The sequence below is a fragment of the Tubulanus polymorphus genome, chromosome 2 (genome assembly GCF_964204645.1).
Source record: "Tubulanus polymorphus chromosome 2, tnTubPoly1.2, whole genome shotgun sequence".
Taxonomy (NCBI): Eukaryota; Metazoa; Nemertea; class Palaeonemertea; order Tubulaniformes; family Tubulanidae; genus Tubulanus; species Tubulanus polymorphus.
In genome coordinates, this window is record NC_134026.1 from 16,862,286 (window position 1) to 17,150,288 (window position 288,003).

The 288,003-nt window shown below is 35.1% G+C and overlaps 6 protein-coding genes and 1 pseudogene across 11 annotated transcripts; 2 read left to right on the plus strand and 5 right to left on the minus strand.

The window, feature by feature from the left end:
• Nucleotides 1-3,735: 3,735 nt before the first annotated feature.
• On the minus strand, nucleotides 3,736-87,788 carry LOC141899811 (ubiquitin-like-conjugating enzyme ATG10). Its single transcript, XM_074786353.1, has 6 exons — nucleotides 87,691-87,788; nucleotides 70,818-71,073; nucleotides 47,974-48,071; nucleotides 43,390-43,472; nucleotides 6,649-6,808; nucleotides 3,736-4,260 (listed from the first exon to the last, which is right to left on the minus strand). The coding sequence occupies exons 1-5, from the start codon at nucleotides 87,715-87,717 to the stop codon at nucleotides 6,706-6,708; spliced, it is 567 nt and encodes a 188-aa protein (XP_074642454.1). The 5' UTR covers nucleotides 87,718-87,788; the 3' UTR covers nucleotides 3,736-4,260; nucleotides 6,649-6,705.
• On the plus strand, nucleotides 37,401-38,816 carry LOC141900830 (uncharacterized). The gene has a single exon (XM_074787878.1). It carries the CDS (start codon nucleotides 37,401-37,403, stop codon nucleotides 38,814-38,816), a length of 1,416 nt encoding a protein of 471 aa, XP_074643979.1.
• Nucleotides 87,789-88,578: 790 nt separating the features above from the next.
• LOC141899809 (single-stranded DNA-binding protein 3-like) lies at nucleotides 88,579-157,192 on the plus strand. 6 transcript variants are annotated; one of them, XM_074786346.1, is made up of 22 exons: nucleotides 88,579-88,720; nucleotides 89,166-89,238; nucleotides 94,346-94,407; nucleotides 94,678-94,762; nucleotides 99,608-99,649; nucleotides 101,341-101,424; nucleotides 105,594-105,662; nucleotides 109,207-109,275; nucleotides 112,994-113,057; nucleotides 118,815-118,859; nucleotides 126,213-126,245; nucleotides 129,099-129,166; nucleotides 130,778-130,875; nucleotides 131,297-131,345; nucleotides 133,283-133,318; nucleotides 133,556-133,607; nucleotides 138,868-138,933; nucleotides 139,428-139,478; nucleotides 139,940-140,013; nucleotides 141,920-142,004; nucleotides 142,132-142,277; nucleotides 150,744-157,192. In XM_074786346.1, the coding sequence occupies exons 1-22, from the start codon at nucleotides 88,665-88,667 to the stop codon at nucleotides 150,852-150,854; spliced, it is 1,518 nt and encodes a 505-aa protein (XP_074642447.1). In that variant the 5' UTR covers nucleotides 88,579-88,664; the 3' UTR covers nucleotides 150,855-157,192. The 6 variants fall into 6 exon arrangements, with proteins under 6 accessions (XP_074642447.1, XP_074642453.1, XP_074642449.1 ...); XM_074786347.1 differs by having other exon boundaries at nucleotides 88,581-88,720; nucleotides 141,935-142,004; XM_074786352.1 differs by lacking the exons at nucleotides 118,815-118,859; nucleotides 126,213-126,245; nucleotides 138,868-138,933 and adding exons at nucleotides 103,837-103,839; nucleotides 122,637-122,654 and having other exon boundaries at nucleotides 112,994-113,072; nucleotides 141,935-142,004.
• A 26,099-nt stretch (nucleotides 157,193-183,291) lies between these two features.
• LOC141898968 (uncharacterized) lies at nucleotides 183,292-192,157 on the minus strand. The gene is made up of 6 exons (XM_074785118.1): nucleotides 192,146-192,157; nucleotides 191,876-192,015; nucleotides 190,714-190,845; nucleotides 188,176-188,255; nucleotides 187,947-188,103; nucleotides 183,292-185,416 (listed from the first exon to the last, which is right to left on the minus strand). Exons 1-6 carry the CDS (start codon nucleotides 192,155-192,157, stop codon nucleotides 183,292-183,294), a joined length of 2,646 nt encoding a protein of 881 aa, XP_074641219.1.
• Nucleotides 192,158-230,009: 37,852 nt separating this feature from the next.
• Nucleotides 230,010-231,248, minus strand: LOC141898969 (uncharacterized; annotated as a pseudogene).
• A 40-nt stretch (nucleotides 231,249-231,288) lies between these two features.
• LOC141898970 (uncharacterized) lies at nucleotides 231,289-235,328 on the minus strand. The gene is made up of 2 exons (XM_074785119.1): nucleotides 231,415-235,328; nucleotides 231,289-231,307 (listed from the first exon to the last, which is right to left on the minus strand). The coding sequence occupies exons 1-2, from the start codon at nucleotides 235,326-235,328 to the stop codon at nucleotides 231,289-231,291; spliced, it is 3,933 nt and encodes a 1,310-aa protein (XP_074641220.1).
• A 12,807-nt stretch (nucleotides 235,329-248,135) lies between these two features.
• LOC141898971 (uncharacterized) lies at nucleotides 248,136-249,311 on the minus strand. Its single transcript, XM_074785121.1, has one exon. It carries the CDS (start codon nucleotides 249,309-249,311, stop codon nucleotides 248,136-248,138), a length of 1,176 nt encoding a protein of 391 aa, XP_074641222.1.
• Nucleotides 249,312-288,003: the final 38,692 nt, after the last annotated feature.

Below are 288,003 nucleotides of genomic sequence, written 5' to 3' on the forward strand. Positions count from 1 at the left end.
TTAAATGAAATATATCTATGTACTTTTTTTAATATCATTCCTTGATTCAAATAAAACTTCAACATTCTATAATGTACAACATAATTATATTTATCTTCTTGAGTTACCATTAACTTTTCAGTATGAATATGATTATCAGGTTTAATTCTTTTTTGATAATTTGATAATTCTTCATGTTTAACAGTTTTATGTTCGGGACAGTAAGCTAGATTTCTAGATTTGAATTTAATATTTTCAGGGTATTCTAAATCTACAACAAAGAAGTAACCAGTATCTGAATCATCTGCAATATCTAGGATTCTTTTCTTCCAATCAAATTTATCAATTTGTAAAACTTCAGTTATTTCAAACACCCCATAAGGTTGTGGTTCCATCATTGCCCAACCATAAAGATTATTTGCATCTATGTATAATAATTTATATCCAGGATTATCATTTACATTGAAATATCTATCACCCAATACACCTGAAACACCTCCTCTTATAGATTTTTCAAATAATAGTAATTGATCTATATTTGTTAACAAATCCATTTTTATATTTGTAAATTTTAATCCACAATCCCATGTTAATCCTGGACTAGAATAACAATGACAAGGATCAATGTTAAAATATTTTAGGTTTACATCTCTAAACCTTTCGAATATATCGGTTAATAATAATACATCTGATTTTAAATATAAATCTACTAATTGCCCATGATTTTTAATTTCGAAATGATTCCAAATATTCAATGTTCTATTATAAACTTCATCTTTAACATATTCATTTTTTAATTCATCATAGAATTGTTCTTTCAATAATTCAGTTATTTTAAAATCATTATGATTTTTATAGAAAGAATATGGAATTGCTCCTTTATATCTCATTAATTGAAAATCATCATTATTTGGGTAATATTCTTTTAATATTTTTAATTCATCATCAACTAATGATTTAGATAAGTTATCTAATGAACTATTTAAAAATCTATATGAATCTATAAATCTTAGACAACCAAATTGGAATGATATATAATTCTCAGATGTTTTAGCTAACATTCTAAATTTATAAGTTGGTATTTTATCTTTTGATTTATTTGAATTTAATATTTCTATTTCATTATTGATTTCTTCTATTTTATAACATAGCTGTTTGATAAATAAATGTGCGTCATACCCCGATAGATTATGAAATATAACTGGTACAAAGTTAATTTTCTTAGCTTGTAAGTTACAATTCTCATGTGCAGCGCCTCTAAACTTTCCATTCAAATGATCATGGTCTCTTACTTTTTTATCTTTATAATTAAATATCTTTTCACAATAATAACATTTATCTGTAAACTCAAATACTTCTTTATCTTCTTCTGTCATAATTATTTCTATATTTTTATTTAACTTTTCATTAAATCTTATTTCATATTCAATTAATAAGTCACAAAAATGATTGATAACATTTTCATTTCTGTAATGATAATATTCACTTTCAATTAGTTCTGGATAATCAGATTTAATATATAACCCGAAAGCTGCAGCTGATTGATGAATCTTTTTAATAGTATTTGTTTTGGGTGGTTCATCTGAAAAATCACTTTCATTAGAATTTAATTTCTTTCTTTTATAATATATTTCTTTTCTATCTTGATCAGTTAATTCTTTATTTAATGATTCAAAATCTCCATATATTACAAATGGTACTTTATTTTTGTAATCATATTTTTTGAATTCTAATATTTTATCTTTTTCATTTGGTAAAACTAATTTACAATAATCATGATTATCACATAGTTGTTTATGATTTAATAATGTACTTTCATTACTGAATCTATGTAAACATTTTCTACATAGATATATTTTATGGTGATCATTTTCTGATTTGAAAAATAAATCGATTTGTTTAATCCACATGTAATGATTTTCATAATATAGTATATCTATAACATCGTTTGAATCATAATCTTTTGATAGGTATAAAGGTTCTAATGTATAATGTTTTATGTTGTTACCTTTTGTATTTGGTAATTTAATTAAATCAAATACATTTATCTTTAAATTATTATCTCTTTCTATTTTTGGAATATTTTTAATTCTAACAGGATACTTATCTATCTTATAATTATTTTCAAATGGTTTATAATGAGTTAATCTAAAACTATGTGTAATATCTTCTGTTGGATGTAAACAACTTATTGTAGCCCATAGAAAACATTTATTATCAAAATTTTGTATATTTATTACACCATTAGTTTTAAATGGTAGTTTAATATAACTTGTTCCATTTATACTATCATCTTTATAATATGATAAATTATTTTCATCAATTGGTTTTGATTTAGTTAACTTATTATATTTTGTGTTATAAACATGTAAAGTCATAAATATTATTTCATCAAATATTAAACCTGATCCTTCAAAATATTTCTCTTCTATTTTACTTTTTATTTCATTATAACATTTATTTAATTTATCATCTATATGTTGTTTAGATATAATATGTTGTGAATGAGAATTTATATTATATATTGGTTTATCTTCAGATTTTATAAACTTTACTTTAACTGATATACTAATTTTTGGATATTCAACATCTGTAATTATTTTTATTATTTCTTTCATATTTTCTAAATGTTTTTTATTTTCTTCTAATGTTTTACCTTTATGAAATTTAAACTCGATAGCTGCTGGACCAATATCACTTTTAAATGCTTCGGTTATCTCTATATCTTTTTTATTATCTAATGAATTAATATAATTTCTTACATCTTCCATATATGGTCTTTTATTGTTTAATTTATTTTTTATTCTTTTAATTGTTTTCTGTTTCTTATCGTTATCATTATCAAAATAATCTTCACCTATAATATCATTATTCTTATTTCTAATATGACTTATAGATTTTAAATGTTCTTTATAATATCTTTTATCACTGAATGATTGATTACATGTATCACATTTGTATGTTTCTTTTTCATCCTTTAATTCTTCTAATTCATTTTCTAATATATCATCTTCATATTCTAATTTCAATTTATTCTCTAAATGTGTTCTAGTTTTATTGTGTCTTGCTTTTTGAGACTTGTCTATATCGATATTACATGTTGGGCAGTAGTATTTATTTGCTTCCATTTTAATACTATATTTTTTATTAAAATTGATTTTAGAAGTTCAATGATTTAAATGTTATTCATATATATGTGAATATTTTAAGAGTAATAGGGGTAATGGGCTTTCGTATCAAAGGTTTAATGATCGAGTTCATTAATAACAAATATTAAAAGTAATTAAAAAACTATAATATATTTTCATAACCGCGTGTATTTCGGTTGAATAATAGAATAATTATTATCATTTGAATATATTTGATTATTAAAATTTGTGTATTGTAATTAAATCAATTGGTCGTGGAGCGGAGCGATAGCGAAGCGGAGCGACCAATTGATTTAATACAATATGCTTTTTATATTATTGATATCTTATAATAAATATTTAGTTTTGATATAAAATACACGCGGTTATGAAAATATATTATAGTTTTTTAATTACTTTTAATATTTTGTTTTTAATGGGCTCGACCTTTCGACCTCTGGTATGAAAGCCCATTACCCCTATTACTGATTTAGCATTCTCACGTCTTTTCCAATTACACTGTTCTTTGCTGTACCTCAACCTATTCCTTTCCATATGTATCCCTAATCAAAACACAGATGAATACAAACTGGTAAACGAAAAATAGTTGACATATGTAATATCACGACATATTTTATTTGTGTTATTGCTTTAAATTAGGTAGATATTTTGCAGCCGCTTGATGTCCTTGAAATTTAAAATCGACCTCTAGCCTAAGTGGATAGAAATATAGCCTAGTGCATCAAAGTGAAATATGGCCAAGGTCCATCAACGTCGTTTGCTTTGTACTGCTGTTTGTACCTTGACCATGCCACTCGTAAGCGCCAAACATGTAAATAGACTATCGTATTTGAACTAAGATGATCAATGATACAACTGAGAACATCTTGCCATTCCAGCTCATGTCCTGCTTCGTCCAATTACGAGGTAACCAGAGGCAGGTTAGAACCGATTTTGGACATGTTCTAAATATTGCGCAGCGAATTTACTCAATTTTCTTCAAAAACGTATTATTCAAAGAAAAAAAAGTCATTCAGTAAATCGTTGCCCCAGCGTTTGCCGCTGCAGTCGCTACGGTTCCAATACCACTGTGTCCTGACAGCATGCATTCTCTTGAACAGTTTCCATAGTTTGGCTGTGTGTACAGGAACACCTAAAATTAAAAGGTCGTAGCCGGGTTCTAGAATATTGATGCCTTGAACATTAAGTTAACTTAGAATTAGTTGTTTTAGCAGCGCCTAAATGAAGCCCAGTTGAAACAGTCGACATTTTGATTTTTTAACAGCTATCAGACACCTTCGCCCAACTCATCTAGGAAATAGGAATAACCTTTACTCAGTAAGGATAAAAGCATTTTTAATACGAGAACCAAAATTCATTTGAAATTTCGCAAATCGATTTGACCAGCAGAGATTTGTTGGAATTAATTAAATCATATTGCTGTTGGTTAATGTGGAAATTTGGTCAAATAATGTTGGCGCCCATATATCTTCAACAAAGAAAAACCTTTGATTTATTCCTGTTAATGTCGAATGGCACAAGAACCCAACACAAGGAAATTCGTTCTTTATCGACCGATGTATTCACTAGCATTAATCATTTGTGGTCAAAGGCTTTGAAATATATCAAGACACACTTGAAGCCAAGAATAGAGAGCATTTTCATACAGAGCAGGTATGATATTCAAATTTTATTTTCTCTATTATTTAGACTGAGGAAAGTTCAGAAATTCAACGTCAGTTTTCCCAATTTATCATGATATTTCTTACAGAATTGAACCCCAGAGATGAGAACGCCGACTTTAATAATCTGCACACGTGAAACAGCTGACGGTGCAGCTGGCAGCACTCGAAGCACCGACAGCGTGAAATAATTTTGGGGGGTTTGGGCCCAACCCCAAAAATATTTTAGAAATCTAAAGCGTTTTCCTAGCACTATAAAATTTTAGCCCTTGGCCCATACTATCTACATACCAAGTTTCAGACTATAATTGTAGGACGAGTAGCGATTAAAAGATTTTACAAGTGTGACCTGTACAGCGCCCCCTAGAGATCAAATTTGGAAAACGGTCGATAACATTCTGTCTCTTGGCCTGTAGTATCTGTAAACCAAGTTTCGTCAAGATCGGATTATAATTGTAGGACAAGTAGCGATTTAAAGATTTTACAAGTGCCACCCGTACAGCGCCCCCTAGAGATCAAATTGGGACAACAGCTCTAACTTGTAAGCGCTTTGCCCATAGTATCTACATACCAAGTTTCGTCAACATTGGACAATAAGTAGGACAAGTAGCGATTTGAAAATTTTACAAGCGCCACCTGTACAGCGCCCCCTAGAGATCAAATTGGGAAAACGGCTCTATATATTTTTAGCTCTTGGCCCATATTAGCTTCATACCAAGTTTGGTCAAGATAAGAATAAACTGTAGCAAATTGAAGCAAAAAGTTGACGGACGGATGGACAGACGGACGTCAAAGTGAACACAGTATGCCCCCAACACGTTGTGGGGGCATAAAAACTGATGACCTTGAAACTCACCACAATTATAGAACATGTCAGCATCTACAATTTTGCAATCGATTGTGATAATAATATATGCCTCTGTACCAATATAATATGGAAATACTATGTCATTCTACTATTCAACACCCCCTGGTGACCATATAGAAAAACGAATGACCTTGAACCTAACCAGAATCATAGACCATATCATGAACTACAACTTTGCAATTGATTGTGGTAACAAAATATGAATAGGTACGAATAGAATCTAGAAATACTAAGTTATTGTATTATTCAACGCCCATTGGTGGCCATATTCAAAAACGCATGACATGAAGGATAAATGACTAATTTACGGAGAGATACTTTTTTCGATCAGACAGTTCTCAGGTCTTTATAGTACTTCAATTTCTTCTCGTTAAGAAATCATGGAAAGCACAATTCTGATAGCATTTGCCCTTTAACTACTTCGACACCACATATATGAATGGGCTATACCGGGAAATGTAAGTTGGCAATGAAGCCGACAGACTAGTAAATTGGCGACTTACTCCTGAATCTTGGAATGGGCAATGAATAAACCGGCATAATGATCGACTCAAACAAACAATGCTTGTGAGGGGTGGAATAATCGATTTCGTCACTTCTCGAGACATAAGCATTCCTCCCTGTAGCGCATCATTTGAGCATTCCAAATGGAACATAGGCTGCATCGAAATGCTTCAAAACAATGGTGGTAACCGCCCACAACACAATAACGCGCAATGTCTACTATCAAGAATCAAGGCCTCAAAAACATATAATGGACCAAAAAACGATAAATCATAGAGCAAAAGCGAATATTTTCGTGTTTGCTCTATAATTTTTCAATTTGCGTGGTAAAATTCGTTTTTGCTAGGGCGCAAAAATGAAAAGTTTGTTTTTGCTCTACAAGTTTCGTTTTGCGTTTTTCTATAATCAAAGTAATGTAAAGATAAATGCACGTGGCCCTTATCGACAGTTGCTTCCTTTTTTGTATTTTCCAATGTACCTTATTTACCTTATCTGAACTGCAAAATGAACTGGTTCACATATCAGATTTCTGGATCATAGTTTATCAGCTGTCGTCTGAGATGTTACCCATTAGCATGTGGTAACACAAAGGTAGATTCAAACCAACAATCGGACCAACAGCACTCAACCAAGTGACAGTGTAATTTCTGAAATGAGAAGAGGAATTTGGAACAATAAGCCCATGGGCCTTGAAGCATTGGTAGATTATACTGCGGTAAGGTATTAAGTGGTAAATGTTTTACATCTGCCGGCAAATGTTCTATGACGATGTTGATTGGGAGGGCCACAGACTTATTTATATAAGGTCAATTTGTCTTACGATTTTCATTTATGCTGAAAGTGAATTTCATTTTTCTGCCAACAATTTAGCCAAGTTATTTGTATTGTTAAACCTCATCAATGTGATTCTGTTAAAAAGACGAAACTAGTTTATCCCGAGTTTTCCGTCATTTCCCAGCCAAGAAATTTATATCAATCAAGATTTGGATACACAAACCCATTTAATACAACAATTTCGGCACTTTCGCCTACACAAGGTTCGTATCAACGGTGTAAGACTGTTAGGGTAATCATGACTGACTGTGGTTTTTGCATGAACTGTTAGGTCCTATTGAATAATGAAAACAAAAACAGAACTGAATGCAAGATCCTCTGATGCATAAATCGGTCAAAATGCAAAATGAGTAATTAGAAGATGGCGTTTTCATACCAGAGTACTAGAGTACTAGACACCACTCATCACCACAAGTAATTTCTTTTCCTAATAAATGGGAGATAGAAAAGCATTCTTAGCAACAATAAATAACAGAATAAAACCAGCAAAAAAACAATTTGAAATAAAAAAGTTAGTTGATGTTACAAAAGAAATTGAACATAAAATATTGAAATTAGAAAAGATAAAAACTAAATATGGAGAGAAAGTATCAGCTAATTTAAGCTACTGTAATGTTAGTACATCGCGAGAATTTAAAGTATTTTTACCTGATAAATGGGTTTCATTGAGTACAGAGGAATTAAAAGATTTGGGATTTAAAATAATCTATCATGGAAAAAATGAAGATGGCCATCATGATTTAGAAATTGTTGATTAAATTTAAAAAAATAAATTAATAAAAATGATGAATAGCTAGAATCCGAAATGACTTATCTGGACAATTTAATTGCTCCGCATAGATAGACAAAAGTAGTGAGATATTCAATTAATTAAAAAAAATTATTTTTTTTGCTTTTTTTCTAAAATATTAATCCATTTTTTTAATGTCAATTTTGGAATTTCAGAAGTATTTTCATTTTTGATAGCAGTTGTTTCAGAATTATTAATATCATGAATTTTATTTGATTTCTTATACCAATTACACCCAATCAAAATGAATACAATTACAAATCCAACTGTAAAATATAGACATTTATCAAATATTCTTTCATTAGAAGGAGTAGAAAGAACAATATTTTCACCATTTTTATTAACATTTTTATTACTTATTTTTTCTTTTACAGCTTTTTTATATTCTTGTGATTTAATTCCTAATTGCCGAGACCATTCAATTTGTTTCTGTGATCTCGGTTTTTTCTTCACTTCTTCCACCTTGTTCATTTATTATAGAAATATTTTTACTTTCAATATTTGAAAATGTTTTAACTAACAGTTGGTAATAATGTCATAAATCCACCTAATTGAAATGATAAATATCCAATCCATTTATTTAATTCAGTCATAACTAAATAATCATTTTTTAAATCAGCATATAATCTATTTTCATCTTGAATTGGCAGCATATAATTACATAATTTACTATAACCTTTTACTACATTATCTGATATCGCGTCATTAATTCTAGCTGTTCTCGCGGTTTCATTAATCTTAAATAATCTAATAATTTCATCTGATTTCATTGTATCTAATTCATTATAAGTTAAATTTTTACCGATAAAATTTTTACATTTTCCAGATGCTATTAATATTTCTAATTGATGTTTACAATAAAGATAATATTCATAATTATTATTTGTCGTAACATTATTTAAAGCACCATCATCTGGAGTTAATTTTGTTTCTGTTATTCCTAAATCATCTAAAGTTTTTTCAATTGGAACATCACCATTTTTAGATTTTATTTTCTTTTCACCTACCATTTATATAACAAAAAAATTAGTTGTGATGTTGCAACTAGAATTCAACTAGAATGTAACTAGAATTCAACTAGATTAACAAGCTAGTTGAAATATTGTTGTTTTTGTTTATTTCTAGTTAAATCTAGTTGATTTTTGTTCCAACTACCAATAACTAGAATTCAACTAGAATGTAACTAGAATTAAACTAGATTAACAAGCTAGTTAAAATATTGTTAAATCTAGTTGATTTTTGTTCCAACTACCAATAACTAGAATTAAACTAGAATGTAACTAGAATTCAACTAGATTAACAAGCTAGTTGAATTTAAATAAATTCATATTTAAATGGGTGTTGTAATCTAAATAGTAATTTTGATCTTTTAATATTTTTCAACTTATCCATATATTCATTATGTAAATCATGTGGAATAATATCATTTTCCTCAAGTGCATTTTTCATCGATTTTCTATCTTTATTGTAGAATAAAACTAGAAATCTAATGTTTTCTCTAAAGTCTTTAACAATTGAATTATATTTTTGATTTAAAATCCAAGTTGTTATCCCAAAATGTCTGCCAGAAAAAGCTAAATAGCATAACTCACTCTCTCTAACTTTTGAATCATGTAGATTAGCTCAATCATCTATAATGAATAATGTATTTGATCCTTTATAAATATCAATTGCTATTTTTATACAATTATCTAAATTTTCTTTTACTGTTTTAGGATCTAATATAATAAATTTATTATTTCTAGTAATATTTCTATCATAAGTTTGATTAAATTCATATGTTGGACAAAATAATACTATATTATCAAAATAGTTTTTATAAACAGTTTCTAATAAATTTAATATAAAATAAGTTTTTCCACAATTTGTTACACCAGAAATTAACATATTATGAGGCTCAAATATAAATAATTCCTTATTCATTTATTTATTTTTAATTTTACTTGATAATATCCATTCATTGAATTTATCTGGCCATCCAACCCATTTTACTAAAGAATATTTCTTTCTTTTAATAGTTTTTGTTTTTAATACTTTTTCAATTTTATATTCTTGTTCTAGATTTTCAGTAGTTAAACTCAATTCTTCTTCATAAAAGTAGCCATCAACTTCTTCACCATCTAAATCTTCTAATTTATAGACATATGGTTTTGTTGTTATAACCTTTTTTATTTTATATATTTCTCTAGTAAAATTTCGATCGTATAGGTTCACTAAAATCATCTACAAGAAATGCTCCATATAAATTATTCCAAACAATTTCAGCATTTTCAGGTTTTCTAGCATCGATAGATTTCATTCCAATAGAAGAATGATAAGAATTATTATATCCTTCTATAAATTTTGGTAAAACATCAATTTGCTGTAAAATATTTCCACATTCTTGTTCTTAATGTTCTATTAAATCGTTCAACAACTGCTGCTTTTTTATCCAATTTTGTTGAAAAATATTTAATATTATGATTGTCTAAGAGTTCATGAACAAGTGAATTATCAAACTCTTTTCCATCATCAAATTGTATTTTTTCTGGTTTTAGTTTATCATCCGAAAGAAATTTTCTTAAAACATTTGATGTTTGTACAGCATCTTTTCTATAAAGTGGGAAGCTCCATACATAACGACTAAAAATATCAATTATATTCAATAACCACCAATAATCATTATTATCTTTCTTAACATTTTTCATAACAATTAAATCTCCTTGCCACTGTTGATCTACATAACTTACCATAGTTTTACGAGTTTTATATTTTCTAACAATTTTTTTATGTGTTGTGTATGTTGGTTGTTCTAACATAAATTCATTTATATCTTTATATTTAACTAAATTTTGTGGGATTATCTTATCTAATTTAACTGGTTTTACTTGACGCCATATATTTTTAGTAGAAGAATAAGCAACCGAACTCTCAGGGTTGTAATATAAATTTCTTAAATATTGTTCTTTAGTATTATGAGTTTTTTTACCACCCATTTATATATCGTTAATTTTAACTTTATATTTCTAATATTGAATACTATCTAATTGTGAATTTACAATATTTAATTGTGCGTCAGATATAATATAAATGTGCATTTTAAAATTTAAGCTTCCTTTTTTCTTTTTCATGAATAATTGTATTCCATCTTTTGTATTGTGTAGTTTTTTCCCAGAACCATGTAATGAATTATCCTCTGTTGTTCTTAAATCTAACCATAATGCGTATTCATTGCCGGTATAATAATCCTTTTGATTAATATTACAATTTTCAAATGATTTTACTTTTTCATTCATAAAATGTTTTCTAATTTCTGGCCATTGATCAATCATTCTCATTCCTTGACAAAATATTTTATTTGCTATTCCTTCGATGGTTATTTCTACTTTTGCTATTTCAGGATTATAATAATTATCAATCTTTATTGCGCCATTAGAATATGTTGCAATGGTAAAAAATATTAATATACCTTTAATAGATCTTCTTGGGAAGTTAATATTCTCATTAATTATTTCATCATTTGCATTAATAGTTACAGTTTAAAATTTATCAATATAATCATATAATAATGAAAATCCTTGATTGTATTGAGTTTGAATTGTGCTAGCAATATTTTCATTAGTTACTGTGTCATATTCTAAACATATATTCGATAATTTATAACCCATATCTTTAACAACGCTAGATAAAACAATTTCATTTACAGGAGCAAATGTTATCTCAAATATAATATCTTCTTGAATTACATATTTATATAAAGGTGCATTATTATTTATCAATTCAAAGTCTAATGGAATTTTATATTTGCTTCCATAAATCTTTTTAATCAAATTATCTGCGGCACTAGTTACTACTGCATTATTGGCTTCAGATCTTAATTCATTATGGTTTTCTGATTGGATGCCTTGAAATATCATATTATTTCTATTTTCTTTAGTTAACCATAAATCTTTATAATGCATAAATAAATTATAATCATCTAATGAGAAAACTGTTTCTGGACCAATCTTTATAGTTAATTTTTTAATCAAATATCTCCCAACATAATCAACAACATAATTGTTATCATGGCCAGTTACTTTTATATCAGCTTATAAATAAATACTATTTGGAACATAAAAAGTATTTTGTGTTAATCGAGGAATTCTGACATATAAAGTTTCATCGGGATTAATATTTGAAGGATTATGAGTAATTATATGATGTGATCTTTCTGCTTTAATAGCATTAGATATTCTAGAAATCTTAGAAGGACTTATATAACTCCCACTCATTTATTTAACAAAAAAATTAATTATTCATTTTTTACTATTTTTTCTTGATATCTTTTTGATATCATATTCACTAACCCAAAAATAATAGCACTTACAACTGTAATTAAAAATAAAATAATATGTTCAGCAGCAAAGTTAATAATGTTTCCTGCAGATTTCAATATAAAACCAACAATTGATGCAATAATTCCTGGTAAAGCTGCAGCAGATTTTTTAGATAGTTCCCATAAATATTTTGCTAATTTCTTTAAACCATCCTTAACTTTATCTTGTATAGAATTATTATCATTCGGGGGTTTATCCGGTTTATTGGGTGTATGCGTAGATTTCAAAGAATTTGATATTGCTAAACCAATTGTTGTAAATAACATAGTTACAGCTGTTAGAATTGAAAGAATTGTTATTCCTTCTAATTTAAATAATAACTTTATTCTATCTTTCAATGATATTTCAGAATTTGGTTTTATCAACAAATCTTTAAAAATAACTTTTAATCTATTAATATTATAATCATATGATTTTAATAATAATTTAATTTCTTCTTTTGGTAATTCTATGTTATATTCTAAATCATCTTTTTCTTTTTCTAAATACGCATTTCTTTTTTTAAATTCGATTTCTTCAATAACTTTATTATCTCTATCTAATTTTAGTTGTTCCGATTCTTTTCTTGATTTAAATAATTCATCTTCTAAAGTTGTAATTTTTAAATCTCTTATACTTTTATCATGCGCAATTTTATCAGATGCATGTCTTATACTTTCAATTTCTCTAATTGCTTTATCAGAAAATATATTTAAATCTTCTAATTCTTGATCTGTTGCATCAATTAATCCATTCGGTAAAAGTTTTTCAATTAGAACTTTATTTGATTTAAGTTTACTAGTTTTGGAAGTTATATTCTGTTCAGAAGTTGTTTCTGTTTTTTATTTCTTTTTGATTATTTCAAATAATTCATTAATTCTTTGTTTAAATACGTCTATATCATTATCAGTTAATTCTTGTTTTATAACATCAGTTATTACATTACTATTACTAATTCTTTTAATTCTATCTGGATCTAATTTTCTCAAAGTTAATTCTGTTATTATTTTTTTTAAATAAGTGATATCAATATAATAATCATCTTTCAAACGATAATAACATTTACCATTATCTAAAAATTTTAATTGATCTGCTTAAAGTCTAACGTCTTCATCATTTATGTTAAGTTTAGATTTTTCAATTAAATCTTCTAATTTAGGTATTTTGTTTAAATTATCTAAATCTTTTTTTACTAAATCTGGGTCTAAATTTTCAGGATTTAATTGTGATTCTGCATTTTTAATATAATCAGGCGTATTTAAATTAGAATTACGTCCTGGCTCATTACCGTCATTAAAACTTGTTTCACTAATATCAGGTTGTTGTTCATCAGTTATGCCAGGTTCATCAAAAGGATCCATTCCAATATCTTCTCCACCTTCTACATCCATTTATATAATAAAAAAATTAAAATTTAAAATATAATATTCCTCCTATAACAATTCCTATACAAGTTAAAGCTAATTTAGTATTTTCATGTAATTTATTATCATTATCAGTTTTAATTATATCATGTTGAATATTATCAGTTTTAATATTTTCTGATGTTTTATAATCCGGTTTAGAATCACTTTTTAATTTAATATTCTTAGTTTTAGTTTCTGTTGATTGAATGTGTTTTTTATTTTTTTCACCTTCCATTAATTTTGGAGCAGTAATAATCTTTTTTTTTATATCATTCAATCCAAATGAATTATTTATTGTTGCAGTTTTAATTAAATTATTGTAACCAATTATATTTCCCATCTTTAATACTAAATCAATAGAAATAATTAATAGATTAGGGCCTATACAATAATTTAATCTAATATGTGATTTATCTAAATAATTTTGATATCTTACAATGTTTTCTGGAATAGATCTATTTTTATCATTATGAATTGAATCTTCAAATAATACTTTGAATTGTTTCTGTGTATCAAATGATGTATTTAAATTTCCAATTATTGGGGATCTTGTTTCAACCTGTGATCCTAGAATACATATCAAATAAGTTCTAATAGATTGATTTATTCTTTGTATACCAGCTTTAGTAAAACCTTCAATATTTTCTAAAATAAAATTAACCCAACCATCATTATTTTGTTGTTGTTTGATATAAATATAATATTTTGGTATTTCATTCCATTTAAACGTTTTTGAGTTAGTATTTTTTATTTCTTTTCTATATTTTTTAGTATAAGGGACAGCAAAACCTCCGATTGGAAATGGTGAATTATTCATTGCATCCAAAGCTTTCTCTACTTTAGATAAATCTCCCCCTGTAATTGTTCCCATCTTTGATCTAAAATCAGAATTATTTATATCTATATTAAATTCATAACATATTTTATAATACTTTGATAAATTAATGTTATTATCTAATTCTTTAAAATATCTAGACCCTGGTAAAGGACACTCTAATTCATTTAATATTAATCTTATTTGAAAGTATGTATGAAATCTAAAGAGTGATAATATTAATGGTAAACTTGGTTTATTTAAATGATCATTCCAACTTATTCCGCGCCCTGTTGTTGCGCAATAAACAGCAAAATTTAATTGGTTTTGCCGGAATTGCATATTTGATTTTAACATCCATAATTTTGCTTTACTTAATTCTTTTTCAAAATTAATTTCATAAACATTGAATATATTTTCCATCTTTACATGAAAATTATTACTTTCAGTGACATAAATATATAAATCAATTAATGAATCTAAAGCTTCATTTCTATATGTAATATCTTTATTAAAATCTATTGCTGGAATATTATATTTAATTGATTTATTATATTGGAAAGCTTTTGGAAAACTATCTTCCATTTATATAATTAAAAAATTAATAATTTATTAATTCTTTTAATAATTTATCTTGTTCTTCAACTGTTATATGACCATTTAAACTTATTATATAATCTAGCGTATTCTTTAATTTATTAATTTCTTTTATATTAGTTTTAATTTTTTCTTTATTACTTTTTATATTTAATTTTGAACTTATACCAGTTAAAACACTTGAACTTAATCCTAATACACCAATTGATATAGCTAAAGGTGTTAATGGACTGAATATTGCTAGAAATGTTATTACAGAACTAATTGTAACCGAACCACTTATAATCAAATAATATATAATTTTACTTTTTAAATATCTTTTCTTTTTTATCTTTAAGTCACTTTCAAATTCTAATATTTGTTTTTCTAAATATATTTTTCATTTAGTTTTATTCATATCATGAGGAATAATATCAATATTATCATCCATTTATTTAGCAAAAAAATTACTAATTAGTAAACTTATAAGCAACAAATATAACAATAACTGTTCCACCTAAAATCCAAATTATTTCATATTTCTGTTGTTCTTTACTTGGTGTATAATAATCTGATAATTTAGGTTTGTATAGATGTAATTTTTCTTTATTGGTTACCGCGTTATATAAACTCATTGCATCATCAACTGATTGAAAATCTCTATGTGAAATCTTCTGATCATATAATTCCTTGTTAATATAATCCATATAGTTTTGTCTCTTTTCTCTATATTCTTCTGCTGCTTTATTGTATTTCTCTAATGCTAAGTTATGTATTTTTTTGTTCTGTTAATGAACCATTTTTATCAATATGTTTAAATAAATAACCGCCACCAGTAAATGCTAAAGCGTTAACAATTGCTGATCCTATAATAGTTACAGCAGCAGAAGCCATTTATTTAGTAAAATAATTATGCATATATATGGGAGGAATATATTTTTGTTTTTCCAAATAATCAATAGTTAAATTAGATAAAGTAACTGCTAACGTTAATTTTAAAATATCATTTATATCAAATCTATCAACATAAACACTTCCCATTTTGAATAATTTTTTAATACCATTGAATAACCAACAGTTCCAACTGATAGTAATGCGCCATTATATAATCCAGTTATTATCCACTTATTATCACTCATTTATTAATTAAAAAAAATTACTATCTTCGATATATTTAGTTAACTTATTTATGATTAATTCAACATTTATTTCATTACTAGTTTCATTTGTATATATTTCAATTATTATTTTTCTAATATCATCGATGATAAAATCTTCATCTAATTCATAAAATCTTAAAGATTCTCTAATTAAATTAGTAATCTTTTCTACATTTAACCGAATATGCGCTTAAACTATCACTAGGGAATGGTAAAAACACCGTAGCTTCGTTCTTCTCGATGTTATTTCCCCCAAAACCTGGCGCATTAGTACTTTGCGCGTAGTAGCACATGCGCGTATAGCACATGTGGGTCAACATATCCATGTTGTGAGTTGACCCCTAGGTGGCACTCTTTAAAAAAAACGGAATGTAGCGAACTGATTTCGGGTGAAATCTTTGCTCGCATCCCTGAACGACATTCTATCCAGAAAGGCAGAAACCCGTTATCGCTGCTTGCAGCTATATTTAGGGTTTTCTGTTATTTCACAGAAAACCCTATTGATATCCGCGTGATTATTATTATTATTATTTTCTTCCACACTATTTTTACCAAAAGAACATAGGCTTTGTTACCTTACCGCTGTTTCATATACAATCCATATAATATCGTTCAGCTCACTGAGATCTACAAATAGCCCGCGTGTTTTTTCACGAATCATCGTTACAAAAGCGCTGTCGGGCCGTAAACATCGAAAATTTAGCCCCATTCAATGGGGCGACATGTTTTTCGAGTCGTCATCCCGAAATCAACCCGCAGGCCGACTGTCACTTCGATTATCAATTCAAGTATAAATGAACTAATTTATTGCCGCAGACTTAACATTCAGTCGTGGTCTTCAAACAGTGATTTTAACAATAGCCCATTTTCCTCATCAAATCATATTACCGATACACTGGAAATTTACTACATTAGATTTTAAAAGCACTGTCGAGCCGTAAACATCGACGAATCGACGTGTGTTACTACATCGTCGTTCCGGGGATCAGCTGCGAGTTTCTCCTCATCATGAACCTACGTGAAGTGAGCCTGTTATTCCAGCCTCGTATTCAGATGTAGTGTGTACACACTGTACAGCTGCCTGTAGATACTGGTTGACATGAAATGTATAACTTAGCATGACGGAGCGATGATAACTAACGTTAACGTTAGTATATAGCATCGGATACTGATACTCAAATTTCTCTGAAACAAAAACTCCAGGTTTCGTAAAAACTGAGTATATTACTGAATAGGCTCGATTGTTCAAGTAGATATATAAAGTAAATGTCTGTGCATCGATTTGTTCAGGTATTATTTCAACTCACGATTGCATCATTCCGCGACAATTCATTATTTTGTTTTATCGCCCGCGACAATTCAATATTTTGGTTTTATCGCCCGCGATAATTCATTATTTTGGTTTTATCGCCCGCGACAATTCAATATTTTGTTTTTATCGCCCGCGACAATTCATTATTTTGGTTTTGTCTCCCGAGACCATTCATTATTTTGGTTTTATCGCCCGCATCAATTCATTATTTTGGTTTTGTCGCCCGCGACAATTCATTATTTTGATTTTGTCGCCCGCGACGATTCAATATCTTGTTTTTGTCGTCCGAGACAATTCATTATTTTGGTTTTATCGCCCGCGACAATTCATTAGTTTGGTTTTATCGCCCGCGACAATTCATTAGATTGGTTTTGTCGCCCGCGACAATTCATTATTTTTGTTTTATCGCCCACGACAATTCATTATTTTGGTTTTATATTTTGTTTTTATCGCCCGCGTCAATTTTTTTTTGGTTTTGTCGCCCGCGACAATTCAATATTTTGGTTTTGTCGCCCACGACAATTCATTATTTTTGTTTTATCGCCCACGACAATTCATTATTTTGGTTTTATATTTTGTTTTTATCGCCCGCGTCAATTTTTTTTTGGTTTTGTCGCCCGCGACAATTCAATATTTTGGTTTTGTCGCCCACGACAATTCATTATTTTGGTTTTATCGCCCGCAACAATTCAATATTATGTTTTATCGCCCGCGACAATTCATTATTTTGGTTTTGTCGCCCGAGACCATTCATTATTTTGGTTTTATCGCCCGCGACAATTCATTATTTTGGTTTTGTCGCCCGCGACAATTCATTATTTTGATTTTGTCGCCCGCGACGATTCAATATTTTGTTTTTGTCGCCCGAGACGATTCATTATTTTGGTTTTATCGCCCGCGACGATTCAATATTTTTGTTTTATCGCCCGCGACGATTCATTAGTTTGGTTTTATCGCCCGCGACAATTCATTAGTTTGGTTTTGTCGCCCGCGACAATTCATTAGTTTGGTTTTGTCGCCCGCGACAATTCATTAGTTTGGTTTTGTCGCCTGCGACAATTATTTTTCAGTCCACTTGGGACTTAAGTCCCAGCGGGCTATTGCGTTCACTTTTCGTCCGTCCGTCCGTCCATAGACGGAATCCAGTTATTTTGGGAAGTTTTGAAGACGCTTCAAGGTAATGTCTTGATATTTGGTTTATACATGTATCTACCCTAGACACATCGTCAGCCCAAAAACTGGCCCTGTCAGATTCAAGATGGCCGACTGGCAGCCATTGTTGTTTGCCAAAATCGGAACTTTTTAAACATTTTCGAAGTTTTCGTGGGAAATTTTGAAGACGCTTTGATCAATTACCTTGATCATTCGTTTATATTTGAATCTACCAAAGGCCCATCAGCATAAGAAAATTGGGTCGATCTGACTCAAGATGGCCGTCCTATGACCTTTTTAGTGCCCAAAAATGTCAATTTTGGCCAGAATTCTAGGTCACGTAGCTTCCTACTGGTTTGCCATTTCTCATTGCAATTGCTGATGGGTATTCTTCAGAGAGGGATGTTTTATACCTGGGACAGGTATCTTTGATCAGCCAATTATGACGCAATTGGCGGCCATCTTGGTGTCATCAGTACTCATTCGTAGGTGGGAAAAAGTTTTTCCACATTAAATTGATACCTAAGCATATTGTGTTACTATATTCAATTGGAAAGTTGTAGCCCATAACGTGTTCTATGATTTTGGTGAGTTTCAAGGTCATTGGTTTTTGTATGTGGCCATCAGGGGGCGTTGAATAATACAATAACTTAGAATTGCTATATTTGTACCAAGGCATATTTTGTTACCATGATCAATTGCAAAGTTGTAGTTCATGACATCGTCATTGATTGTGGTGAGTTTTTAAGGACATTAGTTATTCCATATAGTCACCAGGGGGCGTTGAATAGTAGAATGGCTTAGTATTTCCTCATTAGATTGGTACCTAGGCATATTTTGTTACTATGATCAATTGCAAAGTTGTATTTCATGACATGAACTACGATTGGGGTGAGTTTTAAGGTCATTGGGTTTTGCATATGGTCACCAGGGGGCGTTGAATAGTAGAATAACTTAGTATTTCCATATTAAATTGGTAACGAGGCATATTTTGTTATCACAATCAATTACAAAATCATAGCTGCTCACATGTTCTATGATTGTGGTGGGTTTCAAGGTCATTGGTTTTTGTATATGGTCACTAGAGGGCGTTATGTATTGAAATTGTTAGATTGTTGAGCATTTGAAACAACTTCCCAAGTGAGCATGGTGTCCCTGGACCCCTAGTTTGGTTTTGTCGCCCGCGACAATTCATTATTTTGGTTTTGTCGCACGCAACAATTCAATATTTTGTTTTTGTCGTCCGCGACAATTCATCATTTTGGTTTTATCGCCCGCGACAATTCAATATTTTGGTTTTATCGCCCCCGACAATTCATTATTTTGGTTTTTATCGCCCGCGACAATTCATTATTTTTGTTTTGTCGCCCGTGACAATTCAATATTTTGGTTTTGTTACCCGCGACAATTCATAATTTTGGTTTTGTCACCCGTGGTTTTGTCAGAACATTAAGTTTTTTGGTCGAACAGTGTATTAAGGTCGTTTTGGAAATTTACTCGGTCTGGTATATTTTGGATTACTGTGTATGTCATTTGTCAGGACATTAAACAGAAGACGACTTAGGATACTACCTTGCGTGACTCCACTAGCTAGACCGTCTCATTCCAAGATGAGGCGTTCCGTTGATTTCGGTTACAAGTTTCCGTTCAGAGATAACTGCTGAGCCATTTGGACGACCTATCATTGATACTGTTTCCTAATAGCCTGTTTAGTAATGGCTGATGTTGAGCCTTATCAAATGCTTTGTTGAAATCCACCGTTGAACAGGATTCTAAGACTGTGCAGAAAACCCGTTATCGCTGCTTTGCAGCTATATTTAAATTAGCAATCTTTTCTACATTAAAAGTTTCTTTATCTATTGTTTTTTCATACTTAAATGTTGTTTCATTAGAAAATGCAATATTTTTGATTTGTGTAATTACATCATTAATGTTAAATTTCATTTGTTTCTCACGTTTAAAATCAAATCCAAAACATATACTCGGTCCAACTGTTATATTCATTTATATAATGAAAAAATTAATCTTTACATCTTACAACTAATTCATAAATTACAGGAAAGTTATTCAAATCAATTAAATATCCATTATGATTTCTTATTTCTAATTTAAAATTATTGAGATGTGGAATACAAGGTTTAATATCACATTCAGCTAAATTATAATTTATTTGCGTTCCAAATTGTTTAACATTCTTTAATGGTAAAATATTTAGTATACTAGAATTACAAATTGTATCTTTAGTTGCTTCAAATGTTTTTGTTGGGTCAATTAAATTGCAATAAATATAAAAATGTGTAAAAGGTATTATATTTGATATACCGTATGTATTTCCGAAAATAAAATTATCTGAAAGAATTCCTAACAGTTTAGCAATAGGTTTTTTTACCATGTAAGCATGTTTTCTTACCATCAATGAATCAGGACCAATATTTTCATCATCAAACTTTACTTTAATTTTATTAGAGCTCTCACTTTTTATGAATTTAATATTAAATTTAGAATCACTACCTAACATAATCCGAGCTTTTCTATTAATTTCTTGCGCTAATGTTTCTAAATTATATAATCCTGGTGTAATCATAAGTTGATAAGCTTTTTTATCACTACGTCTTTCAGCAATAAAAATGCTTCTATGTTCATAAGTTTTATCTGATGTATTATAAAATGAGTTACATAAACTTATATTTACTAATTTTAAATCAACACAATTCTTAAATTCTCTATCTAATTGAACTAGTAAATTATGTGATTTATAATTTGTAAGTTTTCTAGAATCAACAAATATTCTGTATTCTTTTAATTCTAGAATTATTATAACATAAAAAAATTACCGCTCATCACTAAAAATTAATTTTAATAAAATTTTTCCTAAATAAATGGATGAGAAGATAGCATGCGAAATTTGTGGTGAACTTCTAAGAAAAAGTAATATGGCTCGACATATGAAAAAACATGATGAAAATTATAAACCCCCTAAAATAAACTGTCCAAAATGTAATAAATTATTCTCAAGAAATTATGTTAAAACACATTCAGAGAAGTGTAAAATTAATGGCGCAACGGCTAATGTTGATAGTAACGAAAGTAATAGTAATTCTGTTGAAGTTGAACCTGAAGTTATTTGGAAAAGACCTTTCTTATTCTATGATAAGGATAATATAAAAGATCATTTCTGTGAGCCTTGTCGAATAAAATATAGCCCTGAAAATATAGAAGATTGGGAGAATCATCAATTTCGTAAAGCACATATAGATAAAATTTCTAATAAATTTGAAGCAGAATTCAATGAAAGAAAAAATAATATATTAGAAAAAATAAAATATGAGAAAACGTTACCAGATAATAAAGAAACACTTGAAAAGTTGGAAAAACAATATAATGAATTAACAAGAAAAACATATTATTGTAAATATTGTAAATTGATTATTACAACAAGTAATTCAAATCTACATAATAGAACAATAAAACATAAAGAAAACGTAAGAAAATACCAGGAGCTTAATGAAGATCTATTACCAATAAATTATAAACAAAAATGCCCACAATGTAGTTATGCGACCTTAAGGCAAGAAGGTACTGTGTTATTTTGTAATGAATGTGGATGGCAAAAGAATTTATGGGGTGAAGAAAAAACTAGAGATTTTCTCATAGATCCAAAATTAAATTATCTAGATGAAATTTTTAAAATATTTTCTATAGAAGATCATACACCAGAATATATGCAATGGCTTGAAAAAATGAAAATGATAGATAATAAAAATGGTGAAATAACTAAAAAAGATATTATAAAAACAATTATTCCATCAACATTTAACACAAAACAAAAGAAAATGTATTTATATTTATTATTTAACGATTATTATGAAAAACCTAAATTAACAGAAGAAGATATGGAAAATATTAAAAAAATATTTAAACAAATATTAATGTATCATTTGGAAAATAGAATAACAGATTCAATAAATTATGAATTCTTTTTAAATAAGATTGTAAATTATTTAAACATAGATATTCCATTAATAATTCCATTAATAATTCCATTTGATGAATTAACAAACAAAAAGAAACAAAGAGAGCGAGATGAAATGTGGTACAAGATAGAACTTTATTTAAATGAGAAAAATGAAATGGAAGAACCTAAACAAATTATACAAGAACAATTAAATGAAAATGAAGAAGCCAATAGTGATTTCGAGTTTGATGATATTGATCCATTTTAATAACCATAAGGTAATGTTTTTATACCATCATCTGAAATATGTCTTTTATCGTCAAATGGATTCAAACTAGTTTTTTCAACTTCATTAATGTACATCTCGTGATCTTCTGATCTTAAACAATTCATTTTATGTTTCATTACAATTGAGTTATATAAACACTTTATATAATCTTGAAATTCTATATGTTTATCAACCACATGTTTTGTTATTCCTTTTAACTTTTTAGCTTCATGATCTTTTGTTCTATAACTATACATTTTACTTCTTATCCCAACAAATTCAGTCATTTCATCACCCCCAAATTCATCTTTAAACTTACCAGGAATCTTTTTATTATCATTGCTAAATAGTTCATGATCTTTGGGATAATTGCTAAAATCAAAATGATGTTTTAATGTTTTTAAGTCTTTTGTTATGTCATTTGTCTTGATTTTTAGTATGTAGGCGTCCGTTTTTTTGGATTAATGGGAACCCAGAATTGAATGTTCCATCATCTGTTGATAAATCATAAACATAGTCAGTTGGGTTATATATTTCAAATAAATCTTTAACTTCTTCAGTTAAATCTTTTTCTACATGCCTTAAATTAAAACAATTTGGTTTAGATTTAATTAATTCTATATTCATATTAAATCCTAATGAACTGCATAATATATTCAATCCTGATATAGCAACTTTTCCTTTCTGTGCAAAGGTTATCTTTTTATCCTTTGTATATTTTTTAGTTCCATCTGCGGCATAGAATCCAATGAAGAACCATTTTCTTAAATTATTTTTTGCATTTAATACATAATCTGGAACTATATTTTCTTTAGTTGAAGTATTACTTTTCACTATTGCATGAATATAGAATTCATCATTATATTTTATAGCAAAATCTTTAGGATTATTCACAAGTATTCTATAAACTGCTGATGATTTCATAACATCCATAATTTTAAATGTTTTATTTGGATAAACTTCTTCACAGAATTTCTTTATTCTTTCTAATAATTTTAAGTCTTGATTGCATAAATACCAACAATATTTATTACCCCAAACATAATTATACACACCTGCTGAACCATCTCCCATGAAAAATCCTTTGATAAAATATTCTTTTTCTTCTAATGTTTTGGGTTCTATATTATAAATATTATCAATTATTTCATCAAATGACATATGATTCATTCTTTGGAAAAATCTTTTATGTAATAATTCATCTCCAATTTTTATATCAGTTGGTTTTATTTCATCGCCTTTTCGTTTAATTAAGCTATGATCTTCTGTAACATCTACAAATCCTAATTTAGTTCTAACTCTATAGATTTTCTTATTTGTTTTATGCCTAATAATATTCTTTAATTTTTTCCATCCATTTCTTGTCCAAACATCCATTAATTCATTTATTTGTATTAATTCTTTTTCACCATATGAAATATAACATTCATTTTGTTTTGGAATTATTTCTGAAATTCTTCTTATCAATATTTTATCATTACATTTTAATAATATTGGGGTGTCAGCTGTTACAGAGTCAAAATATAATATTTCAATATGCTTTTCCCCAAAAAGTGGTTGTAAAACATTATAATAAAAATCATACATTAATAATTTTGATACTTCTAAAACAGTTGAACCAATGAATATAGGTTTATTAAATTTCATTGACGTTCTTTTTAATTTAACTGCTGTTAAATAATCTTCAAATCTTTTATTTCCTAAATGTCTAGGACTTGATTGTAAATGTCTTAATCTTTCAGAATTATTTACTAATTCAATATCATTTCTATTTCTAATATTTTCACATGTTTTTCCATAAAAACTATTGTTCATTAATTTAAAAAAATCTTTTTCGAAATCTGTTTTTGATATGGTTCTCTGTTGAGTATTAAAATCTATATATTTTTCTAACCACTTCGATTGATTAAATTCAATATATCTATGTACTTTCTTTAATTTCATTCCTTGTTTTAGATAAAATTTTAACATTCTATAATGAACAATATAATTGTATTTATTATTTTGAGTAAGTATTAATTTTTCTGTAAAAACATGATCTTTCGGTTTTATTTTCTTCTGGTATTCACTTAAATAACTATCATCTACAGTTAAATGTTCTGGGCAATAAGGTAAGTTTCTTGGTTTAAACTTTATATTTTCAGGATATTCTAAATCAACTACAAAGAAATAACCAATTGGTGCTCCATCTTTTAAACTCGCAATTGCGCTTTCCCAATCAGTTTTATCATCATTTTCAACTTCTGTTAATATAACATTTTTATATGGTTGAGGTTGCATCATTGCCCAACCATATAAATTATTGGCGTCAATATATAATAATTTATATTCATCATTTGCTTTAAAATATCTATCTCCAATAACACCACTAATTCCACCTCTAATTAATTTTTCAAATAATAAAAGCATGTCTGGTTCTTTTAATAAATCTAATTCTACATTTGTATATTTTAAACCACATTGCAAGGTTAAACCAGGACTTGAATAACAATAACAAGGATCAACATTAAAATGATTCAAATTAACTTCTCTAAATTTTTCAAATATGTCAGCCAATATCATAACATCTGATTTTAAATATAAATCAACTAATTCACCATGATTTTTCATCTTAAAATGGTTCCAAATATTTAATGTTCTATTAAACACTTCGTCTTTCACATACTCCTCTTTTAATTGATCATAAAATTGATCTTTTAATAATTCTGTTACATTAAAATCATTGTGTGTTTTATAAAATGAATAAGGAATTGCGCCTTTATATCTCAATAATTTAAAATCTTGTTCATTTGGATAATAATATCGAGTTATAACAAAATCATTATCAACTAAACTTTTTGATAAATTATCTAATGAACTTGCTAGAAATCTATAAGAATATAAAAATCTGATGCAACCAAATTGAAATGAAATATAATTTTCAGATGTTTTAGCTAATAGTTTAAAATCATATTTTCTTACATTTACACCATTCATAGCATTATATTCTTCTATTTCTTGATTAATTGCGCCCAATTTTCCCGATAATTGTTTTATAAATAGATGGGTATCATAGCCTGACAAATTATGAAATAATATTAGTACGAAATTAACTTTCTTAGCTTGTAAATTGCAATCTTCATGAGCAGCTCCACGATATTTTGAATTTAAATGATCATGATCTCTAACTTTTTTATCAAATGAATAAAAACGTTTTTCACAATAAAAACAATGAGTTGCATAATTAAAATCAATTTCATCTTCTTTTGTCATAACTATTCTTTTATTTTTGTTTAATAATTTTGCAAAATCACTTTCTAATTCAATCATTTTATCACAAAAATCATTAACTACATTTTCACCTCTAAAAGAAATTTATTGACTTTCATATAATTCAGGATAATTTGATTTTATATAAATTCCATAAGCAGCAGCTCTTTGATGAACTTTTTTAATTGTATTTATAATTGGCGGGTCTTGTATTGTGTCTTCATTTAATTCATTTCCTTTATCCATTGATTTTAATAATAATATTTTTGTTATATATTTCTTTTCTATCTTGATCAGTTAATTCTTTATTCAACGATTCAAAATCCCCATAAATTACAAATGGAACAATATTTTTAAATTTATGATTAGTAAATTTCAATTTATAATCTTTTTCTGTTGGCATTATTAATTTGCAAAAATCTTTATTATCACATAATTCTTTATGTTTTAGTAACGCATTCTCAGTTCTAAATTTAGATAAACATTTTCTTCAAAAATGTGGTATTCAAAGAAAAAAAAAAAACGTCTTTCAGTAAATTATTGCCATGGCTTTCGCCGCGGAATAATTGAAACATTATTTTGAGCCATTTTCAGCTGTTTCTAATGTTTTACGTGAGCGGAATGACAATTTGAAGTTACTATGAAAATGAGATGAGTCAGTGCTATTTTTTCGTACTCCTATTTTCGATCCATTTTACTAGCATTGGCATGACGTCAACCAATGCTATAAATCATTACATGCAGTAAAAACAAGAAACGAAATTCTTAATATGGACTTTCCTAAATTTACTGAGTGTATGTTTATAATCAGCATCAAAATTAAACATTGGTAGTCAAGATTAGAGGTTATAAGCAGAACAAATAAAAAATAGTGAAAACTACTGGACGTATCGGGCCCACTCCGCGCGGTAATTACGCGAAGCAGCAGAACACAAACATGGCCACTCTCTCAATTTTCAATGATAGAAATCGTGTGTGCATTTCAATTATTTCGGCTGTTAGGGTTTTAAGGCACAATATAAGTTGATGATGTGATATGGCGATGTTAATTAATGATAATTCCGCAGTGAAGCTAGTCACGAACGGTGCCGATTGAGTGTACAGCTGCCAAAAACACTGAAATGTGCGTAGTTGCGTAACTATTTGCAGTGAATTGCAGACGAAACATGAAGCCTTAACAGCCGTTTAAAAAAAAATTATATCAATCGCAATTGTAATATGAAAATGAGATAGAACCTAAGTTAAAATTCTGGCCATTTCTAATATGTTATTACTAATTTTTAGTCAGTGCGGAACGTTTAGTTTTCCAACAATAATGAGGGGTGGTAGGTAGTCATGCAATTCAAGTCATCATTTATTACACGTTACTTCCGTGTTGTTGAAAATCTCGCGAGTCCTGGACCAAATCCCAATGAACAATGTGATCTGTGTGCTGGCCACAAATGCACACAGATCACACTTGTCACCCTGATATAATTTGCATATTTCATAATCATATAGATCTACAATGTCATATCGAACAGTTCATAATATTTCATAGCTCTACTACATATTAATGATAATAATAATAATAATAATAATAATAATAATAATAATAATATAATATAACTTATGACTATAGTGTCAATATGTGCTTTAAGGTCGTAATCAACATGTGACACTACTCAATATGTTTTCACAATAATTAGCTATAGTCAGTGCTCATCGATAATTAATTAATGTCTCTCAAACATGTCACTAGGTGTTTGTTTGTGAGTCCTGATGTCTACAACTTGTCTGACACCTAGTTCTCACATTATACTCATGATTCTGTATATAAAGACTGTGTAAAGCTATGATAATCATTTCTCATTCCGGGATGCAATAAAGATTGTACATATAAGGTTTAACTGCCTTGTTGTTCCTGATGGATGGAATCCTGTACCGCTGGTTCCGATGGATGGAATCCTGTTCCCCAGCCAGCCTGCCGATACAACAACCAGCCGGTTACACACTACACTACCCATTACACACTCCAGTACCCACAGCTTTCATATATCCATCCAAATATTTAGTGTCTTTCTTCCTGGATTGAATTCAAATGATGGGAGACGACTGACTTTTTACAGACAATTAAATCAAAAGTCAGTATGGAAAATATCAAGAAACAAGAGGCCCACGGGCGTATTACCTTCATGATGCAGTAGAAGAAGAATGATTCAGTATTCAAAGTTTTACAGAAAGATTTACATTAATGTAATGATGTAACAAGTTTTAAAATTGTTAAGATGGTATAGGCAATGTGGCAATAATGTTCATTTTCTGTTAATATATCCTTACATGAAAAGACAAGCCCATTTTGGCTGCCCCAGACATCACACTACATGAAAAAAATGCATAAATAATTGTAGGCATCGCATGTGCTGAAAAGAAATCCAAGATGGATGGCAACCCTGGCGGCCATACTTGATCTCCATTTTTTTTAAGGGGTAGACATCTCACCTACCAAAATTCTTACACTTAGTATCATGAAAGAGGATCAAGAATTCCAGGGCATTTCGTGCTAGAAATTCAAGATGGCTGCCTTGGCAGCCATATTTGAAAGCTGACGACCTCCATATACAATAGGCATGGAAAGCTTACCTACCCTGATCCTAACACCAAATTTTGCAGAAATCCATCAAGAATTGCAAACTGCATCGAGCAAACAAGAAATTCATGATGGCCACCCTACTGGCAGCCATATTTGATCACCAATGACCTTTTTTTACAATAGGGGTGGACATCTCGCCAGACCCAATCTTCAAGCTAATTTCAAAAAACATTCACCACAAATTTCAGGCAAATTGCTGTGTCAAATTCACTTCAATTCTATACACATCTGAGGGCATGGCTTAGGCCTATGCTATATGAGTCAATTACAATTCGAAAGACCAGCACAGAGGCCTATTCAAATCACATGTAAAACAAAAATCCATTACTTCTTAGTTTGTTTTCCCTGTCAGTGATTTATATTATTGTTTACACGTTTTAAACAGCTGATACAACCGCTCCTCCGTGCTGTGCCTAGGTCAATCATCTTAATTGATTCATATAGGCCTACTAAAATGCTCACTATGAACAAACTATTTGGTGAATCAATCCGGAATTTTTCAACAGAATATCAGACACTAGGTACCTTGCTTGAAAGCTTTATTTGCAGTTTGTCATTAACAATCAGTTATGTAATACTTCATTCATGACTTTGAAGCGGCGCGCTGACAACGAATGCTCAAGCAAGGTCAGTCACGTAGGCCAATGATAACACGAAACAGACCGCAGTTTTCCCGTCTGTCCACATAAATTATAGGGACTATAATGCACCATTTGTTGACACTAACCTTTAATAAACTTCGTATGGATACAATCGAGATAATTCCACCCTATAATTCCACTAATCAACTTGAATTGCAAGTGTTGACTCATGAGAAATGATCGAAATCTAGAGATTTGATTGGGAAAATAACAGCACTATAGTTCAAAAAAGTTTATAAACCACCTCTGACTGTCTTATTTAAAAGCTTAAACCAGGTGGACTCAGCCGCCGTGATTCGGCCATTCAACGATAGAAACTTTCCCATGGTCTTACCATCGACATTTTCTAATAATCTAGGGAAATTTTGGTTTCCATAGACAAGTGGCTGTCCAATATCAATAGTCGACAAAAACCCACAATAAACTAGGGGTCCAGGGACACCATGCCCACTTGGGAATTGGTTTCAAATGCTCAACAATCTAACAATTTCAATACATAACGCCCCCTAGTGACCATATACAAAAACCAATCACCTTGAAACCCACCACAATCATAGAACATGTCAGCAGCTATGATTTTGTAATTGATTGTGATAACAAAATTTGCCTCGTTACCAATTTAATATGGAAATACTAAGTTATTCAAGCCCCCTGGTGACCATATGCTAAACCCAATGACCTTAAAACTCACCTCAATAGTAGTACATGTCATGAAATACAACTTTGCAATTGATCATGGTAACAAAATATGCCTACGTACCAATCTAATAAGGAAATACTAAGCTTTTCTACTATTCAAGGCCCCTGGTGACTATATGGAATAACTAATGTCCTTAAAACTCACCAAATTCATGGAAGATGTCATGAGCTACAACTTTGCAATTGATCATGGTAACAAAATATGCCTAGGTACCAATCTAATGAGGAAATACTAAGCTATTCTACTATTCAAGGCCCCCTAGTCACTATATGGAATAACTAATGTCCTTAAAAACTCACCACAATCATAGACGATGTCATGAACTACAACTTTGCAATTGATCATGGTCACAAAATATAGCTAGGTACGAATCTAATAAGGAAATACTAAGTTATTCTACTATTCAACGCCCCCTGGTGACCATATAGAATAACTTATGTCCTTAAAACTCACCAAAATCATGGAAGATGTCATGAGCTACAACTTTGCAATTGATTGTGGTCACAAAATATAGCTAGGTACGAATCTAATAAGGAAATACTAAGTTATTCTACTATTCAACGCCCCCTGGTGACCATATAGAATAACTTATGTCCTTAAAACTCACCAATATCATGGAAGATGTCATGAGCTACAACTTTGCAATTGATTGTGGTAACAAAATATGCATAGGTACAAATATAATATAGAAATACTATAAAAATAAAGTATAATATAATATAATATAAATAAAGTTATTGTATTATTCAATGCCCCCTGGTGGCCACATACAAAAACCAATGACCTTGAAACTCACCAAAATCATAGAACACGTTATGGGCTACAACTTTCCAATTAAATATAGTAACACAATATGCTTAGGTATCAATTTAATGTGGAAAAACTTTTTCCCACCTACGAATGAGTACTGATGACACAAAGATGGCCACAAATTGCGTCATAATTGGCGGATCAAAAATACCTGTCTCAGGTATAAAACATGCCTTTACAAAGAATACCCATCACAAATTGCAATGAGAAATGGCAAACCAGTAGGAAGCTACAGGACCTAGAATTCTGGCCAAAATTGACATTTTTGGCCACTAAAAAGGTCATCGGACGGCCATATTGAGTCAGATCGGCCCTTGGTAGATTCAAATAAAATCAATAGATCAAGGTAATTGATCAAAGCGTCTTCAAAATTTCCCTCGAAAACTTCGAAAATGTGTAAAAAGTATTGATTTTGGCGAACAACAATGGCTGCAAGTCGACCAACTTGAATCTGAAAGGGCCAGTTTTTGGGCTGAAGATGTGTCTAGGGTAGATACATGTATGAACCAAATATCAAGACATTAGGCCTTGAAGCGTCTTCAAAACTTCCCAAAATAACTGGATTCCGTCTACGGACGGACGCACGCTACAACGGACGGACGGACGAAAAGTGAACGCAATAGCCCGCTGGGACTAAAGTCCCGAGTGGGCTAAAAATACTTTTTTATTGTGGGTTTTTGTCCACTATCTAGGGAAATATTTAACCCATTAGCACTTAAGCCGCCCTGCCTATTACTCCTCCTGCCGCCCGATTCCGCCCGCACTCGTTTTCCGTCTGCTACGCGAAAACAGTTATAGTTGGATCCCAACCCATTAGAGTATGATAAAGTAGATACACGAGTCCTTAGAATACCACACAGAAATCAACATGTTCCTATTTGAATTTCCTGAGTATTTGCGGTTTGAACATGACAGATCCGATGACGCATCGAGCGCTCTACTATTTGAATCAAATATTATGTCCAGAAACAAACTTACAGTGGAACAAGTCTGCAATCAACTCAATGATGATGAGGATTATCTAGATTTGTCATGTCGGAGTGATATAGACTTTCATCCCACGGATTCGGAGATAAATTTTTATCAAGATTTTCGAACTAAAAATCTAGCATTAAAAAAACGCCTATTCACGATCGGTTTATGACATATCTCATAATGAATTCAAGATAACGCATTACCAAATGTCATGTACAGTTAAGTTTATTTAAAAAAGAATGTACAAATTGTGAAAACAAATGAAAAACAAAATATTAGGCGATTTGCCGACATAATTCAGCAAAACACAGTATTGAACAGTACATACTAAAGCACAGCATTGCACTGCAATTTATGCTCAAACAGCTTACATTAGATTATCATCTTGAAATAATAAGAAAGGAAATAAATTATCAGAGGCTGTGTTCTTGCATACTGTATGATATGGATGTAAAAGTCGGATCAATTTTGATGCCAATTCGCACGTTTGGAATGCCAATTTGCAGCAAGGCCTCTGATATTTTATTTTAATTAAGGATGAAGATAATAGTAGTGAGCCAGACATAACACGAAGCCCATGAATTTTTGACAAGTGATATTGAGGAGGATGCTAGCAACCACGATGATGTACACGCACCCCTTTTGGCTATAGAAACTGGTGGAGCAGTAGGCCAGGGTACACATGAAGTTCCTGGTAGGGGTCGTGGTGCACCTTTATGTGGCAGAGGGCGTGTTCGTGGTAGACATTGAGGCACAGGACTGCGGATGACAATTTTGAGCCACCTGCAGGTTGGGAAGATGTATGTCCAGTTAGACCAATTACTCTAGGTCAATTTTCAGAAAATTCTGGCCCAAAACATAGGTTGCCATTTGATGCAGAAAAAGTTCAATATCTGATGTAATTGCTCGATAATAATTTTTTTGAAGTCCTCGCGCATCATACAAATTTGAATGCAGTTATGAAGTTCCCTCCCCGCCTGCTGTACAGCTAGGCCAGTATTCAACGAGTGACAAATACTGGACCCCGACAACCACAGCTGCAATGAAAGCATACACTGGTGAATATTTTGATGGGCGTAAAAAATCTACCAGAATATGCCGACTATTGGTCTGATGATATTCAGAGATCCAGTAGTGATGCCAAATGATAAAGTGGGATACTTGATAGAATGCCTAAAACAAAACTTTCCAGCAAACTTCTATCCCCATCAACATTTGGTAATAGACGAAGCTATGATCAAGTATAACGGACGGCTACACTTCAAGCAATACATGGACCAGGCAGGCCAACTGAGATCATACTACAATGTTGGGAGATCTGGTTGTCTCTGGTGGAAATACTTGTTCTGGGTTCTATTGAATCATGCCCTGATAAATGCATACATTCTTAGATAAATACACAACCACATACCAACATAAACGGAAATGGTCTTTCAAAACATTAAAAATGGCCATAATCCATTCCTTTGTTGAAATGTTCACCTCTAGACAAGTCCCAGCGTTGAATTTACCAGACTATGTGCGTGATGTCGAGGTAGTTTATCTTAGCAATATGCTGCAGGACCACTCACAGGTGAGATTTGCAGGACGGAAGCGTGTGTGTTTGTTGTAGAAGAGATGGCAGGTTTAGTGCTGTGGGTAGAGCTAATGAAACTGTCTATGGTTGTTCTGGCTGTGGTTTGAACATGTGTCGTGAGCAGTGTTTCCATATTTGGTATCGAAAATCTCCTGACCGTGCTACTGATTGCCTCTGAATGCAGATGAACTGATTTGAAGACTAGTTTCCATGTTATGTTTAAAGTTGGTGTATACAAATATAGTTTTTAGTGTTACTTCCAAACATTTGCCTGTGAAACAGGGAATTTGGGTTTACTATGTTAATTTGTCAACTTTTATAGTTAGAAAGGTCAAAAGGTCAAAATCTGTTGGCCCTTCTCGGTTTTCTTCACTCAAATACATTTATTTTTACGTAAACATATTTTCTGCAGTCTTTTTATTCTTTGGAATCTAAAACTTTGTTCTCCTGTTGTCTCTACATTTCAAAGAAATAGCAAATATCATGGAATTTGGCAATATGAACAAATCTCATCAAGGGGTAAAATTGTCACTTTTCTGTAGCCCATTTGGTCAAATATGGCTTTATATCAAACTTTAGTATGTATGAGACCAAATAACTGTAACTTCCCACAGAGATATTGAAAAAAGAAATGCTTGTCACAGTCCATATTTTAGCATGCAGGTCAGTATGAATTTCGGGAGTTCAAAAGGTCACGATTGGCCCACCTCATCGAATCTTACGTCCTATGAAAGCCCTGTTCCTTTACTACAAACTAAGGAGAACTCAAAATCAGGTTTTTTCCTTGAAATTTCTGAGGAATAATTGACATTACCTAGTGAAATTAATAAGTGCTAATGGGTTGAAAAAGCGAAATTTCACACTCTACATTAATAAGATTAAAGTATTTATTTGTTTGACAAATCTTTGTCTGAACACCCACCAACAACTTATTAGTGGTGACATGAAAATGATGTCATCGACTCACTACCATCTTCTAACATTAACCTTATAACCATAACCTTATAACCAAAAGGTAAACTAGAATGAGGCAAACCCTGGCCTGAAATTCACCACCATGTGAAGTTACAGGGTTTGTGGTAAATGCGTTAGAGATATCATGTCCACAATTATTTCCATAAGAATGATATTAGAGAACATGTGTAGAAAGTGTAAATAAAGAACCAATGGTCCAGTGGCTCGCCAAATTGGTGTGTAGTAAAAATCTGTCATGTAGGCTACCAGTATGCAAAAAATCATTTCATTGAAAATTAAACAAGAAAAAAATGTATAAAAAAGGACTAAATTTTTATCTGTGTGAACTTTTAATGATAACTGACTTTTAACGAGAATGAAATCTTCGAAAAATTGATTATGGGCCTTATGTCTGAGTGACCCGATAAGATACGGTATAAACTTGGTGAGAGCCTGGGTTTCATCGGAGGTATTTTAATTTTTATCATACGGACCAATCAGGACAGAAGCTCCCAAGTTCTTCAAATTTGAGGCCAGTAAGTGCCGGTTACTGACGAAACAAAGTTTATCGACTGACATGATTTTTAATAATTTCGCGATAGGATTGCTTACATGTTCACTCAGACAAATGTTGTTACGCGCAACCTACACCGTGGTGCGTGTACTCTATAACTGATAAATACACGCAGTGAACACGAGAGTATAAGGCTATATTGCCTAAACTACTGTACACGACTGTTTTCAACGCAAATGCTCCACTGTGCCCCAGTTAACAAACTAATACAAATAATCAGGGTCCAAAACGGATCGCTAATGCGAACGTTAATAAAATGACTTCAATTTAATTTTCTAAACGCTAAATAGATGTAATAATGAATTATTCTCGAGAGTAAGCTATTAAGCAGCGAGTAAAACGACGTTTCGTCCTCCACGGAACCAAGTTTTCATTTTACCGCCAACCAACCGCCATCTTTTCTCGCTGCTTTGCGAAATATACACGTGTTTACCGAGGAGGAAATTTCTCAACTGGTACGGGGTTATTGACTCCCGATAATGCAGGACCCTGATAAAGTGTCCGCTGACCGACCAGAAGGTCCTAGCCCCGGTACTAGTGGTACAGGAAAAAGGGCAGTTCACGGAAATTACGGAGATCGTGATCATCTCCGGAAGTCGAGCTTTCGGATGCTTTCTCCGCCGGAGGGTCAGATTTTGACTATGAATCTGACGCGGTAAGTGAAAATGACTTGCGTTCAACAGTTCGATCGGCATGTTCTAATAAACGGGTTCGTAGGGCCAGTTATAGCCCTAGTTTCAGTTCGTCGCCAGAATCGTACGATAAAACGAAACGTAAGACTAAGAGACACAGATCGAGCCGCAAACGTTCTGCCTCATCTGGGCTCGCTCACCATCTGTAGAATCTGAAATTTTTGACAGATTTGACCCAAATGAGGAGGAGAAAGCAAACTCATGGTCACTCAGTAAGAGTCAAAATAAATACTTGCAGAAACATTTTACTGAATTCCTCAAAGAAGACATTATTCAAAGTAATGTTTTAAAGGACAGTCCCGTTCCGAACAGTGAGATATTGACTGTACCTTAACTACAGGAGGATATACTAAATGTTCTCCCGTTTAATCTGCAGGAGCCGTCTTCGAAGCTTGATGAGAACATGGCCAGAGTTGGGCAGCGTATCAGACAAATATCGGGCCCGTTAGGTTTAGTTTGGCAGGAGTTAGAGAAAGCCAGGGAAAACCTGGAAGATATGCTAGAGTTAAACTCCCTTATCCAGTTGGTGGAGAAAAGTTTCTTGCTCGTAGGTGAAGCGTTTGTGTGGAACAACTTTGTTCGTCGAGTTGCTTTTATGTCAACTCTAGTCAAGAATATTCGGTAGGCAAACAGCATTGTCAAAGATAATGGAGCGATCTTATCGAAAAACAGGCGGAAGCTCTTTGGATCGAAATTCTACAGGGCTCTGCACAAGAAGGCCTTGGAATCCAAAAAGGCTAGGGAAATACGTCAAAGCTTGACGCCGAATTCTCGGCCGAGATCGTTCAGACGAGGAAGACCCTTTCCAGGGGCGCCTCCGTCACGTGGGTTTGAGGACGGAGGTGACAAGAAGACCAGAAGCTACCGTGGTGCATAGTTCCGAGGAAGAGGCAAGTCTTCCAGAGGCAAACCAAGGTATGCTCAGATTTTCGTTAGATCAAGGGTCACAAAGGGTGAGGTAATTCAGAGCAGAGAACAATTTCTTAACCCTTTTGCCCGTGGATTCCCCAGGAGAATTGGGGAAGGCCCCCAGTATGGAAGGTTTTCTGGTTCCTCCAAAGGAATTGAGGCATCTAAATATGTCTCCGGCCCCATCACTGGACATACCAGTGGGGGGGGGGGAGGTTGAAGTTTTGTGTCCAGAATTGGAAGAAGATTACCCACGATCCTTCAATATTGGAGATAGTGGAAGGATATCGAATCAAATGGCTGTCTACTCCAACCCAGATGAATCCACCCTTTGTAACGAGATTCTCTGTGATGGAGGAAAATCAAATCAATTTGGAATTGGAGGGAATGTTGACCAAACAAGCGGTAACAGAGGTGCGCCTTCAGGCGGACCAATTTGTCCGTCACATTTTTCTCAGGGAGAAGAAGGACGGGTCTTTCAGGCCAGTGTTCAATCTGAGAAAACTGAACAAAGAGATACCTTATCAACACTTCAAGACGGAGACAATCCATACACTAAAGAATTTGATACAGAAAGGGGACTACATGGTGAAAATAGACCTGAAGGATGCTTACTTCACCGTTCCCATGCATCCAGAAACCCAGAAATACTTACGTTTCCAATGGGCGGGGAAGACTTATCAGTTTCAAGTCCTACCCTTTGGACTGGGACCTGCTCCCAGGGTTTTCACAAAACTACTGAAGGCCCCAGTGGGCCTCCTCAGACGGATGGGAATACGTTTGATGATTTTTCTACACGATATTATTATTTTGAACCAATCAAGCGGAAAGCTAAGAGAGGATGCTTACATGGTAGTTTGGCTTCTGATTAGTCTGGGTTTCATGATAAACTGGGGAAATCCCTTTTAGATCAAAGTCAGATGATGGAATATATTGGGTTGCAGATCGATTCGATAATGATGATGTTAAAACTTCCCGGAGGGAAGATAATGAAGATCAGAGAGCAGTGTCAGCAGATGCTGAATTGTCAGACTGTGACTGTCAGAGACCCGGCAAAATTGATTGGGAAATTGACAGCAACAGTGAGTGCTATCCTGCCAGCACCCCTGGACTATCGGAATTTACAGATGCTTAAGAGAGCCGGCCTGGGTGTGGGGAACCAGTCCTACGAGACAGAGGTGACTCTGACTACGGAGGGCAGAGAAGATTTGCTGTGGTGGATTCAGGAGATTCAAAATCACAATGGCAAATCTGTCATATCTCCGGACCCAGACCTGACCATCACGACAGATGCCTCACACCTGGGTGGGGGGGCTGTAGTGGAAGGCACAGGTTTGGTGACTCAGGGACTGTGGTCTCCCCAAGAAGCAAGCAAGCACATAAATGTGCTCGAACTGATGGTGGTACAGTTGGCACTTGGGGCGTCAGCCGGAGACAAAGAGAACTGCCACATTCACTTCAGGATGGACAACTCTACTGCAGTAGCTCAGATAAACAAGATGGGGAGCACTCGCTCCAGGGAGCTGTTGGGAGTGACAAAACAGACATGGCAGTGGTGCTTGAGGAAAGGAATAACTTTGACTGCGGCGCACTTGCCCGGAGTTCAAAACCTGGAGGCGGACAGATCCTCTCGAGTATTCGAGGAGTCGAGCGATTGGCACTTGGATCCAAAGGTGTTCAAATCAGTGGAGCAAGTCCTGGGGGTGATGGAAATAGACCTGTTTGCCAGCAAGCACAACACACAGAAGGAGAAATATGTGAGCTGGAAAGCGGACCCGGGGGCGATGGCGTTCGACGCATTTGCGCTACATTGTGGTCAGCTGAACGCGTACCTGTTTCCACCATTCTGCTTAATAAGCAGGTGTCTTTACAAAATCAGGAAGGACAAAGCCTGTGTTACCCTAGTGACTCCGGTATGGCAGACTCAGCCGTGGTATCCGGTGATGTTACAGCTGCTTGTGTGCCCGCCGGTATTGTTGCCAGCCGTACCGAATCTACTGACGGACGTGTGGGGCAACGTGCACCCTCTAGTAGCGAACAGAACTTTACAGCTGGCAGCATGGAGGGTCTCGGGTCAATGGAAGCGCCACAGGGACTTTCTCAAGTCAGCTACCAGACTTTTCACACTTAGCTGGAGACAGGGTACTCAGTCAGCTTACAAATCAGCCTGGAAAAAGTGGAGTGGCTGGTGTGACGAGCGACAAATTGATCCACTTCAGGCCTCTGTGGAGTCTATAGGCAATTTTTTGGCTGAAGAATTTGAGTCTGGGAAACAGTACACAACTTTGAATGGTTACAGGTCAGCTCTGTCAGCATTTCACCCAGAGATTGAATGTTAAAAGATAGGAGGCATCCTACGATTGTGAGGCTGATGAAGGGCATCTTTAATGATAGACCCCCGGTTCCTAGATATGAGGACACTTGGTCAGTGGATAAAGTTTTAGACAGGATAAGAGGCATGGGGGAGAATGACCGTTTGGATGACAAAGGTCTTACGCTTAAATTGGCTATGCTTATGGCCCTAACCAATGCGTGTCGAGGGTCTGAACTAAATAAAGCCAAGTTGAGTAGCAGATATGCTGAGGGGGTGAATGTTGTTTTTCAGCTTGACTCGGTCACAAAAACATCTAGACCGGGAGGACCTCTTAAGAAATTGGTATTTGCGCCGTACGAGAGAGATTCCTTGTTGGATGTGATAGGTTGCCTAACGCTTTATGAGAATAGAACAGCATGCTGGCGTGAGACCGCACCACAGAAAGAGAAACTTTTCTTATCTTTTGTGAAGCCTCATGGCCCTGTGACAAACTGCACAATTGCGAGGTGGCTTAGGACGCTGATGGAATGGTCAGGTATTGATGTGGAAAAGTATAAAGCGCATTCCACTAGGGCCGCGTCCACGTCCAAAGCGAAAACGCAGGGGCTCTCGACAGAACAAATAGTCAGGAGAGCTGACTGGTCTCAGGCTGCTACGTTTTACAGGTTTTACCATCGAATGGAGGAGGATAACGAGGTGTCCCAGTTCCAGGGAACTGCGTTAGCCAGTTTGTGGGCTTTAAACATTCATTATTACATCTATTTAGCGATTAGGAAATTAAATTTCAGATTTCATAAGTGCGCGAAGCGCATGAAATGAAATTATAATTTAATGAGTAAACCTAAATAGATGTAATAATCCGCTCCCTCCCTCCCTGATCATTGATGTGTGATAAGTTTTTCACAAAATTGTTATTTGTATTTTTTCAGGCCGACGTAATAAGTAGTTTTGGCTCGGAAGATGAGGAACACCAGTGTAGATGGATTACTGAAGGAAGTGAATTCTCAAGGAGGGAATTAGTGTAATTTGGACTTATTAGTTGTTTTTTCCTAAGACGGGAAGTGTGTAATTCGGACATTCAGGGACATATATATATATATATGCTTATCTGTGACTGGTGAACTTAACCCTTTAACTGGCAATCGGTCGCTAGCGACCGATTTGAATAGACCAGCTATAGTGAATAGAATAGTCAAGTATTGATTTCATTGAAGCATTCTAACTCATTTTCCTATCAGCAGATGGCGACACCAGACGGCCTACAATGTCTAACAAGGCAGGAAAGTGATATTTCATACATTTGGCATGTAGAAGGGGGTATGGAAACCACGTGTCACGTGGGTCAGATTTCGAAAATTGAGAATATCGTTAGTAGTAATGGCCAATGCACTAAAGACGTTCTCTAGTGAGTTTGGCTGATATTTTGGACATAGTAATGAAAGATTCTGATGATAATTCATATTGGGATGAATCTCATGACAGTTTTTTATTATGGGTGGCCCAAAAATCTGGATGACCTTGGGATCTGTGACCTTGGAGTCAGACCCTGAAGGTAACACCCAAAGTTCGCAAACATGGTATCATTTGAAAGCTTGTGAAAAGAGCTTTCATAAAATACATACAATATGGGGTTATCCCTCATATCTACTGAGTTATTAAATTTTCCCCTTGCAAGGTCCAAAATCTCTCATAGGCCGAAAAATACTTGCCAGTTAAAGGGTTAAAGGTTGTTTATATTTGATGTTGTAAAGAAAGGAAGTCAATAAATAAATAATGTTATGTCAGTTGAATGGTTGTTATGCATAGGCTCTGAGAAGTGGGTGGAGTTCGGGCGGATTTGGAGCCTTAGTGAGTAAATCTTCTTTCATTTCACAGGTTTCTGTGAAATGATCTGTTGGTACTTTATTTCGCAAAGCAGCCGATCATAGATGGCGGTTGGGTGGCGGTAAAATGAAAACTTGGTTTCGTGGAGGACGAAACGTCGTTTAACTCGCTGCTTAATAGCTTATTCTCGAGAATAATTCATCATTACATCTATTTAGGTTTACTCATTAAATTATAATTTCATTTCATGCGCTTCGCGCACTTATGAAATCTGAAATTAATGATGATAAAACAAGTATTCCAGTCGTGTAAATATCAGACTCATCTCTAAAAATGTGATGCTATCAGTGAATCAGCCGTGTGCTGAACACAGAAGTAAATTTCCGAAATTGTGAAACCACATTTTCGTCAGATATCTTGATGCAAAGTTACTTTATGCACGGGATATCAAAACTAGATGAATCATTGAACACATCACATACAATAAATCGTTATATCATACACCCTGAATATCAGTATTCGCGCTAGAAATGATGAATATCAACCTATTCAATCGTGACGCCATTTTGTTTGTGAAATAACGCGCACCAGCTGATCCACCTCGTTCAATGTTATGAAGTCATGATGGAAGTCAAAACAGGGTCAACATTAATTTCAAAGAACCAAGATTTTGAGGGGTTTCGTCTTTGAAAGCCCATAACTACCGAACCAAGCGTCGGATCTTGGCGATATAAAGTTCTTCCGACGCAAATAGCATTCAATTTTCACATGTGTTATTTTGGACAGTTAAAGATGCTGCATAAAGAAACGTGCTCAAATAAATCAAATTTTTGAAACTTTTTGGTAAATTTCTCGAAAAATACCACACCTTTCAACTTTGCGCACCATAATGAAAAACCAATTACGAAATATTTTTATGTTTAATCCATTTAATTCGCCCATGATAGTGAAATTACAGGCTAATGAAATTGCGTTTGAGTGTGCTAAAAATAGCTTTGAGTGTAGTGTATTAAGCATACGAATGATTATCTATCGGCCAGACCGTTGACATAGGCTCGTTAACGCGAGCCTAAAATTGATCAACAGTTGCAGCCTCTACTGTTTTCCCCTGATGGCCATAATTTGAAGCAGTCAACAATTGCGGCCTCGAGGCTGTTAACGTTGTTTTTCAGGTCAGTCCCTGGTAGCCATAATTTGAATCGAATCGACCCAATTTCAAATATGGTTTTGGCCAAAGTGATACCCTACTTGTGTGCCAAGTTTGAAATAAATCGCTCAACAATTGTGGCGTCTTAGCTATTAACGTCCTTTTTCGCCTCAGTCTCATGGTGGCCATTATTCGAATCCACCCATTTTAAATAGGATTCGGGGCCAAGTGATACCCTACTTATGTACCAAGTTTGAAAACAATCGGTCAACAACTGCGGCCTCTAGGCTGTTAACGTCGCTTTTCATGGCGGCCCCTGGTGGCCAAAAACTTGTTGATCTTGATATGCCTCTTTGAACTGGAAGTGTTTGTTAAGGTTACTGCCTGTCTCAGAACCAATCGGAAATTCAGACCATTGCTGAACAAAGAGAGAACCATGAAAATGAATTACTAAATGGCCTTGGAAGTACATCATCAAAACGTACTTACTGGGTAATTATAAGAAAACTATTGGGTGATAAATTTAATTGCGGTATACCAACTCTCTTTGATCAAGAATCAAATAAAGAATGTGCCTTGAGTTCTGAAAAAGCTAATATATTACTGAATTCAGTGACAAAAAAATATCAAAACGTCAAAAACTTTGATGATTTTCCTGATTTCCAAGACCGATGTGTAAATAATGTTACAATTAACTAAACATCTCCGGATACTATCTCCAAATTGATACAACAGTTGCCTATTGATAAAGCCTGTGGCATAATAAATAGAATGTTAAAAGCTTCAAAACATCAGGTTTCACCTCTTAATTCTGAGCTATTTAATAACCTACTTAGTAAAGACGCATTCCCGGAAAAGTGGAAATTAGGCATCGTGTCTTGTATCTACAAGAAAAGGGGTAAAAGCAACTGAGAAAACTATCGACCTATTTCATTGTTGAATACCCTGTCTAAACTGTATGAACGTGCAATCTTTGATGCAATATTTCAACATGTAAATTCCCATAACCTCATATATAATCGTCAGTCTAGCTTTCTGCCAGGTCACAGTACCTGCGACCAAATTCTAGCAATATTGACTTATATTTTTTATTTTTTGATATTTTCACAGAAATCGCGACGTTCATTCTGTATATTTAGACATTAGTGCTGCATTCAATTCAGTTTCGCATAAGCTGTTACTTCATAAATTAAAGGCTTATGGTGTAAGGGGAAACGTTTGATTATTTTTGTCATCATTATCATTATCACTATCACTATCACTATCACTATCACTATCACTATCACTATTATTATTATTTTGTTCTTAATAATTTTAATAGTCTTTTTTCTACATAGCGGTCTTTTCAATGTTAAATATTTATAACTTTGCTATTAATGTCAATTTTGACCTTAGCATAATAACTTATTGTAAAATTTTCCCTGAAATAAAGTTATATATATATTAGAAAAAGAAAAGAAAAATACTCTAACACAAAAACACAACCCTGTAGGATGATTATTTGCATTGTATGCTACCCTGGATACAATCAACTATTGGCTGATAAGTAATTGCACCTAACACTGACGATTGGTTACACTGCGTACACCAGCCTTTACTCTCCTTTGCTTAATAGACATTAACTTACCTATCAGCGGCAAGTTTGCCCATTAATTCTGATGTACGACAAGGATGCAGCTGATAAAATGGACGTCCTAAAACCGGATGCTCCTGAAATTAAAATCAATATAAACAATAAACAGGTAGCATGCTATGTGGAGTGAACCGAGCACCATTGAGGTTAGTTAATGCAGCCGTCAATCAATTTGATAAACCCTCCTGCTCATCCACTCAATTTTACAAAAAAATTGTCACTGTTTTCCTGTGTCCACTCTATTTCAAATCTATTTCACAGTCCTTAGCTATCCCTCTCCAGCCACCACCATTCCATGTGTTCCCTTCGAAAGGTGAACATGACCTTGACTCACCGATGCATTTTTTTGTGAAATAACAAAATATAGTAATACAGTAGACTCTTTGGACTGAAGTTAACCGAATACCGATGTAGAGTTCATTCAACATTAAATACCATATAAGGCAATTTACGGGTTTATAAAGCATTATCAATTTAATAGTTTACGGCCTTGAAAGGTGATACCTCGTTTCTCATTAAATTGCTAAGCCACCCCCGTCACTCCAGAAGGCCAAAATAAAAAGAAAACAATTAACCCTTCCAATACCACATAGTGTCTCCGCTGCTGTACCTGAGGGAATTTAGGGGTTTATAGGGGTATATTTGAGGCTTCATGGAATAGTTACCAAGGTATCTGACACAGAAAAATTATATAGCATGTTGTTGATAACTTTTGGGCCAACAAAGTAGACATAAACAATGTGGGTATAAGTGAACTTGAGGTCAAGGTCACATTCTCCAAGATGGCCGCCATGAAAAAATTCACGAAAAAGTTTCAGATAAACTGCTCTGTCTCCCAGCAAAATGCACTGATCTATTCAATTCCAACTGAAATTGTATGCCATATATCCTTTATGTAGTAAAAATTTCAAAGCAATAGCACAACTAAAAGATTTATTTTTCCATTGATTTACCCACTTTTCCACCGATATGTCGGAAGGCCGGATGTAAGGGGTTTCATTGGGGTATAATTTCAGGCCTCAGAAAATTGTTACCTATGTATTTGACACTGATACATTGTATACCAGGGTGTTGATAACCTTTGGGCTTACAAATAAGACAAATAATATGGATATATGTGACCTTGAGGATGGAGTTTCTGGTTCTTCATTATTGTTATTGGTGTCCGTTGCCATGACAACCGTATCAACAGGGTCTAAAAAAATTGTCACTGATTTCTTTTCATCATCAAAATCAATGCCGGCACTATAAACCTATTTTCTGACTAAGTCTCATCATCTGAACTGCTGCTGTCATATTTGTTGTCACTCTCAATTTGTTCACTACCAAATTCCAAGTCACCAGCATCACTGTCAGCATCATATACGAGCTGCTGAACCGTTTCATCCAGCCAAATTGTTTTTTCCTGGCTCTCGCGCGCACGTGATGACATTGTACAGTTGCATTTCGCTCTTATCGATAATTAGTATTGTATATTAGTAATGCACTTATTGATAATTTCAAATTTCCTGGATGATGACCTGGAACAAGTCAAAATAATCAAGTAGAGACCTTCAGTAAGTTGTGCTCTTGAGTCCTTCTAAACCAGTCAATCAATAGAAAAATTAGCTCTTTTTCTCTGGTATATTCATAGTTTAGGTATGATCATAAGGATGATATTCCAAGCCATTAAAATGACAAGGCAAGTGACTCTGGAGATAACATGCCATTTTTTGGTTCTGCCCACTTAACCTTCTATAAATCGAGCCCTGAAAACTTCTGCCCTCATCTCATATAAATATCATACTCCAATAACTTTTGGATTTAAAAAGAAAAACCTTCTGCCCTCGACTCCTCCTTGGAAAATATGAAAATACAAGTTTATTTCCTGTTTTTATTCCAATAAAGCTCAAACAAAAGATTTGCCCACCTTAGTCATGTCCAAAAATGAAATTTGGATGAGAAACAAGTTGTCAACTTTGAAGGGCTTAAAGGGAAATATTTTTCGGTTGTTGGAACAGTAAGCCTTGGGAGGAACTCGAGGCAATGTCCGTACAAATGCAGTACATAGAAAATCAATAGGCCGATAATAATTATACACATAGACCTATGTGTTCTACTGTCAGTTTTTTCATCAGAAGGTCGATCAATTAAAGATGAACGGGGGAAATTAAGTCTGTAATATCCTAGTTTATGCTGGCAGTACCACCATAGAGGCTCGCATTTAAGGGAAATGGACTGCTAGATTTCTAAATTCACAAGGTTATTAGAGTTAGCCAGAGCAGAGGACAAATTTGAGCATAAAATCCATCAAGTAAGGCTAAGCAGTTTACCGAGTAGCCGATACACTGAGTACAGGAGTGTAGGGATCAGAAAATTTTCATGGAATTTCACTGATGCAGCTGATTTATCGTGAACCGGTACCGAGTAGGACGGAGTCTACTGTAATTTGCATGCATTGCGCGCAAATATCGAGAGGATCTCGTTAGGACAGGATATATATCAAGCAACAACGCTGAGTGATTTATGTTTATATATTTAGCGAGCGGTATATAGCGAGCAGATATATTTATTTGAGCTAGCGGTGTGGGAGAGTGGATAATTTTTTTGTGATCGGGACTGTTAACAGCGTCTGCGTCAGGCGATAGTTGGTCAAACATTCGCTTCTTTTGTCCTGGCGTGCTGAATTCACTGGATAGTCGAGCGCCAGAAGTGGTCAAACACACTTGTCTCTTTCGGCAGACATAAGAATAGCACACTAGGCAGAAATATCCGATAATTACTCAAGCGTGACGATTTCATGTGAATGACCTGTATGTATGTATAGATAGGTCCAGTATTTAGTACATAAACATATAGCGAGCAAACGGAAATGTTAGACGGTTATAAGTAATAACACAAAATGTTTTCAGCTTAACAGAATGCACGATCCTGGTCGCGATACATTCCCATTATTGATAACACAACTTTCAAGAACTAAGAGAAGGCTTAACCACTAAAATAACACAAACATTTGAGCAGCGTCTCCCGATGCGATGCGGACTACGCCGCCATGTTGTAACCGCCAAGAAAGAGTAACTTTCAAGGCAAAATCACAAAACGAAATGCGCATTTCTTATGAATCACCTTCTGAACTAAGAAACTATGAACAGCTCTGCTGTATCATCACAGTGATCAAATCGCTGCTTTCTGAGGTAGGTTATATGCGGAATTTGAGAATATAGAATTCATTTCTTTTTATCACAAAAAGAGAAAGAGTGTACCGTATTTTCCGGTGTATAAGTCGAGTTTTTGAGACCAAAAATCATGTCGCCATGATGAAATGGAATATTAATTTATGTTAGGCTACACTCATATACCAATTTGAATTTAGGATGTTGATAAAAATAGTTTCTTATAGTTTGGAAATGCTCCAAAATTAATGTTAAAAATCAAAAAAGAAAGAAAACCGCGTATATTCATTGTACAGTGTTTATATAAGCCGCGATGCTGTGGCGTGCCAATAATCAATACACAGCAGTCTAATACTAGACTACAGGCGCGCGGCATTCAATGTATACACTATACATTCAACACGTGGATACAAACAATGAGCACTAATCCGGTAATTTAATATTAGAAACAACAGATCCCAATGATTTAATAATGCAAACAGTGGTAAAGACTCTCAACTACTATGAGAATGACATCGGCACTGTTTTCAATGTGACATATGTAAACACATGAAGAAGCGACTCGACTTATACACCGACTATAGCCCTAGCACAACTTTTTAAACTGAAAATTTGACCTCGACTTATACACTGGGTCGCCTTGTACACCGGAAAATACGGTATTCATTGTATGATATTTACATTTGCTGTGCTGCTTTGGCAGAATGCCAGTAGTCAATACACAGCAGTCTTATTCTAGACATTACCGAGGCGCCGCATTCAATGCATACACCATATATTCAACACATGGATACAAGAAATAAGCACTAATCCAGTAATTTAATATCAGAAACCACGAATCCCAATGCTGCTATTCAATCTTGATAGGACATTCATTTTATGAATATTTGCTAGCTGAAAAGGTGAAGATAAAAAAGAATCACAAGAATAAAAATTTTTGTGCTGATGGCAGGACTCTCAAGAGGTTTTGATATTTTTGGCTGATAGAAATAAACCAATAAGTTTAATCGGGCTTAAGGCTAAAAGGCCTAGTCCCATAGCAAAGAGCCAAAAGGTTCTGAGTGAAGGTGGCAGGAGACAAACATTTCACGGAACTCTTTTCTCAACGTTTTGACTTAATTTGTAAAGTTTTTAATGGCCCTAATTGCATAAAGAAAATCTATGGTAAAAACGACAAGTATGATTGTCTTCTGACTTTCATTTACATTGGCTGTGTAATCAGTCAGTCAGCTACAAATGTAATATTTTACTGAAAGCAAATGCATCAAATCTGTGAACGTTCAAGCAACCTATGAATCTTTGCTGAAGTTATAGTTTTTTTTTTTTTAGTAAATCTACTGATAGCAATGATGACATTGCAGGCAAGCCCATGAAAATAATAGAGCTTTCTGTGAAACAGTTAAAAGCTGTTATGATATATACTGACCTGCTGTGTGATCATGGACCATTTTTCATTCTCTAGGTGCTCTCTATGCTCTTGCGGTACATAGTCCCAAACTTTATCCAATGTAACTAGCTTACCATCTAAAACAGAGATGCTTAACATTGGAAATACACTGGACTGACTGAACCTCTTTCTGTATGATTTCCATAGAGGCTGATGTTCAGTGATACTATAACTGCAAAGCAGTGATAATAATTTCTGCATTTGCATAATCTGGATGGCACTCCAATGTTGATACCGCCAAATTTTTATTCCATCTGTCCTCATTATGATAATCTAATCAATTACAAATAAATTCATTATTCCCAGTGATTCGGCTGCAGGCCTCAAACAGTTACGTAGTTTAAAGATATTCTATATTTCTCTACCAAATTTACTGAATATTTACAACTATAAATCATTAAAGCACTGTCGAGCCATAAACAAGATAAATTGGGTCCCATTCAATGAATGGACTTGTTTTTCTAAGTCGTTGTCCTGCTGGGACTCTCCGCTGATTTCTTGTCACTACATCCTAAGCTCAAAACAGGATTTCTGTATAGCTAATAAAAACATCATCTAAGCAGCACATTTACCTGTGCATTCAGGCTGTGTAGAAGGTTTTCTGTACAATGGCGAGAATCAATGCCATCAGGATTGAGTCTCGCCAGGGAAAGAAGATGTTTGCCTGTAACCATGCGTTATTCAAAGGAGTTTCTAGCATATATTTCTTTCTGTCAAACAAACTAGGGGTCCAGGGACACCATGCCTACTTGGAAAGTGCTTTGAAATGCTCAACAATCTAACAATTTCAATATTCAACGACCCCTTGTAAACATATACTTACACCAATGACCTTGAAACTCACCACACTCATAGAACATGAGCTACCATTTCGCAACTGATTGTAGTAATAAAATATGCCTAGGTGCAAATACAATAAGGAAATACTAAGTTATTCCATTATTCAACACCTCCTGGTGACCATATACAACTAGAAAGAATCTTTCTATGTGGTTGAGTTAGCAACAAGATAATTTCAGTTCAATCGAAGACATTCAAATAAATTGACTTGCAGATAACTAGGCCTAAATCAGTTCACACTAAATAGTAAGACAGTCATAAAAGACCAATGGTCTTGTAGCTCACCTGACCATTAACTAATAGGCAGTTTAGACTTGTTAGGTCTAAAATGGATTAGACGCTGGTCTAATCAAATGAAATGGCAACTCTTGTTTTAATAAACATATCTATTTTCAGATAATAATATTCATATCAAAAGATAGGATAGGAGCTAGGCCTAATCATATCAGAAGTTTTGTCTTAAAATATTAGTTGAAACGTGTTTGTTCGAAAAAAATCGATAATTCCTGCTTCATTGGGTCGAGGTGGTGATTCATTCTCGGGGTACCGGTATCGGACAGAGGATTGATATTCCGTCCATCCCCTACTTACACCTTGTTGTAGTACACATTTTTGGGGCACTGAGGACCAATGACAATCATTATTCATAGCATATTCTTACCTTCAATGAGCAGAAATACCGTGTAAATACATGAGTGAATCAACCAGGAAATGCGTGGTAGTGTGCGTTGTCTCTAGTGTACGGAGACGCATCGGAGTCATTCAAAAATGTAATCAAAGAAACAGAAACTTTGATCTGTTGAAACACAATGTTAACATTGCGACTGAAATATTACGAAATAAAATTCAACCTTGATCTCGATTGATTCGAATTTGAAATTAAAATCCACCTTTCGGCGCATTCAGTCCACCCTAGAATTTTGAAAATGTTCTTAATAGGCTACCACATTTCTTGGAACTATCCAAGAAACAATAGTTCATAGGTCGAGCCACGTTATTAGAGAGTTAGGCACGAGTCGGACTCCTGGGATAAATCTAGACATTTTTTCAGCGTAAATTATGTGAAAATGTTTGACCAACACACAAAACTTTTAAGTACTAACAGTACGGGTCTATTTTGACTTAACAGAAAGGCATGTATATAAGAAGAACGACACTTTGCTTCGATTTTGGCATATTTTTGATTATTTCACAAAAACACGAGTTCCGAAATATATGAAATTTTCAGATCATAAAATAGATACTATATGACACCTCTGATAAATAAATTGCCCATGGGCAAAGTGTGGTTTACCTTGAAAGCTAGAGGTTGTTTGGAGCAGGGAGGTGGGAGTGAATGGAGTATGAACGAGTCAGATATGTTATCAGCTAGTCGGCAATTCTATTCATGATCAAAGAGTTTTCATACCGCCCGCGGCTAACTGGGTCACCGCTGCAGCGAGTGTGTGATGGTAAAATATCCCATCACACAGGTCCGTTTCCTAGACGTTAGGCCTGTGCCGTCAAGTTTGCCAAACTAGCACATGCTGTACTGACAATAGCATCAGCCTTGCGCATGCGCAGTTGAATTCTTCTTGTACGGCGTGTCGCGGTCAACTTTCACGTTTTTCAGAGGAAAATATCGGATGAAAACTGAATATTTTACGGCAAAATAACCTCAGTTGGTAAGCAAACTTTGACATTAAACATACTTTGAAGAGACAATCGGCCACATATTAATTTAACACCATAAAACACGTTGAAATGCATTGCATTCCTTTGCCTTCATCAATGTAGTGGCCGCTAACCGGAACACTTCTAAATTAACGATCGAAATATGAGAATTATTCATTGACCACTGCGCATATCCGGATATGTGTAGTCATGTTGCTATGATACATATATACAAATACGTGTCAATTGAAGCCTATCTAAGAAAAAAGTATACAATACCATCGTGATATCAAAAAAGGCCTACCCCCTTGGTGACTAAGTCAAGAATCAATGATTTAATGATAATGTCATTGTTTTTAAATTTTTTCAGTAAGATGGCAGATGATGTTTGTCGCTTGTGTGGTTTATCTGCAGCCAATAATGACCGTAATCGATACGACAAAATGAAGTTCAGTTCACACGTTTCATTATTATTTGGCATTGATTTCACTACGGACACTGCCGGTATACACCCAGATTTTATTTGCAATCTTTGCCGGCAAAAATTGCAACGTTGGCGTAAGGTGAAAAATAAATCAAGAAATATTCCAGTCAATATCACTTTAAAAACATGGAACGTCGAAAACCCTCCGCAAGATAACTTTCAGGACATTGCGCCGAAAAATGGTTTTGTGAAAGTGAATGAAAAAACGAATGTTTTCTATTCTGATAACTGCATACGGATGGTAGAATGCAGCGCTGAACACCGATTCTTTATCGATCAACTAAAAGTGACTGATTCTTTGCGCCATAAATTAGAAATCGAGGACAAATTGCTGGAACTTAAGAAACTTAAACTGTGCTGCGGTAACCCTGATTTTGTTGATGTCATCACTGGTCGAGGTCTGAATGAGTTCCGAAATCAGAAGGGTGATGTTATAGCTACCGTTCAGACAACAAATTCAAGTAAAATTATTCGCCATATATCTTGTAAAATTGTAAATAATATATTTGTCGATCGCTGTGATGCGTGTAAAACATTTCGTGGATGCCTCTTCACAATGCGAAGCCGTTTGACATCCACAACTTCATCGCGAACCTGTGTAAATAGTAATGTACGATACGATTATTTGTCAAATGAACAGCTTAAGATCCGTCTCCGTGAAACACAAGGTCAACGTCAAAATTTGAAGAAAGTTGAAGAACGGCTAAAACAATATAATTTTGAAGCTGCAAATGTCGACGTTACCCCTGAACTATCAGTGTTGTTAACGAAATCGGTTGAGGAAAATATCGAACAATTCAATAATGACTTTCCGAGTGGATCTGTTCAAGAACTTCTTTGGCAACAACAGCGTCTTCAAAATTCGAAATCCGCCAAACAGATGCGATGGCATCCTTTGATAATTAAGTGGTGCATAGCTTTGCGACACAAATCAAATTTTTCGATTGCCTGAATGTTTCGACAGCTTATGAGAGCATAAGAAAGAGGAATCCAGATTTAAAGGAGTATCGTAGTGAATCGGACGAACGATTAAAGGTAGATTTATAGTTATTTCATTTGGAATGTATTGTTTCACATATAATTAAATTATAACTGAATATTCTTGTGATTCTAGTGGCTTCTCAAAGAATTCATACCATTCCTGGACGAATGGGAAGGAGAAAAAGACATGTATGAAGGTTTGACAAAGGCACAAAAAGCAAGAAAATGTTTGAGTTGGGAAACAATTGAAGGCTTCCGGATAACTGGTGTGTTTCTTCTCCTTATATCGATAGAAAACCTTATGTGATCACCATTATTGAACAAAATTTGATTTTATATATTTTCAGTGTTCTCTTTTACTAAGTTGACAGTTGAGTTATCAAATATCAATGGAGTGGAATATTTCCTCAGCGAGAAGCTCAGCCAAGATCCGTTAGAGGAGCACTTCTCGAAACAAAAAAGTTGTGGAGGAAACAGTGACAACCCCACTGCCGCCGCTTTTGGCCACAATGAACTCAACCTTCTGATAGCAGGAAATTGTGCGAAGGCATCATCAAAAGGCAATTTCCGTGGTAAATTCAGAAGAGATGACGACATAGACATTGAATCGGTTGTGCCTCTTAAAAGAAAAAAACGTACTTAAAAGTCGAAAAGTGTATTTATTTGTATGTCAGTAGTATTACAAATGAAAAAGTGAATACATGTAGACAGGTACAAAATAGATCAGTTCTTGTTAGCCAATACTTTTCTTAATGATTTTTCACCTTTTTTGGATACATTTTTGATATTATTTTGTTTTCTAATGTACATGAAAGCATCCTTGAATGCAGTGACACGAATGTCGATCCAGTATGTAATTACTCGTCTAAGCAAATTGCGACTCAGATTTTCGTCACTGACAAAACGTGTCAATGTCTTCCTAGAATTTTTAACGGTTACACTCCATTCGATTTGTTGAAGCAGCTTTTCTTTGATATTTAATCCGTTCAATGTGTGAACATCATTTATTTGGAGATGAGGGCGAACAATATTCTCTAATAGTTTAAAAAAATTGTATACACTGTCTTTTACTTGGAAAAGACCGCCACGATCAACAGCCTTGATCCAGAAAGTTGTATAATCGAGGTAACTGTTCTGTTCCAAGTTTTCCTTTGTGTCGCATTCGGCTCTCCAATGTTCTAAGATATTTAGAATTGCTGCAGCAGCAGTGTTGCTTTTTAAGCGCGAATAGTACTTAATCAGTGCATGAGGAATATATCCTGCTGCATACCTCAATGCTTGTTCCTCTTCGTTGGTGAGTGGAGCTAGTTGCCTAGAATTTTTAGAGGTCGATTCATATCTTTTGTCAATTAAACCTTTGAATATCTCCCTGAGCAATGACTGAATGAAAAGACTGCCTGCCCGATTGTCAAAATCCGTGCTCTGCGCACATTTAAAAACCATAAGTTTTTACATCGTCATCTACTTCTTTACTACTAGAATACGTATGAAAGTTTGCCCACATCTTATCAAAATCGTTGTTTTTCGGAAAAGCTTGGTCTAGCGATGATAGGATATGAGAATACCATGTCTGAACGAATACAGAATCAATCTCATTTAAAATCATAATTTTTAGTATTAAAATTTGTATTCCCGAAATACTTACCTGTAAAAAAATACATAGCCAACGCTAGCTTGGCCGGAAATAACACCAGAAATAACGACTTTGAGAACCCGTATAATGGCGCCCTCAACGGGAGATCCACCATCTTTTTACGCAAGGCTATATAACCAGCCACAAGCCAAGCGGGGACGGTGGGAGGGACTAAAAACTGTATGTTTTTACAGGTAAGTATTTTGGGAATACAAATTTTAATACTAAAAATTATGATATTCCCTTCAATACGTTCCCTGTAAAAACATACATAGCCAGAATACCAAAGAACCAAGAATACCAACTACAACCTGTCGACCGTCAAATAACCAACCGCAAGGTCCCTAGTCCCCCGAGCCGGGAACGAAGGGAACTTGAGACGGCTCAACGGAAGGACCGGACACGATACAGCGCTTCTCTTGAGCGAGAACCACAGGGCCCAACGCAGTCAGAGAACCTAACTGCCCCGACACGTCACGTAAGTAGAAGGACGCAAAGGTAGACGGGGAGGACCAAAAGGCCGCCCTACAGACCTGGTCTAAAGAACCACCAGAGAAAACCGCCCACGAAGTGGCCAGAGACCGCACCTGGTGAGACACTACTCTCGCGGAATCGGGTACCCCTTCTTGGTTGAGCGCCTCCTTGATGAGCGAGACTATCCAGCGGGCCACCGTGTCCCTGGAAATATCAGACTCCGACTTCTCTGAAAGAGGAAGAAAAAGTCTTTCCCTGGACTTACGCATGGGCTCGGAGCGGGACAGATACATCCTCAAAGCCCTGACTGGGCACAAGGCCGAGTCCGGCAAGTCACTGGAAACTCCCTGAGTCACCGCCTCAATTCTCCACTCCCTGCCCGCCGAGGATGGCTTTTGGTTTTTCGCCATGAACGACAATCCCGGCCAAAGCAGAACAAACTGGTCAAGGGGGCCAAAAACAATATGACCCGGCCGAGCCGACAAGGCATGAAGCTCCGACCTGCGCGCCGCCATAGCTAAACACAGTAACCTGTTTTATAGCTCCTGTTTTATAGCTCCTAAAAATTGTGATTTTACCAGTGGAATACATGTTAGCAGCTTTCGTTTCTTTTACTGGAGTAATTAATAATATACCAAGGACGCAGTCAAGTAGTTTTATTGGATTTATATGCAATCTGGAACTGGCAAGTTAGTTTTTGAAGATTCTGGATTTAATTCTATGTAAATGTCAACAGATGGCAGTCCTAACGGTAGAATATATTGCGACAAGATTGGGACTAAGTGCAATAAATATTGACCTTGTAAGCGCACTTCCTCACAATATCTATAGAACTATCTGTGACCTTGGAATCAATAGAAAACCAACTAACCGTGGTCGTAATTGTGAACTTGGAATCAATAGAAAACCAACTAAGCGCGGTCGTAGATCCGGGGCAAGGTTAAATAAACACAGACCAGCTGGTGTTAATGGAGACAATTTGACCTATATTTCAATCGACAAGTCCGGCAAGTCACTGGAAACTCCCTGAGTCACCGCCTCAATTCTCCACTCCCTGCCCGCCGAGGATGGCTTTTGGTTTTTCGCCATGAACGACAATCCCGGCCAAAGCAGAACAAACTGGTCAAGGGGGCCAAAAACAATATGACCCGGCCGAGCCGACAAGGCATGAAGCTCCGACCTGCGCGCCGCCATAGCTAAACACAGTAACCTGTTTTATAGCTCCTGTTTTATAGCTCCTAAAAATTGTGATTTTACCAGTGGAATACATGTTAGCAGCTTTCGTTTCTTTTACTGGAGTAATTAATAATATACCAAGGACGCAGTCAAGTAGTTTTATTGGATTTATATGCAATCTGGAACTGGCAAGTTAGTTTTTGAAGATTCTGGATTTAATTCTATGTAAATGTCAACAGATGGCAGTCCTAACGGTAGAATATATTGCGACAAGATTGGGACTAAGTGCAATAAATATTGACCTTGTAAGCGCACTTCCTCACAATATCTATAGAACTATCTGTGACCTTGGAATCAATAGAAAACCAACTAACCGTGGTCGTAATTGTGAACTTGGAATCAATAGAAAACCAACTAAGCGCGGTCGTAGATCCGGGGCAAGGTTAAATAAACACAGACCAGCTGGTGTTAATGGAGACAATTTGACCTATATTTCAATCGAGAAAAACTCAGTCTGTAAAAACTTGGATCAAAGACAATGAGACCCATTCTCATAGTATATCTGATGTAAACCCTGTTGGATACAAGTTTTTAAGTAGCCCTCGTGCTACTGGTCACCGTGGTGGTGGAATCGGTGTTCTTTACAATGCTACTGCTAAAGTTAAGGAATTGAAATCATCAAATCAGTATAAGATGTTCGAGCTATTACAGACTGAAGTGACATGCCACAACACTAGTATTATTTTTGTTACTGTTTATCGTCCACCTCCCTCAGCAGCAAATGGTTATACTGTAGGTGGTTTTCTAAATGAATTCGAATTATTCTTAAGCGAAATATGTGACATCCCGCAATCTCTCATCATACTAGGGGATTTTAATTTTCACATAGATGAACCTGATAAACTGGAGGTATCAAAATTTCTGGACATCCTGTCAGCCTATGGTTTCAATCAGATGGTTACTGGCCCCACTCATAGGAAAGGCCATACGTTGGATTTGGTCATTTCGCGGTCTGTTGATCGTGTCGTTTCAAATGTAATAGTGCTTGATTCCTGTATCACTGATCACTCGACGATTGTTTGTGATCTGGATGTTGCGAAGTTTCAGTATCCTCGTGTAACTAAAACGTCTCGAAATCTACGTTCTGTAAATGCCCTAAATCTCTGTCAGTCCTGGGCATACGACATCAACCAAATGTCTGCTGTAGAAGATGTTAATCAACTTGTTGACTATTATAACAAGACGGGTAGTGAACTTTTAGATTCCGTAGCGCCTCTTATGACACGTGAAGTTACTCTGCATCCCGGTAGTTCCAAGTGGTGTACATCAGAGATTCATACAGCACAACAATTAAGACGGAAGTTAGAGAGACAGTGGCGGAGCACGGGCTTGAGATCCATAAGGATATGTACATGTTGCAGCGCAATTCTGTTATTCGCTTAGTGAAACAGGCAAAATCTGAATATTATAGGAGTAAAATGACAGATGTTAAGCAAATATTTAAAGTGATAAACTGTGATCTATTGAATAGAGATGAGAAATTATTACCATCGGGTGATGCAAAGCAAGTGGCTGAAAAATTCAGTACATATTTTTCAGACAAGATTGTCTCTATCCGTAATGATTTGGATTCTTATCATTGTGGACCTTTGTATGAGACGGAGCATTTTGATCCACCAAAATTAGAATGTTTTTCTGTCACTAACAATGTTGAACTTTGTAAAATTATTAATCGCATGCATGCGAAATCCTGCTCTTTGGACCCAGTACCAACAGTCATCCTGAAATCAAATTTATCTGAATCTGGTATGTTACAGGCACTAGTTAAGATTGTAAACACGTGTATTACTACAAGCGTTTTTCCAGATTGTCTGAAGCATGCCATTATTCACCCTTTGCTGAAGAAGTCAACCTTAGATTTTCAGAACTATAAAAACTTCCGGCCAGTTTCAAATATTTCTTTCCTGTCTAAAGTCATTGAAAAAGTTATTGCAGTCAGGATAGTTGATCATCTTCAAAGTAACGATTTATATGAACCGTTTCAGTCTGCATATCGTGCTTTTCATAGTACCGAGTCAGCTCTCCTTAGAGTAACTAATGATATATTGTCTGCTATGGATGATGGCAACATCGTATTGATGGTATTGCTTGATCTATCGGCGGCCTTCGATACGATTGATCATAACATTCTTCTAGATCGACTTAAATTTTTGTATGGTTTTGGAGACTCAATTATAGCTCTTGTCAGTTCTTATATTAAAAATCGTACTCAGACAGTAATTGTAGAAGGTGAAAGTTCGGCTTCTAAACCTTTAACCTGTGGCATACCTCAAGGATCTGTTTTGGGTCCGATTTTGTTTACTTTGTATGTTCAGCCTATTGGCAATTTAGTCAGACATTTTTCAACTGAATATCATTTGTATGCTGATGACGACCAGCTGTATAAAGTTGTAAATCCGAAGAGTCTTGCTGATGTAATTTCAGCTTTGAATACACTAGCTGAACTTGTTCAGGTGTTGTCCAATTGGATGACAATTAATAAATTAAAAACTAACGGCGATAAAACCGAATTCGTAATACTTGGTTCACCATATGCCAAAAGCCTTTTACCCAGTGATTTATATATTACTATTGATGGTATTGAAATCCATCCATCAACTTATGTTAAGAATCTAGGTGTAATTTTGGATGAACATTTGTCTTTATCAAAGCATGTTAACAATATTTGTCGCATTGCTAACTACCATCTGTATTGCATAGGCAAAATACGAAGTCTGTTAGACGATGCAGCGTGTAAAGCAGCCGTTGTTTCTTTGGTGATTAGCAGATTATGCCAATTCGCTGCTTGTAGGCTCCAATGCCACTTTGATCAAGCGTCTTCAGCTCGTCCAGAACAATGCCGCTCGCCTTATCACTAAGAAAAAGAAGAGTGAGCATATAACACCTGTCCTACAGTCTTTACAATGGCTGCCAATCTCGGTGCGGATTGAATACAAGATTCTCTTTATGGTGTACAAATGTTTACATGGACTAGCACCCGAGTACCTGAAATCCCTTCTGTCTCAATATAATCCGACCCGGTCTCTGCATTCCAGCCACGATAAAACAATTCTAGTCAAACCAATTCCACGTATTTCGTACAGCAGTCGATCTTTTAAATGTATTAGTCCAATCCTCTGGAACAAACTTCCAATATCTCTGAAAGAAAGTGCATCTGTTGACATTTTTAAACGTAATCTTAAGACATACCTTTTTAGCCAAACCTACTCTTAAAACCTACTATGTATTGTTTTATTATGCATGTATACCTAACTTATGTAATTTTAACAATTTTCTGTGTATTTTGTATTGTGTTTTACATTGTGAAGCGCAGCGATTATTTCTTAGATCTGCGCTATATAAGAAAATATATTATTATTATTATTATTATTATTAGTAAAAACACGGTCTTCTTTGTCAGACGTGAAAACGACAGAGAAGTTAAAGGCTCGTACGGAGCCGGAGTCAGATACTTCAAAACGACCGTCAAATCCCATGGAGGAAGATCCCGGATCATCCTCGGACGAGAAATGGAAAATCCCGCAATCAGCTGTGAAATACGAGGATCGGCCGTGACTGACGGAAGGCCCGCCGAGCGATGGGTATGGGAGATCGCCGACCTATAGCCTTTCACTGTACAGACTTGAAAAAGGAAAAAATCGGCTAAATCCGCTACAGAGGGTGTGCGAGGATCCACCTGTCTCCCACGGCACCAATTACTGAAGAGCTCCCACTTGGAGTCGTAAACGAGACCTGTCCAGGGTTCTCTCGAAGCGACGATATATGAGGCAACGTTTGCCGAAAAACCTTCACTCTGGAGACTACGCTGGACAGCGGCCACGCGTGAAGATTGAGCCAATGTAGATTGGGGTCTCGCTTGAACCAACCCTGCGACAGAAGCGACGGAAACACCAGGAGAACCCTGGGGCTGTCGCACAAGAGCTGGATCAGAATGGTGAACCATGACTGGGTTGGCCAGCAGGGAGTCACCAGGACCAATTCGCAGTTGGTTGCTTGTTCCAACCGGGAGAGTACCTCGCCGATGAGAGGGATCGGGGGAAATGCGTATGCATGGAGATCCTCCCAGTCTTGAGCTAACGCATCGATCGCCCATGCCTGGTCGTCCGGGAAGGGAGACACAAACGCCGGGCACCGGGAGTTGAACCGCGTGGCAAATAGATCCAAGGTCGGCATCCCCATTAGGGATCTCACCTTGTTGGCCACCTCCTGATGCAGCGACCATTCTGTCGGAATGGGGCGATCTTGACGCGATAGGGCGTCCGCAACCACATTGAGTTTGCCCGCTAGGTGCGCTACTGACAGAACCGTCCCATGTGCCATAGACCAGAGTAGAATCCGAGAGGACAACCGGGAGAGGGTGTGAGACCTTGTGCCACCCTGATTCTGCAAGTAGGCCCTCACCGTCGAATTTTCTGTCACTATCCGGACATGGCGACCGCACACCTGACGTCGAAAACACTTCAGGGCTTTCCAGACCGCCAACATCTCCAGAATGTTGATATGGTCCTTCCTCTCCTGAGGGGACCAGACCCCGGACCGGCGAGAGCCTTCGAGGTGAGCGCCCCAGCCGTAGTGGCTGGCGTCCGTAAATAGGAGAACTGGAGCCTCGAGGGGAGCCAATGAGGAACCCTTCATTAAGTTCCGCGAACAAGTCCACCACAGCAGGCTTGGAAGGAGGTCCGCCGGTGGCAGAGGCAGCAGGGAGTCCCAGAGTTCGCCGGAACGAGACCAGGAGGTCTTCCAAAACCTCTGCAGCGCACGCCCGTGCAGTCGACCCAGAGGGACGATCAGAGACATGGAACTTATCTGTCCCAACACCTGCGACCAAAAACGAGTGGAACGTTGTGTTCCACTGGTCAAGCTGAGAACTGCCGATTTGAGTTTCTCTATTCGGCTGTCTGCTGGCCGGACTATCCCTCGAACGAGATCGAAAAACATTCCGAGATAAAGGAATTTCTGCGATGGGGCCAGCTGGGACTTCTCCTCGTTTACGAGGAAACCTAACTCCCGAACGAGGTCGAGCGTCTCTCCGATCGCTCTTCGACATTCTTCCTCCGAATTGCCTACCACCAGCCAATCGTCTAGGTATACAAAAAGACGAATACCTTTCCTTTGTAGCCTTTTCTGAACCGCCTTTACGACCTTGGTAAATACCCAAGGGGCTGAACTCAGGCCGAAGGGGAGCGACGTGAATTGATAGTGGACGCCTTTCCACTTTACTCGGAGATACCGCTGTGACTTCGGGCGCACCGGCACTTGAAAATAAGCGTCTTTCAGGTCGATAGAAGCAGCCCATTGCCCGGGTTTCCGGCCCTGAATGACTTCTTTGGGGGTCGTCATTTTGAATTTTGGGCAGTCGAGAAACTTGTTTAGGAGAGAGAGGTCTATCACCGTCCGAAGGCCACCGGACGCCTTGGGGACGGTGAAGATCCAGGAGTACCATCCCCGAGAGGGATGACCCCGAACGCAAGGCAGGGCTCCTTTTTCGATTAGTTCCTGGATCGCCGGGGTAATGAGTTGCTTCTGACCTTTCTTGGGTCGCATGTCCGGAGGAGACCTTCCCAAGGGAGGTTTCTTCCGAAACTGAATCCGGTACCCGGCCGAGACGGTTCGTGTCGGCCAGGTATCGCCAAAGATCTCGTACCAGCGGAAAGCGCAGCTTCTTAGGCATGCTCCCACTGGTACGGAGCCTTCATTGCGTTTGATTAATCTGTCTCCGAAAGGGCTTGACCTTTTTTGGACCTTTACCCTTTGCAGAGAACTTCATGCCCGACTTCTGATTCGAAGTTAAGGCATTAGAACCATTTGCAGACCAGCCGGCCTGTCGATACTGGGCCGAGCGGCTAGCACTGTCCGGTACCGTAACCAAAACTGATTTCCCGGACGAAGACGCTGTAGGCTTGGTCGCGTCCTTTTTCTTAGGAATACGCCAAGGTCTTTTGCTGCGAATCCTTCAGCCTTTGGGCCTGTTGAGTTGCCGGCCCACACCAACCCAAAAACAAACGACTTGACCGCCCCAACGGGGCCCTATATAAGTTTTGTTTAATCGCATCTGGGAGTTTGGCATCCTTTAGCAAGGAGTGCCGAGCTATCAGGGCCAGATTAGCCTGTAACCTGACTGCCACCGGCACTTGATGGCAGATCGCTTTTGCTGATGACTGTAGGAGTCTGTCAATCCGAAACCATATCCAAATCTGGCGCCGACGAAGCCAATTGAGATTTTATCGCGGCCAGTTCCCCGTGCATCGCGAACAGAGCAATGTCTTGAAATAAACCAATTTGGCAAATGCTTTCGCTTAAGGACTGCATAGCCGCCATTGCCTGTTTAGGCATGGCATAAGTGCTTGGTTGAGCCGTGGAAATGCCCAACGTACCCACATCGGCATCGATAGCCGTGTTTGGCTTGAATGACGAACCTGGAGTCGCATAATAGGTAGGACGAAATCCGGTAATATGCGGGTCCGTACACGAAAAGAACTTTAGTTGATACCGGATTCGAGAGGAGGCCACGACCAGTCCTGGGAGGAGCCAGGGGCTCCCCAGACCGTTGGGTCGAGCGAATCTTTGTACTCCTCCAAGCAGGCTGGGTGTTGTGCTAACACCACCGCCGCGGGGTCCTCTGGTTGCTGGAAAATACTACATGCCAGCCCGCGTGGCTGCGTAGTTTTGGGCTTAGGGACCGTGCCCTTGTATTTGGAGAAGACGTTTCGAATGAGTTCGGAGAACGGCATCTCTCCAGCCGTCAAGACGTCCGTAGTCACTGAAGGAACGGGCGAGGTTGCCCTTTTCGTCCGTAACGTCTCCGTAGACTGATTGGAAACGTCCAACAGGACGGATTTTTTGCCGGCTTGACGAGGGCCTGCCCCAGGACGAGGCAACCGGGAAGTGCCATCCGCTGGGGCTTCCGAGTCGAAATCATTATTTTGATCAAGAACTAACTCTGGAGAGGAGTCGCGCTCTGAACCGAGGGGGGAACCGCGCGGATGACGGTCCGATTTTAGTGCTTGTGGCTCTTCATTGAAGGCCGACATTTGCGCTTGAATGGCTAGTAAGATGGCACTAACTTCGCCTGAAGGAGCCGACCTGAGGCTGGAATTAGGCTTCCTTCGGTGTCACACCGGAGACCGGGAACGTGACCGAGAGGTCGACGATACCGACGACATTCTTCTCCAGCGGTAGATCTCATTATCATTCCGGCATTGCGCGCGCGAAACGGAGCTCCTACTCGGAGATCGAGAACGGTGTCTCTTACCGCCGTGCTTATCCGTTTCCCTACGGCGCTCTCATGGACGACGCTCACTGTGCGCACTAAACGAGCAATCCGCTGTAGACCCTTTGCGAGGTGACACAGAGATCGAGTATTCGCGTGCTTTGCGGACCTTGACCGGGGTCCGGGACCGGGTACTGGTACCTGAAGGTGAACGAGTTCCTGACCGGGACCGGGTTTTTGACCGAGACCGGACTTTCGACCGGGAGTGACCGGATGACCGGGCTCGTGACCGGAGACCGAGTTCTTGAATGCGACCGGGACCGGGAAATCAGACGTGACCGGGTCGGTTGGCGCGATTGAGATCCCGTGGAGACGGAATCCGCCGGGACGGAACCAAGAAACGATTGACGTATTGTCAGCGCTACTATTCGACTTCTCTTTCCGAGAAGCGTAGGAGCGAGACTTGCCGTTTCCAGGTCGCTTCGTCCCACTCCAGACATGTTGCACACATCTGAGCCCTAGAACACGGAGCTCCGTGTAAGGTCGCCCGGCATTTCTGGCACGTGGGGTGCGAATCCCACTGCCCGAAAAACCTGGTGCAACTCACACCAGAACAGCGTTTTTGCCCCTTAGGGGCGGAAAAACCACTGTCCGCCATTATCTGAAAGAAAATACCAAACAACTCTCCTGACGGAGGATATGTAATATTGGTGACAAAATATATTTGAAAATACACTCTCGAAAGAGAAAAATATACTACTGTAGAATGAAGATATTTATTATAGAATCGCAACGATAACCGGAAGAAATTTAAAAAAAAAATACCGACCGAATCGACGACGAAGGAATTCAACCGGAGAGGAGAGCACGTGCGACCCCACCGAGAATCGACGAATCTAAATCAATGGATTCGATCCCCCAACCGACCGATCGCGACCAATATCGACAATCTTCCGCTTCTCTGTTCGATTAGCGACTGATAATCATATATTTATGACCAGATGGGCGTTAAAAGACCGATAAATTAAACCGATTTTCCGACCAAACAATTCAACCGACCGAACCGACACCAGCGTAAAAAGATGGTGGATCTCCCGTTGAGGGCGCCACTATACGGGTTCTCAAAGTCATTATTTCTGGCGTTATTTCCGGCCAAGCTAGCGTTGGCTATGTATGTTTTTACAGGGAACGTATTAAAGGGAATACTAACTTTGCGTAAATTTTCGCCAATTTTCCGTGAGTGCTATACACAAATAGTCGGTTTTCCTCAATGATTTTGAGTGATTTGTGTAATAATGTGCTGAAATTGAAGAAAAACACAGTTTTATTGTTAAATCCTATCATGTATATTACATTTCATTAACTATCGTTTTTGTATTTTGTAAGTAATGTTTGTAAGTAATATTGTACATAATATAAAATGTTACGAACAGCCTGTCAGCTTTATTTCAATACACGGATAATTATCATTTGAACTTACTCATAGTATTTCTTTTCCTTCTGGAAACTTTCATCGTTGATTAGTGGCGATTCCAACTCTACATAAATAAAAAATATTTGTTTAAAATAGTGACTTTTATGTTGTTTTTCTGAAAGGATTAAAACAGACTACTTTCATTCAGCCCTCTTCAATAATAGGCTTTTTATGCTCAGTTAGGAAGCATCATAACCTACCTTTATCGTCATTGGCAGAAAATAGGTTGAATTGTTCTTTGTAATAATTTTTTTCTATCATTTGAAGCTCTATGAGGTCTTCCTCATCGAATTCTGTGTCAGAAATTTCTGCATCGCTACAATAGCCTGCCGCCATTTTCTATTATAACCGGTAACTATCAACATACGGAAATTACCGAGTGTTGACGGAGATTACCGAGTGAACATAACCTCGCACATATCGTATTATGTAATTAGCTCTTCCAAGTTACGGTGGCATCGCTGATACAATCAAAGACAGCTGACTCGTTCATACTCCATTCACTCCCACCTCCCTGTTTGGAGTAAGGGCATTGCTTGAAAAATCTTTTTAATTTGTGTTTTTAAAGTTCCACAAGTTTATATTATATTTTATCTTTTTTAAAGTATTATTTTGTAGTCAAATAAGACCAAAGATATACATTGGGTAACGGTCCACGTCCAAAAGTTTGTAGGGTACAGGTAGGCGTGGCAAGGAAATTATTTTATATTTTCAAAAAAAATATGTTTCACAATATGAAAAAAATATTCAAATAAGGCCATCCCAAAATAATTGACTGTTTGCCGTAACACCGACTCAACTTTTCAGGATGAGTCGGTATGTAAGAAAAAAACAAATTTATCACCTTTTTATATGGAAACAATATCGCAAAAATCATCTACGTTGTGCACGGGAAATTTGTCTAATAGCGTAGATTTCGAGAATTATTCTAAAATTATAACTTCGTTCAGGGCGTCATCTTTGTGTTAAAAATGAAACAGTACATTGAATATGTGCGCGGTTTTACGTTACCAGCTTTGATATAGTCACTATGAGAATGAATGGCAGCTTATTGGAACACTGCCAGTTTCCTGGAAAACTTAAATTAGGCCACATTGACAAGGCATGTTTTCACATAATGCACACTTGAATTCAAACATATATAATACGTAGCTCATACGTAGGCAGGGGGTCGGTCGGCCGTTTTTATCAAAAATAAAATTTATTTCAATGAATCCCAGAAAAAAAGTTTTCACTCGGTACCTTTGAAGTCGGGTCGGTCGGGTTACGGCAAACAGACCATTAATATGGGATGGCCTAAAATTCATATGATGTCACATATCAGAGGGTGGCTGAATATTGGGTCATGGAAACCTCTTCCAATGTTGGCCGCGGAAGTTAAAATGCCGGTACAGAAGAAATCGGTTATTAGATCGTTTTAAATCCTGGAATTTACGGCTACAATATTCAGACCTCGACCTATACTTTTAGTTTGCTGTTTGCTGCTTAATATTTTCAGTTCACAAGAAATTACAATTTATTATAAATTCTATCAAACAGAAAACACAGCGCTCATCTTCTGCTACGATTATTCAGCCTATTTTCATGTCAAACGTGCACGCGTTGCAGCATCACCTTGAGTAGTGTACTGTACGAGCTTGTGTGTGTGTCGTGTAGCATTCTGCGCGCACAGGTGGAGGCCTCATGTAAGTGAATGTTTGCTTACAGTTCAATGTCGATCAAAACAATCACCGGGTATTAAAATGAAACAATACCTATGGCGGATGTGTGAAATAATTACATCCTCACCAGCAATGAGCATTTAAAATTCGCACGTATAGACACCTAGTCCAATGAAACGTACGCCATTCTATGGCTTTCCCATAATTATTTTAGTAGCGCCGGAATTCCCCGTATATCCCAAAAACAGCCAATCCCATTCGCTCGTAGAGCCAACGCCCCCAAATCGAGGTCATTGCAATTTTATACGCGAGAGCTAAGAATTTTCCCGCCAAAAACAGTTTTTCGTAGAATTTTAACTCAGTTGACCATGTACATCAACGGAGGTTCGCCATGTCTTCAATGGCATCGATTATACGTTGTTTAAGTCGAGAACCAATGAAACAAATGCTCACATAAAAAAACGTACCGCGATTTTACTTGAATTGGCTCAATGCCAACCTCATATTGCTGACAAAGGTAAACCAAAAAATCAGATCCCCAAAAAGTGTCCCACCCGTTTTACTGACATTTTTTCGCGATAGTCAAATGCATTGGAAGCTTGATGGCATCAGCAAGTGAAAGCAAAAGCGAACCATAGGTTCGCTAAAAATTAACAATAGTTTCTAATGAATTTAAAAGCGAACCAAAGAATTCAACACCAGGCCGCAACAAGATGTAAGACTGAAATGTAAAATCTGTTCATCGGACCGAAGCAGCAGTCTACTTTCCTAATGCGCAGAGGATACATTGATCAATCTGCATCAGCATATCTTCCAGCAATGCACCTGGCATCGCACCATACGGATACCCGCCCAAATCATAGTCACCGTGACAGGCTATCACCTCTATGTAGATCCTAGCATCATGAAGTTAAGCAAGCAAGACACAGAGGTCCTCAAGACAATAGCCATGTGGAGGCAGGATCGTTGCGAGCAAGCCGCACCAAAAGCACGGATCGAATTCAATTACATAGTACCGGTACACAATATTGGTCCACCTGTACAGTGTTTTTCATCTTCATATCGAAACAAACATTTTTTTGGTTAAGATAACCACTGGTGTGTGCGTAATCAATTTTAGTTCAAATATTTTCAAACCAAACCAATCTTTTTACGAATATATTATCTTTTATCTAAAGATTAAGGGCTTTGTTGATTTAGGCGAGCTACACGTGTTACTAAAACTAGGGCGCTATCATCACAGCTCCGCAATAAAGTAAAGGTATAAATATTTGCAAACTACACCGCACATCAACGTGGAATTTTCAGCACAGTACAAGTTGCTTATTATCATCTTTCTCTGAACTTAAGTTGAGTAAATTGGATGCCAATGATTAATTTCGTATAGTTCTTTAGTATTAGTCACGTGCTACATAATAAACCAGTTTTCTGAACACAAATCCTAGCTGCTTACGCGCATAGGAAGTGCAGGTTTTATGTCCTTGTCCAGGCCTCATTTCAAAACCATTTATACGTTGTTAAAATTTCATCAAAAATGTTTCTAGGCCTATGATTCAACCATTTGCAGTACACCTCAACAGGAATGAATAACTTTTTTTAGAAAGGCCGATCACTGCAGCCATATTGGTGCGCAGAGTGAAGGGATATCCTGATATCAAGCCCAGGCTGGAAAAATTATTATTTTACAGAAGCTATTTTTTCCCCAATTTCTTCTTTCAGAAATTAATTCATTTTTTCTTTCAACAAACTCCCCTTACAAAAAATTCACAAATGTTATGTTTGTGAAAAACACACATCACGTGTGTGAAAGGTGTGAAAGACAAAAAAATACATGTGATCCCAGCCATGTGATCTGTGTTGTGGAGCACATCACATGTGTGAATAGTACATGATCACATGTGGGATTCTGACATACATGTGTGATTTAGTGTTATTCACACATGGCTCAACAACACAGATCACATGTGTGACCGCTCAGTAGGGATCACACATAGAATAACACATGTGATTAACATCAGTTAGTCCAATCTGCAATACGTGTGATTGTACATGTGATCACTTTGGAAATTAGTCCAATCTGCAATACGTGTGATTGTACATGTGATCACTTTGGAAACGAACTATTCCCATGTTGGTCCAAATTCTGGTCATCTTCATTTTTCCGGAATACATTTTGGAATAAGAATATTACCATAACTGTACTCATTATTTCAACATAAAACATGTGGTTCTATCGATTTGTATACCGCACCGTATTGTGCAAGTACAAATGTCCATTCAACCTATAGAGTTTGTATTTTCATTAAAAGAAAAGACAAGGTTATTATATGTTTTTGCATTTGCAAAAAAAAAATAAAAATATTCAAAAAGGACTTCGAAAAATTATCAGGTATTTACGGGATTCGAACCGTTTTCGATGGCTAGCAAAAAACTGGGAATGAGCATGCAGGCATGCACGGGGCCATTCGCAATTATTTCCAGTCGTTGCTGTTTTTAATCAGTTTTCATGGTTAATATCTTAGTTCGAACAGTCTGATGTTTGGATTCAATCTCCAAGGCATGTATTATTATGTTCCATCAAATATTTATAGTCGACGATATTAATTGAATGTACTGTAATCGATAAAATCTGTGGCGTGTACCGAATCAATTAAATCAAATTCATGCAAACTTTGTTTCATTCATGATTGATGAATTGTATTTTAAGTATTTTATGATTGATGCATTGCAAAGTACAACATGTCCATTCCTAGCTTTTTCAAAGGTTAAATAATAAATAGGCCTAGATTACACCATGAACTCTTTTTAAATCACAATCTGTCCAGTCGTGAAAAAGAGGCTCGTTTGCATACTACTATTTACTTCTAATGATTTCTTAACATTGAACTGAATGATCAGCTGGTATTGCACGGTACCGGTATTTGCCAATTCTTTCTACATTTGAATTAATTACTTACCAATGAAAATGAAATTTTCGATTATTAAGTCAGTACATTTCCTCATGTTTACATATAGTGAAAAATGAAACGTATACTTTCAGCCAGAACAAATTACTGAAAATGAGGTTTTCAGTCCAGTTATGACATAGAGTCTTTGCTTTTTAAAACAGATATTTTTCAATCAGATTTTCGCAAAAAAGCTCATATAAATTTTAACTAGGCCCTCTTTCAAAATTCAGCTTCATAGGGGTTGGAGAATAGATAATGCTCTAATCAATGATTTGAATATGTGCTCAGTTGCACAGTCAAAGAGCCTTTACTCTGGAAACCATGTCATTTAAATTCGCTCCATTTGTATAGTAATAGGCTCAGCCTACGGCTGGCCTAAAAATCACACGCGTGATACAGCCCTAAATGTGAATCACATGTGTGATTCGCATGTGTAAAAATGGGACAAAATCACACGTGTGATTCACATACAGGGCTGTATCACACGTGTGACATTAAAATCACACGTGTGATAGAGCCCTGAATGCGAATCACATGTGTGATTGTAAGGGGAGAGGGCAACAAATTTTGGACAGACTGAGCAAGTAACATAGCTAACTTGAGTCAAATAACAGAGAAAACTGGGAAAATGAACTGCAACAACTAGGGGTCCAGGGACACCATGCCCACTTGGGAGATGGTTTCAAATGCTCAACAATCTAACAATTTCAACATTCAACACCCCCTGGTGACCATTTACAAAATCCAATGACCTTGAAACTCACCACAATCATAGAACCTGTCAGCAGCTACGATTTTGTAATTGATTGTGATAACAAAATATGCCTCGTTACCAATTTAATATGGAAATACTAAGTCATTCTACTATTCAACGCCCCCTGGTGACCATATTCAAAACCCAATGACCTCGAAACTCACCACAATCATAGAACATGTCATGAACTACAACTTTGCAATTGATCATGGTAACAAAATATGCCTAGGTACCAATATAATAAGGAAATACTAAGTTATTCTACTATTCAACGCCCCCTGGTGACCATATAGATAAACTTATGTCCTTAAAACTCGCAACAATCATAGATGATGTCATGAGCTACAACTTTGCAATTGATTGTGGTTACAAAATATGCATAGGTACGAATATAATAAAGAAATGCTAAGATATTGTATTATTCAACGCCCCCTGGTGGCCATATACAAAATCCAATTACCATGAAACTCACCACAATCATAGAACACGTTATGAGCTACAACTTTCTAATTGATTGTGGTAGCAAAATATGCTTAGGTATCAATGTTATGTGGAAAAACTTTTTCCCACTTACGAATGAGTACTGGTGACACCAAGATGGCCGCCAATTGCGTCATAATTGGCAGATGAAAAATACCTGTCTCAGGTATAAAACATCCCTTTCCAAAGAGTACCCATCACAAATTGCAATGAGAAATGATAAACCAGTAGGAAGCTACAGGACTCAGAATTTGGGCCAAAATTAACATTTTTGGGCACTAAAAAGGTCATAGGACGGCCATCTTGAGTCCGATCGACCCAATTTTTGTTATGTTGATGGGCCCTGGGGAGATTCACATATATCCGAAAGATCAAGGTAATTGATCTAAGCGTCTTCAAAATTTCCCTCAAAAAGTTCAAAAATGTGTAAAAAGTGCTGATTTTGGCGAACAACAATGGCTGCCAGTCGGCCATCTTGATTCTGACAGGGGCAGTTTTTGGGCTGAAGATGTGTCTAGGGTAGATACATGTGTAAGCCAAATATCAAGACGTTACCTTGAAGCGTCTTCAAAACTTCCCAAAATAACTGGATTCCGTCTACGGACGCACGGACGGACGAACGGACCGACGGACGACGGACGAAAAGTGAACGCAATAGCCCGCTGGGACTAAAGTCCCAAGTGGGCTAAAAAATGCCTAGGTACCGACATAATATGGAAATAATGAGTTATTCCGCTATTCAATGAATGGACAAAATGTGAATGCAAGTCCAAAGGAGTCCAAAAGTAGGCTAAAAATCAGAGGAAAAACAACAGGATGTTCTGCCGAAATAGTCTGAAAACGAACTGACAAAAAGTGAATGCAATAGCCCGCTGGGACTAAAGTCCAAAGTGGGCTAAAAATTAGAGGAAAAACAACAGGAGCAGAGCCTTAATCTTAAACATTCAAGGCCAATGATTTGCACTTGATTTCAAGTTAAGGATCATTCTACCAACCTGAGTAATAAATATTGAAGTATAGTACAGGTACTGAGTAACTATTGCTGAAAAGTACATGATATTCGTATGTCAAAAGTTCAGAATCCTTGGACTCTGATGATGTCAATTCCGCAGTGTCCTTCACATCTAAGTCAAAGTATGAATCCTTTCTGCCAGCTTTGGAAGTCAGCTGCTTGTCACTTTCAAATGTAGATTTCTCCTTAGTTGTACATTCACTAACATATCTTAATGATATGTATGACTGGAAATAACCCTGAAAATAAAAGGCCATATGTGCTATTAAAAAAATTCAATAAAACTTGTACATAATCACATGTCAAGCTTTGAGGAAAACTTGATCAATCGAGTAGAGGTCCTTGGATGCCATTCCCAATTGGGAATTTGTCTGACCACTTATAATCAGTCCATGGTTAACAAAGAACCTATAGAAATCAATGACGTTGTAAGTTGATGCAATGGCAGAGCATGCCATGATCTTTGCAAATTATTTTTTTGCTTATGAAATACAGTTGACTACGCTTATATCCGAGGCTTATATCTGCCGGGACTGGCAAAACCCATACAATATAAGTCTAATAGGGCATAAGGATGTGATAGAGCAAAAAAACTTCAACATGGTATTATGATTCAAGCGGCAGCTAATTTCTCTTCGCACCAAGTTAATTTTTGGAGGTAAAAAATATACCAAAAATAAGCTTTCCTTTGACGGAATTTGCTTTTAGTTTGTATATCATTGTCAAACAAGCTATGTAGGATTGATACAGAATGTTTTATTGCGGTCTAATTTCTTAATTCTTTAACAATTTCATCAAAAACCCCAACTTGAATTCCGCTTTACTTGATGGTTTTATTCTGGTCCCAATGAATTCGAGTTGAGCAGAGTCTACTGTATTTAACAGCCTTGTCATTAGGGCTTTCTGTTATTTCACAGAAAACCCTATTGATATCCGCGTGATTATTATTAGGGTTTCTGCTGCTTTGGCAGAAACCCTATTGGATTCCTCCTGATTATTATTTTAACATATTTTCCACTAAATTTCGTCACAAAAAAATCATCTATTAGATTTGACTAGTAACAACTTTGAAACGAAATGTTAAACTCTGATAATAATATAACAGTCTCTTGCTGCGCGTAGTTTCTATGGATGTACTTCCTATTTTAAACTTGAAGTTACTTAAAGATAACACCGGTGGAAATAGCAATCATCAATCATGGCGCGCATACTGACGTACTGGCGCGAATTTGAAAGTTTGTGACGTCATTTCATAAATTAAAAAAGAAGGAAGGCTCCGAGAATATCCAAATCACAGGTTACTGTGAATAACTGGGGTTCGACCATTCACAAGTTAAAAATGTACTTCCTTGTTTATGATGTAAGTTTATTCATACTGTTATTAAAAGCAGTTCCTTTTAAACATTCTATAATAGTTTAGTTTTGTTTGTGGATATCAATACTTCGAATAATCAACAGCGGTTTATTTATTTATTGTACCGGTTCGCGTTTTCTTAATTGAATTGAATTGGTCCGGTCCAAAAGGCGGGTCATACTAGTTAGCGTCAGAAAATGTCAGCGTCGGTGATACCTTGTTATCGTCGATATTAAACGGTCTAAAGTCAGTTTATACATCATAAATTGGAGGTCCCTTGTACATGTACATCACATCGTGACGAAGCGGCGATGGTAATGTCATAGAAGAACAAAGTCAGTTGAAAATACCTACCCACTGCACCGATAAAGAATGATTGCTAGCCAGAGACCAGTGACAGTCAGTAATGGGGAGTGATGGTACCGTTCGTGATTATGTTTTTATAATGGTCATTGGACGTCATTTTCATATGTGAATTGTAGTCCCCATCTGATCGCTTGACTTGTCAGACTGACTTGTCACTCCTCTACTAATAGTAACACTAAGGCCTTCCCTCCTGCATAGTTTACCCTATAGGCCAGATTTGTGCTTTGGGCCAAATTCGGTTTTCTTATCTAGTCGACTTTTTGTCGGAACTATAACCGAATATGCGCTTAAACTATCACTAGGGAATGGTAAAAACACCGTAGCTTCGTTCTTCTCGATGTTATTTCCCCCAAAACCTGGCGCATTAGTACTTTGCGCGTAGTAGCACATGCGCGTATAGCACATGTGGGTCAACATATCCATGTTGTGAGTTGACCCCTAGGTGGCACTCTTTAAAAAAAACGGAATGTAGTGAACTGATTTCGGGTGAAATCTTTGCTCGCATCCCTGAACGACATTCTATCCAGAAAGGCAGAAACCCGTTATCGCTGCTTGCAGCTATATTTAGGGTTTTCTGTTATTTCACAGAAAACCCTATTGATATCCGCGTGATTATTAGGGTTTTCTGTTATTTCACAGAAAACCCTATTGATATCCGCGTGATTATTATTATTATTATTTTCTTCCACACTATTTTAACCAAAAGAACATAGGCTTTGTTACCTTACCGCTGTTTCATATACAATCCATATAATATCGTTCAGCTCACTGAGATCTACAAATAGCCCGCGTGTTTTTTCACGAATCATCGTTACAAAAGCGCTGTCGGGCTGTAAACATCGAAAATTTAGCCCCATTCAATGGGGCGACATGTTTTTCGAGTCGTCATCCCGAAATCAACCCGCAGGCCGACTGTCACTTCGATTATCAATCCAAGTATAAATGAACTAATTTATAGCCGCAGACTTCACATTCAGTCGCGGTCTTCAAACAGTGATTTTAACAATAGCCCATTTTCCTCATCAAATCATATTACCGATACACTGGAAATTTACTACTTTAGATTTTAAAAGCACCTTCGAGCCGTAAACATCGACGAATCGACGTGTTACTGCATTGTCGTTCCGGGGATGAGCTGCGAGTTTCTCCTCATCATGAGAATCAAATTGAGTACAAATTAATTTATTACTACCAGTGATTTGGCTACGGGTTTCAAGCAGTTAGTTTAACAATACCTATTTTTCTTTACCGAATTAACCGTGTATTTACTAAGATAAATCTTTAGTGTACCGGGGAATCATAGGCCTAAACTAAACAGGCCGAAGAGATATGGCGGAGAAAAGCTGTTATGTCGACGAGGTATCAAAATAAAAGAATATATTACTTTATTCGGCCGCGGGCTTCAACCATTTATCAATACTCTATATTTCCTACAGTACATACCGATCATTGTCAAATGCACAAGGTATTTACTAAATACAAGTATATAACACACTCCTATCCGTATCCTGGACTCACACTTAACATTCGGAGTAAGCGTTCGCTGTGGGGGAAAGGAGATCGTTCGCTGTGTCGCTTGAAGTGTTATCGAGTTTTACGCGACCTTAAGGCTTTAGTATGGTGGCTGATAAGATAAAAAACACGAATATGCAAATGAGGGCGACATTACGACAAAACTAAAATAACGCGAGAAAACAATGATTTTGATTTTGTCGCCCGTGACAATTCATTATTTTGGTTTTGTCACACGCGACAATTCAATATTATGGTTTTGTCGCCCGCGACAATTCATTATTTTACTTTTGTCGCCCGCGAAAATTCAATATTTTGGTTTTATCGCCCACGACAATTCACTACTTTGGTTTTATCGCCAGCGACAATTCATTATTTTGGTTTTGTCGCCCGCGACAATTCTTCTTTTTGGTTTTGTCGCCCGCGACAATTCATTATTTTGGTTTTATATTTTGTTTTTGTCGCCCGCGACAATTTTTTTTTTTGGTTTTGTCGCCCGCGACAATTCAATATTTTGGTTTTATCGCCCGCGATAATTCATTATTTTGGTTTTGTCGCCCGAGACAATTCATTATTTTGGTTTTATCGCCGGCGACAATTCATTATTACGGTTTTATCGCCAGCGACAATTCATTATTTTGGTTTTGTCGCCAGCAACAATTCACCATTTTGGTTTTGTCGCCCGCGACAATTCACCATTTTGGTTTTATCACTTGCGACAATTCATTATTTTGGTTTTATCACCCGCGACAATTCATTATTTTGGTTTTGTCGCCCCGACAATTCTTTTTTTGGTTTTGTTGCCCGCGACAATTCATTAGTATGGTTTTGTCGCCCGCGACAATTCATTACTTTGGTTTTATCGCCCGCGATAATTCATTATTTTGGTTTTATCGCCCGCGACAATTCATCATTTTGGTTTTGTCGCCCGAGACAATTCATCATTTTGGTTTTATCGCCCGCGACAATTCATTATTTTGGTTTTGTCGCCCGCGACAATTCACCATTTTGGTTTTGTCGCCTGGACAATTCACCATTTTGGTTTTGTCGCCTACGACAATTCATTATTTTGGTTTTGACGCCCCCACAATTCTTTTTTTGGTTTTGTCGCCCGCGACAATTCATTAGTTTGGTTTTGTCGCCCGCGACAATTCAATATTTTGGTTTTGTCGCCCGCGACAATTCACCATTTTGGTTTTGTCGCCCGCGACAATTCACCATTTTGGTTTTGTCGCATGCGACAATTCACCATTTTGGTTTTGTCACCCGCGACAATTCATTATTTTGGTTTTATCTCCCGCGACAATTCATTATTTTGGTTTTATCACCCGCGACAATTCATTATATTGGTTTTGTCGCCCCGACAATTCTTTTTTTGGTTTTGTTGCCCGCGACAATTCATTAGTATGGTTTTGTCGCCCGCGACAATTCATTACTTTGGTTTTATCTCCAGCGACAATTCATTATTTTGGTTTCGTCGCCCGCGACAATTCATTATTTTGGTTTTATCGCCCGCGATAATTCATTATTTTGGTTTTATCGCCCGCGACAATTCATCATTTTGGTTTTGTCGCCCGAGACAATTCATCATTTTGGTTTTATCGCCCGCGACAATTCATTATTTTGGTTTTGTCGCCCGCGACAATTCACCATTTTGGTTTTGTCGCCTGGAAAATTCACCATTTTGGTTTTGTCGCCTACGACAATTCATTATTTTGGTTTTGACGCCCCCACAATTCTTTTTTTGGTTTTGTCGCCCGCGACAATTCATTAGTTTGGTTTTGTCGCCCGCGACAATTCAATATTTTGGTTTTGTCGCCCGCGACAATTCACCATTTTGGTTTTGTCGCATGCGACAATTCACCATTTTGGTTTTGTCACCCGCGACAATTCATTATTTTGGTTTTATCTCCCGCGACAATTCATTATTTTGGTTTTATCGCCCGCGACAATTCATTATTTTGGTTTTGTCGCCCCGACAATTCTTTTTTTGGTTTTGTCGCCTGCGACAATTCATTAGTTTGGTTTTGTCGCCCGCGACAATTCAATATTTTGGTTTTGTCGCCCGCGACAATTCAATATGTTGGTTTTGTCGCCTGCGACAATTCATTACTTTGGTTTTATCTCCAGCGACAATTCATTATTTTGGTTTTGTCGCCCGCGACAATTCTTCTTTTTGGTTTTGTCGCCCGCGACAATTCATTATTTTGGTTTTATATTTTGTTTTAGTCGCCCGCGACAATTTTTTTTTTGGTTTTGTCACCCGCGACAATTCAATATTTTGGTTTTGTCGCCCGTGACAATTCATTATTTTGGTTTAATCGCCCGCGACAATTCAATATTTTGGTTTTATCGCCCGCGATAATTCATTATTTTGGTTTTATCGCCCGCGTATCGTATATGGCGACTGAGTTTGAAGTCATCATGAATATGTCGAATCGTTGCGAGGAAAATGGTTGAGAAAACGAAATATGTCGTCAAAACGTCACAAAATGTTGTCATATTCATGTCGACTTGAAGCGATATAATGGGATATGTCGACATAAATATGGGGACTTTGTCGAGTTGGAACGCGACAACTCGAGGCCCTTTATCGCTTCCGTATATATGGGACCCGTACAAAACCGTCGCAACCTTTTATCACGACGAAATTATGTCGAACAAACGTGATATATCGCGATTTATCGACATAATTAAGTCGATATATCGTGTTAATATCACGATAAATCGTTATACGGATCACGCCTTTCACCAATGTCGACGTCTGTATCTCAACATGACCACGTACCGTCGACATAATTATCATTCCTTTAGCTAAAATGTCGTGATACGTATGGCAATTTATTGAGACAATATCGCAAAAAGTCGACATAAAAATCACGACATTTTAAATAAGGTCTTCCTAGTTACATCGATATATTGAGATAGTTAACCTAATTTCAATAAGGGGACGCATACTTAATGATGTTTAATGTTAGATGAATATGAAAGAAGAAATGAAGTTGGCAGAAAAATTAAAATGACTTTATCATCACCAGAATCTGGTGGACATATTGAATGTTGGGGTTCAAGTAGAATGACCCCAAATGCTGGGGCACAATAATAGTGTTCGGTACATGGTCGATGAACTAAATAGGTCATTCGCATCAATACTTTGTCACAATTGATTTGCGGTATATTTTGGATTACTGTGTATGTCATTTGTCAGGACATTAAACAGTAGACGACTTAGGATACTACCTAGCGTGACTCCACTAGTTAGACCGACTTATTCCAAGATGAGGCGTTCCTTTGATTTTGGCTATAAGTTTTCGTTCAGAGATAACTGCTGAGCCATTTGGGCGACCTATCATTGATACTGTTTCCTAATAGCCTGTTTAGTTAGTAATGGCTGATGTTGTGCCTTATCAAATGCTTTGTCGAAATCCACCGATGAACAGGATTCTAAGACAGCAGAAAACCCATTATCGCTGCTTTGCAGCTATATTTGTAATTAGATATTTCTTTATGAAATCAAATTTCGTGCCATTTCTGTGTGCTAATCAAGTAGCTATGAAAGAAGTGAATCTACGGTTTCTTATCAGAATATCGTTAAGTCAATATCTAATGTTTGAAAATAGAGATGTAAATTAGGTCAAAAAGATAATAATAATAATAATAATAATAATAATAATATAACTTTATTTTCCCTCGATTACAACACGATTATATACATACAAAGTTATATAAAAGAATACAAGGGTACTGTTGGACGGACGAACGGACGGACGAAAAGTGAACACAATAGCCCTGCAGAATGTCACATGACTAACCACAAAATAAAAAGTAAAATCTAACTTGAAGTGTCTCAGCAGTGAAAAATGGCTCAAAATTATGGTATAAATTAGAACTAAAATTGTAGAAATATTCCCAAAAAATAACTCAAATGACTTAACTCGAAAATTAAATGAAAAGATCAAATAATTCCAATTCACTGCGGATCACTCAAGTTTACCCCCGTACAGCCCACGTAAAGTTTGAATTTTCTAGGAAAGTATCAAATGACAAGATGGATCACCGAGTCCTGCAAGTATTTCCTTTTCAGTGAAAGGATAGTTCACCGGAACTTCAGAGCAAACTGCGGTTGCATACCTGCTCTAAGACATCCTGACTGTGTGACCCATAGATAATAATAAAAATATTAACTACTGGTTACAGATAGGCCTATATTAGCATAATAATATAATGAAGTTGTTGTGAGACACCGTTGTCATAATATGTAGATAAAATGTATATAAGCTAACCCATTAGCACTCAGGGATTTCACGAATAAAAATAGCTATGCAGTGTCAATTACTCCTCAGAAACTACAAGGGAAAACCATCCCGATACCGAATAGCTCAAATAGTTCATGTTATTTTGTAGTCAGTAGTCAAGACTTTCATATGATATAAGATTTTGATGAGGTGGGCCACCAAAATCATGTCCTTTTGGCCCCCCAAAATTCATCCAAACTTACTTGGATTTGAAGTGAGCGCTCAGATCTGACATGTTCATACTCTAAATACTCTAGAAATTGAAATAGGAGGATGTTGATTTCTGTAAGGTATTTCGAGGACCTGGGTATCTAGTCTATCATAAGCAATTGGGTTCGAAACCCACCATAACTGCTTTTTTGCAGCATATGAAAAAAGTGACGGGGTGGATTCGGGCGACAGAGGAGTAATAGGCAGGGCGGCTTGAGTGCTAATGGGGTGTTACTAAATCTATGCACTACTAAAACGAAGACTGAAGACATAGCACTTTGCGAGACTAAAACTATGCATGACTAAAACGAAGACCGAAGACCTAAAAACATTTAATTGGTCTTCGTTTTAGTCATGCATAGTTTTAGTCTCGCAAAGTGCATAGGTCTTCAGTCTTCGTTTTAGTAGTGCATAGATAGTAACACCCAGTACTAATGGGTTGAATAGATATTGAGCGGTGGTCAGTCTTTAGAATTCTGCCATGTAGGTAGGATATTCTGTAATTTGGAATAAAGTTTCCTGTACTTATGCAAACTAGGGATCCAGGGACACCATGCCCACTTGGGAAGTGGTTTCAAATGCTCAACAATCTAGGCTAACAGTTTCAATATTCAACACCCCCTGGTGACCATATACAAAAACAAATGGCTGTGAAACTCACCATAATCATAGAACATGTCAACAGCTACGATTTTGTAATTGATTGTGATAACAAAATATACCTAGGTACCAATATAGAAAAACCGTATTTTCCGTGTACAAGTCTACCCGGTGTATAAGTCGAGGTAAAATTTTCAGTTTAAAAAGTTGTACTAAGGCTATAGTGGGAGTAAGTCGAGTCCCTTCTTCACGTGTTTACATAAGTCACTTTTGAAAACAGTGCTATGGTCATTCTCATAGTAGTTGACAGTCTTTACCACTGTTAGCAGTTAGCAATTAATCATTGGGATCTGTTGTTTCTGAGAGCAAATTACCGGATTAGTGCTCATTGACGGTGAAAGGATGACACTTCCCCCCACCATGTTGAATGTATTGTGTATACATTGCCATGCACCTGTAGTCTAGCATTAGACTGCTGCACACGTATTGATTATTGGCACGTGGCTCATATAAAATGCTGTACAATGATACACGCACATCTCATTTGATTTTTGACATCAGTAAATTTTGAACCATTTCCAAACTACAAGAAATTATTTTATCAGCAGTCTAAATTCTAATTGGTATACGAGTGTAGCCTAACATAAATATATATTCCATGTCATGATGGCAACCTTGAAGTCTTAAACATCGTCAGTTTAAACGATATTGAAAGTGTATTCGGTTTATAAGACGACCTACGTTTTTTGGACATGATGTTCGGTCTCAAAAACTAGACTTATACACTGGAAAATACGGTACTAAGTTACCATACTATTCAACACCCCTGGTGACCATATGCAAAACCCAATGACCTTGAAACTCAACACAATCATAGAACATGTTATGAGCTACAACTTTGCAATTGATCATGGTAGCAAATATGCCTAGGTATCAATATAATAAGGAAATAGGAAGGAAAAGCGAAGTTATTCTAATATTCAACGCCCCCTGGTGGCCATGTACAAAAACTAATGACCTTGAAACTCACCACAATCATAAAACATGGTATCAGCTACAACTTTCCAATGGATAGTGGAAACAAAATATAATTAGGTATCAATATAATGTGGAAATAACTTTCTTCCACCTACGAATGAGTACTGACGACACCAAGATGGCCGCCAATGGCGTGATAATTGGCTGATCAAAAATACCTGTCTCAGGTATTAACTCATTCACTCCGGAATACCCAATTTCAAAATTGCGCGCAGCAGATAGAATTTCCACCATTTTGGTTAACAGGGGATTCCCCTCTGGTACTTCCCATGATCAATAGTGTCTGATTGGTTAAAATCACGTGTAGTTTGAATGTAGGCAGTGTTTACATTTGTGACGTCATGAAAGCCGCTCTGAGCGGCTTTCTGTACGCAACGGAAAATTTTGAAAATATGGTACCATTTAAAGGCTTTTAGAGGGCTTCTAGAGACTAGCAGAGCAATCCAGAATAAACGAAACCAAGACAAGATTTCAACAGATGCGGATAAAAAATGAAGCTGACGAACCCATGAAAGAATGGTTGTCGCCAACTTCAAGATCAACAATGAATTTCACAGAAGGCACCCATGAAAAACACTGGCATTGTTTTTTATATTTTCCCTAGTGCCCCTATAATCTTTAAAAGTGCCCCTTCACAATTACACAGAATACGGCTAAGTGCCCCTTCATTTTTAACAATCGGCAAAAATTGCCTCGTCTTCACATTTATCCGTATGTCGTGTGCCGTATTCCAAACCAAAAGTCCCCCCAAAATTTTAAAAATTAGGCAAAAAAGTGCCTTTTTCTTCAGCATTCACCGCGAATTAAGGCCTGAGCGTGCCCCTTGAAAAGGCAAAGTGCCCTTTTCTTCAACATTCTCCGCGTATAGTGCCCTCTTCTAAAGAGTGCCCCTTTTGCCCCCCCTGAAAAGGCAAGGACAAGGTGCCCTCGTCTAAAGCATGAGTGCCCCTTGAAAACGGAAAGTGCCCTTTCTAATTTATCATGATTAACGGCCTAATATCAAATATGATTATCTCTCCTCACTTTCTCAGCAGCAGTATATACCGATTAATTTTATAATTATGCCCGGATTCCAGACACGAAATTAGCGGTTACTGAAATAATGCCGTCAAAAATATTGCCGGTGAAATTTCGAAGGGCACTTAGAAATTATAGACCGTATTGGGCAATACGGCTAATACAGTCTGGATCCGCCCGTGGCAGCTACGATTTTGTAATTGATTGTGATAACAAAATATGCCTCATTACCAATTTAATAAAACTAGGGGTCCAGGGACACCATGCCCACTTGGGAAGTGGTTTCAAATGCTCAACAATCTAACAATTTCAATATTCAACGCCCCCTGGCAACCATATACAAAAACCAATGACCTTGAAACTCACCACAATCATAGAACATGTCAGCAGCTACGATTTTGTAATTGATTGTGATAACAAAATATGCCTCGTTACCAATTTGATATGGAAATACTAAGTTATTCTACTATTCAACGCCCCCTGGTGACCATATTCAAAACCTAATGACCTTGAAACTCACCACAATCATAGAACATGTCATGAACTACAACTTTGCAATTGATCGTGGTAACAAAATATGCCTAGGTACCAATATAATAAGAAAATACTAAGTTATTCTACTATTCAACGCCCCCTGGTGGCCATATACAAAAACCAATGACCTTGAAACTCACCACAATCATAGAACATGTTATGAGCTACAACTTTCTAAATGATTGTGGTAACAAAATACGCTTAGGTATCAATATAATGTGGAAAAACTTTTTCCCACTTACGAATGAGTACTGCCGACACAAAGATGGCCGCCAATTGCATCATAATTGGCTGATGAAAAATACCTGTCTCAGGTATAAAACATCCCTTTCCAAAGAATACCCATCACAAATTGCAATGAGAAATGATAGACCAGTAGGAAGCAACAGGACTCAGAATTTGGGCCAAAATTAACATTTTTGGGCACTAAAAAGGTCATAGGACGGCCATCTTGAGTCCGATCGACCCAATTTTTGTTTTGCTGATGGGCCCTGGGGGAATTCACATATACCCGAAAGATCAAGGTAATTGATCAAAGCGTTTCCCTCAAAAAGTTCAAAAATGTGTAAAAAGTGTTGATTTTGGCGAACAACAATGGCTGCCAGTCGGCCATCTTGAATCTGACAGGGCCAGTTTTTGGGCTGAAGATGTGTCTAGGGTAGATACATGTGTAACCCAAATATCAAGACATTACCTTGAAGCGCCTTCAAAACTTCCCAAAATAACTGGATTCCGTCTACGGACGGACGGACGGACGACCGACGAAAAGTGAACGCAATAGCCCGCTGGGACTAAAGTCCCAAGTGGGCTAAAAATAGTAAGTTACTCTACTATTCGATGCCCCCTGGTGACCATAGGCAAAACCTAATGACCTTGAAACTCACCACAATCATAGCACATGTCATGAACTACAACTTTGCAATTGATCATGGTAACAAAATATGCCTAGGTACCAATCTAATAAGGAAATACTAAGTTATTCTACTATTCAACGCCCCCTGGTGACCATATAGAATACTAATGTCCTTAAAACTCACCAAAATCATATGAAGATGTCATGAGCTACAACTTTGCAATTGATTGTGGTAACAAATAGGCTATGCATAGGTAAAAATATAATATAGAAATGCTAAGTTATTGTATAATTCAACACCCCCTGGTGGCCTTATACAAGAACCAATGACCTCGAAACTCACGAAAATCATAGAACACATCATGTGCTACAACTTTCCAATTGATTATAGTAACACAATATGCTTAGGTATCAATTGAATGTGGAAAAGCTTTTTCCCACCTACGAATGAGTACTGATGACACCAAGATGGCCGCCAATGGCGTCATAATTGGCCGATCAAAAATGGGCCCACCTGTCTCAGGTATAAAACATTCCTTTCCAAAGAATACCCATCACAAATTGCAATGAGAAATGGCAAACCAGTAGGAAGCTACAGGACCCAGAATTCCGGCCAAAATTGACATTTTTGGGTAGTAAAAAGGTCATAGGACGGCCATCTTTAGTCCGATCGACCAAGTTTTTGTCATGCTGATGGTAGGTCACTTGGTAGATTCACAAAGGCCTATATACAAAAGATCAAGGTAATTGATCAAAGCGTCTTCAAAGTTTCACTCAAAAACTTCAACTAGGGGTCCAGGGACAACATGCCCACTTGGGAAGTGGTTTCCAATGCTCAACAATCTCACAATTTCAATATTCAACGCCTCCTGGTGACCATATACAAAAACCAATGACCTTGAAACTCACTACAATCATAGAACTTGTCAGCAGCTACGATTTTGTAATTGATTGTGATAAAAAAATATGCCTCGTTACCAATTTAATAGGGAAATACTAAGTAATTCTACTATTCAATGCCCCCTGGTGACCATATGCAAAACCCAATGACCTTGAGACTCACCACAATATTAGAACATGTCATAAACTACAACTTTGCAATTGATCATGGTAACAAAATATGCCTAGGTACCAATCTAATAAGGAAATACTGAGTTATTCTACTATTCAACACCCCCTGGTGACCATATAGAATAACTAATGTCCTTAAAACTCACCACAATCATAGAGAATGTCATGAGCTACAACTTTGCTATTGATTGTGGTAACAAAATCTGCTAAGGTATCAATATAATGTGGAAAAACTTTTTCCAACCTACGAATGAATACTGATGATACTAAGATGGCCGCCAATTGCGTCATAATTGGCCGATCAAAAATACCTGGCTCAGATATAAAACATCCCTTCCTTCAGAATACCTTTCAGAAATTGCAATGAGAAATGGCAAACCAGTAGGAAGCTACAGGACTCAGAATTTGGGCCAAAATTGACATTTTTGGGCACTAAAAAGGTCATAGGACGGCCATCTTGAGTCCCATCGACCCAATTTTTCTTATGGTGATGGGTCCTTGGGAGATTCAAATATATACGAAAGATCATGGTAATTGATTTAAGCGTCTTCAAAATTTCCCTCAAAAAGTTCAAAAACTGTAAAAAGTGCTGATTTTGACGAACAACAATGGCTGCCAGTCGGCCATCTTGATTCTGACAGGGCCAGTTTTTAGGCTGAAGATGTGTCTGGGGTAGATACATGAATAAACCAAATATCAAGACATTAGGCCTTGAAGCGTCTTCAAAACTTCCCAAAATAACTGGATTCCATCTACGGACGCCGGACGAACGAACGAAAAGTGAACGCAATAGCCCGCTGGAACTAAAGTCCCAAGTGGGCTAAAAAGGTGTAAAAAGTGCTGATTTTGGCGAACAACAATGGCTGCCAGTCGGCCATCTTGATTCTGACAGGGCCAGTTTTTGGGCTGAAGACGTGTCTAGGGTAGATACAGGTATAAACATCAAATCAATAAATATCAAGACATTACATTGAAGCTTCTTCAAAATTTCCCAAAATAACTGGATTCCGTCTACGGATGGACAGACAGACAATGGACAAAAAGTGAACACAATAGCCCGCTGGGACTCAAGTCCAAGTGGCCTAAAAAGGGCCAAAAACCTAGTTTCTAGTGGCGATATCATAACATAAACCACTGTGCAAACTGAATTCCTCATGACATTCTGAGTATTACACAGTGATCTGTGATAAGGTCTAACTGCAGTTTGGGTCACCTATCCACTGGGTGGCGCTACAGGGGCGTAGCCACCTAAAATTCAACGGTGCGACAATCGGGAGCGCACATCCAAACGAGCACCGACGGCGCGATATCTTGAATGGGGGTTTGGGAGAAAATTTTGAACATTAAAACATCTGAGATGCGTTCTGATGGCTATGAGAGCTCATATTTGAATAATTTTTCTGTAGATAATATAATGCCTCTAAGGTTATCTTTGGTCTATGGACTGATCCAGGTGCTTCACCATCCCAGAGCGGTTTCTGAGTCCTGCTGAACTGGAAGGGCAACTATATCATAGCACAAAACGGGGGACCTTGGGGCACTCCCCCTGAAAATTTTGATTTTTCAAGGCTCTGAGATGCAATCTTTAAGCATATTTGGGGCATAAAGTCTATCCCCCTTGAAGTTGATTATTTTCATTTAGATTCATTTAGACCATTTTCTATACTACTTCCAGAATACTTGCCTGAAATAAACCATTGATGTTAGTACAAGAGCCTGTCAAAATCACGAACTAGAAAAATAGAAGGGCAAACCTGAGTACCCCTCGATACAAGTGGTAGGCTGGATCTGCCCTTGACCATTTATTGATGAATAGTAAACTAATGTTAGGCCTAGCTTTTATTGTACATCAATACCAGTACTCTCTCGATTTTCTCGGTTTCCATGTCTCGGCACTTAAGAATTCTTTTGTAAAATCCCTTATCATGGTCCATTTTTCATGAACAAATAACACCTACACAATCAGTGAAATATAGCCTAACCAGGAGAATACTGGTTTGAGTCGCTCTAAAGTAATATGAAAAAAGTCTTCTGAATTCGGCAACTTTGATATTGTGAGATCAGGTGCATGGTCCAGATGTGATACCGTAAACACTATAAACAAAACCTGCTGGAGTCACTGGGTTGGATGTGGCCTCCACCGAAAATCTCAAGTGCAATACCAACGCCTCCGTATAAGCACCACTGACATCTTCAAAAGAACTTGATACCCCCCCCCCCCCCCATGTAAATACAGAATAACGTTTATTATGACGTTTAAGCATAGGGTTTTTCAATTATTGGTGCAACATATGTCGCAGTTGTCGCACCAGTGGCTACGCCCCTGCGCTAGTGTTATATAAGAATAGTGTTATGGTAAGCAGTCAGGAACACTTTCCAAAAACGGCTTATTCTGCCAATTTCGGCGTTTTCCGCCAATAACGGCAGAATCAGCCATTTATGGATTACTCAGTTTTAAACTGCTTCTGCCAATTTAGCCGAAATCGGCGTTTTCTGCCATTTTTGGCTAATTCTTAAATTCTTATACCTGTATTCTATGAAATAAATATATACATACATGTATCCCAAATTGTTTCGAAAATGTTTGTTGTATTTTGAAATGAGTCTAGATACAGCTGTATCGATTTTGAGTTGTAACGTCATCGGCCACCAATTCATTCAATCACTATCCATCACAAGAATCCATCAATTAGCTTGGAGGCATCGAAGATGTTAATTACCTTCAATTAACCAACATCATATGCAGTCCAATATATCCCTCAACCATTCTATGCTTTATTAGGCAAGATAAGACCATGGGCAAAACTTAAAACTAGATTTTTGATACACTAGTTTATACATCCATGATTGATTTGTCTTATGAGAATGATAATTATAATAATAATAATTTTATTTTTATTTTTAACATATAATATTTACACATCCGTTCACCTCAGCAAATTAATTATTTTATTCCGAAAAAAGTACCGTGTAGACACTAGGGGAAACGTCTAAGTGGGTGGGGGAATCCTCATATATAACAAGTGGACTGCCAATAATGGCTTAATAGTTTATGATTATAAAACTAACTATGCCAAAAACGGCGGAATACGCCAGAAATGGCGAATGTTTTTATGTGTACCCATGGCAACGTTTACTTGAAAACTTTATAATAGTTTTTAAAACTAGTTCTCAAATTTATTTTTGACAAAAATCATGATTAATAAACTTGTTTCATAATGTAGTAGTTTTGAGAGTTTTCCCGGAGTTTTTGGGCTTCATATGACGTAATCATTTAGAAAAACGTAAATTTGACCACTTTACCTAGCTCAAAAATTTCCATCCTAGCGTCATATGAAAGCTTATCGTCTGCTCGAGATTATGACGTGATCGGCAACATGCGCTAATTGAATCGGAAGTGCGCAAAAAACTTTAAAGCAAAACTCGAAACTTAGTGAGCTGAAACTGGCTGATTAAGCCATAAACGACTGTGAAAGTTTCAAAACTGAGTGATCCATAAACGGCTGATTCTGCCGTAATTGGCGGAAAACGCCGAAATTGGCAGAATAAGCCGTTTTTGGAAAGTGTTCCTGACTGGTAAGGTTAGGTACATAACCATAAGGGTCACCTAAACTGCAGTCACTCCAAGGACTGTCAAAATACTCCAAATCAAAAATAAATACATAGGCCTACTCAATATCTATATTTGATCTAGATTATTTTTTTGACTGGAAGCCTTGAGTCCTAGAGTGGAACACAACTATGCAGTGCGCGGTCCTTTTTTCATAGCCATTTCTGTTTTCTCTAGATGGAATCAATTCCTTTTTAGATTCATTTTTCATTTTCATCCCATGGCGATGAACTAAGTTAGAAGACCTGTTCCTCAAAAAAGATGAATAAAGTTTTAATTGAATTGAATTGACTGGTGACACTGTCACTAGTCAATAATACAAAAACTAGTGCTTGGGGCTTTTCTTGATGATTGGGTTCCACCTGCTAGAGACAAGCCTACAGGTGGATTTTATACCGTATTATCATCGGCAACAGTCCACATTAAAGGCGTTTGGCATCGGGAAGAAATGCGCGTAATTTCCCGTATTTCATTTTGAAAACGCACAGCATCTATGGTCGCCATTTGTAAACAACTGATTTATCAGTGGGGGAGAACAACGGAATAGCGCAAAGTTACTTCTCATTTATTTCTAGAGGGGAAGCAGGTCTAATAGGTTTAACTGGTTGCTGTAATATTTCATCGCAAATAATTCCCCCACCTCTGTCCGACAAAGACGATTTCCCCTGAATTAATAGTTAACCCTTTTTCGATGAGTCTTTTGAAAAAGAGGCTTCTGGGAAATTGAAATGAATTTCTTAAAGGAAGTATAAGATTATACCCCTGTGTCCTGGAATAGATCAATCTACTGCTTCAAGATCTCCCTTCGATAAAAACATTTTACATGCCATCCGATCCTGTACACTGCCGGGCCTGATGTCTAAAAAATTGTCAATTCAGTAATATTTCCGTATCGTATCGTTATTAGCTAAACACTATTTTATGTTGCTCTCATTAAGATTGGCTATGGGTAGTAGCTATTTAGCTCAATATGTTGTGTGGTGTTTTCATGCGCACGATTGTCTTATTCATTGTTTTCAACATGGAGCTCTTCGGCGTCCGAAAAATGTGGGGGTACCAGACTGAATAAGTAGGCTCCAGTCAGGTTTCTTCCATCAGGTCCTTATGGACTCACTAGAACGAACAAGTTGAAGTGTATAGTTTTGTTCGAGCGTTTCTAGTCGAGAGAGTATTTTACGTTGGCAGCTAGCCAGAGCTAATCATCGATCCAAAATAAGTTTCCAGATCCCCCAATTATGCTTAATTACCTGACCAATGAGAGACCGGTACGAGCTGGAGCTCCTCTTGACGTCACCATAGCGACGAGGTCAGTGTCGTCCTCTTGATGGCTTGACAGGTGCGTGACAGTAGAGAGGATTTCTACTAAAAGCATGTACGCGAAGGGGAAAGGGTCTACTGTGCCCTCCGATGCTCAAGCCAGAGAAAAGTGAGTACATAAACGACCCAAATTATCTAGTAGGCCTCCGAAACAGCCTTCGGTTGAAATTAAGATATTTCAATCTTGGTCTGAATTTGTTGTTCGGTGCAAAAAGAAGCCCTTTCAACATCAATATCCGATGCATATGGCGCTGTTCCGTGTAGACCCCTCCGTAAAAACCAATCATAAATATCGTTTAACCCTGATATAATCGTTGGTTTCGCTTCGCCGATTAAACCACTCGTGACTGTTTATGGCGAAAGTATGAACCGTCACCGATCCCGAATTATTGCACCCTGATAAAGGAAAAAACTATGAGTTCTCGCTGTATTTTGGCCCATGCTTGCGAGATATAAATAATGGCGGCGGCCATCATTCCATCGTTCCGTTCTATTGTACGTAATACACAACATAGAAGAGCAGCCAGATTCATTCGCTAAACTTCGTTTTACAGGTTAGCATTATACGTTTATGAATATTTACTACATGTTGGAGCTCAGAAAAGTGCACAAACATTTCTATCAGAGGTAAGAGAAAGATTCTTGTATAATTTGGACATCCAAGTCAATGCTGTCCAATGACGTACAGTGCTGCACCCTATTATTATATAAAGCCGTTGTATGTTTTGGAAAACGTTTTGAAATCTCAATTTCAACAACTTTCATTTAGGTTATAGCTGAACTTTTGTCTGCTGGGCTCAAGTGCATATTATCCGCACCTTGCATGATCTATGCAATCTATTGACTATTGAATTACAAAACACTATTCCAGGCTCTACGTCTCTAAGAATCCAATGCAATGATCTGTATACCGTATATTCACTATAATCTGGATTTTTGGCCTGATTTTTAACTCAGGATTGTCATATTGGATTTGGTTATCCTAATGCAGACATGACACAAATTCTTACTGAAACGATGTGATGGTAAACAGTGCATTACGACAACATTTATCGCATTTCAGTCAACTGGCACTGTAGTTACTAATGCTAACCGAATTGTTTGATATCATAGTTAAAACGATAAGAAAATATCATTTTCCTGTATCGAATCGAGTGGATCGTGAAACATCATCTTAGCTAATATTTTTGACGAAACTCCCATTTATGCAGGTTAGCAATTTAGATTTACCAATGCCATCCAGTGCAATCGTGATGATGTCGAGACAAAAACTATCAAGTGGAGCGAGATTAAACCAATGTGCACTGAATCCCTGATGACATTCTAATTTTGAATTGTGATCTTCAATGTAATTGAATGATGCATTTATAAGAGGTGTGGATCTGCACTTTTTTACCGTCAGCTGGCTCCGAAGAAGGTGAAATGGACATTTTTCTAGTGACCAGGTTCTTGAGAATATGATATCAAAGCAGTGGAAAACATTCTTGAGCTTTTCTAACCTTGAGAAACCAGACTGTGGTTAGGTTATAGATCCGATACAAACCACATCCAGGAATGGGAGGTTATTTTTCAATGAAAATTTCATCAGTCAATTCTACTGATGAGTACCCTAACTTGTCTCCTATTTCTTACTGCAGGATATTTTAAGGCCTATAGGGTTTAAGCCATTTGGGACACCTATCGCCTTCATTCTGTGCCCTTCATTTTAAAGTCTAATTAGACTCGTCATTGGGCAACAATACGACATATGAGGTTGATAAATGATTTGATTTTAAAATAGAAACAAAATCTGTGAGTATGTGCATATATTTTCGTCATTCAGTCCAAGTTAATTGATATATGAATGACTACAGCACTTTGTGTAAACAGGCACCTTGTAATCGTTGTACCTGTTGATCTTTCTAAACCATCATTATGCTGGAAGCCATATCTCAATCTAAAATTTTATTCGTAGTTCAGTAATATACTCTAATTGGTACGGCTTGAGTTTCATTACCTTTTATGAAGTAGTATTCAAATAAACAAGATTAAATCTCAAAGCAGCAAAAATATCAAATTCAATCTGATCTTATTCAGCTAACAAACCCAATTCAATTTTATTTAGTATGAATCGTGAGTCAAAATCAACATGAAGTTCAACTGCTAGATACACTGTCAACACTTGTTGAAAAATGCGAGAAATATTATTCATTGGCTCCTCTGGAAATGTTATTCTATATCAGCTGGTCCGTAGAGCATTCTTTGTTACATAGTTCTTCAATGTATGACATCAATACTGAAGCTTCAGGGCCCATGAGCCTCATCCTTTAACTGATTTTCGTAAAGTTTTCAAGATGTTTTCTGCTCTTTAAATGTCGTAAGTGACAAGCTAAACGTCAGCGGGAAAGATGTATGTAACCTTGATTTTATTTGTTGTCAGAGGGCAAATACAGAGACCCCAATTTCGGAAATGAGGTTTTTTCGGTCTGCCTCCGAAACTTTAGGTGCCATTTTACCATGACTTTTTAGTCCTTGAATAGACGCTTCGAATGATGTATCATTTAACTTCATACCACACTTAATCTCTGGTAGTGCCTCTCAAAAAACAACAGGGACAATGAGGACCCTGTGCCACCAGCTATCCCGCTAGATGGCGTGCGTAACAGTGCGATAACCTCGTCAAAATCTAGTTCATTTTCAATGAACTTTCATCTAGATTTTTAGCTTCCCTCGTCAGAAATTAGGCAAATCACTCATATTTAAGGTGGTTTTTACTGATCACCATTCAAAGAATTCGAGAAATTATGGATAGACTTTAATTGAATATGAGAAGAATCCAGGAGTTGCTGTCTGAGTGCACACTAGCGAACTTGGTGAATCCTCGCTGCATCCTCGCTTGCCTCAAGTGGAATCCTCGATTGCCACAGTCGAACGTAGAGTCCTCATTAGTACAGCAGCGAGTCAATTCAATTTAGTTTATTGCAGTGCAATATGTGGTAACCATTATTGGCTCCTTACGATAAAGAGGAAGAAAAGAAAACAAGAATTAAGTGTCAAAACCAAGAATTACAAAACATGCCTCATTCAGTGATATATTCAACAGCGCATTCAAACTTGCAGTATTAATAGTACAGTTGGTAAAACTGGCTTGAAACCGTGTAGTCCTAACATCAACATTATTCAACATTATTTCAATGAGAATGTTTTTAGGCCAGCCGTAGGCTGAGCCTATTACTATACAAATGGAGCGAATTTGAATGACATCGTTTCCAGAGCAAAGGCTCTTTGACTGCGCAACGGAGGATGTATTCATCCAAATCATTCATTAGAGTGTTATCCATTCTCCAACCCCCATGAAGCTGAATTTTGAAAAAAAGACCTTGCTGAAATTTGTATGAGCTTTTTCGCGAAAATCTGAACGCAAAAATATTTGTTTTAAAAAGCCAATCAGCAAAGACTCCGCTGTGATTGGTTTAGCCGCAGAGATCAGCAGGTGTTCACGTGAACCCATGGTATCTTCTACCGTTTTACTTCTGGGTGTTATTTTAAGATCTAAAATTGCATTTCAAGATCGATTTCTGTGAAATCTGAATTGACTTTGTTTTTGGGAGGGATATTTTCATTTGCACTTACAGAAAATATTGACAATTATGCCAGGAAAATAGCTCTTCTTAAATCGGATGGATGACCTTGATATGCTAATTAGCCATGTGCTCAAACTGCAAATTCAATCAAATTTTATTCTGCAAAAAAAATTCAATTCAATTTTACTGTATTGCACAAATTGAATATCAAATCCAATTCAATTTTGTTGAAAATACATTTTGATCGATAGTCGATTACTACCTATACAGCCATTTCCATCATTAAACTTTGAAGTTTGAATAGAATAATAGTAGTTAATGACCTATTGAATTAGTATATATTTGGACTGATAGGATCTGTGTCTCTATAAAAATGTCTATCTATACTGCTTACCCAGAAGTTTTCAATAACCTTCGAAATCTTTTTCCAACTTGGTGTCGCTTTCGACAGATGTCTATATCCCTTTACCAATAATAGGCCGATTTTGATTTTACTTGGTAGACTGGTACTTGAATCAAAAACCACTCGAAAGATACCCTATCAGATTAGTTCATACTCCATCCACTGGGAGGTGCTTACGATTAGTTCATACCCCTTTCACTGGGAGGCACTAGTAAAATGCCTGAAAGTTATATAATTGAACTTATCATTACCAGATTTGGTACTAGATCCATATTTTCGGCAAGCTTACAATTATTTGAAAAAATTTGTGCATATGATAACAAGCCAATTTGCAAAAACTCTTTATCACTTTATTCAGTCATTTGATTTTTCATTGTATTCATCTCCCAGTTATGGTGAGCATTTTGTTGGAACACCCATTTGCTGAATAGCCAGATTCCGTCATCAAATATCCTAAACCTCAATAATGTGATCGAAGAAAATGTTTGCATCATCTGTAATTATGCATTCTATTGTAGCATCTACAGGCCTCATCCAATGCAGATAGCACATTTCATGATTTGGTGGGTCTGAATTTTCGGCTCTGTAATGTTGATTATTTGCTGTCGACTGTTTTTAAGTTTCCTTATTTACCTGGCATGAAATTTTGCCTTTGGATGAATTGTATTGAATGTCTTGTATGATTGTATGTGATCAGAATTGGCCATTTCTTGCATTTGTATATTTCCAAATGTTGAAACGTACATCCTTATTTCACTATTTCCCTGGCTATCAGCAAATGTCTGTTAAGAACAATCCTCCTGTGCAGGGATTTGAACCAGATGAAATCATCCGAAATTAAACTGTGTCATATCACACTAGTTTAGCAGTTAATTATTGTCATTAAAACAAATAGCCGACTCTAATAGATTGCCATCTCCTGTGATAGGGAGCAGACCACCAGATGACATGACCGTCAGCTTTAATTTGTCAGAAGTTCTTCATTTTCAATCAACTTGGACTTGGATATTTAGACTTCTGAAATCAAACTTTATCATACAAGACACGAATAAGAATGACATTTGCTCCTGGTATGACATTCTGCCTCGTCTGTCGGTATAGGCCTAGTTTAAAGTGGATTCAATTTAATTTGAAATCTAGAAGAAATCCAAGTGCGGATTGGCAAAACTAGGAGTGCCTCGCAGATTCCTCAATTGTCATATAGCGTGACAGTTCATTAGATTTGAATCCCTGGTTGGGAGGATATAGGCATCAAACATGGAGTCGCAATTCGAATATGAATTATACATTGTTTTTACTAATTTTTGAGAAATGTATGTTGCAATTTCTAATGGTAGGTTAAAAGAAAATTGATCTAACCAAAGAAAGTGCATGATATAGCACAATGTTTTTGGCTCATTTTCATTTAACTGATGATTAGATTGGTTTATCTCCCATTGGTTTGCTTTTACATCACTTAACTTGTGTTCAAAAGTTGCTTTTTGTATAGTAGGCTGCTCATTGGCTTTGTTATCATTAACAGTAACATTGTGTAATGTTTTAAAAGTTAAAAATGCTGTTCAAATTTATTAGAATCTTCATGGTTCATGAAAGTGTGCTGAAATTAACTAATTCATAACCAGTTAGTCATATGAAATGCATTGGAGACAATAAGTTGCCTGCAATGATACTAAGTTAATGTCTATGACGGACTAGGGGAATTCCATCAGCAATTTTTCAAGGGTGTCTGAGTTGATTTTTCATCTCAATGATTTTATGTTTATTTCAGATAAGATGGGAAAAGAATATAACATTAGGCGAGCCCCCTGGATTTTTACATTCGTGGTGGTGGTAAGTCCTTAGCTTTTTCTGTTTTTTCTTAAAAATAGTTCCTCACCTTAAAAAATGAATGGATTATAAGAATTGTCAACAACCTTCTAGAATTGTGGGGGGAAATTCAGTTAGCATAATTTTTTTTCTACAGGGGCCGTTTTTGCTGCTTAGTGAAGATGTACACTATTTATCCGAGTTATATTTAGTGTCTTTATAAATCGCCAACTGCAACTGGGTCCAGGATCGTAACTCTTAACCCAATATATCCAATTTTCTTCATTTTTTCAGTGTTTTCTGGGATTTATACTGCGCAGCACCAGAACGTAGGGACACATGTGATCATTCTAGTGAAGCTAAAGCATTTCATGATTATGTAAGTAATGGATAATGCGTACATTCTTTAATCTATGCATACGTTCTTTAATTTGCTTTAAAGTGTCTTATCACCAGGTGCACATATTGACTAGCCGAATTTGAAAATATCATCAGACAGAATTGATCAACGAATGAAAGTCACCCACTGACAAAATAGCCTCCAGCAGGTTTATACCCACCAACTCTGTTGTGGGTCAGGCACTTGAGCCTGTCCAAGTCGTGATTTGATTGGTTGATGAATTATATTCATATTTCTAAGCCTTTCTGCCGTTCACATCAGACCTTATTGTCTCCATGATTATTATTGAAATCAAATATTATTACATACAATTGAAATCAAATATTATTACATACAGTTTTCTGCCCATTCGGCAGATACCCTAGTATGTAATTCTCGTGATTATCACGTCGCTCATTCAATATGGCCACCATGCTGGACATCGTTCACGACGCATTGTAGGAAAATTAATGTACTTATACACTGTTTTACTGTTGCTTAATGCCAGTTTTTCCCGTCATCAAGTCCCACGTTTTAGACGGATTGGTGGTCTAAGGAGTCACAATATGGCCACCATGCTGGACATCGTTGATTTCTTGTTACCGCTCTACAGACATTGAATAATGTGGGATTTCTTAAAAATCCGAAAGGTGTAATGGGATGGCCTATGGATTACACATTGAAAATCAGCTTTCTTGCTCATTCGATATATGGCTGTCACAGCAGACATCTTGAATTTCTAGTTAGTGTCTTGATATTGGATTTATGCATGTATCTACCCTAGACACACTTGCCAGCCAAATTATATTCAAGATAGCCGACCAGCAGCCATTATAACCTGCAATGAAGTGCAGTGATATAGGCCTACTGGAGTCAACCCATCTGTGGCCTGTCAATGGACACAAGAATAAACAAACACGAACAAAATGGCGGTCTTTCTCGCCAATTTAAAGCTCAATTTTCGATAGTATTCATCAATCCTTCAAAACAGTATAAAATGGATATAAAAATGATGATTTATCTGGACTGCACGAAATTAAACAAAATATCCCAAAAAGATCGTGGACAATAGAAAATAAATAGACTTTAGCAATCTTTTGTTACCACGATCAAATGCAAAATTGTTGTTCTTGACATGCTTTATCAGGGTGGTCACTTACCTGGAAAATCAGGGAAAATTCCGCTAAGAATCAGGGAATTTAATTTGAGATTGCTAGATAAAATCAAATAGTTTGTGTCTAGACGTCTTACGTACATGTTTGACTGTTAATTGATTGGATCCTTAGCTTATCAAGTCATGCAAAATAACTTAAATGTCAGAGAAAAGCAAGTCATTGACTGTCAATGAATGTTGCCATCTTGTCTATGATAATGGTAAGTTTCAAGGTAATTTGGTTTTTGTGGGGGTGTTGAATAGCGGAATAACATGGTATTTCCATATTTTTTGGTACCTAGGCATTTTTTTCTTTCATTGGCTGTGACAATTTTTGTAGTGATCAGATTCATGTGAAAAATGGGGGAAAATGAATATTCATGTGAAAAATGTGTAAATTTGGGAAAATGAAAGAAATGGGATTAGAGGAGTAGTCAAATCCTGGTTATCTTCCATTTATCCCCATTCTCGGCTACTGCCAAGTTCCGAATTGATAAATGCTAAACGTCATATCCGCCATGCGCCACACAATTTTCTGAACCAATCTTAGTTCATTCTCGTTCGATTATCCACCAATGAAAATATTTAACACATGTATACGAAGTACAAATTTACTCATGGGCAACAATTGGGCAACATATATATTGATTATTTTATGTAAGGCAGAGTTCAATAAAACAGTTTATCTATACTATCTATAACTATAAAGCAGAAGGGATGGTATTTACTGCGACGCATTGTTGGGAAATTAATGTATGTTCTCATACATTGTTTTACTGTTGCTTAATGCCAGTTTTTCACATCATCAAGTCCCACGTTTTAGACGGATTGGTGGTCCAAAAGGTCACAATATTCATTTTAAAGGTAGGGGCACACAGCTAACTTTTTCGTCCGATTACGGCAAATTTATAAATCGCCCGAAAAAATCACTCATGTGACCACTCACGGCGACGACAATTTCGTTGGCTGCTCCCCCCTGAAGTGGTTTTTAGCGTGGTTAGTGGTTTTTAGTTTGATGCGTACAGAAATATGAAACATGTTACTGAGGTACTATTGATAAATGATTAATTCGAACATTTCCTTTCATATTTCGATTTAACTGAAAAAAATTTGATTTGTTACTGATAGCACTTTTCAGAGTTTTGCAGCCCTGAATATAAAATAATTGTAAGGAATTTACCTTACTACCAGAACTGGTATTTTTACCTTATATTTTTACACACAGCATATTTATCTCTTCCATTTCTACTGTCATTTTTACCACTTTATAACCACCTACCATAATGCTTAATAATAATATAATGCTATAATAATACTAACGTCAATATATTACTTACCCCTTTAAGGGTTTCGTACAAGTTCGTACACCTCCTGGAATTCCTGGATTTACTGGAATTCGAATAAAATCAATTCCAGGACCTTGAATTCCTGGAATTTCAGGATCTTGGTCATCTAAAAATTTTCTAGTTATTATCGTGGTCAGTTTCGTTTTCAAAGTGTTGTTTGTGCCGGTATGATTTGTGATGTGCCTATACATTGTAAGTGTATAGAGCATCTGGCTCAAGTCTTCATAATTAGGCAATTAGTAGTCACCATTATTCATAGCTAGTAAATTGTGGACACTTAATGTTCTAAAAAATAAAGGTATTCCTTAATTGTATCTCTGTAATTTAGATAATGACTGTAGACTCAAGTTGAGGACTACCACTGTTAAATTGATAAAGCTTGAATAGGTAAAATGAAAGAATCATATCAGTGAAGTTAACCAGGGTTCCCTCATGTTTTAGCATGAAAGCCAGAGCACCTCTTTATCAAATATGTGGGTCCGCTTGGCCGTTCGATGTTGGGCAACACAGCCAAGTTAATGCGAACCATAAACATGGATAGGCCTACCCGATTTTGTACAGTGACATTGCAAGTGACATTGGTATTTCAAGACCAGAATCAATAGTCGCCATCACACGGAGATGATTTGGCCAAATTCGGCCTGTGCCTAATCATAGAGAGCGCACTCACAAACCACTCACTCGATACTAAACAATTTTCAAAAAAAGCAAAGTGGATCATTTTCCAGTGCCAGTTGCAATTCAAATGCAATGATTTGTCCCGTGTTAAAATTTGGCTTGAACCTGGTCTGACGTTTTTGGCCTAACAATCTGAAGCCCTTATGACACCCAAGCGAACAGTTGTTCCTGGCCAAATTTGGCACAAAAAGGCTCGTGTGATCGCGGCTATAGATAGGCCTTAGTTTACCAACATTTTGCTTGACATGACACAGGAATTCCAGTTGCCCTGAAGTGTACAAACCCTGCATTATGACCAATCAGACTTCATTTTTCAATTCGGTTAAAACATTCAAAATCTAAGTATTTTAGTTTGTTTTATTTCCTTTTGTCATGGTTCATTGAAGATAATTTTAAAAAGCTATCAAATAGATTATTCTGGCAACCAATCTTTGCTGATTGAAAAAAGGACACAGGGTGTACAGGTAAGAATGTTCATCAATGAATTGTTTCTCTTTCTCTTTGAGACCATCATTGATTCTGTTGCAGGCTCAATATCTGATTAAGTTTGTACTACATGCTATGGAAGGAGATCTTAACTGTCATCTGATATGCTAAAATTTCGTCTCATTACTGAAAAACCAATTTGAAAGTGTAGACCGCATAGAATAGGACAAGGAATGCTCATTTTGTGCCTGAATCAGATACATAATTCAGTAGAAATATGTACTTTTCTCACCAATTAATGTATAATGCTTCATCTGGGAAGGACCTCCGAAAATTGGAAGGCGGGGTCTAAAAGAAAAGGTGGGGCATTTTTAGGATAAAGTAGCCAAATGTCCCACCTTTTCTTTAAGACCCCCGATTTTCGGAGGTCCTTCCCAGATGAAGCATTATACATTACTTCGTGAGAAAAGAAATAAGCAGGGGGCTACCTTCAAGGTTGAAATTTCTGAAAGAATCCATCCGAAAAGATGCAATCTAGAGGATGCAACCTGAGAAGGCAGGTATCAGGACCTCCAAAACCACCCCCTAAATCTACCCTTGTTTATGCTCATATGCCCTGAAATTTTCAACTTGACGAGTTAGTCGTGATGTCATGTCATACACTGTCAGTCATACAAGCACATTGACTACTGTCACGTGGTCAGAAGAGTCTACACTGCTGTGATGACATTTGGAGCACAAGAATTGTATATGCAAATAGGGAATGATGGGCTAATAGTTGCCATGGTGACATAGAAATTGGTTGTCATATTTATAGTGTCCTGGTAATATCTTATAAACACGTTTATTGTGTAGGAGCTTGGTCCCTTATTTTTTGGATTTCTAAATTGCAGTTGTCCGATTGTGTTAAATGCTACTATGATTTGCATGTTGGTTCAGTGTCTATTGATTAGCTGTATCAATTTATTGATCCCTTACTGCACTACCAGCCACTTCACTTTGCTGCTCTAGTTACTTATACCCCTATATTTAATGTATTTGAATGCATTTAGATGTATAACTTCTGAAAAAGGCTAAATCCATTAAGATTTTGGTCCTAAAATTATGATAGAATTAGTTCCAGGGGAATAAAGTATAAATGAATTAGGCCTATATCAGGAATGATTTAAACGTATTGAACAATGAAGGTCATTAACCTTTTTAAGTGGCCATAGCCTAAATGTTCCTTTTGTTTTTTTTCAGGGTTTTGTTAATTCAGGGTATGCAGTAAATGGTATAGCACATGTAAGTTAATATTTTAATGTTGCATCTCTTCCTTCCTCATGTCATACTTACTAACTATAACTAAATTTAGACCTGGGTTAAGCATTTGTGTGAATTGATTTTAGAATTTTGATAGATTTATCAGTTCATCATTTGCTCATCATTAAGAAGTTGCAAACCTAAAATCATCATTTCTAGTGGAATCAAATCAAATTTTTGTAGAACCTGGACCATCCAGCTAGTTTCAACTACTCTTTAATGGCCCGGTTTAGGTGGTTTCATGGTTAATTAGTTGATTAGATGTTTGCTTTCTATTCTTGTTAAAGAGTGGAATTTCTAGGACTTATGTACAGTTGATAGTTTGGGTGAATCAGGTAGCTATTTAAACATGATGCCTGCAGGAGACTGTTTGTCTGTAATGATCAATAAGCCTGCAGCAATAGAGCACAGTTATTTAACTGAGATTCTATGTGGTGAGAAGGATAAAATCAATTCCCTTATGAAGTAACAATGTTGAATTGCTATGTACCTGTCTCCCCTTGCACTGCATCAGGCTGAAAGATCAGCTCTCCCTTGCTATATTAGACGATGATGATGACTGGGGGTTTGGTTCATAGTACAGTAAATGGGGTGGAAGTACTTGACTGGATAGTCCATGAATTTTCAATGAGACCCTATGAAGATCCAGTGGTCTGAAAATGAAATTGCCAATTTTGGATTAACTAAAGTGGTTTTGAAGTAACTTCTTTCATCTCACCCCTACCGCTAGAAACTAAGAATCTCAACTCAAAAAAAAAACTTCCAAAATTCAACTGTTTGGTGAAAAAGTTTTTTTCTTACTTGTTCCATTTGGATAGACTGATGTCGTATCTACAGGGAGGACAGATTTCTCTACTATCCTGGCACTTTTAATGATACTATACGTGTAATTGTGTTATTTATTATTTCATTTACTATCCTAAAATGTATTGTTTGATATTAAGCCTATATGAGATAGCTTGAAAAATTTTGGACATTGTTTTTTCTTCACTTTTCATTCTTAAGCTATTACTGAATATTGTCACAAATGATTTTGTCATATTTAACATGACTAATTATTAATGTACAGTATAACTCGTTTTATTCGGACCGGTTTTATTCAGATTTTTGCTTAATTGGACTAAAATTCCCGTCCCCTCTAGGTCATCTCTATTCAAATGAGAGAACATAATTCGGATTTAGTTTAATTCAAACAAAATTTAGTAGTCCCAAATGATCCGAATTGAGTGAGTTGTACTGTAGGGCCTACCATATAAAATGTTAAAAGAATTTGGCCATATGTTAGCGAAGCTATCTTTATTTGATATCTTAATGATTAAAGTTGAAGGAAGTGATTTTGATGATGTTACTGTATGTGTGGAGTAGACTGGTTGCCCAACACTGTCTGATACTGGTCCAGAACATTCCTGGTTTGATTGGTTGCTATAGCAACCCAATGCCAATTATTTTGTTCTTTCCGCGGCTGCTATCTCCATCACTGGCACCATCCCTGCCACTGGATACTGAGTGAAAACAGTTCATATAAACAAACAAAAGATGGCCAGTAGTTCTGCCCATGTTTGGAAAGTTTAACACTCTTTCATGTGTTATTTCATATTACTTAACAGTGAGGAAATGTGTCATACAGGCTAATGCTTATGATTCTGATGGATTTTGCTTAACTTTTCTTGCAGAATGCGCCTGCGCCAAGTCCGTTAGGTCAAATGCCTCCACAAGATGGATTGGGAGGTGGTCCGATGCCTCCAGCTTTTTTTCCGGTTAGTATTAAACGATGGGAAGGGCGCCTATGAAATGTCCTAATCCTTTAATGGGTTGATACGCTTGTATTTTACTCGCTGCATTCAGTTTTATAGCTGCTCATTTGTAGAGCAGAGCTTTAGCTGTACTTTAACTCTCTATATCAAGATACATATAATGCAGCATCGTTAAGGGAAATAAGGGGCCATTCTCTTTCTTAGTCGGCTATTCTCACCCTGACTTGCTGTACTAAAATTGAGTACACTATAGGCCCTATTACAAATTGTTCAAGCCAATATTTCACTGATCTACTATTAACAGGCATTTGCATATATAGTACGCCTTGACATTTTAGCGCTTTTGGGTGCAGAGGGAGATTTGAGAAGTTTTTATTCATATAGGCTTATCTTTTACTTGGTGATCATGTTGGCCTTTGACTTATAGAATCTAGAATCTAAGCTTATTACTATCAGAGGCTAGTGATATCTACGAGCAATCATCTCAACGACAGCTCAATCATCTCAACGATTGCTCATAGGTGATATAAACCAGCAAGTGGGCAACATTTACTATAGACGCTGTTGAGTAGATGTATTCTAAAAACATTTTTTTTGTCCCAAAACTGTCATTACAACAGTTATTCTTGGTTCCGGTGTCACTTTGGCTTTTTAGTCGGTACTGCAGGGTAATTTGGAAAGACGGTAGCTTAAGTATTAAGAAGTTGACAAAATTGATGTGTTGCTTTTGAAGTGTTTTTAGCAGCCAGCAGATTTGAACCCCGCCTGTCACTAGGCACTGATAATGAATTGTCATATCCTGCTGAGCTGCTGAGGTTGCTCACGTTGTTAGCAACTTTATCGAATGTAGGCATTTGGCAATATGAAGAATTTGAACTGAAATATGATCATATTATTGGGGTTTCCATCTTTGTCGCTTTATATCGAAATAGTCAAATTTACCATAGAACTCTAAAGAATTTACCTATTACCTATGTATGTTTATTGAGCACATGCTGTAAAATCATCTACACATAGTCACATTGAACCATGCTTCTGCATTACATAGGCCTATAACAGCTGTGTCAGTCTGTCCACCCCTACAAATTTGTATTATCAATGTTTAAGTTTGATCACTTAATATGATCCCTGAATGCACAGGCACCTGGTTCACCCAATATCCATATATATTAGGAAACTCGCCTTTATATCACCATATATGGCTATAACACCATATATGGCTATAAATCTGAATTATAACAGTAAAACCCACTTAATCTGGATCAGTCCCAGATAATCTGTCCCAGAGATAAAAATATAAGTACGATAGGTCAAAATACCAGAAGGAAATATGCATAGAATCGATTGCTAAATATCGCGTGTAGTAGAATATTCAGGAATGGTTTTGCTATGATCTAATTTATGATGGCAAGCAGCTGTGTGTAATTTGGTGATTTAATACATGTACATAACAATAAAAAAGAATCTCAATTTGATGTATTCAATGAAACTTGATTATCTTATGAACTATTCATTTGATTTGAGAAAACTTTGTACAAGGCTCTATTGAAGAAACTTGCCCATGTAGACCTATGTTTTTTTAACTGGAAAAAGATGGTGACTGTGCATTCACTTTTAAACCCACTTGGGACAGTTCACTTTTCATCCGTTTGTCGCTAGTAAAATGGAATCCAGTTAATTTGGGATGAAATTGAAGACGCTTCAATGAATTGTCCTGAGATTTAGATTATATGTGTATCTACCCTCGACGCATTTTTAGTCCAATAATGGGGAACCGGCACACCAGCCATCCTATCAGATGGCGCCACTGAGATTTCAGACGCACTCGATCAAATTTAGTTCATTTTCAAGTAACTTTGATCTCAATTTTCGGGCTTCCAATCCAAAGATTGGGAATGGGAAAATCACACATCGAGGTAAACTCTGATTAGTCTGTAGAGTTCGTTCGTGCCACGATTTTCATATATCATGCATAGAATTTGAGAAATTATTATTAGATTTTAATCGAGTTTGAGAAGAAATCCAGCGTCGACGTCATATTGTACACTAGCGAACCTGGCGATTATGGCGGAATTCCACTTGCCACAGTAGCGTTACTGCTACCCCATTGGTCTGATCCGACTCAAGGGTGCCGACTGCAGCCATTGTTGTTTACCAAAATCGACACTTTTTACGCATTTATGAAGTTTCCCTTTGAAAATTTTGGAGTTAGACCAATTTCATTGATGTCTATCCATGCCCATCATGAACCCCATCATCAAAAGGAAAATTGCCTCATTCGGACACAAGATGGCAGTGACCTTTTGTCTTAGACCAGTAGCTTACTAACGGTTTGCCAGCCATTTGTTATTGAAATTCGAATGATAAGTAGGCCTATACTTTATGAAGGGATATCATATCAGAGGGGTATTTCAGCCCGTTAATTTAAAAACTGTCTTAGTCTCAGTAGTCCTCATGCATAGATATGTATAGGTGAGTTTTAAGACCATTGATTTCTGTATTCACCTGGGGCATTGAATTGGGGAATAGATAACAAGGTATTTACAGCACTTTTTGCCAGCTCTACCTCACGACTGTGGTGAGTTTCGAAACTAATGTACTACTGTATCTGTCCAGTGGTGTTGATTATTGAATCATCAGATTGTCAGACATTTCTCCAAGTGGGCATGGTGTCCCTAAACCCCTAGTTAATTGATTTCAAAAAAGAATTCACTCATTGGTGACACTTTCATTAGTTGTTCCAAGTATCTTTCAAGCTTGCTTGACTCGATAATGGGGAAAAATTTTTCCCGAATATGTACGAAATATCGCTCGAAATGGGAAGTTACTCTTGACTGTATTTGTTCTCAGAGGGGCATTGAATATTGAAATGGTCGGATTGTCAAGCACCTCAATGTGAGTAGTGTCCCTGGCCCCCTAATTATATTGCCTGCCATTAATGTTTAACAGATAATCATTTACGACATTGTAGGTCAGCATCATCAGGTGTGGATGATGGCATGACTATAGAATAATTAACATCAATGCCACTTGGTGTGTCATGGGGATATCACTATTAAAATTGAACACTTGAAAAAAAAATATCTGGATTAGAAAATCAAAAACTTGCCTATGGCATTTTACCTCTGGCATAATTACCTGGATTCTATTAAAAAAATGTTAGCAATATTGAACAATGGATTAAACTTTTATCGATTCATATCTTGAAGAATTATCATTGAAAAGTACAATAATATTACATAGATGAAAAGAGAGTTGCACCATCTATGTTATTTATTTTTCAATATAAACCACATGTGCATATGTATGTTGGCTGTTTATTAAATATACGTATATATTTAGTAAAGTGTTCGTTATTGGAATGTTTAGCTCACAATGTTGATTTTATTTTGATACGTTTACGTGTTTCCTCTAAGTCTTTCACAATTTAAGTTTCGTGGATGTGATGACAATAAACTCTATTTTGACACGATATGTCTAGTCATCGGTCCTCAATGTGAAGGTTAATTTGATGGAGTGAATACAATTGAACCCTGCTCTGATAAAAGAATTTATTGGAACATATGGACATGAAATCAGAAATTTTGTTCGATTCAAAGTTAAATTTATCTATTTGAGATCTGGTACTGTTAAGCGGACACCAATAACAGAAAAACTAAATTTCATTTTACAATAAAAGTTTTGCTGGTAATTACTCAACACTAAATTGGTTAAACTTATCATTAATTGTAAATGATTTTATGATGAAATATGTGCTTGGGACAAAATAACATGTTATACGGATATGAAGAAACTGATCTTCTGTAATGTTTCTTTTAACTAGGTTCTACTGTACTTAGGCATTACTTAACTTTTTATAAGAAGTGAGAATGTTAACTTTTCAAAGCTTAATCATCAAAATGAGGTGATCACCCACATATCGGGTTATTCAAATTTTTTGTTCATTATGTGATGAACCTTTACCTATTTGGCTAACTCGCTTACTATATAATAGCTGTCTGCAAATTACAACATTATCAGTAGAAGAAATATGTCCTTTCTGATCCACAAATAGGTTTTATGGAATCACTTCTATTCTGATTGAAATCACTCATTTTATGTTTCACTTATTATACATTATGCATATTGATTGATGAATGTTATGCCTATGTGCTGCCTTGTTCCTCCAATAGCCACCAGGGTCACAACAGTCACCCCATCCTCCACCGACACCACACAATCAAATGATGCCACAGAATCAAGTGAGTATTTCTCTAATAGTAAAAGGAGACATTTAGTGAACCTGCCATGTATGCTTTTAAAAGTTGAAGTGATAATGTGATTCTAAAAAAGGGCTGCCTATCAAGTTAAATATTGAAGAGTTAATACCCTATGAAACTAGATATTGATAGTATGAATAAAAGTTTCAGTTATCCTACCAAATTATTTGTTAAACATATACTTGGCAGGTTTGCTATAAATCGGGTTGGCCACTTAGATTGGAAGGCTTCCCCCCAGCCATAACTATATACGTTCATAGTATAGTCTTCATCTATACTGCACTGCACTGCACTGCACAGAAATCAATTGATTGCCCCCCAACCAGTTTTACCTAGCAATTCTACCTGCTATAATGTAACTGAACCTAACTATATACAGTTATATCAGTGATTTTTTCCTGGTGATGAAATCAACAGGCGCCTACTATGTTGTAACTGTTTCGTACATTTGTTGTTTTGGAAAATATTGTAAATTCACACATGATTAACAAAAGCCAAAAGGGAAAAATTCTATTGCAGTTATCAGGTGACAGTGGATGCTGGGGTGTTTGTGTCCTCACATTTTTCTTTTGAGAAATATTTTGCTGCATGGTTATGAAATGCTTTGTATACGTGCAACATGAAATTCTTGCCGTGGATTTTCTTTCATGGGTCTTACGAATTTTTATGTATTGTGTTTGCGTATTATGTATGCTCATGTACGTACTATCGCATATTACAATTGTAAAACTATTCTACTTGCTGTTAGTTAAAAAGTCTCAGTGATAGTGTCTACATTACCCTGGGGCCAACCCTGCAAATTGTAGTGCTTAACTGTTTAGTTGCTTGTTTTATTATATTTACGTAACAGCCTAGAAGTAACTTAACTTAATTTTCATTAGGTTAAGTTTTATTAGGATCAAGTGTGTTGATCCTTATAGAATGGTTCCGAGAGTAACTTGTAATTGTAACCAATGGATATACAAAACTGATATTTTGTAAATAGGAGGGAAATAGGTTGATATGGCAAGTTTCGTCCATCAGCTCTAAGCCGTTTTTGAAGTGCTAGGAGGAAATGTGCAAAACTTCATTGAATTTTTCCCCATTCTACTAATCGATGCTTGACATTGTTTCCTGACATCATAGGGAAAGCCCTTCAGAAGGGTATCACGTGGAAATCCCTCTAGGAGGGCTTTCCCAGTGACATCATTATTGAGAACTGTTCTACCATACACTTGTGACTCATAGGGAAAACCCATTACCATGTATATCATCAAAGTTGAACATGCTTACTACACAGTCTACGATGATTTCATCTTCATCATCTGTTAATACATCACTGGAAATCCAAGAACAAATCCATTGTTGTGCTCAAAACTAAAATGTACTCAGTTGATCCTACTGGACCCACGGTCCTGTATATCATTTAAAAAGTTGTGCTGTCATTCGTTTTAAGTTAACTTCTGAATATGTTTGCCGCTCATTCAGGACCACAATTACCAGAATTTTTCGCACTGATATGACTAGGACACCTTCAGCCGCAGATTCTAAGCATGTATTTATCTATGCGACAGAATCCATGCTCGAAGAGAAGGATTGATAATGCGTGTGATGCACGGACAAAAAATGCGTTCAATTCGGACCGTGGTAGTAACTGCTTGTTTGGTACACATTTCTATTTCGTCTTATTGAAAAAAAAAATGAAAATGCTACGATCTCTGACAAATGCCAGACATGTTGTTAAGTTTCTTCTAGGCTGTACTGTTTGACATAGTGCTTACCTATGTATAATAAGGTTGATGGTGAACTAATTGAAATAATATTTTGTGCTTTCTTAGTAATAAATGCTCATCTTATCAATCAAATATTTTGATCCATCAACGTATCTGTGGACTAATGAGGCTGTTTATGAACAGATCATTTTCATTGAGTATTGAGCTTGATTTTTAAGCAGCCGATACTAGTTAAGCAGTTGATACTAATTCAGGCTATGCAGTAAGTCTCAGCTAAGTCATATCTCCTTTCGAACCAATGAAAATGTCGGACACAACTGCTTAAAACAGCCGCTCAAGACAGCTTTGAAGGTGGGCCTCGGTGCGATCTGTGATGCTTGCAATATGTGATGGAATCAGTTGTGACTGGTCTTTTAAGTGTGAGCAACTAGTCCATCAGTTAACCACAATAACCAGTCATGTGATTATTGAAATGGTGCGGTGTATGTAACATAACTGAATGAGATATCCTCATAACACGGTTTATACATGTGTATTCATTGCATACCTATATCAGTATGTATATGATAATGAAATAAAGTGATTATATACTAGTGATTTTTCTGACTTAAAAAAAATTCTCAGTGAAATTTGATTGACATCATCACTAGTTCGCATACACTATATATCCTATTGCTAAATTGGAGTTCGAACCGAGGGCACCGTAGTTAGAAAAAACGTATATGTTGCAGCGATCACAATTATGGTGATCATGTTAAATTGCTGAAGTTAGAACATTCGCAACTGCCCATTCTTGTATTTTTCTGGAAATTGCCAAAAATTGCATTGTAAGTAATCATTTGTGTTACAAGGCTGATCTAATCTCGGCTTAAATAGTGTATACTTATCTGAAATATACAGCCTGGTAAGTCTCTGCCATGAAATGAAACCATGCCATAACCTGCACAAATCTTCACCAGATTCAATTATGGTGGCTATTCTGGTGGCTCTCATTTAATCTTCCAAGCCACTCAACTGACAAATTTTCATTTCGTCATAGAATCTTGATACAATGAGGTTGAAATCACTACAAAAGGTGATTACTTGACAAGGCTCATTACAGAATTGCATTTTTGTATAATTAATACAATTGGTACAATAAATGTATTTTCCTTTTTAGTGAATTGACCTGGGGGGAAAGAATATTGTTTTAATGGTGATTAAAGATAAAAATTCTTTTCTTAAGACATCAACGGAGAAGCCAGCTCTAAACTGATGATGCTGCCATCTGTCAAAAGAGAAATAATACTATTGAACTAATTATCCAACATCTTGCGTGTATCTATTTATCCATTGCCTAAAACTAGAAATAGTCTTTTTATACAGGGACTCTTAGAGTGCTTGGTTTATAAGCTTTCCTGATCTATCATTATATACAAGAATTGTTAAAACTTGTTATCAATACATTTTGTCATTTTCCATCGATCGATTACCATTAACCCTTTCAGTACAATGTATAAATCGCGTGGTGGACTTAGCTAGTGCGCTGCACCTCTGTGTATCAATGTATTTGGTAATTAGTTTTTATCTTTAATGAAAGATGGCAGGACCTTCAAACACTGTTAAACATTAGTAACGATACACCACAGCATGGTGTACTCGCAGTATTTCCATTAGGCCCGTGAGTCAATGCACTGGAGTGGAATTTTCAAATTTTTAAAAATATCACCAGCACATTAAGGGTATTAATTAATCTGCACTGAAAGGGTTAATCAGTGTAGCAGTTATAACTTGTTAGTTTTGTTGTCTGATATTATGATTTTATTTTCTTGTAGCCCTTTATGTCTCCTAGATATAATAGTCCACGAGGACCAGTTAGAATGCCAAATCAAGGAGAATTTGATGTAAGTATTGTGGAAAATCACCTATAATAGCTACATAATTCACCTTTAAACCAGCATAGTATTTTTCAGCCTGTCTGATTTTGGACCATGCGAGGGGAAAACTTTATAACTCAGTAGATATTAGGGATAGCCCCATAATAGTATATATCCTATGAAAGCTCTTTTCATGAGCTTTCGAATAAAACCAAGTTCATTACTACTGATGACCTTCTCAACTTGGGAATCTGACCGATGTGATATGTGGTTTTTATACCCCGCACTACATGCTAAATGTATGATATGTCACTTTCCTGCTTTGTTAGACATTATAGGCTGTCTGGTGTTGCCATCTGCTCACAGGAAAATGAGTTACAATGCTTCACAATACTTGACTATTCGATTCACTACAGCTGGTCTATTCAAATCGATCAAATCTAGCGACCGATTGCCGGGTAGAGGGTTAAGCCCGCCACTTAGCATTTCATTTAAGCCCGCCATTTTCATCGCAAGTGAGAAGATCGCGAAGTGTGGGGCCACTTGCGGCCATTGTTGGCCGACAAATCGCCGGCAATAAGATCGCTCAGTATCTAGCTTGCTAGATATTAGGCGACAAGCTAACCTCTTAGTGTGTGGCTGTTAGCGATGCATTGCTTCGGAAAAAAAACCCAGCCAATCAGCGCCAACATAGAAACCACGTGCATTTACAAAAAAGCGAAATAACCATAACGGAAATGAAACATGAGTTACCCAAAAAGAAGACGCATTGGTGGAAAAGAAAGGCCAAAAACTAAGGCGTCACAGGATACATCCTCCTCCGGCAAAGATTTGAACCGTATTATTTCATTGAGATTGCCACAGTTTGAAACCTAGTCATACTAGGCAGAGTGCGCAGCTACGATGATGTCAATCTGCGAGCAATATGATTGGTGCTGCAGGTTTTTTGCACGGTAAACCTGCGCACATTCCTGTGCTGAGGCTCAGAGAAGCAATGCCATTACGTATGAATCATTGCCGAGGGAGGACATACAGGACATAGCTTTTGCACTAGATATGACCGGTATTTGTTTCACTTTTTTCCCGGTTTTACCAATCAAAAAGTTAAATTCAAATTCACTTCCTTCAGTCAATTTTCTTGAAACGAAATAAACTCCAGTTTGATTTTTCATGATATTCAAAAAATAATAACAAATATAGCTGCACAGCAGCGATAACGGGTTTCTGCCTAACTGGTTCATATATTGCACGGGGAAGCGTCATCGAAATAATTCTAATCAGTCCATAACGTATGACTTATTTCCAAGAAGCGCAACCTGGGTCCACAATATGCTGTATATTTGGATCCAGCTGCATACAAGGGCTACCACGTAAAAAGTATTGATGTTCCAAAATGCCTACGTAACCAAAGATATGGTTCTTTCAAAGGCCCCCCTGGTGGCAGTTGCATGAACTAGTCTGTCGAACATGCTCTCCTTGCGCGTTTTGATCCATAATTTCGTTAATACTAGACATATCGGCCCCACTCCGCGCTGTTGCGCCACCGCGCGGTATTTACGCGAAGCAGCAGAACACAAACATGGCCACTCTCTCAATTTTCAATGATAGAAATCGTGTGTGCATTTCAATTATTTCGGCTGTTAGGGTTTTAAGGCACAATATAAGTTGATGATGTGATATGGCGATGTCTACACCCTGGCGCAGTATATCATTAGTTACGAATATTTCACTATGTTTGACAGGTGCTGCCATCTTTCAAGAGAGATAATTAGTAATTACTAATTAAATCAATACACAGCAGTGCGGTGTACTAGCAAAATCCATCACTGATTCGTACACCACACTGCGGTGTAGACACACTGAGAGGGTTAAGATAATTAAACAGCGGACATATTGGTTTTCTTGTTAGCGCTCAACAGACATCAAATAACATGCGATTGCTTACTTTGTTGTTGTTAGTGTGTTTATGTAATGTGGTAAGCCCATGGAAGAAACCTATCAAAAATTAGCTTTCTGGTTCGTCCATTATGGCCGCCACAACCTGCCTTTTAAATTTTTTCTTTGTGCTCGACACGCATCAAATAATGTGCAATTTCTTTTACACTCGGTATGTGTAATGGTCCCTGAATTACACTTATTGAAAATCAGCTTTCTTGCTCATCTAATATGGCCACCATGGCCGACATCTTGAATTTCTTGCTCTCTCACATCCGGGGTGACATACTTTGCGCTACCCCGCTTTCTAGTTTATGAACATAACTCTTCAGTTGTGGTTGGGTTACTTTCTTTGTTATATTGAAGGTTGCAGCATTGTTCGGTTTTTAGCCCACTTGGGATTTTAGTCCCAGCGGGCTATTGCGTTCACTTTTCGTCCGTCCGTAGACGGAATCCAGTTATTTTGGGAAGTTTTGACGACGCTTCAAGGTAACGTCTTGATATTTGGGTTACACATGTATCTACCCTAGACACATCTTCAGCCCAAAAACTGGCCCTGTCAGAATCAAGATGGCCGACTGGCAGCCATTGTTGTTCGCCAAAATCAGCACTTTTTACACATTTTTGAACTTTTTGAGGGAAATTTTGAAGGCGCTTTGATCAATTACCTTGATCTTTCGGATATATGTGAATCCCCCCAGGGCCCATCAACCTAAAAAAAATTTGGTCGGTCGGACTCAAGATGGCCGTCCTATGACCTTTTTAGTGCCCAAAAATGTTAATTTTGGCCCGAATTCTGAGTCCTGTAGCTGCCTACTGGTTTGCCATTTCTCATTACAATCTGTGATGGGTGTTCATTGGAAAGGGATGTTTTATACCTGAGACAGGTATTTTTCATCAGCCAATTATGACGCAATTGGCCGCCATCTTGGTGTAACCAGTACTCATTCGTAAGTGGGAAAAAGTTTTTCCACATTATATTGATACCTAAGCGTATTTTGCTACCACAATCAATTAGAAAGTTGTAGCTCATAACGTGTTCTATGATTGTGGTGAGTTTCAAGGTAATTGGATTTCGTATATGGCCACCAGGGGGCGTTGAATAATACAATATCTTAGCATTTCTTTATTATATTCGTACCTATGAATATTTTGTAACCACAATCAATTGGAAAGTTGTAGCTCATGACATCATCTATGATTGTTGCGAGTTTTAAGGACATAAGTTTTTTTATATGGTCACCAGGGGGCGTTGAATAGTAGAATAACTTAGTATTTCCTTATTATATTGGTACCTAGGCATATTTTGTTACCATGATCAATTGCAAAGTTGTAGTTCATGACATGTTCTATGATTGTGGTGAGTTTCGAGGTCATTGGGTTTTGAATATGGTCACCAGGGGGCGTTGAATAGTAGAATGACTTAGTATTTCCATATTAAATTGGTAACGAGGCATATTTTGTTATCACAATCAATTACAAAATCGTAGCTGCTGACATGCTCTATGATTGTGGTGAGTTTTAAGGTCATTGGTTTTTGTAAATGGTCACCAGGGGACGTTGAATATTGAAATTGTTAGATTGTTGAGCATTTGAAACTACTTCCCAAGTGGGCATGGTGTCCCTGGACCCCTAGTTATCAAAGAACTTATGCACTACATTGATTTAATAATGTTTCAATAAGAAAAAGCATGTCTAAAATAGGGTTGGCGTGAAATATTGATTTCATTCCCATTTTTCCCCAAATTTTAATAGCAATATGATTTTATTGATCATATAATTTTAATATGATTTTACCCTTTCATTTTAGGGACCACCAGGCAGCGTTTCGGGTGGACAGATGCCTATACCAAATAGCATGGATGTACGACCAGGTATGCATATATTTAGTATCATTTCTAAGCCAATTCCTTTGCATATGTGCCATTATGTTATATGCTTCTCAATGATATCCTGCTTTATATTACTGTATATATTAGGTGTACTGAATCCAAATCGAATGCAGAATTACAAATTATGATAGTGGTTTAAATCGTTTTGCTGGTTTCTTAGCTCATCTGTAGCCCAGATTTTTGTTCGTACTTTCATTATTAGGCTGTTTTCCCCCATAATGGGCATTTTAAGGCTTGCATATCTTGAACATGAACTTAAAGAATGAAACCTTTATATCCAGGCACAAAAACATCTTGTATTTAATTTTCTGAAAAGCGGGTTTAGTAGCAGCCCCTCCCACCTCCATTAGCTCCATTTAGCAACCCACAGTGGGTTGAGTAGTGAAAGCTGAGATAACACTGGTACCCAAGCAAGAGTATTGTTGATTTTGAATGAGTGTATTGATTGTGTTCAATACACTGTTACCTGATGGCCTGAAACTCATATGTTTACACGCTTCACTTAGGAGTTAGCAATATGGCTCCCCTCCATGGCTACAGTGATAGTCGCATAGAAATTGTTGTGTATAAGTTGATAAGGAAAAATGTGATATTAAAGCTAGCATTATGCTGAATATTAACCTCTTCGCTACCATAGATAATGTAACGCCCCTCACCAGAGCGTTTTCCCATATTTTGACATATTTTCGTGTTTTTATTTAGATCTCAGAATACTAATAATCACCCCTACAAACCATATATATTTGTAAAGCTTAAGTCCTCAGCTATCAGATGGTATTGTTTAGAATCAAATCGATTAAATCAGAAATTGGTCACCAATAATTATTGATCGATTTTTTTATTGATTTGTGGATCGATCAATGGATTTTGATCAAAATAACTTGTAATGATCCATTTCCGTTTTTTGTATTCTTATCGTGAAGTGACTACTAAATCTGGACCAGGATGACATTGTATAAAAGTATCGGCTAAAAAATACAAAAAATCTCATGCACGTGCCTTCTTGTTTGGCGCGCAAAGTGGTGCATGTCGTCACTCAAGCATAGATTCAATTCAATTCAGTTCAGTATTTGAGGCACTGATTCACCATCTATGAGTATATAGTGTAACTAGATTGAAGCAGACGATCATTTAGTACGTCTATACACCAGCGGTGTAGTGACTCACCACACCAGCAATTGTAGTAAATGAATATATTTGCGACGTAAATATATGCCGTGCATGGTGAGAGAAGGTCATTATTTTGGCACTGCAGTTCCCTTGTAAGGAAAAATTAATGAACTCGTCCAAATTTAGTTCTTCGACCATCAGTATTCTAACAGTTGTTAGTGAAGTACTTATAGGCATCCCTCTCCATTGGACCAAAAGCCTTCTTATCACATGAATTACATATTTGGTTTACTTGATGATTCCTGCAGTCTGCTCCAATCTTCTACACTGAGACCTAGCCCAGTATTTAGGAGTCAGTTTTAGCCCACTTGGGACTTAAGTCCCAGAGGGCTATGGTATTCCCTTTTTTACTATTCCTGTCAGGGGCGTAGCCACCTAAAATTCAATGGTGCGACAATCCAGTGATTGCATATCCAGTTTTTATCCAGATATTTAGAAGGGGGGTTTGCGGGTCCTCCCCCAAGAAAATCTTGAACATAAAAACGTCTGAGATACGTTCTGATGGCTATGAGAGCTCATATTTGAATAATTTTCTGTAGATAATATAATGCCCCTAAGGTTATCTTTGGTCTACGGACAGATCAAGATGTTTCACCATCCCAAAGCTGTTTCTGAGTCCCGCTGAACTGGAAGGGCAACTATCATAGCACAAAACGGGGGACCTGGGCACTCCCCCAGAAAATTTTGATTTTCAAGGCTCTGAGATGCAATCTTTAAGCATATTTGGGGCATAAAGTCTATCCCCCTTGAAGTTAATTTTTTTCGTTTAGATTCATTTAGACCATTTTCTATACTACTTCCAGAATACTTGCCCGGAATAAAACATTCATGTTAGTACAAGAGCCTGTCAAAATCCCGAACTAGAAAAATAGAAGGGCAAACCTGAGTACCCCTCCATACAAGTGGTAGGCTGGATCTGCCCTTGACTATTTATTGATGAATAGTAAACTAATGTTAGCTTATTGTACATCAATACTGGTACTCTCTCGATTTTCTCGGTTTCCATGTCTCGGCACTTGAGCAGAATTATTTTGGTAAAATCCCTTATTATGGTCCATTTTTCATGAACAAAAACACCTACAGAATCAGTGAAATACTGGTTTGAGTCGCTCTAAAGTAATATGAAAAAAGTCTTCTGAATTCGGCAACTTTGATACTGTGAGATCAGGTGCATGGTCCAGATGTGATACTGTAAACTCTATAAACAAAACTCGTTGGAGTCACTGGGTTGGATGTGGCCTACACGGAAAATCTCAAGTGCATTACCAACGCCTCTGTATTAGCACCACTGACATCTTCAAAAGAACTTGACGTATCGGCCCCACTCCGCGTGGTTCCGCCACCGTGCGGGATTTACGCGAAGCAGCAAACACAAACATGGCCACTCTCTCAATTTTCAATGATAGAAATCGTGTGTGCATTTCAATTATTTCGGCTGTTGAGGTTTTAAGGCACAATATAAGTTGATGATGTGATATGGCGATGTTAATTAATGATAATTCCGCAGTGAAGCTAGTCACGAACGGTGCCGTTTGAGTGTACAGCTGCCAAAAACACTGAAATGTGCGTAGTTGCGTAACTATTTGCAGTGAATTGCAGACGAAACATGAAGTCTTAACAGCCGTTTAAAAAAAAATTATACCAATCGCAATTGTAAAATAAAAATGAGATAGAACCTAAGTTAAAATTCTGGCCATTTCTAAAATGTTATTACTAATTTTTAGTCAGTGCCGAACGTTTAGTTTTCCAACAATAATGAGGGGTGGTAGGTAGTCATGCAATTCAAGCCATCATTTATTACACGTTACTTCCGTGTTGTTGAAAATCTCGCGAGTCCTGGACCAAACCCCATTGAACAATGTGATCTGTGTGCTGGCCAAAAATGCACACAGGTCACACTACACTACCCATTACAAACTCCAGTACCCACAGCTTTCATATATCTATCCAAATATTTAGAGTGTCTTTCTTCCTGGATACCCCCCCCCCCCCCCCATGTAAACACAGAATAACGTTTATTATGACGTTTTAGCATAATGGGTTTTTCAATTATTGGTGCGACATATGTCGCAGTTGTCTCACCGGTGGCTACGCCCCTGCCTGTGTGTAGACAGAATCAAGTTAAGTATATTTGTATTCCCCCCAGGGCCCATCAGCTTAAGAAAAATTGGGTCGATCATACTCAAGATGGCAGTTCTGTAAACTTTTTGAGCCCGCAAAAGGTCATTTTTGGCCTGAATTCCCAAGACGTGTAGCTTCCAAATTTTTTTTTTTCATTGGGATTGATGATGGGTATACTTTGCGAAGGAATCGTAAACATATTAGATGGATTTTTCGATCAGTTAATTGTTATCCACTATGGTGACCTTCTTAGTTTCATTAATCCTCAGCATATCAGACGGGTTTTTTGCGATTATCATGCAATTGGCGGCCATTTAAGTGTCAACATTTCTAGTTCATAGATCGAAAAAGATTTTTTGAAGAAAACACAAGGGGTTTTAACTCAATGGTCTTAATATTTGATTATTGTCGGCACCAGCAGCGTAATAGGATACATCTCATATGTTTTTTGTTGAGAATTTTAATTTAATGATAAATTTTTATATTTTAACTTTTCGGGCTCTTGATTGTGGGACTATGTCTATTTATTTTGGTGCCCTAGTATACTTTGTAACAGCAATCAATTGCAAAATTGTGGCACATGACATGTTCTATAAGTGTGGTGAGATTCAAGGTCATTGGTTTCTTTAGACGTTCACCAGGGATGTTGAATAATATGTTGGCAGATTGCTGAGCATTTTAAAAGCACTTCCCAAGTGAGCATGATCATTGGACCCCTATTTTATGCAAAAGCCATAACAGCATAGCATAATTTTATGAAGAAGATATTATTAAGTCAGGCTGTTCATAGCACCGGGCCGTCGTTAAAATGATACTCTATTTGCATGATCAATAGTAATATATTTTCACTAATATACATTTTGAGAACAGGGCCTTGAGAGCACAGGACCCTTGGCGTATTGTTTGGGAGGGATCTTAAGCATAATCAGACGGATTTGTGATTAATCAATTACAACATAATTGGCAGCCATCTAATTGTCATCAGTCCCAGTTGGTAGGTATAAAAGGTTTTTGAGGAAAATATCTACAGTGTTTTACTTATTGTCATGATATTTGGTTATTATTAGTTCTGTCATAGGATACATCACACTGGGATCACCCATTTTTTGTCTTGCCACTAGGGGGAGTTAGATAATGAATCATATACAGTTTGTCTTTTTGTTTTGGTACTTAGCATATTTTATAATCATTTGCAAAATTGTAGTTCATTGGTTTCTGTATATGTTCACCAGGGGTTATTGAATTGTGGAATACCTTTAGTATTTCCATATCATATTGGTACCTGGGCATATTTTGTTACCACAATCAATTGCAAAATTGTTGCTCATGACATGTTAAATGATTGTGCTGAGTTTAAATATCATTGGTTTCTATAAATGTTCTAGTGGGGGCATTGAATATTGAAATTGTCAGTTATTTCAAACCACTTCTCAAGTCGGCATGGGTGTCCCTAGATGTATAGTAGTATCTCTAAGTCATTATGAATATTTTAAATTCTTTTGAAATTTTCTATTAAGTCAAATTATTGTAAATACATGCACAGGGAGAGAATCTATAAAGTATTTGTATTTTTTGTAAGCATTTGTTTTATTTCCAACTGAATGTTAGCTAATTGATGAAATAGGAAAATACGAACACATTGTGAAAATGGTATCTGTGTTATTGTGTTGTGCTTCAAATTTCACGTATTTTGTAATAAAATGCTGATGTGAATGTGGAAACGATTTTTTAGGTGCATTTTTTGCGTGCTCTGACATTGAATGTTGGAAATGAATGTCCCTTTAGATACGTACATAAATGAATGCATGTGTATTCAAAATATGTGAAAACCCACGACAGTACCTTCCCATGAAGTTAGACCTGATCTCCTCAAATAAGAGTTTTATTATATTTTTCTGACCTTTGAATTTTAGGCCTTTGCAATCCATGTCAGATATCGCTTAAGTCTGGCAAATATCCACAGTCCATGCACATCTTCTGACTAAGCTGATGCTACAACAATTTTCGATAAAAAAATATATAAAAGTAATCGCTAGTGAATGATTCATAGGAGTAAACAAGACTTAAATCTTTACATTGGTAAAATGAAAAGGACAAAAATGAATTTTCCAAGGACTTCCAAGCCCTAATTTAAATAGAAAATTGAATTCATATGTTGTGAATATCCCTAGGTTTCTCCATTTTTAAATAGGTACTAGCAGAACTGCAAAAACTGTCAATGCTATGAATGTTGCCTGACCCTGTACATAATCTTGTGGGTTTTCAACATATATTTGGTTACTGAAACTGTCAGTAGTCTCACATGTAACGTATTTTTATTGCATTCAAATTACTTTTGCAATCCAATTTGTGTGAAAAAAGTCTCATTAAATGTGCAATGCGATTATAACAAACATACTTTCACTTGACTTAACCTGACGCTTTTTCGTCAATTTAATGTCCTTTCAGAATCATGTGGTTCGTTAAATGGTGGCCTCCATGCAGCTTTACACGGTAGGCCGTCAACCATCAGCCATATTTTGGGTTGGATGATTTTCTGAAGGTTTTCATTACAGCAGGGTTTTCCAAATGTCAGCTCTTAAAAGCTCACACAGCATTTAGTTCAGTAGAACTAGATCTTTCCCTGTTTGCTGGTGAGATTTGTGCCCTAGCATTTTGAGCTGGATAGCATATATTATAACGCCCATACCTGTGTCAACATTGATAGGTTGAGCCTCATAGTTGGAGATTATATGGGAAGTTAGAAACTGCTGGCAGATGTTTGAAACACTTATTCATGTTTTGCCCATCAATGGCATCGCCACATGAAGACAAAGATGGCAGCTTAGTGTAAAAAAAAATTTTAAGGATATCTTGATTGCCCTCAAAATTTAAGATGATAGAAATTGACATGATGGTGGAAAAAGTCAGTTGGCATCAATCCAACATGCCAACAAACAATAAGCGTATTTTAGGGTACTTGTAGATGTAAAACATTAACCACTAAACAACAGAGCATACCAATGCTTCAAGGCCCATGGGCCTCTTGTTGAATTACTATCTAATAGTTGCTCAATGGAAAGGCTCATTCGACAAAATTACCACAACGTTAAGTTTTTATTTGACAATTGTCCAAGGGTTAGGTTTACATAGCTGAATTTCTCAAGTTGGTGCCATAAACTAACCCCAGGTCGACTTACAACCCGATCATCTCGTTGGAACGGTCTGCATTTTTTTCATCGGGAACCTGTTCGACATGAGTTAACTAACGACTGCAACGGGTTGATCGCAGACGGATCATTAACCGAATCGCAAGGATAGAACAATGGCCAATCAGCAACAAATTATGCGTCACATGACCTTTAGATGGTTGACCATCAACGGTCACATGGTAACCACTGCTGTTCTTACGACAAGAGGATTGGGTCGTAAGTCGAACTGAGCTTAGCTATAGGCATAGATGACTGTGATATGCTTATTAGCCATGCTGTGGGAGTATAAATTTTATTTTATTTCATTCAGCAAAATAAAACATCATATCCAATTTGATTTCATTTCATTCAGCTACAAACCCATGACATCCAATTCAATAATATACAATTCAGCAATTCAACTCAATAATATTTACTCAAGAGAAAGTTGATATGGAATTAGGTATTCAATTTCAAGGGCATAAAGATCAAGTGTAGCCCACGATAGCTTTTGTTTTTAACGATAGGTAAACACATGATTATCATTCTTGAGAAGTTTCAAGAAATTCTTTCATATCTTGATTACATTTCAATGATTAGAGTATGATGAAAATATTATTAATACCAATGCTAAACCATGAATTCAGTTGCAATCGAGTTGGAAGGAAGACATTACCCGTAATAGAATTTACAATGGTGTGTACAGTGTAGGTTGCATTCACTGTATAGCCCGTATGACGTCACACATATTGCAAATAGTGTGCGTTCAGAAGATTCACACACCTGTTATTCATTTTTCAAACACGTATATTTATTCAAGCTCAGTGTTAATTAAAAGAATGACATTGATTTTCTGGTATAGGGGTTAGTGAACTATTGAATAAGATCATAAGATCCCAAATGTACCGACATTTTTGGCTTATAAATGGGAAGAAAGTGGTAGTTTAAATTGGTCTTCTTGTTCAGGCTTCTTATCTTGAAGAATACTTACTAATATCATTGAAGTAAAAATGAAACTAGTTAGTTGAGACAAAGGACAATATAAATTGATCAGAAGTATTTGTTCCTGTCAGTGTTACTTGAAAAAAACACGATTGTACTGTGTTGATTAGATTAAAGCAGACAGTGTCACATATCACACTTACTGCATCATTTCATGAAAAGTGAATACAAATAGGGCGGCCATTGCACTGGGGCTTTCAGACATTTTTGATTTGGCATCAGAACATACAAGCCTAATTTGGCTACTTGGCATATTCCAGTGGTTATATGACAATATGATCCTCTTATAATGTTCAGGACAAATCTCATCATGGACAATGGCTATTTGTACAAATTTCAAATTTACACTATATATTGTTAGATGATTTTGTCACTGATTCTTGGAAAGTGTGACTGGAAAATCCTGGCATGGAATTTTGTATGCATGGATTATAAGCTTGGCTTTTATTCATTTTGCTCGTATAGGTGGGGATGAATTCATGACAAAAAGATATTTTTTTCGGTATCCGTGTGTATATGAGAGTGAGCGTCACTTTATTTCAATTGGACATCTTAGAAGTTTACTTGAATGTCGAGTGTTTGGTGTGTGGTGTGTTTTGAAGAATGTATTTGTGTTTGAGGAATTTTCTTACTGAATCATCTTTCAACTACTGATAACAGATTATGATCAGGATCTCGAGGATCTTGATTGTGTGAATTTTATTTGTGCTTTACTCTTAATTTTGGTACATCTTAGGTTCTCGAGCATCCACTTATCCCTTATTCTTGGTCTGTGTGTGTGTGTGTGTCTGTCTGTCTGTCTGTCTGTCTGTCTTTCTGTCTGTCTGTCTGTCTGTCTGTCTGTCTGTCTGCCTGTCTGCCTGGCCGTCTCTGTGGCTATTCTGTATGTCTAGCTTCACTCTTTATGGGTTGATCTTGCTGAAACTAGGGAACAATGTTATTATGTCTAGTTGTGCAGTGCAAAGAATCGACACTGTGCGCATCTAGTGGCGGAACTAGGCACCAAAAGCTGTTTTTAGGTGACACGGCCTTGAAGATGACTTCATAACTCAGGATTGTGTTTGAAATTCAAAAATGTGTCTGGAACGGGTGGAAATTCAAATAGCTACTGGCCCTAGGTACAACATATCCAAAATACTATTGGAACTAACACATAGTAATTCTGGAGTTCGCGTTACAGCCTGAGCCCGACATCTGTTGTCGCCGATGGCTTATTTTCTATTTCTGTTTGTACATTGTACATACTCTTAACAATCAGCTTTCTTGCTTTTCGTTTTACTGTTGCTTTTATGGTTAGCTTATTGGACTGGTGCCTGCATATGGTATACATAAAAAGCGTTAGCGTAGATTTTTTCCAAGATATTTATCACCATCGAAATGTTTTTTTATTGAAGTGTCAACTAAACAAGCTATATCTCGGAAAAAGTTTCTTAGGCACTCCTGGTTTTAAGTTAAGAGACAACTGGTCTCAATTGTTGTGAATGCTGCATTAATTTCTTTGTCTTCGTAAAAACTGTCATGATAATGTTTTTGGTTTACCTTTGTCAGCAGTATGAGTTGGCATTGAGCCAATTCATGTAAAATCGCGGTATGTTTTTTTATGTGAGCATTTTTTTCATTGGTTCTCGGGTTAAACGACGTAAAATCGATGCGATTGAAGACAAGACGAACCTCCTTCGATGACATGGTCAACTTTGTTTAAATTCGACAAAAAAACTGTTTTTGGCGGAAAATTCTTAGCTCTTGCGTATAAAATTGCAATGACCTCGATTGGGGGCGCTGGGGGGCGTCGTGTCTACAAGCGAATGTGATTGGCTATTTTTGGGATATACGGGGAATGCCGGCGCTACTAAAATAATTATGGGAAAGCCATTAATGGCAAACGTTCATTGGACTAGGTGCCGTATATGTGTGAATTTTAAATGCTCATTGCTGGTGAGAATATAATTATTTCACATATCGCCATAGGTATTGTTTCATTTCAATACCCGGTGAATGTGTGGATTGAGATTGAAGTGAACGTTCACTATACAAGGCCTCCACGTGTGCGGGAGTGCTAACATTAGACTGTTGCGCACACAAACACACGCTCATACAGACAGTGATGGTATATATGGTGATGCTGTAACCCTGCTTGGCGCGTGCACGTTTGGTATGATAAGCTGAATAATCTTTGTAGCAGATGAGCGCTGTGTTTTCTGTTTGATAGAATTTGTAATAAATTGTAATTTCTTGTGACCTGAAAATACTAAGCAGCAAACTATAGGTATAGGTCGAGGTCTGAAAATTGAAGTGGGAAATGCGATCTAAAACGATCTAATACTACGCCCCGGTTTTAGCTTCCGCGGCCATACATTGGAAAAGGTTTCGTTTCCAAGACTCAATATTCAGCCACCCTCTGATATGTGACATCATATGAATTTTATTTGAATATTTCTTCATATTGTGAAAAATATTTCTTTGAAAATATAAAATAGTTTCCAATGCCGCGCCTACCTGTACCCTACGAAATTTTGGACGTAGACCATAAACAAATGTTTATCTTTGGTCTTATTTGACTACAAAATAATTCTTAAAGAAAGTTAAAATACAATATAAACTTCTAGAACTATGAAGTCAAGAATTAAAAGATTTTTCAAGCAATGCCCTTACTCCAAACAACCTCTAGCTTTCAAGGTAAACCACACTTTGCCCATGGGCAATTTATTAAAACTTGTAAGCATAAAGGGGGTTCTCTGTGAATGACGTCAATATTTCAAAATAACAATTACAATTGAAATAATTTTAATGACTTGACTCTAGATATAGGTGGAGACTGCCGTCATGATCACGATAGTGACGTCTGAATCTACATAATTCTAACAATTGCAATTGTGAATTTTGGCCATTATTTTGCAATTTGATATATATCATAACTCTAAGATATATTCAAATCCAATATAACTTGATTGATCATTGATATTATATAGTTTATATTATTATATAGTTTATATTATACAAGGTGTCTTAAAACTTTTCAAGTTAGTTTTCTTTTTGTAGCATTCTTGTGCCTAATTCAAGGTCTGAAGAAACTTAAATTTACTTTCATGACTGCATTACCGTTTGAACTTGGTGATTGGGTAATTCTTACTTAGTAGACCATATTGATCCATATGGTTAATGAATATCTTGACCCCTGGAGGCATTCCTACTGAATGACCATATCTACTGAAGTAATAGACATGATTTCGACGTACTTCATTGTACGACCATTTAAACCATCAATGCAGAAAACCCATTATATATATACATACATATACATATACATATACATATATATATACATATACATACACATACACATACACATACACATATATCTATGTATACAAATCGGATATCCGCGGATCAGCGGAAATCAGCTGTTTTGCTCGTGATTTTGTAGTCTCCGAGATCGATGTTAATTTGATGTAGAAATAAACTAGGGTAAGCTCTTCCAATTCGCTATTACAGCATCGTTATGCTTAGCGATGATGGCTACAGAATGATGATGCTCACTTGGTGCGGCTATCATTAGCGCGATCGTTGTGCCAACATAAACATTCAGAAAATCAATGGTGCACTATAGAAGGCGAGGTGGTGTGAAAGGGGATAGTGGCGCCGTACAGTTGAGAAGATACACGTGTGGTAGACAGGCAGCCAGTCTAGACTCAGAATTTGACAGCAACCAGTCCATTAGCTGTTAGCACAGGCGTTCTCCAATATTCTTCCATTCACCGCATTATCCGGACGCAATAATAGAGTCGGCCCCTAGAGTTCTCATTCAATGTTGGTGGGATTCGAATCATCTCTTTCTGACTCACGAGACTAACACGAGAATCAAGATGGCGGCCCCATGGCGTGACATGTTAGATAAAAAAAAGCCTGTAATGCAGCTGCAAAAATACACTATCTTCATGGATAAAATCTAAAATTCTCTAACTTCAAGGGGGACTCGAGCTCCCCCTGTTCGCGCCTACGGCACTCAGGTACCCACTACGTGGGTGCATTGCCGTGATACTGACTTGTTCAATTTTCTACTTCTTAGTTTTTTGTAACATCCGAAATTTCCACGGATTTGATGAAGGCCCTCTGGGATCCCTGCACTATACTTTCCACAAAGCCATAAAAGCACACTTAACCCTTTCGTTTCGTGGTACACGGTCACTGGTGACCCGCATTTTAATAGAGAATTTTCATAATACCCATGCGCCATCTATCACAAAACCTTGTAAGTAATTCAGCTACTTTGTACAAACAGTTGTTTCAAAATAGATTTAGTGTATCAATATTAGTTAAACTATTCCTGTAATTGTGCGGACTACGTACCTTGCTACACTAAAACAGCCATAATTTTTTTATCAAAGAGAATTTACCTTCAAATTCAGATAATCATCAGAACATAGTGCAGAATAAAAAAAGCAGGCTTTTTTTAGCAACTGGTTGGATATCCGAATTTTATTTAAGCTTTTTATGAAAAACTATGTAAAATATGTTAATTAGGTCACGTGACGCACATAATTAGTATGAAAATTAAATTTTTTGTCACCAAAATGTTTGGCCACTACGTTGCCCTCTGTGGTTTCAGTACCCCTTTCATAACACTTACGGTATCTTGATACCAGGGGTTTTAGTAAAATCAAAAATTCCGATTTCTGGCTCAGTACAGTGGGTGGATGTATGGTCAGTACTGAGCAGAAAGGGTTAAGCATAACGTGATAAAACTACGCAATAAATCGCGAGAGATGCATGAAATATAAGTCCCGCAATCACAAGTTCGAAAGAGATTTTAAAACATCAAAACTATCGCATGTTGTATATTAGATAATGATACTTATGTAGACCATCAGGACTGAAGTCCATAGGAAAAATTTGATTAGTCTATTGAAGGCACGTTACTGACTTTTCTTAATAGAAAATTTTGTCAATTCCAGATTGGTTACAGACTTACCTGGGCTTGAGTCTATTAAGGCAATATTCATGTATTTGACTCAACTGCTTAGCCTTTCTTCCGTGTGAATACTTCACCGTGTATTTTTGAGCGAGCCTATGTCAACGGTCTGGGCGAAAATGTGGTTTCAAAATGCGGAAATTTACTTCTGTGTGCCGGCTGATTTACTGATAGCATCGAATTTTTGAGATGAAGACTGATATCTACACAACTGGAATACTTGTTTTATCATCATTAATTGAAGTCATTTTATTGACGTTGGCATTAGCGATCCGTTAGCCAAGTGTGCCTATTACATGATCTATCTTTTAAGTTCATTACGTAATCACTGCCATTCAAACCAGCACATTACTGGATTGAACAGCAAAAGTGCAAAAAAGGTTTTAACTGAAATTGAATGAATATATATTTATAGAAACGTATTATTTTGTCTGATTTAGACAAGTCATGACTGTCTGTGATATGGGGATATAGGTTTATGAAATAACTACATAAAGTAAAGAATCTATGTAAAATATCATTCAAGTCCATTTTAAGTACTTGGATGGATAAAGAATAATTTTAATTATAATCATAAACTACCTTCCCAAAATTTGATATAAAATGATACTATGCATTCATTAATTCACTGAATACTACCATATACTACAGAGACCTTTACTGGTATATTAAAACAGAATTTCTTTTCCTCTTTTTATTAATAAGATCATCCCATGGGTCCAAATTCGTCATTTCAAGGTAAGGAACAAAATATCAGTGTTTGTCTTAAGTGTTAAGTGTGCGGTTGAAACGTTTCTTTAGTTGTTTTCCAAAGTTACATTCTGTTTTTGTTATTCGCTTTTTGAACTATCCACGTAATCCTTTATTTTCATTTGCACGCACGATATAAGAAATGACAAATTGTTTGATGTTGTAACATCGATAGGGGAATGACTGATGGAGCGGTATCATTGTAAGTGCCATGGAAAGATTCAGCTAATATGCATAGTTATGATATACTATGATAAGAACGAGTACATCATTAGTTTTTGGGGATTTTTGGCTCGCAGTAGCGAGCCTATGTCGATGGTCTGGCCGATGAACGTTTTGGATCTAGGTTTGACTATAAATTTCAGCAGGTCAGACAAAGCCAGGAAATTTATTCGTATGGTTAAAATCAATTAGCCTTTCTTCGTGTGAATACTTCACCGTGTATTTTTGAGCGAGCCTATGTCAACGGTCTGGGCGAAAATGTGGTTTCAAAATGCGGAAATTTACTTCTTTGTGCCGGCTGATTTACTGATAGCATCGAATTTTTGAGATGAAGTCTGATATCTACACAACTGGAATACTTGTTTTATCATCATTAATTGAAGTCATTTTATTGACGTTGGCATTAGCGATCCGTTGATGCAACACAGTGATGAGCGTTCGCGTTGAAAACAGTCGCGTAGGCAATATAGCTTTGTTTGTACCGTATCTTAATGGGTCACTCATAGTTTTAGTGTTCTACGTCATTCAAGGGATATCTTAGAATTATGAAGATTTGTTCAGACAAAAGGCCGATAATCAATTTTTCAAAGAGTTATCATTAAAAGTTCACATTGACAAAAATTGAATCCTTTTCATATAATATTTTTCTTGTTGAATTTTCATGAAATGAATTTTTGCATCCCGGTAGCCTACGTGACAGATTTTTTATGTCCCACCAGTTTGCCGAGCCACCGGACCATTGGTCCTTTATTCAATTCATAAACTGTGGGCGGGAGGTTTGGAATGGTTACACTTCTCTGCGGTATGACGAAGTGAGTTATCATACTTGAATGAACTGCTGTCACAGCGTCTTTGTATAGATAGTCCCAAAAGCAGCATAAATGTCCCCTAGGTAAATCCCCCTTCCCAAGTCTAAGTTCACAACAAAATTTATCAATATTTTCATGTTGATAATGAAAAACTTAGATGTTTTCAATCGTAATAAGTACCTTATTAACTCTAGATGGCAGTAATTCCTTCATTACCTGTATGGTTTAATCACTGATAAGGAATGTTTGGTCTAGGGACTTGTAGGGGTTCGATTGAATTCGATCATTTAAACTGTTGGCAATATGGTTTCTAGAAAAAATATCATTTTTGACATCATTATATTTTGACACGTCTTCATGATGGCTGTGGCGAACTGTTCAGGGCTTAGCCTCTTAAGGTTTAGGGGCAGCAACAAGTTCATAAGTCATTTTACAAAACAGTATTTCCACAGCTTACAAATGCCTATTTTTTATCCCAGTTCTTAAACCATTCATTAAAACAATTACAGTTTTTGTTTTATCTCAAATGTTAATGAGCTACATAATTAAGGAGTAATTACGCCAATTATAGAGGGCAGCACAGTCTTAACAAGTCAAGTGACTGCCAATTCAATTCAATTGATATTTTATTGATCCAAATCCCTTCTCATTTGTTGATGTTTCAGTGAGAAAGATATAGAAAGATTTTTTAATTGAAAAAATGCAAGGAAATCATACAACTGGACTGCCAATTCATTGGCCAATACTCTTCTAAATACCAGGCTTGTCAAATTCATACTGAGAAAATATATTTTAGTCATAAAGAGTCCTAAATATGGGATCCTATCATTTCTACATACCGGTACACAAATTTATGATTGAAAAATAACCTTTTTAATGTATATTTCTTTGGAAATTCATTTCACGATCTAAGCTTTTGAGCTTATTTTGTGCTCAGAAAAGTTGACTTCATTTTGGCGACACAATAATTCAGTGTGGGTGGTCACCATAAAAAAATTTTAATGATTTAATGTTTATACATGTATCTTTATTTTGCCTGACTAGCTTTATTTCATAATGAAATGTTACTTTTCCTTATTGCATATTAGCACCAAGTAGAGAACATCCGGCCTTAACTAGAAATTGATTTCAAAGTAGGAGAGCCACAGCCATTGATGGTTTGGCTTAGCATTGAGAATTGTTGCTCACGGCTGAACTCACAAATGTGAAAAAATTGTGATTGACCTGACCATGATTATAGTGCATCTTGCAAGGTTTCATTACTCATCTAGTTTATCAGTCATACTTGACTGATTTGTTGAAGATCCATTCCTTGTGAACACCCAAGCTACAGGTCTCAGAATCTGGACTTTTGGACTCAAAAAGGTCACAGAACAGCTGTCTTTTGTCCGTCTCAATTTTTCTTACAATGATATGCACATTGTAGGAGAAACCACAGGGATCCAGATGTGTAGTGATTACAATTCTTTGATACACCGCGATCATCTCCACTGAGATAGACTTAAACTGACAGTCTGCTGTGTGTACTAGCTGCTAGTGCTTAAAGTGCTAGATGGAGCTACTTGTAATGATGTAGATGGTGGAGAAAGTTAATTGCTTCATTAAAATCATTAAAAACCTGCGTAAATAGAAATGATCTCTTTTCCTTGATTTTAGGAAAATTGAGAATTATTTTAGGGGTTACATTTTTATGGAGCCACTCGGGACACAACAAAGACATTGTTTCAATCATACCATGAATTTGTACCATATTGTACGTGTTTGATAGTGTATGTTGTATCTATTGATTTGATTTTTTATATGATTGTAGGTCACCCGGGAATGGGTCCAATGCAGAGAATGAGTCATCCTGGCCGAATGCCAGGACCAATGAATCCTGTAAGTTTGAAGCGCTTTCTTCACTTGTGTCCATGGATTAACTGTTCAATATTGCATTAACCAATATAAGCTCTTCTCTTTGAAATCCATTCTCAGAAGACATTTGACTTGTTTGATGATTGAATCTTTAATCTTTTTTGGCCAATACATTTCAAAAATTTGACAGCTAAATGGCACTGAATGTTATAGTGTTTATGTAACCTAGGCGAATCCTAGGGATTTTTCGTTGAAATGTGATTTGGAATTTTGATGCCTTTCAAAATGTTCAGTAAATATATTGTAGCCAGCTGGGTGTTATATCACCACCAACTGGCTAATATTGCCACCAACCACTAGTTGCTCTCAGAATGCTTGATAACACGTTCATTACCACTGTGATAAAACTGATTGTGATTACCCCAATTCAGGGATGAGAATTCCCCGCGGATCCTCGAATTTCGGTATTGTAAAATATCAATTTTTCAAATAGTCCAAAAATGATGTAAAGTATGGGTGGGGGGGGGGGGGTGATGATCATTCAATTGGTCTTGCGCGATCGGTAATCAGGTGAACCGTAAAAGCGTTCAGTGCCTGTTTTACTTATCGTCGCGTAAAAGTATCGCATTTCAATGCATATTGATTTTGTATCTACATTTGTTCTATGATGAGTGTGAATGTATTTTATCGATCGGTTGCAGACACGCGTGCGCGGCAACAGTAGTAATGTACATAGGCCTACTTACTGTTGCCGCACGTGTGTGGCGAACGTCTTCAGATATTATACACTACTGGGTGATGATTTTTAGTGAGCATTAATCGGCGCGTTTTTAACTGCAATAATTCAGGGCTCGACCAGTAATGCATGAGATGCTGAATGTCATCGAATGAGGATGTACCACATTGGAACTAGCCATTACCTTCCAAAATATGATAAGTTCATGGGTTCAAGATCGCTCTAAGTGCTCGGAAAATGCTTTTAATTTCTAAAAATTTTCCGTCAGCTGGTTCGCGTGTGCAACTCTAATAAAAAAACGCGGATTTTATAGGTCAGCGTTCTTATCTCTGCCAATTGCCACTACGAATATACTAGTAAATTGACACTGGAGCTGCATATAACATAATATGCCTTTGCTCAAAGTCGAACAATCAGCTTTGAGAATGGAGCCGAGTCACATTGCCAGCCAATCAGAAACTGTGTCATTTCTGTGCGCATGCCAGAGTGTGGATATCTTAAGTGAATAGATAGAATCGGCTATGAGTATATATCTAGTGGCACTGATGGAAGTACATTGTATGATTATACTTGTAGCCGGTAGCAAACTTATTACACTTCCCCATTTTCAAAATGTAGATCTACTATTTAAGATATTATCCGAGAATGGCTGTGGCTTGGTACTGAGTGGAGCACATAAATTTCAGTTGATCAGATGAGTCACTATACATGAACATTCATACGTAGCCTCACAGGCTAATGGAAATTCCATTGAATGAACTATTTGATTGGGAAAGATTAATCCCCCTAACACACTTAATACATTTCAGTTTTTATTTGGATTGTTCATCTTATGCATTGGCTGACTGTTTTAATTTAATATTTATCAGTGTGTTTTAATGAATGCTTTTTTGTTACAGAATTATGCTCCTGGTATGAGAGGTCCACCACCAAATAATATGGGACCAGGTGGTCCTGGCGGTCCTGGTGGACCTGGCGGTGTACCGCCTATGTCAATGTAGGTCATTTAATCGAGTTTACCCTGATATTAGAAAATGAATTAGATCATCTTTATTCATCAATGGGGAACCTGCAAAACCAACTATCCCACCAGATGGCGTGAGGAGCAGTAGGTCGTCTGTTGTCAAGATTAGTACATTTTCACTGAACTTTGAACTGGATTTTTAGACTACCGAATCCATGTATTATCACAGCACCCACCAAATATACAAAACTTTCATAATAATTGAATCATTTAAGAGATAAGTTCATCTAGATTTAATTGAAATGTAGCAGGAACGCGGATGCTAACTCTATCTACTGGCGAACCTGGTGGGCCTGCCATACGTAGAATCCTCAATTGCCACAGTAGCACTGCAGGTACCCCATTGATATCATATTCAATGTTGGTTATGTTTGTTTTTCATATCATCCTATAGGCCTGGTGGACAAGGGAATCGACCATGGCCTCCTACGTCACAATCATCTGTAAGTACCTATGTATTGCTCGAACTGGCGGCGTGTTGTAAAAGAATTTGAATTCAACTTAAGTGAGATCTGTTTTGCCAAATTTCCTTTCTTGACTTCTTATCGATGAATTTAACTGGCTCCCATGGCACTCAGTAGGAAGCATACCCTATGTGCTATCAAATCCTTTTATTAGCTGTGCTCACACCTTTTATTAGCTCTGCTCACACGAAGCTATATGTCCAGGTACATATAAAACGAAAATAGTCCCAGCCGCCTATTGATTCACTTTTTGTACATAGTCCCTGCGATCGTTGGTCCATCTACAGTTGTAATCCAGTAATTTATGGATGTTTTGAAAACTATTCATTGGATTGTCTTGATATTTGGTTATACATCTAACCTGGACATCGTCAGTCCGACAACTGATTTGGTCACAATCAAGATGGTTGACTGTCGGCCATTGTTATTTGCCAAAATCATGACTTTTTACATGACAATGCTTCAATTATCTTGATCTTTCATGTATGCGTACTTGTTTTTCCTAGGACCCATTAGCTTAAGCAAAAATGGTGTCGATCGGACGCTGCAGTTCCTTGACCTTTTCGACACCTGAAAAGTAATTTCAGGCCTTAATTCTAATACCTGTTGCTTCCTAGTGTTAATCATATTTCATAGAAATGTGTGATGGGTATACTTTGTTAAAAGATCATTAACATATCAGACAGATTTTTCTATCAGAGTATTTCACGGTATCTGTGGTTATCTTTGGCTCATCATTCGTAGATGGAAAAAGGTTTTCTGAGGAAAATATCAAAGGGTTTTAACTTAGTTATTGCAATAATCATCAGGGATGATAATTTTCAGCGGATTTCCGCCCCCTCAATCAATTTTTATCATTTCTCAGATCGATGCAAACCCGTTGAAAAAAATGGGGGGGCGTGGTGAGGATAATGGCATCTTAAGGATAGATTGGTATGACCATAAAAGCGTTTCCCGATCTATTTTTAAATGCGATCATTTTCGTTAACAAAGTTTTATCTATCTGTTGCCCGACCATGTGTCTGTGGATATATGTATCAACATTATTGATTGTTTAGCGAGTGTTGCTCGCGTGTAGTGCTGAAAAACGGCTTTTGCGGCCCGTAAGGTGGCGCCGCCTACATTGTTTTTCTTATGCAAATGAATAGCTGATGAGCATCTTGACTCGTCTTGGAACTAGCAGTGTGTTAACGGTAAAACATCAGACGATGTTGTTTGATTCTCCGAGTGATATTTCAATGTTAAAACTACTTCACGCCTAAAGCGTTCGTTATTTCTAAGTAATAACAAGATTTAGAATTTTCCGCCTTTTTAATGATGCCCTGTTATCATCCCTGAATCATGATATTAAATAATCATATAATGAAATAATACCATAATGATAATCATATAATCATATATTAAGAAAAATATATGATTATTGTAATAACTGTCATGAGATGTATCTCCTCATATGGAATTGGGGTTACCCAGATTTTTGTTCCTCCCGTCATGAAGAGTTAGATATTGAATTGTATACAATATTGTCTTTTTACATTGGTACAAATGCATATACTGTAACCATAATCAATTGCAAAGTTGTAGCTCATGACATATTCAATTATTGTGATGAGTTTCGAGGTCATTGGTTTTTGTATATGTTTTCCAGGGGCCCTTAAATATTGAGATCATCATATTGTCAAACATTTCACTAAGTGGGCATAGTGTCCGTGGATCCCTAGTTTATCAACTGTTCGGGTACGAAAAACATCCTATGGGACACCATAATGTCCAGGGGTATAATAATGCGAACACAGCACACCTCAGTTTTATGGGCAGTTTGCTTCATTGAAATTCTGCTGGGATAAAGTAAAGCAAATTGTGTTACATGTCATCAAATCCATCTAGCTTTAAAGGGTCTTCAATTCATATTGCAGATGAATTATTCATCGGCGTCTCCTGGAACGTATAATGTAAGTCTTGATTCTTATTTCTCTTAAACCATATGTATTTTTCTGAAATCTACGAGCAATCATCTGAACAGATGGGAACTCGGCCTATATTCCCATACATTCAGTGACACAAACAGTCATTAATGATTGAAAAGTTTATTGAATTCATACAGGAATTATGATCGCCATTTTATGATTCCACTTAAATGTATTTACGTACTAGGTAAACTGAAATACTCTTTGTGTTTTGAATTTTAGGGTCCACCACAAAGTGGTCCACCTGGAACGCCTATAATGCCAAGCCCGCAAGGCAAGTAACCCACTGTATCCCAAATTCTGTATTGCTTTTCTCCTTTGCTCCTTCCTCTCTTTTCTCTTTTTTGTTCACTTGTCTCAAGTAAATATATGTTACCAGCTGCATGTTAATACAGCAGGCTGGTTAGGGAACTGGCACCGCATTCTATCCATCAGGAACAACAAGGCCATTAACTCTCGTATGTACCGATAAGAAAATCATCCGGTTTTTCCCAGATATCCGTTTTTCTGGTTCATTTCTGATATCCATGCAAAGGTGTTGGTTCTGGGTAGAGATTGACCATAAAAGCGTCAATTTTTTTACATGTTTATGTTTGTTTGCCTCTGTCTTTATAGCAGTAAAGGCGTTAATCTCTTACTTATAGATAGATGATTTGCAGTAACTGTATGGCGGTGATCAAACAGACAGTTTATTTTGATAATTTAGAATTTCCTGAGTATTCGAAAAATCCAGACTCCCAAATTTGCAGTTATAAAAATCCAGAATTCCAGAGTAGTAGCAACTCTGAATTGATGAAAACCTGTGTTTCTGATGGAGAGAGTGCTACTTCCAAGCAGGTTACACTAGATCTCTCGATTTTGTAAAGATCTCAGAGTTCTCCATGACTAAAAGACTTTTGTTCATCTAAGAACACTTGAGATGATTACGAACATTTCATGAATCACATTTCATCGCTTTCTTAGACTTTTTAGATTAGATTAGATTTTTTCCATTGCTGCGATACTTAGGGTCTTTTCGTGAGGCATTTCAATCTTCACTTTCAACTTAGCATTGATTTTGTTTGATTAAGCTAGTGCAAACAAGTTTGCACTTTTGATATTTAAATGGTGTTGTGAGGTTACGTTTGTGAACTCTGTCAGCAAGGGCTGGGTGGCAGACCGTTTATCTATTGGCACCATACTACCCGCTCCAACCAAAGTGAATCAACTGTCCAGCAAATGCACTGATTAGCGTAAACCATGTGGCTAACAAGTGCACGATTTACGATCTTTTTTAACCATCTAAATTGATTCACCTCGCAAAAATACCTCGAGTAACTGGAGATTATTGGTTCATCGGACTCGCATCATAATAGACAGGTTCTGCTATGTTCTTTTCCAAGATCGACTTTGAGATAGGAGAATGTTGTGTCACAGAAAATGTGACGTAGCACATATTTGTGTGCCGTAAATGTAACCCGTTCTCAGAAGATGTGATATCAAACTGTCTTATCACATAACATCTAAATGAGTCGGTGTTAATTGCATTCTTAATCTAAGAGCATGTACTTAATATATTTACCATGAATATATAGAGTATATAGCGGTAACTAGTGCGTATTGCTACCCAAATGATCTAGCAAGAAATGGCTTAACAAATTCATGTTCATTGTGCCCTTTTAGAGAGATAGGAGAATGTTATGTCACAGAAAATGTTGTGACATAGCACATATTTGTGTGCCGTAAATGTAACCCGTTCTCAGAAGATGTGATATCAAACTGTCTTATCACATAACATCTAAATGAGTCGGTGTTAATTGCATTCTTAATGTAAGAGCATGTACTTTATATATTTACCATGAATATATAGAGTATATAGGGGTACTAGTGCGTATTGCTACCCAAATGATCTAGCAAGAAATGGCTTAACAAATTCATGTTCATTGTGCCCTTTTAGACCAATTTCCACCGTATATAGGCAATGCATGCATGTTTGCGAATATTCTTTATGTAGCTGGCAACTGAAATGGTACATATGCTGAATATTTTTTATATCTTTTTACATTTTGCCTGAATACATTTGTTTTTTATGCCCCTGGCTCAACTTTAGTTGAGAGGGGCATATAGATTACGGTAACCCCTGTGTGAGTACGCCGCCGCCGCAAGTGACGTCAACAGCCTACAGGCCGTAATTGTTGACCAATTCATTTCAAACTTGGTACACAGGTAGGATATCACTTGGGCCAGAACCCTATCTAAAATTGGGTCAATTCGATTCAAATTATGGCCACCAGGGGGCTGGCATAAAAAACAACGTTAACGGCCTAGAGGCTGCAATAGTTGACTGATTCATTTCAAACTTGGAACACAAGTGGGATATCACTTGGGCCAGAACCCTATTTAAAATTGGGTCGATTACTTGAGGCCGCAATTGTCGACCGATTTGTTGACCAAATTATTCACACTTTGTACACATGTTCTCTAATATCATTCTTATAGAAATAATTGTGGCCATGATATTTCTTAGGCATTTACCACAAACCCTGTAACTTCACATGGCGGTGAATTTCCTGGGGCATTCGAGTATTGCCTCATTCTAGTTAAAATCGAAAGATATCTACGCAGATCATCCGATAACATTTCAAAGTCAAATCTATGGATGAGGCTGTTAGATGACCTTTTAACCTCAAATGCATACAGCACAAGATAGTCATCTTCAGCTAAAAATGCCCATTACATGTGCACTGCTGCCAAGGTGTTCTCAAGCCGATGACCCCGACTGATATAGTGGAAACGAAAGCTCTTAACGGGACACCGTGATTGTAAACCGCGATAAGCTTATCCCGTTCTCAGTCACGGACTGACATCAGAACCTGTCTAATAGACGGGCGCCTAAGGCGCCCGGAGGACGTCCCTTTGGTTAACGCGTATATTTGGATACTACGAAGTGTCTTCTTAAACGATTCTGACTAGCTGACAAAGTCAGAAAAAAATGACGTCACTTGACGTCCGGTTTGAAGTTCATGGGGAAATCGGAAGTAGAATTACGTCACGCTAAAATCCGGCATTCCACTAACTAAAATACGGTAACTTATGGATCGGGTTATTTGAGAATGTATTTATTCATGAAATTTCGAACAAAATTGGGTCGATGAATAGTTTAACAATGAACCGCGTTGATCGAACGAGTTCAAAATAGCTGAAATTCCCTTAGCAACCGGAGCGAATTCATAATAACAAACGCGCCCCGGTCCGGCATCGCGCACGGGTTCGAATCCCGGAGAATTACGCTCTAGCGCGCACGTTCAGCAGTCAACCCCAGCCGCAGCACTGAAATATTTAATTATCTTGTCAAATTAAATGACTCTAAAACAGCAATGAGAGTCGCGTTAGACTGTGTTGTATGATTTGCTTAAAATTTCACGGCAGCGCGGCGGATCGCCAATCAGTCTCGCTCTCGAGCAGTGAGCAACATCGCGGTCGGCAACAACATTTAGTCTCCGCCCTTCTTTCACCAAATAAGGAATTGGGTACCGCTAGCCACGTGCACTGCTTATTTACTTGAGCAGTAGATTCCCGGTACTCGACATTACCGGAGGATTAGAAACAAATAAATATTTTTCGTAAGAGAAATCAATTTTTGTATTTGAATTTTCTTGCTTAATTAATTCGATTCTTTCTGGCAGAAAATAATTTTCCGATTGATGCGTTCCAACGCCCCGTCTTCCATTTTTCTCCGTAATTAAAAAATTTGTTGTAACCTTCTTGTCCTTTTGTTTTCGGATGGTGCTAATTTCTAAATTAACAACCAGGTCAAAATTCTTCAGTCTTGCAAAAAACCAGTCTCAGTCTGACTCAGTTTCACTTCGAAATGTCGGTTAAATAGTGGTTTTGCAAAGTGGTTTAAACCATCGAATAATTCTTGATACACTAATCTAAATCGAAATAGTTTTTAGCAGTGGTAAACAGAGCCATGGGTAAGCCAAAGACCAAAAATTAATATTAATAAATAATTCAGTTGGGAAATTGGGTCAAGTCTTTTTCTTGCAGAAAATTGAATTTCATTATCTTAAAAGCCCAAATTTTCTATAACCAGAAATGAATTAAACCTTAGAGTTGCAGTTTCATCGTCTTTCCCCCTCCCCCAACCCTCTGGCATTATTTTTTCATTTTTCCAAGTTTTATCTAAGAATTGATATGCTTTGGGCCCAAAGTACAATTTCAATTTGAAATGAAATTGATCAAAGTTACTTTCCAGTGCCATGGGATTGACTACAATTAATTTTCTCTGTGTTCCTAGTCACTGACAATATTTTGAGTGTATCACACTCAAAATGCACAATACACAATATCAAAATACACGAGGTTGTTTTCGAATCGAAATGACATTTTAGTATAAAAAATCAAATCAAGCTGTGACGAAGCGTCCTTCACTTAAATTTCATCTATTACATATTAACTTATTATAGGAGATAAATTTTGAAAAGAAAACACTTCAGTTTTGGCATCTTCCCTTCGGTGCTAAATACCTTGCTTTGCTTATCACTGATAGTAATGCATTAATAAATGTGAAATTCTTATTAACAAACTGTCGCATTGTGCTTTGACTTAGAAATGTGCTGAATTTTTTTGTACTTACATTATCTACGTATTGTGGCATTAGAAATGTTATTACGTAGGCCTATTCTATCTATTATATCTAGAGAGCCTTTCCTTTTCTGTATCTTATATTACTGGTAAATTCCTCTTCGTTTAGCCCACCAGCAGCCAAGCCCCAGCAGGTTATTGCATTCACTTTTCTTCTGTCCATTAATAGAATCCAGTTTTGTGCGGAAGTTTTCAACATGCTTCCATATTTGGTTAATACCCTATATGCATCTACAACCATAATATTGGCCCAATAATATTACCTATAGGTGTAATAGCAGACCTGTGTCCATTGTTATTTGGTGCAATCCGCTTTTGCACATTTTTGGTTAACCATTGCAGCTTTCTGCTTGCTCTCTGCTTAGCTAATATGGTTTGAATTGAACCTTAAAACTTACAGCATCTCTTTTTGACGCCAAAGTTTGGAAACTTGTGCCATTTCGCTCTCCAAAAATTGAAAATCAAGATATTCTCGGCATTATTTAGATATCCCTAGAAATATCAAGCATCTGGGCGGGATGGAGAGGAGCATCCAATAAGAGCCTTCATATTTGGGCCGAAAGGTATTGGTTGCGTAGCTCTGGGTATGCAGCTAGGATTGTCCGAGGTGCAATGCTATAGAAATTGCCAGAAATCGCATCTGTTCACCCTTGGGCATTGAATGGGAAATTTATAGATACTTTGTCACCACATTCAGTTGCAAAGCTATAGCTATTTTTTGGGGTAACTTTCTAAGTCATTGGTTTTGTTCACCAAGGGGTGCTGAATATTGAAATTGTCTGGTTGTCAAGCATCTCAGACCACTTTCCTAGTGGGCATGGTCTCCTAGTTTTTTATTCCTATGTAATTTTGTGATGATTTTAATTTCCTATATTCGTTGTGGTTCAAACTGTTCTCTGTACGTTTAGGCTCATCAGGACCTTTCTCACCAGCTAGTCACCAAGGACACAGAATAGTTGCTCCAACAAGACCAGGTACCATTTCTCGATATGATTATGAAATAACACCTGAGGAACATGTTGGCTTCTCAGACATGTATGCAATATATTGAATGATCCAGCAGCAATGCATTGGCCTGGTCATCACTTTCTTTCGAACTATTAGTGTCCTTGGCTTTATATGCGTATATGCTTGGGGTTGTCATTATTTTTGTAATACATTTTGTATTATATATGTACAAATCTGTGACTGGAATTCTTTCCCGTCATGGATAATAATCATCCAGCGATCGATGTTCAAGTTCATGAAGATTAGTTAAGATAAATTTTTGATGCCAACTAATAAAAAAAACAGAATGAAAATCAAAGAATGTAAATGACATGACGTTTTGGGCTCTCATGTGACAACCTTTCTCTAGGGAGTCGGAAATGTCGTGTCAGTTTAATCGCTAATAAGATCAGGTTTTATGTTCTTTGCTGCAACTTGTTTTGACATGTTTTTCAAATGTTTCCATTGCTTTATTTTATAGGATCGACTGGACCTTACTCTCCAGCTGGTCACAGAATGCCCACTCGACCAGGTAAAGTATTGGTTTGTCATTTAATTTTGTTACTAGTGCTATAGGAAAATAACCATAAGCCTTACAACAGTTAAGAAAATGAGACTGAATGGAATGTGCTGCCATCTGGCATTTGCAGATAAGGTTCAGCTTCATAAGGGTTTTTTGAGTGAGACTTGGTGAACTTGAACAACATATGTCAGGGATGAAAATCTACGGAAAGACAAATTTCCATTTATGAAGGTCTGTTTTTCTCATTTCAGACATTCATGTAAATCTGTAAAATAATATTGGGAGTCTCCAGTTTTCAGCCCTGATAAATGTAATGAACCAAAAGATTGCATCCGAAATGATATCATTTCAGGCTGGATTTTACAAATTACAAACAGTTATACAATCAGATTTTCTCATCCAAAACCTTATGAGCTGTCTCTGTAAATACACATGTTTTTAATGATCAATTAATGTGTTATTATTTTAAGATTCAACGAGTTCAGGTGATGGGATGTATGGTATGATGAAACCTAATATGCCAGGTGGTCCTGGAATGCCTGGAGTAAGTGTATTTATCATAAATCAATTGTACACCTGTAACAAGAAGAAACTAATGATGTTTGATTAGGCTCTTTATTCACTGAATTAGCCATATGGTGATTAGATTTTTCACCATAGGTTTGTGAATGAAGATATATCAATGAAAGATGTGTGTTATATTGTCGAAATTATATTATTTCAAGACAAAAATCACACATTGCTTAAATTACCGAAAATTTTAATGCAGGGTTTCTAAAATAAATCGACAAAGAAGTTGTATATTAACCCATTAGCTCTCAAGCCGCCTGCATCCGTCCTGCCCATAACACCTTAAGCCGTCCGAATCCGCCCTAACACTTTTTCGTATGCTGCGCAAAAACGGTTATAGTGGGATTCAAACCCTATAGCAAACTAGACACCCAAGTCCTCAAAAGCAGAAATCAACATCTTCCCATTTGAAATTCTCGAGTATTTGGAAAAGGAACATGAGAGATCTGAGCGCTCACTTCTAATCCCAGTCAGTTTGGATGAATTTTGGGGGGCCAAAAGGACACGATTTTTGTGGCCGACCCCATCAAATCTTATGCCATATGAAAGGCTTCACTATTTACTACAAAATAACTCAATGCATGAAAATAAACAGCAAATAAGCTATTCGCTATCGTGATCAACTTGTATTTTCCCTTGAATTTTCTGAGTAGTTATTGACACTACATAGTGAAATTCCTGAGTGCTAATGGGTTAATCTGAAAATTCTACAAACTGGTGGTGGATGTTGACTTGGAAATCTAATCATATTAGAAATCTAATCATATTAGGTTCAGATACCACATTTACTGACCATGTATTTAAAGCACTCCTGTACGGAATACCTGTACCGCCATTGTTTACCAATTGCTAATCGTTATGATATTGCTATTGCACTTTCATACCCTCCTGAAAATTTATTTCTTCATATTATATATCAGGGAGGTCTGGGAAATCAAAATCAACCTTATTATATATCAGGGAGGTTTGGGAAATCGAAATCAATCAATATTTGTAGATGTTCTGATGAACATTGGCCTGTACGGACAACATGGGTGAACTTTTGATAAGAACTATCATTGAGATCTAGCAGCAATGTTGCAAGTCATATGTATCGGTATAAGTACATTTGTATGATATTCTATAGAAATAAAAGTTTTTGTTTTGTATTGTGTTATCACGATTCACATGCTCTCTCACTTCTCAGCACCTTCTGGAGATTGTTGAATTCGATAATGATTGTCGATTAAGATTGACATTGTTGGTACACATATTCTGTATTCCTGAGTCACTTAAAACCTGTATTTCTTCGCATTAGCACAAAATGGTGCAAAGTATTAGACCAATAAGTGCGGGCTATCAATTAAAACAATCAAAAATCAAGCTGGCAAGATTCGTATTGCTTGTATATATGTGTTACATGCTGCTAACTGTCAATAGAAATTTTATCTTTATGATACCAGTTTTCTTTGAGCATATGCAAAGAAGCAAGCATAGCCTTGGACATGGAGACTCAAATCATTTGTTATGATGGTGTTCTCACATCAGCTATGAGATGAATCCAGGGGTACAAATGAGATAGGAATGCCTATTTCCCACCAAACATAGGTCCATCCTATCGACCGAATTGCTCTGAGCACATACAGTGGAACCTTGTTATAAGGAACTCGGATACAACGTTTCATTGGATATAACAAATATAGAATTTCGTCCCAAGTAAGAAAACTTAATTAATTTCATTCTGGATATAACGAACTATCGGTTATAACGAACATATTTTCTGGATCTGTGAGGTTCGCTGTAACAAGGTTCCACTGTATAAAACCAGTAGATTTTCTCGGCATGTTGTTTTGATTGATGTTGTCGAATTTCGAATTTTCATCGTAACGAATATCATTTAGAATGTTCCATTCCAGTTCCCGATGGGTGGTCCAGATGGAAGTATGGGGCCAATGGGGCCTGGTGATATGCCTCCAGTTATGAATGGTGAGTTTCTGTGGGAATTTTCAAATTTCCTCTTGTTTGTACACATGTCAGGGCAACTGAATGAATAATTAATAAACCTATATTCTGTCATTAATTTTGATCCTTTTTCGGGTCTGTGATTGTTTAGGTGATGGAATGGATGGTATGAAAAGTTCACCAGTAACAAATAATCCGGGTACACCACGTGATGATACATCGATACCCCCCGTTAGCGGTCCTGGTTCGGAGATGGGAGGATATAATTTACCTTACCAAGACAACGTTCCACCAAATGTATGTGAAATGATTTCCTTACCTTTGCTCATCTTTCATCTTGAAAGTTTTTCTAACGTGGATTTCAAGGCCTTAAATCTATTTTTTGGTATTTATTATCATTATCCCAAACCTGTACCTAGAAATTATTTCAATTTTCTATAGATGTACCAATTTTGGTTGGTATACTGTCTATAAGATAACGACATACAGTTTAAACTCTACCTTAAACGGTAGTATTGGGACTGTTAACATTTTACCATATTGAGAACAAGTGAAAAAGGTTTTCTAGATAAATGTTTGTAAATTTGCTGACTAGAGAGAAGTTCTCAATTGACCACTACCGTAGAAGGTGAAGTTTGTATGTATTTATTCGAGGCCTGGTTTTACAGACAGTATCCTAGTATTTACTTAGACTGGAGACATTCCTAAGCTTTTCATTATTTCTGCAGTATATACAAATATGAATGTTAGAAACTACTGTATTTGCCGGTGTACGAGACAGCCTTGTGTATAAGTCGAGATCAAATTTGCAGTTTAAAGTTACACTTTAATCTATATTTACTGTACAAGTCAACTCCCATCATGTGTTTAGAGGCGTCTCTTCGAAAACAGTGCTGAGGACATTCTCACATTTATTTAGATTCTTTACTTCTGTACGCATTAATAATCATTATGATTGTTGATTCTAGTACTATATTACAGGATTAGTTCAAGTTCATCGTTTGTATCCATGTTTTGAATGTATTTTTTATACATCGAATGCCTCACGCCTGTAATGTCTAATTCTAAACTGATGTGTATCTATTGTTCAGGCTGCACAGCCTGGCATATATGTATATACTGTACAATGAATACATGCGGTTTTCTTTCTCTTAATTTTGAAACTTTTCCAAACTATTATAACCTATTCTATCAAGATCCTGAATTCTAATTGGTATATGCATGTAGGCTATCATAATTGATATTCCATTTCATCTTAGGAACCTTGAATCTAACATTGACAATTTCAAATAATGTTGAATGTATATCTGATATATGAGTCCACCTAATGTTTTGGATATTGTTTTCGGTCTCAAACACCCGGCTTATAAACCAGCAAATACAGTAAAAAATCGAATGTTTCCTGGGAAGATGTTAAAACCTTTAACCCTTTCAGTTGCTGTATGACTCGAAGATGGACTTCAGTAATATTGTGCACATTAGTGTATTGATTTATTCATTAGTACTGTTATAATCTCTATTGAAAGAAGGCAGCACCTGTAAAACATTAAGAACTAATGATATACTACACTGCAGTGTTGATGCATTATAGCAGTAAATAATTCGACCCATTGTTGCCCTGAGGTGACTTTTACGCAATTATCTCCAGCAATTTTGAGTAAAAATTGGTCTGCACTGAAAGGGTTAAAACTACCTATAAAGCCAACTTCCTCTTTTCAACAACTGTTGATCAAAAACATAGGCCTATATCTTGACTTGATTTTATCAGTAATGTTTATTTTACTGGGGTAACCTGATTTGATTCTATTCTTTATTCTGACAATGTGATTTGAATGATTTTTTGGTGGAAAGGCGTGATACATTGTGAATGTTTGTGTGGCTGGGGGTGATGCATGAGACATAATACTTCGATGATTATCTATTATTCTGATACTATAATACTGATGACTTTCTATCTTCCATTTCCTGCATAAGAAGTAATGTGTAAGAAGAACTACAGAAAGCAGCCTGTCATCTGATGCACTCCTTTTGCAGTGGACCTATTATTGATAGTGGTTACGTGAAAACAAACCACTGTGACTGGAGTGCAGTCACTGTCAAAATGCTGCGGTTATCTCCCCAATCTTTGATTGTAATTTTGTGGGCAGGGCGGGCATTCGGCATCACCTCCCCTTTAAAAATGAGTTTACAACCATTTTTCATCATTCATTTCACACGAGAAACAGTAATAGGTCAACCATTTTGATACACCTTTCTAGATGAATCTTGAATGTAATGGATTTACTGCTTATACCGAGTAGTAAATTAAATCCCACAGTTGATTCAGAAAATTGGCATTAATGCTTCATAAAAAAATCTCAAGGTTAAACATATATTGTTCATTTCTAAGTTAGGCTATTTATATCTGCCAATGGATCAGTCAAGGTTTTGTAGTCGAGGAACATTTTGCTGGGCCTGGTTTCACAAGGGAAAAACATTGTAATTCTAATTGTTGACAGTTGAGTTTGGTATTACCGGATGGGGGAATAGTACCTATATAAGCAAGACCAAGTCGCTATGGTTCTGGGTAATAATTCGGGAATAGGTAATAATTCAGGAAATATGAATGATACTCATCTTGTGTGGTATAGCGCGTAGACTTACATTTTGTGATAAGGACTTTCCAATGAAAGACAAAACGATGAAATTTGATTGCCGCAACATGTACAGTTATGTAGTAATCAACATTTGAAGTACAGTAGTCTTTTTCGAAAAATTTCTAGAAACTGTCATTATTGCTCTCATTGGCTTTTGATGATAACGACCTCACGGGGCATCCTGTGTCATACAATTTTTCCACGTGTTAGAATTGTTGCAAAAACAATTTTCCCCTAAAATCTGGACACTTATGTTTAACCCTTTAACCGGCAAGTATTTTTCGGCCTATGAGAGATTTTGGACCTTGCAAGGGGAAAACTTAATAACTCAGTAGATATGAGGGATAACCCCATACTGTATGTATTTTATGAAAGCTCTTATCACAAGCTTTCAAATGATACCATGTTTGCGAACTTTGGGGGTTACCTTCAGGGTCTGACCCCAAGGTCACAGATCCCAAGGTCATCCAGATTTTTGGGCCACCCATAATAAAAAACTGTCATGAGATTCATCCCAATATGAATTATCATCAGAATCTTTCATTACTATGTCCAAAATATCAGCCAAACTCACTAGAGAACGTCCTTAGTGCATTGGCCATTACTACTAACGATATTCTCAATTTTGGAATCTGACCCACGTGACACGTGGTTTCCATACCCCCTTCTACATGTCAAATGTATGATATATCACTTTCCTGCCTTGTTAGACGTTGTAGGCCGTCTGGTGTCGCCATCTGCTGATAGGAAAATGATTTAGAATGTTTCATTGAAATCAATACTTGACTATTCTATTCACTATAGCTGGTCTATTCAAATCGGTCTGCGACCGATTGCCGGTTAAAGGGTGAACAAACCGTAAATTAATAATTGAATTTATGTTAATAATACCCAACTCATCTACGAAATTATTCCAACCTATTTTCACAAATTTATCAAGAGAAATTATGACCATTATTTTAAACAAGGCAATCAGGCTTGATAGCTTAAGCTTCGTTCCCTCCAGCCTTGGACTTCTGTTCATTTTCCCAATCTGCAACTGTCGATTTTCACATCAATGTCTCAAGGTTCTTGGACCTCCTGTCAATTAACCAAATATTAGAATACTTTTGTGAAACCCAATCCAGAAATAATTTTGGTATGGATCTGGGGATTGCAGATGAAGGACTGTTATCAATTTTTGCTGGTAGTATGCATGCCACATTTCTAATAACACACTACAGTCTTAGATTTGTGAAGCTTTACGGAAGAAATAACACAAGATTTGTAGGTTGAACTAGTACTGCATTGTGGATAATTACCGAGATTTCATTTCGTTTTTGCATTGGGCTAATTCTTTTGCTTTTGATTGTGGGATTTTTATATAATGGAAGTTTCAATGACTGAGCAATGGTTTTTCTATCGCTGTTTCTCAAAAGATAAAATGCGCTCATGTGGAAAAAAATTCAGGCCACGTCTGAAACCAGCAGTACCTTTCTCCTTGCAGTATGATCCTGGATACATGGGTATGCTACCAACATAATTTTTCTCTGTCCTGTCCATTTTGAAAAGCAAATTATTCTAGCGCGTGTTCAGTATCTTATCGGCTGTTGTGCTCATGTGGTCTGGCACCAGTGCGCTAAATCTCTTTTTTGGCCTGTGTTTCTTTTCTTTTAGTGAACAAGGATAATTAAGAAATAGTTTTGTATTATATTAACATTATTCTTTACTTATGTTCCATTACAAACAGATTTCCTTTGAAATATATATAAAATCTACTAATGATATGTATACTTTGTATATGTATTGTTTCATATTTGAAACTGGGATATAGTTTCCTCATTACACTAATGGGATCGCAGAATTATCATCATACTTCACTGCAATATCAATATTACAATGTAACAATCATTACTTTCATTTATTATTATTATTATTATTATTATTATCATTATAATTATTATCTTCATAATCATTGATACAAAACGCTATTATTTTTACTACAGTGGAACTTCGCTACAACAAAATACCGTTTTGGTTCGATCAAACAAAAATCATTTTCCTGACCATGACCGTTATTTCCTTAAAATTCTTTCGGTTAGAACGAAGATCGGTTGCAACAAAATATCAGTTATAAAGAAGAGAATTTGGTGTCTCCAGGGCCTAATTCATGTGTTACCTGGTAATCCCATCCAATACTACAGACTGGCGAGGTGATGAACTGGATAGGTTCGATAGAAACGTATTCTAGGCAACTATGAGCCACCCTTGACAGTGTGACATCACAAGCTAAGTTGACTCTATGGCCTGGAATATTTACATTACATGATAGGTCAGCTCAACATTTTAATCACATCATGTTACATACTGGGATTTTCCATGACATCACAGAGCTATTGGAAGCTAATATACATTCAGAGAACGTATTCATCGTGCCAATCTGTTTTACCACCTTGCCAGTCCATTCATCATTTTACGTTGACTGCCTCTAGACGTCCTGATAATTCTTTAGATAATTTGACCCATTTTTTTCGGGTTTGAGTTGTGATTTCTCATGCATCTCTGGTGCAATCAGGAAAGGTCTAGTAAACCCTTAGGAATTTAAGAGAATCTAATTCTTGCAAATCGCTAAATGGGTTAGAAATAATGAGCGATTGAAATGAGAAGGTCTATTCTTGAATGTCAAAATGTTAGCCCCCTTTACTTTATTTATAAGTGGTAACTAGGATACTGTGTTGCATCTTTCATATTGGACCCTCGCCTATCTTCACAAGCCCCTGTAATTCAACCTACATTGGCTAGACAAGTCTCGACCAGTACGGCTTGTGTAAGCCTACTGGTGCAATAGCCTACATATATCGGTCCTATGTTAAACTGCATCTCAAGTTCTTCCATGACATCTCTGCGGTTTGCCATTATCTTCCATTGGTTACTCTAAAATCGGATATCACAAAGTTGTTTTCTTGTCCCACGGATTACGTTGTAAGGAGGTTCCATTGTATTCTCATATATTATGGTAATATACAGCCATTCATTATTGAAAGCATCTCCACGATTATACACGACACGAGCGTATCGTATATATATATATACATGTAAACGCATTGTGTCCAGATACTAGATAGCAACCAGCTCTTCATAATAATCATCTTACAACCCTAGAATTTTGAGGTAAAACTACGCAATGAGTCGCAAATAAAGAGTTAACTCCACGATTCCCACAATCACAAAGCCGAAAGGTAGAAATATCGAAACGTTGAAATTAATTTTTTTAAATCTGAATTTTTGCTTTTCAACTAGAAACCATTATCAAGGACTGACCCGAAATACAATATGTCACAGTTTATATAGCGAAAGAACGATTCACTATTGCATATGACTAGGTAACATTGATCAGAAAGGAAATGAACTGGGACATGAGTCATGGGGCGAGAAACCAAGGTTACTATTCACACCAGAATCGGAGATAGAATTAATTAAGGCCGATTCAACTATGGGTAACACTAAGGGAGAAGAATTTTGGTAGGATCACAAATACGATCAGAATAACTGCTAAAACTATCTTCATCCTTGAAAATTATATATATGTTTCTGTGGACTAATTTTGGATAGATGGGCCAAAAGTTCAGATACTTATGGTCACACTTTTCATTTTGACAATTCTTATTCAGTCTAACAGCATTACTTGACTCCACCACATAGTTGAATCGGTCTTAAATATTCTAGGTTTCTCTCCCAATGATAAGCTCTTATCCCAGTTTATTTCCTCTCTGGTCAATGTCACCTATTTATACGTGCAATAATGTGTATCGTTCTTGTGTGTGTATCAGATTCTTTTTAACGTTTTTGATATTTTTACCTGTCGGTTTTGTTATTGTGTGACTTACACTCACATAACCCCTAGAAATGTCAGATTTACAGCTAGCTTTTAATCGTTTTAAATTCTATTGGCATTTATTTATTCTTCCATCAGTAGAGATTTGTTACATATTTTACAATGTTCAATTATCATTATTATTATCATTATTATTATTATTATTATTATTATCATCATTATCATTATAATTTTATTATTATGATTATTATTATTGTAACTTAGTTATAATTCAACATTTTTGGCTTGTACTTATGGAGTATAGTTCATTGATTAATTATTATTGAGTATAGTTATCGTGATCTGTTTGGGTTTCATTTGTTCACTTGCTCCCCTGGTGGTTTTTAGTGATCTTATGTATGGCTAGGGAGACATTTCCATGTTGTCGACAGTAATTTAGATACCTCTAGGCATGTCATTGTCTTGCATGCAAATTTGTAATAACAGTAACAGTTGGCAGGCTGGTTGCAAAACGTTCTTTTAATGCGTATATGGTTGATGATTACATATCTGCGCCTAATTTTAACTAATCATTTTTTGATATTTAAGAATTTTTAAAACCAAAAAAGTACTGGATTATTAACTGATGTGTAATGGTTTTCAGCTTATTAATGCGCTGATGTTGTCTTATTCTCTTGCACACTTCTTATGCTGGTTTATGTGGTCTCGTTGAATAGTCAGTCTGCTCTTTTCAAGTCTTTTTATTATTATCAACTACAACAGCAAAAATGTAAACATTTTGTAATGAAATAAAAATATATAAGGTATCAGGCTGTCACAGTTACATAGTCGCAAGCTTGAATTTTTGATACTTGGTTCCATTACTCCTTACTGCTGATATATAGAATATCAATTTCTGAATCATCACTACTGTTATCTAAAGCCTACATTCTGTTTATTAAAACAAAAATCATTGTTTCTCTCGAGTAAATGATGCTGCACAACACACAGCCACATAAACCATAGAATACCTGATAGATTTAAAATATATGCTGTCATGTTTTTATAGCTGACTCAACTTTTTAAGTATTAATTTTCCTTCGACGATTATGATGCAATGACGAGATGACATTGCATGTTGATACAAATAATATTATCTATGGACCAAGCGAGCCCACTATGAATTTGAGTTCAGAAACGAAGGCATGCATAATCGTAATGGCAGTTAATTATCATCGTTCAACCTTAAATTATTAATTATATATATATTCTTAAAAAAATATTATGCCATTTGTTTTTGACTTCACATTTTTGGAAGTCATCTTTGGCCTTGATTCAATCATTGAATTTTTCATCAAACCACTTGTAATTCCTTCTTTTTTCTATGATAAGGATATTATTCAAATTACTTGGGATGTAAAATTCCTTGCATTCTCATTTTGAAAGCCATTCCTCAGCTATAAGAACTAAATAACTATTTGATGAAAACTGAATTGTTATTTCAGATAACATCATTCAAGAAATAGTAAAATAGTAATGAAAACTTGTTCAAAACTTGAATGAATAATAAGGGTAAAAATGAAGTCCAATTTTGGAATGCATGGAAATTGACACAAATTGAGTTATTTAAGAATTTGTAAAGGTCATTATGATGAGATGCTAAATGAATTTATCTTAAAAGGCACAAGTTTTCATTAGATGTTTGATATGCTTTTAAAGATTTGTTCCATTGAAGAGAATAATTTGCTGATGGGCGTGTAGAACTGCAATCTAGAATTCAAAACACACATATGCTAACCAAAGTCTTGGTGTCGGGAGTAGTTTGATTGAAAGCTACAAATGTATTAGTCTTTAACAGTCAGTGTCAATAGAAAATTGCTTTACTGTCTCAAAATTTCTCTATCATTCAAGAAATATATGTATATACATTAGCATATACATATATGAATGATTTGGTTGGTTGAAGCTGAGTATGCTTCATGTCTGCAAGCTATTAGCTGTCCCATTATAAGGGATCTGGGGAAAATACATAGGTAAAGCCTCTATTTTCTTAATAGTTATTGTACTATGTAATTTTCTCTAGTTGCTGTGGTAATGTACTCTGCCTGAGGCTTTCAAGTTAAATTTTTAATTGTTGTCGGATTTACTTAAAAGGTTACTCAGAAACCATGCAAAGAGTTTAGTTAGATTATAAATAAATATAATAATGGTTGGTGAATCCTGTTAAATGAGTGACTTAGATAATAATTGATACATAGTTAACATAAGACTTGTTGGAATTTAGATTCACAGAGGTTTGTATCTTGAACAGTAATTAGATTTTCAATGTTTCAGGATCAAAATGAGTCGGCAGCCATACTGAAGATAAAAGAGAGCATGCAAGAGGAAGCGAAAAGATTTGAAAAAGATGCTCCGTCGGATCATCCGGACTACTTCATGCAATAATATCAGTTGTCATTCATGTGAGAGACATCAACTTGAGTGGAGACTGAGTGATGGGGTTGCTGTGATCTCCTCTCTATCCAGCATGTGGACCGAGTTCTTGTAACAACATGTGGCTGAGCCAAACGTAACTATTGTGTTCAAGTGTGTAAATAGTATGAATTATTAATGACTTTACTACAAAAAAGAAAAATAAACACAAATGACGTACGAATGTGCATACGCATAGTACATCTAAACCGGACATCTGTGTGACAGGTGCCAGGAAAAGAAATAGATCTTTAAAAGCAACCCACAATGTCAATGATACCCCGGCTGTGCCTGCCAATAATTTCTCTCTGTTTTGCTATTGTACATTGCTTGATATGTTTTTGTATAATTTATAATGACAGATATAAGGTATATGTATATACATTAATGTACATGTGCACAAATCTATATGTATTTTATAATGCATAGTATGTGTATCTGGAGTTGTATTATTGTATGCGACGTGCTCATCAGGGATCATATTCCTCCAACACCTTAAGTACTACAATTTCACTGGAAAGGATCATTTTCTGATGTCATTTCTGCATATTCTGACAGCGATAAGAGATAGATTGTTGGGTGTTGAAGCAATATGTATATTTCATTTTGCTTTTATATATTAAAATGGTTTTGGATGGATTTTTCAAATGCTAGTAATGACTTGACTATTTGAATGCCTGTACTAAGTACTTGTCGGACTATTGGATTAGGAATACATATGACAAGATTTTATTTGATTTATGAAAATTCATTTTTCCAATGCTGACCTTTTTTGGATTTTAGGCAGTTCATCATAACCCTTTTAAACCCCCACGCTATGGGCTTGAGCATGTTTGATCCTCAATTCATGGGACCAAAGTTTAAACAAAAACGTTTAATAAACAAATTGCTAAGTCTGGAGAATCAACACTGTATTTGGCTAGATATATTCACTACCTAAAGCCTAGCGCACACAACAACCCTTGAAACAAGCAATGAGAGTTTGTGGTCATGTGTTTTAATGCTTAGTTTACACGCCAAAACAATAGAAATATACCAAAGCAAACCTACAGCACCTCTAGCAATGAGATAAGTAGAAATTTTTTCACATGATGGTAAAATAACAGTGATTCATTCCATTGTTTGAGCCACTAGTTTTCAGTGATAGCTTATCAAAATATTCCTTGTTTACTTACGTACAAGGGTGGATTGAGAGTGCACTTTTGAAAAATTGAAAAATTTGCCTCTGATTTCATTCATTCTAATTGATAAGCAGTTAACTGCCTATCTAATGCCTTGCTATAGTTAGAATATTGTGATGAATCTATATAACAGAAGGTGTAAAATCCTATACAGAAATATTTTGGGTGGTTCCTACAGTTTCAGTCAGTTTGAAATCAAGTCTAGACTGAATTTTAGACTGAAGAAGGGTGGTAGTAACTACCCAAAATGTTTCTAATGATGCGCAATCCTTTCACTGCTGCATTGGATAGTGGCCTCCTGTAGACCAGTAGAGGAACATTGAAAACAACTTAAGGCTGGCTTATGTCGACAAGCAACGCGACGCCTACCGACTCCTACCGATGCAAGTGAGAGCAACCGCGATCGCAGCCCAGCTTATGTCGACTGCGCTCCGATTCGCAGCAACTGAGGCCGACTAGCGGGATATGAGATCCTCCCAGTTGCTTCCCTGCTTATGTCGGTTGCGATTACTAGCAACTGCAACGGCTCAAATGGTCACGTGATGAGCATTTTGAGAATAAATTTGAATTATTCGGAAATATATTTCTATTAGAAAAGCTATTTCTTTAAGACTTTGATCTTTCTGATTCTGTTTTGAATACAACGTGCTAGCGACATTGTATAAAGATGGCCGCTCACACCATAATTCTACCAATTTCGTTTCTAGATTTTCGGTCCAGTCCTCTGCCTTGCTGAAGGTTTGGTTTACGTTTTGAACTACTTTGAAAGTTTATGACTAATTACCAATGACGCTAACTAGCGGTGATAATTTGTACTATGTATATACGGTCCTTCATTGGCTGGAACCCCTGCCCTTAGTTCCGTCGCGTCGCAGATGAGCTTATGTCGGCTGCGATCGAAAGCAACTGCCAGCCTACCGTAGGCCGGAGTAGAACATGGGCAACTTGCCGGATACGGCTTGCGACGAGTCGGTAGGCGTCGCGTTGCCGTCGCAAGCCGGCTTATGTCGAACCGATTGAGGAGCAACTGGCGGCCTCAGCGATAAACCCAGTTGCTTGTCGACATAAGCCAGCCTTTAGGACACGTTTCAATTTGTTTTAGTATTGTACAATGTGGAGTAAACGTCCAATGGCTTCATTGTAGGAGAAATTCATCAAATTACATAACCCTGTTCTATTTTGAACCAATTGAATCAAGGTGACAATTTTTCATAACATCCTCTATACAGCAATCATTACAGCGTTGTTAAGGTAAAGAGTGTCTCTTGTTCCATGGCACGATAGGAAAATGCTTCTGTATTCACGTCTATTTCCTTCTGTGTGCCCTATGACTAGTGTTATGACTCTTTGATTTACAATGGCATTGATTTTTTAAGATTTTGCCAGGGGTTTCAGCTGGCATGTGGGTTAATGGACATATGTAAATAAAATATATGAAAACGGTGCAAGTTATGGCGCTCTATGATTTGTGTATTGGCTTTTGCACTCGAGAGATAGATTGGGAACAAATTGTCAACGGAATGAAAAAGCTTTTTAAATTGACGGGATTGGCACCAAAATACTAAGTATTCAATGATTAACCACTTGCATCGTAATGATCAATCTTTCCATTTGAAATTTTCCGTAGCAAAGAAATAAGGATATCCATTCAATCCTTGTTGGTCTTAATTTGTTTGAAGTACCAGATATTAATGTTGGAATGCTTTTAAAATCGATGCTAGAATAGCCTCTGTTCTATCCTGAACAGTTTTATTTTTGAAAGATAATTCTTTGCCCGAGGATGCCTTTTTTCATGTCATCGTCTCAATGTTTTCATGTTGCTCTCGGGAACGTATTTGCTGGTTCACTTAATCAAAAAATTTTTGTTGATAGTAACATCGAAGTTAGGTACTTAGTATTTTTATTTATAATGGTGCTGTAGATTAATCAAATTACGTACCGATCTTATGGAAAGTTCATGAAGACAAATTTTCTTTAATCTAAAGTTTTTCATAATTGCATGAAACCTCAGAAGCTTGCAATGGCAAAAAATTTAGTCAATCCACAAAAAGTTTTAAAAAGTCTTTAACAAACAGAACAAAGGAATTTTCTATTGAATTTAGTTTGTTCTGAAGATAAGGTGAATTGAAATATATATCAGTTATAGGCCTACTCGATAACCTGATATTTTAATATTTGCCCTAGTACATGTATCCATCAGTTTGACCAGTGTACTTACAGTACAGTACATAGAGAACTCTACTATGTGCAACTACTTATTACTTCTTGCTTCTTTTTTGCATATGAATTTTTTTTTACATTTGAATGAGTAGTTAAGATCAGGGGTGGATCCAAACCCATTTTAACCCACTCCGGACTCCAGTTCCAGCGGTTGCTTTTCATTTGTCTCTCAGAAATTTTGATGATACTTCCATCAATTATTGTGATGGCTGTCTTCTGACATTTTTGTGCCAAAAAATGTTATTTTTGTCTGAACTCTTGAGGTTTGTAGCACTTCTTTGTTTCCCTTGAAATTTATGATTGGTAAACTTTGGGTAGGGATCTTTAACATATCAGGTGGATTATTTGATCAGTCTGTTTTTTTGCAAGCAGCAGCCATCTCAGTCTCGGTTCTTATTCCTGAATAGAAAAAGTTGTTGGCAGGTTTCATTTAATACATATAGTATCGATATTTGATAATCTCTTATGGAACAAGGTTACCAAGTTCTTGGTCTCGCCACCTGACAGAGTTGAATATTGCATCATATACCATTTGACTATTTTTATATAGGTGTCTATGCATAATTTGTTACCACAATCAATTGCATAGCTCATGACACCATGATTCTTGCAAGTTTCAAGGTCAGATGGTTTCTGTGTATGTTTGCCCCGGGTGTTTAATAGCGGAAGATTTCCATATGAATTGTACCGATGCATATTTTGTCACGAGGATCAATTGCAAGATTGTTGCTCATGATATGACCTATGATTGTGATGAGTTCGGTCATTAATTACTGTTTTTATTCACTGACGACTGAGCATTGAATACTGTCAACCTCGGGTAAATCCGCCCTCAGTTAAACCATAGAAGTGCTTATTCCCTATGAATAAATTAGTTAAATCTGTATCAGCTGTCGGGAACATATATTTGTTGTGATGAGGAGTATGAACAATCGTAATGAGGTTAATGTGGTCACTGTGAAATGTAAGAAACTCCTGAAAATACTGAAGTATACCATCTATGTCATAGTCTCCTTAACTAAATGATCATTAAATGAATGTGCCTTTTCGTACATATTGCTTTCAAGAGGCACTTTTAAACCAGCTATTATATAGGTTATGCACTTATGAATTATGGATCAACTGTTATCCGTTGATCACTTAATCTGTACTAAAAGCTCAGTTCCAAGTGATAAGGATTAAACTGAGGTTGACAGTACTGAAATTGTCATTGACATTTTCAAGCATTTCGCCTGGTAAGCATCATGTCCCTGGCCACTAGTTTCCGTTATGTCGGTCCCTGTTCCTTTTCATTCCACTCCGTTCCGTTCCGTTGCGTTCCGTTCCGTTGCGTTCCGTTCCTTGAAGTATCATAAGCCTGTAAGAAATAACCATAATGGTTCCAGGTCCTCCCCTAGAAAATTTTGGAAAAAAAATTAATTTGAATTTCTTGGTATCTCTAGACAGTCTGTAGGTTTGTAGGTTAAAAAATTTTAGATCCACCGACCTAGATGATCTGTCACTTATCAATACTCGGTAAAATCATATTTCATTTGATTTTGTAAGCATAATGTGAAATCGCCGCTTGTTTCTAAGATCTGATTGTCATATATACACACACACATACATGCATGCGTATGCATTCTTGTATATGGAGCTTTATTTATTTTCTTGAAGATTTTCAATTACATCATCAGATGGAATGTGTCTCAACGCCCTTATCTCAATCTAGCATTATCACGTCTCTTTGAGAAGCATTTTGTGAATTGGAACCAAAAGATAAGACCATGCATTTATAAACAAGGTTTCATTTGAAGTGGTGGCTGTAATGATCCCATATTCTCCTTATCTTACATTTTGGGTAGATATATTTATATATTTGTACCTTTGAAATGGAAGATGTCAATGTAAAGTGTACAGAAATATTCTGTCTCAGTGTGTCTGTTTATTGTTTATTATCTTTTTGTATACAATTTTTAGAAGCAAATTTGTATGCACAGCAGTGAAAGAAAAGGTGTGAAATACATGACTGTTGTCTGTTTTAAATTTATCCAGTCAACCACTACTGTTGTTGATGTTGATCTTTCATTCCATATTCTGATAGTTTACCAAATATTCTTGAAGTGTTGTGTAGACTTAAAACATAGTGCATAAGTACTGCAGGTAATGGCTGATTTCCCCTATCTCCCCCCTTTCTAGTGCTGCCTTAACATCTCGCATCTTTTTCTTCCACAAAAAAAATGCGCCTTGCATTAAATTTGCCGAGCACTCTTAAGAAAAACTCAAAATAACGTTTTCGTTAGCAGTGATGGGGAATGGCATCAGTAGCTACCTTGATTCTTCACGAAGAGATTTGCGGCTTAAACATGTGTATACACATACACTAATATACACTCCCCTAGTTTCTGGATTTGTCAGTTTTGGATTTTCAAAAGCACACATGTACAGCAAGATGTAACTGTATGATAGTAATTTACCATTGTTTTGTCCTTATGTCCATTTGTATTCTCGTTTCTGGTCAAAATGTGTATATTAAAACATCTCTGTGACTACTATCTATGTTATATTTGCAATCAAACTGTTGCAATAATAATAATATTGTAATTATTATTTCCTTGTAATTAGTTATTAAATGATGATATTATTATGAGGTTATTGTTTCTTGGGGAATTTTCAATTATGTGAAAATGTCCAAAGATGATAATAATGTCAGATTGATAAATAAGATATTATTGATAATGCTGTATGATGATAATGATCATGGTAGATCTTGGTCATGGTCATGATCTTGATGATGGTGATGATGAAAAATAATTGAGGTATAAATTTTTATTAATGTATTATGATGTAAGTAAAATATGACAAGGTTTTGTAGGTTGCTCCTGTACAAATGTTAACTTATATCTTGTGTACCAAAATACACCAGCAAGCCATACAAATGTTGTGTTCGTTTTTATCGGGGTTTAAGTCATGGGTTCTTTCTTAATCCAGGTGGTCATGATTTTTCGTGTCAGCTATGAATGACCAGTTGTGCACTTACAGGACGTAGGACATAAAGAGGGGCTGTCCATAAACGATGTCCATACAAAATTGCAAAATCTTTGCCCACCCTCCCCCATGTCCACAGAATGTCCACAATGTATTGACCCCGTCCCCTTCCTTGTACATCAGATAAAACGGCAATTTAAGAAAACGGATCAGTCATGCATAATAATGTTCCACACATTCCGGACTACAGTTTGTGATACCATACGATCAACTTGACAACAATTCCGACGAAAACCTCGCCTATTGCCTGGTAAAACTCCGATTTACTACCCTCGCGTACCGCCAGCGTAATCTAGTATAATCCTATACAAATTCATTCCAATACTTCCCGATAAACTCACAGGGGTTTGGCGATGGGCTTGGATTTTATTTCCGGGTTGTTGATAATCTCGCGAGAATGGCGCTAAATATGAACGAGTAAATTCAAAATATCACGGAAGTACCTTGTGTTTATATTGTTTATTTATCCGCTATAAAGTTTCGATAAACAATTGGTCGTTAAGAATCATTATCAGACGGTCGCCACGCTACTATATAAAATAACAAGGGATGAAACGCAGTTCAAGTCGTGCCAGCCAGAAAGTTGGGACAGTCACGTGACTTAACGCTTCTTATTTGACTGAATGCAAACCCGAAGCATCTAAGACGGAAACTATGATACGAAAAATATTTGAGAATAACTTACATTCAAATGCATTTTTAGCCCACTTGGGACTTTAGTCCCAGCGGGCTATTGCGTTCACTTTTCGTCCGTCCGTCCGTTCAACCGTCCGTCCGTCCGTAGACGGAATCCAGTTATTTTGGGAAGTTTTGAAGACGCTTCAAGGTAATGTCTTGATATTTGGGTTACACATGTATCTACCCTAGACACATCTTCAGCCCAAAAACTGGCCCTGTCAGAATCAAGATGGCCGACTGGCAGCCATTGTTGTTCACCAAATCAGCACTTTTTACACATTTTTGAACTTTTTGAAGGAAATTTTGAAGACGCTTCGATCAATTACCTTGATCTTTCGGATATATGTGAATCCCCCCAGGGCCCATCAACATAACAAAAATTGGGTCGGTCGGACTCAAGATGGCCGTCCTAGACCTTTTTAGTGTCCAAAAATGTTAATTTTGGCCCGAATTCTGAGTCGTGTAGCTTCCTACTGGTTTGCCATTTTTCATTACAATTTGTGATGGGTATTCTTTGGAAAGGGATGTTTTATACCTGAGACAGGTATTTTTCATCAGCCAATTATGACGCAATTGGCGGCCATCTTGGTGTCACCAGTACTCATTCGTAAGTTGGAAAAAGTTTTTCCACATTATATTGATACCTAAGCGTATTTTGCTACCACAATCAATTAGAAAGTTGTAGCTCATAACGTGTTCTATGATTGTGGTGAGTTTCAAGGTAATTGGATTTCGTATATGGCCACCAGGGGGCGTTGAATAATACAATATCTTAGCATTTCTTTATTATATTCGTATCAATGCATATTTTGTAACCACAATCAATTGGAAAGTTGTAGCTCATGACATCATCTATGATTGTTGCGAGTTTTAAGGACATAAGTTTTTCTATATGGTCACCAGGGGGCGTTGAATAGTTGAATAACTTAGTATTTCCTTATTGGTACCTAGGCATATTTTTGTTACCATGATTAATTGCAAAGTTGTAGTTCGTGACATATTCTATGATTGTGGTGAGTTTCGAGGTCATTGGGTTTTGGATATGGTCACCAGGGGGCGTTGAATAGTAGAATGACTTAGTATTTCCATATTAAATTGGTAACGAGGCATATTTTGTTATCACAATCAATTACAAAATCGTAGCTGCTGACATGTTCTATGATTTTGGTGAGTTTCAAGGTCATTGGATTCTGTATATGGTCACCAGGGGGCGTTGAATATTGAGATTGTTGAGCATTTGAAACCACTTCCCAAGTGGGCATGGTGTCCCTGGACCCCTAGTTTGACTATGAATTATATATTTCATCATAATTTATTCTGTATAAGTTATTTATTTCATATGAATCATAATCTGACAATTGATATCGGTCTGTGAATATGTTAACTTTTCATGTTGAAGTTTTAAATGCGATGACGTCATCAGAATGTCACGTAACTCTAATATAAACACAAGGTATTTCCGTGATATTTTGAATTTATTCGCAGTTCATATTTAGCGCCATTCTCGCAAGATTATCAACAACCCGGAAATAAAATCCAAGCCCATCGCCAAACCCCTGTGGATAAACTACCATCGTAAATGTTGAGTTGTACGCAACCGTACAACTATACCGATGCGTGCCCTCTTTCATCGATCCGATGACCTCACTGTTGCAAGTCTTCTATAGGCCTATAACACACAGTATAATTAATAATCGGCCCTCCGGTAAGATGCCATGTAAAACTTTTTCATGAAGATGGCACCGACAGCCGCGCAGAAACGAATTACAAAGCAATAAATGTAGAACCGGAGATACGTGACTATTCTAGGAAGAATAAATATCTATCAACAATGCATCCTATTGGTTGATAAAAATAACCGCTCGGCGCAGTGTGGACAGACGAGAGAATTTGCGGGCGATCCGATCGCCGGAGCAAATAATCGGGCGAAAATATCTAACATGTAGAGTAGAATGGAATAGAACTTCATTGAAGCTAAGGTCCCACGATGTAATATGTTACGAGCGATACGTAAGAGCAATTTTTTGGGCGATTCATAAATTCGCCGCGAATTTATGAATAATACGCTCCCTACCTTAAGGCGCGTTCAGCATGTGTGTTTATGAAACGACAAGTGTTTAATATCATATCAGTGGAACCTCCATACAACGAACTTCATCGGACCAGACATTATGTTCGTTATAACCGATGGTTCGTTGTATCCTGAAATTAATCGTCTTACTTTGGTCGAAATTCCAAGTTTGTTATATCCGATGAATCGTTGTATCAGAGTACGAAGGAGGTTCGTGGTATGTACCATAATTGTGTGTCCTAGCTTACGATGCTTTCCGTTGATGCGCCCCGATGTTTGCCATGAGGCGCATTTGTTTGAAATCGGTTTGTACTGGTTTAGACCACACAATGAAATACCCGAGTTTCTCATCAGATTTTTTTCTGAAAAGTGACGAGGGCGGGCGAATTTTATTTTGATTGCTTTTTTAAATAAAAAAACTTGGAATAAAAAGCTCAACCTTAGACTTATAGAACAGAAGTTTTTAGAACTTATAGAACAGGGAAGTTTTTTAACCAATGCCAAACAAATATCAGTAGCTAGTAGCCGTGTTAACCTGGTTTAAAATAAGTAACGAGACGAGTAGTACTATGTAGGTTAACTATTTATTTGACGCACGAGCTTTCGCTTCTAATGTATAGAAGCTTCATCAGGTGAATGAGTATAGTCAATAGAAAAACAACAGTATTGATAGGTGGACTGACACTAATTACAGAGAACTGAGTGAGAAGAGTAATTACAAATGAATGATGAGTGACATGATAATTAATAACTAAGTGAGTCCGTAGATAATTGATTAATAAGAGAACAACAAACTAAAACAAATCAAAGAGAAATAAATCAAAATGAAACTATATCAAAGTGAAATAAACAGATAGTATCTAGATCAACGAATAACCAGAAATGGAAGTCCGAGATAAGTCCAGATACAATGAATAACAAACGAAATTACGTTCTGTGGTGGGACATGAATCCTAGATCGCGATTGAGGCCAAGATTAACAGTATCACCGCGTTGAATAAGTTTTTGTTCCATGATTTCGCGCGAATGCTTATTAGAAGTGTTCATTTTATGTAACGCGGTCACTTTTCGGTTACTGATGGTGTGGTTCGGAAGATTGAAATGTTCCCCGATAGGTTTATCCATTTTCTTGTGTCCGATATCAAATTTGTGACCGTTCAAGCGTTGACGTAATGTTTGTCCAGTTTCTCCGATGTAGATGGTTCCAGGGCAGATATCGCACGTGATGGCATAAACAACGTTGGTGGAGTCGCATGTGTAGGGTCCAGTGACTTCAAGTTGTTTGGTCGACCAGAAACAGAAACCACCACAGTACACTAGCTGATACCGAAAACACGCCTCACACACAGATCATCAGTTCAGGCACCACAGACACCACACCAAGTGACAATAGCAGACTACATGTACCCGCACTCAAGACTCAACCCACTCAATAACTAAGTAAGTCCGTAGATAATTGATTCATAAGAGAACAAGAAACTAAAACAAATCAAAGAGAAATAAATCAAAATGAAACTATATCGAAGTAAAATAAACAGATGTATCTAAGAGCAACGAATAACAAGAAATGGAAGTCCGAGATAAGTCCAGATACAATGAATAACAAACGAAATTACGTTCTGTAGTGGGACATGAATCCTAGATCGCGATTGAGGCCAAGATTAACAGTATCACCGCGTTGAATAAGTTTTTGTTCCATGATTTCGCGCGAGTGCTTATTAGAAGTGTTCATTTTATGTAACGCGGTCACTTTTCGGTTACTGGTGGTGTGGTTCGGAATATTGAAATGTTCGCTGATAGGTTTATCCATTTTCTTGTGTCTGATATCAAATTTGTGACCGTTCAAGCGTTGACGTAATGTTTGTCCAGTTTCTCCGATGTAGATGGTTCCAGGGCAGATATCGCATGTGATGGCATAAACAACGTTGGTGGAGTCGCATGTGTAGGGTCCAGTGACTTTGAGTTGTTGGGTGTTGGTCGACCAGAAACAGAAACCACCACAGTACTCTAGCTGATACCGAAAAAACGCCTCACACACAGATCACCAGTTCAGGCACCACAGTCACCACACCAAGTGATAATAGCAGACTACCTGTACCCGCACTCAAGACTCAACCCAGTTCCCCCCCCCCCCCCGAAGGTCGCAACACCAAGCTCGATCTTTACATCACCAGCTTCAGAAACGGAGTCAGATCAGAAGTCATCAAATCAGACCTAAAACTCAATACAATCTCACTACAGCAGAACGAGAAGCCAGAACCTTACCTAACAACGAAAACTCACAGACCATCATCGATCTCACCAAGTTCATACTTAAACACAACTACTTCAAATTCAACGGATCGCTCTACATCCAGACCAAGGGTACAGCTATGGGCACCCGAATGGCCCCCCAATACGCCAACATATTCATGTCTGTCCTTGAAGAAGACTTCCTGGGAACACAGCAGCACTCACCACTTTTATACAATCGCTTCATCGACGACGTCTTCATCATTTGAACGCATGGGCTTGAAAATCTACTTGAATTCCACAGAAACTTCACCAACTTTCATGCAGCTAATGAACTCAGCCCGGAGGTTAAAAAAGTCAATTGCACACCCTATCTGCGATTAACCGTTTGGGCTCTACGGGCTCGAAAATTGGCCCCCACATTTTTTAATGAGATTTTTGCTCCTAACTCCTTAACCGTTGGAGATAGAATCGTGGTTGAACGAGTGATCTGTAGCCCTTGACAAGACGCTTGTATTGATGTATGGTATAACTATGTAACTCATATGGTTCTCCAGGAGCGCCACCTATATGACGCTGGAAAACGCATTTTCATCTAGGCCTATATCGACTAAGGGTATTATCGGATTTATATAAAAATTAACACACATGTACCTGGTTACTAAATGCAACGAACCCCTCACATTATTAGTTCCTATTTTAACATTAGGGGGCGTAAATTTTGAAAAATCGATTTTAGCATACATCTTTCGCATGTAATGCGGTCTGTTTAATATGAAAATCACAAAACTTGGTATAAGTACAAAGGCATGCGTGTAAAATGCCAACCTGCATGATTAGTTTATACAACTGCAACCAGGGGACTGTGAAAATTACGATTTTTGCTTCTAGCTCCTTAACTGTTAGGTAATGATGTGAAGTGAGGTATTGTATTGTAAAAGTATTGAAAACAAAAACTCTTAAAGGAAAAAAGTATTCTTTAGTGAAATATAAAGGCTATGATGATAAATTTAATGAATGGATTTTATCTAGTAAAATTAAAAGAATAACTGAATAAAGATTTATTTATATTTGAACCACATAATATGTTAGTTACTGGAGTAACCAACTGTGGTAAAACACATTTCATATTAGATTTGTTAGAAACTATTTATAAAAATCATTTTGATAATATAATATTATTCTGCCCTACTTATGAAATGAATAAAACGTATAATAGGGATATAGCTAAGATAAAAAAGTTTATTATATTAAATCCTAAAACAGTAAAAGCAAATTTAGATAATTGTATAAAAATAGCAATTGATATTTATAAAGGATCAAATACATTATTCATTGTAGATGATTGTGCTAATTTAAAAGTTAGATTCAAAAGTTAGAGAAATTGAGTTATCTGGCTTTCTCTGGGAGACATTTTGGGATAACAACTTGGGTTTAAAATCAAAAACATAATTCAATTGTTAAAGATTTTAGAGAAAACATTAGATTTTTTAGTCTTATTCTACAATAAAGATAGAAAATCTTTGCAACAATCTCTGGAAGAAAATCAAATTATACCTACTGAATTACATGATGAATATATGAATAAATTAAAAACTAATAAAGGTTCAAAATTATTACTGAGGCTTCAATTTCCATATGAATATAAATTTAGAAAATAAAATTTAAAAATATTATAGAAACTATTTATATATCTATGTACTAGACGTACGAGTAAGAATCCAAGATTCTTGCTAAGAAAGTAAGAAAGTAAGAATTCTTTGATTCTTGCTCATACGTCTAGTATAAGGATATATAAATTAGTTTTTATAAAAATTATAAATATAAATTATTAAATGAAATATATAATAATGAATAAATTATATATTAAAACTATGTTTATAATTCATGTTTACACAGGGGTACAAATATATATATATATAATTTATATTTAGAATAATTATTCTGAAACTATTTATATCTATGTACTAGACGTACGTAAGAATTCTTACCAAGATTCTTACCAAGATGCTTACATACGTCTAGTACATGGATATATAAATAGTTTATAATAATTACAAATTTAAATTATTAAATGATATATATAGAAATGAATAAATTATATGTTTTCTCCTAATAAAGATAAAAATAGATAATATTATAACTATTTCTATACTAAGATTAATAATTTATATTTATAATTCTTATAAAAACTAATTTATATATCTATGTACTAGACGTATGAGTAAGAAAGTAAGAATTCTTACTTTCTTGAATTCTTGGATTTTTACCAAGATTCTTACTACATGTAGTACGTCTAGTACATATAAATAGATATATAAATAGTTTTATAATAATTATTCTAATTTTGTTTCTAATAAATTTACAAAAATCATCTTTGTTTATATCTAATTCACCGTAATTCTTAGGTAGATTTATTAACTTTAGTTGAGCCATCATTATGCGATAATTATGATTATCTATCTTAACTTCTTTTCTTAATTTTTCAAAGTATTCATCAAAATCATAAGAATCAAAATCAAAATGATATGCAAAATTATTTATCAGATAACTTAAATCTATATTTCTAAAATATAATAATTTATATATTTGTTTAGGATTATTTTCTGCAAAAGCTAATAATTTATCAAATAACAACTTACTGAATATATAATATTGCTTAGTTTTAGGATTAAAATATTTGATATATTTCTTTGGGTTATTTAACATTGGTATCATACTCACCTTTTTAGAAACATTGATTAGATGTAATTTTGATTTATAATGAGTATTTTCATCAACAGTTTCAATTTTCTTATTACAATATTGACACGTTTTATTTCTTTCTATTTCTTCTAATTTCTTTTCATGTTCTTCTAACTTCCTTTCATTTTCTATATGCGCCTGAGATTTTTTATGTTTAGAAAAATTACTTTTAGAAATATCTAAATTACAAATATTACAATGTTTTTTAGAATTATCAATTATTTCATTATCTGTTATATCATTATCATTAGTTTCAATTGGGTTAACATTATTTATTACATTATCCGTTATATTATCTATGGTATCATTAGTTCCATTTGTATTAACAATATTTATTAAATTATCTATTATATTACTATCTGATATATTATTATCATTATTATTCTTTTCTTTTTCTACATGTCCCTTTGATTTCTTATGTGATGCCCAATTTGTATATGATATATATTTCTTACATACGTCACAATATTTTCATTTGTCTTTTTGGTTTTGATAACAGGTTTAATCTTTGTATAATAATTATCATTATTCGATACAAGTAAAATCCCACAATAAAAGAATTAGATGATAAAATGTTTATTAAAACATATAAGAAATATTTCGGGTGGTTACTACCACCCTTCTTCGGTCTAAAATGACTTGCCAAATACTGCCAAGTATTTGGCAAGTCTAATTGAGAATTTACAATATTTAATTGCGCGTCAGATATAATATAAATATGCATTTTGAAATTAAAACCTCCTTTTTTCTTTTTCATGAATAATTGTATCCCATCATTAGTGTTCTGTAGCTTTTTACCAGAACCATGTAATAAATTATCTTCAGTTGTTCTAAAATCTAACCATAATGCATATCAATTACCAGTATATTAATCAATTTGATTAATATTACAATTTTCAGATGATTTAATTTTTCATTCATAAAATGTTTTCTAATTTCTGGCAATTGATCGATCATTCTCATTCCTTGGCAAAATGATTTATTTGCTATACCTTCGATAGTTATTTCTACTTTTGATATTTCAGGATTATAATAATTATCAACATTTATTGCGCCATTAGTATATGTTGCAATGGTAAAAATATTAATATACCTTTAATAGATCTTCTTGGGAAGTTAATACTCTCATTAATTATTTCATCATTTGCATTAATCGTTACAGCTTTAAATTTATCAATATAATCATATAATAATGAAGATCCTTGATTGTCTTGAGTTTGAATTATACTTGAAATATTTTCATCAGCTACTGTATCATATTCTAAACATATATTCGACAATTTATAACCCATATCTTTATTAACGCTAGATAATACAATTTCATTAACTAGAGCAAAAGTTATCTCAAATATAATATCTTCTTGAATTGCATATTTATATAAAGGTGCATTATTATTTATCAATTCAAAGTCTAATGGAATTTTATATTTACAACTATAAACCTTTTCTATTAATTTATCTGCTTCATTAGTTAATATTGCGCTATTAGCTTCTGATCTTAATTGATTTTGGTTTTCTGATTGGATGCCTTGAAATATCATATTATTTCTATTTTCTTTTGTTAACCATAAATCTTTATAATGCGTGAATAAATTATAATCATCTAATGAGAAAACTGTTTTTGGAACAATCTTTATAGTTAATTTTTTAATCAAATATCTTCCAACATTATCAACAACATAATTATTATTATTACCAGTTACTTTTATATCAGCTGATAAATGAATACTATTTGGAACATAAAAAGTATTTTGTGTTAATCGAGGAATTCTAAGATATAAAGTTTCAACAGGATTAATATTAGATGGATTATGAGTAATTATATGATGAGATCTTTCTGCTTTAATAGCATTAGATATTCTAGAATTCTTAGAAGGATTTATGTAACTCCAACTCATTTATTTAACAAAAAAAAATATTTATTTTTGATCATGTTTATTTTTTATTATGTTTACTTGATATTTTTTATCATATTCACTAATCCAAAAATAATTGCACTTACAACTGTAATTAAAAATAAAATAATATGTTCTGCAGCAAAGTTAATAATATTTCCAGCAGATTTTAAAACAAAACCAACAATTGACGCTATAACTCCGGGTAAAGCTGCAACAGATTTTTTAGATAGTTCCCATAGACGTTTTGCTAATTTTTTCAAACCAACCTTAACTTTATCTTGTATAGAATTATTACTCGGAGGTTTATCCGGTTTATTGGGTGTATGTGTAGATTTTAATGAATTTGATATAGCTAAACCTATTGTTGTAACTATCATAGTTACAGCTGTTAGAATTGAAAGAATTGTTATACCTTCTAATTTAAATAATAATTTTATTCTATCTTTCAATGATAATTCAGAATCTGGTTTTATCAACAAATCTTTAAAAATAACTTTTAATTTTTTAATATGATTAAAGATTCATTGATTATGATTAATGATTTCAATAATATATCTCTTTCTTTTTCCTGTAATTCTTTGTTATATTTTAAATCATCAATTTCTTTTTCTAAAGCTAACTTTCTGCTTTCATAATCAGCTTCCTCGATTAATTGAAGATTTTTATCAAATTTTAATTGTTCTAATTCTTCATTTGCATCAGTTAATTCTTTTTCTAACATGGTTATTTTAGAAAATCTCATCTTAATATTAGCAATTTCACCAGCTGATTCTTGCATACCTTTAATTTCTCTACGTGCTTGTTCAGGAAATATTTTTAATTCTTCTTCATTTAAATCAAGTAATCCTTTTTCTAACAAAAGTTGTATTTGATTTGTTCCAGTTTCAGTACCAGGTGTATCTAAAATACTAATCATATCTTCTTCAAATGAATTTATTGTATCCAGTAAGTTATTTAAATGTTTTACTGCTTGTAATTGACTTGAAACATTATCAATTGGTTGAGTGTCTCTTCTCGATGTTTCTGGTGTTGAAGATCTTAATTTATCTAATCTATCAGCAAAATCTTCAGTTTCTGGTTCAACATAAGTAGGTTTTAGATTTGGATTTTTAAATGGCGAATATTTGTTAATATCAATATCCTTAATTGGGGTTTTTTATTTATTCTATCGAGTGCATTCCATATAATTCTGCTAAATTCTCTACCACATTTTACCCCTTCAATTGTAGATCTTGCTCGCATTCCAGGTTCAAATATATTTTCTTGGCCAATTCTAGATAATTGTATTGATACAGTTTTGTTTTTTAATTCAACATCATAAAACCATGCATCATTTTTAAATTCTAAATCATTCATGAAAAATGGGTCATCTTTTAAAATTTGCATTACAACACCTTCTGAATCAATTTCATCTATTGCATCTTTTGGTAATAATTCGTTAAAAATTTAATCTATTACTCTAGTTTTCATTAAAATATAATTCTTTTTTCAAATAAGTATCAGTTGATTTTTACTAATTTATCCATTAAATCTTTTCTAAATATTACGGGTTTAATTACATTCCTTTCGGGAGCTGTCATATATTCTATATATTTTTCACGCGTTTCGTAATCAATTTCACCAGCATCATCATCTTCAGCTAAAATAGAATTAAATGGCCAATCATCATCTTCATCATTATTTGTTGTGGTTCATCACTTATACCGGGTTCATCAAAAGTATCCATTGGAATATCTTCTTCCATTTATATAATAAATGAATTAAAATTTAAAATATAATATTCCTCCTATTACAATTCCTATACAAGTTAAAGCTAATTTAGCATTTTCATGGGATTTATTATCATTATTAGTTTTAATTATATCATGTTGGATAATATCAGTTTTTATATTTTCTGTTGTATTGTAATCTTTTATTTTAGAATCATTATCCAATTTGATATTCTTAGTTTTAGTTTCTGTTGATTGAATATGTTTTTTATTTTTTCACCTTCAATTAATTTTGGAGCAGTAATAATTTTTTTATTTATATCATTTAATCCAAAATTATTATTTATTGTTGCAGTTTTAATTAAATTATTATAACCAATTATATTTCCCATTTTTAGTATTAAATCGTCAGAAATAATTAATAAATTAGGACCTATACAATAATTTAATCTTACATGTGATTTATCTAGATAATTTTGATATCTTACTATATTTTCTGGAATCGATCTATTTTTATCATTATGAATGGAATCTTCAAATAAAACTTTAAATTGTTTTTGTGTATCAAATGATATATTTAAATTTCCAATTATCGGGGATCTTGTTTCAACTTGTGCACCTAGAATACATATCAAATAAGTTCTAATTGATTGATTTATTCTTTGTATACCTGATTTTGTAAAACCTTCACTATTTTCTAAAATAAAGTAAACCCAACCATTATTATTTTCTTGTTTTAAATTATCATAGAATTTCGGTAATTTACTGAAATTTAATGTTTTAAATCTATATTTTCTATTTTACCATAACCTAATTTATTATTATAGATATAATAAAAACTATTAGATGGTATGGGAAGTGTACAATATTCTGTTTTTATAAAACTTTGATAAATTAATATTATTATCTAATTTCTTAAAATATCTAGATCCTGGTAAAGGGGTCTCTAATTCATTTAATATTAATCTTACTTGAAAATAAGTATGGAATCTAAATAAAATTTGAATTAATTTATATTTAGAATTATTCAAACGATCATTCCAACTAATTCCACATCTTGTTGTTGCACAATAAACTGCAAAATTTATTTGGTTCTGCCAATACTTCATATTAGATTTTAATAACCATTGTTTTTCATCTTTCAATTTTTTAAAATTTATCTAATATATATGAAATATATTTTCCATCTTTGCATTAAAATTATTAGTTTCAGTAACATGAATATCTAAATCAATTAATGAATTTAAAACTTCATTTCTATATGAAATATCTTTATTAAAATCTATTGCTGGAATATTATATTTAATTGATTTTTTATATTGAAAAGCTTTTGGAAAACTATCTACCATTTATATAATAAGAAAATTAATAATTAATTATTTCTTTTAATAATTATATTAATACTATTTAAACTTATTATATAATATAATATATTTTTTAATTTATTTATTTCTTTTATATTAGATTTTATTTTTTCTTCATTACTTTTTATATTTAATTTTGAACTTATTCCGGTTAAAACACTTGAACCTAATCCTAGCACGCCAATTGATATAGCTAAAGGTGTTAATGAACTAAATATTGCTAGAAATGTTATTACAGAACTAATTGTAACTGAGCCACTAATAATAAGATAATATAAAATTTTACTTTTTAAATATTTTTTCTTTTTTTAACTTTTAAATCATTTTCAAATTCTAATATTTGTTTTTCCAAATATAATTTTAATTTAGTTTTATTTATATCATGAGGAATAATATTAACACCATCAACTTTATCATCCATTTATTTAGCAAAAAAATTACTAATTAGTAAATTTATAAGCAACAAATATAACAATAACTGTTCCACCTAAAATCCAAATTATTTCATATTGTTGTTCTTCTTTACTTGGGGTATAATAATATGATAATTTAGGTTTACATAGATGTAATTTTTCTTCATTTGTTACTGTGTTATATAAACTCATAGCTTCATCGACTGATTGAAAATCTCTGTGTGTAATTTTCTGATCATATAATTCTTTATTGATGTAATCCATGTAATTTTGTCTCTTTTCTCTATATTCTTCTGCTGCTTTATTATATTTCTATAATGCTAAGTTATGTCTTCTTTGTTCTCCTAATGAACTATTTTTGTCAATATGTTTAAATAAATATCCACCACCAGTAAATGCTAAAGCGTTTACAATTGCTGATCCTATAATAGTTATAATTGCAGATGTCATTTATTTAGTAAAAACATTACGTATTTATATAGGAGGAATATATTTTTGTTTTTCTAAATAATCAATTGTTAAATTAGATAAAGTTACTCCTAACGTTAATTTTAAAATATCATTGATATCAAATCTATCAACATTAACACTTCCCATTTTAAATACTTTTTTTAATACCATTGAATAACCAACAGTTCCAACTGATAGAAATACTCCATTATATGAACCAGTTAATATTTATAAAATATTTAGTTAACTTATTTATGATTATTTCAACATTTATTTCATTACTACTTTTATGATTATCATATATTTTAGATAATATATTTTTAATATCATCGATAATTCCATCTTCATTTAATTCATAATATTCTAAAGATGTTTGAATTAAATCAATTACTTTTTCTAAATTATAATTTTCTTTATTAATCGTTGATGCATCTTTAAATGATTTACTTTTTATATCAGTAATTACATCATTTAGTTTAATCCTCATTTCTTTACCATGTTTAAAATCAAACCAAAAACATATACTCGGCCCAACAGTTATATTCATTTATATAGTGAAAAAATTACTCTTTACATCTTATAACTAATTCATAAATTACAGGAAAATTATTTAAATCGATTAAATATTCATCATGATGTCTTACTTCTAATTTGAAATTATTAAATCGTGAAATACAAGGCTTAAAATCACATTCTGTTTAATTAAAATTTAATTGCATTCCAAATTCTTTAACATTCTTCGATGGTAAAATATTTAATATACTAGAATTACAAGTTATATCTTTAGTTGCTTCGAATGTCTTTGTAGGATCAATTAAATTGCAATAAATATAAAAATGCGTGTAAGGTATTCAGTTTGGTGTAGCATCAATATTTGTAAAAGATCTATCTGGAGGAATTCCTAACAGTTTAGCTATAGGTTTTTTTTTCACCATTAATTTATGTTTTTCACTATTAGACAACCTTATCTTAATTATATCAGAACTCTCACTTTTTAAAAATCTAATACTGAACCCGGAATTACTACCTAACTTGTGCCAGGCTTTTCTATGAATTTCTTGCGATAATGTATCTATATTATATAACCCCAGTTTTAAATATATATAGGACCATTCATCTTTATTTTTATCAAACATTAAAAAGGCTCTATGTTCAATAGATTTACCCGATATATTATAAAAAGAATTACATTAACTTACATTTACTAATTTTAAATCAACACAATTTTTAAATTCTCTATCTAATTGTACTAGTAAATTATGTGATTTATAATTTGTAAGTCTTCTTGAATCAACATATATTCTATATTCTTTTAATTCTACCATTTATTCTACATATTTTCTTATTCAAAATCTATATCATGGTGCCCCTTTTCATTCTTACCTTAATATATGACATAGAAATCACCTGACCATAATTCTTCTAGATCTTCACTAGATAATCTATGAAATCTATCTGGTAAATATATTCTGAATTTATATGTATTTCCTTTTAATCCTTCAAGGGAATAACTAATTTATCTCCATATGTGTTAGAAACTGTATCAATATTTGTAATTAAATATTTCTTATGAATTGTTAATTCATTTAACTTCTTAAATTTATAATCTACAGATTTAGCATTTGTGATATCTTTTATTCTATCTAGAAATGATTTGTTGTTCTCACTGTGTACTTGTTTACTCTCCATTTATAATACATATTTTTAGATATATTTGAAAAATTTAGAGATGTTAATTTGAATCATTTTAATGTTGATCCCTGTTATTGTTATTCAAGTCCTGGTTTAACTTGGCAATGTGGTTTAAAATATACAAATGTAGAATTAGATTTATTAAAAGAACCAGATATGGTTTTATTATTTGAAAAATCAATTAGAGGTGGAATTAGTGGTGTTATGGGAGATAGACATTTTAAAGCAAATGATGAATATAAATTTTTATATATTGACGCCAATAATTTATATGGTTGGGCAATGATGCAACCTCAACCGTACAAAAATTTTATATTAACAGAAGTTGAAAATGATGATAAAACTAATTATGAAAGCGCAATTATGAGTTTAGAAGATGAAGCACCAATTGGTTATTTCTTTGTAGTTGATTTAGAATATCCTGATAACATTAAGTTTGAAACAAGAAACTTACCATATTGCCCAGAACATTTAGCCGTAGATGAAAGTTATTTAAGTGAATACCAGAAGAAAATAAAACCGAAAGATCATGTTTTTACAGAAAAATTAATACTTACTCAAAATAATAAATACAATTATATTGTTCATTATAGAATGTTAAAATTCTATCTAACACAAGGAATGAAATTAAAGAAAGTACATAGATATATTGAATTTAATCAATCGAAGTGGTTAGAAAAATATATAGATTTTAATACTCAACAGAGAACTATATCAAAAACAGATTTTGAAAAAGATTTCAAATTAATGAATAATAGTTTTTATGGTAAAACCTGTGAAAATATTCGTAATAGAAACGTCATTAAATTAGTAAATAATTCTGAACGACAGAGACATTTACAATCAAGTCCTAGACATTTAGGAAATAAAAGATTTGAAGATTATTTAACCGCGGTAAAATTAAAAAGAACGTCAATGAAATTTAATAAACCTATTTTCATTGGTTCAACTGTTTTAGAAATATCAAAATTATTAATGTATGATTGTTATTATTATGTTTTACAACCTTTTTTTGGGAAAAGCATATTGAAATATTATATTTTGATTCTGTTACAGCTGATACCCCAATATTATTAGAATGCAATAACCAAATATTAATTAGAAGGATTTCAGAAATAATTCCAAAACAAAATGAACAGAATTAATATAAATAAATGGATTAATGGATGTTTGGACAATAAATGGATGGACAAAATTAAAGAATATTATTAGGCATAAAACAAATAAGAAAATCTATGGAGTTAGAACTAAATTAGGGTTTGTAGATGTTAGAGAAGATCATAGTTTAATTAAACGAAATGGTAATGAAATAAAACCAACTGATATAAAAATTGGAGATGAATTATTACATTAAAGATTTTACCCAAGAATGAATCATATGTCATTTGATGAAATAATTGATAATATTTATAATATAGAACCCAAAACATTGGCAGAAAAATAATATTTTATTAAAGGATTTTTTATGGGTGATGGTTCAGCAGGTGTGTATAAATCTGTTAGTGGAACTAAATATTGTTAGTATTTATGCAATCAAGATTTGAAATTATTAGAAAGAATAAAGAAATACTGTGAAGAAGTTTATTCGCACAAAGTTTTTAAAATCATGGATGTTATGAAATCATCAGCAGTTTATAGAACACTTGTAAATAATTCTTAAGATTTTCCTATAAAATATAATGATGAATTCTATATTCATGCAATAGTGAAAAGTAATACTTCAACCAAAGAAAAGATAGTGCCAGATTATGTATTAAATGCAGAATATAATCTTAGAAAATGGTTCTTCATTGGATTCTACACAGCAGATGGTGCTAAAAATGTACGATTTCTCAAGTAATAAGATTTGCACAAAAAGGAAAAGTTGCAATAAGTGGTTTAAATGTGTTGTGTAATTCACTAGGTTTTAATATGCGTTTAGAATTTATGGAAGATAAACCAAATTGTTTTAAGTTAACACATGTAGAAAAAGAATTAACAGAAGAAGTTAGAGATTTATTTGAAATATATAACCCAACTGACTATGTTTATGATTTATCTACTGAAGATGGAACATTTAACTGTGGATTTCCATTAATTTGCTTCAAGACCGATAGTTACATACTAAAAATCAAGACAAATGACATTACAAAAGACTTAAAAACATTAAAACATCATTTTGACTTTAGCAATTATCCAAAAGATTATGAATTATTTAGCAATGATAGTAAAAAATTCCTGGTAAATTTAAAGATGAATTAGGGGGTGATGAAATGATTGAATTTGTTAGGATAAGAAGTAAAATGTATAGTTATAGAACAAAAGATCATGGAGCTAAAAAGTTAAAAGGGATCACAAAGCATGTGGTTGACAAACATATAGAATTACAAGATTATATTAAGTGTTTATACAACTTAATAGTTATGAAACATAAAATGAATTGTTTAAGATCAGAAGATCACGAGATGTACATTAATGAAGTTAAAAAAACTAGTTTAAATCCATTCGACGATAAGAGATATATTTTTGATGATGGAATAAAAACATTACCTTATGGCCATTAAAACATAAAATCAAGATCACCATACTCGAAATCACTACTGGTTTCTTCATTTTTATTTAATTGTTTAGGTTATTCCATTTCATTTTTCTCATTTAAATAAAGTTCTATATTATTCCACATTTCATCTAGCTCTCTTTCTTTTTGTTCGTTAATTCATCAAATGGAATTATAATATCGATGTTTAAAAAATTTACAATCTTATTTAAACAGAATTCATAATTAATTGAATCTGTTATTTTATTATCCACATAGTATTTTAATATGTTTGAGAATGTTTCTTTTATATTTTCCATATCTTCTTTTGTTAATTTAGGTTTTTTATAATAATCGTTTAATAATAAATATAAATACATTTTCTTTTCTTTTGTGTTAAATGTTGGTGGAATAATTGTTTTTTATTATATCTTTCTTAGTTATTTCACCATTTTTATTTTCTATTATTTTCATTTTTTCAATCCATTGCTTATATTCTGGTGTATGATCTTCCATAGAAAATATCTTAAAAATTTCATCTAGATATTTTAATATTGGTTCAATAAGAATATCTCTAGTTTTTTCATCACCCCATAAATTTCTTTGCCATCCACATTCATTACAAAATATCACAGAATTTTCTTGTCTTAAGTACTCATAAATACATTGTGGGAATTTTTTTCGATCATATCTTGGTAATAGATCTTCATTAAGTTCTTAGTATTTACTTACGTTTTCTCTATGTTTTATTGTTCTATTATGTAGATTTGAATTACTTGTTGTAATAATCAATTTACAATATTTACAATAATATGTTTTTCTTGCTAATTCATTATATTGTTTTTCCAACTTTTCAAGTGTTTCTTCATTATCTGGTAACGTATTCTCATATTTCATTTTTTCTAATATTTTATTTTTTCTTTCATTGAAATCTGTTTCAAATTTATTAGAAATTTTATCTATATGTGCTTTACGAAATTGATGATTCTCTCAATCTTCTATATTTTCGGGGCTATATTTTATTCGACAATGCTCACAGAAATGATCATTTATATTATTCTTATCATAGAATAAGAAAGGTCTTTTCCAAATAATTTCAGGTTCAGTTTCAACAGAATTACTATTACTTTTTTTAATTTTACACTTCTCTGAATGTTTTTTAACATAATTTCTTGAGAATAATTTATTACAATTTGGGCAGTTTATTTTAGGGGGTTTATAATTTTTATCATGTTTTTTCATATGTCGAACCATAATTCCTTTTTCTTTGAAGTTCACCACAAATTTCACATGGTATCTTCTCTTCCATTTATTAAGGAAAAATTTGTTTTAAATTAATTTTTAGTGATTCGAGGTAATTTTTTTGTGTTATAAATAATGGGTGAATTAAAAGAATATAGAATATTTGTTGATTCTAGAAGACTTACAAATTATAAATCTCATAATTTACTAGTACAATTAGATAGAGAATTTAAAAATTGTGTAGAATTAAAATTAGTAAATGTAAGTTTATGTAATTCTTTTCATAATATATCGAATAAAAGTCTTGATCATTTAGCTTTTAAAATTCATGTTAGAAAAATTGATAAATGGTTTCATCTTTATCTAAAACCAGGATTATATAATTTAGAAACATTAGCGCAAGAAATTAATAAAAGAGCTCGTTTAAAAATGGGCGCTGCTGCTCGATTTGAAATTAAATTTATTAAAAGTGATAGTTCGAATAAAGTAAGAATAAAGTTAACTAATGAACAAAATAGATTTCTAGTGAGAAAACCTTTAGCTAAACTGTTTGGAATTCTTCCAGATAGAGATTATTCAAGTATTGAAACTTATACAAATTTAATGACTTTTACACACTTTTATATTTATTGCAATTTTATTGATCCTACAAAAATATTTGAAGCAACTAAAGATACAATTTGTAATTCTAGTATATTAAATATTTTACCATTAAAAAATGTTAAACAATTTGGAACGCAAATAAATTATAATTTAGCTGAATGTGATTTCAAACCTTGTTTTTCACGATTTAATAATTTCAAGTTAGAAGTTAGAAATCATAATGGATACTTAATTGATTTGAATAACTTTCCTGTGATATATGAATTAGTTATAAGATGTAAAGAGTAATTTTATCACTATATAAATGAACATAACTGTTGGTCCGAGTATATGTTTTGGATTTGATTTTAAACGTGAGAAAGAAATGAAATTTAACATTAATGATGTAATAACACATATCAAAAATATTGCATTTTCTAATGAAACAACATTTGAATATGAAACAACAATAAATAAAGAAACTTTTAATGTAGAAAAGATTACTGATTTAATTAGAGAGTCTTTAACATTTTATGAATTAGATGAAGATTTCATTATTGATGATATTAAACAAATAATAACTGAAATATATAAAAATGAAACTAATAATATTATCAATGTTGAAATAATTATAACTAAGTTAACTAAATATTTTGGAGATAGTAATTTTTTTATTAATAAATGAGTGATAATAAGTGGATGATAACTGGTTTATATAATGGAGAATTACTATCAGTTGGAACTGTTGGTTATCCAATGGTATTAAAAAAAGTATTTAAAATGGAAAGTGTTAATGTTGATAGATTTGATATAAATGATATTTTGAAATTAACATTAGCAGTAACTTTATCTAATTTAACTATTGATTATTTGGAAAAACAAAAATATATTCCTCCTATATAAATGCGTAATTTTTTACTAAATAAATGGCATTTGCAATTATAACTATTATAAGATCGGCAATTGTTAACGCTTTGGCATTAACTGGTGGTGGATATTTATCTAAACATATTGATAAAAACAGTTCGTTAGGAGAACAAAAAAGACATAATTTAGCGTTAGAGAAATATAATAAAGCTGCAGAAGAATATAGAAAAAAGAGGCAAAACTATATGGATTACATCAATAAAGAATTATATAATCAGAAAATTACACATAGAGATTTTCAATCAGTCGATGAACCTTTGAGTTTATATAACGCAGTAACAAATCGTGAATAATTACATCTATATAAACCTAAATTATCAGATTATTATACACCAAGTAGTGAACAGAAGAAATATCAGATAATTTGGATTTTAGGTGGAACAGTTATTGTATTATTTGTTGCTTATAAATTTACTAATTAGTCACTTCTTTTCTAAATAAATGGTTGATAAAGTTGATAATATTGATATTATTCCTCATGATATAAATAAAACTACATTAAAATTATATTTGAAAAAACAAATATTAGAATTTGAAAATGATTTAAAAGTTAAAAATATTTAAAAGGTAAAATATTTAAAAGGTAAAACTATATACTATTTTATTATAAGTGGTTCAGTTACAATTAGTTCTGTAATAACATTTCTAGCATTATTCTCACCATTAACGCCTTTAGCTATCTCAATTGGAGCTTTAGTTTTAAGTTCAAGTGTATTAACCGGCATAAGTTCAAAATTAAATATAAAAAGTTATAAAGAAAAAATAAAATCTAATATAAAAGAAATTCATAAATTATAAAATACACTAGATTATATACTAAGTTTAAATGGTAATATAACAGTTGAAGTTTTGTACTGAATTTAATATAGACATAAATCATTCTGATTTTAGAACAAAAATTGGAACAATAAGATCACTTCCTTGCCCTAAAAAGATTGCAGAATATTGTACACTTCCCATACCATCTAATAGCTTTTATAATATCTATAATAATAAATTAGGTTATGGTAAAATAGAAACTAAGGATTTAGAAACATTAAATTTCAATCCATTACCGAAATTTTATGATAATTTAAAACAAGAAAACAATAATGGTTGGGTTTATTCTATTTTAGAAAATAGTGAAGGATTTAGTAGAGCTGGTATACAGAGAATAAATCAATAAATTAGAACTTATTTGATATGTATTCTAGGTGCACAAGTTGAAACAAGATCCCCAATAATTGGAAATTTAAATACATCATTTGAAACACAAAAACAATTTAAAGTTTTATTTGAAGATTCCATTCATAATGATAAAAATAGATCGATTCCAGAAAATATAGTCAGGTACCAAAATTATTTAGATAAATCTCATGTAAGACTAAATTATTGTATAGGTCCTAATTTATTAATTATTTCTGATGATTTAATATTAAAAATGGGAAATATAATTGGTAATAATAATTTGATTAAAACTGCAACAATAAATAATTCATTTGGATTAAATGACATAAATAAAAAGATTATTACTGCTCCAAAATTAATGGAAGGTGAAAAAATTAAAAAACATATTCAATCAACAGAAACAAAAACTAAGAATATTAAATTAAATAATGATTCTAAAATAAAAGATTACAATACATCGGAAAATATAAAAACTGATAATATTCCACACGAAATAATTAAAACTAATAATGAAAATAAATCCCACGAAAATAGCTATTACTTGTATAAGAATTGTAATAGGAGGAATATTTTATTTTAAATTTTAATTATTTTTATTATATAAATGGATGTAGAAGGTGGAGAAGATTATGAAATGGGTACTTACGACGAACCCGGCATAACTAAAGAACAACCACCTGATTTTAATGAAACAAATGAGCCAGAATATAATAATAATTTAGCAGATAGCGGTTTTAATGATAATATAATAACAACAGGCGATTTTGATTGAAGAGCTGGACGGAGAATAAATATTGAAAATGAAAATCCAGATTTAGTAAGACAGAATTTAGAATATAATGAATATATAAATAATTCTAAACCTATATTTGAAAAATCTGGATATAATAGAAATGATCGGGGTGCCAGATATTTAGTACAAGAATTAAAATCTTTAGATGGTGAATATTACTATCATTTGAAAGATGATTATTATATTAATATCACTTATAAAAATCAAAATCAAATATTAGCAGAATCAACTTTGAGTAATTTAGAACCATCTACAATTACAAGAATAAGTAATAGTAATGAAATAGAAAATGTTACACAAGAAGAAATAAATCAAAATAAAAGAGTATTTAAACAAAGAATTAATGACTTATTTGAAACAATCAATAATAATTTAGAAACAGAAACAACCTCTGAACAGAATATAACTTCAAAAACTAGTAAACTTAAATCAAATAAAGTTCCAATTGAAAAACTTTTACCGAATGGGTTACCAGATGCAACAGATCAAGAATTTAAAGATTTAAATATATTTTCTGATAAAGCAATTAGAGAAATTATTAGTATAAGACTTGCATCTGATAAAATTGCCCATGATAAAAGTATAAGAGATTTTACAATTAGAACTTTAGAAAAAGAAATAACTGATAAAATTAAAGAAATAGAACAATTAAAATTAGATAGAGATAATAAAGTTATTGAAGAAATTGAATTTAAAAAAAGAAATGCATATTTAGAAAAGGTTTTATTTTCTCAGGTTACCTCTCACTCAGTATTTACTTGACTTCACAATGATCGTTTGATTTCTGTTCTGGCCAAAAAGCACACATATCACACTAGTACCGATCTGACCCCTAGCTACCAACTGCTTTGTTACAACCTTCGAATTATCAAGTGTGTTTCTCCCTTGATGTCATCCTCCCTCTGGCAGGAATTCGATCCTGATGGCGTCGCAACACTCAGCCACGGCACAAACCCCTGCCACACCACACCGGGTGCGCAGATACATGCGCAGATTAGATGAAGTCATTATTTGCCATAAGGATTTCTAACCGTGCAATCTCGATGACATCAGTTTCGAATCCCTGCCGGGGAGGATGCCTGGATGTACGCACTTATTCAAGGAGTCTATGGTGAATCTGATTATTAAATCCCAACCGGCAAGTGAATACGTAGACCTACCCAATAGACAGCTAATCTTCGTCTTGAACAGAAACTGATACCAAACCATCCCTATCTACAGAGCAATATATGGAATTTGACGAACGGGGCAACAACATAGCGGTTCATTTAGCGGCCAAAATTATCGGTTTTAACACCGGAATCTTCAAGATTCAGTCATAATATCGTCATATAATTGATGCATGAATTCTATTGGACATATTTCTTTCTGTTTAATATAACCAATGTACGACAAGAATTTCACTTTTCCATGAAGTAGCGGTGATATTTGAATGTTTCCTTTCTATTGACCAGATCAAAGAGGGACATTTTTGTTTAGCTTTGACCTTCAGAGGTCCGTAAGTTGATCCTCTGCCGTTATCATGTCGAGAGTGAAACTGTGTCCAAACCAGAATTAAGACTCATGCGCGCGCGCTCACCCAACTGATATAACACTAAAACAGATAATAAACACAATATCACTTTAAACGTTATTTTTACTTCACCTGATACAAGTGTACAGTTGGTTTTGGCTTATAAAGAATTTAACATGTAATTAATACATTTACATACATGCATATATCGTCACTGAAATATATATATTTAAACATATATTCATAGTTTTTGTATATTTAATAAAATTTTGTGATGAAAAAAATATATGATTGATATAGTTTACTGTTATTTCCAAGGTGCAATCACATTCACAAACTGAACGAGCAAAACTGCATTATTACAATTTTACAAAAAGCAGTCGCGTTTATTTGTAGACGTGCATTATGGGACTTACAAAAGCACGGAACAAAGAAAGTTGTACTTCTTCGCGTGGAGGGTATTTTTTGTTAATCCTTACCCAACGGACTTCTATATCTTACGTTATCTTTTAGGCTGAATCCAGAAGCATTGTGATTTCATTTCTAAAGCGGGTGCTGCCCAAAATATCTAATATTTGCTTATCGAGTATTTAAAAATCGTTACCCCACATACCTCAATAACTTTGCTACGATTATTTGCATAGGGTCAACCGTTAACGATGCGATAACAGGGCCGTATATAGCGTTGGGTCAGTTGCCCCCTCCCCAGAAGTTATGGAAAAGTGCCCTTTTTGCAAACATTAATGTTACATCCCATAGAACTGCCCTTATTGGGTTTCTCTGAACTACACCCCAAACAATTGGAGTGCTTAGTCCGGCCCTGGACAAATGCGTCTTAAGGCTGGCTTATGTCGACAAGCAACGCGAAACCTACCGACGCAACTGAGAGCAACAGCGTCCGTGTCGACTGCGCTCCGATTCGCAGCAACTGAGGCCGACTAACGGGATACGAGATCCTCCCAGTTGCTTCCTGGCTTATGTCGGTTACGATTGCTGGCAACTGCAACGGCTCAGATGGTCACATCATAAGCATTACGAGAATAGATTCGAATTTTTTGAATTATTGGGAAATATATTTCAATTAGAAGAGCTATTTCTTTGAGATCTTTATCTTGCTGATTCTGTTATGAATACAATGTGCTATATATAATATCATATAAAGGTGTCCGCTCACACCATAATTCTACCAATTTCGTTTCTTGATCTTTGCCCCAGTCATCTGCCGTGCTGAAGGTTTGGTTTACGATTTGACCTACTTGAATTTGAAAGTTTATGATTAATTACGAATGACGCTAACTATCGGTCATAATTTGTACTATGTATATGCGGTCTCCTATTGGCTGGAACCCCTGCGTTCAGTTCTGAGTCGCGTCGCAGATGGGCTTATGTCGGTTGCGATCAAAAGCAACTGTCCGCCTACAGTAGGCCGGAGTAGAATATGGGAAACTAGCCGGATACGGCTTGCGACGCAAGCCGGCTTATGTCGAACCGATAGAGCAGCAACTGGCGGCCTCTCGTAGTTGCCGCTAATCGGCGATAAACCCAGTTGCGTCGGTAGGCGTCGCGTTGCTTGTCGACGTAAGCCAGCCAGTATCGCACTTTGTATTACAGATAGATGTCCATACTATGGATGGTACAATTTCTACGTGAAAACGGCACCCCCTTTAAAATACAGTTCACACGTCCGAAAATACATGTAGTAAAAGTTACACGCCTCATTAAAAACGAAAAATTACGGGGAAAACATCATTATAATGATTACCGGTATATCAACATAGCACTACAATTTCTATGACGTCTTCATTTTCAGTTCTTCGATACACATAGCTAGGTAGCAATTACTATCTGTGTATGGCATAATATAAGTCAGACACGGATCTGTGTGTGTCCACTACGTAGGGCAATTTACTACATGTAATCGCTATCTGGAAATTTTGGAAATTTTTCAAATTCGGTCACATTTGGGCTATTGATATGCTACTCAGATTAACTCAAATATCTGGGACAAGTTCTTCTTCTGGTAAGCAAATAATCGGTATCTCGTGTATTGTCACCGTGTGTGACGTGCTACCGTCGATGTCGATTGCTGGTCGAGTATTTCCCCAAACACGATGAGGTTCATTAGGTACGAACTCCTCTTCTATACTGTCTTGGGGTGAAAGTCTGCGAGAGCTGGCACAACTACTGTCACTACCTAAACTTGTGCTTCGCATTTCAGGTGCCAATTTATCTCGTTTAAATCGATATATTTCACCAGGTTCTGTATGTTTGCGATGTAACCGTGGTCTAGAGCGGGGAGATCGAGAACGTATTTCAAGTTTATTTTCTTTGTTCCCTTTCAATTCGGGTTCGACTCGACTAAATTCGTTAAATAAGGCGTCACTTTTTGAATCTATACTGTAATCACGGGGTAAAGTTCGGGGTTTTAGTTCACGAGTAAGAGAATGCGACTTGAAAAATCGACTGAACACTGAAAATTTGCTGGGAGCTGAATTTTCTTCGAAACTGTCACCTGATGGAGGTTCTGATTTGGAATCAGTTTCGGGTTCGTTAATACTTTCATATACATGTATTATTTGCCGCTCGGCTCGATACTCTCTACGTTTTTTGGACGCAGTTTTTCCATTTCGTCGATCGAAATGCGACCCTGGCTTTACAGATTTTGAACGTTTCGATGCGATTGCCAAAGTTGGCAATGCAGCCGCATCGGGGGATTTATCTACTGAACTTTGTACATCGTATTCTTCCTCCTCTTGTTCGTAACTACCTGTATCGAGAGCGAAGTGTATTTGTTTTTTCGAAAGTTTTGGTGGCTTATTTGTTTCCAACGACTTGTAGCCACTATCTGCTTTCATCTGCTGTAATTTATGAGTTTGACTGTCACCGGTACTATCTGTGTTGTCAGTAGTGGACTCAAACGAAGTTGTAGTATCAACAGGTCGACTGGTATCGGACACTTCACCATCTGTGTCCATAGTTTCAACGCTATCAAAGCTGTTTTCTGTGCTTGTTTTTACCTCGAACTTCTTCAGTCGTTTCGACAAAATACTCGTATAAGTTTGCCTGCGAGCTTCGTAATTCGGATGAAGTAAATTATATTTAGAGAATTCACCGGGCGAATCAGCCTGCTGATCGCTCATCACATGATCACTTTCCTCTTGGAATGTCATCGGTTCAGTGTTTGATTCGAATGAGGTTGTATACGACGTTGTTGCTATCTCTCTATCCGGTGATTGATCCGGTGATGCTGTATCCTCCATTTGAATAGTGTCGCTTATATCTTCTTCTTCTTCGAATGTCGTCCTGAGATTCCACAATTCCCGATATTTCTGAGATCCATTTAATGTTTCTGTGTCGTCACTACCAGTGAGACTCATCGCCTCAATAACTATTTCGTCCAGCATTTCAACCGCCGCATCGCTGTTGACATCTTCTTTGCTACCGGTATCGTTATAGCGAACTTTACTACGACTCAAACAAGGTGAACCCCCACCTTCAGAAACAACGTCGTAGTCAGCATTATAAAAGGGTCCTTTATTTAACTTGTTATCGAATTCATATGCGCACAAACCTCCGTCGTAACTTTTTACACGTCGTTTTCTGGCAGAATCCCTCGGATATATATCATTTGAATCCACTGGACTCACAGTTTCCATACTCACTGAGTGTCTATTGGCTGGTGTTGATCGTACTACCATATGGTTTTCTATTGGAAAAACGCCGTTTTCGTTTTGTTGCCTAGTGGGTTTCATCTTACTTGATTGACTGGCGTTACTCGTTTTACTACGTATACTGCCAAGGCTACTATTACTGTTCGAAATACAATGTACGTCAGCGCGGACTTCGGTTTTCGTACCTTTAGGAACAGGCGACAGAGCTTCCTGTTGTACATTTGGTAGCATAGGGGTAGATGGATCAATGTGGACGTCACAATAACTATCGTTGAACATGCTGGGGTCATCTGTCATTGAGCGAGTGTAGCGATCACCGATGTGACGATCTTGGTAAATCGTTGCTGGTACGCCAACTGAGCATTGTCGTACAAGTTGTGATAAACTTGGTCCCTTCTCAATTCTCATTTTCTTCAAGTGATGATAATCTCCGTCCGTGTAACGACTGGAAAAAAAATAATATTCGAATTGATATTTATACACTTTTCGAATAAATAATTCTCCTACCTTGCGTCACTAATTTACCATGAATACAAATACACACCTCGGTTTGTAACGAGATACGACATTCAAGTTGAATTTCTAAGGTTCAAACATACAATCACGATAGGTTTGTATGACTGATTACTCTCACAACTGGAATGAGCATTTTACCCCCCCCCCCCCTATTATCATGTTTGGCTTAATCATTGCGACAGCTTCATTCCGCACCAACCTGTTAGTGCATCCACAGATTATTTCAAATGCATCGGGTGATCGCTTACCTAGGAACATTTTCCGTAGGGTAAGGGAACATATTTCTGAAAATAACTTCATTGAAACGTTCTTGATGATACAAGATGATGATACCAAAAAGTAACAGAACAACTGCAGTACCTTTGAATTAACAACAAATGTATATACTGCCATTGAATACAGTGAACAATAAATTCATGGTGACAGGAACCGAAGATATTTAGCATCACGTGGACTGGAAGTATATTCAAAGCACGCATCTATACAAAAACTTACATTGATTTCTTTTTCTTTTTTCCGATTTCAAATGACGTATCGAAGCTAATGTATAAAGAACAGGTCATGTTTATCTCAGAAAGGGCACACTGTTAAACAAGCGATAGAAGCATTTACAGTGAGTTGCCTCATACGGACGCGTCTTAGGTTCACGAGGAAGGAACTACTGATAGCGGCTTCACTAAAACGCTCATCCTCACCACCTTTCATGCATTCCCAGAGGTAAGACCCATTCGACAATTTGTATTGTAAGCTGTTCGATGTCAGCCGACGCATCCGCTGTCTACTACGTCGACACATATAACTAGATTTACTAGGTACCATAAGAGTAAAATCTGTCCATTTTAACAAACATTGATTTCAAAGCATGGACGAGCACTATTGTCTTTGGTTACTCCTCTATATGGTCATATTTTGGCAGAATGTATCGACTCTTCGTTATCATTCATCTATGAATCGTACATGTCAAGGCAATAGTTGATATGCATGGTATGTATGTTTCGTGTGTGAACATGCTGTAGTTGTTAGACTTAGGCATTCGAACAACTCTTATAGATAGTGCTTTGGCCAACAATAAAGTTTACATTACTGACTGTACGCACACGAATAAATAGCATTAAGAAAATATCAAACGGCGTATGGGATACGTGTGGGACCAAAATCATTTTTCAAAGAACCAATGAGCTTAATTTAATCGTATTCATTATGAAACCAGTATATGTTTTCCATACATGCACATGCAAATGAGGTATAGTTAGGGCAACATCAGATAAGGAATAATGTCAATAACAGTGGGAGAAAGGGTGTAACACATTCAAACTGCAACTCTAGTACTACAAACAGCACGTTTTTGGATGGGGCAGTGTGGGTTTTGTCGAATTCATTCATGAAATTCACGTCACGCAGAAAGGTGAGAAAACTATCATCATTGAAATAAAAAGCCTCAATACGCCGTAGCGATACCCGATACGGAAAAACCTTATCAAATCCTTTGATATTGAACTAAAGTAATTAATAACCACGACATTCGTGGTTGATAACGACAACAATATTTTGTCCGGTACAGAAACCATCATTTTTCATTATCTTAACCACATGAATTACAGAGAAATAGTACCCAGACTATACCATAAAGTCATATGATATTAAGAAAAGGAACAATAGTTATGATGATGATAAGGGGCCGACCATGAAAAGACATCCACGCTGTAGGAGGATTGGGTCTTTGTGGACAAGGGGGAGGGGATTCCTCTGATATGGATGTTCATCTTTAAAGTGGGGGTCACTAGTTTATGGGCAAAAGTAAAAGTAAATTTAACATTGCAACATTTTGAAATATAACTCATTCAAGGATTTTCTACGTTTATATTGAATTAATCAATGTTAACCTATATGCTGCATCAAATTTTTATCAATTGTGAAACTTAAGGTCCACTGACCGTCGGAAAAGGAAAGGGGGTCAAGCTGATATGGATTTTATGTGGACATTTGCCATATTTTGTGTGGACATCTGTTATGGACAGCCCCTAATCATGGCCAGAAGGAAATTACCCGAATGAACTTTTTAAAGCCGTGGCCAAAACCAAGTCTACCCGAAGCAAATGTGCAACCATATTTACGTGGGTACGCGCATCAAGACCAGGCTTCGCACCATTATAAAAAACATGGCCTTAACCTTCTTGTTCGAAAACTAGTATATAAGTATTGGTTCCGACGTCCACATAAATGTCTCGGATATTCAGCAATAATAATAGTTTAGACTGTGTCATTTTAACGAACATACTGAAACAGAGGGGTGTGAGATAAGGGAACGATGAAAAAAGAAACACGAAAAAAGAAAAGAGATTGAGCAAATCTTTCAAATGATCTAATAATTGAAATAGTAAACTGCAGTTTGAACGAACCTACAACCCTTCCTGAACTGTGATGGCATCATTTCAGCGGTGAGTTGGAAGGATACTCGCCTTCCTTGACTGGATTTGTCATCATCAACGCATACGACAGTAGTTCTAGAGTCTCGCCTGCTGCTGCTTGTATACTGGCTACTGTCGCGGCGACTATCCATATCCAGTTGACTCAACGATACATCAGATATTTGCGATATCTGAGATTGATTTTCAGCTATAAAAGTAATGTGTTAATGAATTATTTAATCATTGTATGACGATTAAAATATACGTCTTCTATGCTCACCTTTGAGCGATTCTTGGTATCGGGCAACTGCAATATCAATATTTTCATCATCATCTTGACCCGCCATTCCCTCTTCGAGTCTGTTAAAAAAGTATAAATGTCATCCATCAGAGGTCGATTTTCTGCTTTGGTAGTCCGGAATCATTCCCGACCATAAAAATGGTCAAAATCGTTTATTTGAAAACAATTTTGGTATTATTGCTTTGTTTACTTGTCGAACCGGTAAAAACTCCTTGCAAAATCCTGGTACATGTATAGTTTTTGGCCCGATCTATACATGCTTTTTGACTCTTCTGAAGGAAAATCTGAACGTGTCACATTTTCTTGATATCAATTCCCATTCTCCAAAATTTGATAGCGCATAGATGTCGCCAGAATTTCGCATGCCCATTCAAATATTAAAATTCAATATTCAAAATTCGGACCTATCAGAACATTTCATTCGAATTTACATGTACGATGTTAAACCATGTGGTCAACGGGGTGGTCAATCCATGTTTGTGGGCACATTTGCTACTGAGCTTAGATAAAATGCGATACTATTGTAAGAAATCACTCTATTTATGTCTCCGCGGTGGAGGGAAGGTATGTTCTTTTGCTCAAAGTGTGCTCTCGAGGCCGCTGCAATCCTTGATGGATGTTTTCTATCAAACCAAGTATGCCGACAGAAAACCATGCTCAAAGCAGAGTGAATAGAGACCGCTTTGTATAATACCCGGAAGTTCACTGTTCATCAGCAACTGTATCGGTATATGTAGCAAGCACTAACCTAGCCTTGTGGTAAATTGCAAGACTGCTAGATGCATATGGTTAGGGTATCGATTCTTGAATTTACTGTATATTCCGCACTCGTATTATCTCGCCGAGTTTTAATGAAAGATCTACATTTACAACATAGATTTTAATTTGGGATACCAAAACATTTTGGATAGCATTTATGTCCGACAGTGCCAGTCATCATTGGGTTAGACTTGCATTGATATAGAATTAAGTTTCCACTCTAACAAATTAGAAATATCCGTTTTGGGTTTAAATCGGATGCATGCCAATTCGAGTCAACTTTATTTGGATAGTCTCATATTGCTCTTCATATCGAAAAAATTTTAATGGATAGTCACATAGTGCCTTTTCATATCGAAAGTAATTTTAGGGCCTTATCGTGAACCATTCATGTCAGACCCGGAACCCGACGATAAAATTGTGATTTCTTTATGTAATTCATAAAAGGTTTGCAAATCAATAAAGCTGCTATTCAGAAATCCCGTATCGCTGCTATATTTCTGAATCGATTTCCAGGAAACATGGTGTGAGTATTGGGGCAGGAGAGATGTCCATCCCTTTTAAATGTAGAGATCATGCACCAACAAATATGACTACCTGGGCATATTATGCATCTTGAATTTCTTGTTAGCACGATACAGCCTACAATTCTTTAAGGATTACCACGAAACATTATGTAAAGATTGGGGCAGGTAGAATGTCCACCCCTCTCGAAAAAAGAGGTCATCGCCAATTAGATATGGTGACACGGGCAGCCATCTTGGAGTCTTATTGCATGATGAAAATATATGTTTGATGATATCATTTCAGCCATATTTGATGGATTTCCAAGTATCTTGATTTGAGGAAGAATTAGGTTTATCTAATTCAGACTTGAACGAATGATTCTTACAGCGTCAATGAATATAATTAAGTTAATTCTGTTGTTTTCTATAAAGTATGCAATAAATATGTTACGTGCCATCGTTTGCCTACCCCGAAGAGACTTAAGTGGCGGCGCCAGATTCTAGTTATTCAAGATGTAGTTCCGATTTTGTTATGATATCATTGTGGGACACCCGAAACAGAAAGAGCTTCAGGGGCGGATACAGGATTTTATAAAGGGTTTAATATTGTACGAGCGGGGGATGGGCCCCCGCTAGTAAATTTTTTTTTGAAAAATGAAGTGCTCAGAGGCTCTCAGAAGCATTCTAAAACTCCAACTAAGTATAACCGTCGACTCGATTGTGACAATTGGGAATTTTGAGGTGTGGGTGTGTGTCTAGGCTACTGTCTGGGTTCCAGACCAGAGAATTTTCGAAAATAATTTGAACAGAGACGCGTTCAGGGCCATTCTCACGCATGAATCAAGAAAATATAGGTGTTTAAAATTTTTTTTTTTTTTTTTTTGGGGGGGGGGGGTGACTAGCCACCTCGTGCACCCCCCTGTATCCGCCCCTGCAGCTTCAATATTTTTCGGTAGGATTTACAATCTCTAGTAACGGATTCAAAAGTTTAGATTTGGGAAGGGACGAAACTTCCTAGGTGAAGCCTTATAGCGAGGTTCAAGATTTGTCCATTCATGGATATGTTTAAAGAAATGATAAGTTTCTGGGTTTCTAGAGTGATTCTAAAACAAAATGACCAGTAATAGTGTAATCGAAGTAAAATATTGACCTCGGACCATGTCCCCTTAATCCGCCCCAGATCTTAATTTCAACTTACGATCTTCCCATCGTACCATGCATGAATTCAAAGCATTTTTTAGAAATCACTTACAGCTCATCGTGTGATGTTTTATCATTGTCAATGTATAGAACTTGTGATTCAGAAATCGAATCGATGCTGTCGAATTTCGGCAGAGGAATGAACGTTCTCTCAGGAGAGTTTTTAGAAAATACGGCTGGCTGCCTGAAATGAAAATTATAATAAGCGCAGATGATTACGAGTTGCTTTTCCCGCTTGATTCGTTGTGAATAATTCACTGTATTTTTGGTACAACGTCAAGTAAAATGCCACACCTTGGCATAAAATCATAACGACGTATTCTACATCACACCTGTTAAGGGAGACGAAACGATAGTATTCGTCCAACAGGCAATTTTCCAGTTCGTGATGTACCGGTATACTAAAGGAAGGAGCAAATCGCCAAACCAGACTATATCCAAAACGAAAATGGATACACGCTTCTTAACACGATTTATGTCGACGGCCGATTAGATTATATCCGGTTGAGAAGGGATGAACAAAATGAAAAACGTTTTGGGGGACACGTCCGTCCTTCATGTTTTCATGTTTATCAAGAAAACCTGCAATTAGTAATGAACGAATCAACAATTGATATAGTTGATTATTATATACCCTAGCCGAAGTCACGGGGGATATTTTGGTTTTGGCTGGGCTATGCCCCTGTGAAGTTTGCACCGGTATTGTTTTCACAAAATTTGGGTGCGGACGCGGGCTTGCGGGCAGGGACGGTCGTGGGCGAAAGAATCGATCTGTTCCTTTACGGTGTTTCCACGATGCAGCTGTGAGGCGGATGAATTGCACGGACGCGTTTTTTACGTATCGCAATGGATATCCTCGTCAATAATGCATGTGGCATTAGAACAGGCCCCACTCTAGCGAAGACCCAAACTCTAGCGATAATTGCCGGGTCTGCGGCTAGTTTCGTGGAAACCTAACTCACGCAACCGCGCCATCTGTCCACCACTATGTCCGTACTTGTCCTGTGGAAAACCAGCAACATCGCGAAAATTAAAAGATTCTGTTAGGTGAACATTATATAGGTCATAAAGTATCCAAGATTGCCGACTGGCAGCAATCTTTGAATCGAAAAGTGTACATGTTCGCCTATGATTGATTTATTTCATATAGAGCAATGATATCAACCCGTTCAATATTTTACATGTCTTCTGCAGTTGGATCTGTTCATACATACCTTTTAAGCACCTTTTTCTTTTTGAAACAATATTTACAAAACAGTATCACAGAAATAACGAGCACGAGACCTCCAACAACCCCGGCTATTAATACAACTATTGTTATCAATGGCTGCAAAGAAGATTGATGAACTGGACCCTGAAATGAGAGAATGTGAGAACAGAGAATGATTTTCGAGTCCATTAGCCTTGATTCTATATATCATCGCTTGCATTGAATCCAATAAGGGAACAATACGTAACACGATTTTTGAAATTTGACATTTCACCTCGTAAAGCATAAGGGCGATTGCGTAACTAATGGTCGATTGGAATAAACTTATTTTCCTGAATTGTATTCTAATATCAATATGAATAGCAAACCTAAGGAGACAGCTTATTGAAGATTATTGGTTGCGTATTGAACGATGTATCTTTTCAAAGAAACAGGAGGCCCTTTAAAAGTTAAGCATGCCAAAGGGAAAAAATTAGATGAATTAGTAGATAATATTGAGATTGTGCGTCCTAACATTTTGTGATTTTCTAGGTACCATAGTTCGACGTTTTAAACTCGAAAAACCTTAAATGTTAGTGCCTTGAATATCCCAGCTTTAGAAGTCATCAAAAAATCTGGTAAATCACTCATCAGAATGTAAAATGGCTACACGTTTTTGAATGATACGCAAACGACTTCGAGCCGATTGAATTATCAGATAATCATAATTCCTACAATTCCTACCGAATAACATACGGTTATATGAATATCATAAGATTTACATAACCATAGACTCTGAAACCTCAATCATTTAAAGTCCCTGATATAACGAAAATCTTCGCATAACGCAGAAGTAAATATTCGAATCTGATTCATCTGTTTGGATTTGATTCTAATAAAATGGAAACAAACGCATGAGCACTTCTCATTGGTTCAATCATTATCATACAATATGTTTCATCTGTTGACTGTTGACATTATGTCAATTTCTACATGAATATACGTAATGATACTCTTGTCTAAATAAAAGATGCACGTAAGTCGAATCCCCGCCATTCTTCTCTATATATTCGTTATTCGAACTCACGATAAAACCAGAGCCAAACCATGGACTCAAAAACGAAGGATCCGTTGTCAAACATACAATTCTAATTTCCTCTTTAATTTACTCTTTACTAATCTACTCTTAAGGTCAATTAATTCGTATAATTGATACCGTACATATATCCAATTTATTATTGTGGAACATCATAAGGATATCATGAGTATACAAACTATAGTATATACTTGAATTAAAACATACTACAAATTACCAGCCCATTAATACTAAATTAGTACTAAAAGTTATCACACAGCTTAATGAAAGGGTTCATCGAACTAATATATTACACTACTAGCTTGAATCTAAAACATCTAGAATCAAAAGTCCATTTTCGCTTATAATTCATGGCATTGCACTGCTCAAATATACCACAAGTCAACAAACACAGTACAAAAATATTCCAGTTCAATTTTTTTAAGATATTACAATTATTCAATATATTCATTATTCTTATTAATTCTAACAATTTATTTTATTGTAAGAGAATTTAAAGAATTTATCCCAACGAAAGATTCCATTGCAACAAATTTCAGTCTCATTGCAAATGAACAAATTTGGAGAAACATTTTGCTTAGAAATGTTCTTGAAAATCACCAAGTGGGGATTTGTACCTACTTTGAATATTTGGGGATTTTTACCTCGGGGATTTTTTACCTACAACCAACTAGAATATATTCCCCATCAAATACGATGACTTAGAATGAGAAATACAAATATGGTTCAATATATGAGATTATGAAAATGTAGATCATAGCAGTAGACAGTTAGTTGAGATTCATTTGTTTTGTGTTTTATCAATCAATGTATTTCATTTAATTTTAGTACAAACTAAACGCTTGAATTGCTTGTGACACGACCAGGTATGAATTAGAATTGATCGGCTCAACATTTCGAATGCAAATTTGGCTTTTGAGCAATGGGAAATTAGAAGTGCTTGTGAAACAGCTTTCACAATACGCCCATTACCTCGAATTGCGATAAGTTCATTGGCACATGTGACCGTTGTTTTGTTACATTCGATAGCGAGTCGAATAAGCTATGAAACGACAGCAGAATCGCAAAAACAACAGAAGTTCATTTTATCCTACATGATGATGCTAAATTCAGTGAAATCGATTGTGTTCTGAAATATATTAACTATTTTTCCTGGATACCTTTTGTTTATTGTAGCGATTCTATGCGGTTTAATGTATTAATCTGCATTAACTTATTGACCGTTTTCAAGAACCCGAAAATTACGATTTTCTGGAAATCTGCTTTCTTCAAAGACAATCCAAACCCAAACCCGAAATAGTGTACAGTTAGTTCGCACCGTATACATTCTCGGATTCGAGAATATTGAAAAAAGTTTGGTCCAAACGTAAAATAAAACGTTCAGTGAAAGAAAATACGCTCAGCAGTGGCTAATCACTTCACGTGATTAATTGGTGACCAAATATATTGGAAAACTCCGCATTTGGTGTTAAACGAATTATTGTAAATCTCAGAATGTATGCTCTTCAAAAAGGTGGCCTAGTACGAAAATATGTACTGTCCTGATTTGTCCTAAAAGATGTTGCAACCATTATTTTGTAAGATGTTCAAATATTGGCAATAATTGGGTAAGTTGGTTGAATTCACATACGTAAAGATATTTCAGAAAGGACACCTAAATTTCACACCATTCAATATCATAAGGGAACACATTTCTTTGAAAAATGCATAATTGTTTCTGAACACACTTCTATATCCTGTTTAATCATGGACTTTAAAACGATTAAGACGTTAAGACATTAAACAATTTTAGAGTCCATGGTCAAATGTATTTTGGGGTATGCGGTAAATGTCCCGTAAAAATGTCCCTGGAAAATATGTCCCCGGAAAAATTTCCCAGGGAAAATATGTCCCAGTCAATCATTACTTGGTAATGTAGTTAATTTCACATCATAATAACACCAGAGAACAAACTTGGTAATACATTTCAATTACAATTTCAACAATTACTAAATTAGTAATGATAGACCGGAACATTTTTTTTTACTATATGGGACATTTTTTCCATCGGAAATTTTTTTCCGGGGACATATTTTCCGGGACTTTTTTTCCGGGGACATTATTTCCCGGGACATTTTTACCTACATTCGTATTTTTGCTATAATTGATATAACTAACACTTATTTATTATAACTTATTTTTAGCAGGTTTTTAGCATTGTTTAAAATGTGAATGATTAGGGTTAGGGTTAGGATTAGAGTTAAGGGTTACTATGAGGCATCAATTCAGGAATTAGTGAACTATACCATTGGCTGTTGGGAGACTGTTTCTCTGTTAAGGCATGTGAATATATCATTTAATATAATAGACATGTGACGTTGCTGTATATGATGCGTATGTCTCCAAATCAACCAACCTGTCGAAGACGAGTTTCCTGCTAGTATATAACAAAATGATATGTAAATTTAATAACAAATGATTTTTGGGAATAATTAAGAAGGTGGAAGATGTCCTCGGAACAGAATACATGACGATCAGCATACTCGTTCGCACGGAACCTAACTGGCGTGAGAGGCCTATCGTCAACCGTCCGGTACAGTTATCACCTTACTGACGGTGTCTGCCTGTTAACCGCCCTGTGCAGTCATAAACTAACTGTTGTGTAGGGTGTCATCTGTCAACCGTCCTGTGGCATCGTCACCTAACTGTTATTTAGGAAGTGTGTCATCTGTCAACCGTCCTGTGGAGTCATCACCTAACTCGCGTGTAGGGTGTTGTCCGTCAATCGTCCTCTGGAGTTATCACCTAACTGGTGTGTAGGGTGTCATATGTCAACCGTCCTGTAGTCACCACCCTAGTATGTAAGATGTCGCGTGTCATCAGCTGTAGAATATGGATCCCCAATCAAGGATCTATTTTCATGGAACTTCTTTTAGTTTCATGTTATTACGCTTTTGTGTTTCAGCTTGCGCAATAATTCCCCGATTTACTCCAAAATTATCTCTACATGTTGCACTATAATGTCGTATATCGGACTTGGGCCACTCATTTCAAAATTTATGATATTGTTTCATCAATATCTATTACTTTAAAGCAATTCACTTTAAGAACTTTGGTCAACAGTGAGTCTGGCCTGCAAATCTAATCTTCGGGAGACCAAATAGTCTTTCCAAAAATCATATTGCTAATACATTCCTAATTTCATCCTTTCGCCATGAACCTACTGGATTTAGGGCCTTCGGGTATTTTAGATGGTTGTAGGTAAAGATCCCCTAGGTAAAGTCCTCACTTGGCGATTTTTCAAGAATATCGGAAAGCAAGATATTTATCCAATTATATTCATCCACAATACAACTGAAATATGTGCATTTAACTCTTTGTTGCGATAAATCTTTAAATAAATAGATAGAATTAATGAAATTAATGAACTTTTTACGCATAAAATGTTTTAATAATTCGAACTAGATAACTCTTTTTGATTTATGGTTTATTTCACTGTGCTATACGATATAATATTAGAAATAACGAACTTTTAATTTGGAATATCTTCAATTCGAGCTTGTAATATATTTTAATTGTGCGATGAACTCTTTTTAACTTGCGAGTTGCTTGCGAGCGATATGAACTGTGCGATAACTTTAAGCATTAATGAACTGTTAATTATTTTAGTCATATTTTTCAAACCTCATTTGTAAAATAATTAGTATGCTCATGATATTCTTTTGTTATACGGTACAGTAAAATATAGATAAATTGGATATACTAATATGAATTAATTGAACTGAAGATTGTATCTACTTGCATTTCAACTCAAGAGATGGGGGATTTTTACCTATTTTGAAGAGTAGGCATTTTTACCGAGTAGATTTTCACCTCTAACCATTTTGGATACATGTGAGGGCATTCTGAGCGTGCGATTTTTGGGTAGGGTTGTAGGTAAAATCCCCTAGGTACTAATCCCTTAGGTAAATATCCCCAATTATTCAAAGTATTATGACCTGGATTCGATTTACGTATAAATATTTTCGTGTAAATTTTGAACAACTTGGATTTCGCGATTTTAATACCTTGTTAATTTTAGATGACAGCAATACCTTCAGTTACATGTAAAATATGACAAATACGGACATAATCCCACAGACCAAAATCCCACATGCCATATTCCCATACCCAAAATACCATAAACCAATATCCCACATAATTCCGGACAAAATACCACATTCAAGTTTTAGGAATATATAATCATAATGTATTTTAAAATATTCCTGTTCAAGTATTCTATTCTCAAAGAATATATCAAAAGTTATCAAATCTTCAAACGTAAATCAGTTTGTTGATATTTGCATGGCCCTTTTGATCTACTGGGAATAATGAATAATAAGTACACATTAATTATTATTATGTCTAATGTGTTCATGCTAATTTCAGCTTAACACTGTTGAAAGATCAAAGTAAGACAATTTGCTGCTTCTATCATCCTTTGATCGGGAAAACAATGAAAATTAGTTATAACTTAGTTTGCATTGAGTGATTTCAGCTCACCTTCAGGTGTGCATGAATATGTTAAAATTATTGATTGATTGATTGATTTACTTTTATCGAGCTTATTATATACCCATCTTTTAAACCATAGTTTCTAATTTCTAAATAATTTACATGATAAAAAGAAAAAAATATAAAATGCATTAGACTGATAATAGCGAGAACAATTTTAAGATATATGTCTAATCTAAAGCAAATGGAAACGTCACCCGGACCGCTACATCCCCGATTATAGCTCCAATACAAAAACATCTTTTCATAAAACACTTGGAAAAAACATTAAATGAGCAATGTTCAACTGTAAATCCAGTAAATACCGAGGCAAATGTGATTAATTGATTATGTGATTGATTCCCAATGATGATATAAACCAAATCATAGATTCTAGACTTTATTGCACTTCTATTGACTGAAGATGATAGTAATTCCCTCCATAGATGTACAATATGATGACCGAACGTTTGATAAGAAATAGTTAAATGTGGTTAGAGATATTTTTTATTCTTAGGCTACTGGCTAATTTACGAAGGTCACTATTTATTATGATTATATATTCCTAAAACCTGAATGTGGTATTTTGTCCGGAGTTATGTGGGATATTGGTTTATGGTATCTTGGGTATGGGAATATGGCATGTGGGATTTTGGTCTGTGGGATTATGTCCGTACTTGTTTTCGGAACATGAGAAATTTTATTAATTTTTTTCTGAAAATGTTAGTCAAATCAAATATCGGGAATATTTTACCGGGGGATTTTTACTTTGGGGATAATAACCTAAATTATTTCATATCATCGGTTTTCATTAAGGAAAAAAACCTATTAATCTTAACTACACTAATCTTCTTTTTGAAACATCAATTGATTCCTTCATTGAGTTTAATATGTTATTTCGTACAAATAGTTCATCACAGTGCGTCATTCACGCTAAAATGTACAATACTTCATTATGGAGTTCAAAATATAAACCAACAATGCCTATCTCAAGCAATTAAAAATGGGTAAAAATCTCCTTGGTAGAAATCCGTACTAAATTAGTACTTAAAGTTATCACACAGCTAAATGAAAGTATTCATCGCACTTTTCAAATACATTTCACTAGCCTGGATCTAAAATGTCTAGAATTAAAAGTTCATTATCGCTTATAATTCATGGCATTGCACTGCTCATTAGACGTTCATTATTCTTATTAATTCTAACAATTTATTTCATTCTAAGAGTTAAAGAATTTATCCCATTGAAAGATTCCATTGCGCAGTTCTAACACATTTCAGTCGCATTGCAAATGAACAATATTGAAGAAACATTTTGCTTTGAAATGTTCTTGAAAATCACCAAGTGAGGATTTTTACCTACTTTGAATATATGGGGATTTTTAGCTACTTTGAATATTTGGGGATTTTACCGAGGGGATTTTTACCTACAACCATCTCAAGCATGTACTAGCGCTGACGCTATGGGATAAACCAAGTCTCAATTCATTGCTAAAATGGAGTGGGTACATTCATTCAGATCAGGACTAAAATACGCTTATGATGGGGCTGTAGGTAAAACTGCCACCCGTAAAAATGCCCCCATATTTTGCAACATAGGAAAAAATGCCAAAAATTATTTACATACATAGATTTAAGTTGACTGTAATAATCAGTCATCTTATCAATGATGTTTCTATTGAATTTCCAACTTACTATTGTATTTTTCTGTATTCTAGTACCCCTAAGTTTCCCCACTTTAGATTTCTTTAGTTTGTGGCTGGTTTTATGTTGTATATTACCCCTAGCGTTACTCACATAATTAGATTTGATATATCCATTATCAATCTACAATCAGTTTGCTGTAATCAAGTTCCAATGCAATTTCGACCTTAACTCTAATCCTAACTCCTAACCCTAACTCTATTTAATTACTAACTCTACTTATTAATAACATAATAATAATAGTTTGGTAATTCATTAGGACGACTAACTAAGTGAGTGGCAGACTACTCAAGATTTGGATACAAGGTCAAGATGGTCATTACATCACATTTGGGAAGGCGTTAATGATAGAGAACGTCTATTCACGACTAAAAGGCCACAATTATTTAAAAAATTGTTGAAAGATTCAACTTGATCTTCCCTAATTGGTACACTATTTATTACAGGATTATCAATCAGCTATTCGACCACGATGGGTGGCTTTCATCTATGCACCATTCCCTAATGTACCAGGTATACAGGTCAGAGAGAACAGTGCTACTGTCCAATTTCCGCTTCAGCTATGGGCATACTGTACTAAGTTATTTACCAAAAGTTATCAATGTTAAAGCATCCGCATCTAGACACACGCTAAACAAAAGACATCAACGTAAAGGTGAATATCAACATCAGCTCTGCTCGATTGGTTTTTAAATCCAGCACTGTATAGGGAGTCATTAATGAATCACGAAAATCATCTGAGCCATTTTTGAGCGCAGAATTGCTTTCCGAAATTTAGTAGTTTAATTAACCCGTTGAACCATGCCGCTATTTTACATGTGTAATATAAATTGCCGCAGAAATTTAAAAAACGATTTCATTATGTTCGGCGATATCACTAAAATCAATACTTGCACTCAATCACTTAGTGTACATTGCATAACGTTTGTGAAGATTTAATATTTTCAATCATGTAACATTATCTCTTTATCATTGACTTACTAAGGAGAAATCGACAATGCACACGCGAAGCTTAAACAAAAGGTTGAATTGGCAATTTCTAGGAAGATGCTAATGGCGTACACAGGTTACCATGGGGACAGGTTACGGCGGTCGACGTCAGAAACGCGTCAAATTCCACCAGAAGATCTCTTCACACCTGTTACGAACCTATAAGGGATATGAATTTATCTCACATAATTGAAGTGATCATCACTAACAGATGTAGCATACAGATTTCTCGGTATACATACTAATCTTATATCATGCTGTATCATTTGTACTGAAATATATACTTACGGGGATTCGGATCGTGCTTGTTGCACTATCCATATATGAGCTCGGCCTGAAAAAAAGAAATATGAACGTGTGAACTTTTTGTGATTATGATTTAGAAATGTTTATCATAGTCTCGGTCTGGAAACCTCTTCATTATTCACCCAAAAAATCTATATGTTCCCAATGCAAGTTGGAATCTAGTGTAATCAGAATTGCAATAACATCCGGTGATTTCGTTTTCATGACCAATTTAAAAGGCCATTGTACATATTTATTCGAGTGACTTGAATCCTTTGTTTGGAATAAAGGAATAGTCACTTATCTTAACATATTAATATTATCTCTAAACTGGTCTTATCACTAAGGTTACTTAACAATGGCTTGTTCTATGCTGGAATGAACAATTTGTTCTGTCTAATGAATGTTTGTCAAAATATTCATCAACATTTTTGTCTGCCTGCTCACAATTAAAATCTTTCTAAATGCTTTTAATATTGCGTACCATCAAATTGAAAGTTAATAGTTTCCTATTTTAACCACAGGAAATGAGGAAGAAACATTCACAGATTAACGAATCGTCTTCCTAATAGTGAGTTTATGACCACGTGTAGGCCTAGACAAGCTAGACTCGAAGCATGATTGACCTAGAACCATCTTACAAATAAGACCAATCCAACAATCTTGTCCGGTCACTTCAAGTTTGACCTTAACATTGGCGACACCGTTTAAGTATTTGACGATCGACATTGATGTAAGATTTAAGTCCAACCAACAATTCAATTGGAGACCGCGCCCTAAGCTATGGCTAACCGTAAATGGCAGTTACGTTAATTTGGCATCACGCATTAGTTCGTGACATCATTAACTGAACACAACGATGTTATTAGGGCTATGTATATATATATTTAAAGGTATATAATACATAAAGGTTTGAAAAAATCTTATTCGATAAAAACTCTTATTTGATAAAAATTAAGGTTGGGAGGATAGTAACCGGGGGATTTTTTTGCAATGGGATTTTCATTGGGATTTCCACTGGGTTTCCAATAGGATTTTTACCTGTTACCTATGCTAACAGCTCCCGATCGAGTTTTAAGGAATTGTGTTATAATATGTCGAATACTTTTTCATCAAAATATAGAGTCTGCAAATATCAGTTAAAAATGAAACTTGTGTGATGAACAGTTCATAGTATCGTTTCAGACAGGATCATCTGAACTGCTGACTGCGTCATCGTCGTTCCATTTTTGTTAAGTAAATCCTGTTTCTATGGTAACAACGTGTTGCGATTCATAGCTCTAGGAACTCTAAAATAGCCATGCAAGTATTAACTGGATTATGGGATGACATAGAGCATCGTCAATAAAGGTGCGTGTGTTTCATATGGAAACTAACGGTGCCGTTTCAAACTATTTGCATTGAATAAGTCGAGACTGGATGTGGTGTATCTGATGTAACCCCTTATTCCAGAGAGTCCCAGTTTCATGTGTTCGTGTATACTGGCTTCTGGATGAATTTCATGTCTTCATGTACATAGGCTTTTAGTTTTCTCGTCAGTGTCTAAGTTATACTCTGCGTGTCCTCTGTGAAATCCACGAAGATATGCGGTTTGCATTCAATCTTTTGATTCCGTGGGGAAATCACTAGTAACGACCCAGATGCACGCATGTAGACCTTATACTTAGTTACCGCCAGCTGTATGTTAAGGAATGATACGTCATATATGACACGAATCGGAAATTATTGTTTCACTGTATATTTACATTGCAGTGCATGGTGAGATCTTAGGCACCCACCTTCAATCATGAATACAAAGTGTGCAGGATATTTCGATAGTTTTTGAAAATAGATCGCGGTCCGTCGCACGATGGTTTTTCTACATGATCTTTCGCGTTTGAGAAAAATATAAAGGAACTAGTAACGTCTCGCTACAGGAGACATTTTGTCTGGTTCTGAGGTGAACTGTTGTTTGGGCATCGGTTATGAATATGCCTGTGCTAGAGATACCTTCCCAAAAACTGACAAAAACCGACTGGATTTGTGTGGGCAATAAAAGGTATCATACGAACTAACTATGCTCGGGAGAAATAATTGTCGGAATATTTCCCTATTAAGCAGTATTCTACCAATTGGAAAATGAATGTACATTTTTGTCGCCGTTATCCGTATTGAATTTTCCATATTTCATGTCCAGATTGAGCTTTGCGTAAAAGCTTAGTCGATTTCATTCTACGGGATGTTGTAATGGTTAACGGCGGGCTACTTTCTGCAACTAGTTACACAGAACATTAAGCACTGTGTTCTAACTTCGATGTTTTTTTCCCTTTCGAAGAGCGATTTTGGAGATTATACACGGATATCTGTGGCGTTTTGGTGCTATTAAATTGATAGCATTTCAGTTTGTGCATTTTGTTTATTTCAAAATTCGACTGCAAGTTATACAAAAAATATTGATGCCTACTCTCAAGGTCTCCTGACAAAACAAATCAATTCTCATCAAAGCATCATGGCAAGAAGGATATTGGATTATAGTGAATATTCTCGAACTGTTTTATCGTAAAATTAACCATACAGTAAAACATTATACATGCTTTTTATTTGGTATTTTACCTATTGATCCTAGATGATGGTTATCTATCGATTCATTCGTGAACTATTCAGTAAGTATTTTTTATTATAAATGCAGCCTTTAATTTAATTACTTTCTAGAAAGTATTCGAAGATTCGTTATAGTACGGCGCAATTAAGAGAATAAATCTGACCCATACGTAAATAACCCATATTAAAATAACCATATTTAACAAAATTTAAATAACGCAGACGGTCACAACAACGGTGAAAAACATTGTACAGATAATACCTAAGTAGAAATCCTAAATCCAGATGATCGGCGTCAGCTACGTGAAAATAGCCGGCATATTACCACGTTCATCGTTCTTTCCCTAACGTTTTATTCTGAGTTACACGGAGGAGGCAGTGTTGTAACTGTTCTTCTTCGAGGTAAATTCTCCTGTGGCATAAATACAGTTGTCAATGGCTACGACAATATGTTAATGGATACACTACACGCTGCTGCAGCCTGTCAATATATCTAGCAGCTTTGTACCGTGAGAATGTACTAAAGTAGCGTCTCCGGTAAAGCTGGTGAAACGTCAAACGAATGTAGAATACATATTATACGATCTTTGGAGAGCAATATTTTGTTAACTGGGTATTGGCATGGTTGTCGTCCGAATTCGTCCAATTAAACTCGCTTCATCTTGAAGATTTCAAATATTCTGAGCCAACATAAACATTATCCGACAGAAAGGCAGAAGGATTTATGAATTATGGACATGATGTTTTAAAACATTTTTCAAACTGTATTTAAGAGTTTTAATAATGCTGAAGGTACCAGAGATGACAATGCAGGCGCAGATGACGCGAATCTCATGCTGGGAAGTAAATTACATGCAAAGCATTTTGACGTCACTGAATGGAACTCTGACGTCATTGCGTAGGTGATGTCACGATTTACGTCACAATACATTAAAAGCTTAACCTATTCTTCTTCAAGAAATTTCTTAAGTATAAAACCACACCAGTCCCGATAAAGGTGTCGAATTATGTAAAATTAGTATATATTGAAGGCAGTGAGTTAATTAAAGTTCCCAATTTAGACGATTACGCTTGCAAGGTAAGGGCATATAGCGAAAATTCGTTCAGATTCAGATTTAGATTTAACTTATTGCTCCAGAAATTATACAATTTTTTCGAGCACTGAATACAAAAAAATAAACAATTTTACAGTTATACAAATACAGTTACTCCAGTTACATTTACAATACACAGTAACAGTTTTTTCTTCAAAACGTATCATTATCATACTCGCAAATAAGACGTGTGTGATGGCTAGATGAGGCTATGTGCCTTTTCTATAAATGCTGCTAGCTTCCTCCACAGGGGTTTGGCGAAGGGCTTGGATTTTATTTCCGGGTTGTTGATAATCTCGCGAGAATGGCGCTAAATAAGAACTGCGAATAAATTCAAAATATCACAGAAATACCTTGTGTTTATATTGTTTATTTATCCGCTATAAAGTTCCGATAAACAATTGGTCGTTAAGAATCATTATCAGACGGTCGTCACGCTTTACTATATAAAATCACAAGGGATGAAACACCCTTCAAGTAGTGCCAGCCAGAAAGTTTGGACAGTCACGTGACTTAACGCTTCTTATTTGACTGAACGCGAACCTGAAGCATCTAAGATGGAAACTATGATACGAAAAATATTTGAGAATAACTTACATTCATATGCATTTTTTGATATCGGTCTGTGAATATGTTAACTTTTCATGTTTTTCATGGTGAAGTTTTAAATGCGATGACGTCATCAGAATGTAACGTGACTGTCCCAACTTTCTGGCTAAAAATTTAAGTACAGCGGAGGCCTGGCGTTTCATCCCTTGTGATTTTATATAGTAAAGCGTGACGACCGTCTGATAATGATTCTTAACGACCAATTGTTTATCGAAACTTTATAGCGGATAAATAAACAATATAAACTGAAGGTATTTGTGCAAAAGCACTTTTTAATTCAATTATGTTATTAACATAATTCTTTTACTACATCTTCGCATCTGAAAGAAATATATTGACTTTTATATAAATCGGGATAGTCTGATTTTATATAAATACCATACGCAGCAGCTCTTTGATGAAAATTTTAGATTGTATTTATAATTGGTGGGTCTTGTATTGTGTCTTCATTCAATTCATTTCCTTTATCCATTGATTTTAATAATTATTTTTGATTATATATTTCTTTTCTATCTTGGTCGATAATTCTTTAATTCTTTTTTCAACGATTCAAAATCTCCATATATTACAGAATGAACAAGATTTTTAAATTTATGATTAGTAAATTTCAATTTATAATCTTTTTCTGTTGGCATTATTAATTTACAAAACATCTTTATTATCACATAACTCTTAATGTTTAGTAATGCATTTTCAGTTCTAAATTTTGACAAACATCTTCTATATAAATTCTTTTTATGTTAAAATCACTTTCTGTTCTAAAGAATAAATCTATTTGTTTTAACCACATATAATGTTCCTTTTTATAGTATAATGAATCTAAAACATTTTCATCATCATAATGTTTTGTTAGATATGAGGCTTCTTATGTATAATCTTTAATATTTTCACCTTTTGTCTCTGGTAGTTGCATTAATTCGAATATATTCATTTCTAAATTATTTACTTTTTCCATATTAGGTATCATTTGTATAGTAACTGGGTATTGGTTAATTTTATATAATGATTCATATTTCCGATAATATGTTACTCTACAAACATTTTTCACAGTTGGGTGTAACCAACTTATAGTCGATCATAGAAAACATTTATTATCATCATTTTGAACATTTATTACTGCTTTTGTTGTAAATGGTAGTTTAATATTAGATTATGCTTCAATATCCTTTTCTGTTGTATGTAAGGTTTGAATCATTTGTTAACATTTTATTACTTTTTGATGTTTTATTTCCTTTTGTGTTATAAATATTTGAATCTAAAAATATAATTTCAGTCAATGATAAACCAGAACGTTCAAAATATCTTTCTTCAATATGGCGTTTCAATTCATTAAATATTTTTTCTAACTTCTCTTTTATTTTGGTTTTTGAAATAATTTCTTCAGTGTGTGTTTGAATGTTGTACTCCATTTTTTCGTTTGACTTTATAAAACTTACTTTTCCATAGATACTAATTTTTGGATATTCAACATTTGTTACAAAGTCCATAATTTTTTCCATTACTTCAATATATTTACTGTAATCTTCTATTGTGGTGCCTTAAAAAATCTAAATATGATAGCTGCAGGACCAATCTTACTATGTACTGTTTCTAAAATTTCAATCGTATCTTTTATTTCTAGTCAATATAATTCTTTACATTTTCCATATAAGATTTATTTAAAATAGATTTAGTTTTTTCAATAGATTTTTATAGTTGTTGAGGTTTATCATCAAAATATTCTGTTCCTAAAATATTATATATATTAAACCTTGTTGATGTTTTTGTGTCTCAAGATGTCTATCATAATTCCTTTTACTTATAAATTCATTACAAACATTACATTTAATTTATGATTTGTAGTTTTTTCCACGCCGAGATTTATTAGATTTATCAATATATTTTTTACAATATGTACAATAATATTCATTTTTATTAAAATCAAATTTTGTTTGTTTGGTGTTCACTCTCTCCCATTTATATAAAAAAGAAATTATGAGTGGTGATGAGTGATGTGTCGTCCTCTCGTCCTCTGATCTGAAAACGCCATATTCCAATTACTATTATATTGATGAATGAGGAATTATTGAGTACATACTGATCAAATCTTCCACAGAAAATTTATACTCTTGCCCTATAGATAGGGGTGTGACATTTTCAGTTCGGTCATTGTAGGTTATATCGGGCAAGAACACCACTACACACCCCTAGTACATGGCTCATATATGAAAATTACTTTTTTATTCAAGTACTTACAGAATCCCTAAAAGCGAAGATGAAAAGGGATCGATCAACTCTCGTAGATGTAACAGAAAATGATGATGTTCGTAAGAAATTTGGTAGCAAGTGCAGGTGTGATGCATCAACTGATAACGAAGAATCTGATTCAACAAACAACAAAAGGCGAAAACCATTATTACCACTAACGGTATGTCATTTTTTTAAGAAAGCTAATCATACACCAAATTTCGCTTATACCAATATAAAAAAGACATGATTGTGTCTTCAGGATAATAACATGGAAATGGAAGACCTGGCTAGTATCGAGCAGCATCTGAAATATCTATCGGACGAAGCTTTAAAATCGCGTCCCGATGTAGATGTCGTAAAGAAGAAAGCGCGGAAAACGGAAAGGCATCGTCTCGAACTTAGCGGCCAGTTAACGACGGAAGAAACGGTGGAAAATATTCCCTGGTTAGGAAATCCTAGAATAGTAAGTTGAAATAGATGGTGTGTAACGAATCATATCTAATATATTCATCATTATACCAGCATAGGGTGTATATTGTGTCAGGTTGTCCGTCCGTCTGTCTGCCCCCTACAATTTGAAGAAATTAAATATCATGTCATTATTTCTGCAGCAGCAGCCGCAGTTCTAATCGCAGAACTGAAATTCATTGTTAATAAGCATTCGGTGCATTCTAGGATAACTTCTTTGATAATTTGTTGTCATTGAAATAATTGTGACTCCAATTCTGAAATTTACCTTCAGCTGAAAAAAAGGATAGAATTCTTGTATGGGACTTGGTCACATGCAATCTTCTCTTTATACTCATCAGCTATAAATCCTGCTAGTGTGAAACATTGTTGTAGCAGATATTATTTCTGAAATAATTCACTGTTAGCCCAATCTTAATTAAAGGTGTTAGCCGATATGGAGGCACGATTTAACGTCAATATACATACATACATACGTACATACGTACAAACGCACATACGCACGCACGCACATACGCACGCACGCACGCACGCACGCACGCACGCACACACACACACACATACATACATACATACATACGAGCTTTGAGGAACAACCTTCAGAAAACTGCACTCCATTTTCAAGAAGACCCGTTTTTGACATGTAATGCGGTCGGTTTATCCCTTTAGTACTTTTATCCTTTCATTGAAAAATCTCCCTTGTACTTGATTTTTTGTCCCAAAATTTTACGACCTTCTCTTTCCCAATAAAAGGCTCAGAAAAATCTAACCACTAGGCTTAGGCTTATGAAGTTAATTTTTTCTATCAGCTTACACCATAGGCTAACAAAATTAACAACTATCTGTCTTCTATAATGCATTCTAGCAAGGATGCTGTTGCCATGGAAATGGACCGTTTTTCAAGAAAATTTGGAAAAAAAGCATAAACCATTTCAATTTTCAAAGTTTTCAATAATACGTTATTCATTTCAGTGCATATATCTCAGTTTTGTCTGCCCATAATGTCTTGAGTAACTATAACAAAAAACTATAACACAATAGATCAATGTTATCATCTCGAATGAATGACCAAAGAAAAATATAATTTTGATTTTTTTTCGTAAAATGGCAAATTATGGACATTTTTAGATATTTTTTCAAGGAACAAGTCCAAACAAAGCTCTCAAGCTCTCTGTTATGAATAAAGTTCTAAAAATTATAGCATATCTGCAAATAGATGTAATATACAGATCTACTTTATTTCTGTTTATTTTTTCCTAGTAGGGGCGCCCTTTGTTTTTTAGGGTTATTGAAAGCAAATTTGGGCATGTATGGGTAGCGAGCAAAACCTAGGTCAGGACATTATCATTAGAAATTTTATGTACTAGGAAAAGGTGTAGAATGTTTATTTTGACTACTAGACAGCCATTTCCATCAATAAAATGCATACTTTCATCATTATCACTGTCTAAATTACTATTGTCTGAGTCGAAGAATGGTAGGGTCACTTATTGTCGCATGAGATAGTTCTGCTATATGATATTATCCTTCAAAATCCTATAGAACTTAAAAAATTATTGATAAAAATGTTTTCCTGATGCTTTGCATCGATCTTGAATCTCCAGAGTTTGAATAATGTTGTTACTACCAGAGCAAAATACTCATTTGCCACAGTACACATTTATATGTATCAAAAGTTTTAACGCAATTTGAATATGATACATATAAATATGTATCAAAGTTTTAAATGGTTATTATGCAAATCACAAAACTTGGTATAGATAAGTACATAGATATGTGCGTAATATGCCAACCTGCATGATTAGTTCATACAATTGCCACCAGAGGACTGTCAAAACAACGATTTTTGCTTCTAGCTCCGGAACCGTTGGCGATAGAATAGTGGTTGCAATGTGTGGTCACTAGCCCTTTACAAGACACTTGTATTGATGTATGGTTTAAGTTGGTAACTCATATGGTTCTCCAGTTGCGCCACCTACAAGTTGCTGGAAATGAATTTTCACTGATATCTACTAAGCGGATAAAGAGATTTCTATGAAAAATGTACCTGAATATGCGATACAACGAACCCCTCACATGATTAGTTCCTATTCTAACCACCAGGGGGCGATAATTTGGAAAACTCATTCTAGCAACCATTTTTTCGCGTGCAATTCTGCCATTTTATCATAGATATCACTATCATTATTATTATTATTATTATTATTATTATTATTATTATTATTATTATTATTATTATTATAATTATTATAATTATAATTATTATTATTATAATTATTATCATTATCATTATCATTATCATTATCATTATCATTATCATTATTATTATTATTATTATTAGTGTTATTAGTGTTATTAGTTATTAGTATTATTATCTTCATAATGTAATTATCACTTAGTTTATTGATTCCTTCTTTCCCAGAGCAATTCCCCTATCATGCTCAGCCCCTAGGGCTCGGGGTTTTCCTTCTTATATATGTACCTATTCATCTATGAAATTATATCCAAAGAAATCATGTTCATAATCTTATACATAAGTAAATAAATAATTCATTCAATAGAAGTAATAGCAATTGCGACGGCGAGAGCAAAACAAAACCCTAATAATCTGCAGAAAGTTTGATGCATTTGACTGTCCAATTTGCTGCTTAAACATATATTTACTTTGAGAAGTAACGTATTGGTGCAATGTAGTGTAATTAGATGGCATATTAGAGATCAATGTCCAATTGGTGTATCATTACGAGGCGGTATACCAGTTCCCCTGTCTCTGTAGAAACCCTTCATCACTCGTTCAATCCGAACATGCTTTCTTAGCGTTTCAGTGTCGATAAATGGTTTGTCGGCTACTCGTCTTCCGTATGCAGATGAGGACAAAACCGGCGCCGTGCGATTCAATTCCTCGGCATGGACATTGAGGCCGACGGTATGCTGACGATCGTCACGATGTACTTTGCTGTTATACCCGTGTTTAATATGGAACATGTGGTCATAAGTTGAAAGGTTTTCGTATGTTTTACCCTCGGTGAAGTACGGAATCCTAGATCTTTTCTCACACTCGCCAACAGTAGTTTTGTGATTCTTGTGGATTAGTGCTTCCTTGTGTACCAAGTCTTTCCACTGGCCAGCCACTTCACACGGACTCAACTCAACTAACCCATAATTGGCCATATGTTTTTCGTCTTCAAAGCCCATCTTGCACTTATCTATCCTGTATTGCAAACGCAGTTGCTAACCACAAATTGGTCATCTGTGACAACGGTAATGGTTGCATGGATACGTCAGAAATAACATCCTCTCCTAGAAACTATCCCTCGCGATAAATAAAGCGCATAAACTATTCGGCGATGAGCCGTGTTCAATTGGTGTAGCGTTAAAACAAAGACACATTACTTTGTATCTGTTTAAGATACAAAGTTAGTAAAACTCGCTTAATCCGGATCGGCTTTACCCCGATTTTGGTTTAATCCAGACAATATTTGCAGTCCATTTTTCAATTTAGGCCTACACGAAAATGACTTTTAATCTGGACGTATCGGCCCCATTCCACGCGGTTGCGCCACCGCGCGGTATTTACGTGAAGCAGCAGAACACAAACATGGCCACTCTCTCAATTTTCAATGATTGAAATCGTGTGTGCATTTCAATTATTTCGGCTCTTAGGGTTTTAAGGCACAATATAAGTTGATGATGTGATATGGCGATGTTAATTAATGATAATTCCGCAGTGAAGCTAGTCACGAACGGTGCCGATTGAGTGTACAGCTGCCAAAAACACTGAAATGTGCGTAGTTGCGTAACTATTTGCAGTGAATTGCAGACGAAACACGAAGCCTTAACGGCCGTTTAAAAATAAAATTATACCAATCGCAATTGTAAAATAAAAATGAGATAGAACCTAAGTTAAAATTCTGGCCATTTCTAAAATGTTATTACTAATTTTTAGTCAGTGCGGAACGTTTAGTTTTCCAACAATAATGAGGGGTGGTAGGTAGTCATGCAATTCAAGTCATCATTTATTACACGTTACTTCCGTGTTGTTGAAAATCTCGCGAGCCCTGGACCAAACCCCAATGAACAATGTGATCTGTGTGCTGGCCACAAATGCACACAGATCACACTACACTACCCATTACACACTCCAGTACCCACAGCTTTCATATATCCATCCAAATATTTAGTGTCTTTCTTCCTGGATTTCCCGTAAACCGGCAGAATTTTGTTGACACCAAACGATCCGAATTAAGCGCATACAGAAACATAGATATCTGTTCAAAAAACGTCGTCTTCCCTCCAAGAGAACGGCCAAAAGTTTGAGTTTAATAATTTTGTCTCTAAATATCGCGTGTCGGACGATCATTTTGTTACACGCGGAGTGCGTTGCTGCATTGGTGCCACGCGTGATTTTCGGGATTCGACTCTGCCCTATCATCTTGTAATCCTTCTTTCGCGTACGTTTTTAAACTTTAAACTGTCGCCGCCTAGAAGTTTCTACAATAGTACGCCTCTTGTCTCTTCAAATAAAATCTAAATTCGTAACTCTTGTGAAATTTAATTAATTTGAGCGCTGCTGCCCGACATTTTTTTGGAATGATGCGTCGAAGCAGAAGCTGACGAAACAAGAAACATTTAAAAGGTCTATAGAACAAACCTTTGTAGAAACAGCAATATGAAAATCTATATATAGACTGTACAAAAATAAATCACCAGATTTTTACTTTTGGAAGTGCTTCGATAACAGGATCTGAAAAAGACAATATATGTATTTCAAACTGAATGTGAATGTGCGAGGTGAAAACTTGTACGCAATCGTCTAGCCATTGTAACGTAACATTATATTTCCGACTTATGGTTATATTTGAACTAGCGTGTAATACTAACTTTCGTTTTTTTCAAGTTTCGGTCAATTTTGTAGCCCGGGCTAGGTTTTCTGCCGCGATGTTTCGGTATCTTTTCGGCTGTCAGAATTCTAAGTCAGACGATATTAACGATTTATTGGCACCTGTCCTTGTCATCCTTTCCAACACCAGCTTTTTAGCTTATGGTTCGCTTCTTATGCCAACGGTCTAGTTGGCCTTGTGCAGATATTGCTAGAAAGTGATTTTGACAAGCCACATTTTGAAACGGTGAGAGATCCAGTAGTTTTTCTTTTTGCAGATGATCCAAAATAGCCTAACACTCGCTATTGTGCGAATTTTGTTGCGATGTGACCGATCTAAACCGTAAAATTCTAGAAAATTGGAAAATTTCCTAAACTTTAGTATAACTTGACTTGACCAGAAATCATGAATACTCATTAGGGTATGTGCATGCGCTTAACACTGTGTAAAATGACAGGTGAATCCTCGCTTGAAAAGATCCGGAATTATAATGCCATTTTGTAAAATATCAAGCTTTGTATTGGCAATTACCGTTAAGAAAACAAAAGCACGTTATATTTTTATATTTTGTCACTGACTCGCGAAATAAAAGTACCGTCGGCGTCAAGGTACACGGAGAAACCGTAGCATATGAACTTCCACCAGTCGCCGGGTATGATACATGTACGTGGGAGGGAGGTAAGTCGCCAGTTTCTCCTGATGAATAAACGAATTATATCCAATAAAAAGACCTGCTGAATTGGAATAGAAATTCTTTTCAACTATTTCGTTTGCAGCTACTTAAGTTATTTAGAAGTAAAATATGATCTGCCACCCCTCCACTTTTTACTACGTGGATTGCTGGCCTCTCGATTGCGCAATACCGATAAATGATGGCAGCGCCAGCTTACCAATTGAGAGCATTCCACATTTTAGGCTGTCTCTGAAGCTATTTTAATAGCGAATGTGAAAGTACTGAATTATTTCCGAATAAACAAAAATGAAACAAAAATTAAAGAACTGACTCCGCGATATGAACGGTGGGTCTGAACTGCTCTGTCTTCTCATCCGTCGCTACAACACGTGTTAGTGAATTAAAATAGTAGTTTCAATAATTTTGACGGAACGTTGCACAGGCGTTTAAAACATTTCTTGAGGGTGGCCAGGCTCCACATTTCGAAATGATAATTCGAACCGAATATGTTTGCGTAATCTAGCTTACTTTACTTTATTTGACAAACTCTTGGTCTTAATACAAATACAATTCGAGTGATACGGGATACATGAAAATAAATACATTATATAGGACGTACAGTAGATAGATACATAATTAAATATTGATTTGCATGTGAGCTATCAAGTGAAAAATTTCATGTTTCTACCAACAAAAATACACAGTTTACGAAGTTCGGCTCTATCTTAAGTTTGCATTAATAATTTGTATTGAAAAAGGTTGGGGTTCGTTTAAAATCTCCTGTCTAGATATAATTCCCTACAATCATTTAAATATGTACGGTTGAAAAGATAATGAAATTCGTCCCCAATCCCATTATTACACAATTGACATGTTCTTTCAGCACGCTCTACATTATTCCATCTGCCAGTTTCTATTGGGAGCTTATGATTTGCAATACGGAATTTAGTTGAATTAATCATGAGGGTATCTATAAGATCAGAGACTAGATGGTTTTCCACGAGTAGATCGGTTTTGAATAACATGTAGTGAGAACCTTTAGTAGAATCGCGTATGGAGCTAGTCCATGATTGCTTACATTGACCTAGTAACCGTTGTTTGGATGTTGCTTTGAGCCAAATAACCTTTGGGAATGATTGTGAATCCCATATATTATTCAGTCCGACGGAGTATAGGATATCTTTTATATTCTGGAACCATTTAATATTAAGAGCATCCCCATTTCCTAGAAATAAATTCAATTGCAGACCTATATAAAATATGCAACAATTTACCGAAAGGGGATGATACTGTTTGTGCCCAAAAAGTTAACATTCTCACTTTAATCTTGATCAAAAGAGGGTGTCTACCAGTTTCGGCATACAACATATAAGATGGAGTACTATTTCTGAGATGTAATACGTGACTCATAAAGGAAATATGGACATTTTCTAGGCACTGTAGGTTGGAGAACCCCCAGACCACATAGCCAAATGTTAGAATAGGAACAATAGACTGATCGAAAAGTTTATAAGCTGGCAGTCCGGTGGTAGGTTTATAGTATGTATACGCGTGTACAAAAATGGAGAGCTGTTTTTGTTTGACTAATTAGATACTTCTTTGTTGCTAGGAAACTTCTGTTTTGTTGTAGGGGGATACCAAGATTCTTGTTTGTACTAACAATTTCGATGTTTTTAGCCACTATCTCCTAAAACGATGCCATCATATTCTGGATGTCTGAAAAAAATCAGCCATCCCTAGATTAAGTTGTATGAGTTATTTATGGTGAATGGTACTAAGCTTCAATAAGAAAAGATTCTAAAGTATCTAATGATTGATAGCAATTCTCAGTCCAATGGACTTTTTTCTTAGATTTTTGCTCATGGGAAAATTATTTTCCTTTTTGTTTTTTCAATAAACTAGATTACTTGAATAACACTTAAGAATATACAAGAATTGATTTCTGTGAAAAGGTTATTTTTATGGTTCATAAATTATAGAAGCAAAGGAGAGCGGAGGTAAGATTCACACAGTTCAAGGGAGACGGAGACATTCATACCTGCTGATTGGAGATGATCGGAATATATGACCACATGAGTCGATCCAGGCCATTTTGTAATGATGTTAGTAAATCTTGCTAGAAAACAGTGTGCTCAATAGACCTATAGACCTATAGACGTTTGATACATATAACACCTCACCTGACGATCTTAATCCATGTGCAAATCGGCCGTAAAGTGAGAGTAAATTTTAGTCGATTCGACGGCAGCCATATTGAAAACTTGTGCAGGGAGCTGGCATATGTGGACTGAGGCCACGACAACAACACAAACTAAAGAAACGAAACGACAAAATTGAAAAAAATCGGAAATCAACACTTATTCACATTTTTCTTCAACTAGAATTTATTTTTCTAATTATCTATTATAGAAAACACGAAGATTTGAAATATATGTTGGAAAACTATCAAAAATAAAAATTGTCGTTTCGTTTTAGAAGTTATATACATCCTTGTAGGTCTCCTTGTCTATCGTGGTACATGTGTTAGTTTTTGAATCAAGCCATTAATTGTAGACTGAAGTCAATAGAAAGTATATTTTTGAAGTGTTACTTTTTCAACTGTGTTTCGGCCCATTGGTATGAGCCCACCCGATTACAAAAAGCTTAACACCAAACGATTAGTTGGGTAACTAACTATCCGAAACTATCACCAACCACTTCCAAGAATGAACCGGAGGCGAGAAATCGGAGTCCTATCAGAATCTGGTTTGAAACACTAATTGAATGATTACGGTGAGTTGTCCTGTTCATTTCGTCTCCGACAAGGTTCGTGATGAATTCCAGACCATGCCGACCAAATCTGAATCTCTGCCGCAATTGATCATCAGTGAATTCCTCATATTGTTCGAAATCATGTCTAAAATGTCTTTCATTTTGAAAATTTGGAACAAAGCAACCTATGTTTTGTAATGTAATGTAATGTAATTTTTTTCGTCACCAATTATAATTACAAATAAAATGTATAACAAATAAGTAGATTGATGATGAGGGACCTGAACAGAGCCTTAGAGGCTGTACAATCACTAGGACGTTCAGGCCCCCTAGAGAAAAAAAAGAAGATTGATGGTTTCGTTTTCGGCCATTTTTGTTGATTTAACGAGTCGTAAGGTGAGATAAACAACCTACCTTGGACTGTTTAACAAGAACGGTCGTTTAAGTGATTTAACCGACCACTAAATCTTTGAGCAACCGGAAACAACGACTGTATAATTTTTAACGACTCGTTTAGCAATTTAACGACTGTTTAAGACTTAAACAACCTTTGAGCAACCGGCCCCAGATGTTCAAATTCCATTTCTTACGACAACTTTGAACCGTATACTACTGTTAATACCACCTATCCTCAGACGAGAGTTTATTACGAAATAAAGGCGATTATCCCATTATTTGCCACTGCGCGCACACACGTGAGTTGCGCTTTCTTTAATTATTTATCTACAGGACCACGACCAAACGGATTGGTGTATGAGAGCACACGAGTGAAAACGGTGCCGGCGGTGTATGCGATACCTTCACCAAGAACCTTATAGTGTCTGATGTACCATTGAGTACACTAGGATCGTAAAGCGACGGAGACTGGTGGAGACAACCACTGCCAGGGCTGGGTGAAGCGATACCAAAAGCGTGATACGAAAAAACAAATATCAAAACCGCCAAATGATTAGCAAAATAATGACGACGAACTCCCGACGCTGATTTATTTTATATCTTTTTTGTTACGATAAGCGAAATTTTGGATAGAGTAATTTCGAACCTCATCTATAGATGGCAGCACCAACAGAGCGCTCTACGATTTATCGATTTAGTGTAAATAAAATGAAACGTACAAGTATTGTCATGTACGGATGTTCAATATTTCCACGTCAAAAATAAAGTTCTAAATTGAATGTAATCATGAAACGCACGGTTGACTCTGACAAAACAAAAAACCAATGGTTTTTTCATTGCTAATCCTCAGTTGCCACAGTTAGTGTAGATCTTCAAGATAATTATTTTATTGCTTTTCTAAATAGAAAAAAATTCTGTGAACATATGCAAACACTTTATTCAAAATCTAGAAGCTTCAAACCTATAAGATCAAACTATATTGTCACACTTGATTGAAACTGAGACAATAATTTTCGCTATTTTCACGGTTCCTCGAAATGAGGTAGATGAAACGAACCGTGCCGCTGTTGTTATAATTATAAAACGTGGATTACCAGTACGTAGAAGACGAGAGCAAATAAACGCCCGCAGAAAATAAACCAATGCCGTACTTTATAAACAAAGACGATTAATGCTTTGCCGATGCGGGCGAGCGCATTTAGCTTTTTAATTTTCATTAGCGTCTTTTTCATGACGCGGGCGTGACTTGAGAAACCAGGGTATTTCTTTTGTGTTGCCTATTAGAAAATTTTAAAATAAGAAGATTGAGTTCTTGCATTGCGACACAATAAATCCATAAAATGAACAAAACTAAAGTTTTTGGGATCTAAAATATTAGTTCACATGGCAAAGTTCAAAGAGAATTCTTTTGAAAGTTGACAGTCAACCAAGTTACACTTAGCCTTAGATCGATGGAGTTAAAAAGGATAAAGGATGTGCACCAAGAGCATCAATAATCCGATAGGTGGTGGACGGTTGGCTGCCTTTACAACTTACGTGTTCTTCACAGAGCGAGTACAAATCTGGGCCATAAATACCTCCAACCAAAGATCCCAGTCAGAATACCCTCATATGTGCACATTACAAAATACCCACAAAGTTCGTCAGGGTTCGTACATTTCAGGGCAACTGGAATTCCAGGAATTTTCCGGCAGAAAGATAAACAATTCTATACTTACATTATTATAGTTATACACTTACATAGAATAATTCACGCAAAATGATTACACAAAGAAAATTCACGAGCTTTGATTGTATTTTGGACACATATGAGAGCATTCTGGGTGAAGGGAACCAGTTTGGGATACTTTGGTGGAGGTAATGGGCATATCCCATACGTTCCAGATTTGGTTTGTACAGCTTGATTTGAAATTGTGAATTTCAAATTTTGCCTGATTTTCCATTGTTCGAAATATCTTGCCTGGAAATAAAAATCCAGTAGGCCGATTAATTCTTCTAACCCGAGACAACAAAACGAAGGTGCCTGTTTGAACCACTATCGAATCTAATAATATTTTTATTTTTGCAATTATTTTGTGGTATTTCAATATGTCAAAAATTGATTCACTATCTAGGAAAGATGTTCAAGGTAAAATGTCCCAATGGGAAATGGGTGTGTCACAAAACAAGACAAATCCATAAAAGGAAATATGTACCAGCTATCAGTACCCAGCTATCAACCGGCTGTCTGTTCGAACCCCATTACTTTTTAAAATAAAACAGTTGAAATAAAAGGCTCTACCTGAGACGATTGATGCTTTGCCGATGCAGGCGAGCGCATCTGACTAATCAATTTTTATTAGGGACATTTTTTTATGATGCGGGCGTTCTTGAGAAACTACACTATTTCTTTGTGTGGGCTGATGTTAAAAGTTTATCAACATTCAAATTTTCGGTTTTCCACCAAAACCATCATCAGGAATGACTTGTGATACAGCATCTCAGCGTTTAAACTGCCATACAAAATATTTTCCCAATACATATTCATCCAGGTGTTGCCACTCCCTGTGGTAATACGCCTGACATTTAGGGTGTTATGTCTGAACCATCAATTCATAGACTGAGTTCTATGATCAATTTTAGACAGATATCCCCATTTGTGAAACAATTTATCAGTCTCGACTTCGCCTTGCAAACATACCCCTGTGAAGCTGGCTCCCGGTTCCCGGTTCCTTATTCGGCTCCCGATTCAAAATGCTGTTGAATCGGGAGCCGAATCGGGAACTGGGAACCGGGAGCCGGCTACTGGTTCAGCTCCCGATTCAAAATGCTTTTGAACCGGGAGCCGAATCGGGAACCGGGAACCGGGAGCCGGCTACTGGTTCAGCTCCCGATTCAAAATGTGAAGCTGGCTACTTATTCGCCAGGTGGCGCTGGTATACACTATGCCTTAGTCCAGACATTTTACGTAACTATGTCTACTCTGCTGATAAACAAACTCGACCTCGACCTTGACAACAAATCGCCAGGTGATGGCGCGAGCCAATCCAGACGTCTAAACACGATTGCGTATGCGACCGCGAGAGCGGTCAGCTGTATGTAGCTATACGTCAGTAAGCTGCGTCTATTAATAACACAACTTGGTTTAAGAACGTGTGTATTGCTCGGTCGTTTTTCTCGTCACCGAATCGACTTCTTCATATGTTATTCGCCTCTTTAATCATTTAATCAATAAACCATCGATTGTTCCCGAGCTATAGGGTATTGATTAGTCAGCACTGAAAGGGTTAACAAGAGAGAAAGTTTCTAACGAAAGTTATGGAATCCCCAAGAAAACAATATCTGCAAGCCCATGAAATTGTAAGATATAAGATAAACAGACGCTTTCTGCCCGCCGTATAAATCACCCTTCATGCAGGGTAAATCCATTGTCAAAGATGAAAAAACAATCACTTCAATATTCTATTAAACTTAATATTTTCCTATCTATCAAATTCCATAGAAAACATAAAAGAACATTTTTCTCATCCCTAAACCGAAAATAGCTGGAAATGAGAGCGCACACAAAATTCTAATCCAATAGTTACCACGGTTGCATGGTAAAACAGTGAGACCACTAACATTGGCGCAGAGATAAGATGGTTGAATAGACGTCTCAATTGCAAAATGTGAAGCTGGCTACTTATTCGATTCGACTCTATTGCGGACAGCAGGTAAACATAATTAAGTAAGTATGTCTGCTGAAATGAGTGCAACCTGACCTCGGCCACCAGGCTAATCGAGACGTCTGAATTAACAACACGCGTGTGACTTCAATATACACAGTTACTATGCAACTTTATTCTATACTATAAGCGGCTAAGCCATAGCGTATTAACTTTGTAGCGCGTAATCTCCGTTCGTGTGGCTTCGATTACGCGTTGAGTGGTATGGATTGAAAGAGGATGGTCTGATCTGTGTTTACGAATAGATTTCGTGCCGATACGATAAAGTTTAGGTAGACTTTTCTACCATTAAGTTTGGACTTTCCGCGTGACGTCACTGCGCGCGATGATGAAAACAAACATTTGCGCGATGTGAGCGTCAGCTGTTGCTCGTTGACTACAGAGACGCCGGTGACCTAATTTCATTTTGTCTGCCTACAGAGACGCGGATGGCGTCAATTCTGGGGAATGTAATAGTGGAGAATACTGCGATGTGAGCATCATCGGTCTGATACGAGAAAGATGTACTGCATGATTTGTTATATGTTGCTAGTTCTTCTGCCCTGGGCCCGGTTTAGGTGATAATTCTAATGGAAAATGTTTAATTCGGGTTAATTCGGGTTAGTTAATTGGTTTACCTTTGTCAGCGATATGAAGTTGGCTATTGAAATGTGTATTGAAATATTGTCAACATATTTGAAAATCATTTTCAATCGGGAGCCGAATCGGGAGCCGGCTCCCGGTTCCCGGCTCCCAATTCAAAATGTGAAGCTGGCTACTTATTCGATTCGACTCTATTGCGGACAGATAAATGTTATGATTGCGTAACTATGGTGTCTGCTCTCAAGTGCTAGCCGCAACCTTGACTACCAGTCGAGACGAGGCCAATCGAGACGTCTAAATACATCGCGCAACCAGGTGTGCTGACCGCGAGCGTTGCCCGGAGCGTTGACCTGCACTTTGACTCAGCAACTCATAATATCTTCTTTTATTCATTGAAGGTTTTGTGAAATAAGCGAAATCCTCGGAAATTTCTTTCCTTTTAAAAACTGCCAGCTGCTGCTACTACGTCATCATTCCGATATGAGTGTATGAAGCTACGAGATAGATTGTACGCGTGACTTGTGATATGTAGTTTTTCCCACAGCCAAATGGGTTAATGCCCTGGGCCCGGTTTAGGTGATAATTCGAATTGAAAGTGCTTTATTCTAGTTAGTGAATTCGATGATTAAATCTCTTTCACAAACGCTAATTAGGGAAAAGTGAATTAATTGTAATTATCTTCGAAGTTAATTCCAAATTAATTATTGCATTATTCCTATACGATGAAAAAACTATCATTAATAAAATGACCAGCCCCGTCGCTAATTATGCACACCGGAATTAGGGGGAGCTTAAATTCCCGTTCGTGAAACCCGAAACCCGACCCTGGTGAAAATGCGATCAACAAGATCAAAATTGTGACATCGTCAAATAAACAGGCGTTCGAACGAGACGTCCGCCCACCGTCTGAATCACCTACGTATACATACCTATAGTCGCCTTTTTTGTTGAGTATTATATTTTCCGTAAATATTATAACACACTAGAAAACGAAAACATGTGGATAATTTGGAAGAAAGGGTTGTAGTGTAGGTAAATATATTCATATGTATTCTAATCCAATGGTTACTGTGGTTGCATAGCAACTGCGAAACTACTGAAATCTGCACACGCAGACGTCTCGATTAGCCTAGTGACCGAGGTCAGGTTAGCTATCGCTTATCTCAGGCGAGACATGGTTACGTAAATACGTCTGGACTGAGGAATATCGTATACTCGCGCCATGTGAGAATAGAAAACCTGGAACGAATGAAATGTCCGGCTGTCAAAAGGTAATAGCAGAGCCGTCGGAAGGAATTTTTAAGTGGCGAGGCTTATTTCTGAAGGGGGTTTAGGGGCCCTCCCCTAGAAAAATTTTGAAAATTCAATCGCCGGAGATGCGTTTTGGGGCCATTTCACGGTCTCATTCACAGAAGCATGAGAAGCCGTGAGCCAACCACCTAGTTAACGACGAGCTGCTAAACGACGAGCTGCTATACGCGGTACAGCGTGCTTTTGAAAAATATTTTGTTAAGCAAAAAAGTGGGGCGGCTTTGGCCGCCCCTGCCGCCCCTGTTCCGACGGCCATGAATAGAGATGTTACGAGAGGTCATCGGTTGGTTTTTCGATGTATTTGATGATGCGCTGTAACTTAAACCATAGCGCCGAATCGATTTAGGGTGTTTTAGTAAAAAAATTCGAATCGGAACAGTTTTCCAACTTATTACTACCAACGGAATTCCTTTGTAAAAGTACATAATTTCAAAATTTTTGATATATCTCGAATATCGTTGATGAGTCATATATAATGAAGGTCGAAGGTTTAGAGGGTCGATTCATTGGAATTTTAAAGGCATAGATATATAATTTCTGGAATGAAAAAAAATCAAAGTTTGGAACTTAATGATAGTGAAGTTTCAGCATGTCTCCTTTACAATGAAGGATTCAATCCGCGATGTTGATTCTACTTGCTTAAAGGGCACATGTACAATTAATAGAATATCATGTCATACTTTTTCTATGAAGTAATATGTTCACAAGTTATAATATGCTACTGATTATCATTTCAGTCATTTCCTGAAATACACTTATAAATCGGCAGTTTGAGCAGGTGCTCACTGTATCTAGATGTGTGCAGGTACGTGTTCCTGACGTCATCTCTGTTGAAAGCTTACTGTTAACTCAGTTTCTACTCATTTAAAAGGGGTATTTAAGATTTTTTTAATTAATGATTTCTAAAGTATTGTTGGTGCCATCGTATATGATATGATAAACATATATGTTAGTGGGTGCATCATATAGCCGTGATATATAAGAGGGAACAAATTATGACTATCAATTGTATACGTATATGGGCTAGAGAGCGCATACGTGCTTAGGTTTATCACCGACATACCGTGAAAAAAGCAACAGTGAGTTTGGTGAACTGTGTAAACAAAGTGAAGAATAAATGAACGACGCATTTATAAGTAATCATTCCTTTGCGAAATAAGCATTGCGTTTATCAATCACGAAAAGTACAATTCATTGGCCATGTGGCCAAAAGTAAAAACGTTTGAGACGCTGAAGCAAGAGTTTCGGTGGGCTGCAATCAAACCCAGGCAAGTATGGCGCCAGAGAGGCGATCCGATGTTTATTGGACAGTGTCTGTCATCGAGAGGATTTCCGAGGTTGCGCCAGACGTGATGACACAATCAACTGGGACTATCGTAGCTACGTCACCAAGCAATGATGCTGACCTACTATTTTGATATCGGAAAAGCTGACCGTGCGAAGAAGAAATTGATATCTGTTATCACTCATCACCGCCCAATGAGATACAGGTGAGAATCCCACCTGTTGCTGACGCACTGTTGCTGGGGCACCGCTCCAGGGGAAATTAGTACGTATGATCACAAATGTGAAAATGCAGTGTTAAGTATTATATTTTAAAGTCTATCCCAGTGGTTATGATCGCGGTGCATCAAACAGTTCATATCATCGCAGATCTGGAACCCTGTGGTTTCTATGTGCTCAACCCTGCAAGTAACTGAGGTCAGGCAACTACTACATTCAAGAGTGAATAATACTAAAGTTTTCACATCCTGGTCATTCACTTCTCTTTATTCCTCTAGATTTGGTTTTTCTTGTATATTCTCAAAGAACACCGATTACTTAAAATGTATTTAAGCATGGAATTTCGAGGATTAATTTCTTATTTTGTGCACTTAACAAAGCTAGACATGCGCAAATATGTTAACTAATGACTATTTGTGGATTTGATTATCATCTCATGAGATCGTACGTTCTGTGTTGCTATTTTGCTTAAACACCGTCCAAATATAATGTTTCAACTTGAAAATTAGTTCTGACACTTTCTAATGTAAACATTGACTTTGGTATCCTCGGAAAATATTCACTCTTGAATGCAACAAGACTTCAAACTAATTTTTCCTTGCTAATTTCTTCATTTTCTTAGTGTAAACTTCGAAAGTTTTGCTCTTTATTCACTCTTGCCTGTAACTATAGTAACAAGCAGCTGGGGTCCAGCGAGTCAGTGATGCTCATGGTGAGTTTGACCACTTACAGCTGTCAGTATCAATTAAATTGTTGTTGATACTGGCTCTTTGAGAGTGGAAATGCCGCGATCATAACCACTGGGATAGATTTTTTTAGCAATACAACACGACAAGTTGAGTCGCTTTATCGCTTTTCTAGCAATCAATAAATGCTCCCTATTGTGCGTACTGATCACGCCGCTTAAAGCGTATGTATGTTTCAATGCGCGAAATTAAATAGTTCCAATTGTCACCTAATTTTACTTTGCTTTCCGGAAGAAATTCAGATGTGTCGTTACTTTTACGCAAAGAGTGTAAACATGTAACAATTAATTATTGGAAACAATACGATAGTTTTGTGCTTGAAGATAAGATTGATCTATTCTTTTATCTCATCATTCCAGAGAGCAGTGGAAATATGTAGAGATTTAGGGGGATGAGGGTTATTGAGGCTTGGGTCACATAATTTTTCTGAGATCGGTAGATCACATTTTGCGGCCGTAAAAGCGCTGCGAACCGTAAAAGCGTTTATTGTTTGTGTTTTCCCGATCTCCGTTTACCTTACGTTGTACATGTTTTATATATAAGTGTAACACGGAAAATCGCAATGCCGGGTATTGATGTGCAGTCGCGGCCATGGCCATTTTTCAGAAGGTACCGGTATAATACCACGGAATATAAATGTTCTAAACTCGAAAGGGGGGACACCTTTAGATGTATATGAATCCATCGGGTAATATGTAAATAGTATGTTCCGTAAATAATGTTTGTTATGTTTTAAGATACGTTTTCATTTACCTCCTAAATGAATGCTGTTTTTCCTCCCCCATATACCATAGAAGTGATTGGAGTGTAATGAATATTCGTATTCGTATTAAAAGTATTGAGAGCAATCTGATCGAATAGTATTAAAACATGTGTGTAACTGAAGCTTTTATATATATATATATATATATATATATATATATATATATATATATATATATATATATATATATATATATATATATATATATATATATATATATATATATATATATATATATATATATATATATATATATATATATATATATACGTATTTATGTGCGCTCTCATTTCCAGCCATTTTCGGTTTAGGGATGAAAAAATGTTCTTTTCTATGGAATTTGATAGATAGGCGGGCAGAAAGCATCTGTTTATTTTATATCTTTCAATTTCATGGGCTTGCAGATATTTACTTCTTGATGAGGGGATTCGATAACTTTCGTTAGAAACTTTCTCTGTTGTTAAGGGCTCGGGAACAATCCATGGTTAATTGATTAAATGGTTAAAGAGGCGAATAACATATAAAGGTCTATTCGGTGACGAGAAAAACGACCGAGCAATACGCACGTTCTTAAACCAAGATATTAATAGACGCAACTTAATAAACTCCTGACGTAAAGCTACAGCTGACCGCTCTCGCGGTCGCATACGCAATCGTGTTTAGACGTCTGGATTGGCTCGCGCCATCACCTGGCGATTTGTTGTCAAGGTCGAGGTCGAGTTTGTTTATCAGCAGAGTAGACATAGTTACGTAAAATGTCTGGACTACGGCATAGTGTATACCAGCGCCACCTGGCGAATAAGTAGCCAGCTTCACATTTTGAATCGGGAGCTGAACCAGTAGCCGGCTCCCGGTTCCCGGTTCCCGATTCGGCTCCCGGTTCAAAAGCATTTTGAATCGGGAGCTGAACCAGTAGCCGGCTCCCGGTTCCCAGTTCCCGATTCGGCTCCCGATTCAACAGCATTTTGAATCGGGAGCCGAATAAGGAACCGGGAACCGGGAGCCAGCTTCACAGGGGTAAAATCGTTTTAACAATAGGTGCGCAATCACAACTAATACATGTGAGACACAGATCAAGATTACTAGAATACTTAAAATCTGTTTTTCTGGACGGTTGACCATATATTATCTAAGAGGGACACACTATAAACTGAGTCGTCGTCGCTAGTAGGTGGTCCAAAATGTAGAGGGAGCTTATTGGAGGCTTTTTTAAACTCAACCGCGAGATAGATACTGATGAAGTAATAAAAGCGATCTCACTACTTAAGAATAAAAAGGCATCTGGCATCGACGGGATAACAAATGAATTGCTAAAAGTCAATCGATATCCCTATTTAGTTAATATTTTGCAAAACCTATTCAATCTTGTTCTAAGGACTGGCCATGTACCGGATACTTGGTCGATTGGGGTGATCAAACCGATCTACAAGAACAAAGGTGATCCCGACGATCCCGATAATTACAGAGGCATCACTCTAGTGAGCTGCCTAGGAAAACTGTTTACGAGCATATTGAATCAGAGACTATCTCTATTTTTAGATGCAAACATATTATAAGTGAAGCCCAGGGTGGTTTCAGATCTAAATACTCGACAGTTGATCATATCTACACTCTTAAAACCATTGTTGAACTGTACCTTGGCCAGGGGAGAAGACTGTTCTGTGCGTTCGTAGATTTTAAAAAGGCATTTGATTCAATCTGTAGAGTAACTCTTTGGAAGAAACTTATTAGTAATTGTATTACAGGAAACTTCCTGAACGTTATTAAAAGCATGTACGACTCTGTAAAATCGTGCGTAAAATATAATGGCAATACCTCACAATATTTCACTGCCGGCAGAGGTTTGAGACAGGGCGAAAATCTATCACCAATCCTATTTTCACTCTATTTAAATGATATAGAGGCATTTTTCGTGGGAAATGGTAATCCAACTCTCTCATTTATAGAAAAGCTGAATTCGGACTGCGATCATGATCTTGACACCCTGTTAAATCTATTTATTATTTTGTATGCAGATGACACAGTTATCTTAGCTGAGGATGAAAATTCACTGCAGTCGCAGCTGGATACTTTGTATGCATATTGTTTAGAAAACGATAATTACGTCGACGTAAAACTAAAGTTTTAATTTTTGCAAGAAGTAAATGTAGGATCAAGATAGATACAAAGTTTATGTTTGGCACAGATGAGATTGAGATCGTTGAGGACTATCTATACCTGGGAGTTAAGTTCAATTGGAATGGCAGCTTCGCCAAAGCAAAAAAATATCTATATGACAAGGCAATGAGAGCAATGTTCTCGGTAATACAAAAAGGCAGACGCTTGAAGCTCCCGATAGATGTTTTGCTGAAACTATTCGATATGTGCGTCGCACCCGTTGCGTTATATGGTTGTGAGATATGGGGCTTTGAAAGCCTCGATTTGTTAGAGAGTCTGCACTGTACGTTTTGCAAAATTATTATGAAAGTGTCAAAATATTCGCACAACCTGCAGGTATTAGCTGAACTTGGGCGGTACCCCATGAGTATCGAGGTAAAACGGAGGATGGTAAACTTTTGGCTTAAAACTGTTACCGGCAAAGAATCAAAACTTAATGCAATCCTGTACCGTATATCCCCCAATCTGTATGTACGCGAAAAACACAAGTCCCCTTGGTTATTGTATATAAAGAAAATATTTGACGACATTGGCTTATCTTACATATGGTTACAGCAATACACGGAAAATTATAAAACGCTCTCCAAGTACGTGAAACAAGTCCTCCGTGACCAACACGTACAAGAAATGCTTCAAAAAGTGAATGACGATCAGCAGATGTTAATTTCAAACTATATAAGAACGATGTTAGGCTTGAAAAAATATATAACTCAACTTGACGGAAGTCTCGTGCATAGCTTATTCGAATTCAGAATTGGTTCCTATTTATTACCGGTAAATAATCGATCGAACGCTCATATAGACCGAAGTGAAAGACTGTGCCCTGCCTGTAACACCGTAGGAGATGAGCTTCACTTCATTTATGACTGCACTTTGCTAAGTGATCTGCGTGATAATTCCATCCATTTAAGTATGTCCAGAAACTTGGAAATATTAAGGAATCCTACCCCACAATTAGCTAAATTTATCCAGTTAGGTTTAAGTTTATACAAATCCCTCCAGTGAATTGTGTATATACGTGTGATATATCTTGCTGTATATAATTCAATCTCTGTACTTGCTTTGTTTGTAAATAGTTTTATTACTGAAAGTTTGATATTAAATTTTGTTAATTCCTATTTTGTTTTGTATATATGTATATAATTCTGTTCATGTTTTGTAAATTTTTATATTCCATATTTTGTATTCAATCTTGCCTCCACGTACCATTCTTATGGTTGGAGTGAAATAAATATCTTATCTTATCTTATCTTATCTTTAAATGCGTTGGTCGCAGGTAGTTGACCCGATGCGATAACGGCTGCAGCTATTGTGGAAAGAGTTCGCCGTGTAAATATGATTGAATAAACTGAAAATGCTAATGAAATTAAGCTTAGAAATGGAGATATTGACGTCAATAAACGATCCTGACTTATTCCAGGAATGAATGAATCCGTATTGGTCCATTTGGCGGATAGAAGCGCATCAGCCTTAGTAGCGAATAGTTTTACCTTTTTGTGTCCGTTTTCTGTCAGCTTCTTGAAATTCGCGGTAAATTTTCCCTCGTTTTGAGCTACCTGGCTCCATTTATCTCGAACTAATTTAATCTCCGGTAGAGTCACTTGGTGAATTTGAGACGAGTGACTTTCCGTATCCAAAATTTGTTGTCTCTTATTGAAATCAAGATGCTTGAAAAACGCCAAAATAACTGGTAGATTTATTGGGTGAGAATAGATTGGTAACATGTCAGTTTTGTGACAGTTCGTAATTTTCGCGGGGATTTTGAATTTAGATGATGTTATTCCGCACCCGCACGGTAGTTTTATTAAGCACATTGTGCACGCGGTTATAGCTTTTACAGGCTTGCCGGGGCAGGTCATGGACCAGGATGAGTCCCTGCCGCTCGCTAAGTACGTTCCGGATCCCAAGTCTAGGGCTCCCTCATAGAGTCCGGATTCCTGGTACCTAGTGTCACAAAGACGCATAATGTTGTTGTGATCGTTGAAAAACAGTGCGCTCGCGCAACTGGATACAGAGCGCGACCTCATAGATCTAGCCGTCGGACAGACCTTCACACCTTTACCGTCACATGCTGCATAGTCGCCTGTGTCAAGTTCAGTATAGAAGTCTCCCGAGTTAGTAACACCTATGTATGCCGGAAGGTCTTTTATTAGAGTACAGTTATCTGATAAGGCATTGACTGGTACAGGAATAGCGGAGATCGAATATATATTAAATTTTGTGCTAATTTTTGAAATTGGGAACTTGACCGTAATATAAACAGCTCTGTCTGTCCTGGTGTAAAGGATGTCCCAAACTTGATAATAATACCAGGGTCTGGATAAGATATTGAAAAGCCTGGGTAATCTTGGGATAGCAGGTCACGAATTGACTTAATTGTATTAGCCATAATTTTGGTAGGGACTAGACTCATCGGCAAGTAGCCGTCAACCAGGGTTTGAACACCTGATTGCGCCAATTGCGTGCCTCGAGTTCAGTTTGCATAGTGTGAAATATTACGGGTTCAAGGCCCGGAGCTGCAGTAGAGTGGCAGAGACCTCAAGAAAACGACGCGAACTCGATGGATTCCTTACTACAACTGAAGATATATGTTTATTTCTCACTATACAGTATGGCGTGTTGCTGGGTCGCACATGTGGTCCGAATAAGCTAATCTAAATAAACTGGAGTTAAGAAAGTTATAGTGACAGCGTGAGAGCGCGGAGAGCGGTGAGAAATTATCGACACTCCCGCCCGGGCAAATTAATTATTTCACAATAATTCGCTAGTGTAAATGACATATAACCATCACAAGTGCGAAACCCAGCCAAACAATTCGATTTAAACCTTTTATACACACATAATCCTAAACTAATTAATACAGCATGAAATAATCTATTCTAGTACGTAATTTTTAAATTTTGAACTCTGGGTTGAATCTCGAATCGTTTCGACCAGGGTTGATTCTACTTCACATCATCCGTGTCCAACCTGAAACCCGTAACCTGGTTAGGGAAGCTAAACGGGTTGCTAGCGCTTGCTCAAGGCGCCACCCTAAAGACTATGGAGGGAAGGAGGTGTCTCACTGCTCCTTTCTTGAGCTCGGACCACCTAAGTGAACCGGTCTCAAGCCATACCCCGACTGTGTTTAAGCCGATGTTAAAGCGGCAACCATGCTCGTGGTCGCTTCGTTGCTTAACTGCTCTCGTATTTTGGCTCGTGCCAAGTCTGCGGCTGCCCGTTGGGGCCGTGTTGCGTAATGGTCTGCCGCCGGTTGAGTGGCGTTCTGTTGTTTGAGCCCCACGTTCAGCTCGACCGGATACAATTTGGCGATCGCTCGATTAGATTTGCCCGCCGTAGTGCGAACCGTGGCTGCGCGCGTCACTCCGTCTTGTCCGGTCAACAGTTCTTCGATGACCCCCAGTTTCCACTATCGGCGTGGGAGGTCTTTATCATGGACGAGTACGACATCTCCTCGTTTGACGACGTCAACAGATTTCGCGTACTTCCGAGCCTCGTAGCAGTGTCTTTCACGTAAGACCGCTAGGTACTCGCTCATGAAACGGTTCCTGAAATGGTTCAGAACTTTGTTGCGAGTGTGTGCTATGCTTTCTAGCGCTTCGTTCTTGACGTTGAACGACGGATCGAATACTTTCTCCGCGTCTTCGTATGGAATGGCGTTCAAGTCATGCCCATAGAGAAGATGATTCGGTGTTAGCGGCGACAAGTCGTTGATGTCGGACGAGGTGTACGTCAGCGGTCGATTGTTGATGGTAGCTTGAATCTCGCGGACTAAAGTAGACAACTCGTCATATGATACCAGAGCTCTACCAAGACATTTTTTTAGTGCTGACTTCGCGACACCGACTATTCGCTCATGGACCCCTCCAAACCACGAGGCCTGTACTGGGGTGCGCTTAAATGTAATACGGTTACCGGCGAGGTAGTCTTTCACTTCCGAGCTTCCGATCGCCTTATATATTCTTTCGAGCTCGGCTTCAGCTGCTGTGAAAGTCTTCGCATTGTCGCAATATAGTAAGGAGGGTGTTGAATAGCACGCCGCGAATCTCCTGAAAGCTCTTAGAAAAGCCGGAGTCGACATATCTGGCACGATCTCAAGATGCACTGCTCTTGTGGCACAGCAGGTGAATACGCACAGATAGACTTTCCTGTTCTCGTTGCTTTTCACGTAAATGTGCGCGGTGAAGTCCATTGCTGTAGCTTGAAATGGCCGTAAATATTCTAGTCTGAAATCTGGTAGTGGGGCGTCTGCCGGCCTCTCATACGGTCTGCCCATGATCTTCCTACATACAATGCAGCGTTTTAACTGTTTCTTGACAAGTGATCGGAGTGATGTTATCCAAAATCTACTACGAATGTGGTTCATTGTTGCTCCGACGCCGTAGTGCTTTACTTTGCTGTGACTGTCACTGACGATTAATGTAGCTAAATATGAGTTGCTGTTCAGTAGCATTGGGTGCTTTCTCTCGGTCTCGATCGGTGCGTTTCTAAGCCTCCCGGCGCAGCGGATTATGTCATTGGTGTCTATATACAAGCCTAGTTGCGAAACGGTGGCTGGACATTTCATCTTCTTCTGTTTGTTTACGGGAGCGGCTAAGTAATCATAGCAATCTCTATATGCAGCTCGCTGTGCGCTCCGTATCCACATGTGTTCCGCCGTGTTGATGTCCGCAGCTGATAGGTCACGTCTGTTGTTGATGCCTGGTTTGAAAGCTCGGTTCACCAGGGCCGTTACACGTAGTAAATTGTTGTAATTGTTGTGTTCGTTTACGTCGATCGTAGCCGCTATATCCTGTACTGGCAGTGACCTGTTATCGGGCGCGAATTCGCAATCTGTTTCTAGGGCAGCGGTCATCACACAAGTCGATGATACGTTCAACTCTGAGACGTAGGTGAGCGGCCAGTTTTCGCGCTCTTTTTTCAGCCAATCCGGCCCTGTTAACCACGATGACGTTTGCAATTCTTCCACGGTGGCTCCCCGTGATAGAATGTCTGCCGCGTTCTCTTTTGTCTGCACGTGCGCCCACGCGGTTATCTCTGATTTGGCGCGAATCAAATCCACTCTGTTTTTGACGAATTGAGGCAGAGTCTTGTTGGATTTCAACCAATGCAAAGCGATTTCTGAGTCGGAGGCGTAGACGGTCTTCACCTCAGGGTATTCCTTGCGGTAAATCTCGCATATGTGTTCCGCGTATCGGGCGCCCATGGCCATCTTTTTTTGTGAAATTACTCTGTTTTTCGAGCCGAGAAGCGCTACTTTTTCCCCTTGAATTGCGTAGGCGACGCATCCGATCGCTGTTTTCGGACAGGCGTCACAGAACGTCATGATTGTTATCGGTACGTTGATGTCGCCACCCAGCCAGCGAGGTAGTCTGAAGTTGTTGGCGCGCACCAGTGATTGCTGGATGGTGGTCCACTCCGCTTTCTCTGTTTCGTTCAGGTGATCGTCCCAGTCCTTGTCCACCCACAGTTTATTGATGAACCGCTTAGCTGGAACTGTCAGCGGAGCGATCAGTCCTAACGGGTCAAAGATCGACGCCGCTCGTGACGTTATGGTGCGCTTGGTGAGATCTCTGTCTCCCTCAAATTGTTTTCCGGCCAAGAAAATCGTGTCTGTGATTGGGTCCCATTTCAATCCAAAAATCGTAACCGAATCCGACTGGTCGTGCACCAAGTCGCGTCTGGCCTGGTCATTCACAGCTGGACAGTTGCTGGCCCATTGTCGTAGGGTGAAGCTCCCATGCTGCATAATTTCCCTCGCTTCGTGGTAGTAGCGCAAAGCTTCGGCCTCAGAGTCGACACCTGTCAGCAGGTTATCAACGTATAGCTTATTCATAACGTCGGAAGCGATGAGAGATCGGTATCCCTCGAGGTGTTTCTGTAATGTGATTGCCAGCGTAAACGGTGACGAAACGTTGCCAAATATGATCGTGTTGGCGCAGTAGGGAACGAGAGATTTTGACACGTCATTATTCTTGTACCACAGGAATTTCACAAATTTCCGATCGTCTGGTTTCAGCCTGATGCACAAAAAGGCTCTGGCGATATCTGTCAGAGCGATCTTTCTCGTGCGAAACAACAGAAGCAACTCTGTGAGATCCCTGATCATGTTAGGCCCCTCGTACAGACATTCGTTGAGGGACGGGCTCCCACAGCTGGCGTCGAAGACGATTCTTACTGGTGTCGTAGCGCTGTTTCGCAGGACTGGGAAGTGGGGCATGAAGTAGCCCTCCACGTCCTTCTCGTCGAGTTCAGAAATGTACCCCTTTTCTATATTTTCGCGCATGACCTTTACGTACTCTCCCACCAGATCTAATTTCTTTAAACGGTGCATGACTTGCCTGATTCTGCTGTTGCAGGCCTCTAAGTTGGTGTTTAACTCCGGGTGGTCGAGTCTCCAGGGTAGGGGTGCGAAATATTGACCGTTCCGGTACTGTAATTGGTCCATGTAGTCCCGTTTGAATTTGTTATCGTATTCGGAATCGTTCACGTCGGCGCAGTGAATGGGGGTGGACTGAAAATATCTGTCCAGTCTCTCGGCTTCCTCGTCGATCTCCTTGGGAGTTTCTCCGACGTCGAGTGACCCCGCGGCCACTACTCCGTGCACCCGGCAATTCCTGGAAATCAGGGGTCCGGATACAAAACATCCCAGGTTGGAATGTTGGACGGTGGGTCCGTCTCCCTTGACCATGCGGTTTTCTAGGAACGCGCAATCGCAACCGATTAGTAGGTCGACTACAAATTTTTCGTCTCTGAAATCATTCGCGAGCGGTAATTCTCGAATGTAGTCGTAATTAAGGCATCGTGCCCACTGCTCTTGCCGTATGGGTTTCACGATTTGATCGGTGATCAGGACGGCTATCGTTTTAACACCCTCGGTGGTGTCTACACTAACGTACGCGCAGTCGTATTCCTTCCTCGTGGTGTGTCCACCAAATCCGTTGACAAAAAGCGTATGTTTGCCGTGCGTTGGTAAACGTAATCGAACGGCTGCTTCTCTTCGCAGATACGAAAGCATGCTGCCCCTATCTATGAGGCAGCCGGCTGTAATGTGCCTATCTCCGTGTGATAGGCCGACTTTTCCGGTCTCCAGTAACACGATTTCGTCGTCCAAAACTGAAGAAACGGTCGCTGTTTCTGGCGTTTGCGTTGTTTCATCCGTGCACTGTAATCGAGATTGCCCCTGCGGCGAATCCTTCCGGACTTCTTCGTGCTGTAAAATGGAACAGTGTTGCTCGGTTTCCGTTCGAGACGGCTGCGGCGCGTCTCCGTATTGCCCGTAATGCCCGTGTATGGCCGAATGATGTTTTTTGCCGCATGTTCGACACCGGCCGGCGTTGGAACAGGCCTTAGCCGAATGATTGCTACTCAAGCAATTGAAACAAAGCCGGTTCCGTTTAATCGCTTCGAATTTCTCTCCCACGGTTAGTTTACACGACATAACGGAGTGCGGAAGAGCACAGAGCGGGCACCGGTTTCTCCTCTGGAACTGTGCATTGCTGATAAGAGCGCATGCGGATGACGCCGGCAGCGGATTGCCAGAAGACTCGGCTCGTTCGCCCAAATTGTCCAATTGCTCGGTGAGCGACGACATGAATTTACGCAAATTGAACTCGGCATCTTCACCGCTTGTGCCCATCTTGTCGCGAACCTGTTTCGGTAACTTTCGTTCAATGATAGGCACGATATAAGCCGCGCATTTCTCATTTTCCACTCCCAAATACGCTATCGACCGAAGATCTCCGTTAATCTTGTTGTAAAATTCGTTCAGAGAATGGAAATTCGCGGATGGTGTTGGTGTGTCCAACAGATTATTCACGTGCGCGCGAATTATTTTTCGCGGTTGACCGTATCGGTCTTTCAGAATATCCACGAGAGTCTGTAAATTTTCTGCCGATGCGTCGATCCCGACGACCGTATTTAGAGCCGCTCCGCTCAGTTGCCCTACTATATGAATGAATTTCGTGATGTCCGCGTATTCTGCGTTGATTACATCAGCTTCGATGGTATCCCAGAACGCTTTCCATCTGGTGAACTCTCCGTCGAAGGTGGGCAGTTTTATTTTCGGTAATAAAGCGGTCTTCTTCTCTGTGGTTGAGCTGTTATAGACGGGTTTTTTCTGTTCTCTAGTTTTCTCTATATAAATTCTAACCTTCATCATTCGTGTGCGGTTGGACGTTCTCTGGTCGCTAACCGTCTTCATCTCATCGGCCAGGGTCTCTTCGGAGGCCCCGGTGGCCATCTGGCCTTCGATTTCGTCATCCAGCGTCAAGATCGCATCGAATCTTGCTTTCAGCTCGTCTAGATGACATTCTAACTCTGCAGGTTCTGTTGAATGTTCCATGAACGTTTCTGCGGTATCGTACGCCTGTTCGAAGGCCTGTTGGAGAGCGTTTCGCTTTTTTCTCTGCGTCTCCAGGGTGGAGGCTGCGTTCGGTTTAGTCATCTTAAATTCCGTATCCTGTCGCTAACTTTCGCGTCGTGAAATGTAAAATCCTGATATTGCGTTGTGAGTTGTGCGTTAATCTGATGTTATTCCTAACAAATCCTGGTCACGGCACCATGTGAAATATTACGGGTTCAAGGCCCGAGGCTGCAGTAGAGTGGCAGAGACCTCAAGAAAACGACGCGAACTCGATGGATTCCTTACTACAACTGAAGATATATGTTTATTTCTCACTATACAGTATGCCGTGTTGCTGGGTCGCACATGTGGTCCGAATAAGCTAATCTAAATAAACTGGAGTTAAGAAAGTTATAGTGACAGCGTGAGAGCGCGGAGAGCGGTGAGAAATTATCGACACATAGCTGCTTCCTGGTAAGCTGCAAAATACTGAATGAAATTACTGACAACGGAGACTGATGTACTAAGATCCGAAATTCGTGCCGAGTTACGCGAAGATAGCTGTGATAGTTTCATAAGATTGGTCCATTTGGCGGACAGACCGGTGGTTTCAAAAAGGGGATAGGGTACTGAATCCATGGTAATGAATATGTATGGCTCCAATACGAGCCCGCATTATCAATCTGGCTCTGAAACGAGAAAAGGATGCCGTAATTCTTTCTTAATATAACCCTTTCATTCCCGGTTGCACCATCCACTCGAGTGAGTAAAAAAAGAAAAAGGTGAATAAAGAACGCTATGACTACCGCGTTGATCATCGTGCAACACTGAGTCTGTGTCTGAAATAGATTTTGAATTGGTAGAGTTAATTCATTGCTCTAGTAGGCAAATTTCGTTTTCTTTCATGTAGTCGGTTCATTTAATATTTTTATTTCGTTCATATCTCTGTATTGGATAAAGATAGAAACAAAGTGAAAATATTGATTGACTCAGCTGATAATTAGTTTATTACTCGATCATAAAGTTAATGCAACAATGAGCGCTGGTGAGGTTATAAGCATTGATATCGTTTTCCCGATAATTCAACTTGAATTATTGCTCATCGCATTCAAAAGTTCGTAATTCTTACAAATTTTAATCTACATTTTTGAAATGTTCAGGATCAATAGCCATCTATATGTGGTATTATATACTTTTTACCGTTTTCAATTATCTTTATTAGTTTTTAAGTAATTGCGAGTCAAACTTCCAAAACACGTTTTCCCGGGTCCCCTGGGTGCATCTTTATATCAGGAAATTTCACAATTTCACCGGTTCCTACTTTGTTTATTAAGTGACCATGGAAATAAGGGCACCTAGGTTTTTGAAAAATGGTTATTAAAGATATATATTCTCTAGGATTTGTCAAAATAAACAAAATAACCCAGGTGTTGCTTTAACCAGCTACCTAGGTTCACAACAGATCATTTTGTCCAACGTGTTTCATTCGATTCCAAAACTGCACGTACGGGTATACGATTGCAAATGTGAAAGTCAGACATTATGTGGCACATGTATGAGGACCACAGTCTCAATGCTTCGTCGCATTGCCGTCGCAAATTTGCATGGCTACTTACGTGAAGTGGGCTAATACAGACCTTGTATGATCAAAACTGACTTAGAATTCGTGCCAAATCTCAAAACAACTATCAAACACACGAGATCAATTTTGACAGAAAGTAAACGAATGTTATGTTCCTCAATATATACTAATATATTCCAAAGTTCCAATCTTTCCAACACAATCGACTAAGCCTAATATATTCAAATTCAATTTGAAACACCTTCCAGCTCGTGTCACGATCAGTAATAAAGATCGAACATCGAACGTTCTCAAAAAAGCAAACCCGATCCAACGGTTTGCAAGCGTCAAGTTTGACACAGCCGTGGCTGCCTCCATTTGCGTGGAGCTGCTGCTGAAAATTCAAAAATGTAATTCGGGTACCGGTATTTAACTGAAGACCGAGCGCTCGCCATTACACCATGGTATTTCTGATGGTTAACTTTTGAGCAACTGGCTCCAGAATCACCTGCCAACGGCCATATTTCATTGATGCAATATACTGTGAAACGATATAATATAGACGGGAGATCAATGAAAATTAAATGCCTGACACTAAGACTTATTTCGACTTTTTTGACTATCTTAGAAGATTGGGAGAGGGGTCCAAAAATAAGGACATTTCCCGTAGATTAAGGCTGTGAGTAGGGTGTCCCTCGGGGTTGAAACAAATACATCCAAAACAATTTAATTTGCAAGAGGATGAATGTTAGATTTGTAAGTTTTATGCGATCACTGTCTTGACAAAGATGGTAATCTTAATGGGAAGGAGCAGGGGTCCGGACTACCGACCCTCCAAACCCGTAGTCTGTCCCTGTGTTACTAGAAATATATCTCTATTTACCATTTTTTTCAAATAACTAGGTGCCCTTGTTTCCATAGTTACTGAAAATTTTGATTTTAACAATGTAGGACCGGTTAAATTGGCAAATTTCTTGATATAAATATGCACACATGATACTCTAGAAAACGTGTTTTGGAAGTTTGACTCGCAATTACTTAAAAACTAATAAAGATAATTGAAAACGGTAAAAGGTATATAAGACCACATATGGATGGCTATTGATCCTGAAAATTTCAAAAATGTAGATTAATATTTGTAAGAATTACGAACTTTTGAATGAGATGAGCAATAATTGAAGTTGAATTATCGGGAAGACGATATCAATGTTTATAACTTCACCAGCGCACATTGTTGCATTAACTTTATAAATGAGTGATATCATAAAAAAGTTTATTATCAGCCGAGTTCATCGATATTTCTACTTTGTTTCTATCTTAATCAAATCCAGAAATATGAACGAAATAAAAAGATTAAACCGGAGAAAAATAGGGACAAAAAATTCAACAATGCGGACCCGGTGGGTACCCAAAAAAATGGCGCCTGGAAACTGTAAAAAGGCTTACTCTGTAATTAATACATAGCATGTACGAGTACAAATTAGCGATTCATATGGTCAAGTTATGATATATAGGATAATCGAGTATACATTGGTGAATAACAAATAGATCGGGATTACAAATAGGTAGAATATTACGGTTACTTAGTGTCCAATGTATACTCAGCGATGTATCACTTAGTGTCAGTTCTTTTTTAAGCGTCTTCTTTTCTTAATTTTTGACAATCTAAGTGTTTCTATCAGCCGTTTGTCTAGTATATTGCTTGCCGGCTCCCAGGACGGTGGATAGTCACCGACCCACTTCACCAAATATTGACGTTTATTTTTTCGCTTCCGCGATTTTAACAAACACTCCACGGAATAAGTTTCGTCACTTTCTCTGTGATCAGTTTGGGCGTTGTCGGGGAAGGTTTGGTCTGCCTCACCGATCTGATTCGTCAGCTCACCGTCGTCATCTGACCGATCTAGGGGTCTGTCTTTTGGGTGGATATAGGTCTTGAGTCTGTTTGCGTGGACCGGAGCTCGCAATACTCTTCCTGCCTGAGTTTTGAGTATGTAATTGACAGGTGATACTTTCTTGGTGACAATATATGGACCATGATACGGGTACAGGAGCTTCTTAGTGAGGCCCTTGATGTTTCTAGAATTATGGAGCCAGACTAAGTCACCCTCCGCGTACGGTGGCTCAGTGGCCTTAAATCGATTGTCGTGGTGTTCCTTTGTCTTTTGTTGGGTTTTCTCTAGATTTAGTTTGGCCCATTTTCGTCTGCCGTAAGCAATCACGCGTTCGTGACCGTCAATACGCTGACACAGAACAGATCAGTGTGTAGCTCGAAGGGTTGATTAAAGTCCGGAACCCTCCACCAAATGACATATGGGACTAGCTCAGATATGTGATACGTGTTGTCCGTGAAATGATTGTCCGTAAAATGGAGAAATGACCACTCGCGAATTCAGATATATGTATTGAACGTTTATTACCGACTGCTCAGGATGAGTGTAGAGGTACGAATGGTGATGATCGAGGGAGGGATCCTACTATATTCTAAAATGATGGGAGTAGAGAATCTCACCGTCGGGATCGGATTTCCTTACCCGATATGGTAAACTGACCAACGGTTCAACTCTCTACATGAAATGTATGAGGAGATGAAATGAAGATGAATCATGGGATGAAATGTTGTAACAAATGATATATATATATAGTACATGGGCTATATATCAATACCATTCTATTAACCAGATACCTACCTCAAGATCATCAGTAACGAGACATAGGACCCTTCATCAACGACGATGGGAATGGACTATCAGAAGATCAAGAAGAAAGACTGAAACTACAAAGCAAAACCCATGACTTTCTTTTAATGTTTGCTAATCGCATACAAGCCCACTATGTAACACTAGATAATTTCAACATTATCGGGGATGTCCAAGGGCATGGATACAAAAGCCAATAATATTGAGTGGTCTTTTATAATTTGGAACACCCTCGAAATAGGTCCCTACGTAGATCTGTCTGGGGAGTGCACGGTTGTTTTATTGAAAACGTATGTTATTAGACTGAAAGGACAGGGGTCACCAGATATAGGTAAATAGTTTACATCACTCAGACAAGATCGTTCGGGAAACACTCTGTATCTAGGTATGACTGCGTAGTGTGCTTCACCATAGAGACGCTCTTGACCCGAATTCGGCTTCTGCCTGGGGAATCTAAGTGGAGGTTACGCATAGCCGCAATCACACGGGCGCTTTAGGCTCGACCAAAACTTGGCCCAAAACAACGGGGGCCAAGTGGACTTGAGCCTGTTTAGCGAAATTTCCAAATTTCGCCCGAACAAAAGCGTTGGACCAGGTTCGAGCCAATCTTGAGACAAATGCTTGTGTGTGAATTGCAACCGGTACCGAAAATTATTAGGATCCGAAAGAAACTGATTTCACTTTATTTGCGCATTGTTAAGTATCGAGTGAGTGGTTTTCGTGTGAACGCGCTCTCTAATTAGACTCGGGCCAAATTGGACTCAGGCCTGATCCGTGCGAATGTGGCAAGGGCAAAATCGTCTCCGTGTGATTGCGGCCTATGTATTACGAATTTGATACTGGATATAACGAAATATCGGTTATAACCATCCTCCCGGCAGGGTTTGAACCTGATGGCATCGAGCATACCACGGGTCGTGCTGTGGCTGGGTGTAGTGAATCCATCGGGTTCGAATCCCTGCCGAGGGAGAATGGTATAACAAACATCTGTTCCCTGTGAAATTCACGCCGTTCCACTGTAGTTTCATCCTCAGTCTGGAATTTGAATCAACTGAAATTTCAGAAAAAGATGAAGAAAAAGAGAACTGTATCCATCCGGGGTCCGTCCATTCGTTCCTTCATGCGTACACAAGCTGCGTATTCACACAGGATTCGGCGCTCAAGTACCGTACTCGCGAATTGCCGCATATGCCAGTACGGCACCAATAGAACGAGTTCACACGTGATTCGGCACTTAACGTAAACCCGCTTTAGTCACACCGAAATTGAGTGTTATTTCAACATGGCGTTTTCATGCTATTATCGTTTTCTTGTATGCATTTCAAATCCATTCTTAATCTACTCTCCTGCCTTCCGAATGGCAGTTTGAATTGCCAATTTGGCGTTACAACTGTAAATGTAGATACGTACGTATGTGAGTAATTGTGGTATATTGTTGACAGGAGCGTCAAATGAAGTGAATACAACTGCCTATAAAGCTTCGTTAATTTTGGTGTCTTCTTCGGTTAAAAACTGGAATATATAACTAGTAACAGCTGGCATGTGCGTGAATAAACGATGCCCATCCCCAAGTTCAGTGTAGCATACTATGATACGCGGCTTATTATGCGCCGATTCTGCCATCACACTACATACACGGCTCAGTGCTCGGCGCAGCTCAGCGCTGTACTGAGATTGAATATATACATGGCGGTTAAATATTCTATATATTAAATATATGTCGTTTTAAATGACTTTTGCAGTAGTAGAAGCGATCCGGCATACACCTCACTTAAATCAAATAAATCCAAATTTGTAAAACACTGCCAAAAACTTTACCCACGTAATATGCTTTCTTGTACATTTACTTTCTTGAAGTGCAATAGACTTGTTTTTAATGATAGTAAGACAGAGGTTATACATTTTACGTCAAAATTTCGTAAGGGAGACAAGCTATCAAGTATTAGAATAGGAGATGACAGTATAGCTACTTGTCAGTCAGTCAGTCAGAGATCTTGGCTTTTATTTCGATCATAATTTTACCATGTCTTGTCATATATCTTACGTCTGTAGATCGATTTCTTACTCCCTGCATCGCATTGGTAAAATACGCAAGTTTTTAGATCGCACTAGCACCGAAAGATTGATTCACGCTTTTATAACTTCCAAATTAGATTACTGTAATAGTCTTCTCTACGGTCTTCCGAATTGTTATATTTCTCGCCTACAAATGCTTCAAAATTCTGCCGCACGCCTAGTCACTCTAAATAAGAAGCACGAGCATATAACTCCTATACTGTATGAACTACATTGGCTCCCTGTTCAATCGCGCATTAAAATTTTGCATGACCAAGCACCAGCCTATCTTTCGTCTGTTTTAACCACTCTTACACCTTCCAGACACACGCGCTCGACCGTGGCAACTAAATTATTTGAACCGAGATACCACCAAGAATTTTATGGCTCTCGAGCTTTTGCGGTGGTAGCCCCCCGCCTTTGGAATGCTTTGCCACAGTCGATGCGCGATTTATCTTCCCTTAATAGTTTTACCTCGCAATTGAAAACGCACCTATTTAATCAGCACTACAAATGATTTTACTTGAAGCAACCGTTTGAAATTAAATATCTTTTTTATTGGGTAATATTTTATATATCTGTCAATTGTCTTATGTTTTGTCAATTTGTAAAGTCTGTTGAGATATTTTATGTAACGGACTGTAAATAAATATTATTATTATTATTATTATTATTACATTAAGTGTTCTAAGCCACGCATAAAGATGCTATATATCTGGATAGCAAGAAGAACACTGGATCGCAGTATTGTGCTATTCTACAAAATCTAACGAAGGCATACAATAGAACACGCCTTTGCTATTTCATGCTTTCCTTGCTCCGAATGGATCCGAATTTACAGATCAATTTACCTCATTTAATCGTCTCCAATCAGGTCGAACAAATTATAATCTCTAAAGTGAAGTTAAAGACTTTTTCCAACTACCATTATTTATTCTCTTACATAGTAATAATAACACAGATTTGCATCAATCACAGTCTCTTTTTTATCAGCGGCCCATGCTTAGTTGGAAACAAACTGCTACGGTACACTCTAAATACAGCTGTTCCATTAACTGGATTTTATTCCCGATTAGCCTAGGAAAACTACGGTTATCGGTGTAACGTATGTAGCCGACCATTTGCGAATGTCAGTTAATCGAAGATAGTCTGGAAATAGCGAGTCACGAAACCCAACATGGTCACTCGAGTCCAGATCTATTCCCAAGATGGCTGACAGTTTGTTCGGTCATTGGCACCGACCAATAGTCGATTGGCTACGAAAACCGATATTCGCGCTAAGTAGTGGCGATAACTATGAATTGGAAGTGGAACTGGTAGTCATTAATGAGTAGATAAAGCTTGGTCTGTTTTGGGCCCTTCCAACAAGGCAAATTGCCGTTGTTTAAACTTCGCTGAATCACTGAAAATTTCAATTTTATCTAACACACCACATCCAGTCAATTTCTTAACACTGAACTTTGTACTAGCATATTTAGATCATTTGGGCTAGAATGTGTCATTTCGTGTATTAACTGTTTATTATTGTGTATTTAACTAGTTGTTTATTCACCGTTGGCGCTCCAGGAATCTGCACAGTCGGCTTAATCATTAGATAAGAGACATATATACGCAGATGGTAGCAATCTATTTGTAATATGCTTCTCACATTCGGTGATTCGACGAAGTTCAAACACCGCAAAATCTTACAATAACCTATGCGTAAGTATATATGCATAGATGTCGGCACATCTCAAGAACATTCTGCTTAAGGTATAACGCATTTATTAAATTATCGATCAACGAAATGAATCCAATTTTCAATGTAAACTATTCTAAAAAATGATTACATTTTCACACATACATGTATCAATATTATTCTACACTGAAAATTTTACGACATTTACTGAACGAATTTAATACGATATCGATTAACTCTGTTCAATATACAAATGATATGTAAACAAAACATTTCAAATAAAAGCCGATAAATCATCACATGTGTGCACATTCGCTGATTAAATGTGTATATATATGCTATCAAAATTGTATAGTTTTTGCATATGTACATAAAACCACAAAGATTTTATACACACAAAGATTACAGTATGGTAGTTTTTGAAAAATTTAGATTTATCACAATAGAATATTCACCAAGAATGTACAACTCATCTTTAAATCTTTAACCCATGCAAAAGATAAAGTGATATGGTTTTTTATGGGGAGCATACTGTATTCAGCAAAACCCTTCAACAGATTTTCTTCAAATTCAACAGTTGTGTTGTACTATATGAGGTTAGTAACTGCTTAGATTTTGGGTCCTGTACATCCAAGGTCAAGGTCGCAGAAAGCCATTTAGTGAATTTAATTTCCGGGCTCTAACTCATAAACGGTTTAAGATAACTTTCTGAAATTCTATGGATGGGTTATCCTAGATACCGTGAGTGACTGATTAGATTTCGAGTCCTGTAGGTCAATGGTCAAGGTCACCTGTAGCCGTTTTGTATTTTTCATTTCCTGTCTTCAGAAATAGGTCGACATACACTCGGGGTGTATTTTACACTCAGGCGTTTCACCTGATGTGGGGGCATCAGTCCTCCTCAGCGACATTCTAGTTCTTTCTCATTTTGATCTACCTCTCGCGGCGATAAATGATGGTTCTTTATACTCTATGGAAATTCACCCAGCGATAAAGTGCATATTGCGATTATTTCTGTCGCGTTCTCATTGACGACGTAATGAAACCGACGGTACACAGAAAATCAGTTTGAAGATGACAGTTAAATAGCCAATGCAAAATGAGAACAGGGGTGGAACCGTGATTTCAGAGGGCAGGCTTCTGGAGGAAAATGGCAAATTTCCAGGGGCGGACCAGAAATTAAAAATTAGAAACCGTCACGGCCTAGTTGTTTTTATATACAACATCGAGCACCTAAAAGCGTTTTTGAAAAATTTGAAAAAAAGAAAAATTTTCTGAACATATGGAGTGGTTATAAAACACAATGACCAGCAATAATATTATCTAAGTGTTAAAGCAATAGGCGATCGGGCTTTCCGGGCCCCGACATTCGCAGTTTATTGTGTGATTGATAATCAAAAGAAAATCTGTTCTGTAGATGCTCGTCACACTATCAAGAAACATTATCACATTTAGCCCGCGCGGATACAGAGCCAACTGTAGAGGATAACATAACTTCTAACGAGTAGTACGACCCACAAAAAAACCAGTGCAGTTTCACAAGAAATTTTCGATATTAACTGCTTTTTGTTGCAATTTCCAAGCAGTAAATGTAATCTTATACATTATGAGGACTGGGTGTGCCTGTTTGTTAAGTAGCGTATGTCTCGTCTTGCCATATGCTATTTTCAATTTTTTTTAGATTGATGACAATGGCTAAATCTGCCGATTTTTAATCTTCATTGGGATTGATTCATTGGCGAGTGAATGTGCTTTTAGTTGAAAATAATCTGCCTCGTCGCGTAAAGATGTGCCTTTTGATCTTAACGATGGATGCGATGGTTTTACGGGTGGTCAAAGCATTTAAAGTTAGAAGTTATATTCTACACAAGCAAAATGCAGTTCTCTACTTGACAGGCAACAATACAGGCCTTCACGAGCGTTAACAATTGATTGTAACGGCTATACAAATTACTTAAGACCTCCTGGGGAAAAACCGAGGGTCGATCAAAATCAAGATGGTTAACATCTCTGCGGTGAGGTAAAATCCAAGAGAATTCGGCGGAAATACGTTAAATAGTATCATTATCCTCACTATCAATAATCGTTATCAATCATCATGTTTACCATCATTATCATTATTTTTATCAGTATGCTTGTAATCATTGGTAATCACAATTATGCAAAGCGCTAGATAAACTGATCAACCTCTAAAAGGTTGCATCATGCACAAAAAAACTTATCCTAATGAGGAATGTACTGCTGACCAATTCCTAGCTGTGTTCCAAGTTTGACTTGAATGAGCCTTGGCCGGGAATTCACCGCCACATGTTACTGGGTTTGTGATAGATGGGTTAGAACTATCGCCGCAAATATTTCTATTCTAAAAAAATCCATGTACAGTCGCAGCCGCTAGGCTGTTTTCCCCTGGTGGCCATTATTTGAATAGCATCGATCCAATAGCAAATAGGGTTTTGCCGCGCTCGTGTAACAAATTTATGATTGAAGGCCATGATTTGAAGCGAAGTGACCTAATTTTGAATAGGGTTCTGCCCCAAGCGATGCCCTTCTTGTGTACCAAGTTTGAAAAGGGTCGGCAAACGCGGAATTCAGTCGGCTAATGTCACTTGCGGCGGCGGCGGTGTATTCAGACGGAGGAAATCTGTATGCCCTTCTGAACTACGTTGAATTTCCTGATCCCAGTATTTGAATACTTAAGGAATCATAGCAAATAATTCTATGGCGGTGGCAGACATGACGGAATCTAAATACCACCGCCGGCGGTCGAGGGAGCATAAAGACCTGTTGTACTGATCACTTATACAGATAAAGAAATACAATAGCGTCTAAACTGTATTTCATATTTCTAAAAAAAAACATAAGATCGTTCATAACGCTACGTTTTCCCACGGGCAAATTATTCTTTTTCAAGTAGTGCATTTTTAGGACACTTCAATCATAGGGGCTCGTATCAGAGTTGTAGGTAATGTAAAAACGATAATCTGTTAATCCAATGTATATAGTATATATAAAATAACAAGGGGGCTAACGACGCTCACTAACTACTCAACTTCAGTCGGTAACTATTTCGTTATTTTTCATCCGATTTTGATAATCCAAGCATGATATGAAAGCTAATAGCTCCCTTCTTCTAACGAAACTAATCCCGTTAACTTCCGATGACAAGTTCGTGAATTATATGTCTTTGAACGCGAAATTAGGGCCGAAATCGCCTGGACCGAAAATGCTTAAATTTCTTGGATGTTACTATGAATTAGGCGTTATGCATTTTCCGATTCGGTGTTTTTCATTAGGCGTTTTTCAAATACCGATTTCGGAGTCACGAATCATTAAGTAGACCAGATGACCTGACAACCCTTGACAATAATAATGATGATGATTAAATAAGGTAGATAATAATTAAGACATTTCTATAGTTGTTTCCTGAGAAGTGACAGAAAAGAATATAACTATTCCAAATAGAAAGCATTTTTGAACATCCCTACAGAGCAAATTATGCCATCTTTTAAATTGATTATTACGTATTTACCAATTTAGTAAGCTTTACATTAATTATCAATGATTTCTTTTATATCCATGAATAAGAAATGCAATTTTCGTCGATTCTAGATTGTAGATACGTAGATAGCACAAATCACACTTTGACGTTAATCGATAACCAGCCTTTAAACAGTATTTGAAACAAAACTTAATGATTAGGAATCATTTAAGCACTGGAAGAAAGAATCGACCCACACATTCGTATTTTCCAGCTGTAGCACTATTTAGGGTGTGGCAATTTGCTCAATAGCCTACGCTAGTCATCGGTCGATACACTAGCACTACCTCCCTGTATGCCGCGTGAAAATAGGCCGATGGTTATAACGCGCTTGCCACGTCTCACATTAAGATTACAAGATTATATTGGGAAAACATATTATATTCTTGACTAAATGGGAAGCACTGTAAATAACAGAAATGACCTCGACTACATACCACTATGGGCTCATCTTAGGGAAGGTTTAAAATCATTTATCACACGTATATTGATTTTCACGAATAATGACATGTTTTTTTTTGTCGCGATTTGTCAACTTCACCCGTGGCGGTTTCAGTCCAGGAATTTTTCTGCATGTATTTCTACGCAAGCGATCGGTGGCATTATTACACGTACAGGAATCACAACCCGCTAGTCTTAATGGACAAAGTATTAATCACAGTAAAACATTTAGCGTTACGTATTGATTAAAAGTAGACATTATTGATGCGAAATTGATACTTATTGATTTTCTGGTGGCATAAGCTGGGAACACCCATTATGTTTTTAACGACTTTAAATGTGCAATCGATTCAATTCGAGTCATGATACACGTAGCTTCAATTGACGAAGATAATATTTCCGTCATTAAATCAACGTCAAAAGAATAAAACATGGTATCCCATTGATTATCCATTATCCCGTTGAAATATCGAAATAAATACTTTTAACTAGCAATTATACAAATATTACCCTAACACGTATAATCGGTTATCATTCTATTTGATTCATTGAAACAAACCATGCATTTATCGATCTAAGCTCTTACCCCATCCCTACAGAAATAGATTCTTTAGACTTTTATTCTCATTTCCTTTAATCCTCCAGTGTTCACCTGTGCCAGGGACGATCCCCACAGAAAATTCAACCAATAATGGAAGAATTGAAAATTCAAGAGATAAGTTCTTTTATCGCCATAACTTCAAAAAGTGGAGACTTCGTTCATAACTATTTCAACAATTTTTAGAGGGGTGCTTGCCAGGCGGTAGATTAATGCGATCAAAGATCCGAATTTTCTTTTTGTTATCATCAACAATAAAATCGTATTCTATACTCGTACCAATATTCGTACCAATGTTATTTTACGTACATCATGCTGTTTGCTAGTTTCTCTATCATTTTAGTTACCAATGATCTCTTCGGCTATTGACTCGTGTCTAATGATTGCTTTATCAATGTCAGACGTGCTGCTAAATCGTCTGTCAATTATTTCACATATATGTGTCTCTGTACTTAACCGCCTTTCGTGATTAAAATTCACGTCGATGCTCGACCTTCTTTTAGATCCATTTGCTTTGGTGGCTATTCCAGTTCTTCTATTTTCCAGGCCGGTGTCACTCATTCTTCGCATCGGCATTGATACACTCGAGCGGTAAATGGTTTCCTCACTGAATCTGCGACCAGAAATCGAATAACTACCGATACTCACTATTGACGATCGACGGAGTGCTGACGGATCAACACTCGATATTCGACAACACAAAATTGCTTTGATATCTTGCCTGAATTTTCCACCACCAGCCAGACAATACAGGTAGAAATTTACCGCATTATTTGTATGAATTAGTTTTAGAAATACACCCGATAGGAAAATATTCCACGTCTGCATCTCGTTCCCGTAAGGTGCTGATCCAATCTCAGCGACGATGAAATGAATTCGATGGGGACTTACAAGTATTAGAAACGTGAATGAAACGAATAACAGCGTACGTGTTATCGTCGAATACTCAGTTCGTTTATCTACCACCTTTCTCCCCAACTTGATCTGAAGCTTGTTTGACTGCTTAATGGCGACGATGATACTTGCGTTTGCATACAGGATTACGATAAATGGAAGCAAAGCTTCGACGAGAAATTCAAAATAGGTTACTAAGTATAACTTTCCAGCTCCACCGGCAAGAATCCGCGAACATACCTTTTTTTTCAATTTGTTGACGTGATAGATTTCGGTCGTCCAGTAGACGTGTATGCTCAGTAAAACCGATAGGCCTAAAATTATACACACTATTTGCCGAGCCCGCTCTACTGTACACCAGACTGTAGCCTGAAGAGGAAGCCTAATAGCTTGAAGTCGATCCATGGTCATTGCCGCTACCACCCAGGCCGAGGCGCAAAACAGGAAATTGACAACACATGTCATCAACTTACACGAAACATTATTTTTGACGTATTCGGTAAAATTGTTATCTATCCAATAAAATACGAATGTACCCATAGCCACTGTATCCAATACCGCTAAGACCGCCATGTACACACAAAACGACCGCTTTCGATTGTAGGGTAACAGCATAACCATGAACAGGGTAACATTTCCAAACAACCCAAGTATCAAAAACACAGGGGGATAGATAAGGTCGAGGTAATCGTCTGCTGTCTTAAGGTTTTCGAAAAGCATCGAGGTTTTGTCGGAAAATTCGTTCGTTTCATTCATTTTTGGAAGACTCTAAACGAGATGCTGCAACTGCTGGGTTAGCCCATCGACATCTGCAAAAAAGAATATATATATATATATATATATATATATATATATATATATATATATATATATATATATATATATATATATATATATATATATATATATATGTATATATATATATATATATAATACATATATATAGAGAGAGAGGGAATTATTCCCGATATAGAAATATCGGCCTTAGTCCGATATACGACATTATGGTGCAACCTGCAGAGATAATTTTGGAGTAAATCGGGGAATTAATGCGCAAGCTGAAACACAAAAGCGTAATAATATGAACTAAAAGAAGTTCCATGAAAATAGATCCTTGATTTGGGATCCATATTCTACAGCTGATGGCACGCGACACCTTACATACTAACCTTACATACTAGGGTGATGAGTCTGCAGGACGGTTGACAGATGACACCCTACACATCAGTTGGGTGACGACTCCACAGGTCGGTTGACAGATGACACACTACATAACAGTTAGATGACGACTCTAAAGGACGGTTGACAGATGACACCGTCAGTAACGAGATAACTGTACAGGACGGTTGACGATATGCCTCTCACGCCAGTTAGGTTCCGTGTGAACGAGTACACTGATCGTCATGTATTCTGCTTCGATGACATCGATCACCTAATTAATTATTCCCTAAAATAATTTGTTACTAAGTTTACATATTATTTTGTTATATACTAGCAGGAAACTCGTCCTCGACAGGTTGGTAGATGTGAAGACACACACATCAGTGGAGACATTTACAGCAGCGTCACATTTCTTTATATTAAATGATATATTCATGGTCCTTAACAGAGAAACAGTCTCCCAACAGCCAATGTATAGTTCACTTATTCCTGAATTGATGCCTCACAGTAACCCTTAACTATAATCCTAACCCTAACCCTAATCATTCACATTTTGGCCCAAGTCCGATATACGACATTATAGTGCAACGTGTAGAGATACTTTTGGAGTAAATCGGGGAATTAATGCGCAAGCTGAAACATAAACGCGTAGTAATATGGAACTAAAATATGGACCAACGAGCTCGCTGACAACCATGTGAATGTTTTAACTATCTATAGTACCTCACCTTACCCTAATCCTTTCCCTAGGGGTAAAACGGAACCCTCTGGACCCTCTTCTCACCCTTTTGACACTAACCCTATCGAAACCCTAGCCCTAGACCCAATATAATGATTTTATTGTTACTTTTTTATTAGTTAATACTATATATTAACATATTACATATATATATATATATATATATATATATATATATATATATATATATATATATATATATATATATATATATATGTATATATATATGTATATATATATGTATATATATATAAAATAATGGAAAATAAAAATAATGGAAAAATAATGGAACGGTATAATAATGGAATTAAATACTTATCCGTATACGGTTAAATATCCACTTCGTAAAAGGCTAAACGCTGGTGTAATAATCTTGGGTCTGTATCGCAGTCCGGAAAAATCCTGCGTTTCGGCGATTCGGCGTTTCGGCGTTAAGCGGTTGGCGAAAGTGTTTCTGGAGCTGGCTTAAAGAATAAATGCCTTGTCGCAGACATGGTAGGACATCCTTTACGAAATCAATTAGATAGAATTCATGCTTGAATCAGCTGCTATCTGTGCTGACGGATTGGGCCAAATTCGGTTTTCGTATCTAGTCGACTAGTGGTCGGAACTAATAACCGAATGCGCTTGATTTTCGAACTATTTCCGGAATATAGTTCCGACTATCGGACATTCGGTTTCGTTTAGTTCGACTATAGTCGACTAACTCAGATAACCGAAGGTGGCATTGGTTGTTGATATTTCGTTTTTATACCGAAATAACGTAACGCTCAATGCAGCATGAACTTAAATAGGTAAATATGGGGACGCTTATTCACGCATGAACTTGCCTGTTTTGACAGTGAAATTGCTAAAGTGCATGCGAATGTGCCCCGGAAATAGATTTGCAATTTTATTCATGTACCTTTTTTGGTATTTTCGAAATATTAAACATATATAGGCCTATGTCATCCGCAACCTTATGATTCTTACACAATGCATATATGATAAACAATGACAATCTATAATGAAGAAAAATATCAGCAAGAGGCAGATGAAATAAAAGCCACACTGCAGTCATGGTTGACAGGTTGCCAGCTCGTCCCGTCGTTTACTCTAAATGTCAACTGTCAACTGTCAAACGCTGTTAACACTGACCGCAGAACCCAGTGTAACTCTACACACGCACTATAATGTCGTATACTGGACTAGCGCCCACATTTTAAACTATGCCAAAAACCTTCCCAAGGTTATTTAGGACCAAAGATTGTCACATCAACATAAAAAACCACCCAATAACCATATTTTAAAGTGTTTTTGGAGGACACATCATGATGATGTGTCCTCCAAAAACCACCTGTTCTCGTAGTTTAATTTAGGTGTCGCCTGTAAACTGCTGTGAACACTAACCGAATAACGCGGTGTAACACACGCACTATAATGTCGTATACTGGACTAGCGCCGAAATATGCTTTGTATAGTTCGAAAGAAAAATTGATCACAAGTCTTCTTTATATGTAAAAATTGATTGATTCGCTACCCTTTGATGTAAAATGTCACCGGAGAAAACATGAAATGTTCCTAAATGTTCTTACGAACACAAATCAATCAGTAGTGAATTCAATGTATATTAAAGACACATAAGTTGCAAGAAAATAATTTGTGTATATACGGAAAAAGGTGACTGTTTGATATCATAGCACACTGTTTTGTGTGGGTAATGGACTAAAATGGCAAACAACAGAATTTTGAATCGAACTCCGCTAAAACTAGAAAATTTGCTTCCTTCTATGATAGTCGACTTTGAAAGCAATTTGAAAGGCGAGCACCACCTAGTCACGCGTTATCTTACACAAGAAAATTTATTTCAATAAATCATTTGACAGCTGCGAAAAAGTGTAGACACGTAGAGTTGGATAAGCTAATGTGCGATTGCAAATTTGAAATCGAAGTTTTAATAAATTTTGGGAATTATGAGATTTGGCGATAGGGTAGGTGATACAGGTCTTCGACTGTAAATTGTGGTTTAATTTTTTGTTCAAAATTGTCAATTATGGGTTATCGACATATTACGAATTAGAGGTCGGGATAATTTCATTCAGTTTTCATATAATAAGGCAAATAGAAATTTTTCCGCGTTTAACAAGGAAACTTTACGGCAGACTTCACATAACTGCTGGCATACTTCATTTGCAAATACGCATATCTCCTGTTTAATTCTCCCTTAGCTGAGGGAGGGAGGGAGAACGTGTTCATAAAACACTTTGGCGTTTAATATCAAATGTCTTTCTTCAATCTTTTGTTCTATCAATTTATTGCATGTCTTAACCTACGTATAAATGTTATATACGGCGCTATAAATATAAGTTCAAGTTCAAGTTAAGCTTGTTACAATGTCACCTGGTACACATGCCATCAGAGGACGCGGAGCCGTATACAACAGCTAAGCTATTATTGCTAAACGGGATCGTTCTCATGAAACCTGCATACCCCTAATATCGAACATATTTTCTAAAACATTTGAATATTGAAATTATTTGTTTACAAATTTTTATATTGACCGCTTGTAGCCGCCGATGAAATTCACGCCGGCCCCACTCAGATCATAGATAGCTTCGTCATTCCACCAGCATCCCTATGGACAGGGTCATACTTTTATATCAGACTTCTAAATCGTGTATACATCCGCCATTTTGACCATCTTATTTACCTATCATTTCTATTTATGCCTGCCGTTTCTAATATAATCATACGATCCATTACACCATTATATTACGTCTTCTCATGATATTCAATGCAATAATATTTCGACGTTCAAATAGGGCTCATTATATAATCAAAGGAAGACATTCTACATCTTCTAATATTTTGCCAAATAGCTTGTATGTGTACATATAGACCGGTGACGTTTTGCACATCGATTTACTGTAGTGATTGTAAAATGACGCTGAATTGTTAACACTGTTTAGGTTTCAAAATGGTAACGTTTTATAAGGCGTCAGAAAATTGCAGTAACAAGAAATGAACGTTACAATTAGACTTTTCCAAGTTAAGTAAAATACTACATGCGCTGGGGAAACCGTGTAAACATCCAGACATTGCATTTTGGCTACATTGAATAGACCACCATTTGAGTTTTGTTGTGTTTTTATCACTCTGAAGTAATATCTTAAAAAGGTGATCGCATTAAACTAGATTCGAATAAATATTCTGCTAGTATTATTACAAATATCTCTTGACGGGGTTTACTCGAAAGTTACGTCAGAGGGTCAGGGTTCAAAAATTAATTCATATCTTTTAAGTTTTCAGCGCCCTGCACAAAAGTAATTTGTAAATGAAGCGACTTATGAAGTTATGAAGTCAGAATTTGACCTTTTCCGCGATGAAATGTTTAAACACAAGTAGTACTCAAATATGGGTGACCCAATTTTTAAACAAGGATTTTGCACCTAGCTCCTTAGCTGGAAACGGTAGAAAAGGCTCCTGTTGCATTCAGCAGCCCTTCTCTTAAAAGTTCAGACGCTCTACAGTTAATAGTCGGTAAATGATTGGCATGCGGTCCAATGTGAAAACTTTTCAAATTTTGATAGTGTTTGGATACTATGATTTATTTGGTTACACGAGGCAATGGTATGACCGTACATTCTCCGTCGGAGTATTCCAAGGCAATTGGTGAATATTGAACACTTCTTATGAAGTTTTTAAACACAGAAACTACGATAATCATCCGATGGTTATCATTGAAAAGAAACTTTGCGTACATTGTTTTATTTCAGGCACGTTAGAAAAAAACTTAGTCAGTCAGAAAATTGAATGGATTGAAACCTACCCTGTCTATACCTGGACGTGGTCTTTATGATATCAAGGGCGGACCTAGGATTACGGGAGGGGGGGATTGGTGGCTGAACTGAAAGGAAATGTTAAATCGTACCTGCTCCACTTCTCGCACAAAGACGAAGTCTCCAAGGGGGTATGGGGAGGGCTCCCCGAGGAAAATTTTGAAAATCAGATGCTCTCGGATGCATTTTCCATGGTTTTCACTGCTTATATTAAATTTGACACTCGAAAAACAAGGGGTCCAGGGACACCACGCCCACTTGGGAAGTTGTTGAAATACTCAACTAACATACCTTAAAACTAGGTACTCACATTTTAGTCTCCAAAGTCGTCAAAATTTATCGATGATAACTTGTATATCAAATTAGGTATATTCGATGATTCAATAATGTTGGGATTAAGAAACATTAGTTGATTATTTATTCATTGATTATTGCAGTCAACCCCCGATATTCCGGGCTGTTCGAATATCACGGATACCGGATACCGGACACCTAAATACCGGATACTCGAGATTGCGGAGTATATAGCGCATCGGGTCTAAGGATTCGTTTCCGTGTTGTTGTAAGTAGTACTGCCGCGACATACAATTCATTTATGTCAAATTGTTACAGCGGCTAACCAACTTATTTGTCTTAATGCTAGCCTGATAACAGCCTTCTCTCACGTTTTAAGTGTCATCATCGATCTCAATATTATACATATTTTTTTCTGAATACTGTTTTTCTTTGGTTAGGTGAAGTTAAACGTTATATTCATTTTTTATTATCTTACTTCACTGGTGATGGATATGTATTGGTGGCCCTTTTTGGTTTTTCTGTAAAATCCTTTCATTAATAGGGCTGAGTACTGCTAGGCCCTATATCTCAAGTTTGAAGGCCATAAGCGAGTCTGGCAGTTCTAAAGTTTCTTCTAATAAAGTTTGTTTTAAAGATCTCTACATTTTGTATTTGTTGATTTACGATGGAATAGTTGAGCTGAACACCAATGAAATACAAGTATTTACAAACAAAGAATTGAAATTCGTTTTCTTATTTTATGGAGGAGAATATTCGGTATATTCTATTTATTGGACGATATGTCTACATTTCATTCTCAATCACGATGTCCCTAAAAATGAAATTGAGTCTATGGCGATCGTCGAAAATCAACACCCCTGGACACCAATTGTTTTGGTATAACCTTCAAAAATCAGTTCGTCAAATACCGGTACCTACCATACCTCTAAGTGACTATTTACCCTGATGTTAAATTTAATTCTAAAGATCATGAAAATATAGATCGTCAATAACGCTTAACTTTATTAAAATGGCCTTCTTCGTGAAACTGAATGATAAAGATATTTTGTATTGTACAGTAGCTCTGCCCAAAACGGTCTATTCGGTAATCCGTTCAAATTGGCAGAATGATAAAAAATATTTTCTGTCTACTGTTTGTTACCGTGACTGTCGTATGTAATCGTGTTATTACTCGGAAGCAATAAATCTGTTTGAATTGTCTATACCGGTAACATTTGTATGCTACTGTACTTGAAAAGCATATACCGATGTATTATGAAAATAGTATAGGCCTTTTATTCTTCTACTAGATCTCACACGAACTGCCGTTTACCGCTGACCATTAGACCCGATGCGCTATATACTCCGCAATCTCGGGTATCCGGTATCCTGTATTTAGGTGTCCGGTATCCGGTATCCGTGATATTCGAACAGCCGATATTCCGCCCTCCCATTTAGCGCCAACGGTCATACCGGTATATCGGGGGTTGACTGTAATTCATTATAGATTAATTACCGGGGTTTTCTGTTTTCGATGGATACCAAGCTTCAAATGATTCCGAAAATTATGCTACTGCAAACTGTTTACGAAATTTTCAACATACATAATATATCAGAGGCATTAATGACAGCCGTTACAGGTTGAGGTTTATCAGCTGATATCTTGTAAACTAATCAAGATAGACCAAAAGTGAAAAACAGTTTTCAACAGAGAAATACATAAGACTTATCTAATAATATAAACAAAATAATTCGCTACATAATATGTATTGTTTTTGGTCAAGGTTTTGGTCAACAGATACTATCTGTTGACAAAAACCTTGAAGGAAAGTGCTAGGGAATTGCTGGCCAGACTTGAGACATTTATATTCATTTTTTTTGGTTGAAATGTGTAGTCTAGTGTTAATAGACCATAAACGCTACGTCGGATTAAAGCTGTCATTAATGCTGCTATTTCCATGTATGATAATTTGTTGTTTCGTCAAGTTAATGTAATTGCAATGGGTAGCACCCAACTCCCACGATCTCATATTCCTGTTTGGACATACTAAATCACTTTCCTTCAAAATAACCTATTAAAAAGTGTGATTCGACAATTACTCACAAAGACACATAGAGAATGTATACACCTGAGTTAGTACGTATCGATTGTACCGATAATATATTGTGAAAATCTCGGTTTTAATGAAGGTAAATTTCAGCAGATTGCAACAAATAAAAATGCGCGCAGCGCATTTAAAGAAATCCAAATTCAACGATAATTTTCTCGCAGTGATTTGCAAAAGAAGTCATCCTTAACCATTTTTTTCGTTTTGCAATAAAATCATTTTTATGAGTCATTTCTACATGTGACCTGCGACTAGAATGCGCAGGTGACCATTTATCAATGAAGAAAATCCGCATAATGACTTGAGCATCACATAGATCTCTCAGACTTACCTTGCACGCGTTGCTTGGAAACATTTGATGGAATGTGCGAGCAACTACCTTACCAGCAGGCTTATAACAACACAACACAACGGTACACTCCTGCTGGTGAATGCGTATCCAATACATGTTCAGATGTTAACATAATGATCTGCAATTTTGCACTATACAGCCTCAACGGATTTTCATTTACGACCGGCCTCAAAATGGTTACGGAAATGTTTGCAAAAAAGTGCCATTGATTGTAATCATAGATGTATGTGTTATAGGTAACCAAAAAACGCATAGACCTCTAACCTATTCGCAAATAGAAGCGATTATCTGTGACTAATGGCAGGATGATATTAATTGATCCCCCTAATCAAAGTTTGTTTAGGTTTGATCGCAGCACATTGAGAACCCATGTCCTGTTCCCGTTTGAGGCATTCCAAGCCGGAACGATGATCGACAATGGGAGATCAGTTGTGTGGAATGCCTGAAACAACACTGACAATTAATCTGTGGAATGTTAAGGCTGGTTTCAACGAGCGGTTTCCAGCTAGGTTTTTCCTGCGGCTTTTTCCAGCTACGTGAAAACGACTTCAGCGGCACACATTTTCACGTAGCATGGTTCCAGCCAGCTTTTTCCTGCAGCTTTTTCCAGCTACCTGAAAACGCCCCGAGCAACAATAATTACGAATGTGCATGGTCACCCGGACAACCGAACTTCAATACCAGTGGCACGCATTTTTACGAGCGGTTTCCAGCCACCGGACAAAAAAAGCTATTGCACGCAATAGCTGGAAATTGCCGCTGGTAGCTGGAAACCGCTGCCGCATTTTGACCATTTCACGAGCGTTTTTGGTGACAGAGCTGGAAACCGCTGCGGCAAGCATTTTTACGAGCGGTTTCCAGCCAGCAATTTCCAGCTGAGAAATTTTGTAGTAGCTTTTTCCAGCTGCGGTTTCCTGCGGCAGCTGGAAAAAGCTAGCTGGAAACCGCTAGTGAAAGCCAGCCTTTAGTAGGGTAAACATGTACGTATCCACCGTATTTTTCTCTGGTTGAAATAAGCTAAAATCCTTGCAAATGGTATTTACAGTGGCTTATTTTTCAAACTTTCCCCGAGAAGCAGCCCAGACCCCTTTTCGATAGTTGTAGACTGCATATCTTTAATAATTATTGTCCTTTCCATCGGGCGCTAAACCACGATATAAGCTCTGGATCCGCCCATGCTCAAGAAAGTGCGAATATTGCGTGTTTGCTTCAGTAATTGCAAAATCAGCGTTCCAGGCCAGAGGGCGAGAGGGTGTCACATAACACATCACCACTCATCACCACGCGTAATTTTTTTCTATATTAATGGGAGACAGAAAAACATTCTTAGTGTCAATAAATAATGGAATAAAACCAACATAAAAACAATATGAAATTAAGAAATTATTTGATGATGTTTCACATGAAATTGAAACAGAGTAATAAAATTAGAAAAAATTAAAACTAAATATTGTGAAAAATATCAGCAAATTGAAGTTATTGTAATGTAAACACAGCAAAGTATTTTACCTGATAAATGGTCTACTATAGATTAAGGTGAAGTAAAAAAGATTTAGAAGGTTATAAAATAATTTATTCGGGGAAAAATGAAGATGGCCATTATGATTAAGAAATTATTGAATGAATATTTAATAATATTTAAGTGCAATATATAACATTTAAGTGCATGAAATAAAAATAAGATAATCAATCTTTTGTAATGCTTTTTTTCACACTACGAGGACACAACAAGGAGAAAAAATGGATGATTTTTTTTAGAATTAAAAACGAGGACAAAACGAGGTGTGAAAAATTGATGATTTTTGGTTCGAAGAATGAGAACCTAAGCTATCGTCAAGTTGCAGTCATGAAGTCACGTGAAAGGATCGGAAGATTTTTTTTTAGATCGAGTGATACGCCTCAATGAAATAGGTCCACATACGTAATTCGCTTGTCTTACGAATATTATAATTATCATGATAGATATATTCAAATTCTCTGAATAATATCATTTTCTAAAATCATGCGTAATGAATGCCGATTTAGCGGTTGGTTAAAACAAATCATTACATCTACTCGCGCATAATTACACCATCAATGCTGAGCCTGTTAAAGCGCCAGTAACCGTGCGTACAGCCATACACACGTTGATGCCGACACCGGCTTCCACTTCAAAAGTTAAGAACAAAATATTAGAAATATTTGTGATCCGATTTACACGAAATAAACCTTCAAAGTAAGGTATTTAGCATCGGATATTGTGCCGAAAATTCTAGATTGATACACAACATAGTTTTTCCAATTATGTTGATTGACAGGCAGGCTCAGCTGCGCGCCTCATTTCATTGATGACGTCAGATGTAAACAATAACATTACCACGTGCGCAATGCAAGCGGTAAACAAATTGAATTTTTTCAAACAAACTTCTCTAATGGAATATCAATTTCTTTTCATAATTTGCCTTTCTTTTATGTGATTTATAATTTGTACATCAGACTTCGCTTCTTCGAACCCCAGGACTTTGAAGTCCTCTTGTTAAGAATTAAAAACGAGGTTAAGACGAGGAGTAAAAATTCAATGATTTTAAAGAACTAAAAACGAGAAGAATGAATTTTGATTTCTTTTTCTTTTCTAATTAAAATGTTTGCTTAATAAATGGAAACAATTCAAACAATGCTTTATCAAATTGATGGTAATGAATTAAAAAATTTATTAGATTTAATGGAAATCAAACATTATATTCCTTTCAATTAATTAGATATTAAGAAATCTTATACGATATATAACAGTAAATATTTAATATTAGATGGTGAAATATTTAGAATAATGGAATTAGTGATGAAAATAATGACAAAATATTCAATACGTTATTAACTGATTTATTAGAACTTAGTGATTTAATTCATGAAATCAAACAATGTTTAAAAGGATCTAGTTTTCAAAGAAATAAGACAGCATATTTTCGTAGAGATTTTAATGAACTTTATTATTCAAACATTAAATAAAATCCTAAAATCAATTATTTAAACAATAATTCAGATAATAAAACTTATGAAGACAAATCGATACAATGTGACTTAGAAAATGAAAAAATTGTTGAAATAATTGATGAAATTAATAAATTGTGAAAATATGATAGTAAATGTATATCTGTTGTTTCAGGCCAGAGGTCGGAAGGTCGAGTGAATAAAACGGAATATGAAAAGTAATATTAATTTCTAACTATAATATATATTCATAGTCGTGTGTATTACTACTAATAGATATGATAATAACTCAATAATTAATTTAGAATATGAAGGATTAAAAGGCAATAAATATAAATTCAGGAAAAACTTACTACATAGAATCACTTATCAAGTGAAGATATTGAAAAATTATGTTCCGGTGATTTCTATTTCACATATAAAGGTAAGAATGAAAAAGGGCACCATGATATAGATTTCGAATTTAAAAAAATATGTAAAATAAATGCAAGATAAATTAAAAGAATATAGATTATTTCTTGATTCTAGAAGACTTACAAATTATAAATCACAAAATTTGATAATACAACCAGATAGAGAATTTAAAAATTGTGTAGATTTATGATTAGTAAATACTAGTTTATGTAATTCTTTTTATAATATACCGGATAACTCTTGAACATTTAATTTTTTCAATCTTTGTTAGGAATAAGGATAAATGGCATCGTCTATTTTTGAAACCAGGATTATATAATTCTGAAACATTAGTGGAAGAAATTAATAGAAAAGCTCGGGTCAGATTAGGTTGTGATGGTGGATTTAACATTAGAATTTTAAAAAGTGATAGTTCCAATAAAATAAGGATTAGGTTAGCTCATGATGAAAGACATCATTTTTAGTTAAAAAACCTATAGCTAAACTGTTAGGAATTACACCAGATAAACTTTATTCAAATGTTGATACTAACCCAAACTTGAATAATTGATATTTTTTTTATAATAATAAATATGAATATAATTGTAGGACCGAGTATATGTTTTGAAGAGTATATGTTTTATATGTATATGTTTTTACTTTCTTTGAGATTTCATGAATCAGATGAAGATTTTATTAATGATGATCTCAAAAACATTATAACTGAAATATATGATAATCATAAAAGTAGTGTTGAAATAAATTATAACAAAGATAACTATATATTTTGAAGATAGTAATTTTTGACGCCTTATAAATCGTTACCATTATGACACCTAAAAAATGTTAACCATTCAGCCTCATTTTACAAACGACAACCGTAAATCGATGTGCAAAACGTTACAGGTCTATGTGTACACATACCAGCTATTTGGCAAAATATTATTGACAAAGATGTAGAATGGCTTCCTGTGATTATATAATAACCTCTATTTGAACGTCGAAATGTTATATTGCATTGAATATCATTAGAAGACGTAATGTAATAGTGTAATGGTTGTATTATTATATCAGAAACGGCAGGTATAAATAGAAATGATAAGTAAATCGGATTATTCGGTAAAATGGCGGATGTTTACAAGATGCGGAAGTCTGATATGAAAGTCAGACCCTGAAATGGGGATGCTGGTGGAATGACGAAGCTATCTACGATCCTCCGGTTCCTATTTTCGAGATTGGTAGAATTTACATTGGGCGCCTTAAATATAATGTGATTTCTGCCAATCATTGAAGGAGATCTCGTGAGACGGGGTCGCAGGGAATGTGAGTATAAATGACGGGGGATAAGCATCCCGTGGCGCCTTTCAATAATGGGATGCTTATCCCCTGAAAACTCTGTAGGTCGAGGATAGGGTAATTTTGCTAAAACTTATGAGAATATTTGGAAAAATGTTCATAAAATTAATTTACCTAGTAATTTTTTTTGTTTAATAAATGCAAGATAAATTAAAAGAATACAGAATATTTGTTGATTCTAGAAAACTTACAAATTATAAATCTCATAATTTACTAGTACAACTAGATAGAGAATTTAAGAATTGTGTTGATTTAAAATTAGTCAATGTAATTTTATGTTATTCTTTTCATAATATATCGAATAAAAGTCTTGATCATTTAGCTTTTAAAATTCATGTTAGAAATTTGAATAGATGGTTTCATCTTTATCTAAAACCAGGATTATATAATTTAGAATCATTAGCGCAAGAAATTGATAAAAGAGCTCGTTTAAAAATGGGTGCATCTAGTAAGTTTGAAATTAAATTTATTAAAAGTGATAGTTCGAGTAAAATAAGAATAAAAGTAGTTAATGAACGACATAGATTTCTAGTAAGAAAACCTTTAGCTAAACTGTTTGGAATTCTTCCAGATAAAGATTATTCAAATATTAATACTTATGCAAATATAATACCTTACACACATTTCTATATTTATTGTAATTTAATTGATCCTACAAAAACATTTGAAGCAACTAAAGATACAATTTGTAATTCTAGTATATTAAATATTTTACCATTGAAAAATGTTAAACAATTTGGAACTCAAATAAATTATAATTTAGCTGAATGTGATTTTAAACCTTGTGTTTCACGATTTAATAATTTCAAATTAGAAGTAAGAAATCATAATGGTAACTTAATTGATTTAAATAATTTTCCTGTAATTTATGAATTAGTTATAAGATGTAAAGAGTATTTTTATATATAAATATGGATATATCAGTAGGACCGAGTATATGTTTTAGATTTGATTTCAAAAGTGAGAAAGAAATGAAATTTGGTATTAATGATGTCATAACTCATATCAAAAATATTGCATTTTTTAATGAAACAACATTTGATTATGAAACAACAATAAATAAAGAAACTTATATTGTAGAAAAGATTACTGATTTAATTAGAAATTCTTTAAGATTTTATGAAGTAGACGAAGATTTTATTATCGATGATATTAAAAAAATAATAACTGAAATATATGAAAATGAAACGGATAATATTATAAATGTTGATATCATAAATGCTATTACTAAGATAACTAAATATTTTTAAGGTGGTTATTTTTTTTCTAAATAAATGGCGGATCAGAAGTGGATAATAACTGGTTTATAGAATGGAACATTACTATCAGTTGGAACTGTTGGTTATATATACAATGTTATTGAAGAAAGTATTTTAAATGGGAAATATTTATGTTGATAGATTTGATATCAATGGTATTTTAAAATCAACATTAGCAGTTATTTTATCTAATTTAACAATTGATTATTAAGAAAAACAAAAATATATTCCTCCTATTGACGGGTAATTTATAGCTAACTATAATTATAAATATTATAGGATCGGCAATTGTTAACCCTTTAGCTTTTACTGGTGGTGGTTATTTATTTAAGCATATTGATAAAAATGGTTCATTATCAGAACAAAAAAGGCATAACTTAGCATTAGAGAAATATAATAAAGCTGCAGAAGAGTATAGAGAAAAGAGACAAAATTATATGGATTATATTGATAAAGAATTGTATAATCAAAATATTTCACATAGAGATTTTAAATCAGTCGATGATGCAATGAGGGTATATAACGCAGGAACAAATCGTGAAAAATTACATCTATATAAACCTAAATTATCAGATTATTATACACCAAGTAAAGAACAACAATATGAAGTAATTTGGATTTTAGGTGGAACGGAACAGTTATTGTTATATTTGTTGCTTATAAATTTACTAATTAGTAATTTTTTTATGATATGAATGGAAGATAAAATTGATGGTGTTAATATTATTCCTCGTGATATAAATAAAACTAAATTAAAAATATATTTAGAAAAACAAATATTAGAATTTGAAAGTGACTTAAAGATAAAAAAAGAAAAAATATTTAAAAAGTAAAATTAAAAGTTATTTTATTATTAGTGGTTCAGTAACAATTAGTTCTGTAATAACATTTCTTGAAATATTCAGTCCATTAACACCTTAAGCTATATCGATTGGCGTTTTAGGTTTAAGTTCAAGTGTTTTAACCGGAATTAGTTCAAAATTAAATATAAAAAGTAATAAAGAAAAAATAAAATATAATAAAAAAGAAATTAATAAATCAAAAAATATATTAGATTATATTATTAGTTTAAATGGTAATATAACAATTGCAAAACAAGATAAACTATTAAAAGAATCAATTAATTATTAATTCTTTTGTTGTATAAATGGTAGATAGTTTTCAAAAAGCTTTCCAATATAATAAATCAATTGAATATAATATTCCTGCACTAGATTTTAATAAAAATATAACATATAGAAATGAAGTTTTAAATTCATTACTTAATTTAGATATTTATGTTTCTGAAACTAATGATTTTAATGTTAAAATGGAAAATATATTTATATGTATACTTAATTAATTTAAAAAAATTGAAATTGATCATCAAAATCTGAAATATTGGCAGAACCAATTAAACTTTGCAGTTTATTGCGCAACAACAGGTTGTGAAATTAGTTGGAATGATCATTTAAATAATTCAAAATATAAATTAATTCAAAGTTTTTTTAGATTTCATACTTATTTTCATATACGATTAATATTAAACGAATTAGAACTTGCTTTACCAGGATCTACATATTTTAAAGAATTAGATAATAATATTAATTTATCAAAGTTTTATAAAGTTTGTAATGAACTTAATATAAACATAAATAATTCTGATTTTCGAACAAAAATTGGAACGATAAGATCACTTCCTTGTCCTGAAAATATTTTATAATATTGCAAACTTCCCATACCATCTAACAGTTTTTATAATATCTATAATAATAAATTAGGTTATGGTAAAGTAGGAAATATGGATTTAAAAACATTAAATTTCAATAAATTACCGAAATTCTATGATAATTTAAAACAAGAAAACAATAATGGTTGGGTTTATTTTATTTTAGAAAAATAGTGAAGGATTTACAAAATCAGGTATACAAAGAATAAATCAATCACAGGTTGAAACAAGATCCCCAATAATTGGAAATTTAAATACATCATTTGATACACAAAAACAATTCAAAGTATTATTTGAAGATTCTATTCATAATGATAAAAATAGATCGATTCCAGAAAATATAGTAAGACATCAATATTATTTAGATAAATCTCATGTAAGATTAAATTATTGTATAGGTCCTAATTTATTAATTATTTCTGATGATTTAATATTAAAAATGGGAAATATAATTGGTTATAATAATTTGATTAAAAACTGCACCAATAAATAATTCATTTGGATTAAATGATATAGATAAAAAAATTATCACTGCTCCAAAATTAATGGAAGGTGAAAAAATAAAAAAATATATACAATCAACAGAAACTAAAACAAAGAATATTAAATTAAATAATGTTTCTAAAATAAAAGATTACAATACATCAGAAAATATAAAAACTGATAATATTCAACATGAAATAATTAAAATTAATAATGATAATAAATCACATGAAAATACTGAATTAGCTATTACTTGTATAGGCATTATAATAGGAGGAATATTATGTTTTAAACTTTAATTTTTTTATCACATAAATGGAAGTAGAAGGTGGAGAAGAAATTGGAATGGATACCTTTGATGAACCCGGTATAACTGAAAAACCACAACCTGATTTTAATGAAACAAGTTTTAGTAACTATAATGAAACAGCATTCTAATTTAGCAAGACCTGATACTAATGAATATGTTAATAAAGCACGTTCAAGATTGAATATTGATAATGAAAATCCATATTTAGTAAAAAGAATTAGGATATGATGAATTAACTGAAAAATTTAAACCAATATTAAAAAATCTGGATTCAATATAACTAATAAAGGTATGAATTATTTAGTAAAAGATTTGAAATATTTAAATGGTGATTATTATTAGCATTTGAAAGATGACTATTATTTTAAGATATCTTCTAATAAGTCTTGATAAAATATAATCAAAACCAACTTTAATTAAATTAGAACAATCTAGAATTAAGAAAATCAATAATGATGTTAAAACTGATGTTACAGAAGAAATAATTAATAATAAAAGAATATTTAATCGATGAAATAATAATGATTTTTTGAAGATAATTAATGAAAATTTAGAACAAGAAACAATTCCTAAAGAAAGTATTAATTCCAAAACTAGTAAACTTAAATCAACCGAAGTTCAAACTGAAAAACTTTTACCTGAAGGATTATTGGACGCAACAGGTCAAGCAATAGAAGCTTTAAGTAAATATTTTTCTGAAAAAGTAATTAGAGAAAGTGAAGGTGTAAGAAATGAAGCTGATAAAATTTCTGAGATGAAATTAGAAAGAGATCAAAAAATTAATACTTTAGAAGATAAATTATCTAGAGCAAATGAAGAATTAGAACAATTAAAGTCTGATTTAAATCATCAAGTAATTGATGAAATGGAATATAAGCAAACAAAATTAAGTTTAGAAAAAGAAATTGATAATTTAAAATATAAAATAGAAGTACAGAAAGGTGAAAGAGATATATTATTAAAAGAATTTGGTAATAATTTTAAAAGATTAAAAAATATTTTGAAAAGATGTTTAATAAAACCAAATTCTAAAGTATCATTTAAGGGTAGAATAAAATTATTATTTAAATTAGAAGGTATAACAATTCTCTCAATTCTAACAGCTGTAACAATGATATATACAACAATTGGTTTAGCTATATCAAATTCATTAAGATCTACACCTACCCCTAATAAGCCAGATAACCCCCCGTAATAATTCTATACAGGATAAAGTTAAAGATGGTTTAAAAAAATTAGCAAAATATTCATGGGAACTATCTAAAAAATCTGCTGCACCATTACCCGGAATTATTGCATCAATTGTTAGTTTTGTTTTAAAATCTGCTGGAAACATTATTAGTTTTGCTGCTGAACATATTATTTTATTTTTAATTACAGTTGTAAGTGCAATTATTTTTGGATGAGTAAACATGATGAAAAATAAATAAGTCATTTATTTCTTAATAAATGAGTGGGAGTTATATAAATCCTTCTAAAAATTCTAGAATATCTAACGCAATTAAATCAGAAAGATCTCATCATATAATTACTCATAATCCATCTAATATTAATCCTGATGAAACTTTATATGTAAGAATTCCTCGATTAACACAAAATACTTGGTTGTTCCAAATAGTATTTATTTATCAGCTGATATGAAAGTAACTGGTCATGATAATAATTACGTTGTCGATAATGTTGGAAGATATTTAATTAAAACATTAATTGTAAAGATTGGACCAGAAACCGTTTTTCAATAAGATGATTATAATTTATCTACGCATTATAAAGATTTATGGTTAACAAAAGAAAATAGAAATAATATGATATTTCAAGGTATTCAATCAGAAAATCAAAATATTTTTAGATCAGAAGCTAATAATGCAGTAGTAAATAATGCCAAAATTTGTAAATTTTCCATTACACTTTGAATTAATAAAAAATAATGCGCCTTTATATAAATATGCAATACAAGAAGATATTATATTCGAAATAACATTTGCTCCTGTTAATGAAATTGTATTTTCTAGCGTTATTAAAGATATGGATTATAAATTATCAAATATATGTTTAGAATATGACAAAATAACTGATGAAAATATTGCGAGCACAATTCAAACTCAATACAATCAAGGATTTTCATTATTATATGATTATGTTGATAAATTTAAAACTGTAACTATTAATGCAAATGATGAAATAATAAATGAGAATATCAACTTCCCAAGAAGATTTAATCAAGGTATATTAATACTTTTTACCATTGCAACATATTCTGATGGTGCAATAAAGGTTGATAATTATTATAATCCTGAAATAACAAAAGTAGAAATAACAATTGAAGGTATAGCAAATAAAATATTTTGTCAAGGAATGAGAATGATAGATTTTATGAATGGAAAAAATAAAATCATCTGAAGATTGTAATATTAATCAAATTGATTATTATACTGGTAATAAATATGCATTATGGTTAGATTTTAGAACGACAGAGGATAACTTATTACATGGTTCTGGGAAGAAATTACAAAATACAAAAGATGGAATACAATGATTCGTGAAAAAGAAAAAAGGAGGTTTAAATTATAAGATGCATATTTATATTATATCTGACGCGCAATTAAATATTATAAATTCTTAATTAGATAGTATTCAATATTAAGAATATAAATATAAAATTAACGATGTATAAATGGGGGATAAAAAAACTCCTAATACTAAAGAACAATATTTAAGAAATTTATATTATAACCCTGAGAGTTCGGTTGCTTATTCTTCTGCAAAAAATATATGGCGCCAAGTAAAACAAGATAAATTAGATAAGACAATCCCACAAAATTTAGTTAAATATAAAGATATAAATGATTTTATGTAAGAACAACCAACATCATCACAGCTAGGCTCTAGTGAGAACGGACGATTGCTCTATGATACACATATACAGTGAGTGCGCGTAACAACAACTGCGCGTGGATATATCGATACAGTGAGTCGCTACTGAGAACGGTTATTAACGCGTGTGCTATTACTGTAGTACAATGATTGCGTGTCAACTGTGCCCGGATAAATAGATGCTGTGAGGCTTGGGTGAGAACGGTTAATAGCGTGCTTGTTATATACAAGGGGAAGTAATCCCCACTCATCACCACAAGTATTTTTTTTCCTTATAAATGGGGGAGAATGAACACCAGACAGAAAACAATAATGTTAATAAAAATCAATATTATTGTTCATATTGTAAAAAATACATCGATAAATCTAACAAATCTAAACATGAAAAATCTGCAAATCATAGAAAAAATGTTATAGATTTTGAAACTCCAGAAAATTCCAATGAAAGAAAAGAACGATTAGATGATATGAATGTGGATGAAGTGTGTGAAGTTTGTAATGAATTTATAGTAAAAATGAATTATAAAAGACATCTCGAATCACAAAAACACCATCAAAATTTGAGTTATAATGTTTTAGGAAAAGATAAACCTCAACAAGTAAAAAAACCAACTTCAAAAACTAAATCCATTTCAAATAAACCTTACATGGAAAATGTTAGAAATTATATTGATTCACTATAAATAAAAGATACAATTGAAATATTAGAAACATTACGTAGTAAAATTGGTCCTGCAGCTATTATATTTAGATTTTTTAAAGGTACAACAATAGAAGATTATAGTAAATTTAATGAAATAATAGAAAAAATACTAGATTTGATAACAGATGTTGAATATCCAAAAATTAGTATCTCTGGGAAAGTAAGTTTTTTAAAGTCAGAAGAGAAAATGGATTATAATATTCAAACACTCTCTGAAGAAATAATTTCAAAAACGCAAATAAAAGAGAAATTAGAAAAAATATTTAATGAATTTAAACGTCATATTGAAGAAAGATATTTTGAGGGTTCTGGTTTAACATTGAATGGAATTATATTTTTAGATTTAAATGTTTATAATACAAAAAGGAATAAAACATCAAAAAGTAAAACAATGTTTAAAAATGATTCAAGCTTTACAACAGAAAAGGATATTAAAGCATCATCTTATATTAAATTACCATTTACAACAAAAGCAGTAATAAATGTTCAAAATGAAGATAATAAATGTTTTCTATGGTCAATTATTAGTTGCTTACACCCAACAGAAGATATTACGCATAGTTTAAGAATAACAAATTACCGGAAATATGAAACATTATATAAAATTGATCAATATCCAGTAACTATAAAAATGATACCCAAAATAGAAAAAATTAATAATTTAAAAATAAATGTATTCGAATTGATGCAGTTACCAAAGACAAAAGGTGAAAATATTAAAGATTATACATTGGAAGCTTTATATTTAACAGAATATTATGATGATGAAAAAGCTATAGATTTGTTATATTACAAAAAAGATGAAAATGAACATTATATGTGGTTAAAACAAATTGATTTATTCTTTAGAACAGAAAGTGATTTTAACAGTCATAAAATTTATCTATGTAGAAAATGTTTATCTAAATTTAGAACTGAGAATGCGTTACTAAATCATAAAGAATAATGTGATAATAAAGATTTTTGTAAATTAATAATGCCAACAGAAAAAGATTATAAATTGAAATTTACTAATCATAAATTTAAGAATATTGTTCCATTTGTAATTTATGGGGATTTTGAATCGTTGAATAAAGAATTAACTGATCAAGATAGAAAAGAAATATATAACAAAAAGCAATTATTAAAATCAATGGATAAAGGAAATGAACTAAATGAAGACACAACACAAGACCCGCCAATTATAAATACAATTAAAAAAGTTCACCAAAGAGCTGCTGCTTATGGAATTTATATAAAATCAAATTATCCTGAATTATATGAAAGTCAATATATTTATTTTAGAGGTGAAGATGTAGTTAATAATTTTTGTAACAAAATAATTGAATTAGAAAGTGATTTTGCAAAATTATTAAACAAAAATAAAAGAATAGTTATGACAAAAGAAGATTGATTTTAATTATGCAACTCATTGTTGTTATTGTGAAAAACGTTTTTATTCATTTGATAAAAAAGTTAGAGATCATGATCATTTAAATTCAAAATATCGTGGAGCTACTCATGAAGATTGCAATTTACAAGCTAAGAAAATTAATTTCGTACCAATATTATTTCATAATTTATCAGGCTATGATACCCATCTATTTATAAAACAATTATCGGGAAAATTGGGCGCAATTAATCAAGAAATAGAAGAATATAATGCTATGAATGGCGTAAATGTAAGAAAATATGATTTTAAACTATTAGCTAAGACATCTGAAAATTATATTTCATTTCAATTTGGTTGCATTAGATTTTTAGATTCTTATAGATTTCTAGTAGCAAGTTCATTAGATAATTTAGCAAAAAGTTTAGTTGATAATGATTTTGTTATAACTCGATATTATTATCCAAATGAACAAGATTTTAAATTATTGAGATATAAAGGTGCAATTCCTTATTCATTTTATAAAACACACAATGATTTTAATGTAACAGAATTATTAAAAGATCAATTTTATGATCAATTAAAAGAGGAGTATGTGAAAGATGAAGTGTTTAATAGAACATTAAATATTTGGAACCATTTTAAGATGAAAAATCATGGTGAATTAGTTGATTTATATTTAAAATCAGATGTTATGATACTGGCTGACATATTTGAAAAATTTAGAGAAGTTAATTTGAATCATTTTAATGTTGATCCTTGTTATTGCTACTCTAGTCCTGGTTTAACCTGGCAATGTGGTTTAAAATATACTAACGTAGAGTTAGATTTATTAAAAGTACCAGACATGGTTTTATCATTTGAAAAATCAATTAGAGGTGGAATTAGTGGTGTTATGGGAGATAGATATTTTAAAGCAAATGATGAATATAAATTATTATATATTGACGCCAATAATTTATATGGTTGGGCAATGATGCAACCTCAACCATATAAAATTTTATATTAACAGAAGTTGAAAATGGTGATAAAACTGATTGGGAAAGCGCAATTGCGAGTTTAAAAGATGAAGCACCAATTAGTTATTTCTTTGTAGTTGATTTAGAATATCCTGAAAATATAAAGTTTAAAACAAGAAACTTACCTTATTGCCCAGAACATTTAACTGTAGATGATAGTTATTTAAGTGAATACCAGAAGAAAATAAAACCGAAAGATCATGTTTTTACAGAAAAATTAATACTTACTCAAAATAATAAATACAATTATATTGTTCATTATAGAATGTTAAAATTTCATCTAAAACAAGGAATGAAATTAAAGAAAGAACATAGATATATTGAATTTAATCAATCGAAGTGGTTAGAAAAATATATAGATTTCAATACTCAACAGAGAACAATATCTGAAACAGATTTTGAAAAAGATTTTTTTAAATTAATGAACAATAGTTTTTATGGTAAAAACATGTGAAAATATTAGAAATAGAAATGATATTGAATTAGTAAATAATTCTGAAAGATTGAGACATTTACAATCAAGTCCTAGACATTTAGGAAATAAAAAATTTGAAGATTATTTAACTGCAGTGAAATTAAAAAGAACGTCAATGAAATTTAATAAACCTATATTCATTGGTTCAACTGTTTTAGAAGTATCAAAATTATTAATGTATGATTTTAATTATAATGTTTTACAACCACTTTTTGGGGAAAAGCATATTGAAATATTATATTTTGATTCTGTAACAGCTGACACCCCAATATTATTAAAATGTAATGATAAAATATTGATAAGAAGAATTTCAGAAATAATTCCAAAACAAAATGAATGTTATATTTCATATGGTGAAAAAGAATTAATACAAATAAATTGTTTAATGGATGTTTGGACAAGAAATGGATGGAAAAAATTAAAGAATATTATTAGGCATAAAAGAAATAAGAAAATCTATAGAGTTAGAACTAAATTAGGGTTTGTAGATGTTACAGAAGATCATAGTTTAATTAAACGAAATGGTGATGAAATAAAACCAACTGATATAAAAATTGGGGATGAATTATTACATAAGAGATTTTTCCAAAGAATGAATCATATGTCATTCGACGAAATTATTGATAATATTTATAATATAGAACCTGAAACATTAGAAGAAAAAGAATATTTTATCCAAGGATTTTTTTTATGGGAGATGGTTCAGCAGGTGTGTATAATTATGTTAGTGGTAATAAATATTGTTGGTATTTATGCAATCAAGACTTGAAATTATTAGAAAGAATTAAGAAATTCTGTGAAGAAGTTTATTCGCACAAAGTTTTTAAAATCATAGATGTTATGAAATCATCGCAATGTTATAGAATACATGTGAATAATCCTAAAGATTTTGCTATAAAATATAATGACGAATTCTATATTCATGCAATAGTGAAAAGTAATACTTCAACTAAAGAAAAGATAGTACCAGATTATGTATTAACTGCAAAAGATAATTTAAGAAAATGGTTCTTCATTGGATTTTATGCTGCAGATGGTTCAAAAAGTTTCAAAACAATATCTTTAGCTCAAAAAGGAAAAGTTGCTATATCAGGGTTAAATATATTATGTAATTCATTAGGCTTCAATATGAATATTGGATTATTAAATCTAAACCAAATTGTTTTAATTTAAGCCACACAGAAAAAGATTTAACTGAAGAAGTTAAAGATTTATTTGAAATATATAACCCATCAGATTATGTCTATGATTTATCAACTGAAGATGGCACATTCAACTGTGGATTTCCATTAATTTGATTCAATACTGACGCCTACATACTAAAAATCAAGACAAATGACATAACAAAAGACTTAAAAACATTAAAACATCATTTTGATTTTAGGAATTATCCCAAAGATCATGAACTATTTAGCAATGATAATAAAAAGATTCCTGGTAAATTTAAAGATGAATTAGGGGATGATGAAATTATTGAATTTGTTGGGATAAGAAGTAAAATGTATAGTTACAGAACAAAAGATCGTGAAGCTAAAAAGTTAAAAGGAATAACAAAACATGTGGTTGATAAACATGTAGAATTCCAAGATTATATAAAGTGTTTATATAACTCAATTGTAATGAAACATAAAATGAATTGTTTAAGATCAGAAGATCACGAGATGTACATTAATGAAGTTGAAAAAACTAGTTTGAATCCATTTGATGATAAAAGGCATATTTTAGATGATGGTATAAAACATTACCTTATGGTTATTAAAATGGATCAATATCATCAAACTCGAAATCACTATTGGTTTCTTCTTTTTCATTTAATTGTTCTTGTATAATTTATTTAGGTTCTTCCATTTCATTTTTCTCATTTAAATAAAGTTCTATCTTGTACCACATTTCATCTCGCTGTCTTTGTTTCTTTTTGTTCGTTAATTCATCAAATGGAATTATAATATCGATGTTTAAATAATTTACTATCTTATTTAAAAAGAATTCATAATTAATTGAATCTGTTATTCTATTATCCACATAATATCTTAATATTTGTTTGAATGTTTCTTTTATATTTTCCATATCTTTTTCTGTTAATTTAGGTTTTTTATAATAATCGTTAAATAATAAATATAAATACATTTCCTTTTCTTGTGTGTTGAATGTTGATGGAATAATTGTTTTTATTATATCTTTTTTAGTTATTTCACCATTTTTATTTTCTATTATTTTCATTTTTTCAAGCCATTGCTTATATTCTGGTGTATGATCTTCCATAGAAAATATCTTAAATATTTCATCTAGATAATTTGATTTTGGTTCTATAAGAATATTTCTAGTTTTTTCATCACCCCATAAATTCTTTTGCCATCCACATTCATTACAAAATATCACCGGACCTTCTTGTCTTAAGTACTCATAAATACATTTTGGGCATTTTTGTCTATCATTTCTTAGTAATAGATCTTCGTTAAGCTCTTGGTATTTTCTTACGTTTTCTTTATGTTTTATTGTTCTATTATGTAGATTTGAATTACTTGTTGTAATAATCAATTTACAATATTTACAATAATATGTTTTTCTTGTTAATTCATTATATTGTTTTTCTAACTTTTCAACTGTTTCTTTATTATCTGGTAACGTTTTCTCATATTTTATTTTTTCTAATAAACTATTTTTTCTTTCATTGAATTCAGTTTTAAATTTATTAGAAATTTTATCTATATGTACTTTACGAAATTGATGATTCTCCCAATCTTCTATATTTTCAGGACTAAATTTCATTCGACAAGGCTCGCAGAAATGATCTTTTACATTATCCTTATCATAGAATAAGAAAGGTCTTTTCCAAATAACTTCAGGTTCAACTTCAACAGAATTACTATTACTTTCGTTACTATCAACATTAACCGTTGCGTCATTAATTTTACACTTCTCTGAATGTTTTTTAACATAATTTCTTGAGAATAATTTATTACATTTTGGGCAGTTTATTTTAGGGGGGTTTATAATTTTCATCATGTTTTTTCATATGTCGAGCCATATTACTTTTTCTTAGAAGTTCACCAGAAATTTCGCATGGTATCTTCTCATCCATTTATTTAGGAGAAATTTTATTAAAATTAATTTTTAGTGATGGGCGGTAATTTTTTATGTTATAAATAATGGTAGAATTAAAAGAATACAGAATATTTGTTGATTCTAGAAAACTTACAAATTATAAATCACATTATTTATTAGTACAATTAGATAGAGAATTTAAGAATTGTGTTGATTTAAAATTAGTAAATATAAGTTTATGAAATTCTTTTTATAATGTATCGGATAAAAGTCTAGAACATTTAATTTTTTTCAATCTTTTACAAAAAAAGGAATAAATGGTTTTTTATATATTTAAAACCAGGATTATATAATTTAGATACATTAGCACAAGAAATTAATAGAAAAGCTCGAGCTAAATTAGGAAGTGATTCCGGATTTAGTATTAGATTTTCAAAAAGTAATAGTTCTAATAAAATAAAGATTAGGTTAGCTCATGACGAACAATTTAAATCTACAGTAAGAAAACCTTTAGGTAAACTGTAGGAATTAACCCAGATATTGTTACAGTAAACGCAGAAGGTAGATCAAACGTTAATACCTTACACACATTTCTATATTTATTGTAATTTAATTGATCCTAAAAAAACATTTGAAGCAACTAAAGATACAACATGTAATTCTAGTATATCAAATATTTTACCATTAAAAAATGTTAAACAATTTGGAACTCAAATAAATTATAATTTAGCTGAATATGAATTTCAACCTTGTATTCCTCAATTTAATAATTTTAAATTAGAAATAAGAAATCATAATGGATATTTAATTGATTTGAATAACTTTCCTGTAATTTATGAATTAGTTATAAGATGTAAAGAGTAATTTTTTTGATATATAAATGAATATAACTGTTGGGCCGAGTATATGTTTTGGGTTTGATTTTAAACGTGAGAAAGAAATGAAATTTAACATTAATGATGTAATAACACATATCAAAAATATTGCATTTTCTAATGAAACAACATTTGAGTATGAAACAACAATAGATAAAGAAACTTTAAATGTAGAAAAGATTACTAATTTAATTAGAGAATCTTTAAGATTTTATGAATTAGATGAAGATTTTATCATCGATGATATTAAAAAAATAATAATTGAAATATATACAAATGAAACTAGTAATGAAATAAATGTTGAATTAATCATAAATAAGTTAACTAAATATTTTGAAGATAGTAATTTTTTTGATAAATAAATGAGTGATAATAAGTGGATAATAAACTGGATTATATAATGGAGCATTACTATCAGTTGGAACTGTTGGTTATTCAATGGTATTAAAAAAAGTATTTAAAATGGGAAGTGTTAATGTTGATAGATTTGATATAAATGATATTTTAAAATTAACATTAGCAGTTACTTTATCTAATTTAACTATTGATTATTTGGAAAAACAAAAATATATTCCTCCCATATAAATGCGTAATTATTTTACTAAATAAATGGCTTCTGCCGTTATAACTATTATATGATCGGCAATTGTTAACGCTTTAGCATTTACTGGTGGTGTTTATTTATTTAAGCATATTGATAAAAATGGATCATTAACAGAACAAAAAAGGCATAACTTTGCATTAGAGAAATACAATAAAGCTGCAGAAGAATATAGAGAAAAGAGGCAAAACTATATGGATTATATTAACAAGGAATTATATGATCAGAAGATTTCACATAGAGATTTTCAATCAGTTGATGATACAATGAGTTTATATGACGCGGTTACCAATAAAGAAAAATTACATCTATACAAACCTAAATTATCAGAGTATTATACCCCAAGTAAAGAACAACAGAAATATGAAATAATATGGATTTTAGGCGGGACAGTTATTGTTATATTTGTAGCGTATAGATTTACTAATTAGTAATTTTTTTGCTAAATAAATGGATGATAAAGTTGATAATATTGATATTATTCCTCATGATGTAAATAAAACTAAATTAAGAATATATTTAGAAAAACAAATATTAGAATTTGAAAATGATTTAAAAGTTAAAAAGAAAAAATATTTAAAAAGTAAAATTATATATTATTTGATTATAAGTGGTTCGGTTACAATTAGTTCTGTAATAACATTTCTAGCAATATTCAGCCCATTAACACCTTTAGCTATATCAATTGGTGTATTAGGATTAAGTTCAAGTGTATTAACCGGTATAAGTTCAAAATTCAATATAAAAAGTAATAAAGAAAAAATTAAAACTAATATAAAAGAAATTAATAAATTAAAAAATACACTAGATTATATAATGAGTTTAAATGGTCATATAACAGTTGGAGAACAAGATAAATTATTAAAAGAATTAATAAATTATTAATTTTTTAATTATATAAATGGTAGATAGTTTTCCAAAAGCTTTCCAATATAATAAATCAATTAAATATAATATTCCTGCAATAGATTTTAATAAAGATATTTCATATAGAAATGAAGTTTTAAATTCATTAATTGATTTATATATTTATGTTACTGAAACTAATTATTTTAATGTTAAGATGGAAAATATATTTCATGTGTATACAATTAATTTTAAAAATTTAAATGAGGCAAAACAATGGTTATTAAAATCTAATATGAAGTATTGACAGAACCAATTAAATTTTGCTGTTTATTGTGCAACAACAGGATGTGGAATTAGTTGGAATGATCATTTAAACAAACCAAGTTTACCATTGATGTTATCACTCTTTAGATTTCATACATACTTTCAAACAAAATTAATATTAGATGAATTAGAATGTCCTTTACCAGGTTCAAAATATTTTAAAGAATTGAATAATAATATTAATTTTTCTAAGTTTTATAAAATATGTAATGAATTTAATATTAATTCAAATAAAGATTTTAGAGCATAAATTGGAACGATAGGTGGATTAGGAATATTATATACTAAAGAATTTGGAAAAATAATGGCAAATTCAGATATAAGAACACTAAATTGGAATGAATTACCAAAATATTATAATAATATACAACAACAAAACAATAATGGTTGGGTTAATTTCATTTTAGAAAATAGTGAAGGTTTTACTAAAGCTGGAATACAAAGAATAAATCAATCTATTAGAACTTATTTGATATGTATTTTAGGCGCTCAAGTTGAAACAAGATCCCCAATAGTTGGAAATGATAACACTTCATTTGATGCGCAGAAACAATTCAAAGTATTATTTGAAGATTCCATTCATAATGATAAAAATAGATCGATTCCAGAAAACATTGTAAGATATCAAAATTATTTAGATAAATCTCATGTAAGACTAAATTATTGTATAGGCCCTAATCCATTAATTATTTCTAATGATTTAGTACTAAAGATGGGAAACATAATTGGTTACAATAATCTAATTAAAACTGCAACAATAAATAATTCATTTGGATTAAATGATATAAATAAAAAGATTATTACTGCTCCAACATTAATGGAAGGTGAAAAAAATAAAAAACATATTCAATCAACAGAAACTAAAACTAAGAATATTAAATTAAATAATGATTCTAAAATAAAAGATTACAATACATCAGAAAATATAGAAACTGATAATATTCAACATGATATAATTAAAACTGATAATGATAATAAATCCCATGAAAATGCTAAATTAGCTTTAACTTGTATAGGAATTGTAATCGGAGGAATATTATATTTTAAATTTTAATTTGTTTATTATGTAAATGGAAGAAGGTGGAGGAGATATTTCAATGGAAGGCATTGGAAATAATAATGAAGGATATATTGATGATGATTGTAATGATGAAGAAACTAATATTGATAATGATGATGAATCAGCATATAATTCTAATTTAGCAGATAGTGGTTCTAAAGCCCCATCAACAGTTGAATTTGATAGAAGCAATAAATCGAGAATAAATACTGAAAATTTAAATCCAGATTTATTAAAAAGAGAATTAGAATATGAAAATTTAACTGATAAATTCAAACCAATATTAGAAAAATCTGGATTCAGTATAACAAATAAAGGTGTGAATTATTTAGTAAAAGATTTGAAATATTTAAATGGTGATTATTATTGGCATTTGAAAGATGACCATTATTTTAAGATTTCTTCTAATAAAAGTCTCGATTAAATAATAACAAAATCAACTTTTATTAAATTAGAACAATCTAGAATTAAGAAAATCAATAATGATGTTATAACTGATGTTACAAAAGAAGAGATAACTCTAAATAGAAAAGAATTTATTCGAAGAAATGATGATTTTTTGAAGATAAATAATGAAAATTTAGAACCAGAAACAATTCCTAAAGAAGTTCATAATTCCAAAACTAGTAAATTTAAATCAACCGAAGTTCAAACTGAAAAACTTTTACAAAATGGGTTACTTGATGCAACAGATCAAGAATTAGAAGATTTAAATATATTTTCTGATGAAGCAATTAGAGAAATTATTAGTATAAGAAATGAAGCTGATAAAATCGCGAATGATAAAAGTATAAGAGATTTTAAAATTAGAACTTTAAGGAGGAATTAATTGATAAAAATAAAGAAATAGAACAATTAAAGTCTGATTTAGATCATCAAGTAATTGATGAAATAGAATATAGGCAAACAGAATTACGTTTAGAAAAAGAAAAAGATGATTTAGAATATAACATAGAATTACAGTAAGAAGAAATTAAATTATTATTAAAATCATATGATTATAATATTAATAGATTAAAAGTTATTTTTAAAGATTTGTTGATAAAAACCAAATTCTGAAATATCATTAAAAGATAGAATAAAAGTATTATTTAAATTAGAAGGAATAACAATTCTTTCAATTCTAACAGCTGTAACTATGTTATTTACAACAATTGGTTTAGCTATATCAAATTCACTGAAATCTACTCCTACTCCCAATAAACCGGATAAACCCCCAAATGATAATAATTCTATACAAGATTAAGTTAAAGATGGTTTAAAGAAATTAGCAAAATATTTATGGGAACTATCTAAAAAATCTGCTGCAGCTTTACCAGGAATTATTGCATCAATTGTTGGTTTTATATTAAAATCTGCACGAAACATTATTAACTTTGCTGCTGAACATAATATTTTATTTTTAATTACAGTTGTAAGTGCTATTATTTTTGGGTTAGTGAATATGATAAAAAATAAATAATTAATTTTTTTGTTAAATTAATGAGTGGGCGTTATATCAATCCTTCTAAGAATCATAGAATATCTAATGCTATTAAAGCAGAAAGATCACATCATATAATTACTCATAACCCTTCTAATATTAATCCCGATGAAACTTTATATGTTAGAATCCCTAGGTTAACACAAAATACTTTTTATGTTCCAAATAGTATTTATTTATCAGCCGATATAAAAGTAACTGGTAATAATAATAATTATGTTGTTTATAATGTTGGAAGATATTTGATAAAAAAATTAACAATAAAGATTAGTCCAGAAACAGTTTTCTCATTAGATGATTATAATTTATTTATGCATTTTAAAGATTTATGGTTAGCTAAAGAAAATAGAAATAATATGATATTTCAAGGAATCCAATCAGAAAACCAAAGTAAATTAAGATCAGACTCTGATAACGCAATAGTAACTAATGCTGTAGATAACTTAATAAAAAAGATTTATGGAAGCAAATATAAAATTCCATTAGACTTTGAATTGATAAATAATAATGCACCTTTATATAAATATGTAATTCACGAAGATATTATATTTGAGATAACATTTGCTCCTGTAAATGAAATTATATTATCTAGCGTTGTTAAAGATATGGGTTATAAATTATCGAATATATGTTTAGAATATGACAATATGAAGTAACTAATGAAAATATTGCTAACACAATTCAAACTCAATACAATCAAGGATTTTCATTATTATATGATTATATTGATAAATTTAAAACTGTAACTATTAATGCAAATAATGAAATAATTAATGAGAATATTAACTTCCCAAGAAGATCTATTAAAGGTATATTAATATTTTTACCATTGCAACATATTCTAATGGCGCAATAAAGGTTGATAATTATTATTATCCTGAAATAGCAAAAGTAGAAATAACTATCGAAGGAATAGCAAATAAAATATTTTGTCAAGGAATGAGAATGATTGATCAATGGCCAGAAATTAGGAAACATTTTATGAATGAAAAAGTAAAATCATCTTGAAATTGTAATATTAATTAGATTAATTATTATGCCGGTAATAAATATTCATTATGGTTAGATTTTAGAACAACAGAGGATAATTCACTACATGGTTCTGGGAAAAAACTACAGAACACTAAAGATGGAATACAATTATTCATGAAAAAGAAAAAAGGAAGCTTAAATTTCAAAATGCACATTTATATTATATCTGACGCACAATTAAATATTGTAAATTCACAATTAGATAGTATTCAATATTAGAAATATAAAGTTAAAATTAACTATATATAAATGGGCGGTAAAAAAAACTCCTAATATTAAAGAACAATATTTAAGAAATTTATATTACAACCCTGAGAGTTCGGTTGCTTATTCTTCTACCAAAAATTTATGGCGTCAAGTAAAACAAGATAAATTAGATAAGATAATCCCACAAAATTTAGTTAAATATAAAGATATAAATGAATTTATGTTAGAACAACCAACATATACAACACATAAAAAAATTGTTAGAAAATATAAAACTCGTAAAACTATGGTAAGTTATGTAGATCAACAATGGCAAGGAGATTTAATTGATATGAAAAATGTTAAGAAAGATAATGATGATTATTGGTGGTTATTGAATATAATTGATATTTTTAGTCGTTATGTATGTAGCTTCCCACTTTATAGAAAAGATGCTGCACAAACATCAAATGTTTTAAGAAAATTTCTTTCGGATGATAAACTAAAACCAGAAAAAATACAATTTGATGATGGAAAAGAATTTGATAATTCACTTGTTCATGAACTCTTAGATAATCATAATATTAAATATTTTTCAACAAAATCGGATAAAAAAGCAGCAGTTGTTGAACGATTTAATACAAACATTAAGAACAAGAATGTGGAAATATTTTACAGCAAATAATACTTTTAAATGGATTGATGTTTTACCAAAATTGATAGAAGGATATAATAATTCTTATCATTCTTCTATTGGAATGAAACCTATTGATGCTAGAAATCCTGAAAATGCTGAAATTGTTTGGAATAATTTATATGGGGCATTTCTTGTAGATGATTTTGGTGAACCTAAATTTAAAGTTGGTCAAAATGTTAGAATTTCTAAGTATAAAAAGATGTTTGACAAAGTATACGATCGAAATTTTACTAGGGAAATATATAAAATAAAAAAGGTAATAACAACAAAACCATATGTCTATAAATTAGAAGATTTAAATGGTGAAGAAGTTGATGGGTATTTTTATGAAGAAGAATTGAGTTTAACTACTGAAAATCTAGAACAAGAATATAAAATTGAAAAAGTATTAAAAACAAAAACTGTTAAAAGATAAAAATATTCTTTAGTAAGATGGGTTGGATGGCCAGATAAATTCAATGAATGGATATTATCAAGTAAAATTAAAAATATATAAATGAATAATAAGGAATTATTTATATTTGAGCCTCATAATATGTCAATTTCTGGCGTAACAAATTGTGGAAAAACTTATTTTATATTAACATTATTAGAAACTATTTATAAAAACTATTTTGATAATATAGTATTATTTTGTCCAACACATGAATTTAATCAAACTTATGATAATATTACTAGAAATAATAAATTTATTATATTAGATCCTAAAACAGTAAAAGAAAATTTAGATAATTGTATTAAAATAGCAATTGATATTTATAAAGGATCCAATACATTATTCATCATAGATGATTGTGCTAATCTACATGATTCAAAAGTTAGAGAAAGTGAGTTATGCTATTTAGCTTTCTCTGGGAGACATTTTGGGATAACAACATGGGTTTTAAATCAAAAATATAATTCAATTGTTGAAGACTTTAGGGATAACATAAGATTTTTAGTATTATTCTACAATAAAGATATCGATGAAAAAGGCACTTGAAGAAAATGATATAATTCCACATAATTTACGTAATGAATATATTGATAAATTGAAAAAAAATAAAAGATCAAAATTACTATTTGGATTACAACACCCATTTAAATATGAATTTATTTAAATTCAACTGGTTTGTTAATCTAGTTGAATTCTAGTTACATTCTAGTTGAATTCTAGTTATTGGTAGTTGAAAAAAAAATCAAATAAAATTCAACAATATTTTAACTAGCTTGTTAATCTAGTATATTTTTAGTTACATTCTAGTTGAATTCTAGTTATTGGTAGTTGGAACAAAAATCAACTAGATTTAACAAGAAATAAATAAAAACAACAATATTTCAACTATCTTGTTAATCTAGTTGAATTCTAGTTACATTCTAGTTGAATTCTAGTTGCAACAACACAACTAATTTGTTTGTTATATAAATGGGAGGTGAAAAGAAAATAAAAATCTAAAAATGGTGATGTTCCAATTGAAAAAACTTTAGATGATTTAGGAATAACAGAAACAGAATTAACTCCAGATGATGGTGCTTTAAATAATGTTACAACAAATAATAATTATGAATATTATCTTTATTGTAAACATCAATTAGAAATATTAATAGCATCTGGAAAATGTAAAAATTTTATCGGTAAAAATTTAACTTATAATGAATTCGATACAATGAAATTATTAGATTATTTAAGATTTATGAAACCGCGAGAACAGCTAGAATTAATGACGCGATATCAGAAAATGTAGTAAAAGGTTATAGTAAATTATGTAGTTATATGCTGCCAATTCAAGATGAAAATAGATTATATGCTGATTTAAAAAATGATTATTTAGTTATGACTGAATTAAATAAATGGATTGGTTATTTATCATTTCAATTAGGTGGATTTATGACATTATTATCAACTGGAGTTATTACATTTTCAAATATTGAAAGTAAAAATATTTCTATAATAAATGAGCAAGGTGGAAGAAGTGAAGAAAAAACCGAGAACTCAGAAACAAATTGAATGGTCTCGGCAATTAGGAATTAAATCACAAGAATATAAAAAAGCTGTAAAAGAAAAAATAAGTAATAAAAACGGTGAAAATATTGTTATTTCTACTCCTTCTAATAATAGAATATATGATAAATGTCTATATTTTACAGTTGGATTTGTAATTGTATTCATTTTGATTGGGCGTAATTGGTATAAGAAATCAAATAAAATTTATGATATTAATAATTCTGAAACAACTGCTATCAAAAATGAAAATACTTCTGAAATTCCAAAATTGACAATAAAAAAAAATGGATTAATATTTTAGATAAAAAGCAAAAAAAATAATTTTTTTTAATTAATTGAATATCACCATGTGGGTGCCATACGGCACCATCTCACTACTTTTGTCTATCTATGCGGAGCAATTAAATTGTCCAGATAAGTCATTTCGGATTCTAGATATTCATTATTATTATTAATTTATTTTTTTTAAATTAATCAACAATTTCTAAATCATGATGGCCATCTTCATTTTTTCCATGATAGATTATTTTAAATCCTTCTAAATCTTTTAATTCCTCTGTACTCAATGAAACCCATTTATCCATACATTCTCGCGACGTACTAACATTGCAGTAGCTTAAATTAGCTCATACTTTCTCTCCATATTTAGTTTTTATCTTTTCTAATTTCAATATTTTATGTTCAATTTCTTTTGTAACATCAACTAACTTTTTTATTTCAAATTGTTTTTTTGCTGGTTTTATTCTGTTATTTATTGTTGCTAAGAATGCTTTTCTATCTCCCATTTATAAGGAAAATAAATTACTTGTGGTGATGAGTGGTGTCTCGTACTCTCGTACTCTGGTATGAAAACGCCATTTCCTAATTACTTAGGTCTTCGTTTTAGTCATGCATAGTATTAGTTTTACGTTGTGTTTTACTACAGACAACATTATAAAATACATGACATCCAACTCTCAGATATCACGCGTATCGGTCTTATCATTACGGTCCCAAGATGAGATCCGACTCGAGCGGAGTGTTTAGTATTGGTAGAAGAATAGAATCGTAAACATTTATTGGTGAAAATAATGTATTAGCCACGACAACGCAGCAAATCGAATATAATAGAAATCGCACATTTATAGATGAAAACTTCGTTCTGTTCGTCGTAAATACGTACGGGATAGTCGTAACTGGAGTTTCCCCGAAGTGATTACATGAATAATTCCATGTTTGAAGTAAATTTTGTAAAAGCGCATAGGAATTCGTTTCAGTCATGTATAGTTTTAGTTCATCCTCGCTTGCCAGGGGTCTGGTATCACTCCCGAACTCGCTTCCACCAGCCCCTGGCCTCACGAAGCGTGATTCCATTACTGGCGCTGTTGCGCATGAAGTCACACATCGATTTGTTAAATACTTCCTAGTTCGGTAAAACGTTCGCTGATTGGTCCATTTAACGGGAAAACCAACAGAAGCCCAATGTCGTTTGTTACAAGCGCTGTGATTGGTACGACTGGATTCTGGTCGGCTCGTAACGACTCCAACGACTCGTGAGGTCAAGGGGTTCGGGGAACAGCTTTAGCGTAGTGGGTTCGAATCCCTTGACGGGTGAAGATTAGTTTTAATTGTGTGGGTGTTACTAAAACTATGCACTACTAAAACGAAGACATACGCACCCAGTTCAATTTTGGTTAATGGCGAGTAATTTATCAGTCACAACGCGTACTCCCTCGTACTACAGTGGACTTCAATCGATCAGGAACGTAGTATGATGACAGTTTACATTATGAGAATGCCGGTTTGCTAGTGTATCTATTCAAAACCCGTATTGCTCGGGTTAGTTTTACTACCAACGGGTGGCGCTGTATGTAAATTTCACATAAATCAACGACTTTCGGCTATTAGCGGTACTTAAGAGCACTTGAAAACATCATAGTCAATTACGGTAGTAGTGAAAATAAAAAGATACAGTACCAAGATACAGTACGGTGTACAGTTAGGGACATGATTCAAGAACCATAGCACCCATACCAGAGACATTTTATACAGACTGTTAGTTAAACACAATTCTTCATTTCCATTAATTAATGATCTGTTGAATTAATTAGTAATTTAGTTTTTCGGTGTTCGAGATAAAATGCCGGCAAAATAAGAACCTAACGAACCAGGGCTGACCACAGTCAAATTGCCCAACAGATAAATTTTCGAAACGACACAATCCAATCATGTTTGATATCAAATATCTCGTGCCCTGGACCTCGTCTATTAACTGGCCAATGCATGACCAGTACTTGCCATATAGTATATTATTTGTTTTGCAATCAATAAAGTTGTTTGGTGTCAAATAACTAGATATGATTTGGATATTAATCTAAAAATTGTTTAACTGACCAATGCTTGACCAGTACAGACCAGTTACCAGTGCTAACCAGAGCCCACCATAAGTAAATTATGCGTTTAATGATTAATTGCGCAGATAGTTTGAAAGACGGGTGTTAGTCACTTTGTGATTTAATTGTTTTTTAAGCATCGATTAATTAATCTTATCATAACTTATTTGTAGGCGCTTCCCACAAACATTTTCTATTCGTTGAGTTTTCAAACGCAGTACTGTTCAGATGATTTTCGTCAAGCTTGGAGTCAAGTAGTAAAAAAGTTTATGTATTAGCTTTACTATGCAGTGAAAATAACGCACTGCGGCAAGTGAGGTGCTGTGATCCAGATGTGTAACCTATTTATGGGTAATATATTTCCATCATGTCAACGCCATTCACAAACAGTAGCAAGACATACTGCTGGGCTCTAGAAATAGTAATACGACGACAAGCACTTTTCGAATTCGACCACGATATTCGAGAAGTTTCAATTGGGCAGTGGTGGTCAGTGATGGTCACTTTATGAATTTTCAATGGCGAATCCTTTCTTGTTTCACCAAATGCGGTACCGGTATATCGTTATTTCAAGATGTTTCAATTGGTCAGTGGTGGTCAGTGATGGTCAATTTATGAATTTCCAATGGCGAATCCTTTCTTGTTTCATACCAAACGCTGTACCGGTATATCGTTCTCACATTCGAGAAGCTAAAGTTGGTCAGTGGTGGTCAGTGATAGTCAATTTATTAAATTTTCGATGGCGAATCCTTTCTAGTTTGACACCATAACGCGGTATTTCGTTCTCATATTCGAGAAATTTGAATTGGTCAGTGGTGGTCAGTGATGAATTTGCAATGATGATTCATTAGTAGTTTGTAAACAAACGTGACTTGAAAAATTTCCGAAATTCGTGTGTTAAAGTGTTCAGACTCGGGGATATCTCAATTATTGGTCAGTTACTGACCATCATGGTGTCAACATTGTGGTATATAGCTCAAATGAAACACGTGGAACCGATAAAGTGGTGTGATCCAAAAATGCCATAACTGGAAAAGGCCGTCTCAGTCTCAATTGGACGAAATCAAATCGACCAGGAAAATTTAAATCTGGGAAGGCTACAGGCAGTGGTCTTTCTACGAAGCCCTTGCGGTATAGCGTATTGGTATTATGACATCTTTTTTGTACCACATCAAGTAATAAGCATCGTTGTAAGCACTTGAAACACCCATTAACCACTTGAAACTGTCAGATCAAACATCATACCGCATCCCTGCAAAAAGGGGTAGTTCAGCAAACCGGAGCTTTCATTTGACTATCGAGACTATCCCGCCAGTACGGGTAGTCGAGCAAACCAGAAAACTCATAATGTGTACCATTCAAATCAAATATGTTCAAATCGCAGATTTATAGATGAAAACTTCATTTCATTCGTCGTAAATACGTACATTTGTCG

Excerpts from the sequence above, each read along its gene's own strand:
- LOC141900830 (XM_074787878.1), top strand. The coding sequence starts at position 37,401 with ATGGAATATATTGGGTTGCAGATCGATTCGATAATGATGATGTTAAAA.
- LOC141899811 (XM_074786353.1), bottom strand. The coding sequence starts at position 87,717 with ATGTGGACTGTTGCCGATGATAATACG. Across the intron at positions 43,473-47,973 it reads GGTCCATGATCACACAGCAG|GAGCATCCGGTTTTAGGACG; the intron begins GTCAGTATATAT and ends TTTTAATTTCAG. Across the intron at positions 6,809-43,389 it reads GGCAAACTTGCCGCTGATAG|AAATTACACTGTCACTTGGT; the intron begins GTAAGTTAATGT and ends TTCTCATTTCAG.
- LOC141899809 (XM_074786346.1), top strand. The coding sequence starts at position 88,665 with ATGTACGCGAAGGGGAAAGGGTCTACTGTGCCCTCCGATGCTCAAGCC. Across the intron at positions 140,014-141,919 it reads GTGGTCCTGGAATGCCTGGA|AATGTTCCATTCCAGTTCCC; the intron begins GTAAGTGTATTT and ends AATATCATTTAG. Across the intron at positions 142,005-142,131 it reads TATGCCTCCAGTTATGAATG|GTGATGGAATGGATGGTATG; the intron begins GTGAGTTTCTGT and ends GTGATTGTTTAG.
- LOC141898968 (XM_074785118.1), bottom strand. Across the intron at positions 190,846-191,875 it reads AAGAAAAAGGTGCTTAAAAG|GCAGCCAGCCGTATTTTCTA; the intron begins GTATGTATGAAC and ends TTTTCATTTCAG. Across the intron at positions 185,417-187,946 it reads GACAAATCCAGTCAAGGAAG|TCGTTACACGGACGGAGATT; the intron begins GCGAGTATCCTT and ends TTTTTTTTCCAG.
- LOC141898970 (XM_074785119.1), bottom strand. The coding sequence starts at position 235,328 with ATGACTAAACCGAACGCAGCCTCCACCCTGGAGACGCAGAGAAAAAAG.
- LOC141898971 (XM_074785121.1), bottom strand. The coding sequence starts at position 249,311 with ATGGTTATGCTGTTACCCTACAATCGAAAGCGGTCGTTTTGTGTGTAC.